General features: G+C 37.1%; 19 protein-coding genes across 46 annotated transcripts; 7 read left to right on the top strand and 12 right to left on the bottom strand.

The window, feature by feature from the left end:
* Positions 1-8,605: 8,605 nt before the first annotated feature.
* LOC117422116 (protein c-Fos-like) lies at positions 8,606-11,647 on the bottom strand. Its single transcript, XM_058987869.1, has 4 exons — positions 11,332-11,647; positions 10,522-10,734; positions 10,061-10,168; positions 8,606-9,884 (listed from the first exon to the last, which is right to left on the bottom strand). The coding sequence occupies exons 1-4, from the start codon at positions 11,464-11,466 to the stop codon at positions 9,219-9,221; spliced, it is 1,122 nt and encodes a 373-aa protein (XP_058843852.1). The 5' UTR covers positions 11,467-11,647; the 3' UTR covers positions 8,606-9,218.
* Positions 11,648-15,502: 3,855 nt separating this feature from the next.
* On the top strand, positions 15,503-18,726 carry LOC117409032 (protein c-Fos-like). The gene is made up of 4 exons (XM_058987868.1): positions 15,503-15,813; positions 16,567-16,809; positions 17,119-17,226; positions 17,341-18,726. The coding sequence occupies exons 1-4, from the start codon at positions 15,676-15,678 to the stop codon at positions 18,004-18,006; spliced, it is 1,155 nt and encodes a 384-aa protein (XP_058843851.1). The 5' UTR covers positions 15,503-15,675; the 3' UTR covers positions 18,007-18,726.
* A 5,779-nt stretch (positions 18,727-24,505) lies between these two features.
* LOC117408722 (transmembrane emp24 domain-containing protein 10-like) lies at positions 24,506-32,100 on the top strand. The gene is made up of 5 exons (XM_058987867.1): positions 24,506-24,730; positions 27,211-27,331; positions 27,968-28,041; positions 29,960-30,086; positions 30,821-32,100. The coding sequence occupies exons 1-5, from the start codon at positions 24,554-24,556 to the stop codon at positions 30,940-30,942; spliced, it is 621 nt and encodes a 206-aa protein (XP_058843850.1). The 5' UTR covers positions 24,506-24,553; the 3' UTR covers positions 30,943-32,100.
* A 2,311-nt stretch (positions 32,101-34,411) lies between these two features.
* LOC117423541 (translation initiation factor eIF-2B subunit beta) lies at positions 34,412-37,969 on the top strand. The gene is made up of 8 exons (XM_034928048.2): positions 34,412-34,677; positions 35,039-35,159; positions 35,608-35,759; positions 36,235-36,398; positions 36,714-36,809; positions 37,018-37,155; positions 37,565-37,631; positions 37,769-37,969. The coding sequence occupies exons 1-8, from the start codon at positions 34,506-34,508 to the stop codon at positions 37,924-37,926; spliced, it is 1,068 nt and encodes a 355-aa protein (XP_034783939.1). The 5' UTR covers positions 34,412-34,505; the 3' UTR covers positions 37,927-37,969.
* Positions 37,970-38,052: 83 nt separating this feature from the next.
* Positions 38,053-44,308, bottom strand: LOC117423532 (DNA mismatch repair protein Mlh3). 5 transcript variants are annotated; one of them, XM_058987864.1, is made up of 5 exons: positions 43,762-44,308; positions 39,237-39,260; positions 38,992-39,070; positions 38,533-38,684; positions 38,053-38,324 (listed from the first exon to the last, which is right to left on the bottom strand). In XM_058987864.1, exons 1-5 carry the CDS (start codon positions 43,831-43,833, stop codon positions 38,253-38,255), a joined length of 399 nt encoding a protein of 132 aa, XP_058843847.1. In that variant the 5' UTR covers positions 43,834-44,308; the 3' UTR covers positions 38,053-38,252. The 5 variants fall into 5 exon arrangements, 4 of the variants coding, with proteins under 4 accessions (XP_058843847.1, XP_034783940.1, XP_058843848.1 ...); XM_034928049.2 differs by lacking the exon at positions 43,762-44,308 and adding an exon at positions 39,808-41,674; XM_058987865.1 differs by lacking the exons at positions 38,053-38,324; positions 38,533-38,684 and adding an exon at positions 39,808-40,024 and having other exon boundaries at positions 38,997-39,523.
* Positions 44,309-44,443: 135 nt separating this feature from the next.
* LOC117421796 (acylphosphatase-1-like) lies at positions 44,444-65,184 on the bottom strand. Of its 4 annotated transcripts, XM_058987859.1 has the most exons (24): positions 63,755-65,184; positions 62,908-63,085; positions 62,575-62,630; positions 62,348-62,418; positions 61,983-62,088; positions 60,747-60,878; positions 60,488-60,598; positions 59,959-60,023; positions 59,720-59,770; positions 59,317-59,509; positions 58,825-58,969; positions 58,459-58,659; positions 58,115-58,161; positions 57,756-57,917; positions 56,960-57,068; positions 55,733-55,894; positions 55,369-55,536; positions 55,208-55,267; positions 54,888-55,066; positions 54,440-54,598; positions 53,936-54,106; positions 53,537-53,590; positions 45,418-45,510; positions 44,444-45,053 (listed from the first exon to the last, which is right to left on the bottom strand). In XM_058987859.1, the coding sequence occupies exons 1-24, from the start codon at positions 63,941-63,943 to the stop codon at positions 44,826-44,828; spliced, it is 3,090 nt and encodes a 1,029-aa protein (XP_058843842.1). In that variant the 5' UTR covers positions 63,944-65,184; the 3' UTR covers positions 44,444-44,825. The 4 variants fall into 4 exon arrangements, with proteins under 4 accessions (XP_058843842.1, XP_058843844.1, XP_058843845.1 ...); XM_058987860.1 differs by lacking the exons at positions 44,444-45,053; positions 45,418-45,510 and adding an exon at positions 50,445-53,437 and having other exon boundaries at positions 63,755-65,183; XM_058987861.1 differs by lacking the exons at positions 54,440-54,598; positions 54,888-55,066; positions 55,208-55,267; ... (15 more) ...; positions 62,908-63,085; positions 63,755-65,184 and adding an exon at positions 54,234-54,422.
* On the top strand, positions 46,144-49,821 carry LOC131697615 (zinc finger C2HC domain-containing protein 1C-like). The gene is made up of 3 exons (XM_058987866.1): positions 46,144-46,379; positions 47,640-49,232; positions 49,522-49,821. Exons 2-3 carry the CDS (start codon positions 47,670-47,672, stop codon positions 49,768-49,770), a joined length of 1,812 nt encoding a protein of 603 aa, XP_058843849.1. The 5' UTR covers positions 46,144-46,379; positions 47,640-47,669; the 3' UTR covers positions 49,771-49,821.
* A 1,817-nt stretch (positions 65,185-67,001) lies between the features above and the next one.
* On the bottom strand, positions 67,002-76,289 carry LOC117422125 (tetratricopeptide repeat protein 8-like). 3 transcript variants are annotated; one of them, XM_058987856.1, is made up of 15 exons: positions 76,021-76,289; positions 75,118-75,147; positions 72,945-73,065; positions 72,392-72,455; positions 71,914-72,073; positions 71,615-71,704; positions 71,148-71,192; positions 70,480-70,565; positions 70,250-70,337; positions 69,763-69,873; positions 69,449-69,588; positions 68,813-68,987; positions 68,249-68,371; positions 68,034-68,117; positions 67,002-67,607 (listed from the first exon to the last, which is right to left on the bottom strand). In XM_058987856.1, exons 1-15 carry the CDS (start codon positions 76,132-76,134, stop codon positions 67,491-67,493), a joined length of 1,548 nt encoding a protein of 515 aa, XP_058843839.1. In that variant the 5' UTR covers positions 76,135-76,289; the 3' UTR covers positions 67,002-67,490. The 3 variants fall into 3 exon arrangements, with proteins under 3 accessions (XP_058843839.1, XP_033892683.2, XP_033892681.1); XM_034036792.3 differs by lacking the exon at positions 75,118-75,147 and having other exon boundaries at positions 76,021-76,288; XM_034036790.3 differs by lacking the exon at positions 75,118-75,147 and having other exon boundaries at positions 76,189-76,251.
* Positions 76,290-77,534: 1,245 nt separating this feature from the next.
* On the top strand, positions 77,535-128,190 carry LOC131697614 (echinoderm microtubule-associated protein-like 5). 6 transcript variants are annotated; one of them, XM_058987852.1, is made up of 42 exons: positions 77,539-77,850; positions 91,699-91,858; positions 93,127-93,225; positions 93,768-93,836; positions 99,299-99,484; positions 100,102-100,237; positions 100,748-100,949; positions 102,140-102,277; positions 102,683-102,939; positions 103,511-103,723; positions 103,886-104,053; positions 105,235-105,341; positions 105,643-105,761; positions 106,600-106,786; positions 107,006-107,111; positions 108,206-108,299; positions 109,609-109,709; positions 109,955-110,148; positions 111,030-111,141; positions 111,570-111,697; positions 112,051-112,192; positions 112,356-112,508; positions 112,991-113,122; positions 113,603-113,691; positions 113,959-114,135; positions 114,664-114,865; positions 115,163-115,289; positions 119,668-119,746; positions 119,964-120,093; positions 120,346-120,444; positions 120,821-120,841; positions 121,361-121,534; positions 122,059-122,267; positions 122,994-123,151; positions 123,471-123,585; positions 123,849-124,037; positions 124,293-124,465; positions 124,744-124,906; positions 125,102-125,205; positions 125,669-125,786; positions 126,267-126,367; positions 126,747-128,190. In XM_058987852.1, exons 1-42 carry the CDS (start codon positions 77,654-77,656, stop codon positions 126,781-126,783), a joined length of 5,865 nt encoding a protein of 1,954 aa, XP_058843835.1. In that variant the 5' UTR covers positions 77,539-77,653; the 3' UTR covers positions 126,784-128,190. The 6 variants fall into 6 exon arrangements, 5 of the variants coding, with proteins under 5 accessions (XP_058843836.1, XP_058843837.1, XP_058843838.1 ...); XM_058987850.1 differs by having other exon boundaries at positions 77,540-77,850; positions 125,669-125,822; XM_058987853.1 differs by lacking the exons at positions 123,471-123,585; positions 123,849-124,037; positions 124,293-124,465; ... (3 more) ...; positions 126,267-126,367; positions 126,747-128,190 and having other exon boundaries at positions 77,535-77,850; positions 123,013-123,149.
* Positions 126,592-135,578, bottom strand: LOC117963884 (zinc finger CCCH domain-containing protein 14-like). Its single transcript, XM_058987857.1, has 17 exons — positions 135,394-135,578; positions 134,790-134,832; positions 134,449-134,563; positions 134,317-134,357; positions 133,651-133,855; positions 132,891-133,323; positions 132,544-132,764; positions 132,243-132,343; positions 131,776-131,931; positions 131,600-131,668; positions 131,164-131,317; positions 130,435-130,664; positions 130,125-130,245; positions 129,717-129,856; positions 129,422-129,498; positions 129,083-129,189; positions 126,592-128,770 (listed from the first exon to the last, which is right to left on the bottom strand). The coding sequence occupies exons 1-17, from the start codon at positions 135,427-135,429 to the stop codon at positions 128,767-128,769; spliced, it is 2,253 nt and encodes a 750-aa protein (XP_058843840.1). The 5' UTR covers positions 135,430-135,578; the 3' UTR covers positions 126,592-128,766.
* Positions 135,579-137,572: 1,994 nt separating this feature from the next.
* On the bottom strand, positions 137,573-156,014 carry LOC117422444 (tyrosine-protein phosphatase non-receptor type 21-like). Of its 4 annotated transcripts, XR_009307404.1 has the most exons (21): positions 155,769-156,014; positions 154,299-154,596; positions 153,374-153,543; positions 152,089-152,186; positions 150,412-150,479; positions 149,743-149,813; positions 149,098-149,185; positions 148,738-148,826; positions 147,620-147,707; positions 147,217-147,296; positions 147,022-147,126; positions 146,695-146,755; positions 146,232-146,313; positions 144,021-145,483; positions 143,564-143,704; positions 142,708-142,926; positions 142,226-142,354; positions 141,634-141,868; positions 140,936-141,096; positions 137,838-140,641; positions 137,573-137,787 (listed from the first exon to the last, which is right to left on the bottom strand). XR_009307404.1 is itself a non-coding variant. In XM_034037476.3 (20 exons), the coding sequence occupies exons 2-20, from the start codon at positions 154,476-154,478 to the stop codon at positions 140,513-140,515; spliced, it is 3,657 nt and encodes a 1,218-aa protein (XP_033893367.3). In that variant the 5' UTR covers positions 154,479-154,596; positions 155,769-156,014; the 3' UTR covers positions 137,573-140,512. The 4 variants fall into 4 exon arrangements, 3 of the variants coding, with proteins under 3 accessions (XP_033893367.3, XP_058843832.1, XP_033893368.3); XM_034037476.3 differs by having other exon boundaries at positions 137,573-140,641; XM_058987849.1 differs by having other exon boundaries at positions 137,573-140,641; positions 155,677-155,774.
* A 1,313-nt stretch (positions 156,015-157,327) lies between these two features.
* Positions 157,328-166,206, bottom strand: LOC117422055 (spermatogenesis-associated protein 7-like). Of its 7 annotated transcripts, none has more exons than XM_058987844.1 (11): positions 166,137-166,206; positions 164,519-164,611; positions 164,313-164,360; positions 163,298-163,431; positions 161,507-161,997; positions 161,212-161,278; positions 160,840-160,967; positions 160,213-160,263; positions 159,829-159,906; positions 159,302-159,359; positions 157,328-159,172 (listed from the first exon to the last, which is right to left on the bottom strand). In XM_058987844.1, the coding sequence occupies exons 2-11, from the start codon at positions 164,577-164,579 to the stop codon at positions 158,633-158,635; spliced, it is 1,656 nt and encodes a 551-aa protein (XP_058843827.1). In that variant the 5' UTR covers positions 164,580-164,611; positions 166,137-166,206; the 3' UTR covers positions 157,328-158,632. The 7 variants fall into 7 exon arrangements, with proteins under 7 accessions (XP_058843827.1, XP_058843829.1, XP_058843824.1 ...); XM_058987846.1 differs by having other exon boundaries at positions 161,507-161,895; positions 165,965-166,194; XM_058987841.1 differs by having other exon boundaries at positions 165,965-166,193.
* Positions 166,207-170,526: 4,320 nt separating this feature from the next.
* LOC117969691 (potassium channel subfamily K member 10-like) lies at positions 170,527-188,792 on the top strand. Of its 2 annotated transcripts, none has more exons than XM_058987839.1 (7): positions 170,527-170,630; positions 173,441-173,763; positions 179,577-179,694; positions 182,154-182,314; positions 183,390-183,576; positions 184,505-184,647; positions 185,567-188,792. In XM_058987839.1, the coding sequence occupies exons 1-7, from the start codon at positions 170,528-170,530 to the stop codon at positions 186,140-186,142; spliced, it is 1,611 nt and encodes a 536-aa protein (XP_058843822.1). In that variant the 5' UTR covers position 170,527; the 3' UTR covers positions 186,143-188,792. The 2 variants fall into 2 exon arrangements, with proteins under 2 accessions (XP_058843822.1, XP_058843823.1); XM_058987840.1 differs by lacking the exon at positions 170,527-170,630 and adding an exon at positions 170,851-171,369.
* A 14,011-nt stretch (positions 188,793-202,803) lies between these two features.
* On the bottom strand, positions 202,804-223,067 carry LOC117422683 (psychosine receptor-like). 4 transcript variants are annotated; one of them, XM_034037940.3, is made up of 5 exons: positions 222,850-223,067; positions 215,789-215,856; positions 205,142-205,211; positions 204,852-204,940; positions 202,804-204,564 (listed from the first exon to the last, which is right to left on the bottom strand). In XM_034037940.3, exon 5 carries the CDS (start codon positions 204,525-204,527, stop codon positions 203,568-203,570), a length of 960 nt encoding a protein of 319 aa, XP_033893831.1. In that variant the 5' UTR covers positions 204,528-204,564; positions 204,852-204,940; positions 205,142-205,211; positions 215,789-215,856; positions 222,850-223,067; the 3' UTR covers positions 202,804-203,567. The 4 variants fall into 4 exon arrangements, with proteins under 4 accessions (XP_033893831.1, XP_033893833.1, XP_058843821.1 ...); XM_034037942.3 differs by having other exon boundaries at positions 202,804-204,561; XM_058987838.1 differs by having other exon boundaries at positions 202,804-204,940.
* Positions 205,298-207,740, bottom strand: LOC117963940 (G-protein coupled receptor 4-like; the record flags this gene model as incomplete). The annotated part of the gene is made up of 1 exon (XM_058988187.1): positions 205,298-207,740. A coding segment is annotated over one exon (846 nt), but the record flags the coding sequence as incomplete, so codon positions are not given.
* Positions 215,530-217,416, top strand: LOC131697650 (uncharacterized). Its single transcript, XM_058988186.1, has 3 exons — positions 215,530-216,112; positions 216,545-216,591; positions 216,961-217,416. Exons 1-3 carry the CDS (start codon positions 215,530-215,532, stop codon positions 217,105-217,107), a joined length of 777 nt encoding a protein of 258 aa, XP_058844169.1. The 3' UTR covers positions 217,108-217,416.
* LOC131696489 (B1 bradykinin receptor-like) lies at positions 219,907-221,728 on the bottom strand. The gene has a single exon (XM_058987836.1). It carries the CDS (start codon positions 221,057-221,059, stop codon positions 220,001-220,003), a length of 1,059 nt encoding a protein of 352 aa, XP_058843819.1. The 5' UTR covers positions 221,060-221,728; the 3' UTR covers positions 219,907-220,000.
* A 1,645-nt stretch (positions 223,068-224,712) lies between the features above and the next one.
* Positions 224,713-230,689, bottom strand: LOC117416859 (B2 bradykinin receptor-like). The gene is made up of 2 exons (XM_034905196.2): positions 230,601-230,689; positions 224,713-228,632 (listed from the first exon to the last, which is right to left on the bottom strand). Exon 2 carries the CDS (start codon positions 228,623-228,625, stop codon positions 227,558-227,560), a length of 1,068 nt encoding a protein of 355 aa, XP_034761087.2. The 5' UTR covers positions 228,626-228,632; positions 230,601-230,689; the 3' UTR covers positions 224,713-227,557.
* On the bottom strand, positions 228,642-230,685 carry LOC117416868 (B2 bradykinin receptor-like). The gene has a single exon (XM_058987835.1). It carries the CDS (start codon positions 230,683-230,685, stop codon positions 229,621-229,623), a length of 1,065 nt encoding a protein of 354 aa, XP_058843818.1. The 3' UTR covers positions 228,642-229,620.
* Positions 230,690-237,512: the final 6,823 nt, after the last annotated feature.

Below are 237,512 nucleotides of genomic sequence, written 5' to 3'. Positions count from 1 at the left end.
AATATATATATTGAAGATGAAAAGAAATAGATGCACAGGTGACTCACTTGTTTAATAATTGTAATAATTATATATATATATATATATATATATATATATATATATATATATATATAACAATCCAAGGCAACGTGTTTTAATGACCACAATATCTAATTTACAAGTACACAGCATCAATATTGAATTATTTTTATTTCAATATTGTCAAATACCCTAATATTAATATTTAATATGAACTTGTTTGGGCTGTTTTTCTAATGTGATACTGTTATATGTAGTTTTGCAAATTCTACGTCAAATACATATATTTATATACCATCACATGTAGTACATTCCTTTATTGTGGTTCTAAGATTAAAACATAACATTGATAATGACACACACACACACACAATTTGAATATAAATTATAGAATGTCCAAATACATAAACACACACACACACACATGCATTTTGCAAGTGGTCGTGTAATTAATAAATTGTGACGTTAAAGTTTTTTAATGGCAGGTGCCGAATGGGGCCGTTTGAAACCTACCATATTTTTTTTTTCCTTTGCGTCATTTGCCCATGGATCCAACTAATGCTACACGTTTTCTGAATAGCATATCCTACTAGGCTACGAACAAATCTCCCTTGATGTCCTGGCCTGGCTTTCTCATTCTGTACTGTAGTACAGATGTTGTATTATTTTCCTAATCTATTTATGGAAACTCTAATTGCCCAATTGTTAGTAATCCCTCTCTCAAAATCATACCCAGTGTATAATCCTCGTTTTACAGTTCATTCCATTCTATGTTCCAGCTTGTATGGATCCAGACCTCACCCCTATGGTGAACCTTTTGGACGGAAGGTTTTCTGTTCCATATATCAAAGGAAGTAACGCTAGACTATACACAGTAAGCTGTCTATTGGACCAACACAGCATCTGAAATCTAGGCTGTAAGTACGGTGTCAGCCCTTGCACGTGTTTACTGGACACAATGAGAGACGTCCTGTATGACATCATAAACCATGTGATCGGAATTCTAAGTAGACCAACATTCTTGCACTTTAAGGCGTGAGTGTGGAAAGAGTGAAGCTATTTAATGTATATGAACTGAAATGTTTTCCTTGTGCTCACACAAGTGTAGCAGTATTTGCAGTTCTATATTGAAATTCCCTGTTCATACAGTACTGGAGATCTGTTATACAGTAGTTTGCAGTCCAGGTACCCCCGGTCTCTATCACTGTCTGTATCATAGATTCAGACCCAGGAAAGGAGAGAGGGGAGTCATGTGCACAGTATCCCCAGGCCCTGAAGCTGCCATTACAGAGCTCTCTTTCTGCTTTGAATGGTAAAAGGAACACAAATAAAAGGAAATAAATCTCGGCATCTATATATTTGAAAATGAAAGATGTCTTTAGACACATGCGCTAGCCTTGTGTTTTGTCACAGCTGTTCAGTAACAGGCAATCCCACTGCCTTTGATCCAGCCCAGTTCTTTCATGTTAGTTCACAGCTCAGAATGCATTTAATGTGAAATTACAGTCATTGAAATTGACCAAGATTTATGCTGAGCGTCAGCCCATGCTGGAACACTGAAAGTTTCCCATTCTGAAACATTTAGTCTACAATTACTCCCTGTGGACAAAAACCAGGAAAACCATGAAGATAAAGACAGGGAAATCCCTGAAGTTGCAAAAACTAAGAGTCAAATCACAGGAATGGAACTACAGTCATCTCTAGATAGAGGTCAATATCGATATATACAAAGGTTTTTAAAAGAATGTGGTTTCAACAAAGTGATACATGATATTTCCTTTCCATCCCACTTTTAAAAATCCCATCTTGAAAATATGGATTTCCTGCTGGCTCCCAGTCTTCAGATCTAAGGAGCAGGCCATGTGTGGGAAGTGCCAGGACTGGTCTTTTTGTCTGTTTTGTCAGATGTGGAAACCGAGAATATTGACAGAATTGTCATGATTTTGAAAAGAACTTCACAAAAATGTCCATTCAATTAACAATGAAATCACAAACTTGGCATTTGTTATAGATAATATAGATAAAATGTTATCATGGCCTGGGAAAACTAACTTGCACAGAAAGCAAAGCTTAGCCAAGCATGGCAAAGGCCGAAATATCTGCATCTTCCTAATTGAAGTATAAAATACAAACAAAGAAGCTAAATATATTCTACAGAAGAAATGTGGGACTAGTGATGAGATTGCTAGTGCTCATAAGACCTTGGCATTCAAGCTATCAATAGTTACTATTACTGTACCCCATCTGCGTGTGTCCATGTTTTCATGCCAGACTGTCTGTGCCAAAGATATATTTAAAAGTATTTTTAAAAAATTCCAGTTAGTTATCAATGATATCAGCCATATCCCTGTTAAGATAGATGCGTCAGTTAAACTATAAATAGGCAAAGTGTTACGAAAGAAGGAGAATAAAACAGAAGTAATAAAAAACAAGTTTCACAACGCAGCACATTGAATTGTATCTTAAACATTAACAAATAAAGATCTAAATCTACCTGGCGGTGTTTTTTAAAACTCTTATTTCTTAATTTAAAAATATATATGTAAATAAATCCAAAAGACAAAAATATGTGGTTTGGTTGAAAAATGTTGGTAATATATTAATATTTATTTATAGGCGATAAGTACCAAATACGCAATTTAAATGTATTCATTTTCTCTATCTGAAGCACACTAACGTCACCACAAACTCATTATATCAAGTGGGAGCGTTCCAGCAGTATTTACATTAAAATAGAGCCTATTAGCTCCTTTGAGTGCAGCTTGTTAAAAACCTGGCATGATAAAAGTCCTTTCTCCTGAGAGCATGCAGCATTATCGGATGAGAGCTACCTATTATGCACAGATGTTGTCAACTGATTCACCCTACTTGACACCTTTTTTCTGCCCCATTAGAAAGATGAAAGCTATACTATAATTTGCACTAATGTGGGTTTATTTAAAAATAAAACTGTCCTTCTTTCCTAACCTGTCCTATCAGTCAGACCCCAAAATAACCCCCAAAACACTCTGGGACCTAATCAGAGGCTTCTGTGTGAAAATGGGGCAGCATTTCTGTCCTGCTTCACCTCACCTCACCTCAGCCAAACCCCAGGTTTATAGACATTGTCTTGCCTCACATCCCTCATTCACATTCCCAAAGCCCCAGGGCATGCAGAGTAGAAGAGCATTGCATTTCTCCCCAGGCTCCATACTGCAGCGGCAATCCCTCTGCCCAAGGATATATTGGGGAAACTACTATGGGAGTCAAGCTGCCCTCTGATCGGATACGACTGATTGGATGGTTTGCTATCACATGACCTGTAGCCCCTTTTACATTATTTGTAGCACATACCTTTATTCCTACTGTCAAACAGAGGTCCTAAAAGTAAGATACAATATCCAGCTCTCAAGATGGCACAAACGGAGCAGACTCGAGGGAAATACTCCTTGGTCAGGTTGTATAGCCATGCATTGAGTCATGTACCATCTGCCCACAGCTCTCAGACATAACATTATTAACAATATATTTTTAACAAAATCATATCCGCCCACCACAGCTTCCACTTGTGTCTAAAAATGCTTACATAACCGCGATGATGCCAATCACATGCATTATTCTTTTTTGAGCTATTCCGTCAAAAAAAAATCTCCATTCAAGGTCTCTGAGCTTGCTGTCCTTGCTTGTACCAACAACTACGGTTTTAAATAAAATAAGAATATGAATAAGCTGTTTTTATCTTTTAGTAACATTTTCTCATTCAATTTGCAAGATGCATTTTTAGTTTTACTAGCAGTGTAGTTTTTTTTTTTTTATATCACTAATTGCTTGTGATGTGGATAATTGTGTGCAATTAAGGAGAAAACTGTTTATATCCTTGTGGTTTCTAAAAATATTGTCCATTTAAGGCACCCAGTCCTCATCATTTAAAAATCACTGCTGGGAACGGTTCAGACTTCATGTTGTAGCCAGTGGTGTTATTGTAACAAATGTAACTTTAAAATGGTTTCATCTCATTAGGAGACAATGCATGGCATTGTTGTGTCATTTTTGTTATTATTAAACAGAAACTGGTGGTTATCAACCAGCCGTTTTACAAGACTTCAAATGTGTTGCTCTTGGTTTTCATATTTCTCCCTTGCTTTTCTTAGAGGCAAATCAAACCAGTCTTGTTATGTCACGGAATGCTTAGACAAGTCAACAATACAAAAGAGTTAAAGTAACTGACTTAGCCGGTTTAAACATGTCATGATTAAAGTTACCTCAGGCATGTTTAACCTGTGGGTGTTTCCATAGAAACCAGGCAACAGCTAGGTTACAACAATGAAATACAACAGTGCAAAAACATGGTGCTGAAGGTAAGGGCTCTATTCAATCTTCAACAATCAACAAATGGAAAACGAATTTATATTTCACCATTTGTGAGAATCTCATCGTTTGAATCGGACCTACGTTTGTACGCTCAAGTTTCTTTGTCACATGTTAACATATTCATTTGTAACGGTGAATTTGTGGAGTGAATTTCTGCTTGACCTTTGACCCATACATCATGTCAGATGGCAGATGAACAATATAGCATGAAACTGTAGTTCAGGTGAACATCTGAAGTCACCACCGTGCAAACGTGCCAAAAGCCTGCCCCAATATCCATGTGTGCGGCGCTTTTGAGAGAGGAGACGACCTGTTATTTCTAACAGCCTCCTTCAGAACAGACTAAAAAGGCAAAACTACTGAAGACTTAATTGGTTCAACCTTAGAATGCTAAGCAGTTTGAAGATATGGAAATCTGAAAAAGCAACAAATGAGACTACAGTAATTTCAGAGGTGTTGGTAAAAGAGCGAGCACTGACTTAAGATCAGGAAGCAAGGGGAGCAAGTTAGCAATGTCAGACTGCAGCAGCCTATAAGGGACTTTACATGATAAACGTCTCTGTCACTATGTTCTAAGGTACCCTCATAAAGGTTTCCTGTAGTAAAAGCATAGCAAAGTGTAATCAAGCACAGCAAAAGCATAGGTAAGCATTGTAAAGAACAGCGAGGTATGGTAAAGCATATTAATAAACATGGTAAACTATGGTAAATGTATAGTATAACCATGGGAAAGGCATCGTAGAACTGCAAAAATACCATCCGAAAATACTGTGATCACAGAAAAGCTTCAGGTCTTTTTTTTTTTTTTCTTGTGCTGTATAACAATCATGATTTAATATCTCCTGATATGTCATTAGCTTCTGTTTAATATACAGTATGTGGAATGAATGAGCATATCTGGAAAATAATTACTATCTCTCCGCTTCTCAGTGGGTCATCTTAGCACAAATACATTACTGAGAATGTGAACTGCTGATTTGTCAAATCCATTTAAAACTGGTGTCATCCACAATCACAGTCAAATACTGTGCAAGATTTACAGATGTTTGGATATTTTTTCTTAGTTATATAATTCAAATATATACAGCTGTGAGGAATCTCCCTGGATTACATCAGCCAGCTACCCTTGGTATTTAAACATCAATATGTTGGTGACATGTTGATTAAAAAACAACCCCTCTTAGTAAGGTATAACTGATAGCTTCAAACTGAGTTAATGTAAAACTAAAACATGGATTTCTGTTGTTTTTTTTTTCGCCCAAATTGTGTTTTGGGTAAAATGACCTCAGATTTAATATATTTTTTGTGTAAAAAAAAAAAAGTGTTCCAGCAGTATTTCACTTAACAGAAGAGTCATTTTATCCCACAATACAACAGTTAAGTAAAGATCTGACTCATCTTTTTTATACTGGGTGCTGTAACACAAAGCAACTTCCACGATACTCGTTTCTGGCAACTGCAAAGCAGTTAGTCGTAGTGATAGTTCAAAAAACTGATTGAACAACTATCAGGAAACTGTCTGAATGTTGTTATCTTTACCTCACGGCAGGTAAAAGCTACCTAAAAGTTTCCTCGTATTACAGGCCCCTACAGAATGAGCAGCTTCTGCCTCTCCTAGTTACTCCAGTAGGGTACACTGTTTCTTTTACATTAACAGACCTAACACTCGCCGAGCTGAGACTCTATAGACACAGAATACAGAGCCAGCTGTGGTGAATTATGACAAGCACGCCTCGATACAGTAATCTCCAAACAGAAACTGCAAATGGAAGTTTAAAAGAGAGAGCCTTTACATTAGGAAGGGTTGGATTATTACATTATCTTGTGTTTCATTTCATTTTGTGTCTAGGATTGGCTTTATTAAAGGTTATATACATTAGGATGTTAAGAAAGAAAAGCATCACAATTGACTTTAATGTGAAAACGTGTACAGGTAAGACTTTATAAAAAGTTTCAAGACCACACAAATCCCTCTGTCAGGGTAATAGGCTTGGAGAAGGCATATTAGCGGAGTTTCTTCATGCATTTATAACTGGAAGAAATAACTTGCATGAAAGATCCCTCAGTAACTGAACTCACTAAATCAGAGCTACTGCATCCCACCCTGTCCTAATAACACCCCTGCCCAAGGTCTCTGCTGCTGCCAGTCCCGTAATACACTGTGAGGTCAAATGATTTGCTTTCTTTCGTACCGGCCTGCCTTCCTCCTCTTCATTGTTTGTCTTCCTCCGTCTGGTTTGTATTACCCAGAAGATTTGATAACAGTCTCAAGGGCCTTCCAGAAAGTGTTTGTGGTTCTGCAGTGGGTGAGGCACATTTATTTTAGTGGTCTTAGTATTCATGTAATTTACAGTACCCTGTATTTTACCCACAGGTATTGATAATGTCAGTGTAGTTAGCAAACACCATAAATATGCCAAGGCCTGTAACACCTGGTTTCCCTACCTCTAGATAAAGCAACTTGTCATTAAGGACTGCATACACAGGATTTATTATTTTAATTCAACTTTGAAAGAGAAAACATGTTTAAAGAATGGAATGAGTGACCGTGACAATACAAATATCATTAAACGTTCATAATGATTGCAGTTATTTCATCTATGTATCAATCCATTGATAAGAAGAAACTCTAAAGTAATCAGCCTGTCAAGGACTTAACTTTTGTGATTTCACATAAATGTTTCCCATTCTGAGTTGATGCAATGCTGGTACAGTACTCGTTTGAAACGCCAGACACTCATTTCAAACATTTGAAGTTGCTATGAAGATTCACCCATTACTTTGATTTGCAAAGTGTCGTGTGCCGTGTTTTTAAAATCTGCCTTCCCTCGGCTCGGCAAAGCGGTGGGTAGTTAGAACGAAGTTGTATTTACCGTGCGAGTCACTGCTTGCGATATCTGAAACGTTATAAAAGTTAACGCGACATCGATTTTGTTAATGTGTTTGTTTTATGCTGGTAACAAGATTGAATCCGGTAAAGCTCGAGTGTGTCTAGCAATCCATCCTTTTTAAATGTTTTTTTGTGAAATTGTTAGATTCCTGTAAAATGCCATTTCATTCCATTCTGTTTCCTGGAAACTCGTGCATTCCTGTACGGCAGAAACCCGTGCAACCCATTAAACAATCTGTTATGGAGATAATACACGCCCCACCTTTGTTCCCAGCCTTCCAATTTAGGGATCGGCTTATCGAGCATTCCAAAGAAATCCGGGAACTGCGTGCGAGTCCCAGTCAAAAGGGCTATAAATTCTCCATATATGGTCCAGGAAGTCAGTACGTGCTCGCTGTGACGGGCCAAGAAAGCAAACACGCCATGACGTCAGTCTCCTGACGCCCTGTACGTGCCTGGAAACAAAACAAGCCACTGCAGCGAGAGGCGCGGCGAGGCAAATAGTTCAGTTTTGTGCTGGAGATAGACCTTGTTTCACTGTAACCCAAAAGGAAAGTTTTCTGTAGCTTTGTGCTTTTAGAAAACACGTGCTTGGGTTAAATCAAAACCATGGATTGCTATATTTACTTATTGCTTATTAAATAACAAAATGGTGATCCATATTGGTTTAAAAACCCATGTTAGAAATATCAATGTGTTTATGTCAATATAACAAAAATACAATTTAAATATGGTATGTTACCCCCTGCGCAAGTAATACAGACCTTGAAGGCAGTGTAGTACAGTTCTAATAGCAAGTCCGTGTTTATGTGGTTCACAGTGGGGCACAGCATGGTAAACTATAGAAGAATGTGGTTAACAGACCATCAGTAATTATAGCTGCATGTAAAAGTGAAAATGATTGTTCAATACATGTGCTTTAGACATGAGCAGGTGGTATAAGATAATTCTGACAGTAACATGCAGGTAAAACCTGTGCTAACGATCACTTGTGGTTGGTGACCACAGAGTCTGTTTTAATTAGCTGCAGACAAGCTAAATAACTGCCCTAAATCTTGTATACATACTTTATTGCAGACGTCTTCTAATTGTATTTAATATATTTTATTAAGTGAAGATAATAAAAGGTGCAATAAATCGCCCTTGAAGAAAACAGAGAAATTTAATATAGAGCATTTAGATCCACCTCAGTTTATTCATATAGACCTTAAAAGAATAGCTACTACAGTCAGAACATATTCTGTTTATGCTGTGATAGTGACATGTTCACAATAGTGAATTCAAATCCTGTATTTAAAGTTGTAAAAAGAAATACATAAATAAAAATAATAATGAGATATAACAGTTTATATATATATTTATTGACCATATCATTGCAATAAGCAATCAATGCTTATTTGTATTTTCTTTGTTAAAACTTCACAAACAGGTCAACACTCTTAAAAGTAGAAAAATAAACTATCTTAAAATACATCTTGATAAATAATAGAGGACATGTTTTCATGGAAAACTATACATTAAAACCACTTTCAAAACAATGATGTCAATCACAGATCATTTACATTACAATGAAAGTTGAGGTATGCCAGTACAGGACATGTATATTTAAACACCATATTCATTTGTGTTATACAGTAACAGACTATTGCTATTAAAACACAATACAGTACTTATTGTTTCAACAGCTGCACAATTACATTAAAAGATCTAGCACCAGAAAATGGATATTGACAGTTCATTAACTTATATGGCACTGCTCAGCATGCTGTTAATACCAGATCATAATGGTTTTCTGTTCATGAGTAGGATTTCCTTGCTTTTAGCAACATTTCTGGAAGTAGTAAATACCGTTTTATTCTGTAAATATATATTTGTTTTAATATAAACCCTTGATCAAAGGCATGGATCATTGTCAAGAGCTGAAGATCTAGTCTTTGACTGTCCTAAGTAAGGGCCACTACAAGGTCAACAAAGTTGGAGAATTGAGAATATTTAATGCAGGGTCACTCTTGTTGATCCCTCCTTTAGGATTCTCTCCGCAGTCAGGGAAAGAATCTAAATCTGGATAGGTAAACGCAAAGGCAGACAAATATGTGGGGCACGTGGGGGTGAAAGTTACAGTTGGGGTGCTGAGGGGCTCCAGATCATTGGACACTGATTTGTAGAGGGTTTCCCAGTCTGCAACTCCAAAGGAACTAGACAAGTCTATGTCAGGAACTGATCGGGCGGTCTCCATGGTGCTTCTCTCTGTGGTCGGAAGAAGCTCATCGAGGGGCTCCTCTTTTAAATCCAAGGAAGGCTCTAGATCTGAAACACTTACTTCAGCACTGGAGCAAAGCAAGAGGTTTGAATTCCCTGAAATGGGTGTTGTTGAAAAGATTGACATCTCCAGGTCTTGGAGATTAGAAGCCCTTAGAGTGCTGCTTTGGACTTTGGAATCTTCATCTGCAGTGGCCTCCTGAGGGAAGCCTGCAGGCTCATGGAAGAAAGCATCTATATCTTCTGTCATTCTGCAGGCAGGCTGATGAGCAGCCAGGATTAATTCCAGCTTTTCCTTCTCTTTTAGAAGGTTGGCGATTTCAGTTTGCAGGGCTGCCTTGTCATCTTCCAGATTATCAGTTTCCTGCAAACAAAAAGAGAAATGAAAATGAATTGACCGTTGAGCAGCAAAATAGGCAGCCAACATGTTCCACAATTCATATATATATATATATATATATATATATATATATATATATATATATATATATATATATACAGTATATATAAAAGATTTGGAAATTATATTAGCATACTTACAGCTTGCAGGGTGTCAGTGAGTTCTTTCCTTCTGTTGCGGCACTTTGCTGCAGCCATTTTATTCCTCTCCCTCCTGATCTTTTTTTTCTCTTCCTCCTCCGGAGAAAGCTATTATATAAATTAAAAAAAAACACAATATAACAATTCTGAATTCTAGTTCTCTTTCTTTTTATAAAAATCTCTGTCGATCTCTAAAGAGTGTGCCAGATCTCTCCCGGTTTCTCTCTGCAGTTATGCTATTAATAGACCATTGTTGCAGACTCTTCATGACCTGAATTTAAAGTGGGTAGCTCAGCAAGGCACACAGCCAGTACTGGTCTCTATAGCGCACTCTCTAAATTGCTCTGGCAGCAATACCATTTTTTTTTTCTTTTTTTTTTTTTTTTTTTAGCTTGAATATAATATTTAGAAACTAGAGTTTCTGCAGAAGATTACTAGACATCCTAGATCAAAATAATTACCTGCTCAATTTTCCCCCTTCTTCCAATGCTTTGCCCTCTGGCTCCAGCAATTTTGGAACTTGGGACTTTATAGGGGTGTGCTCTGCTCTGAACAGGGGGAGTGGAGGTGATGAGGGTAGGCTGGACCATCCACTGCAAGTTTTGGCTGGTTGAAATTGTAGTAACAGTGGGAACAAACGGAGAACTGGAGACATCAATATCTGTGCAAAAATCCTGCAAAAACAAAAGCTCATATTAGAAAAAAAATAACAAAACCACTGGTGTAGCGTATATTTATGCAAATCTGTTTTGCATCATAATAAATGATATTTATTGACCATATTATTCTGCCCCCCCTCCCCCCGCTCTGACGTTCGTGTTCCTACTGACGCAAACACTGCCCAGGAGTCTCCCAAATGAAATCTTTTTTCTCAATGAACCTCTGTACAACCCGCAGTGCCTGCCTAGATGCAAAAATAATTCGCCAGGCATCCTAATTGTCTTGATTTGTATAGCATCTTAATGAGATAATCTAATGGAATTTAATAATCCTTCACTCTGATTGACTCAATTCAACAAATACAATAGCCTAAATGCCATATCCTGTGCATTCTATAGTACGTCCATAAGATCAGTACAACGTATTTGCAAATGCGAAACTAATGATATGCTATATTTATAACCTAATGTTAAAAATAATAGGTTGTATATGATTCAAACTGCAGATTCTTACGGTCAATAACATGTATATGATCATCTACTGTAACTGTTGGGACAGTAAGCTGAACAAGATACATTTTTAAAATAGTAAGTACAGGTAGTATTTCTTACCTGATGGGTATTCATGGGCGAGCCCATGCTGCTGACAGAATCAGACGGAGAATGTTGATAGTACGGTAGACTGTCTCCGCCAGGCGATGCGGTGCTGCATCGTGAAGAATCGCACTCGGTAAAGTTCTGAAACATTTCTGAACAAAACTGGGTGAAAAAATATGTCTGTTCGGAAAGTGGAAGCAAAAAGCTCGTTTTTGAGCTGCAATGAACGACTGTCTTCTCCGCGTCGGTTGTATCTCCCTCTTTCCAGGTTTACAGTCTTCCTTTCACTGCTGGATAGTCTGCTCGCGACTCCTTTTTATACTGAGATTTTTATGAATGAAATCTGTGCGGCGATTAGGGCATACCACTTGTGTGGAGGGGAGTGACTTCAGAAATGTGAAATAACACCCAGCGTTCTGAAACAGACAACAACACGTCAATAATTCATGCATTGAATTAAGGGTCGTACAATAAATCTGTATATATTTTTAATATCAAACCTAGATGTAAAAATCTGACCAAATCTGATGGCTCCCCCAGGTGCCTATATTGTAATGTACAGATATGGTCACGTGTGGGTGTTTTATAATACTGTATGTAGACTATATGTATCCATGCACGTACTGTATTCAGGAGCTATTAAAAAACGTGAATTATATAAAAAGAAAAAAATCGTGATCGTCATGTTTAATGTAACCAGTAAAGGGGCATTTGGGAATGCGTGTTACAATCCTTCCCTGTTTAAAAACACAGTACCTGTTGGTATGTTGACGATCAACAGGTGTTAGGAACTGGGACACGTTGATTTATTGCTGGATTAAAGGTATGTAAATCAACTGTAGTATAAGGACTGCAGTGCAATATCCAGCTGTAACCAGTCGTGCTGCCACCAATATACCCAGTACATGAACATGTTTATAGACTCCTAGAGAATAAACCCATACTAGAAACCCACAGACAATAGACTCATCAAACAAGCGCTGTAGATGACATAGAGTTTGATCTCTATGAAAAGGGAACAAAGTGTATGTCAAGAAGTGCTACCGTACAGCTTGTGTTTGTTCGCTCGGTCTGTAAATACTTACACTCTTTAGATGTGTGCTTATCTATGCCCAATCTTATCACAACGAGATTTATGAAAACACATTAAAATTACTTAGAAAGTTGGGTTCCATAATTAATTAGCAGTAAACTTACTGGAAAAGCGCAGGTAGTTCTTGAAAAATCTACTTTTTTTTTAACACATTGGAAGATGTAGATGTCCTCCTCTCTTGTTTCCTTGTACCTGTATAAAATAAGTAAGTTTGGTAACCCTCTCCTATGCTGTCTGTGAGTATGCGATACCTGTTGGGCAAAAGCCACCTGATGACAAGATGAAGTATAAGCTAAGTGTTTATACATGAGGAACCTAAGTAATTCATTTAAGAAATGCAGATTTGGTTTGCTTGTGTTTATTGCTTGAGGGGAAATATGGTGTGCACGGGTCATATAATACAGTGGCTGGCGCTTGTTCAGTTTCTCCAAAATAGAATTGTGAGGCCAGTTACGGTAATTTGGACTCTGGCTGAGAACAACCGGATCGCCCCTGCCTTTCCTGCAGTCTGTTTGGTTATCTCATCTCACGCGTGATATAACGACCTTAATTAAGCAGTTCTGCAAATGCCGCAAAGAATTCAGCTACACCACGTGTTACTCGCCTGCCATAAGGAGGGCGGTACTGTGACGCAATTACCCATATTTGGCATATCCTGTTCAGGTGGGCTGGACTTAACGGGAAAGCTTCAACAAGGAGCCCTGGGAGTGTGATCTTTTATTATTTATTACAAAGGACACACAACGGCGATTCAGTTCAATCCAATTATACAATACACTGCAGTTGATTTGGATCCATCGTTACGATGTCAAAACAAGATCAACAGCTCTTTAATAAATATAAAACAGCAGAGATATAAATAAGCGCCTCATCTTAAGGAATGTTATATTTAAATCATATATATATATTTAAATATAACATACATGCAATCATATTGTCAAATATATCTTTAACATTCATGAGTGTATAAATCTAAACCCACAGCCCATACCCATACGTATAACCCATATCTATACCATCAGTGTTAAAAACCGGGACAGCCTTGGCTGCGGAGTGTGTTATTGATCTTACAAAACGGACAAATAAACAACACGATTATGTTTTAAATTAAATATATATGTTTTATTCATATCATTCCGCAAGGAAAGTAGCCTTCTGCCTGTAGAATACGGTACGTAAATGTATAGACGTGTTTCCATCAGTACAGTAGCATGTCATTTTAATAGGTAGCACCCCCAGCTGTTTATGATCGCCTATTATTGCAGTTCGTTTGTGATGTTGTTTTCCCGGAACTAAATCGAGAAACCAATCACTCAACATATGTACTATTTATACACGTACAGACACCGCATTCAATTGAGTTAACGCTTTTTATTTACCCGCAGGAGTGAATTAAAGTTGTATGTGAAATATAATCCTTCGTTAATGTGTGTAATGTTTGTCTTACATTATACGTTGTCAACACAATAGATACTTTAAAAAGAAAAGTAAAAGTAGGCTAGTGCTTGCCTGTTTACTATCCCCGTCTCCACAGTTACTGTAACGTAATCGACAGGAAAGGGGTGGGGCGTTTCTATGACAACTTACTGTTTTCGAAAAGCAATACAAACTTAAACTCAAAACAAACATGGCATATGGGGAATGCTGAAACTGCAATATTTATCGTGTCAACAAAATAAATGAAAAAAAAATACACTGATTAAGGAAACTAACTTGAGTAATACAAAATTATTAGGTATTAAATGATAAACCAATCTCACTAAAACTAAATGTTCCAAAATAGTGTTATGTCGTCTGTATTTACTTTTTTTTTTCAGCAATAGCTACTCTGTTTTATAAATTCCAGAAAGTATATTGTTATCCAAAAATAATAAAGATGTCTTTAAACATGCCCAACGATCCACGAGATAATAACCAGTTAATAATATGATGCAAATTCATAGGGTAAAACCTATTTATTTCACCACCTGGGTTCAACAAGGACCAGTGTAAAGGTAGGAGTGTAGGATATTTAAACACTTTTAAACGAGCCTAAAGCCTTCCATTTCTGAAGGTATGTGTGGTGTTCCCTATGGGGAGATCCTGTATCGGTGGCAAGAAACACACATGCATTCACGTTCACATAGCCCCTGGAGCGATCAGGGACACACCAATAGGTACAGAACAAGGAATCATGTTTCTTCCACGCCCACTGTCTTATTAGGAAAGCAATGCTTACTGTCGGTGCATTTCTTAGGCACGTTGCTACAGTGTAGTTACACTTTGTTTAATCTTAATTCTATGAGATGTTTTGTTTTGTAATGTTATCGATTTCTAATTTTATATATACAGACACATTGTCGTAAAAGCACAACAGATACTTTTTTTTTTAAATCTATGATTATGTTCAAGTATGTGCCACAAGCAGAGCTGTTCTGTTAATCAGCTATTAGAATATCATATAGTAATATCGGTAAGCAATTATTTTTATTTACAGATTTATTTTAATTTATTATTCCTGTGTTGTATATATTTGCCAGTCTACTCCTGTGCTTCCCAACGATTTATTTAAATACTAAATTCAAGTCTGATATTTATGAAATGTAGCCAACAGCCTAGATGGCTTTACCAATATCAAACTGCATTGGTTTCATAAACAGCATTTAAAAATAAATCATAGTTAAAAAAATACACCATGAATCTGCTAACTGTTGCTGATCTAGCACCTCCTTCTTTCTAGTGTTACTCCTCCTTATTTTTTGTGTGTGATATTACAGCCTTGGAAGCCCTTCACAGGATGAATCCATATTAGGACATTTACGTCATTGTCGGGTTTCCCTTTCTAGAATGTTCCATTCTTGGAGGGGTCCACAAAAAATATATACTTATTTAAAATATATATTCAATGTGTTACTGTACAAATACCTATATTATTAAAATATGAAATATTACTATGTAATAGATCTGCTAATAGTTTGTTCGAGTTTTCTTCTCCTTTAAAATTTTCCTAACTTTTCAAGTTGCCCCTACCCCTATTTTTTGACGTATAATGTTCATTCATAAATTTCTGACAGAACGACAGTATAAAAAGGGTGTTGCACTGTCAAAGCCGACACAAGAGCGAGAGCTACCAAAGAGAATAGAGCAGAGAGAAATAAATAAATAACACAGCGCTGGAGTGACTACAAAGAGCAAAAGCATTACGAGAAGAACTTTGACAGCTGAATTTTTCAGTCTTCGATTTTCCTTCAGTTTTGAAGCGAGTCTTCTTTCGGGTTCCAGCTGCCATGATGTACCAGGGCTTCGGCGCAGAATATGATTCTTCATCCCGCTGCAGCAGCGCCTCTCCAGCCGGTGAAAACCTTCCGTATTATTCACCTGCTGATTCATATTCCAGCATAGGATCTCCTGCAAATAAAATGCAGGTGAGACATGCACTTATTATTATTATTATTATTATTATTATTATTATTATTATTATTATTATTATTATTATTATTATTATTATTATTAATAATAATAATAATAATACTCGTATTTTGTGTTGTACTGCATAAGGCATTTAAGTTGAGACTTATTATAGATTCAAGTTTAGTTCTGCAAATCTGAAGTCATTGTTGTTTACAGGAACGATACCGGTATAGCATTTGTGTCATTTTTTTTTTTTTTTTTTTGCATGAGGCATACAAAGTGATTATGTTTTTAAGTGTTTAATAATATCGTATCGTACATCTACAAATTCAAAGTTGGTGTTGTTATTCTTATTTATTTATTTATTTAGATATTGTGGATCATGTAAAAAAAAATACATTTTACCTAATGGATAGTTTCTGTGAATCTGGTAGTAGTTTGATTAATCTAGAGTAGACAGCCTTTCTGTACCGCTTCACTGAGTAAGATCAGAGAGAGTTGGCTGCAGGGCTGTGTGCAGCGCTTCAGAGAGAAAGTGGTTTTCATTTGGAACAGTCTGGCGTCATGCTGACATCATACTGTTATTTATAAATCGAATACAGTAATAATAGCACAGGGGGAGAATATCACATATACATAATGCTTGACTATCTATTACTAAATACCTGGCAACACAACAAATTGATGTAAAAGAACAGTTCATGAAATATGTTTCAAAGTGCTAAGACGGTCATTTTAAAACAATCTTTCTTTTTTGCTTTTCATAGGACTTCTCTGACATGTCTGTTTCAAGTGCTTCATTCATCCCAACTGTCACCGCGATCTCCACTAGCCCAGATCTGCAGTGGATGGTCCAGCCTACCACCCTCACCTCCTCAGTGGCCCCATCACACAACAGAGCACATCCTTACGGAGTTCCAGGTTCAAGCAGCCATTACTCCAGAGCAGGGACTGTCAGATCTTCAGGAAGCAGGGGACACAGCACTGGCAGAAAAGGGAAAATTGAACAGGTACATTTTTTTTCTTCCAGTAGTCAGAATGTAATGCAATAATATCCAGGAAGTAAATATTTATTTCCAAAAAAATTCCAATAACATAGAGAACATAAAAAGCATTATAATGAAGCATGACTACCTCCTATTTAAAATTCAAGTCATGAAGAGCCTGCAACAGCTTTCTATTAATAGCATCACTGCAGAGACAGAGAGTGAGAGACCTGCATTCAATCCCCATAAAGGGAAAATGATGATTGGTATAGTGATGCTGGGAAAACCCAAATAGAATTCCACTAAACTCTTTATCTCTTTGTATTTGTATAGCTTTCCCCTGAGGAAGAGGAAAAAAGGATGGTCCGTAGGGAGAGGAACAAAATGGCAGCAGCAAAATGCCGCAACAGGAGGAGGGAACTCACCGATACCCTGCAAGCTGTAAGTATTCATTATTCCTGGATCCCTTTTAATACAAGAAATATACATGCAGTGCATTTGTTAACATGTTTGTTGCAATAGCAGCTCACTCATGACCTCTCCCTTTGTCAACAGGAAACTGATAGCTTGGAGGATGATAAGTCAGCTTTGCAGACCGAAATTGCCAACCTCATGAAAGAAAAAGAAAAACTGGAGTTCATTCTGGCAGCCCACAAACCTGCCTGCAAGATCCCAGAAGATTTGGACACCTTCTTCTCTGAGTCTAGCGTTTCTCTACAGCTGAGTAGTATCTGCAGTGCTCCCAGTTCTCAGATCCAAAACACCATTTCAGAGTCCTTCACCTCCAATGAACATGTGGCTACCTCTTCCAAAGCATCCAGCTTTTGCACCAGCTCTGTTTCAACAGCTTCCACTTCCACAGTGAAGATGTCAGATTTAGACAGTTCCTTGATCTTAAAAGAAGAACCGTTTGATCTGTTTGCGTCATTGAAAGAGACCCCCATGGAAACGGCTAGATCTGTTCCAGAGATGGAGTTATCCAATTCCTTCTACGCAGCAGACTGGGAACCCCTCTACACATCTGTAGCATCTGACCTGGAGCCTCTGTGCACCCCAGTTGTGACCTGCACCCCATCCTGCCCCACATACACGTCTTCCTTTATGTTCACCTACCCAGAAGCTGAATCCACCCCTAATTGTGTGGAGGCACACAGGAAAGGCAGTAGCAGCAATGGCCAGTCCTCGGACTCTCTGAGCTCTCCAACACTGCTAACCTTGTAAGGGACTTGAAAGAGTTAAATACTGAACTTCCAGATCACAATGTTTATTACAATCCAGGATGTACAGATCTTTGGACTATGGCATGGAAATATCTAAAGTGATTATATATATATATATATATATATATATATATATATATATATATATATATATATATATATATATTAAACAGTATTCACCTCTTCCAAATATGTAGCAAAATGCATGTGGTTTCATTATAATAAATACTGCAAAATTTCTGTGAGTGCTGTTTTATAGAGCATGTTGAACCATGTTACTTGAACTAAAACATTTACTATAAGTTCTATTCAATTTATTGGTGCTAGATATTTCAAAGTTATATTATTTGTGCAGCTAACTTAAAGAACAATATATTAATGCCACTAGAGAGTGGTAAAATAAAAAATATATATGAAAAAAAAACTTACGTTTAGAATTCTGTTATCCACTAGGTAGAAATATATGTATTGTACACTGTATGTTTATTATAGTATTTATGAATACTGTATTCCTTGTCAAACATGGTCTGAATCTAAGTATGAAAAGAAGTTTTCTGTGAAAACGTTTTTATTGTGGTTTAATTTATTTATGAAAATGATATTTATATTTTTAATTTTATTTTTGTACCTTGGAAGTTTTAAAATGCTGGTCTATTTAAAAAAAAAACACATAAATCAGCATTGCTATGATATGGTGAATAAATACATACAAAGAGAGGCATGGTGTTTCCGGTGTTTGCTATGGATTTAATAGTTGACATGTTTAGTGATTAACCTGTAATTACATACAGTACAAAGAGGGAGACCCAAAAATAAATGTAAGTTTGCAACACTCAAGACGAATTTCTGATAATATCCAACTGTTCTTAAGACCCCGCGGCTACCAATACACTAGTTACTGTTCCGTTTCCATGGTTCTCATGAACGTCACAACAATAACGTCAATGCGTGGCACCTTTTTTTTTTTTTTGAGAAACGTATACGTTTGCGGCGCTAGCGTTGTGACGTTTCATTTCCGTGTCCATATATGGAGATGTTTTTTGACTGCAGCTCGAAGTGGAAATTTCTGGAACCTAAAACGTCAATGCGCACAGTACGGTGTTTGTGACGTTAGGCTGGAAATGTGCGCCGTTTCTATGGCGATAAATAGTTGTTTTCGGCAGTTGCTATGTAAGAACGAGAGCTCTGCCTGAAGGAGACGCGTGGCTTTGCTGGAGACGACAGGAAAACTAGCGATGAAGTGAATTGAATGGAAAAGTCCACGTAATGAAGGTGTTAGCTAATGTAGGTCCGAATCAGCGAACGGGTCAAAATACACTTAAGAAATGCATGCCGTTTAATCTGTGGCTCTTACAAGGAGAAACGATCACATTACAAATTCAAGTTTATATAACATTTGATACATTTGCATATGTATTCATCATAGATATCAGAACATGCGTTTCTGTTTTCTTAAAACGATTTTTAAAATAAAGGGACCGGCATCGGTGTAAATTGCTTTGTTGTCCCTAGGGTTCATTATCACACGTCCCAAACTGTCACTGGGAGTCATTTAAAGATTTTCAACCCCACATCACAATGCATTCTGGTACGTTTACCTGTCTCGTGTACCTTTCCCTTGTTTCTTTTCTTTAGGAGAAGCAGGACTACACTTACCAGAATGCATTGGGGTGTGAGTTAAAAACGCTGAAATTGTCCTTCACTCTTATGGTAACCCTAGCTGTGCCAGGGGCCGTGTGCTTAAAAGGTGCAGTAGTACCCAATAATACGTTTTTGATGAAGCAAGAAGAGAGCAAAGGTGGTGAAATCATGGACGAGAGTATTAAATATTCCCCAGAGGAATCATATTTTATTTTTAAATTAAATAACTGTTGTGTTTAATCATTTGTATTGAGCAGCGTGAAATTAGATTCATGTCTTGATTTATGTTATCTTTGCTAGTCTAGGTAGTGGTAGAGTTGCCACTAAAAGTATTTGCCAAACAGAAACGTCAAAGGTTTGATTGCCTTTTAATTCACTTTTCCATATTCATAAACATTTGTGCTGATAAATGCACAGGACAGCAGCACTGCATCCCCACTTATAACACATGATTGGATTTGAACAATTTGAACCTCAAGACGTCAAAAACGCCAGAAGTATACTTGAATGAATCTTGTTATCTTCATATAATGGTTTGAACAACAGCAAGCATTGAGTCTTTCACTATGGGATTTCACTTTCCATGTTTAATTTTTTGTTTTGTTTTAATACTTTAAAGATACATGTTTTGTCAAGCAGTGCACTCCAACTGGAAAAATGACCATGTTTTTTTTGTTTTATTTTGTTTTTTAGCTGGGTTTTGTTTTATGTTGATTTATTTTTCTCTTTTGCATTGCATTGAGTTTATCTTAAAAATAGTATTTAAGGTTGCAGGGGTTGATAGTTCTTCCATGGTTTTGTTTAGTCATTAAATAAACACCTTGGAATATTAGTACATTTGATATAAAAATAGCATATTAAAGGGTTCCTCCAGTCTGGGTCTGCTTATGTAAGCCAGTGCTTTTGGCTGCTTGCTTGATTTCACAAACAGGGTATGTGCCAAACCACAGCTTTGGTCATCTCACACAAACCTAAGATCGTCATCATAGATATTTATGGAACTTATAGAAAAAAAACTGTTTGTTGTGCACCTTAAACACAAACACCAGATGAATACTAATGAACTAGATTGGATATTTTCAGAAACTTTTATTATATATGTTTCGGAAGCTTCAAATGTTGTTCTTAACTTAGATTACGCTATTTCTAATTCATATTACATAAAGAATAACATTAAGATATTTTTATATATAAAATATACAGGGCAGATTAAATAAATGTGACACCCTTGTTTGGCATAGACTGATTAGCTCTTGTCTTAAACTACCTAATGTTACCTTAGGTTGGGTGGGCCAAGATTAGGGCTGATCAGGGTATGTGAAGCCTACTCATTATGTTAAAAAAACATTTAAATGGAGACAATTCAAATTAGGTGAAATTGGTTGAAAACATCGGTCTTTTGTTTTATAGTAATTTATAAACAGACATTATGTGTAGAAATCTACCACCAGGGGTCAAACATGGTCATTGTGACTAATTTCCCACCTTAAAGACACATCCTGTACAGGTGTGGTCATATCAAATATAGGGGACTATCTTCACCATGGAAGATCTGTATGGATCAACAGATTATATTTTCAATGCTACTTAGCAGACTGGGGGTTCTGAATTCAGCAAATGTAGGGTTAAAACACAGTATTTAATATTAACAATTGCAAATATCACCAAAATGTAAAGGCATGAAATAAAACATGACATTGGCATAGAAGCTTCGCTCTTTATAATGGTGCTATTAACAATCTCACTGCTGAAAGAAATATGGAAGAGTTGACAGAGCAAAATAACTGTTTTGTCTGTGTTATAGTGAATTCAAAATTACACATTCATTTAATAATGATACTGTGTTCTGCACAATGCCCACATTGCATCAGGAAACATAGAGTTTGTTTACGGATCCCATATATTACTATTTTAAAGTCTGTAATGAGTCTAAAACAAATACATAGACGAACATTTAAAAAAGGTGTAAAACATGACGCTGATGTTTAAGTTGGAAAATAATCCAAAGGCAGGCAGTGAAAAAAGCAAAACTCTAAACACCGTAGGCAGCCCATGTTGTGAAACAGGTTTCAGCTGGTTCTAAGCCAGAAAGGCTGAACAATTAAACAGGCTTCGTGACACAGGCGTCTGTCTTTGGTTTCAGAGCATTACTTGTTTAAAGCTGATAGGAATATGATACTAATGCAGTAACACCTTATCATATCGCTGTTATTTTGAAAGGGCAACACAGCTTGTCGTTTCATCATATGGGAAGGATTCTATAAACATGCTCTTTGTACCCATGATATTTTTTGATGAGAACAGTGTACTCCTGTATCCTCTGAAATTGTTACATTGTTTGCAAAAAGAACACTACACCTGGATGTATTTACCCACAACCCTCCCCTTTCTCTTCAGTTAAGTATGGTTGTCACTGTGTTCTGCAAACCTAACCTCTTTTAGGCACTAAAGCGGAACATAATAACTACCTTATAAATAAAATAAAGGAAACTGTAAAGCATTAGAATATCTGTGGACTATTTATATTGTAATCATATAAAACCAACTCATTGTAACCCAATCCTGACCCTACTGCTAAACTGCCAACCAAGAACAAAAAGAGCACAGTAAAAGGGGGAACAGTTATAAAAGTACAAAGGGTACTGATTCTGATCGTTGATATGACAAACATGCATTTTCACTTCCCCAAATGCCAAGAATAGCCCATTTTAAATGGGTTTTGGAGTCATCGCAGTGATCAGGACTCAGGGCTCAACAGTGAATCTACAGATGTTTTAGACATTCATTTTATCCATGTGAAAGCCCACCTTTTTCACATTATCAAATTGTTCAAAAGACCTATTAGAAACAGTTCTCTGAACGTCACTTCTTATGACGTTAGCACGGAGGTAGTCAGCACTTGCAAAAACAGGATCGCTCTGCTCTCCCTGCCTTTCCTCACTGATGACACAATAGCCTTCCAGTGTTTGCTCATGCAATAGTTTTCGCTCGAATTAAAAGCAGAGCCACTGTTTAAACTGTGCAAGATGTGCATTAACACAGGAAATGTGTAATTCTATGTGCGTTGAACAGGGTGGGGTGGCAAGCACCTGTTCACTAAATGGGTGATGCAATAATGGAAGACCCTCCCCACCACTGATACCCAATGACCAGCTAGTGAAGCACACTCTTATCAGTATTTATGACTGCAATTCATCCAAGCATGGCACGCACAAGTTAAAAGTCATCAAAGTCTGCAAATATGTACCACAGATCAAATAAGAAACTGATTTTGTCTGTAGTCTAGACTGGAAGAAAATATTTTCCCTTTATACACACATACAGTATAGCAAAAAAAAAAAAAAAAAAAGAATTGTATCGGTTATCAGTGACACTCCCTGTAAGGTGAATGAGCAGAAATTGTACTAACAAGCATCAATTGTGTACTATAGCAGACCAAACCTTTACAACGGAATCTATTTTTTATATAACTGTACAGTGTAATTGCATTGACACACACACACACACACACACTGCTGTTCTGCAATTCACAATGGCCCCTTGCTGTGAAACCATGCAGCATGAAAAAACACTTTCTATTAATACTGCTTGCCAGCCCTAGAGAGATTGAATGGCGTCAGAAATAGCAGGTGCCTGTAGCTTTTTTTAGCATCAGCATCAAACAGCAGCAAAATTTGAACGGTGACGTCAATCTACGTCTGTGGAGAGACCCTGGAGAGGAAGCAGACAGCCTTTACCTAACAAAGTCTAGCATGCTAGACTTCAGGTGAGGATATTGCTCAAGAATCAGGAATCAAGTGCATCCCAGACTGTGTTTAAGATATGTTGTTTTAATCACCTGTGAGCAAAGGTATTTTCCATTAGGGACACGCATAAGACAGTGAATATCCTGTTATATGTGTCAGGGATTGCAGTCCTGGTATCCAAAAGGTTAATCAGGCTACTTGAAATGCCTTTCATACATTTGTCTTCTACCCTTTGGCAGTCTGTCTCCCTGGCAACAAGATAGCTAGCTGAGGCTGCAGTATCAGGGTAATCCCTTAATTTGTCACAGTAGGGTGGTATGCCTTTTTTTTTATCACTAGCCTTTTTTGTTGTAATAAAACACTCCCTACACATTTATAAAGAAGAACTCCCTTATTAATAAGGTAACATCACAGAAACTGGTTCTTTGAAATAGGTTTCTGGCAACTGTTTGGATGAGAAAGCTTGTTGGTCTATATTTAATATATCTTCAGATACCTGCATAGGCTTGTGGTTGGCTGGAATAACTGAGGCTAGGAACTGGTTCCATTAAACCTTGCACATACATTTCTTGTGATACAGTAGTTGGTCATGATCTGTTCATTTGTATGTCATGCATTTTTTTTTTTAAAATCTGTATTGATTTGTTACGTAACCTCCTATATACATTCTTTACCTCAACATTCACAGAATCCAGTCATACAGACCTGTGATTTCTGGCTTGTGATTGGTTATGCTTATTAAATGCGTTGAAACTACATTTACAATAACCACGGTCATGGATGGAGTGGTGAAGCAGTGGATGAGGACAAACCAAAAGAAATTGTCCTGCCTTGAAAAAAAATATTATAATAATTTGCTTAACATTATGGAACAGTGCCATTACTTACACAAAATGTGGAATCTACAATAATCTTGCTGTAATTATTAATTTTTTTAACATCTAAAATACGTAGTTTTAATAAATGAAAAACAAATAATGTTTTTAAATAAATGCCATATGCCACTTACTGCAAATTGATCTGAGGTTCAAGAGTGTCATTTAGCCTCCCTGTCTGAAGAGACGCTGTTTCCTTTCTTTAGACCTTTCAAAAGATACGATTTGATGTAACATTACGCTGCATTAACTCGTCCCTCGCTGTTGTATCCGGCTTTCAGTAGCCATGTCCCGGTTGTGTGCGCTGCTCTTTCTCCCGGCCCTCTTTGGGTCGGTTTTTTCAATTTCTTTCTACCTGCCCGTGAATTCTCGAAAATGCTTGCGGGAAGAGATCCACAAAGATGTGCTGGTGACGGGGGAGTATGAAGTCAGCGAGCAGCCCAACACCAAAACAAATTTGAAGGTGAGTTGTGCCAGGGGACCTTAGTTTAGGAAACATCGAGGATCGAGGCCTAGGGAGTAGGTATTTCGAAAAGGTATAAAAAAAATGTTAGGCAAGTACTGATGTGTAATTAAAAAAACATCACCAGGGTAAGCAGCGTTAAAGTTAACTTATGAACACAACACAAAAGTAGTAACATGTAAAAAGGAAACGCCAAGGCGGCAATGGGCCTGGGAGTTCTGAGGCTGTGCCACCTTTTTCCTGACTGGTAGATGCTATTTTATAACAGAAGTACACGATAATAATGTGTATGATATATAGTTTCACAAAACACTAGCTTAACAATGCATTTGATCACAAACGTGTAACTGATGACGGTATTTGAATGTGTTGTTGTCATTTGTTTGACTCACAAGTCAACTGTGTTAACGTACACGTCATTCTAAATTTTTCCCATATGTGTAGCTATGCTGTTGTTTTTTTATGGCTTTTCATTTTAATTGGGGTCAATTAGATGTTTTGTAGCCTAGTTTTATTTATGCACAGCCATATTTTTCACTCAAGCACGTCGTCTAGATTTATTTTGTGTATAAAATATGCTCACATATGATTGTTATCCCAAATGAACCAGAGAACCAGATATGTTGACTGACGTGCTACTGTGTTTATGCCTTTGCTTGCGCTTCCAATTAAAACTGAGTATTCAAATGAATTCTGCTTCACAAGAATACACTTTACTGTATTGTGGTAATCTTAAAGTACTCATTATCCCTCTGGGCATTGGATTTAGTTTATTGTTGATCTGTGACTCTATATTTAGAGCAAAAGATCAACATTTAACATTTCAGCATTGCAGCAGAAATATCAGTGCTTTTAAAGTTATTTTTTTATTCAGATACCAACTATTTCACTGTATTGCTTTTTTAAATTTAATGTAATTCATTCTTGGTAGGTACTATTTTATTGTTGGCTTAAAGAAAGATTCAATGCAAAATAGTTAACATTTCAATCCATAGTGAGAATAGTATTAGTAATTTACAGTATGCATTCACTTTATAATGTAGGCAAACATTGGCTATATTAATGGAAGCTGTAGCGCAACATTGGGATTGTAGAATTAAATAATACAATAGCAAGGTCAGTGTATGAAAGCAACCTTAGCAAACTGCTGTTAAATACACTATGTGTTGAGTAGGCAGTCAAAACCAGTTTGTATTAATGCTTGGGTGCATTCCTTATCAATAATAAAATTGAATTGCAGAGATGTACATTAGAATCAGTCTTAATATGGATGTCGGAGTATGTTGCAGTTTGTCGAAACTGAAATGGAGCCAAACCTTGTTGTAAAGACCAGCAGTGATCTCCTTCATCCCTGGAATTTGAAGATTTAAACCAACATTGTGGGTAGCAAGGCAAGGACCTTGTTTGTCCAATACTGCAGTATTTTCACAGAGACAAATGGATATCATCCTTAATGGGGATGTTAAGCTCTCAACATATAAACCATAGAAGTTTACATGTATGACATGAGTGCTTTTTTGATCCATTACAAAAACCAGTTAGACTCCTTTTAGAGTGCTGTTACTACAACATTAATTTGCATATGGAAAATACAAGCCTTATTATACACTGAACACACCCTACTGCATAAACAGTACAGCTGACCACTGTATTTGACAGCAATCTGACAATGATTTAATGTTTAGGGGAAATTCTAAAATGAACGCTTGAACTATATTAACTAACTACTAACAACCCGGAATCTTCAAATCATAATATTTTTCTTTCAACAGTAGGATTGGGAAATGGCCAACTGACATTATCACTTTGTATATTTCGATGTTAAAACCCACTCAATAAAAAGGCAGCTATACATACGAATTATTACACTCTTTATGCAATTGTATAGATTGTCAAGTAAAAGTCTTGGTGATCTTGCCCGTAATGAAGTTGGAGATATTTTGCTGTGTTACACGTTCAGACATGTGAATACGATTCCCATTGCATAGTAGATTTGAATTCGAACAAGTCCCGGTGTCTTTTAATCAATTCATAGTAAAACCAGGAATTGATGAAACTGCTATGCCTGACATTGCTGATTGCTGATAAGCAACAGGTATTGTTCAACTTATCAGGAAAAGGGGTAATTAGTCTTTCCAAGTCTCGCCTAATAGGTGTGGCTATGTAGCAAAGTCCATAACACAGGGATCCAAAATGATTACTAAATAAACTCCTCTGCCCTTTTAAGTGGCAGACCCACAGTTATTTTGAGTTTACAGCACAATATAGTTCATTGGTCAGTTTACTACATTCTACCGTAGGATCCTTCTGTGCACTTCTTCAAAAGTCCAGTTAAACATTCCTCAGGGGTGGGTTTTGCTGTAGTGCAACAAGCTTTCATTCGCATTAAAACCTGCTTAGCACCGTGTTACACTGTGTACTGTCTGCCTATTATGTGTACATATGAAAACTGTTGCTTTATCAGGGATTCTCTTTTTCAGATCACCGACTCTTCTGGCCACCTCCTGTATTCGAAAGAAGATTCCTCGAAAGGGAAGTTTGCCTTCACCACTGAGGACTATGACATGTTTGAAGTTTGTTTTGAGAGTAAATTCCCTATGGGTACGTTCATTGTTCCTGTTGTGATTTCATGTTTATGATTGTCTTGTTAAGTGTTGACCATGACTTGACCTTCCTGGTTGTTCAATATTCTTTGGTGATGAAGCAGTTGTTCTACTGTCACGCCTTTCCAATTGTCTTATGAAATTGTGCTGATTCAACTTCACTTGGACATTCTTGAGTTACATGGCAACTTCAGTTACAATGAGTGTTAGATTTCCACTGCATCAAAATGTGATCCCAACAGAAGTCTATGTTCAGTATTTGTCAGTCATACATTTTGTTTGCATTTATCCACCCAATTTCCTCACGCTTTGGATAAATGACTAAATAATACAAATTAGAAATTGGCTTGGTGTTCCGTTCTCCTGAAATATTATTTTATTTATTTATTTTTAGTGAAAAACTTGTGTGTTTTGCACAGATCCTTCTCATAGCTACTTTGGGGGCTAGAGTCTGTCTTTTTTTCTGTAGATTAATTACGCATTGGAACAGCGCTTATAGACAAGGGTGTCTGGAGGGTGGGATTATGAGAGTGGGCGGCGTCGAATGTGGATTCGGGAGGCTTGGGGGCGGGCTGCTGGTGATTTCCCGGAATGTTTGGCTCCCTCACAATAAATCTTTTCATTCTGCTTCCAGGAACAGGCCGAGTTCCAGACCAGCTGGTCATTTTAGACATGAAGCATGGAGTGGAGGCTAAGAATTATGAGGAGGTAAGTAGAGTGAAAGGGGCCAGCACTGAACCCAGAGGCTATGAGAACTGCCTGTGTCTCTATTTATTATTATTTATTTCTTAGGAGACGCCCTTATCCAGGGCGACTTACAATTGTTGCAAGATATCACATTATACATTTTCACATATCGCATTATATTTTACATACTTTTGCCCATTTATACAGTTGGGTTTTTTACTGGAGCAATCTAGGTAAAGTACCTTGCTCAAGGGTACAGCAGCAGTGTCCCCAACCTGGGATTGAACCCACGACCCTCCGGTCAAGAGTCCAGAGCCCTAACCACTACTCCACACTGCTGTCTAAATGAGTTTGCTTTTGATCTATTCACTGAGGCCTGGCTTGTATTTTTTACTGGCTTTAGACATCCGTAGCAGACAAATAGTTGGTGTTTTATTAGACAAACTTGAAGCACTTCTATACTCTTTTCTGTATTGGTCATCTTTGCATGTTAAAGGTGGTCCCCCTGGATAGAATTAGAAAATGCAATCTGTATTAATGTATTAACAAGCAGAACTAAATGGAGGAACACTGCAGCAGAATGGCATTTTAGCTGATGGTAATTACAAGTCTCCCCCAGAGTTACCTAAAGGTTGCACCTCTCACCTATACCTTTGAAAGCAATAGTACAGTTCAAAGGGAGGCGTAGGTTTCTACCTCCCATCTGTTAAGTTACAGAAGCTGTCTGTGTTTTAAAGAAGATTTCTTAATAAACTTAAGGGGATTTAGTATTTAACTCATTTGGAGAATGTCCAATCCTTATGGTAACTTCATGGTTTCCTGTCGCCTGCTAACTTTTTCCAAAATTATGCTGGAGACTTCAATATGAGACTTTGGTTTTGAATTTGTATCTTGGCATTTTTTTGCAACTGCGATTGAATGTGTAGTAGTTTCCTATATCAAATCTAGTATAATCTTAAAATAACAGACTGCATGAGGAAAGTGGGTAATTAAGTTTTATAGGGTGTTACGTTTCCACAGTTATACCATGTTTTCGGTAGTAGCTGTGCTTGCATTCTATTACAGTTTTTGTTTTCTTTGTGGTCTGAAAGCAATGCTGCAATGCAAAGTTGATTAGACCCCTGTTTTGGGTAAAATCAGTGTTACAATATTGCAAAACAAGCACTATTGATTCTGCAGGGTTAAAAAGGTAGGTCTGGTCCTGTTTCCAAATGAAAATCCTTAAATATTTGGGTTTCATAAGTTTGAGCCAGATTATAATATTAGGACAACACTTTAGTTTTAAATTAGCTTTGTTCTAAATGTCCTTCTTACAAGCTGGAAATCATGTAAGCTGTCCAGAAAAAAAATATTCACAGCAAGACACAATGTACAGAAGGTAAGATTACTCGTATCATAAGACAGGTTTAAGGCATTGTCTGTGGTCTGGTCTGAAGTGTGCTTCAAGATACCAGTCGGGAAATCCCAGCTCCCGAGTGTGGCTAAGGAGGCCTTGGGGCGTTTACTCACAGTAGGAATTTGGCTGTTGAAGACGGTGTTTTTAAAACGGACCTTGTGTAGCTGGAGAGGGGACCTCTTTCTTTTGCTGTTGTCCTCGGTTGGGACTTGCCCAAGTAATCTTTAACACACTGTGCTAAATTGGTGGCAGGGTTGGAAATCTTTGTCTGATCCCTCCTGTGTGTGTGTGTGGGAGGTTGCCGTCTGCATACCAGACAAATGTTAAGTGTGTCGGTGAACAGCTGCAACGTGTCCAGTTTTCATTTACACCTACGTTCCGATACTGACATCTAGTGGAAGGAGACTGCTTTGCATGTTGAGCTATTTCTTTTTTGAGGACTTGAAGAAAGATAGCATGGTAGTTTAATGACAAAGGCCCCTGTCTAACAGTTGACAGTTTGTGTTCATGGGTTTTGATTAAGATACCTTTTGCATCTCGCAGATTGCTAAGGTGGAGAAGCTGAAGCCCCTGGAGGTTGAGTTGCGGCGGCTAGAAGATCTCTCCGAATCCATCGTCAATGACTTTGCCTACATGAAGAAGCGTGAAGAGGAGATGAGGGATACAAACGGTATGGAACATCAGTTGTGGTTAGACGGTGCTTTTCATCAGATGGGGTTGAATGCTGCTTGGGGAGGTTTTATTCTGGGGACTTTCTCTCTCCTAAATTTAGTTAACATTCCCCTGACATACATTACAGACTTTGAAACCATAAAGAATGAGGTATCCAGTCAGTAATATTAAAGCAGATTATGTTACTTTTGTACACAGATTCCCTGGTATGTCATTAACAGTATGGGTTCAGTCAATTTGCCAAATGTTAAATGTTGATCTTTTGCAAAAGAGGCCCCAACACATTTGCAAACCACTGGTGCCATGCATCAAAAACTGAACTGTTATGTTATGCAGTAAATGGGTTATTCCAGCTCGAGTGGATCACATTCTGGGGAGCTGTTTTCTCATGTTTGTGGTTGATATAAATAAAAAAGCACGTGATGACTCAAGGGTTTCCTGAGTGTCGTGTGCATGCAAAAGAAAAACGGTGGAACTTATGGCCCCTCTGCATTGTGAGAACACATCTGAAATGTCAATTTTGAAGACCTATGATTTAGGTTGTCTTCAATTGGAGGATTAACTTGCCCTAGACAAGTAACATTATTTGTTTTAAAGCTAGTTCCAAGGGCTTTCCACCAAAAATAAGCCAAGACACAAAGCCTTGAGCAACCCAAATGTAATACTTGTTGTGATTCACATTATCAATCAGGACATGGTGATTTGGAACTTGACTTATTTTGTTTTTTCCAGAGTCCACAAACACCCGTGTGCTGTATTTCAGTATCTTCTCCATGTGCTGTCTGATCGGACTGGCTACGTGGCAGGTCTTCTATTTGCGTCGCTTCTTCAAGGCAAAGAAACTCATCGAGTAAATGTTTGGATTTCAGCTGGAGAAAAGTCAAACACGTGGCTTAGCTAGCCACCAACAAGTGATCAGCTGGTGAATTTAATATATTGTAGTTGGGGAAGTTAATTCAAGGGAGTCTAGAACAGCACATGTATAATGTGGTCATTCGGACAAGGATTCAATTTACCACTGAAACGTTCTTTTTATTCATTACCTTGTCTACCAATTTCTCAAGGTAGCATCGTTTATAACACGCAAATGGCTTTGTAAATAATTTTGGTTCTAGGAATTTCCAAGTTTAAAAAAAAATTCTCCTAGTTTAGTGAGTGATCAGAATATTTAAGTTTCCTTTCTGTCCAAAGTCACTGAAATGTTTTAACTTGACAAATGCATTGCCTGTTGACAGATTTATGACGCAGAACATTTTTTTTAACCATTAATAAAAGATTAGTCAACATGCCAAATGGATTGTCATAGTTTTCATTTATGTAATTATTACTTCATGCAAAGTCTTTTTCTGCCTAAATAGATGCTTATGTTTCTTTCTGCTTTTTTCCCCCTTTTTTTAAAATAAAAAATAATCATGCTAGGGACATCCATATGCAGGTAAAAATATACGTTTAGCCCAAGAGTTAACCTGTATTCATGAGGTCCAAAATAACTTTGGCTCATCAACACTGTAGTTACAAATGTCAGCCTCTGGACTAATTGTAATACACTGATCTAGAGTAGATGAGCTTCATAATACTATTATAAAGCATGTTTTCCTTGATTTTTTTTTTTTTTTTTTTTTTAATATGTTCAAGTAGGACTGTACATAAAAATATTCAATGTCAGGTAGTTCAATAAAGGTCATCTTGTGGTTGTGTTTGGAGTGGCGGCCAACAATTGTGCAAATGAAAAACTACAGCCCCCCCCCCCTTTTTTCTTTTCTTTTAATGCAGCTGATGGGTAGTGATATGCATATAAATGTTTAAATTTACAGAGTTGTGGTGTTCAGTTTTCAGAAGGTCATAATTTTTTTTTTGTGGTATAATGGGTCTAATTGTGTGTTTGTTTTTTAATCAAATTAATTTTCCTGCAGTTGTGACGAGTGGTCCTGTGGCTACAACAGTGATTAACTGTAATTACCTGAAATTTAAATTTGTTTCTGCTGTTTTAAATAAAAAATAAAAAAGGTAAATGTTTACAAATTGATTTTTTTTAAAAAAATATATAAAGTAATGTATGTTCCCATCTCATTCCAAAAATGGTGTCAACTATATTCCTTCTTTGAATCCTAGCATAGCACACTGTCTGGAGCTGAAGTTAGCATCTGAACCCCCATTTCTTAAAGTGGTTAGAGTTAATGAAGCAGTTCAGTACATCCTGCCTGCACTTTCATTCAATGAAGCACATGCTACATCAAACGGCATGAATACCATACTTGGTTAAAGAAAGCACACCTTATTTTAAGGTTGTCTGTTATACTTGTCATGTCTATCATTTGGGGAAATAGCTGTTCCAGATAATGAAGACCTAACACTGAGATACTGGCTTTGTACTTGGACCACAGCTTGGTCAATTTGCTTAGTACTGCACAACAAAAACGAACCCTTTTGAGACAGTTATTTTACAAAGCTACTGCCACCACAATGTCAAAGTTTCTGCTGTATGGAGAGTAAATCTTGATTTATTCTTTCACGTTTGGTATACAGCTGTATTTTTTGATTTTCTTAAGATCCATTAGTAGTGTTGTCAAATTAGCTGTTTCAGTGCCATTGTTTTAACCTCTGGTCATATCAAAGATACAGACTACGTGCTTTGACAGAATACTTTTTTAAAGTTGATTCACAACTGTATTCTAGGATTCCATTAAAGGTGGTGACCAGTAAGCATTACACATTGGAGTGTCACATTTTAACATCTGGTCATATTAATGATAACACTATGTAACACAATTTTTGTTCCTGGGTAGTAAGTGTTATTTCCTAATTGCTTATGCCTCAAAAGTATAGAAAATGGCTATTATTCCCCACAAACTTTGCTTTTGTGACCAGGAGTGACATTTTGAAATTTACCTATTTCCAATGAGAAAACGGGCAAATTTGTGTCTCTTCGTTCACATAAAGAAAAAACCAACATATGAATCCAAATTAACATGTATTTATACTAAAGTAATACAAAAATGACTACAAAAGATTTAGAAGTGAGTAGTTTTTCGAGATTTACGATTATACTGTAAATCACTTTCACGAATCAGCCCCCAAATGTAGTCTCCCATCATGTTCTTGTTATACTGTCCTTCATTGACAGCTCATCCAGGAGCCTCAAAGCCGTGTTGCTCCATAATGGTAACAAGTACCCGTCTCTTCCCCTGGCTCACTCGGTGCACCTCAAAGAGGATTACAACAGCATCAAGACCTTGCTGGACGCCTTGAAGTATGATGAGTACGGCTGGGACTCCCGGAAGGTGCTGATGCCACCACTGCACATCAAATTGGGCCTTATGAAACAATTTGTCAGAGCTCTAGATAAGGAGTCGGCAGCCTTCAAGTACCTTCAAGACTTCTTCCCTAAGCTGTCTGAGGCAAAGGTCAAAGCCGGTGTCTTCGTCGGACCACAGATAAAGAAGATCCTGGAGTGCAATGAATTCCCCAAGAAGCTCACTAGTAAGGAGAAAGCAGCTTGGAACAGCTTTGTCGCAGTGGTTCGGGGCTTCCTGGGCAATCACAAGGCCGAAAACTATGTGGAGCTGGTTGAGACTGGTGAAGAACTACAGCACAATGGGCTGTAGGATGTCCCTCAAAGTCCATATCCTTGATGCTCATCTTGATAAATTCAATGAGAACATGGGAGCGTACTCGGAGGAGCAAGGCGAGCGCTTCCACCAGTATATACTGGACTTTGAACGCCGCTACCAAGGACAGTATAACGAGAACATGATGGGAGACTACATTTGGGGGCTGATTCGTGAAAGTGATTTACAGTATAATCGTAAATCTCGAAAAACTACTCACTTCTAAATCTTTTGTAGTCATTTTTGTATTACTTTAGTATAAATACATGTTAATTTGGATTCATATGTTGGTTTTTTCTGACTTTATGTGAACAAAAAGACACAAATTCGCCCGTTTTCTCATTGGAAATAGGTAAATTTCAAAATATCACTCCTGGTCACAAAAGCAAAGTTTGTGGGGAATAATAGACATTTTCTATACTTTTGAGGCATAAAGCAATTAGGAAATAACACTTACTACCCAGGAACCAAAAAAAAAAAAAAATTTTACACGGTGTAATCTTTCAGACAGTGTTCAATCATTCTGAAAAATAAAAACAATACATACAAAACAGAGAGATATATAGTAACAAAATACTAAGCCCATTACATTTTGACAAGTTACATATCGCCCTAAAAGCTAATCGGGATGTTTTTATACTTCACATGTCTACCAAAGAATATATTTGTGTCAGCACTTAATCCGGAAATGTGTCCATCTGTTTAAGGTTGTCGTGTTTGCGTCTGCTGCTTTGGTTCCGAGCATGATTTTGTTCCCATTGTAGTGTGTGAGACGCCATCGTCGTATACAGTCCCACCAGCTGCAAAAGATGCCGGGAGCGGACAAGGAGATGGAGCTTTCCGAGTGGATGGAAGCCTTCCTCTCGGAACTCAAACGCGGAGGCAGCGGGGCTGGGCCTCCGCGTGGATCAGGGGAAACTGCCCGAGATACAGCTTTCTTGCTTCGCAAAATAACTGCGCAAGCACGCTGGAACAGTGCAGGTAGGAACCGTATGGAGAAACACATAGGTCGGGTGCAGTGTAGACTGTAAAACGAGGATATGAGGCCTTATCTGTATAAATTATTTTAAACCAGTATACTAAATGTTTACATCATAAGTTAAACAGCGTAACCTGTTTTACCATCAAAATCACTATTCAGTAAAATGTAGTAAATGGTTTAGGAATTGATAAAGAAATACAATGTTTGGTAGTGTCAAACAAGTTGTATCATCCCTGATCTAAATAACGATGGTGATGTGAGGCATCGACCGCTTTAGAAAGCCAATAGTACTAGTTGTAAAGAAATATGGTTGTGTTTCTTAACAAGAGGTACCGTTTTAAACTCTGATTATTTAATTAGGAGATTTAATGGATATCATACGTAAAGAAGGTAGGAGGATGACAGCGGCGCAGCCTTCGGAAACCACCGTGGGTAACATGGTGCGGAGAGTGTTGAAAATCATCAGAGAGGAGTATGTCAGGTGAGACGGGGATGAAGGGACAGGCTGAAGTCATGGAATATTATTAATAATTTCCGACTGCTGCTTTTTTGTGTATTCAAACGCCTGCAACCTGATGATGGAACAAACCCCGTAAAGGAACAGTATTTGTACAGCTTAGTAATGCGTATTATGTATGGTCTTTTATATGAAATGTTTAACTGCGGTTATTATTATTATTTGTTTATTTAGCAGACGCCTTTATCCAAGGCGACTTACAGAGACTAGGGTGTGTGAACTATGCATCAGCTGCAGAGTCACTTACAACAACGTCTCATCCAAAAGACGGAGCACAAAGAGGTTAAGTGACTTACTCAGAGTCACACAGTGAGTGAGCCGGGATTTGTACCGGGGACCTCCTGGTTACAAGCCATTTTCTTTAACTACTGGACCACACAGCCTCCGATCTGTTCACGTTTCTGTGTTGTAGATCTGGTGGCAACAGCGAAGAGGCTGATCAGCAGGAATCCTTGCATAAGCTGCTGACATCTGGAGGACAGAGTGAGGATAACTTCAGACAGGCCTTCCCACCGCTCAGAGCCAATGTCATTGAAGCCATCAATGAGCTCTTAACAGAACTGGGTATGGTTATAGCCACGGCTAATTAATAATTAGTATTCTTGCAGCTACCGTCATCTAGATTTTCAAAGAAACAACATTAAAAGGCAGGCACAGCTGTTCACTCACTTAGTGCCCAGTTCATTCAGGCTTCACACTGATAGTGTTCTGGGTTTTGCAGTGTTTCAGAAGTATGTTGTCTTCTGTGTGGAACAGATCTCCTCAGGACGTTCATTCTTATACAAGAAGCAGCCTGAATAAAAGTACTCCCTATGGGTCACCATCCAGGGGAGTCTCCTTAGTGCTTTATGCATTTGTTTATGTACTTTATTAATGAAAACCAAGTTCACGGTACTAAACAGTAATGCTAGGTGTTGTTTGACCATGTAGATGTAATATGATCAAAACGGAGCATATTTACTTTTTAACTTTAATTGAGATTGTGGTTCTGCTTAGAATCATTTGTGGCTGCTCACTCCAAACCCTTTTTGTTCACTAGACGGAACTACGGATAATATTGCAATGCAGGCACTGGAGCACATTCACTCCAATGAAGTCATCATGACCATCGGCCGTTCCCGTACGGTGGAGGAGTTCCTGGAGGTTGCAGCTCGAAAGAGGAAATTCCATGTTATAGTGGCAGAGTGTGCACCATTCTGTCAAGTAAGTTCTACTGCTGGAGTGATGTTTAAACAAAATAAACTTTCAAACACATACTGTACATTTCTGACACTCTTTTTTGTTGTTGTTCTGTACAAATGCATCTTAGAAAAATGATATCTGTGCAAGAACATTAAATCCATATTTCCCCCCCCCAGCCACATAATTAATAAATACATTATACAGATGTTAAAGATGGGGTAGATGTATCTACTTGTATTAGTTGGGAGGTGGGTTTATTAATAATAATCACAATAATAATTCCTACAGAAGAAATATATTTCTTGATTTGAATTTAAATCTTTTTCTTTCCCCTAGGGCCATGAAATGGCAGCCAGATTAGCTAAAGCTGGCATTGAAACTACAGTCATTACAGATGCTGCAATATTTGCAGTAATGTCCCGAGTCAACAAGGTAAACACATCTCTTTATTTAGGATTTTTTTTTTTTAGTTGTTCATTTTCATGACGTCAACATTTCTTGTTTTAGTTATTTGAAATAATTGATCATGATTGTATACAATTTACATTTTCATATAACATTTTATACGAGTATGTAAGAATTCTGTGTGTTTTAATTGTAATCTTGTCCTGTTAAACATTTAAATTTTTTTTATTTTCAGGTAATTATTGGCACTCAGACAGTCCTTGCAAATGGTGGATTAAGGGCAGTGAATGGTACCCACACTCTTGCTCTTGCAGCCAAACATCACTCTACTCCACTTATTGTCTGTGCTCCCATGTTCAAACTATCACCACAGGTTGGTTTACTTTATAAATATGCCACACCATTTGATGTACAAGTTCGTTTATAGCTAAATATAGCAGGGACATTTTAGACCCGAAGAACCCAGTTGCTAACAAGCAGAAAAGCAGATAAGAAAGGACAGCTTCGAGTTGCTTCCATAACAGGGATATTTTGATTAAAAAAACGAAACAAAAAGTTTCCTACATGATAAAATGTAAGTCCAGGTACACTGCTCCAATCAATTCAATACATCATCTTCATAGAAAAATCCCAAACCTCTCTTAGAGACCCTTACCGTTGAGAGCTGTTTGGATTTGGGGGATTTCTAACTATTAATATACAAATATATCTCAGAATATTATCCCTGCATTGTTTGGAACAGTTTATTAAACTCCTAAATGCTGTCCATTTCTTTTTTTCAGTTTCCGAATGAAGAGGACACATTCCATAAGTTTGTTTCCCCGCAGGAGATCTTGTCTTTCACAGAAGGTAAATGTTACTGATGTTAAACCCATAAAATAACAAGGCTCAATATAGTAAAGATTCTTTAATGTCTGAGGAAACAAGTATATGGGGCATCCCTGGATGTATAATTAGAATACTAATATTTTCTTTTTTTCTTTTAGGTGAGATACTCTCAAAAGTGAACGTGCATAGTCCAGTTTTCGATTACGTTCCTCCAGAACTTATAACATTATTTATTTCTAATATCGGGGGAAATGCTCCTTCCTATATTTATAGACTGATGAGTGAACTTTACCACCCAGAAGATCACGAACTGTAATTTCTGAAACAGTCATAAATAAATAAAAAGACAATAAAATATACACTTTCCTAATGACTGAAATTAATTATTGAATACATTACATTTTCAAGTAAGTTTAGGCACTACCTTAAATAAACAAAACAGTAACATTAGCATTTTATTAGAATTACATACATATAATAAATACAAATACTTTTAGATAAATTATAGCAGCTCAGTCATTTACATCACAACACAAACCAGTTTAACTGGTTCACAATTACATAAATACAGTATCAATCATTTGCATTGCTCATAAAAGGAGAAAATATGAAATAGATGTGCAATCACTGATCGCAAACACATCACTGCTTTCCATACAGTTCCCACGCTCGATGTAGCTTCCTCAGTTTCATTAGATTTGGTTTTGGAGGGTCCTGAAAAGAAAAAAAAATATTCAAAATGAATCAGCAGCCAATAGAAAGCATTGATCATCATGTCAATTATTAATTTATATTCTTTAAACCAGAGCTATCCAAACTTTGACTAAGAGTCAAATCTGATGACTAAGAAGTTCATACAACAATTTTCTTTTCTGAAACAAAACCAGTTCTTTGTCTGTCCCTGCCCCTGCCCTGGACGTACCTGCTTTTCCATTTCTAAATGATCCAAGTCTACCAGAGGAAGCATTGAGGGTCTACCATGAGCACACTGGAAAGGCAGCTGACACACCGAAAGGGACTCAATTAATCTGCAGCACTCCTCCATACTCAGGCTGTCATTAAACTTGATAGCTCCTGTGAAATCAATATGAATACTGTCAATTCTATAATTACAGTCTCAGTGTAGTCTATACCATGACATTAATTAACCTGCCATCAGTCATGTTCATATGCATTTCAGTTTAGCAAGACTGCTTTATAAAGTGTGTACATGGTTAATTTAATCACACTCAGAAATATGTTGTGAAACCAGAAACGTGCATCAAGTGATGGAAACATACCAACTTTATTTCACTGTATACAGCTGCATGTTAGCTTTGTATCACTGGCGATAAAGAAAAACATCTTTTGAAATGGAATATTCTTTCATTCAATGTCTTACCATGGCAGGCTTGGGAAGCTAGGACTTTGAGGACTGTCAGGGGCAGGGTCCCTCGCACCCGACCTGTTGATTGGATTAACTTGAAACAAACAAAAAAACATTTCAAAACAAAAAACCCAAATCTTACATCTATTACATATGATATTAACAGGAGCAAAAAGTAACATGCAGTAAAAATGCTTTTTGTCCATATAGTTGAAAAGAAAATAGGTATTATAATTGACAAAATAATCACTATCGCTCACCGCTATCTGTTCTTGTAAATATTCCTGTAAAAGAAAAAAAGGAAATGTTAAATTGAGTTTGTGGTATAACTCAAGTCACAATCCTGCTTCAGGACATATCCACCAAAACCTCTAGCACATGTTATCAGGATACAATTACATCCAAAGTTCCTGCTGTTGAGACCCTAGCATTGTGATTTATGCCTCACCTCTGCTTTCCTGCCCTGAGCTAGCTCTCTCTACCCTTGGTCTTGGAAGAAAAGGGATTATTGCCTCTATCTGAAAGGGGTAACACCTATACTCGAATCCTAAAGATGAAAGACACGTATGACGGATTGCAAGACATAGGTATGTAGGACTACCTACATTTTAATTACAGTTCTCAGACTAACATTTCCAAAACTTCTAAATCATGATAAATTCGTACAGGCTATTTTCTTTCTAACAGTATCCAATGTGTTTCTCATTCCCTTCCATTTTTCTTACACAACTTTACAAGCTTTGTCCAAAAGTTTAACCAATCTGGGTAAGAGTGTCATTTTTAAGGTATTTTTTTGTCATAAAAGTACTTTTTCCTAAATGATGTGCTTACCTTTTTCAGAGACGACATTCACTGCCATTGTGGTTATGTCTGTGGTACAGATCGCTTGGGTCTCTTTTTCTGGGGGAGCCACATATTTGCTGAGTCCAGTCACTGTGTTTATGTAAGCCATCCTTCCCACAGACACATCAAAGTGCTCTACCCAATTAGAGGAACTCTGTGTGGTACTTGGGATTTCCTTCCTTTTCGATGCATCCTCGAACCTGGCCTTACAAGTGGCAAGGTCACTGCATTCATTCACTTTTTTTGGACTGCCGAGAATAGCTTTAGAAGAAATCTCTTTGTCATCATTGCAGTAATGACACTGAGCTGCGCCATCTGACTGGCTGGGAGCAATCAATGCACATCCTTTGTACCCAGTATCAGGATGCAAATATGTCGCACTTATTACGGTGCCTTCTTTTTGGTTGCCTTCAAAATCTACAGTTTGTTCAATGTTATTCTCTCCACTCTCACATCCCTTCAAACAATTATTAGTTACTTGGGTTTTTTTATTGGGTGGCATTTGGGAGGGTGTTTCTGCATTGCTGTTATTGCTATGCATAAGCTGGAGATCTCCACTATCCTTCTGGGCACCACTGACACTAATGTCTCCCACAGGCTGCACCTTGGTATCGTTCTTCTGATAACCCTTCAACTTCGACAGTTTTGTAGCAAGGGACCCGTGTGGCTTGCTGGTATTTAGTGATGCTTTCTTTATTTGCGTGTAATCAGAAAGAGTAATGGCATTCTCTTCTTTAGTGTAATCATTCCTTTCCCAGTTCTTTGAAGAGTTATTAGATCTACTACAGCTGTCCGCTTCATTACTAGTGGAGGCATCTCGCTTTGCTTCAGCAGGATTACTGGCAGCTGCTGTACTTAAATTGTTGTTACTATCTTGACAGGAGTATTGAACTGCAGAAGGACACGTTTTTCCATACATCCTTCTAAACCTATCCAAGGATCCTATTCTCACAGGCAGGGACAGTTTGCTGCGTTGTTTGGTTTGGGATCCTGTTGATAACCCAACCATTGTGTCCACAGAACCTTTGAAATCCTCCACTGTTTTTAAAATGTTAGATAATGTAATCTTCCGGTTTGACTCATCTGATTGTTTATTACTATCTACACAGTTGCTAAATGTATCCCCTCTGGAACTGAAGTGTGTCCTCCAGTCTTCACTGCTAGATTGCTTTACGTGCTGCATAGTTAATGTACAACATTGCTGCTTAAGCAGAAATGTGTTTTGTTCCAGGTTGTGCTGCTTTTCTTTAAATATATCCTGGGCACTAACAGGACCATGGTGACAAAACCTCACCTGCCCCTCATGATTTTTATTCTCATTTTCATTCCTTACTGGTATCACATGATGTATGAAACCTGTTGTACCCAGTTTTGGCCTCACTGATTCTGTGTTAATTGCTTTGTCTGTTTGTGGAGCTGGGTTGTGCTTCTCGAGTTGTATTACCTCACTCTGTGTGCAGGCTGTGCTACCCTCTGCATGTATTACCTCACTCTGTGTGCACACTGTGCTACCCTCTGCATGTATTACCTCACTCTGTGTGCACGCTGTGCTACCCTCTGCATGTATTACCTCACTCTGTGTGCACGCTGTGCTATCCTCTGCATGTATTACCTCACTCTGTGTGCACACTGTGCTACCCTCTGCATGTATTACCTCACTCTGTGTGCACGCTGTGCTACCCTCTGCATGTATTACCTCACTCTGTGTGCAGGCTCTTTTACCCTCTACATGAAGGGCAGGATCAAGGTCTGTGGTTTTCTCAGTTTCTTTGTTATTGTCCATCAGTATGCTGTCCTGGCTTTCAAACTGTTTCAGTGTATCTTCAGAGCTTTCTATACACAGATTTGTTTTCAATTTGGTCACGCTATTGCACTCTTCAAAACAGTATTCTTGACATCTGAAGTTTCACAAAGTGCTGAGATTTCTGACGCTTTAGCAGGCTGATTTTTATTGGTCTCTTTTTCTAAACTTTGCACATTTGAAGCCGATGAGCTGTTGTCATCTGTGAAGACAGACCTGGAGTTTGTTCTATCCCGAAGTAAAGGAATCTTTTCCTTTAAATCGCTACTACTGGCCACATTTTCATTACCGTTACTTCCACTTACATTAGAAGCAAATACTAGTGACCTATGAACAGCTTTAGATCTCAGTGTTTTTATATCGTAAGGTTCTATAATGTTCTCACATGCAGACTTACAACTTCCCACTATATCGTTTTCCTCGCAAGCATTGCTATTGGCGCTGGTGGCTTGCATTGCAAGTTTGCCTTCCTCTATAAACTCCTGTATGTCATCACTTGAAATCTCAGCCACCAAATTCTCCCTGGTCAGGAATTTCCTGACTCCTTCCTCGACACAGACCAACACGCCATCCCAGTCTCTAAACTCAATTAAGGTTTTTGCAGGTTCAATGCATACATCATACTCTGAGTAATGGCATTTAATATTAATAACATACACCCCCTGCAACTCTGAACTAGCCCTGTGCCTAGAGGGACTTGCGGGAGTAGTGACCATTTTTTTTTCTTTCTGCTTGCAGACAACACTCACTTTCTTCAATAAAATATTTATTAATTTATGAAGCCTGGTTTTTAAAACCAGTCGACTGTTTACATATAAAAACTGCATGCTGCTGTTATAGTGACCCTCACGACTGATATAGCCACTCATTTCAAATTGCTTGTAGGAATAGCTGATCTCTCTAAGTTTTTGAGCTTTTCCCAGTCCATAAATTTGGGTAAACCTGTAATAACTGCTTTTTGATTTGGACAGCTGGACTATCATTGATCCAGTGGAATCATTTTTCAATGTGAACGAAACAGAGGGATGCATAAGAGAGAATGCTTCTATCCTCTGCCTTATCCGTTCACATTCCAGAATCGAATTCATGTTTTTTCTCCGCACCGGCAAGTTGTAAAACAAATTGCAGATCACCACTGTCGTGCCTGAGCTTGGTCTGGTGGTTTCAGCCTCATAGACATCCAACGGCTTGCCATCCTTAAAGACTTTACCAAAGGTTTGAGCAGACCTGCTGGTTCTGGATGAAATTTCCACCAGGTTAGCTATGCTTGCAATAGCCTCCCCTCTGAAACCATAAAACCTCAGGTTTTCCAGATCTTCTACAGTACTGCACTTGCTTGTAAAATACCGGTTTCCCACACTCTCCATGTCCTCCCTGTCCATACCGAAACCACTGTCCAAAACTTGGATTTTGCAAGCCTCGACATCCACCCTGACAGCCACGCAAGTTGCAGCAGCATCAATGCTGTTCAGGAGAAGCTCCTCCACACACTGGGTCAATGAGAAGATGGCAATGCCAAAGCGGAGTTTTGCCTGCACTTCCTTTGATAAGCACTTTATCATTATGTTTCCAGATTTGGTGTAAATGTAATAATTGTATTTTGTTTTAAGTGTTGCAGCATGAGCGCCTTCAATTAAATTATATTTTATTTTAATAAACACCAGCGCTTGACGTGTTTCATTTTCTTAGCATTTTTGTGTATCTATTGTTTTATCTAACAAGCTCAATTGCAACTCATTCCATGGATTTGTGACATTTGAGCATGCTCTATGTTTACACTGAAATAAAAAGTACCGTACGTTTAGCTTTTTCACTGCGTGTAATGAAATGCTCTGCTTTATTTATCACTGAATTTCAAAAACACAACAAAGTCGCACTTCTGAGAATTTCTGCAGCTACAAGTTTTGCATGAAAACAAATTAACTTATGATAATCGATATGCAAACTGTTGTTGTTTGTGCATGTTTTCCTTAGCCAGACAATAATGTTGAAACTACCGGTGAAACATTTCTTACGTTTAGTGTTTCGTAAAGGTAGAGTGGTCTGCTAACAATTCCAGATTTTGTCTTTGTTTCTGTCAGGTCTCAAAATGCAAAAATAGTAAATGATACTTCTTAATTTTAGTAAATGATACTTCTTACTTGTAGGAGAAAATGATCCTGTAATCGTCTTTCTCCCTGCGTCTCCTCCAAATCCTTTAAATTTACGAACATTCTGGTTACTATGGAAATGTACGAACTTAACGTTCAGTGCAGTGCAAGACAGCAGTTTGTTTTGTTTTTCTCGCTTGTTTAATCTTTGCTGATATAATGTACTGCATTACTTGACACAGAAACTAGCTTCTTGCCACTTCCACATGTAATCTAACACCCGGGCAAGCCGTGTACTGCCTCCTACAGGCTGGAAGACTAACGTTGTCATTGCAAACCACCTCATGATGAACAGGTTTACATGGACAACAAATGCCTGTTCAAAAAAACTGGTTATCTCTTAATATTTTATCGAAGCAAAACATTGTCGCTAAAATACTTTTTGAATCTCGTTAACTGTGTGAAATCGCCAGGATTTTTTAAAAGTCATATTGCTGTATCTTTTATTGATTATATAATTCTGTATACAAAGTGTGTTGATGAGAGACTGCTGAGACAATTGCTATGAAATAACTATTGTAGACTGTTTATCGTCTATGTATGAGTTTCAATACATTTAACTTTATAAAAATAAAACAATCGTATCCTTTCTTTCTATGAACCCAACTGGAAGAAGGTCGTTTCATCTGAATATATGACACATATTCATGAACAAATATATCAAGCATCTTAATGCAATACCAACATTTTTATTATGGTAACCACATGACTGAATCACAGCAAACAAAAACTCCTTCATTTGCAGTTACAATATGTACATAAGGTTAACTTCTATTTGAACAATGAAATAAATATTGCTATTACTGTTGCGCAATTATACATTAAACATACAATAAAAATATACAAGTTCAAACAACATTTAAACTGTTGCGTTAACAATATCATATTCTTCCCGTCACACTGTTAAGCTTTTGTAAAATAAATAAATAAAATAATACATTAAGAAAGTAACAATAATAAAAGTAAACACATTTTCACAATTGTATCAACAGAAGTTTTTAAATAATTGTAAAGTTTCACTAGTTGTTAACTAGATCTTTACAAAAATAATAATTCTAAACTTTCTTTTGTTTATTAATTCTGAAATCAGAGTGTTCCAGACTCTCTATTTCCTTCTCATTGCTGAACTCCGCTTTGGTGATTTTGGACTTGGGACTACCCTTGTTCCGCAGCCAGTCCTGCATTTCCTTCACCTTGCTCCCTGGACCCTGGAGTTGACCTCGAACTGTTCCCTGCTCTGTGTTCAGGACCCAGCCAACCAAACCCAGTCTTTTCCCTTCAGCCTGCAAATAAATCCAGTTCAATACAATCCACATTCTGTATGAAAATACAACATTCTGAACAGTGTGTGGAATAAAAATAAATATATAAAATAAACCTGCATTTCGATGCACTGCTATTAAAAGAATTTACACTGATGCTATTGAAAGTTGAACACAATGTAACAAGCTGGTGTGAGCAGGTATGAGCAATATTGAATGCACATGACTGCAACGTGATATGAATAACACTTTAAATAGATTCTCCTTGTCCATCTGAAGGGAACATAATTCATTTTAACTCGGATAGAATTGTTAATTTATTAATAAAAAAACAAGCAACTTTATTGTGTAGTATGTAACACATACAGAATGCAAAACTGGGTACCTGAGTGTACTTTCGGAAAAACACACCCTGCACTCTCCCAAAAATCTCATACTCAACCGAAATCAGCTCCTCTTTCTCAGCCATGTCCAAAACCTGAATTATAAATATACAAATAAAAGGAAACGTATAATTGAAATGCAAACGTAATGTATTTTAGCCAGGCAAGGCATTTTATTAAGGGGTTACTTATTACATGTTTTGTCAAAATACTTTCACCCCAGCAGTATTTTGTAAATAGAAAGTAAAACAATTTCTCCAAAATATAACTGGTGTATCTTTTCTATGTGTGTATTTCATTCAATTATTTAAAAAAAACCTACAGAAGCAAGCCCAGCAGCTGGCCTGGTAACCAGCTTTGTTGAGATCCGCTCACAAGAAGTCACTGGCTTGTCAGGAACGCAACTTTACTGAATAATGTGATGACAATGTTACACTTACATTATTTAAAAACAGTGCAGTAGCCAACAAAATACTGAAAATAAAGCGGATAACCCCCTTGTGACCTTTTTTAAAACTGCAAATGGGCTCAAAATGAAACCCCAAAAGTATGGTACTCACCTGCTTTACTAAATATACTAGAAGATTGTGTAAATAAGTGACTTATTACGTTTATTAAAACCGAAGACCCACATAAGCCGTGAGCTGCCGCTACATCCGGGACTGCGGCACGCTTCCGCCCGCTGAAAGGCTTCGAGTAAACTGCAACGCGTAACAGCTAGCCGAGGATTTTGGGTTTTTTTTGTTTCCAGGCAACGCCTGTCAACAAACGCTGCGGTAAACGACTGAAAAAAATTCAGATGCAGTATCAGGAAAAGAAAGGGGATAAAGAGGACTGCGGCTGCACAGTCCCTATAGAGCGGTGTAAAAGCAACTTTTAGGAAAGCAGAATGAAGCCAGCATGCACTTAAAACAGTGCAAATAATTTACCGAAGTGTACTACAGAAAAACAGCATTGAAAACAGGTATGTTAATCCTTCGCAGATTCCACCACACACGTAAAAATTATAGTTTTGTTTCGGAGGACAGAGATCCGTGAAGGTCCAAGGTAACTTAAGTGAAACAAACACACAGTAATTCATTTTTTTGTTGTTGTTGTATAAACTAACTTAAAAAAAAGGAAAAAACGTATACTGTGACACGTTGAGTTTTTTAAATTTTTTTATTTTTACTCTTTCTGTGCGCAATTCATTAATGAATCGAACACAGTCAGTTAAAAATGCAGCCAGGGATAACACATATTGCAATGAACTATTTTAACTATGGGACTTTAACATAGATAATACCTGTATGATACTACAATGTCATTTATACTGTATGTAACACTTTAAATTAGGGCCTGTACCAATGTTACTTTTATAGAAAAATATACCTTTTTATGTACTGTTTTTAAATCAAGTACTAACTACATCTGTGTGTGTCTGTGTATATATATATATATATATATATATATATATATATATATATATATATATATATATATATATATATATATATATTATATATATATATATATATATATATATATATATATATATATATATATATATATATATATTTACACACACACACACACAGATGTAGTTAGTACTTGAGGGTTAATGATGCTGACGTAACAAGATCAAAACACAATACAAGTTTACTCTCGTATTGTTTTAAGGGGTATTTCTGTGTCCCGTGTACTGTAGTGAAATGTAAAATACAGATTCGTCACAAAGTGGAAACTTCATACTCTGCCCAAAATATCGCACCGCTCGTGTTCTCCCTGGCTCGTGTTCTCAGCTTCAGAGTCACGTTGCATTCAGTTTTTACTGATACCAGGAAATAAATAAGCAGGAAGGACAGATATTATTAACAACCACCAAACATGTGGGGCTGACAATGACGTAGTCAACATAACTGTTTAAACACAGATATAATTTAATGTTGAGTGTTTTACTGTATCTTTTCAATGTCTGTAAATATTTAACCTGCATAACTAGAGATTAAACACTTTTCCAAGGATTTCCAAGGGATGGAACACAACACTGTAAACATGCAGAACACACATCTTCAAGTACTCATTTACTAACAGTTACTTTATATCTATGCATTTAATGCCACAGTATTTCTGTAAAAAGTATTTCTGTAAAAATATTTCAGTTTTAAACAAAATAGTAATGCTTTATTCATATATGCGATTCAATGTTATAATTATGATTCACACAATTTATTTTTCTTTATAGGATATATTGGGAGGGAAAAAAACCAACTGAATGGCTCACCTGAAAATGGCACCATATTCTCAAAATGGCAGTCTGCCTGCTGGTGACAAAAACCTTTCTAAACTCCCATCACTGGGGCTTAGAGTGCTGCACACATCTAAGGCTCTGTCTAAACTTGAACTGATGAAAAACAATTTTCAACAGAAACAATTAGAAGAAAAAGAACAAAAACTGATTGCTATGCATAACCAACAACAGCAAGCTGCTCTCTGTAAAGTGAGACACACTTTCCAACCTCAAACTTATTCTGCAGCACACAGGAGAGTAAGTAGCCAGCCAGGTGTTACCCAGCACAGAGGCTACAATTCTGCAGGGGGTAGATGCAACCCTTCAAACCTGTTTGATCAGGAACCTGCTTCCACTGCACCTTCCAAGAAAACTACTGGGGTGGACAGAGCTTACCCGCTAAAACCAGTTTACTACAGGAAAGCAGTTAGTCTCAATGACGTATTCAGAGCTGGAGATGCCAAGTCCCAGAAGCCTATGCAGCCAACAAGAAATTCACCATTCAAGCCTTCTCCACCTGCAGATGCTCGTGTAAGATCCAACCCGAGGACTGGAAGGTATTCTGGAGTCCATAACCTTGAGTATATGACACCGTCCCCAGCTACTGTAAACCGGTTGAGAGGGACAGCCACCAGGTCAAAGACAGGTGGGCAGCGGCGTTTACAGGGAGAGAAAAGCAGCCCAGATGAGAAAGAGTGGTACCTACAGGAAGAGATCAGAAAGAAAGAGGCTGTCCTCCGAGAGAAGCTCAGGAGAACAGAAGAAGAGCTGCGGAGGATTCAGAGGGAGAGGGAGCTTGTGGAGGAAAGGAAAGAAAGAGAAAAGCAGGGCCAAAGAGGAAGAGCACAGGTAAAATACCATTCAGCCTATTCAACAGGAGATGAATCTAGCAGCAGCAGTGACAGTGCTCTTACAGGACCTTATAGAGTCTCAGAAGGGTCTGATGATGAGGAGCCGATGATCAACATAAGAAGAAAGATCCAAGTTAATCAACGGAAAGCAAAAGACACTGCCCATGTCTCATATCCAGCTGAAAATAACAGTCACATGAGACCACACTCTCACTCCAATGAGTCCCGCTCAGAAAAACTTAAAAGAGTCTCTAGCAATTACATATTAAGAGAAATCAATGAGTCTCCCAACCGTTATAACACATATGTTAAACAACAAGGCAAACATTTCTTAACTGAAGAAAACGTCTCTTATCACAACATGTCGGTTCCAGAAACTAGTTTTGCAAATCATACTGTACATTTTAAGGAAGAAACACCAGCAGAAAATGCTGATTTAACCACAAGCGGTGGTAGGCACTGTAATCTTTATGAAGACAAACAAAATGAGGATGGCCAGCATGATGCAAGTTCCCAGCTGGTAGTCTGTACATCCTGTAACCGAAAATTTGCTGCAGACAGACTGGAAAGGCACAGCAAGATCTGTGAAAAGATGCAGAATTCAACACGGAAAGTTTTTGACTCCACCAAGCACAGAGCCAAGGGGACTGACCTGGAGCAATACATCAACAGAAGGAGCAAAAATACTTCACCCCAGGTATGAACAAAAATGTACATTTAATAATTCTTATTATTATGATATGTGATTGACAGAGCATTACCTGCACATTTTCCATTTACCAGCAAGCCGCCAAAAGGTTATTTTTTTTAATGATGCAGAATAATAGAAATAATAAAAAAAAATAAAAAATAAAAAAAAAATACTGCAAAGGATGGTAAATGATGCACAACAGGTAGATTTCATTAGTTTAAATGTTGGGTATCGTTCTGACAAATATAATTCCCCTGCCATTCACGTTGTTCTCAATGTTGTTTGGAATTTTTAGCCAAAGAAGAACACCTGGAGACATAAGCATGAAACGTTTATTCGCAACATTCAGCAAGCCAGACTGGTGCAGCAAGTGATCGCTAAAGGTGGGAAAGCGTCTGACCTGCCTCCACCACTGCCTGACGAGAATCCAGACTACGTTTCCTGCCCACACTGCGCTCGTCGTTTTGCCCCAAGGGTAGCAGAGAGACACATTCCAAAATGTGAGAATATCAAGAGCAGACCACCTCCACCGAGAAGAACGTGATAACATTGGAGAGACACCAGAGGACTGTTCACAGTGGGGGGGGGGGGGGGGGGGGAAAGGACAGTTGTTTTCTGTAACTTTAAGAACGAGCCACCTGCCTATGCTTTTCAGTATGCTTTATTTTATGGAACCCATTTCTAACGTTAACAATATGTTTTACACAGTCGTCACTGTAAAGAATCAAATTTTATAAAACTAATCAAGTGTTTGTTTGTTTGTTTGTTTGTTTATTTGTTATGACCAGAGCATCATGATGACAAGCCACAGATCTCAAGAAGGCTCTTTAGAAAAAAATGTGTATAGCTTATTAATTTATATATATAACATTTAACTACAATTATTAAACATGTTTTCTTATGTGATTTTTTAAAAGCATTACATATGCGATTATACTTTTATGAAAAGTTACTGATGAGTTTTCAAATAAATTTACAGGGTGCAGCAAAAGTTCTGCAACACAGGGATTGTTACTTTTGTGTACACAATTCCCAAATTGTCGTTTAGCAGAAACAGATCGCAATCCAGAAAAGGAAGGTGGAACATTTAGCAAAACAAGTCTGTTTCTGTCAGCTCTCACAGAATCATGCCTTTAGCTGTCCAACCTTTGGCCAACCCTTTAATAAAACTATGATGTGGTGCTAAATTAATTACTGTAAAATAAAATAAAAACAAAATGCTTTTAAAAGTTTAATTTATTTACACACCACACACACACATGATCAAAGACAATGCTTTACACAACAGTATATTGTGTGTAAGCAAAGTTGCAGTACTTAAGGCTTGACCGTGGAATTACACATCCACTAAAAACAAAAACCAAAGATATGCTCAGCAAATACACAAGAAAATTACATTTATAAACACTGTTAACCCCTCAGGCCAGGAGAAGTTGTAAAAATCAAATATTTTTAAAGCATGCAACAGGCACCAGATAAAATAGAAAAAAAAAACAATGATTACCAAGTTATTTTGGAACTTAAAGACAGCACTTTAAAAGGCAGAAGTACCTACATACAGTTCCCTTCAACTATTTGGACATTCAGAAATACATGAAACTTTGTTAAAATAACTAATTACTGTGCCTGAACTTCAAAATAACAAGAAAATGTAATGTTTTCATGTGTTCTTAAATATCACTCTTTATTAAAAGGCACTTATACTTTGGGGTTGGTAAATACATACAGTATTATTTATGTGTAAATATATATATTTTAAAAAATGACATTTAAATATTGGGATGTAGCAAAATAAAAAAAAATGTCATGTTAAATGAATTAATAGTAACACAAACCAATGATCACAGTCCAGAACTCAATCCCTATACTTGCTTTAAATGATAATTTTGTCCTTTAGCATGGTAATACATTTCAATAGCAATCTGTTCAAAACAGTAACAGTTGAAGGTATCTGGAAAAAGTGACAATGCTTTTTTTTTGTTTTGTAAAAACATTCTCGGAGAATTATTTATGAAAAAAAAAAAATTATATATATCTATATCAATCACCATGATCCATAGCCCCTCCCCCATACATTTATTTATATGTGCTCTACAATCAGTCCTATTTCAAGATTAACAAGGCAACTGGGGAAAAAAATGACTGTTTCAACACTTTAAATATCAGTAGTCCAGTTAGCCTGCCATTTCACACTCTCTGGCACACGCATTTTGTGTCCAAATTACTAAACCGGTTATACTCTGGACTGTTCAGTCTTTTACTGCTTCTCACCATCTTCTCAAAACCCACTTTTGAGAAGATGGTGACTCTTCAATCTTTATTTGTAATTCCTATTTATATATCTTTTTCTATTTTCTAATTATTTTGTATATACGGTATTGTATACATGTTTGTTTTTCATTTTTATTGCCTGTAAATTTGCTTTTATATATTGTTCAATTTTCTGTAAGTTGCTTTGGATAAAAGCGTCTGCTAAAGAATTAACAATAATAATAATAATAATAATAATAATAATAATAATAATAATAAGACTATCAATTCACAGCTAGTTTTCTACAGTACAGCATTAAACCAAACAAACAAACAAAAACCTAGATAAACTTTATGTATTTGTTTCTAGGCATTCAATCACATTTTCCTAAACAATATTTAACCAAGAGTTGAAGAAAGGCCCCTTGACTAAGAAAATATAACTGACATTTCTGCATCATTACAGTAAATTACATGATTTGGGAAAATAACCTGTATATTATCACCACTAATTATTTTGAGAAACACCCCAGAACCGTGAAAACTACAAAAAATAAGAAAAATGTGTAGGCAGGAGTTTTCTTTGGATGAAAGCAGACATATTGACTATACTGTACTGTAATAGCTAGACATATAAAGCAATAAACACTTGAAATGTAAAGCACAACATTAATTATAGGCATTTTAATTGTTGTAAATACTACCTGTGGTAACTCATTTGAAGATCAAAAAAGAGTAAACACTTAAATCAATGGTGGGATAAATGCAACAACTGTGTGTGGTTTCATTTACCAACTGAAAATTCTTATTGAACAAGACTCCTCAGAGAAGTAGCGTCTTCACTTATCATGCAATTCAAACAAATCAGCACTGTGAGATATGCAATATTCTTGGCTGATAGTAAAACTAAATAAGCCAGTCTGTTACACGTTTGGTTGACACTGCAGTCACAATTTCTTTTAACAATGGATACAAAATAAATGCTTCACACTTTATGATTCCATTTAACCTTAAAAGTCAATTACCATCACACCAGTAAAATCTGTAAAAAGTCATAAAACATTCATAGTTAAAAAACAAGCCCAGGCAGAAACAACTAAATCTGCTAATGACTATACAACAGCCACCTTAAAGCATGTACACTACAAAACCTGTCACAGTAACTCGTGTACAGTTTAAGATAGGTTGTCTATTAAAGATTTTTTTCCTTTTTAAAAAGTAACCCTTGCAAACTTTCTTTACCTCTTCCCTAAAATATGATTGTGTTCCTCAAATGCGGTGCTTGCTGTTTTTACCTTCTTTATCGTTTTCTTGTGTGTGTGGATAACTTATTTCATCCTTCCTCTATATACAGGGGATTCCACCAAACGTTTTACTTAAGAAATGCAGTTTATAACAAATGAGGAAAAACAACAACAAAAAAACCCATACATTTTATCTTTGTTTCTGGTTCTATGAAGAGCCCTTTCCAACTCCAAACTTGCTAACACTGTATAATCTAACCATCGCTCGGCCATCTGCCACGCTAAAAGCTCAACGTATCCAAACGATCAAAATAACTACACTTTGTTATTGACTGGTGAAAACCTCTGTACTTCTGTAATCTTTCATTTCAGTCACACGCATCAGCAAATCCCACCTTGCAAAAATACATCCGAGGTGCTCTCATGCTGCAGAAAAGACAACCCCGTCTTTCTCTGCTACCGAACCGAAGCTAGGACAGCTGTGCCGTGTAGATGTGTGTTAAAATCGGACAGGATCCAACGTCACCCAATCTGTAACAACAGATCAACCTAAGACCCAGGCTACTGGCAGACGTCTGCCTGTGTGCCGTGTGCAGCGTTGGTTTCAGCACTGCACCTTGCAGATTCTTGGTTTTTTTGATCAGCCCCTGAATCGCTCAGTTTAAGAGTCTCAATTGCCTTCCAAAGCTTCTCGTTTTCTGTCATCAGATCACTAAACTACAGGAGAAAGAGAATTGCACATCATGATCACAGGGTCAAAAGGCAGCGCATACATAAAAACAGAACAGCTATACAGAAATACATATAGATATATACCTGCTTCTGTAACACCTGAATAATTTCTTCCTGTCTTCTTACAGTCTCTTTCAACTGCAAACACAAAGTCAAGTGAGACTGGCATTCAGACTGGAAAACAATTGCAAAATCACAAGCACAGAACTGTATTGAAATAAATGGTTTGATGCTAAAAGCCTGTTACTGAAAAGCTAGAATGTACTTTAAAGTTATGTACAATCCACTGCCACCATTGAAACTAGTTAGATGGTGCTCTAAAGCAAACATTTTGTTTTCCAAATAGGATTAAATACTTGTGCAAGCAGAAAAAAAAAAAAAATTTTAAATTGTGGAGTCCATGGTTATGTAACTTGCAGACAGCAGACCCTATTTTAAGTGTCCTTCAAAACCTGCCCTTTTATTTATTCAAGATGACCTTACCGGAGACACTTCACTGATCTCCCTCCTCAGGTTCTGCAGCTCTGCACAGATTTGGATATTTTCCTGCTGTAATTTCTGCTGCTGCGTCTCCCACTGAGACGTGCTGCACATGTTGCACGTGGCTGGCTCCTCGCTGACGCCATTCACTTTCTCTGAACCAACACGAGCAGTCTGCACAGGAAATTGAAAGTCTACATAAATCATATTGCATGCAAATGCTCTTGATGCAATTAGGTGTTAGGAAGACAGGATGATCTAGGGGTGTACTGCTAACCTGACCTATTACACTGTCTGTTACCTTGGGCATGGCTCGCAGGAAGGCTTTGAGGCCAGGGGCGACACACTGATTTGAGTATTACCCATGGAACATCCCTCTGGAAAGTGGTCCTTAGGCCTCCAGAATAAAGAAAGCCCAGTGCTTAGGGGTGTACTACACCCTGGAGTAGCAGTGTAGTCGTGTGTATAATATTGCCTGAGAAGGTGCAGTGGTTCGGAACTCATTACCGGGAGTCCTTTCTCTGCCAGTGGTTCTGCAGCGGCCTTCAGCCCTTGCAGCTCATCGTAAGGGAGTGTAGCCTTCTCAGGCCCAGAGACTGACAAATCCATTGGAGAGAAGCCCTCTGCATTCTTAGGCATCGGGATGAACTCTGCATCTTCAAGCTCCTATACAGGACGGAATACAAACAAATTAAAAAACACACAAAAAAAAGCGACACGAAGACAAAATACCAAATACAACCACTACAATAAATTAAAATGCAAGCATTTTTTGCTGAATCTTGCTTGTGCCAACTGACAAGCACAACAACCAGAGATTTTGGTAAGGCTGGATTTCACAATTCATTACTGCTTATCTATCCTGTATATCTCAGTAGCACAGAAAGTGAGTGGCTTTATTTATTTATTTATTTATTATTATTATTATTATTATTATTTTTTTTTTTTTACAAACCCTGAGCAGCCAGTCAGGACATGAGCTCTCAGTCATGTTGGCGAGAGAGTCTGTGGGGGTCTCCAGCCTGCGCACCCCTGCGTCTGCCTCCACTGTGCCCCCCGAACCTCTGTGCTGTTCCAGGGGCTCCAAGTCCGACTCACTCTCCATCTCCACTTCTGCTACTGAGCCCTGGCCGACTGTATTGAAGATAAAGATTTCAATATAATACATTGACCTTGTAGTGAACAGCCATTGGTTTTAGGGTCCTAAAACCACTATGGTCTGACCATAAACCATAATTGTTCAAACTATAATTGGCATCAAAAAGCTTTACTTACCAGTTCCTATAGACAGCCCACTACTATTTGAACGGATCGTTTTGGAATTCAGAACCTTCTCTGAAATGCAAAGTAGAAAAGATATCAGTTTAAATACTTTACATGTGCAAGCTGCAAGACTCTTGTAAATAGCTCAATTTGCAGTCAACATCTTCACTCACCAACTATAAGGATTGTGTGCCAGCCACGGCAAGACAGGTCTGGAACGTGGTGCAAGGTGCCAAAAATGGGACGGGGAAGGGCCGGACAAACTTCTGAGCCGTACCCTTTAGCCGGTGGCATTCCCAGACGACCATTCCCAGCATTTCCCCAGGCGAAGATCTGATTATCTGTAGTGAGAGAAAAGCACGCGCCATTCCTCATTCTTCTGTCGACATTCTTTGTAATACACATATAAAATTGTATGCTTTAGGAGAATTTCATTATTTTAGACTTGCAAATACTACTCATCGATTTTAAAGTGGCACCTTTCTACTGTACCAATGGCTGATGGGGGTTTAGTTATAAGGTGGTGTTTTTCCTCACCCTTTGTTGCAGCCATGGTAAAGCCATCTCCACAGGACACCTTGGTGACTTCCTTGCCCCCAAAGGGACCCACCAGGAGGTTGACATCCTGATGCTTTTTGTAATCTCTCACTCCAAGCTGTCCGTACTTATTACAGCCAAAGGTCAGCAGCCGGCCTCGTTCTGAAACCAGAGAGAGAGAGAGAAATGGATACAGAGCCATGTTCATTTACACCCTCCACACCAGTGCTCTATGGATTTCTACAGGTCGGCAGATGGTTCAAAACCCACTACCAGCTTTTCCCAAATATGGACAACTAGAATAAAGGTCTACCAGCCAAAGTGACACGGGTGAGTATGGACAAAATAGCAGGAATACAGCCATAACTGCATATCACATCAGCATTAGGCATTGAAAGATACTGGACAGAGTGACCCCCCCACCCCCTTTCCTCTCTGCTTGCCAACATTAGCTGGTGGTGGTTTCAGGAACTGGTAAATGATAGTAGTGGAAGATACAGGTCTGTCATGTTACTGAGGATGACATCATTCAAGCTATTTACATTTCTGTGTTCCTGTGGCAAAGTGCCCCGCCCCTGTGTGCATTTGTGTGATCTGTGTTGTATGTTGGATGTTGCGTGTGTTAATGTCGGTGTATAGATTGGTACACGGGATATAAACGGGTCTGTGTTTCACGTGTATTTAGAAAGTGTATAATTATATTTAGGCACGAGGATGGCACATCACTTCACGTGCAGATAAAATGTGTATAATGTGTGGCACGGGGTTGCACGTAATGAATTCACGTGCTGGGATTCAAGTGAGTAATTAATTAGTAATTGAATCCCAGCACAACAGTATATATAGATGCACGTTTTAGTCACTTGTGGTTAGGTGTTCAGTGAGTGGAGAACGGGATTGGAGACGGAGGTAGTAATAATAATAATAAGAAGAATAGTTAAGTGTTTTCACTCACCGTGTTTGTTTGTCTCCGTGCACCGTTTGTTAAGTGTTTAGTCCGTTTTGTTTATATGTTTCTTTTGGCTACCAGTGCCGTGTCCTGTTTTTGTACTGTTAAACCTTTTTATTTGTTAATAAATGCTGAGTGCAGCCATTGCACTCAGCTCATCATCACCACCGTCTCTGTCTGTGTATTCCTCTCTGGTCTGACGCCACCCACTCTGGCCGTCTTTGTGACAGTTCCTCATTAACTTCCAAAATGAATGAGACAGATATAAGCACCCTTACCATCAATAGCAGCAGCGTGGGTCTTGCCTGGAGAGATGGATCGGATTTTGAATCTGGCGAGTTGTTTCACTAGAGTAAGGGAGGTGGTGTAGGGGATCTCCTGGTAAACCTGGGGAAGAAAAGTGCATGACTGAATGAGGTGAACTGCTACAGATCTGAGATGAAGGCAATTACATTTGTTTGTGTTCAAACATATCTGAACAAACAAAACAGAATTCAAATACTAGTCAGAGCAAGGTGTGTCTAATTCAAAATACAAAAACTGCCAGTGAATTTTAAATTCTTCTAAGGAAACGTGTGCATTAATGAGAGTGAGGTACGATACAGGTCAGGCATTCTGTTTCTATGCATTTCCTTGTACCTCTCCAAGCATTACAGCATCACGGAATGCACTTGCACTGAACTTCTCAACTATATCTTAGAAGAGTTACAGAACACTGCAAAGTTTACAAGAAATGCATTGCATGACCTTTGCTGTGTACATTTTTTTTTTTAAACACACATCACTCAGGAGCGTTTGCCAGGACTGAAAAAAAAAAACTCTCCAAGGACTGCAGTGTATCCAGATCCCACTCCCTCCTGCAACAATGCTGGTTTTCTGACCCCACAATATGCCTTTCGTTTCAATCAGAGCACCGGCATTGTTGAAGGAGGGAGCATGAACAGGATACACGACAATGTTTAGAAGAAACAAACCTGTTTCTCCTGCAAACATTCCTGAGTCAAAGCTAAACACTGCAGGGGGTTCTGTAATACTTCCAGGGTGTTGTGTGACCAGGTAAACTCCACAGCATACCTCAGCAGAGTGGTTCATGATCCCAGAGATGCTCTGGTTCAGACCCAGTTTGTTAAACTCGTTGTTCCCACATGCCAGCACCTTCCCCGACTGAGTCAAGAAAAAAGTCCCGTCTGAGCCGCAGTGCACTGAAGAAATGCTTAAACTCTTGGGCACATCCACCTAAAGCAAGGAAGAGAGACAAATCAGTAATTACAGACCTAACAAACTAAAAATCACACACTGTAACAAACAATAAAAGCACTCTGGAATTCCTGCCATTCTGTTACTGCACTTGAAAGAACAGGTTTTCCAATTAGAGATCTTAAACACTGCTAGAAGGGGTCCGACATGTGAAACTGTCACACTGAGCCTCTTACCTGCTGAGGAGTGGCCCAGTCATCTTCTGAATCCAGTCCGAGGCGACCTTGAGGAAAACAGAGCAAGCTACATCAACCACTGAACACTGCCTTCATGTCAGCTCATCAGCAATTCACACTTATCAAAAAATGCATCTTTCCAAATCCTTTTTACTGAATGCTTCACCATAGCCCCAACACAACTGCCTTCAGTTTTACATCTGCAGAAATCAGTTTAAGGCTCCAAGGTGAGTTTACTGCAAACAAACATTAGCTGGAAAGGGTAATCTTGTTCTGTTATCAACAAGACGACCGCACTGCAGTTCAAGGCGCTTGGAGGAATCGGAGAAGATGAGCACACTAACCGTGTTCCCCGCAGCCCCAGGAGTAAACATCCTTGTCCTGGGTCAGAGCCACCACATGGTTGTCCCCACAAGACAACTGCTCCACTGGGTTGGACAGGAAGAAGTCCAGCAGAACTGGCTCCCGGACCTCCGACCCCTGCTGGTTGTCCACTCCGATACATCCATAGTAGTCCGAGCCAAACATATACACCTGGCCTTCATCTAGAGGAGAATCAGGGAAATAAACAAGACCCGAATTTACCTGTAACATGGCGTCACAACCAGAAACGAACAGGGCAGTGACCCTGCTTTAGTGCTTTAGTTATTTAAGACTGGCAAAACACACACACAAATATAAATTCCTGCTACTGCTGCATGCCCACTCACCAGTGATGCAAGCAGTGAAATCGGCCCCACAGGCCACCTGTCGGATGGCTTTCCCCTGCAGTCTTTCCACTCTCTTCGGCTGCCGGTAGGAGGCCTGGTCTCCGTGGCCCAGCTGTCCGACCATCTTCGTACCACCCTGCACATTCTTCAGTCACAAAGCAACGCTGTTAAACTGCCACCTTGACCCCAAACATTACTCAGACTTTTCACCATACACCTTACATATACATCAAACTGGAGCCAACACTAGGCATTTGATTAAATTACTGTGTAATAAAACAAAAACAAAAAAAACTATTTTGCACCACATAAAAGATTTTTAGTTCCACTAACTTAAAATAGAACTGCTAAACAAGAATATTTTTGCCATGCAAATCTGGCAATAATTGTTTATTAATAGTCAGGGTTGTGCAAGTTGGACTCTCTTCTTTATGTGTAACTCCTCAGTCTCTTTGGTGGTTGTAATGAAAACAAATGCGCTCCAATACTCACTGCCCAGGTGTAGAGCTCCTTCTCGACTGTCACCACGGCAAAGTGAGTCTCTCCAGCACACACCTGCTGGGCGCTACACCCCCCCTTGAAGGCATCCTGCTTCTGGGGTGTGAACTTCCCTCCCCCCCAGAAATAAACCTCGCTGGAGCGAGACGTTACCACGGCGATGGAGGTCTCATTCGCTGTACTCAGCCTGGAGGGAAACGCACAGCCGCCTCGTTAGCCCTTCTTTGATCAGTGGGAAAGACATCGGGTTCAAATCCTCAAGTTGGCTATTTTGTTTTGCTCTTCATCCTTCTAGCGAACGGTTTAGAATGGTCATTTGCCATTTTGTTAACTTTAATGAGCGAGCGGAGAGTCAAGGTTTCAAAATAAGCAAACAACTAAATAAAATAAAATATACCTTGGTCGTTTATTAGGTCCATTGAGCAGAGAAACCTTATCGTCCAACTCTCTGGAAAAGTCAAAGGAACAAGGAGTTAATTTAGTTTTCAAAGAAGCAAAAGAACCATTTACACCCTACATTTCTGAGAGAGACATTCATTATTTGGATGGAGTTACACATTTAGGGGAGGTGAAGCACTTATACTTTCAGCTAGAGACATTTGAAATGGCAGCCCCCCCGAACTTCAGCAAACTCACTGCCTGTGGGTGAGGATGATTGGCTGCTCCAGGATCTGCTCAGCTGTGGGTCTCTTCTCCGGGTCCTAAAACACAGAAACAAGTAATGATTTGTTATTACATGTGCTTTTATTATCAGAAAATCAACCCCCACTACAAGCTTCTAGCTTCAATTTTATGGGGAACATAGTCAATGTGCTACATGTCCCCCCCCCCCACCCCCCCCAATTGTGCTACATTTAGAAATACGGAAAGAAACTCAAATCTCATGACATTTCTTTTAGTATTTCTAAATTTGAACAGAGTACGCTTGCCGTCTGTTTACTAGATCTTGCCAAAGCTACAGGCCTTTCCTTTCCCAGACCTGATTTCGAATCCAGACAGGGGCAAAAGAAGATCGAGTTCTTGGACTTTCAACCCAGAGACGACAACCAGCAGTGAAATTCCAATCAGTGCAGAAAGAAAACGTATGTAGGACTATTACCAGGCACACAATGGCTGCCATGTTTGCACAGTGAAGTCGGTAAGAAACATAAAGATCTTTACACACCTGGTCAAGGCACTGGTGCACCAGATGAATCAAGCCAGCAGAGAACACGTCAGGATCCGCCTCCATGGTCCGGTTCCCCTGCACAATCTTCACACACAGGTTCAGAGGGTTCTGCACACAGACAGTATGGAAACATTCGCTTTGTTGATCAGCAGCTCAGCGAAACCAAACAGAGCAGCGTACACGCTTGACAGCACTAAATATTCTAGTAAACGGAACATATCAAGTACAAAGAGGACAGTTTGAAAAGAAGTCATACCGTTGCATCAAACGTCCTCGTCAGAGTGAGAAGTTCGAACACAACGCAGCCCACGGCCCAGATGTCTGACTTATAGTTATACTTCACTCCCTGGCACAACTCCGGAGACATGTAATAAGGGGTTCCTACACACTAGGAGAGAGAAGAGGCATTTAGAATAGGGTCACACTGTGTGCTCGCTTTAACATGAACCTTTTAAAACAGAACCAACAAAATGAGCAAACAGTCCACATGGAAAACTCTTGTTGGAAAATGTTATGGTAAAAGTTCCAAGACTTTATAAATTAGCAGACAAATGTGAATGTAAATAATGAATTAGTTTTAGTGTATACAAGACTGTCTGTTTAACATATAGTACTGTATAGATTTTATATAAAGGGTGATTACCACATCAACACACCACATCGTTGATATGGTAAACTTGCTTTCTAATCACCCTGCAACATATTATATATCAGTGGTTGGAAATCCTGGCCTGTTAAACAGTTAAGCAAAGAGTCCAGTGAGCTCTATTCTCTCCTCCAATATTACGGCTGATGTTTATCCAGGTTTTTTTATATAAAGAACTAAACGAAGTAGAACAAATTGAAAGAGGAAAAAGCTATTACTTTGTATCCTACTTTTCTTTTCCAATCCATCAAAGATATAAACCTGCTTTATATCATAAACAGACAGCAAAATAATAGTATTCTTTTTTTTCTAAGCTTAAGCTGCAGGAAAAATGGAAATGAGCTTAAGAGACTCATCCCATAACTCATGCCTTGAGACACAAAGCCTGCACGGCCAAAAATAGCTTAAAGACAAACGAGGGCCTCTCTCACAGCTGCTCACTGGGACCCCGAGAAGACAGGAATAGAAACCCCAGCGGTCAAGGACACTAGACTCTCACTAATTCAGCAGGCGAGGCTCACTACAGCGTCTGGTTTGAAAAACGGCTTCTTGGCAGCTTCTAAACTGCAGTTCAGCTGTAAGAACAAGTGATAAGCCCCCCCCCCCCTCCCCCCCCCTCCCCCCCCCAAAAAAAAAACTAGACAGTAGATATAGATAAACCCACTCCTCTACTCACCACCCTAATACTGCAAAACAGCCACTGTTAACAACCACTTAACAGGTACAAGAGTCAAACTGGGGGCCTCCTGTGTACTTGTCTAGCTCTTTGTAGACTTGTCCCTTGATACATTGGATAGGGTTAAACAGACTCGACAGCAATGATAAGCAGGCAGCAACAGTACTCACAGTCTCCGCCATGGAATACTGGGAACCCAGCTGCTTGGCCAGTCCATAATCTCCTAGCTTAATCAAGTTTGCTTTGGTGAGGAAAATATTCAGCGTCTTGATATCCCTTCAAAACAGAACCAAGTGTCAAACATTCCTATACTGCAGTTCTAACGTGGTCCCTGAATCATTTGGGTGACACAGACATATAGGAAACCACACACACACAAAATGAACCATGCAGGGGAACCTTTCTGAGAAACGAAGATGTATTGTAGGTACAACTTTAGATGAAACACCCTTGTTTGGTTCACAGATGTGTCGCCTGCGTGGAAATACGGCGCAACGTGAATACAACAGCTCACAAGCAGGATGTTTCACTTTACCTGTGAAGAATGCCAGCTTTATGTATGTGAGCCACAGCTGATGCTATCTGGTAAAAGTACCATATCATAGTCTGCAATGAAAGGAGAACACAGTGAAAATACACCCATAGCAAAAAAAAAACGCATCCCCAAATAAGGCACTTTTTTCAATGCCAGAACAGAACACAGAACCGTTTCCCTCTGAAGAGAATGGCAAGAACTGCAGGTTTTAATAAAACAGACTTTACCTCTTCTGTGAAGAGCTTCCCTTTCTGCTGGTTAATTAGATCATGAAGATTTCCACCTGAAATACAAGACGACAGCATTTCTAAAAGCACCAAGTGAAGGATAGGAATTGCAAATCTTTATACAAATCAACCAAATTTATACCACTCATTTCTAAATAATACTTACTAACTGTGCATTAGATTTTAGTACAACATCCATTTAGTTCATGACATTTCACATGTAGCGTACAAAAATACACATGTTATAAAAAAAGGTGACATATAAAAGCTGAAATATAGGCAGGTTAAAACCTTCAGTACAGTTTGCAAAACAAGGACCTGCCCACTACTCACCGTTACAGTATTCAAGCTCAATCAGTAAGGTGTTCTTGTCCAAGAAGTGGTTGTAGTAGGCTATGATGTTATCATGCTGCAGAACAGACAGGATAACAATCTCGTTCATGGCATCCCTTCGCTGCTTCTCGGAAAGGCTGTTCAAATCCACTTCCTTCCATACTACCAAAGAGTTATCCTGCAAATACATGGAATTCCAGATCAGAAGAGTGTGCCCTTCTGTGCCAACAAGGTCACAGTCATACTAGAACATTTCAATACCCCCAACTTCTAGAACTTTGAGTTTACAGTACCGTCAAGCCGAGGGAAGGGTTAATATTGCACCTGGCTGGGCACATTAAAATCTATCCATGTTATCTGTGGCAAAGGCATACTGTATTACATTATTCCATTAAATACCTGGAAGCGGCAGGTCTTTTGATTGGACCATATCTTTTTATGCTACCTTCCTGTAGGATGTAAAATGTAAGGTGCTTGGAAGTGGTTAACGTTGGACAAAACCACTATGCAAATGTATACACATCTCAACCACAAGCAGTGCTTGAAGGGTAAATGCAGAAGTCGTGACTTGTATTGCCTCTGTCTGCCAGCGGGAGCTGAAGAATGCCAACATGTTAGTACATGCTGCAACGTTATAAATAATACATTACAAAGAAATGCCACAATCAACCGGAACGACCCACACACTGTCATTTACAAACGCTGCTGAATAAATACATCTGGGTAAATTACTTCATTGAAGACCCCTGCAGTAATTTTATTACGCACACGTATTGAAAACGACCAAGCCACCTGTTAGCAACCAACAGTATAGCAACCAACAACAGCCATGTAGTTTTGTGTTTACCTCTGATCTTCTGTACAGTGTGGCCTCTCCGAACGCGCCACGTCCCAGGATTCGAATCGGGATATAATGTAACTTCTCTTGCTCCCCACTGAAACTCCCAGAACCAGATCGAGGCCCGGGTCCATCCAATTCACTCCCAAAATCCGAGTTCAGAGAGTCATAATGTCTTTCATAGCCTTCTAAGGTCATTTTGTTCCAAGTCGCCGCCTAATCACAGCAGATTTTATATTGTATTTATAATTTGCAATTTTAAATATATAGCTAGCTCTAGTCTAACAAATACCTACCATAATATGTTTATATTTACTACACGAAGATCTTCAAATTAAATTGTGCTCTGCTTGTGCCTTTAGACTAGCAGCGACACGCTGGAGACAGCTGGTTGGGTATTCTTTATGTTATTTGTTTTAGTTACTAAAACTGGTATTAAATATAATTTAACCGCATGCACGTTCCAAATGCCATTGACAAAAAACCGTAGGGTTTTCTTGTTTAGAGGTTTCAATTGGTCAGTGCTGTCCTGTGAAATCGATGACTACTGTATACTTTATTTGCTCTAAATTACTTTCTGCAACCCTGACCTGCAGAACTCCCCAACGCTTAGTTTTTCATCAGCATTCGAACCGAAGTGTTTCTGGTTGTTGTCCGGGGTTTATAATTGCGACTGAGATAATCCTTCTGTATTTTCCCGCAGTAATTTCATACATGCAAAGTTTATATTAAAGCGAACTTTTACAGTCAATGCGCTCTTCCCCGCGCCTCCATCTTACAGTGCTGCTAAGAGAGACCCGGAAACACTTCCTCATACAATGTCATATTAAGTGTAGCTCGGTAAGAGGTGGCTGGTGTTTAGAGCCAGATCAATTTGTGTAATATAGCCTGAAAGTTAGTTTATTTGAAAAGTCTGAAAGTCACTTGTATTTAAAGTTAACGACAACGTAAAACCTGGTTAGAAGATCTCTTTCTTGTAGAAAACACGGGGTTTGGTATTTTGCAACGGTTTCTTACAATTAAATTAGTCTATATGCCTGTGGAAATACTGCCTCCCACTATAAACCTGGTTTGCCTCGCACAATATTATTTTAAACAAGACTTGTAACATTTCAACAGCAATACGCGTTTTTATTGTTTTACATAGTTTCAAACGAATGAACAGCGACCCCTGCTGGTGATTTTCTTCCCCTGTATATTTTAACCTGTATTTCTGCGCTTCTAACTTGAGGTGGCAGTAGAAAAGCCAACATGGCCGTACATGTCAGTGCGAAAGAAAGGGGTTGTGTACCGTCAAATCTGCTTTAAATTATAGTAGCCTTAATAAGATTTCATTTTATTTTTATTTTTTAAATAACTGAGTTTTTAAAAATAATACTAAGTCTAAGTGTACATTCTTATATATATTTTTAAATAAAAAAGTAGGCTGTCCCAAAGAAAACAGAGCTAATTATTTATTTAAATGGAAATGTCGATTATTAATTGTAATTAAATTCTGATTATTATTTTAAAAATGTTATTTTAAAAAAAAGAAACCAAAAAGACTGGGTCTCACTGTATTACTCAGGCTGCACTGCAGTGTCTATTCACAGGCGCGATCCCACTACTGAGCGGCACGGGGGCTTTGACCTGCTCCGTTCCCGACCTGGGCCGGTGCACCCCTCCTTAGGCGACCTGGTGGTCCCGAGCTCCCTCGGGAGCACCATATCGATACCGAGCTTAGTGCGGACACCCGATCGACATAGTCCACTGCAGCTCAGAACCCCTGAGCTCAAGCAATCCGCCAGCCTCAGCCTCCCAGTAACTTGGATTATAGGCGCACGCCACCGCGCCCGGCGAGAGCAGAGGCTTGTTCGAAAGCTTTTCAAGATACAGTGCTGGTGACGTCACACTCTATATGGTATCTCGACTGCCACCCAGCGACCGCAAGCAGACTTTGTTTTTCAAAGTTTTAAATGAATGAACAATTTTCTGTTCAACACTGCCCTGCATAAAGCTTTCAAACACACGTCAAGCAGCACGCGATTGAATACCCCTTTCTTTCAAAATGTAATAAAACCTTTTTATGTTGTAATAATTTTGCATTTAATTCACGAGACACGTTTTCTTATAATAAATTGCAGTAATTGGAGTTTTTTTTTTTGATAGTTAAAGCATAATTTGGCATATGACTACCTGTTCTTTAGGGTGAAAAGAGTCAAACAAATGCAACATTTCTTCACACATATTTTAAACATACATTGTTGAACCCTTTACCGCCCTGGGTATGTCCCCATACCTATTGAATGCCTATTTTCTCAATGTCAAATATATTGTACACTGGACAGCAAAGGGCTAAGCACTCTCAAGTGGCTTTCTCTCGGTTTAGTAACACTAACATTTATATTGTGTGGATTTCCCTTTTACTTCATCTTTCTAAGTGAAATATTGCTTTTAACAGATGGCAAAAGCATGTTGTCTGTTTCTGAGTTTCCCTATTATTTACCACACTGTTCATTACAGAAAATAAAAATATGAGGCAGCACACTGTTTTGTGCTAAGTGAATCAATCAATCTTTATTTTATATAGCGCCTTTCATAGTGGACCACCATCACAAAGTGCTTAAATGAACATTCATAAATGAAAAGAACAATATCCATAACTTGCTTTGCTAACCTAAACAATAAACATAAAAATCTCAGGGGACAGATTTGGGTTCAATTGTATACGTCAAGTATTACAGCTGTGTCTGTTTTATTCTCATGTAAATAAATTATGGTAACTGAAGAGAATACATTTTGAAATATGATTTTGTTTTATTGGGATACAGTACACCAGAGTACAAACATCATATTATTATTATTATTATTATTATTATTATTATTATTATTATTATTATTAAAATACAGTTTTTTTTGTTTTGTTTAAATAATAGTACTATGTTACATTTTTTTGGTACCAGAAATATCTAAATACATTTTCTAAGACACAATGTATCTATATTCACAAATCTTTAGTGTTAGTGCCAAGTTAATGTTTTTCTTTTTGTATTGATAAAGCAATGCAATATCACTCAAGTTTTTCACCTCCTGAGCTATAAAATTATATTTAAGTGGATTAAATAAAGCTTGCTATTCATGAAACTATTGTTGGTTTCTGGAACATAAAAGTTCCATCCTTCAAAACTTTACATAATTCATCAAAACAGTCAGACATATATATATATATATATATATATATATATATATATATATATATATATATATATATATATATATATATATATATATTAACTAAGGCATTAAAACTTCACTTTAATCTTGACTTTAAATTTCATTTACAAAAGTATATCTATTTTTATTGTAATACATTTACTGTTCTATAGATTTTTTACATACATGTTTGCACAGATGCAGAAGTAACAGTTATTTCCATAGTATATTATGCAGAACAAAAGAGTTTCATAGACTCAAGCGTTTACTGAAAAAAAGCATTACATAAATTGCACTGAAGTAGTGTATTGTATACAGCTAAAGCAACAACAGATAATGATTCCCTTAGGTTGACCTTAGTGTAACAGAGAAGTCAGACACATTCTGTAATAAACATAGAGATCATCTGTTTATTAATGTAGAAAGTATGATAACTGAGGGTCACTTGAACAGACTATCCCCCTCGGTATTGTGTAAAAGGAACATTTAAAAAAATATATATATATGAATGGAAAACTCCACATGTGGAATAATCAGGACTTCAGCTGGTTCTTCAGAGCACAGCAAAGTGCTGTTTGAGCTGGTTAATGAGCTGCTGCGTGTCCACATGTTCTGGGAATGAAGCTGCTGATTTCTGAGCAGCAGTATAACTGCTTTGAAGGTCGCCCATCTATTCATAGAATAATAATCATCATCATCATCATCATCATCATCATCATCATCATCAAGACAAAGATAATCATAGGTCTAAGGTTATAGGTGGTTTATTTAAATTGACATCTATTTGGATCTGCCTACACTGGGATTCATTATTGGTCAGCAGCTACAAATTATACAATGGCAAATGCTCTAAGAATTGTGTACTTGAAACCTTTTATGCCTAATTTCAATACTGAACTGACAAGACCAGAGATACAGGGCTAGTTAATGCATTGTATCTATGAATACAGGACTGAAGATCACTGTACACAACTGGCTACCAGTGGGCTGTTTGGATAACACAGGTGTTCTTAAAATCAGTTTGGAGAATCAAGGTTAGTGTAATAAAAATCAGGTAACTATTGTATCTTGATAAAAAAAAAAGGGTTATATGTACCTTCTCGGAAAGGGTAGATAAGTTATAATGAGGTTCATACATGTGAGGTGCCAGAGCTGAAGCAGTCTGCAGGAACGCCTTTGCCTGAAAAGAATCCGATTTTGATGAACATAACTATTAAGAAGAAATATTTAACAACAGAAAGAATCTTATCTTGTAATAAATTAAGAGCTTGGTTTTAACGTACAGGTTGAACGCACTGCTCTAGATCTTACCTGTTCAACTCTGCCTTTGCGAAGTTCTAGGACTGCCAAGTTATTGTAAGCCTCTGCATGGTCATTGTTGTTGGACAGAGCCAGTTTAAAACACTGGTATGCTAAAACAGAGTCTCCTATTCCCTGTGAATTGCAAGGAAAAGGGTTGTGTTGTATTATAAAATACTGAAAGAGCATCAGTATTACAGAAACAAGTTTACGTGGATGGGAATGTCAGAGCCTTTATATTTCCAATACTAATATTTTAAAATATGAGGGATATTGAGCATTAAACATTTATTTAATATATACAATTGTTACAAGATACCACATTATTTTTACATACAATTACATTATTTTTTACACACAATTACCCATTTATACAGCTGGGTTTTTACTGGAGCAATCTAGGTAAAGTACCTTGCTCAAGGGTACAGCAGCAGTGTCCCCACCCGGGATTGAACCCACGACCCTCCAGTCAAAAGTCCAGAGCCCTAACCACTACTCCACACTGCTGTATTGCATGTTAATTAAAAAAAAATATATATATCTGCCTGTAACAGTATCTACGAGAGAAGTACATACTACTGCCACATGTCCCATGTTATACCACACATCTGCCACTTCATCATCGTTTGCAGCTAACTGAAGTGCTCGTTCGAAGGAGCTCAGCGTCATGTCATACTGCTGGGCATAAAAACAGCAAAGACCCAGGTTGTTGTAGAGCTGACAGTTGTAAACTCCCATCTGGAGCAGTCGTCTAGACAGAAAAGAAGGGATTTAGCATTTCATTTTGTTAAGTGGTTGACCGCATATTTCTTGTTTTGCAGCCCTGTCCCATACTCAAGACTGAATAGTGCTATGCTGATCTTATGCCACATAAATGCAATCGATGAATGCAAAAGCCTGCCAAGATTTCCTTTTTGTACATCAATCTGTCTTTAAAACAGCAGTACCCTCTGCAGCAAAATGAACGCTTAATTAGATCAAATAGAGCAAACACAGCGATATAGGAAGACATACTGCATTCTGTAAGTCTGTGTAAGTGGCTGTGTGTGTGTGTGTATATATATATATATATATATAGTCAAGAATTACTAACAGTCAGGAAGGTTTTGTGGTAAATGTAGTAAAATGAATTTGAATCGCTGTGACTCGGGTGTTTCATTGACAGGATTGATTTTTAAAATTAGAAAGCTGCGTTGATAGCACTGTGCTTACCTGTAAAACCGCAGTGCAATCTCAGGCTGATCAGTATAAAAATGATTGCTGCCAATGCAAGCTATAGCTTCTATATGGGTATTGTCTTGCTTAAGAACTTCTTTGTAATACTCAGTGGCCGAGGTAATGTCATTCATTTCCTAAGAAATACACAAAATACCCATCTATTACCAATGATAAACTGGAGGAATATAGGCAAATTCAATAGCAATTAAGATGTCAAAATGTCTATACAGGAGTTGATATATCAGTTTGGCAATGTTTTGAACATTTAAAAAATCTAGCATTTAAAACCCCCATTTGTAAATACATGCCTCATAAATCCTGGCTATTCCATTGAGCATGGTAACCTCTCCTGGAAATTGATCCAGACCTTGCTTGAAAAGGCAGATAGCTGTTACAGGCTGATCCAAACGTAAATAGACCTGTTTAGAATTAGTACAGTAGGTGATTAATATATCCAGAACCTTTAAATGTTTAATATCAAACAATATATATATATAAATACATATCGGAGAAAGGATACATTTACATTAAAATCAAACAGAAAAAATAATTAGGACAAATAAACATTAAGTATAGCCCTCAATTTACAACTGTGCGAGAACAATTAAATGACTAGAACCAAGCAAGTTCTCCAATTGGCCAAGATCCATGAAAGCTCTATTTGTTAATTTCCTAAACAATTGGGGAGATTGGGTAATCAGTGTATTAAAGTGACTAAATGCAAAGAGCGTGGAGAAGGAATGGAAAAGAAACGCTGGGATATGCTATGTAAACCACTTTTGTTAAAAACATTACCTTAGCCAGATAAAGGAACGAGTCAACCATTCCCTGCTGTTTGAGTGCAGATTTAAATTGTTTTTCAGCTTCACGGTACAAGCCCAGCCTGGGAATAAAGAACATAGTGTAATTGAAAAAGTCTACTTTAGTTCTGGTGTGCCTCAGATCCTGACCGTGCACACTACTACCTTGATGAAGGCACACACATCTTTTCCCAAACCCTAAGCATTACAAACAGCACACTTTACCTGTAGTAGCATTTCCCAAGCTGTACCTTCCACCACCAGTCTTTGAACTGAGCATGCTCAGTAGCAAGGGCTGCAAGATCCAAGGCCTATGTTTGAACACATTTATAGAAAGTATTAAAAGCAGTTATTGCAAAGCTATTCTTGAAGAGTGTCATATCAAACAAGGAGCTGGGCTGCAGACGGCCAGTCATTAAATACAGGAACAAATCAACTAGACGCTGCTCTGAGAGCTGCCACTCAAAGACATTCTGACATTTATAATGGTCAAATGAACAACACCAACAGAGAGCTGAGAAGTGTCACAACAGAAACTAAACAAACACTGCTTTGTTGATGCCCCAGGAAATCTCATAGTGCAACCAAAACAGCAAACTGCTCCTCTGTAGACCAGTGACCTTTCATCTAAAATACTGTGATAAATTTTGACAGGCTAACCTGAAAACTTGTTTGGATCCTCAGTTGAAATCACAATGAAGTGCAGAACAACCTGAGGCAGTTTAATTAGTATATTATGAAAATAGAAATATACAGTCAACTTTCCAAAATGATTCAAAAACACGGTACACATTTATTCTGTGAAACTGAATTGATGTATTTTCAGTTTTCAATCACATACTATAATACTGTAATGGATTGGAATTTTTTTTTTTTACCGATAATATACTTACATTTTTAACATCATTCTCATGATGGAAGATGTATTCGAACAATGCCTAGGATAAAAAGAAAGATGAACAAACAATGTTGTTTAGCATACATATCCATGGCAAGGATAAACTGAACCTGTTACTGGTGTCAGTACCATGAAAAAAATAGGTTATCATGATCAACAGCCACAAAATAGCTCAACCAAAAAGGGGGGCCAGAAGCAAATGTTGGTCACTGTTAGTTTGATTCTGATAAAACAAAAATGTGTGCTAAGGAATCACAGTTTATCAGAATTTGGTGAGCACTTCTCAAAGCCCATACAGACTCCTGTACTGAACCCCCACTGGGGTTAACACAAGCATAAGCATGACATTTTAAAACAGGGGGAATTATACAGGAATTAATCCATTCAATGTATGACTGAAGTATACCATCGTTTGAAATTCTCTCCTTGTAGAAGATTCCTTTGCCTTGAAAAGAAGAATACCTTTGATAAGTTGGGCTTTTGTGCATATTTTGCCAGATTCAATCTAGACAGGTTTATAAAGGGTCCTTCGGGATGGGTAAGCATGGATGCCTGCAAAAACAAAATGAATACAGATTGTTATGAAACATACACCTCCAGCAGGTTGCGTTAGTTATATGTATACATTCTGTAACAGATTACTAAAATGCAATGAATTCTACTGGGTGAGGCCACATTATTCGAAGTAAAGGAAAATACTGTTGCGGCTTGCAATATAGTCGTTTTTGCTTTATATAAAACTGAATTGAAAAACGCTATACCGTTCCTAGCCTAACGTATCTCCCGGAAGCACTAGTGACTGGCCGGGCAGTGTGGGCAGTCCTCGGAGTCTTGATGGCTTGCTCCATTGTGCCAGGTCGTCCTGACTGTGTGCTTGGCCGGACAAACCCAGTAATGGGCCTCCCTGCATGAGTCATGGGTCTGAAAAAACAAAAACGAATTACAATGTACCGGGTAAATGCCTTAATGTTTCATATGACTGTCACTATATGGCATCTACTGCGGAACATAATGAAGGTACAACTTTTCTGCCTCCGAAGAGGTTAGGGAATACAGCGGGAGTGGAATGAACAACAAGAAATGTAAGTTAGTGGGAGCTGGATGGTGATAGCCAAATTAGAAACCTGCTGGGTAGGAGATTAAAGGGTGAAATCAGAAAAGAGTCATCACAACTCACATTTTTGGGGAGAGTACAATGCATTGATGAATCATGTAAATCTACAATAGCAATGAGTATACCTGACAGCTGGACTTGGACCTCCTCCCTGGCTTGTTCCTGGCAGCTTCAGAGATGTACCAGGGCCTAGAGATGGACACACAGTTGATGAATACAGTAATTAAGCATTGCACCTGTGGAGACGAGCATTACTGCCTTTCTCTTTGAATTCTTTAAAGTACAGTGACCAACTAGCAAGTTAAAAAGCAGAAAACAATTTAAAAAGAAAACAAATAATACTGTGGAAAACAAACCTACAGTTTTCAGTATAGCTACGGGATATCCCAGACTCTAAGAACAAATGTATATAGAAGCACATTTAGAACTCACTTTCCATATTGTTGCCTTAATCCATGGATATGACAGTTGAATACAACCCATAAAGACATTTCATTTTAAGGAGATTAAGTTAACTCTGTTTTTTCCATGGAGAGTTGCAGAAGAATTACTAATAGGTACAGCACAGCCCAAGTCCAGCCTTGCGCTAGGCTATCCTGTTGTGGTTAAAATGTGTATCGCTCTTTGGAAGAACCCTCTTGAAGTCCATTTTCTAGTTACACAGGATCAGGTACTTACGTGCAACCTGAGCAATCGCATTCTCATCCAGCACCATTTCTGCTATTCCCTCTTGATCCACATCTATTTCATCCACATACACCATCTCTGTCAGAGCCTGTGTTTTTAGACTCCATGCGGCCTGATTAGAGAGGACAGAACATTAACAAGCAAGACATTGTATTTTTTAAATCCTTTACAAATTACATTAAAGCACTTAAAAAGGAAGTCAGGGTGATACTCAGACCCAGGGATTTGTTTGGACGTTCACTATGTGATTTGTTATAGGTTATTTACATGCAAATCAATATCGGTTTGAACTACTCAGATTAATGAACCCCTGAATGGTGCAAGTCTTGCCATCTGATCATATTAATAAACAATGGCAGTGAACTGGCTAAAGTTTTCATAAAGGACCTTGTAGAAGACAATAAGAAACAATCCAAAATCCCTACGGTACATACAAAATGAAACCAAATAATTCCTCACTTGCAAGCGGAAAACGGACCTATTTTTCACCTGTAAATTGATAGCCTCAATGTTTCACATGACACCGCGTATGATATCTATTGTGCAATACAATAAAAGGTAGGCTATAGTTTTCCTGCGTCTGAGGGGTAATTGTTTAATACACACAACTTGCTTAGCACTCCAAGAGGAAAAATGATATGACCTGAGCGACTGACAAATATACGATGACAAGAGCAATTGTATTACATTCTAAGCTGTGACAACACAGCTGAATGAAGTAGAGGTGGTTTTCTATTTAGTGTAGTGGCTCAGGAGGTTTTCAGGCATTTGCCCTTCTGGTGAAAAAGGTGGTGAAATGTGTAGAGACAGCTGCAGAATAGCTTTTATTGACACAGCTTAATATTGCATGTACTACACAGGTGTGTGCTAAGATAGCTGTCAGGCAGGAAATGAACTGGAACCTCTTGAAAGAAGGAAAAGATAAAAAGGTTCCAATTGAAACACAGGCAGACACACAGCATGCAGTAGACATGGATTCTGTTTATAACATTTCAATAAGGTCTAAACTGAAACCCTATCTTGGGCCAGCATATTATAGGACCTGTATTAAAGCCTCAACTGCAGCTGCATCAGCTTTACCTTTGAAATGTAACTGAACTAGCAGATTAGATAAATTGGATGACCATTTTAACCGCTCCAAAATAATAAAACCAATTACCTCTATTACTGCTTTGCTAACTTATTCATCTAAATAAAATCAATCAGTCTACAGTCTTTTACATTTCACTTGATTATTCATTGTAACAATTTCTCAAAATGATGTTTTATGCTTCCTCCTTTCATAAGAGCATCATCATCGACTGTCCCTGCGGAGCATAAACAGCTCCCTCAATTAAACTACTAAAGCCTCACTTCTTCCGTGTCTTTGGGGAAGGTCATTTGGTTTTATTGCAACCTAATTCATTTTCGTGTGGTCACAGGAAGAGTAGCTGTGTTCCTAATTGGTCATTTGGATTCCTATTCCAGACTGCTTGGCACAGGTTACAATGTTTGTCACAGTTTATCAAATCATACACCGGGACAGACTGTGCTCCATTACTTTCCATAATTATATTTTGACTAGCCTGGCTTCGTTAATTTAGCTCCAGTCATAAATCAAGATGATTAGTCTAATGTTAGATCAATTGCTAAAACACGGTGACTACATAGTATACGGTAGCTTATGTATCATGTGAAATACCAAGACATAGAATTGGTTACCAGTGATACAAAGACACAATCAATAAGAAATCACAAGCCTGATGTTACATGATATTAGATGGAGATAGTTTAAGAAACTAGCAAGCTTTCAAAAAGTGAAGGAAACTGACAAGCGTGACAAGAGGTCAACAATGTGAAAAGACTAGTCACTTCTTCATTAAGCAGCCATTGCCCTAATTTTATCTTAAAGAGTACTTATGTTACAGTCGTCACTGTACATCAGTTCAGGAGAGGTCTGTTAAGTAAACCAATGCAAACATAAGAAGTGTGTACTTATCTATAGAAAATCTGTCAAATATGTTCATTAAAATAAGTAAGATAAAATACAATACAAACTGATTACATTCCTAAAGGAGCCTTTGTTACTTGTTTGACATCAAATATAATAATTGCATTCATTACCAGATAAAAGAAATGGGAGGGAATGCAAATATAACCAGCTACTGCAGTAGATGTTTGTTACCTCAGAAGTAATGACTGTAATTTCAGCCTCCTTGGAAAGCAACGACAGGAAAAAAAATGAAAGCAAAATAAAAACTGCCACAACAATTCAGGTAGTTGCAGCCATAAATATTCCATCATATGTTTATTTTTCTGCACAGATTTGCTATAAATATGACTAGAGTTTATGAACTCTATGAATGTATATGAAGTCATATGAAACATGGCATGAGGCAACAGAACAACAGGTTAAGAAAAGCATTAATAACATGACCTTATACAACTGCCTTCGTTTGAATGCTCAAATTAAACAGGGAGCCAAATCTCAAACAGTGTGCAGGAATGAAAATCTCATAGTACTTCCACCCACCTCAGGTTTTATTTTGAGCTTGATTAGGCACAGTGTATAGGTAACAAGCTCAGGTGTGTCTTACTAAGCTTCTAGTAAAACCAGGAATGGATGAAACTGCTATGCACTGGGAGTCTTATTTCCATCTCTATTGAGAAGTATTTTACTATCGAATGAATGTGACAGCTAGCAGGCTATGAATGCGACTGTAGTGAATGTCCTTGCTGACTGGTCTTCGATCCTCTTTCTTTTTGTCTTCGGGGCGGTCACTTGATCTTTATAGGCCACTGGATCGTGTAACTTTACTCATTTGAAAACATTCATTTTGTAGTAATTCTGTAGCAGCTAATTTTGTAATGAGTTGCTAAATGTCGAACAGTCCCATTCACGAAGGAGTGATAACCGAATAGCATTATACATTTCCCCCAATAAGTAAACGAAAAATCGTACTTTTACGTTACTAGAAAAAAAAGCAGTTTTACTTATATACTCAATTCAGACCAGGGTTGATGTGGATCAGTTGCCCATCATCAATCCAGTACAGTAGGATTATACCTGTCAAAATAAGAATAATACCTTGTCGTAAGGACTTTTCTCCAGTACTTGAGAACACAGATCGGAGCACTGCTGGAATTTTCGCCTCCTGAAATAGCTCAATGCCAAAAAAACAGGATCCATATCTGTGCCCATCTTTAAATAATAATAATAATAATAATAAAATTCAACTTTCCAAATGAACACAACCTGCTTAAGATTTGTACACAACAGAGTAGATGTGGCGTCCCGTGTAACTCCCAGCAACGAAGGCTCGGGGTCCTCAGCAAAACTAGAGACCCACACACTTGCCTGAAAACAATCATGCTTCCCGCATGTTTCCCCCCTAATCTAGTCACAAAATACGCATGCAGTAAATTAGTTTTGACTTACACATGAATTTCTAAGAATCATTAATATATTAGCTGTGTTCTACTACATACAAAAATAGGTTTTTTTAAAGGCAATTACGAAGCCTCTTTTCTGTCTCTCCACGTAATTACTTAATTACTTAATCCTCTTTGAAATAGATTCGAGTTTTAATAACGAATAATCTTGCTTTCACGGTGGCGTTTCTATTAAGATATATTATTTTCTTTTCTGTTTTTTTTGCTTTTACAGGATGTGAATGAATGAGTAACCTATCAACCCCATATGTTCACAATCATCTGTGTTTAATTGAAGGGTGGGGAAGGAAATCCAGGCAACTTTGAAATGAAAATTGCTTACAAAACCACAGCTGTGCAACCAATGGCTCAGTCGGCTCCTACGACTCTAGTATCCCATTCCCTGCTGATAATCGGTATGGCTGTGACTCTGAGCACCTGTGACTTGTTGCATGTTCAAGGTACATGTTCAATACCATTTTACAACTTTATTCTTTATACAGGATTATTATGACACAAAGCACCTTTGATATCAGTTTTTGTTTATGCCAGATATAAAAGTAGTGTGGGTGTGTGCGTGTAGGCAAGCTTTAAGGATCTCAGCAGCATTACTTATTTTATTTGGCAGATTAGAAAAGGATGATTGGCATCAACAACACGCCCCTTAGCAACAGCTGTTACTAAGTGCGCCTGCTTGAAGCTTACTGCCAGCAAACACCAAGGGCATTAAAAAAAAAAAAAAAAAAAAAAAGTCTTAACAGAATATTACTATCACACTATTAACCACACACACACACACACACACACACACACACACACCATTATCAGTTAATACTGCAGTTTAAAATAGTAGGCGGGGTATAAACTGCTGCGAGAGCTCGCTGTTTACAGGATTTGACAGCTGCTGGAGACTGTCTTGAACAGAGCTGCTCGCTCAGGGTTGTAGATGCGGTGCAGCGAGTTTGGTACGCAAAAGTGTTAGATGCATAAAACCAAGATGTATTAACAATATATATATATATATAAAAAAACATTTTAAAGCAACTGGGATATATATATATATATATATATATATATATATATATATATATATATATATATATATATATATATATATATATATATATATATTGCAGATGTAGCTGTAGTAAACTAAAAATGCATTGACAATACTAAAATTAAGATTTGGCTTAAAAAAAGACAAATTGTTCATGTTCTTCATTGGCAACGGGGGAATAGAAAATAAACTATATCTAGGTTGCATCAGAAGATAAATAAATAAATAAGACATGGCTGACAGAACAGCTCCAAATTATCACCTGCGGCTGGAGTGGGTCTATGGCTACCGAGGACATCAATGTCGCAACAACCTGTACTACACCGCGGCCAAGGAGATTGTCTATTTTGTTGCCGGTGTCGGAGTAGTTTATAACACCAGGGAACATAAGCAGAAATTCTACCTGGGACACAACGATGACATAATCAGGTAAGTCTGTGTTACGATTTTTTTTCAGTGCATTCTCAAAGTATTATGGAATTTGCAAATTGCAATTATATTGCTACATCTGGGTCACACACATGATGACCTCACAGTATGTATTGTACAGTTTGTGCCTAGCAATGTGTGTTTTTTAAATATGTATTTCTAAGCGAAAATAAATAACTGTATATTTGGGCATAGAACTACATTTATGGGATGAAAAAAAATGAAAGTAGCAGAAAAATAATGTGAATCTGACACGATTAACCTTCACGAAGGTGGCCATAAAAACAGACATTTTATTTACAACGGTTAAAACTTATATTGTAAGTATAAGGGACTATATAATTTTATACACATTTGAATTTTTTTTTTAATGTTTTTTTATTATTATTTTAGTTCATGATTGTATCAGATATACTCAAGTGAAATATGATCACAAAGATACGTTGTACAATGCAATCTGAAAATTCGCACAAAGTAACCTGAAACGGACCTGTCTTCAAAATAAAGCCGTACTGTACACCCCTTCTTGAAACCGATCAGAGCAAAGGGAGATCTCCGAAATTGGAAGGGATGTGTGGGGTTAAGTATATGAGGTCACATTACTGTTCGGCTGATTGCGCTTTACAGTAAATTAACGCTGGTGGCTGTGTGTACAGTATACTACATTTCAGTCGCGTGTGTGTAATATATCTGTTCACAGCCAGTACACAGAAGGATGGTGCTACTATATATATTGTCATTACTTGAACAGCCTTGTTACACTTTGTGTTGCGCTGGTGCTTATTCAGAAAAGTGTTGTGTCAAGTCTGTGATGGTTCATTCACGCTGACCTCGCTGTCTCCAGGTTGGTGTCTCATTTTACAGGAAGGTTATAAAATGACAGGTTAAACCCTATCATTGTTCTGCTACAGCCAGAGCCTGTAACCATATTAAGCAGCTAGTCCACCTTCTGTATTATTGATGTGTTGATGAGGAACATTCTCTGGAATTCCCTGATGCATGGATTTCCTCTTGTGAGTATTGAGAATGCATTTTATCAAACACATTGCAGAGATGCTCTTTCATGCCTTGCATGAAGAAAAACCAAAGAGGTACTAAAAAAGCTGAACTATTTTACACTGTACAGTACTACTCCATGTCTGGCACTGTTTATGAATAAAACACAACTAAAACCATTTACCAGTAGTTGTTTGTTTTTTTAACATGTTTCAGTTGAACTGTTGTGTTTGCTGGACAAAGGTCTTGGTTGCTTCCCTGTTGAAAAATAGAATGATAAACATATTTATTTATTTATTATTTTGGTTCTTTACAGAGTAATTGCATTAAATATTTTAAAAGTTTTTGCTTATACAGATTTGGAGTTAAAGGCAACATTTAGATTATTTTCTTCAATAAACACACTTCTAGCCAGAATCAGTATATGTATTTCCAAAGATGATGATGATGATTATTATTATTATTATTATTATTATTGTTATTATTATTATTATTATTATTGATGAACTACTGTCGATTTACAGACCTGTACAGTGGTATGTATTCCTATATAGTAATTTTAGATCCACCCTATTGCTCTGTTGGTAAACTGAATGTAATCCGATATGAGAAAAGCTACAAAAAAAAAGTAACTGCTTACTGCATTTTAATAGGACTGTAACCTTTGAATGCAGAACAGAGTGTCTTCTGGGAATGTCCAGCACAGGAATTATTGAGTATTCCATCAAGTTCAGATGCCCTTGTTAGAGTGAAAGGGGTAATGTTGTGCCTCAGTGTCTGAAATCGGCATTCTATGTGGGTCACTTGCTTTCAGCTGCTGAAAAAGGTTATTGATGGGAGCAGCAGATATTTTAGTAATGGACCAAGATTTAATGGCAAGATATTCAAATGTTGTTGTTTTTTATAAATAGAAAATGACAACCAAAGAATATCCTATCATTCGTGTAAGATCTGACTGTATAAACTATACTAATATAATATAATATCAAATAAACTAACCACAAATGAACAATAACAATAGTAGCAGTAAAAATTCATTGTAAGCATATACAGTCTTTGTGATATTAGTAGACTCTTTGTGTAATACACATAGATCTGACAAATTTGCCAAGGAAGCTGAAAGAGGTACAGTAGAATGGTATGCGAGACCTGAATACTGTTGGCAAGTCTCCTTAATTCACATAACAAACAGAATTGCTTCTTGTTCCTAAAATGTATTCTGAATTTGAAAGTCCAGCTGGCAACACTGCTGTTTCTTTATTTGGATCCCTTCATTTTTTAAACGCAGTCATCATCAGCAGGTAAGACAGGCACTGCACTAAGCAGAGTTTGACTGTCATGATTGATTCCCACACCATCTCTGAGAGATTTAAAATGACCCAGTGTCACAGTGCTGACTCAGTCCAATATATAATGATGTGGGAGAGCACGGAGCTTCCACTCACAAGCTGCCTCAAGCTGTGTACCCAACCCCAGGGTTGCCTCTTCATTCTGACTGAAACTGCCATGGCAGAAGGTCACCAGAGGCTCCCGGGACCTGACATTGCTATCCTGAGGCAGCCTCTTTGCAGCTATCCTGCTTTCTGAAAGAGGCATAAGAAGCCCTGTAGGTACTCTTACACTGAGGTGTAACTTCCCAATTTCTATTAACATACTGTAGAAGGGAATCAAACCATTGCTCCGTTGTTGCAGCGTTGAGTACAAAATCTTTCTGCCTTTAAATCTTAAAGAGTGTGCTCTTTGCTTTGCATGCCAGTTCATTTAGCATTGCATTCTGGTCAATTCTGAATGTTTTTATTTTATTTAAAATGGGCTGTTGTGTTATTTACAAACACTTGTAATTTAAACAAGAAAATAAACGCTGGTTTCTGTTGGTCTGTCATTATCTTTATTTCCACAAACCAAGCTGCATTGACTTAACAATTCATTTTCCTGCTGTCTGGCATAGGCGTGAAATCCTTTTTGAACACAACTGCTGAAAAAGCAACAGCCCTGCTGTGTACAGGACTCTACATAGTATCAAATCCACAAAATGATAATGTTTTGCAGTAGTGTAAAGAAAAACACCTTCAAATAATTATTGGAAAAATCACAATACTGCAAAATATTTCTATATCTCGTATGGACTTGGTAATAGAAACATCTTCTGGCCTAAAAACGTGTCAAACCCATTTTCTCTTGCACACACAAGTATGTAAGACACAGCATCTCCCTGTTGTAAGTTTCAGTCATGATGGGCAAGAACTATTAACAAAATACAAATGTTTCATGAACAACAGGGGAATGGTAGTGCGTGCTTTCAGAAGAGTATAAACACCTGGAAGACTTGTCGAATCAGTACTCTGCAAGGGCTGCTGGATATTTTTTTGATATCCTGAGATTACATCCTTTTTTAACAGAATCTTTAAAGCAGGCCCCTCTATATAAAATATATGGTGCTTGTAGAACCCTGCCTGTCGCAGTGCTGCTGTCCAGATGTTTGCTTGCGCTCACGTTGTCTTGACTCATAAAGAACTCCTGGAAATTCCTGATTCCATCTGATTCTTTCTGTTCTTTCTTCCATTAAGAAGCACGGAACAGGGAACATTGCTTAAAAGAATTATAACACTTTTGTAGATCTTTTTTTTTTTCTTCTTAAATTGAGCCCTTCTCAGACCCATGCAGGTTATACTGGCAAGAAGCTTTTGTACAGTAAAATTAGGTGTTTAAATTGGACCTGATTCGTAAATCATAAACTAGCAAGGGAGCTGCTCTGCGCATGAACATTCCAGGTTTTTGATATTAAACGGACGGGTTTGTATTCACAAAATGAAAATGTATTTAGGTATTCACTCTTACAGTAATATTTAAAGAGGATTAAATCTGTAGACGATTTGCATCACTAGGGTACTTAGTACTTAGTGAGTAGAATTTTAAGTAGAAAAGGGAATTAAGAACCTGAGCTGTAGACATTCCAAATGTCATTCTCAATGCCCCGATATTAATATTTAAACTTTCTTGCACGGTCACAATTTCAAGATATTATTCAGGTAAATAAGATCTGGTATTGTGACTGTGACAACAATTTGTGCATTTAAGGGAAAAATGAGCCTCATGCATTGTATTTGATTGAATGTCTATATGTGTAGTATAAAATAATCAGCACAAACAATAAACAAGGGTAAAATCATGTTTCACTTAGCCACAGGATCTAATCTGAGAAACAAATTGAAATTTCTCTCTAGCCCAGTGTACTCTGCATTATGATCCAGTGCTCTGCCCATCTGTAAGCCATGTGCGCTCACATGCACTCCTTTCCAATGTAATCCTTAATCCTTCATGCCTCCTGATGCTCTTTATTCTAATGGTATCAATGAGAGTCTGTAGTGTGTCCGCATGGTTAGCTCATGATACTGGATCTTTAGTTTTTTTACAATACAGGAGAAATTTCTGTTGAGCAAAGAGTTTAGATTCTTCTCTTACAACCAAGTCAATTTAGAAATGTGTGTGAAATTGCTGCGTCCCACAATCCTGTTCAGTTCTGCACTCAGATGTGTTTCCTTGGCATTCGTTTTTTCTGCTTTATAACAACGCTTCCGTACCTTAAAAGGGATATATTATCTACATTATCTTAATAAAGATGCTTTGAAAAATAAGAATACACATTTAGCCCCCTTGAACACAAGATTCATGAAATGCAATCTTGATTTTGTTCAGTAAAATAATACCTTGTTGCCCTTCAGGACCCAATTCAAATCGAATACACAGAAAGGTTTCATTTGCTTGTGGTGGCATCCACTATTTCCTGTGCTCAGATTGCCAGAAGCACTGCACAAGTAAAGCAAGCACAGACCTATGACTAGCCTCTTGCACTGTCCTTGGTTATGCCAGCAGGAACTGTCTGAGTGCGTTAGTCTGGTGCACTATGGGGGAATTACGTCAAAGCCATGCTCTACACTCTTTCCGACAGTAACAAGCCCTTTAAATGAAACTTTGTCAAGGACACGTTATTTTACAAATGCACACATTTTGCAATCGCAGACCTACATACAGTACCACCAGTGAGACTAAAATAGCATAGTAACTGTTTATATTCTTTTTGCATCAAATGGCCTTTCTTTAGGCAATAACAGCCTAAAGAAAGGCCATTTGATGCAAAAGGAATATAAACCACAGTGACTCAGGGCTTTAACACTAGGAATAAACAGTCAGTCCTGTGCTGTATGTACACTGATATTTTTCTGCCTGTGTAAATCGCATGTAGTAATCAATAATTCAATAGTGTGTGTATGCAATAAAACACAATGCATAATTAATTATGAACTTTGGGCAATTTAATGTTCCTGATTTCCAGACTGATGTGCAGTGCAAACACACAAATGCAAATAAAACATTTTTAGGCCAAGTACTGCCAGCCTTTTAACTGTATTAATCCCCCTATGGACCAATAATAATAACCCCTGATTTGAACATCTCTAAATGTTAAATACAATTCTGCCATGGTCATTGAAACAGTCCTGTAGTCCTATAGCAGGGGATTGGTTTTAAAACATTTTTTTTTAAATAAGTAGTAGCCCAGGAGCCATTAAAAAATAAATAAATTATATATATATATATATATATATATATCAGTTTTATGCAACGACTATTGTTGCCATGGAAACAAATTGGCATGGAAACAATTTTTTTTTTTAAACTGTTTCCTGCTATGTACAACAACTGCTTTGGTGGAGGAACATTCTTCTAGTTTTGACAGTTGCAACACTGAAATGCAAGACCTTTGTATGTGGTGTATTTTAACCTATTGAATTTAGAATTTAATTTCAGTGTGTTTTACTCTTGATTTACAAACAGAAACTAGATTGAAGGATAATTTATTTTACTAAAAGCATCATATACTCTGAAGAAAGGAACATTCCTATGCTGTATGCAAAATATTGGTTCAGTATGTGATTCGTATAAAATCATTTGTACCATACTTTCACTGTTCTTTTACAATGGTAACCTTTATATACGTTAGGCAACTGTAGTCTATACTGTAGGTGCCTTGCTTTTGTGTTAAAAACAAGCAAGATGTGCAGTATCTGAATACCAGTCAAGAGCTAAGGTATGGCATCTGCTGTGATTTTGAAAACAAGCAGCATTGTCAAAGTACTTGTGTTGTCAAGGCTTCATTTTCTAATGCTCCTCTGCAGGTAGATTCTGTACATGCTGCCTTATCTGTGAGTGGATTAGATGTGTTTTATAGGAAGCCAAGGGAGATAAAAACAGACTGTTAGAAATGTGCTAATCCTTCTCCTTACATCTAATCCCTGGCAAGAGCAAGCAAGGTGAACGCTGCTTTAGAATGGATCAGGCCTGACTTCTAGAGGAGCTCTGGGTGTGATGGAGGGTTTACCGTGGGTTGGTGATTTCATTGGTCTCACAGTGCAAAGTCAATTAGCTATTTGACTATGCAGAATGAGTGAGAAGAACATGACAATGAGTATAGAGTAGGGCTACTGTATAAATCCAAGATTTTATACATTGTGCTTTGATTATTAGAGGCTGTACATGTCAAGAACTGTGAAGGGTGCCTGTGCCTTTGCATTTTCAGGAAAATATATATATATATATATATATATATATATATATATATATATATATATATATATATATATATATATATATATATACATATATTCATGCTGCCTTGTACCTGGGGCCTCCATAGTCTGTATTGTGTTATGCATTAACATTACCCAGTCCACCAACAAAAAAAGCTCTTACATGAAACATTAGAAATCAATAGCTCTTTACTCTCCGGTACACTTTACTTCATTAACTGGAACATTTCAATGTTTTGTTTTTTTTTTACACACAAGGCAATGATTTAGATGTGCATACTCGGAGCTTAGTTAATTGGCTGAATTTGTAGCAACAGCAAAACTCGGAATGGTAGGCATTTCAGATGATGAGGCACTACACAGCACGCCAGGGTTTCCTGTGTGTTAAAATTACTCATTTTCATTAGCAAATACAAGTGCGAGTGAAACTGTTATAAACCATAGGGTGCCCTTGGGATGGGTTTGAAAGAGGCTATGGCTTGTTGTTATGGCTTGTTGAACCGGGATATACATTTTTTTGCAACAGTCAGAGGTTATTGTACCGTAGATGTTAATAATCAAAATCATAATGCATGATAAACAGTCATTACTCATTGAGTGTTAACATATCCTTGTATGTTGCAAGAACGCCTGTTCTACAATGTGTCATCTATCCATTTTGAGAAGGTAGAGTATGTTAACAGTTTTGGTGATATTAACAGATACTGTATGTGACAGTAGTCCATATGCTAACTTTTGCAAGCTTCTGTACTCAAATTATTTCAACACAGTGGGCTATAAATAGGGTACATTTGTATTTGGTTGCATTCACCACCGCCTCTTAACTGCTCTGTTCTGAACATTCATTCAAATGGGCTTGTTGACAGGACCATCCTGATATGTTATTTTTTCATCCTGATATTGTTTGTGGATACGGCAGTACTGGTCGGCATTGACCTTTTTGACTGTTTCGATCCATGGAGCTGAACTGCTGGGCTGTGATTGCTGTGATTGCATGCTTGCTGTGATCGCTGTGATTGCATGCTTGCTGTGATTGCTGTGATTGCTGTGATTGCGTGATTGCTGTGATTGCTGTGAATGCTGTGATTGCTGTGATTGCTGGAGTCCTCTGTGTACGGAGGAGCATTGTTCTCATAATGTTCCCTTGTGGAGTCATGCCTTCAGCCAGAGGGATCTGAAATATCCAGGTCATTTAAATAATTGCAATGGTATGAAAAATGAAAAGCTACAGCAGAGAAAACAAGTATGGAACATTCGTACAGCACAGCATTGTATATTTGTGTAGATATGATCTGCAATCACCTGTGTCTGCTGATCAAATACAGGCCTTTTCAAATAACCCCAAAATGTACAAATTCAAATGTGATCTTCACTAAGAGCTGTGTGCGGTGAGAACTTGCTGTGCATTTTACTGCGCTGGTTTACTGAAATGAAATCAGCTTTGAAGTCAATTTAAAGACAGACAGAATGGTTCATGTATTATATTGAAATTTAAAGCTTGCCATCTTTTTTTCATAGTGTGCTAGCTAATTATTTGCAATACGTTGTGAAGCAGCATGATAGAAAGGTCACACTCCCCACCTTCTTGGCAGGCTGTCATAAATAGAGCTCTGCATTCTAACTGCAGTGGTATAGCAGTGCACTGTATTTTCAAAAAGAGTTTTTAATGCATTTCCAACCATAAAATCTGAAATTTGACTTACTCTGTGAACAGAATTTACATCTACTAAAAGGGATTAATGTGGAATTCACTATACTAAAGAAACTGAAGGATTATACAAGATTGTAATTATATTCTAAAATGTCAGATCCCTTCAGGATAGCCAATGAACTAAAAAGACAATCAGAGATGAAAGCAGTTCTTGCTGCTGTGTTGAATTATTTAGCATATATATATATATATATATATATATATATATATATATATACACACACAGACAAGAAAGAATCCAGCTCCATCTTTAAGTAATACATTGGCTCTTCAATGAATGTATAAAATCAAAAAGTCCTTCACATCTTCCACATTTATGAGAGACTTGAAAAAAAATACACTTTCTTCAGAAAAGACAGGGCTCATTAAATTTACATTTTTCAGATATAGTTGAGAGCCACAGTATGTGTGGTGCATGAATAGATAATGCGTTAATGTGCTTGGCATGTACAACACGTGTTGGAATATTTTACAGCATTTTATTCATGTTGAGGCTGACTTGTGTCCAGTGAAATCTGTGCAAAACGACCGAAAGAATACATTTAACCTTGGCCTCAGAAGGGTAGCTGCAACTGCAACGTGTTCTTCTTTTTTTATTTTTCATACCAATTCTCTCCAAAAGTCAAAGCCGATATTTGAATCTCTTACAGGAATGATTGCGGGGGAATGTTTACTGTACTTCCTGCACAAGGCTCTTCAGTAAGGAAGGTGTTATGTTTCCAGCCAACTGGTGGCAAATTGAACATTTCTAAGCTTTAAAAAGGGGAAGCGAGGCTCAGCTCTAACTATGTTCTATAAGAGATCAAATCCTTTTGTTCAGTGGATTAGACCCTAACTGGAGATCTTGCCTGTCAGGGGTTTTAAGTTTGCTTTTCCTGCTTTTTTTCATTTAAGTCCTTTTGTGTTATGTTACTGTCTATGATACTGTCGACAGTGCCACTGTAAAAGCTGTTCCCGCCTGTGATTGAATGTCAAGAATGTCTTCTCATATAAAAAATGTAGTCGTTTCAGTTCTTTTTTATGTTTTCTTGAATGGATGGGTGTTTGCTTTGTGACTCCTCTTATAACACAGATCCGACCTGTTGGAGGTTTGAAAATATATTTACAATTTCATAACGGTGAGAGAAATACATAAAATGTAATCAATAACCAAGCGTTTCCCCTATATACTGAAAACACTAGAGATGTGACAGCTAATCAATAACCAAGCGTTTCCCCTATATACTGAAAACACTAGAGATGCAACAGTTAATCAATAACCAAGCGTTTCCCCTATACACTGAAAACACTAGAGATGGAACAGTTAATCAATAACCAAGCGATCTCAATGCATACATTATTGTAGATTATAACCTATCTGATGTTCGATTAAAAATTGGTTGCTGCTTGAACCTACAATACTTGCTGAGATCCGTGAGCATTGGAGCGATTTGCTATCTTAGACAAACATCCTTCTAGATTTTAAGGCACTGTGTTTCCAATACCCTACAATTTACTAAAGCCTTCTTGAGGTCAACCAATCTGTGTGATTGTCAGGTGACGGACAAGTGAATTAAGGTATATTGAAGGTCTTCCGCACAGGGTTGTAGTCCTGTTTTTAATGTATGGTACTGCTTAGTTAATCTTCATTTTGACCTATTAAGGGAAGGGCAGAGGGTCCTTTGAAGATATGCAATTTACTGGGGGGAGTGTAGGCTGCTGCTACTGTTTACTGATGACATTTATTTTACCCAGGGGGCAGATTAACTGGCCCATCTGTCCAAATTTCTATTGATTTTGTTTAGTAAGGGTTTCAAGTTAATCTGTCTTGTCAATGTGTTGGATAATGAAATGTTTACATAGTTAATGTTACTCATACGGAAACAGCCAGCGACTTGAACAGTAACTTGAACAACTGTATTTTGAGAGAAACCTTGCCTTGCATCTGTCCCAGTTCATTTAACGTTGTTGGCGTTTTGTGTCCTGTGATCCAACTCGGACATGTATTAGAATTCACTAGCATGAAAAAGTACTAAACATTCCCTGGCCCATTCCAAGAGTAATAACAAGTGAATCTGTGTTCGCTTTAGTTCCTGTTCTAAGGTCAGGCCATAATTTACCCTGGGGGATTCAAAATGTTGTTGTCAGGTTATTTTGCCAATAAACTATCAGTTAACAGTTGAAAATTGTTCTAGCATATTAGTCTTATCTAGTGTGTTATCAAAAATGATTTTTGTCAGTTTACTTTCTTGCTTTTTCTAATGTGTATTTACAGTTTTAACAAGACTGCTTACTACTACTGTATATATATGCTTCACTCAATGATAGTATGAAGACACAATATTTTGTAAGTATCCATAAACTCAGTGATGATAATGACCCTGACAATGAATTTGCTTGACTTCTTGTAATATGTCAATACATTTTATATATTTATATTTGGAGCCAAGTACTGTATCACAGTTGAATGTTGCATTCATGTAAAGAAAAAAAAATATGTAAGTTTGTATAGCATGGATTAAACAGCAGTCACACTTAAAAGATAAAATGCTAATGTTTTTTTCAGTACACAGCATACAGTAATCTTGACAAGCAAACTTAGACTGTTGAAGAAAGGAATCATCAGTCAGTTTGAGTCAGCGTTGCGTAACCTGCCATTCTGTAGACTCTTCGCTAAAAAAAAAAACATTGGTATAATAACTGCTTACAGTATGCAAAACCTGCTTATTATAACTGTGGAAGCCTTCCTGTGGCATTATAGCACAGTATATGACAGGGCAAGGCAGAAAATACAATTGCTCACTGAATCATTCAACCTCAAGATAACGTAGTGCATGCAATGCACGCTGATCTTTGTTCATGAACATTTGCTCAGCCGATGGGACACTGAAGTGGTCAGTACCATACAGGTGCCTCAGGGCTTGTTGGTTCTGTCACTGGCCTGGGTTGACACAGCCAAGAATTGTCACTAGAATACTCCTGACGGGATACCTGGTGCGGAAGTGCTCCGTCCCATATAATCTGATTATGAAAAAAAAAAATACTGCGGACACCCATTAAAACAGTTCAGGTGCATTGTGGACTCTGTAGTTTCATAACAGGAGCTTATGTACCGGTGCTGGCACCCACTTATTTAAAAAAAAAACTAAAAAAAACACATCTACAGTCAGACTTTGCAAGAAAAAAGCTAGGTTATTTAATAACAAACCAGATTGCATTGTTGTCAGTATGCAATTGCAGTGTAATACAAAAAAAAATATTATAAGTGATTCAGACTTGTTTATAGTTTATGGAATTTCTAAACGTTTATTACTAATAAACTAAACTGAGGCGTTTACCCATTGTAAAGGTGTCAGCCTTAATTGTATGTGAAAATTAGTAAAAAAAAACTAAAAAAAAAAAACTAGCAGTATTCCAAAACAGCTCACAACTTACTAGTCAAAGTTATTTAATGTAAGAACGCTTTCTACTAGATGAGGGGGTCTGGTCCTGGTCCTGGAGAGCCACAATCCAGCAGGTTTTATAGGTAACCCTTAATCATCCATTTCTGAAGAATGTAAGTTGTTGATCTTTTAGTAAGTTAATTTGTTCCATTAAATCAGGAGTGGTCAGCTCTGGTCCATGAGAGATGTAGGGTGTCCAGGTTTGTGTTCCAAATTATCTCTGAAGTACTTAACTGAGAAAATTACTGCTTAACTAGTCAGAATGAAATTGTCTTTAGAAATGGATGATTAAGGGTTACCTGTAAAACCTGCTGGATTGTGGCTCTCCAGGACCAGAGTTGGCCACCCCTGAACTAGATGGCTGCTCTTATAAACTGGATCAGATCTACAAACTGAGAAAAATAATGTTAACACAATATTCTGATTGTATAACCTGCACACATTCCCAGTCAACAGGGTTATATAATGCTTGCTCTTTTTACTCCTCCAGAAAGCTTCCTGTCTTGAGGGAGTTGCAGATGCTTTACAGCTCTGTTTAGACAAGGCTGTGGGATTCAGATGTGACTGCTGGATGTCCCTGTGTTGTATTGTGGTGCAGGGCGCGCATTGTGACCCAAGCACTGTCAGGTCTTATTAAAACTTGCAGGGATCCTGACAGCTTCAGAGTTTGGCAATCTGTTGAATAGTGCTGACTTATAATGATGGAACCAACAGCCAGTGTGTTGCTGTGGATTGTTCAAAATGTTTTCAATATTTCATGCCTAATGATGCTACCCTGTGACTTCAAGGAAGTAATGTGTTTGTTTTATACATACTCATATATTTTGGGAAAACTATAGCATACATAGACCGATAACAAAATATTGGCTTACACATGTTAAACTTGGCTTCCCAATTAGTGAATACATAAACTGTATAAACATAAAACTGTATAATCTGTGTACTGTACTAAGTCATGTTTTTTCTTTTAAATGTTACATTCATTTTCATGTACAGAATCAAGTTACAGTTTTGTATACTAGGCAATGTAAGTTAAATGTTACACACAATATAAAGTTTAAGTATCATCACTTTTTTTTTGTACATGTCCCTTACTATTTTATGGTGATAGTTGTTCAACATTGAGTTATTGTTTATTGTTTGCCTGGCTTTGTGCTTGCTGAACAGCTTTCCTTAATTCCTTGAAATCACGTGATACTGTGGCCTTTCAACTGTGCCAGCCACCCACTTCCTGACTATATACTGTATGTGCAGATGGGGGTAGAAATTGTAAAGCGTGTGACTCAATTCTTTGACACAATGTGAATGTCATGCTATGCATGGTTTGCGTGGTTCAAACACATCCCAGCAGCGGATTGGGATATTGGTTTGTATGAAGGATAAAAAGCAGCTGGAGCGATATTTTATTATTATTATTTTGTTTATTTAGCAGACGCCTTTATCCAGGGCGACTTACAGAGACTAGGGTGTGTGAACTATGCATCAGCTGCAGAGTCACTTACAACTACATCTCACCCGGAAGACGGAGCACAAGGAGGTTAAGTGACTTGCTCAGGGTCACACAATGAGGCAGTGGCTGAGGTGGGATTTGAACCGGGGACCTACTGGTTACAAGCCCTTTTCTTTAACCACTGGACCACACAGCCTCCTTAGTGAATGATGTAGCCTGGTCTGATGGGGAATAGTGTAAGAGTCAGATGCATTGTGGACTTAAACACTCTTCTGACATTCTTCACAATATCTGCACTGGAGTGTAATTCATCCTGTTCTCTTGGGAGCCTTTATAAAATAGAACACAGATTACACCTTTTATGAGGATTTCCTTTATCAAACATAATGCATTTACTTCAGTTGCCCTTTTATTAAAACACAAACAACTTCCTATTTGCTATTCTGCTTCCTGGTACAGTGTATATTTGAAATATACACATGACTACAGCCATGGTTTTATAGTATCGCCATAGACTGTAGAAAATGTTGATTTGTTAGGATTGCTGTCTGATAAAAGCAGAAATGTGGGGCCATCAGGCAATTCAGGATCCACTTACAATATGTTATACAACAGCAACCATAACATGCTTTTATATAGGACTTTTCATGATGTCCGGGGTATTTACTGTATGTTTCTTTACAGTTTAGCTTTACATCCTGAGCAAGTATTGGTGGCAACAGGGCAAGTTGGGAAGGAACCCTATATCTGTGTGTGGGATTCCTACACAGTGCAGACTGTCTCAATTTTAAAAGATGTCCACACACATGGAATAGCCTGCCTGGCATTTGATGTTGATGGACAGGTATGTATTATTTCCATTGCCTAAATACACATTTCAAAAAAGATTTTCTTATTAGAACAGATCATTTCATGTCTACATTCAATACATGCAACTACAGTACCAATGGGAGAAAGGGGGGGGGGGGGGGTCTCTAAATGGATGTCAGCTCTTGATGACATCCATTTAGAATCTTGGTATGAAGAGAGGGAGAGAGTATCAGGCAACGGCAAAGCAATCAGTAGTTGCACCAGTTTCTATTAGAAGACAAATTGAAACCCATTATAAATAAACTACAAAAATGTACTATTGGCAGTGCGAAATTTGTATATTGCATACTTTTTATAGAGGGAGGAAGTTGTGTTAATAATCCTTTACGCTACACTGTTCTCTTCGGTTTCACCAGAGCATTTGAAGGATGTGTTGCATGGTGTCAGGTAGCATATTCATTTATTTATTTAAGACTTTTGCTTTCCAGGATATAACTATTTAGAGATGCACCATCTTGTCTAGAATCCAGTTACACGTTTCACTTTTAAATATAACAAAAACAGTCTGCTTTTAAATAACTGCGCCTGTATTTTGCTTCTGTTACATTTCTTACACCTTTCCAAGCAAGGGAATTAGGAAGTACGCGGTTATCAGCTACACGATAATATATATGATTAAAGACCTCTTAAGCACATGCAAGGTGTTTGTTTCTGATTGAATTACTAAGTCAATTAAAGACCTGCGTAAATCCTTCTAAAATACGGCCCAAGTTCTCTTAAAAAAAGGTTCAACCCTTTGGGAGTCTCCTTTAGCTTCCCGAGTGGTAAACTGAGATTTCCATGTTAAACATTTTAATCTGGAAGAGCACTTAAAGTGCATGTAAACCCAAAGAGGTGTAAGAAGTTCCTTACTTCACTTTATTGCTAATGCAAATGGTGCCGTGTACCCTTTTTTCCCCCTCACATCTTCATTGCAGAATCGCAGAGCTTTTATGTCTGCTGCTGAATGCAGAATGTGTCTTGGAATGTATCCAGTGTCAAGGCACAATGCCGAGCTGTGACCATGTAATCCTGTCTAGTGCATACAAACATCTTCATTTTTCATTTGTACTGTGAGGATAAAGGAACTGTGTCTTAACTAAGCTGCCGTACTTACAATCACGTTTCTCAATGCTTTCGTTGTCTGTTTTTTTATTTTTTTATATAAACCCACAAATACAAGAATGTGTGAAAGAAAAGTACATGACGCTATTAAAATGTACATTTTGTATAATTACATTCCATTTTATTTCCTTTTTGCAGTGTTTAGTGTCTGTAGGTTTGGATTCTAAAAACACAATGTGTGTGTGGGATTGGAGACGAGGAAAAGTGCTGGCTACAGCTCCAGGCCACACAGATAGGGTAACGTGATGATCAGTTTCTATCTTACTTTGCAAATTAAATATTGATTACATGTCTCACCTGAATTGCTGTTATGCCATTCAAAGTGGAAAACGAATTCCTGGAGGTTAAAGAACAGATTAAGGGTTATAGGATTTGAGTACTTAAGGCACATTTTGATAAAGTACTTAATTAATTGCAAAGATTAGTGATTTAAAGATACAGTAAATGTGTGTGATTTTCATGCTGCAGTAGACTGCATAGTAACTGTTGTGGCAGTGCCAGGAAAAAGCAGCAGTCATTTTTGTAGGTTACCTTCACAGTTACTTACTGTCCTGGATTGCATACGGTATTTATATATAATACATTTATATATATATATATATATATATATATATATATATATATATATATATATATATATATATATATATAGTGTTTTTTATTTAAAAAAAATACTATTTACTGTCTTATTTTGATCATGCACTTGTTTAAATCACTACAAATACAAAATAAATGCAAATAAACATTCTTAATAATATATTTTTTTCTGCACTTTACAGATATTTGACATCTCTTGGGATTTGTACCAACCTAGTAAACTAGTAAGCTGTGGGGTTAAGCACATCAAGGTATTGTACAGAATATACTGCACTACTGCGGCTTTCATGAACAATGAGCTACGATTGTATTGTATCTGTCATTGTGGAATATATACTAGTATTGTTATAACGATATAGAAAGGCAACAAACGTGTATTCGCATCAGCTTTCCCTGAGTTGAGAAAGCACTAGTTATGTCATACTTTTAAAAAGCAATTATAAGATTTACTTATTTTGTGTTACTTGCTTATTTAGCGAGTATTACTAATGATGACCTCATAAAGTATTTCAGGGCTCCCCTAATTGGACTATTGGTATTGTGGTAGACCATCAGACTTGTCGCAGCCTCTTGTGTGAATGAAGTACAGGCTAGGTAACTTTAGAACTAGGGAGATAATTGCCAAGGTGTTGAGAGCGAAGCAAGAGTAAGACAGATGTGCAGCGATACAGAGTTGAGACAAACAACGCAGGCACACAAGTTACACAATTGAGAGTTTGCAGCACACAAGTACATAGAAGGCTTCTGCTTTCATTTCCAAGCGGTCCGGCGTATTTGCAGGATATACTGTAATGGAAAACTGTTCTTCCATGTGGGAAGTTTGTTTTGTTTTATATTTGGAGCGGTTTCTGTTGGTCCTTGTTTGTGCTGATTTTAGTTTATTTACTGTAAAATGCAATTGCTAATGTTTGTTTGAGGGGAATTAATCTGCGTTGTCTTTCAGAAGTGGAAAAAAATCTTTGACTACACTGGTTTAATTGAAGAAAAGCGTCAAAACGTGTCCAAGAATACCAGTAATAAATGTTTCTGACAAGTTGGTATTATCAAACATCACTGGTTTCCGACAGTTCAATCTGGATCTCTCTATCTTAATATATTGGCTGAATAGTATAATATACTGAATAATATAAAGTGAATTGACTTTTTGCACTGCTGTTGAGGGGAAAAAAACCATTCCAAACTGAATTGAAGGATGCATAGAGTACGCTGTGTGTCCTTTTGACATGCCTGCTATTCTGAGATTAATGGTGTCCAGGCAATGCAATTACATCCAGCCAAGGCTGCCAAGTTAAATTATACATCTTCCCCAACAGCAATGACTTTATTGATTTTATAAGATTATCTGTGCCGCCTTCTGTAGAATGTATAAACATCTTGTCCCTGTTTTTTGTATTTTTTTTTTTTGTTTGTTTCAGCATTCTTGCGTGACAGTACAAATTATTTTTAAAATGTTCCTAAAAATTGAAATGCAGTAGTTTCATTCTGGTATTCTGGCTTCAATGGCTGATTTTGATTTTAATGTGCAATTTTGTTTTCTTATTTTTTTGGTGTTTTTTGCATTTTGTTTATCATGCCACTGCAGATTTCTTCTGTTTTTAAATTGGTGTTGGCAAGAAACTGAACCGCTACAGAGATATTTGATGCTGTGCAAATGCATTACCAGTAAGGCACTGGGTAGTTTATCTAGGAGCCTGGTGACCAGATCACAGTGTTGCACTGCCCATTTGTACACCTCATAGTGAAATGTTATTTATTACTGGATTTGTTCTCCAGTTCTGCTACTTATGTGGCAACTTAAGCTGAAAAGGCAAAGAAGATGAGTCATAAAAGGAGCCTGTATATCTTTTCAAGAAGCACTAAAGTTCATTTGAAATATTATATATATATATATATATATATATATTTTTTTTTTTTTTTTTTTACAGTAACCTAAGTTTGAAGTGTGTCTTTCCTTTCAGGAATGAAGTGGACTAAATACATTTCTGGAAAACACTGATAACATTTGAAAGAATAGTTTCGGTTCTAATTTTTCCACACTCTATCGCTGAAAACTATGCGTTTTTTTTTTAAATGTGGGTTGCGACTCTTCTTACCCTGATGAATTTTAATGAGATTTATTTTCAGAAAGACAGATTTGCTTGAATGCTAAATGTAGGGTGCTTAACTGCACGACTCAAATGTATATATCTCTTACTGTATATGTAGGGTGATTGTAATGTCAATTGGCTTTTTTTCAGTATTGCCCTTCATCAGTATAAATGGGGCCCGTTCTTGGAAGGCACTCGCAGTCAAATAATCTGGTAGTCCGTTTCTTGGTGCCTCCACTTGCCAGATTTCCTTTCTTTGCAGTGAAGGCGCTGTTCTGATCACGATTGCAACGTTGACACCCGTTTTTCTTTTATGAAAAATCATATGAAACTTATTGTGAATGTGGAAAGTATACCGGGAGTCTGGCTTTGGGGAAATGTAAAACATAATGAAGAATGCCAGGTGAAGTCTGTTATAACAGCACAGTCAGGTCTTGATTTCATCTACACATGGCGGTGAGGAGTTTTTAACCACACGGCGAGGAGAAAGTAAAACCCATGAAAATAAAGCACATGATTGTTTGAATCACGAGGTGGTGATGTGAAGGGGACTCCACCATGATGTGAGCAGATACACAGGAGACCTGCAGAGTCCTAACAAAGAAAAATATATACATAAAAAAACTTTTATAATAAAAACGTTCAATATCCTTGTGAAAGAAATTACAAAACACTGAAATGATTGTATAACATTGCAGAGCTCCCTGTATCCAACTGATACACAAAACATTACAGTGGATTGTTTTTAACCCCATGAATTTATTTCAAAATGCCTAGGGTTAATAACAAGCTGAATAAATGTAGTTTAGCTTGAACACGGCTGACTAAAATACTATAAAGCTTTCCTATTAATTTTTTTTTTTTTACGGGAAAGCATTACCAAGTTGTCCTTGCTAGTACCAATAGCATGTAGCAGTACCAACAGCCCAGTATTTGATCCACATAATTCCTGGGTCTTTACCCTTAAAACCATGTGGCATCTGCTTGCAAGCACTGCATGCTGGTAGTGATAGCACTCTGTGCAGCCCAGAGATTTGAAAAGATTAATCCTCTGTCGTAGGAATCATTCAGTGATGTTGCTGCCCCTTACTGTTTCACTATGAAATGAAAGCAAATGTATAAATATGTAAAAGTAAATAAATCAAGATATATACCATGTTTTTGCAGGTATGTCTTTTGTTAGTCCGGTTGTTATTCACTCCAGCGTCACCATGAAGTGGGTTTGCTCAGATTACAGGAACATAATCCACTGTATTTTCCTGGCTGTAATCTGACCAGTCTTTGCCCTGCTATTTTTAAGGTGTTCCTACAGGTTATTTTGCTATCTGACTGGTTGAGGGCAATACATTAGTGAATTGTCCTTACACAGTTCAATATACTAACTGAATTTGTGAATTATATTAACATGAAAAAACAATGTACAGTGTCATTAAAAAGCAAGCCCTTGTTTAGAAATTAGGAGAGATCTTCTCCGAAGGTCTGGTTTAATTTTTGAAATACATGCATCAAAGAATCCTTGTTTACATGTTCAGGCATGCAAGGGCCAATCTTCTGAGCCCATCGTAGTAATACCATTTACCTGTGCGGCTAGTAGTAATCAGGATAATTGACAAATCTAAGATCTCCAAATATCCGTCTGACCAGGAGATCTGGGCTGCACAAAGCTGGGCCTGTCTAATTAGATGGGCTTCAAATTCATTGATATAAAGGCTGCTTTAGTGGCTTAGAAGGCTAAGTCTTACTGCAGCATGTGCTGAAGCAGTTTGAATTACAGTTCAGCAATTGCAATGATAGTCAGTGCATACGTACACTCAATTTATTCAGAATCTGGGTATGTAAGGAACTGCATGTATGTATGTATGTATATATGTCACACATTTTCATTTGTATATACAGAACTGCTTATCTAATTGTGCTTAGTTGTGCAGAGTGGTGTAAAACAATTATTCATACATCACCCTGCACAACCAAGCACAATTAGATAAGCAGTTCTCTAGATACAAGTGAAAATGTGTGACATACATGCATACATGCATACATACATACATACATTTACAGTTTATACTGCGGTTTACCATAAAACCGGTATACCATGACACCCCTAACCCCTAACCCCAACCCCAACACTAACGCTAACTCTAACCCCAACACTAACCCCAACCCCAACACTAACCCTAACCCTAAACCCAACACTAACCCTAACCCCAAAACTCTAAAACATAACTATCCAATGACAGATCCTGACACTCATTAATTTAAAAAGAAAGTGAATAGCAGATGAGGATTAGGCCTCTACAGTCCACTGGGAGACCACAGCAGGCTTAGTCATAAATGCAGCTGGCTTTATCAAAAGGATGATTAAGGCTTTAGGGAGTTCACAATGATGGAGATACATGTATAGCTCAGAATCCACTTTTTTGTTGCATTCCACAAAAACAAAAACAAAAAATCGATATGTGCTACACAGAGAAAAAAAAGTCTTGAATTTCCAGCATTTCAGTTTCATGGCTTGAACCCTAAAAACATGCATTGTTTACGTGCATAGAGTATCTTATTCGTAGTTGCAAAATAACTTATTCTGTTAGGGGGTTAAGTGCCACCTGCATATAACGATAACATATTTATTTGCACATGAGTGGGTGGTTTAAAGAAAATGAGCATTGCAGTCGTTTTTCAATGCCTGCATTTTTCTTATCTATAGCTTGCTTGTTTCTACTTTGCATGATTCGACTAATATGGAGCCCCCCAAAAAATGAACATAAATTTGCAATTTTCTTTTTATTTCATTTACTCCTAACATGAAGGTTCACAACAGCTTTCTTTTTTTAGTTTTTTTATTTTGGTAAAATGTTTGCATCAGTTTTTAAGCCTAGTGTTTCAGAAATTACAGTAAATGGTTTTAGCGTGTTTGGAAAACGCCTTTGGTGGTTTGTCTTAGGTTTATTGGCATTGCAGGGGGCTGAAGGCTGTCTTAACAGTTTTTAATACTGTAATGAGCCATACTGGTAGGCAGTGTCTCTGAGCTCTGATCCAGCAACTGACACTCTCGGATTTGTAGTATTTCTTCCTGCTGCATGCTGCGTACCACACTGATATCAGCACAACTGGGTTGAGGCTTTTGCTTTAGGCCAGTGTCCTGAAGTGCTCCAGTGAATGTGAACACAACACTACTTTACAATCAGTGAATAACCTCCAAGGAGTTTTGTTTTCTCCCAAGCACATACAACTGACAGTACTTAAATGTTTGTCTAGCAGATTGGGAAAAACTGTGGGATTTGCTGAACAGTAGTTGAATGTTACAATTTCAATTCTCTGAAGTGTGATTTATTTTAAAACACAGAGCGAAGTGAGACAGATACAGCCGAAAGTTTTGCATCACCCTATAGAATTAACTAATTTTGCTTCATAAAGTCGAATGAAACCTGCTGAATAATGTTACGTTAACATATTGAATTACATACCGCTTTGTAGTTTTCCATATACAGTACTTATGTCAACTACTCCAATCCTAAAATTCTAGGTAATACTTAACTTTTGTCCATAACTGTATATGTGTGAGGTTATGTTGAAAAAATATTAACGACAACAACAAAAAAAAAACTTGCTTTCCTTTTGTATGTTTTCAGTTTTGGAGTATATGTGGCAATGCTTTGACCCCGAAACGTGGTGTTTTTGGCAAGACCGGGGATCTGCAGACAATATTGTGCCTGGCCTGTGCAAGAGATGAAGTCACTTATTCTGGTGCACTCAATGGGGATATATATGTGTGGAAGGGAATTAATCTTGCTCGAACAGTGCAAGGTGCCCATGGGGTAAGTGCTCTGTTTCTATAAATAGCGTCTAGGTGTTTTTCAGTTTAGTGTGATTCTGACCTACAGGCCTGCTGTCATTTCACTAAAGCATGGCTATGCTGCTTTTCAAAATAAGATAATAATAAAATCAGATAGTGTTCATAATAATTGATGACTGAAATCACTTTAAGATACATTCACGACTTACACAATATTATATAGTTCTGTGGTTTTGTCAAGTTAGCATAGAAATGATTACAGCTCCACGTGTCTAGTCAGCCCATATACTATATCTAAAGGGATTCAGTGCTATATTTGACCTCAGCAGCTGGATTCCCTGGAGCGTTCTTTTGTAAGACTCATAATTAATGGCCTGTTGACTGCATATTCGAGTTTTGCATGTCTTCATCTATTTAGAAGTTTACAGAATAACCATAATTGTAAAACTAGATGTATATTTCAAAATGTTTAAATATATATGAATCAAAATAAAGCTTCCGTTTGCATATTTCTGCAACAGTATCTCAATAAAATAAAAATAAAAATGAGGTTTGTTGTGAAATGTATGAATCCTTTCTTGTCTCTGACAGATTCGTAATGTTGTTTTTTTTTAATCCGACACATTTTAATTTCTTCAGTCAGGAATTTTCAGCATGAATGCTTGCGAGGAAGGATTTGCCACAGGGGGGCGAGATGGCTGTGTTCGCCTGTGGGATTTAAATTTCAAACCAATTACTGTGATTGATCTCAGGGAAACAGACCAAGGATATAAAGGTGAAATATTACTCACTGTACACATCTTTACAAATCCAAAGCAAACATCCTCACCGCTTTTACCCACAAAAAAAAAAAAAAATCAGTTCAAGGTGTGCTAACCTTGGACACAAAATAAAAAGCTGGTATGATGTGAACTTTTTAATGAGAGAAAAAGGTTAAAGAAAAGTGCAGCCACCTCCTTTTGATTAGCCCCTCTTTAATCTCTAATTGAGCGTTTGTTTTATTTCCCCATATACTGTCTGAAAAATACACTACCTATAGTAACTAGTGCTGAAAATTGCAAAGGTGGTCGTGAGTCTGAGGGTTAACTTGCTAATCCTGTTATATTGTGTTTCGTAGTCCCTGTCTCTGTTTCTTTAATTTTTATATATATATTTGAAGCATTATATATAATCATCACTATATATAATGGATCCTCCCTCCATATTATGCTGAAAATAAAACCGGTCTTGTGCAGAATCATTTTAGCTGTAAATCTGCCTTTGTGTGGGCGTGTGTGTGTTTCAGGTCTCTCGGTGAGGAGTGTGTGCTGGAGAGGCGATCATATCCTGGTGGGTACGCAGGATAGCGAGATATTTGAGGTTGTGGTTCACGAACGGAACAAGCCCTTCCTGATTATGCAGGGCCACTGCGAGGGGGAGCTGTGGGCCCTGGCTGTTCATCCCACAAAGCCTTTAGCAATGACAGGGAGCGATGACCGATCTGTGAGGTTTGTAGGAAAGACCATGAAGTTAATCTGTGCAGCTAATCCTTTTTGAAAATACATTGTGTGTGTGTGTGTGTGTGTGTGTGTGCAGCGGCAGCAGTAAAGCTAAAGAATGACTATTTTTAAAAGTGGGTTAATGCATTTTCAGTATTTTATTTATTTATTTCCTTTCTTTTCTTTCTTTTAATGTGACTTCTGTGTTTTTTTAATGGGTAAAAGGCACATCCATGCAAGATGGAGGTTCATTTTAATCTAGATTGGGGTTGGATTCAGCAGTATTGAAACTTGTTTGTAGATGGGCATTTAGGGTATTAATACATTTTTAAAAATGGTGTTGTTAATATTATATGATATCAGTGATGAACTGTACAGATGTGATGCTTTACATACACTGCACCATGATATACTATGAGACTTTTATAAAAATCAAATTTTTTTAAGACCCAACATTGAAAATCATTGTTTTTATTTAAATGATAAAATTTAATTATGAGCTGCACAAACTGATTAATTGGATATTCAGATAAGCTCCACAGGTGAGGCTCGTTGGTGTTGATCTAATTTACCATTCCAAGTGAAACGAGTGAAGAAACAGCTGCTTGGATTTGTGATGATTGCTGCTTTTCTTATACACTTGTTTCACTTGGGATGGTAAATTAGCCCATCAACACCAGTGACCCTCACCTGTGGCGATCTTCTCAGAATAATTGAATAATCATTTTGTGCAGCACTAGTACCAGCATATGTTTGCCCCTGATAAACATGTTAATCGTCTAAAAGACAATCGAGCAGATGCAACTTGTTTTTAGACCCTGAGAGATGTGTTTTATTGATTTCTTTATTGAATGGCAAGTTGTTGTGATTGCCATGCTAAGCTTTCATCCCCTGAATATCAAGAGTAAACAGTGTCATGTACATCTCAGGATGTACAGATTTAGAGCCCTCATGAAAATCAATGGCAGAGATTGATTCCTCATAATGTGTATTTTAGTTACAATCCACCTGTGCATTTTACAATGTGCTTTCTGAGCACGAAGCCAATAAACTTGACATAGCAAAGATTGCGACATTCTATTATTGCAAGGTCACAATTCTAATTACTCTTGTGGAATGAAAATCTTTAACACTGAACCCAGTCTCTCCCTTTCTCTCTCCCTCCTTCTGGTTGTGTTGGATTAAATTTCAATCTGTAGGATATGGAGTCTCATTGACCATGCATTGATTGCCCGCTGTAATATGGAAGAACCCATTCGCTGTGCTGCTGTGAGTACAGATGGTATCCATCTTGCTCTTGGAATGAAGGACGGTTCTTTTACTGTGTTGCGGGTCAGGTATGTGCCATGCTGCAGTGAAAGTGCTGATGTCTATTGGAATAAAGCCCAGACTGAGGTTTATCAGATTGCAGTTCAGATCAAGGGGAAAAAAGTTCTCCACAGTTACAGTAATAATCCAATTATCACAGTTTATAATTCTGCACGAGGATGCATCCTGGAGTCGCTTCTTATCAATAATGATTGGAAAAGTGCTGATCGAATAATCCATCTATAATAAGTGTGGAATGTACCATGAATTAACGAGCACTTAACTGGGATTCAATAAGAAATATTAATATATATGTTTAACCCCCTCCCCCACTTGTAAAGTGTTGATGCTTTTCTTACAGTGTGTGATTAGACAATATATTGTCCTGCTTTGTTTAGATTATTCCCTTTTGTTTAATTTTCTTCCTGATTCAGAGACATGACTGAGGTCGTTCATGTCAAGGACAGAAAGGAGGCCATTCATGAGTTAAAATATTCCCCTGATGGGGCGCATCTGGCTGTGGGCTCCAATGAGAACTCGGTGGATATTTATGGAGTTGTACAGCGCTACAAGAAAGTGGGAGAGTGTGTTGGCTCTACTAGTTTCATAACCCATATGGACTGGTCTACAGACAGCAAATATTTGCAAACCAATGACGGAAATGGAAAAAGACTCTTATACAAAATGCCAAGTAAGGATACAGCATTTAAAAAATGTATTTTCAATTCAACATTGTGGAGATTGATCAGACAGGTGTATTATCTCTACAACACTCCTGGGGGTTGCACTGTGTAGATATGTAGAATATGAATGCGTTGGAAATCAGCACTGTAAGTTTTATTTGTTGGGTCGTGATTCCATTCCAGCGAACCTGTATATTGTGGATACCATTTGCCTTGAGAAAAAAACTAATATTGGGGGTCGATTTGATCAACCTATACCCTGCTGTAAAATTCAGCTTATCCAGGAGGGTACAGATTGATCCACTCCCTCCCCCCTTTTTAAATAATTCTGCCTTGCTGATTTAACATAATGCACTATTAACAAAAAAAAAATAATTAAATGTCCTCTCTGTCTGACAGGGCATTAAAGTGGGATATCTTTTTTTATAGTAGCCTGCAGCTTTTCATTATTCATTCTTAGCCCCTCTTGGATGGTTAGCCTATTGATTCTTCTAGTTTTCTGTAATCGCTTTTCACAGCGTGTTTCCTTTGTAATGGTTTATTCAAAGCAATCTGTATTTCTTCCTCTATTTTGTTCAGGTGGTAAGGAGGTCACTAATAAAGAAGAGTTCAAACTCGTACAGTGGTCCACCTGGACCTGCTCACTGGGTCCAGAAGTGAATGGAATATGGCCTAAATATTCGGATATTAATGATATTAATTCAGTAGATGCAAACTTTAATAATCAAGTTTTAGTCACTGCCGACGACTATGGATTAGTAAAACTTTTTCGATATCCTTGTTTAAAGAAAGGTTTGTACTCTTTATTTTTGTTCTGTACCGTATACATTGTTTAAAGGCCAGCCACATAAACAATATGTATTTAAAACTCACTCTACTGAAATAAACAGAATACCAATAGACCTTTTTAATACCGTGTAAACTATGTGACATGTTTTTCCCATCTGTCCTCAGGCGCAAAGTTTAAAAAATATTTAGGTCATTCAGCTCATATAACAAATGCCAGGTGGTCACATGATTATCAGTGGGTTATTACTATTGGTGGAGCCGATCATTCTGTATTCCAGTGGAAGTTTATCCCAGAAAGAAAATCTAAAGATGCTCTTCATATAGCACCTCAAGGTAGGTCATTTGCATTATATAACTTCTGCATTTTATATATATATATATATATATATATATATATATATATATATATATATATATTAGGATTACTTCCAACTTGAATATTCAGCATGTGCTTGTTCTAGAATCTTTACATACAGGTACAGAAAATAAATATAATAAACCCCAAGTGGATTGTCCCAATTGAATTCTTCGTACAGCAAACAGTTACAATAAATGTGCATTTCTATACCAAATCACTGGGGCTCATAATCTTAATTGTGAACTGCCCAACATGGAACACTGGCCAGTTTTCCTTTATCTTCTAACTTATTAACACATGCAATGAGATGTGCACCCCCACTTCCACATTTTAAAAAAGGACCCCGCGTGCGTTAAACCTGGAGATGTTAGAGCTGAACCCGAATTTATTTATAATTCATCTCTTCATCAATATTAACATGACCAGACACCAGCATGCCTATGGCTTCTTATAAACAAAGTCTAGTACGACATCAAAAATTGGCTTTTAATTTGCTGCAAAGTAAACCATTTAAATGTTTTAAACGTACTGAATAATATATTTTTTATTTCAAATTACCCTCAGTGTTTTGTGTTCTGTCCATTAGCCTGGTCTGCTTTCATTTCCCAGCATAAGTAATGCTTTTTTACCATTTACAACTGGAAGAGCTGCATGAAGAGCAGATCTTTTGAGCTGTGTTTTAGCTGTAAACAATGCCTGCCTCTGTGCCTACAGTTAGTATTGTTTAATGGTATGTGAAGGCACATTCCTGTTAAGGAAAGTGTGTTGTGTTAAAAGGCCAGGAATACTGCTTTTGAAAAGCAACATCTAGTTTCAATAAAGAAAGGCATCTATGTGAGTTAGCCATGCTCAGAACCCCTTGTGATTTAAAGACCACGTCTGTTTTTGCTTATTTTAGCACACTAGAGTAATAGCAATCCAAACAAAGGCATTATCAGAGCTGGTTTTATAAGAGCTTCATAAATTTCTTTAGATTGTTTTTAAATTGCTTTTGAATTGTGATGGTCTTTACAACGCAGACGTACCTCTCCCCTGTCAATTATGAAACAACTGTGACAATCTTCAGACCTTGTTAGGTTCAGGGTATTACATTCGGTTTAACAAAGTACTTTGGATTCAGTCAGAAGCTTGAGGTGCTACTTTTTTTAAATTGCAGAAACCTTAACAGAATCCCACAGTGAAGAATCGGATTCGGATCAGTCAGATGTGCCAGAGATGGACTCCGAAATTGAGCAGGAAACCCAGCTCACTTATCGACGACAGGTTTGTGTCCTGCAGTTTCACTCTGAAGTTGAGGGAAGTTTAAATAATCAAGGTGTGCCGACCATAAAACAGTTCTTCACAGCAATGAAGTCCACTATACAGCACGTTCAGATCAGTATGAGATGATACCACAGACTGTGGATTCTTTCAGATCGATGTACTGAATTATGGACACAATGGTCACAAATCTACTGCTCTGTCAGTAGCTATGTTCAAGTATTGCACCAGTATTTAACTACACAAGTTGCCTTTGGGATGCATTGGGAAAATCAACTGCATATACGTTTCTTTTTTAACAAAGGTTTACAAAGAAGATCTACCTCAGCTTAAAGAGCAATGCAAAGAAAAACAGAGAGCATCTGCAACAAAGAAAAGGGTGAGCCCTCCGAGCAGCAGCGTTCGACTGCACTTCATCCACGGGTAAGCACAGTACTGACAACTGGCTGTCTGAGCTATTGAGGTCTGTATCTTGGGAGACACTCTTTTTTGATTTTGCTGAAAGTACCTATGGGTATTTTGTTATGAAGTACTGAAGTACTATTCTTTATGTGCGGTAATGCGTCATTTATATTCTTGATAGGGGGGGTATGTGCTTCTTTTTATAACAAAAATGGTGCAACTTTTACACTGGAGCAAAAGATGCTAAAGATGTCCGGTATTTCACAGTTACTGTACAAAATGTCAGTGCGGCATTGCAGATGGGCGGAGGGGTAATGATGGTTAGATACTAAGAAGGAGAGGCATCTCCTTTCCTGTTCCACTTTGAGCTCACCTGTAATCTGTACATCCTTTGAAAAAAGGCATGACCTTTTAAAGGGCAATAAATAGTACTGACCCTGAAGCTAAGCACAGTTTTTGTATATGTTGTTCCCTGCTTAGTACCTTCGAGATGCTGTCAGGTATATTGATAGGAAGGAATCAATTCCAGTCTTGCACAATGCAATGTAATACAATACAATACAGTACAATACAATGATATAATATATATTCTTCTCGTACCACCTTTCCTGTAGATGAGCATTTCAAGGTGTTTAACAAACAGTTCTCTAGTGCAGAGCAAAGCTGCTGAAAAAATAAATAATAGGGGTTTTAGTCTAGATCACAATGCAATGCAACTACCTAGTGTAGGCACTGAATTATTTAATGCTCCGTGGTATAATACCTTCAGATGAGTCATAAATACTGTAAGTGTTGGTGCGTATGGTGCTTTTTGTCAAGGATCTCTGAGTATTTTTGTATCTGTTCTGCATGGAATCAGGTACAGGGGTTATGACTGCAGGAGCAACCTCTTTTACACCCAGACTGGGGAGATTGTGTACCACGTGGCTGGAGTGGGAGTGGTGTACAATCGACAGCAGAACACACAGCGCTTCTACCTGGGACACGATGATGACATCCTGTGTTTAGCCATTCACCCGCTGAAGGACTATGTGGCAACAGGCCAGGTAAAGCTGTGGAAAGCTTTTGCACAATTTTATTTTTAATTTTTGAAGGTGTTTTTAAAAAAAAGCCATTGCCTAACTCCATGACTGGACAAATCCACTTTCCCTTTCTACACCCAGGGTCCATAAAGATGGCCAGTGACATTACATGTAAAGTATGTTTAAATACTGATGACTTTGTTATCTGTTGCACTATTTTTTATTAGTATTTTTTTTTTCTAGGTGGGACGAGATTCCTCCATTCATATATGGGACTCTGAGATGCTGAAAACCTTGTCAGTATTAAAAGGGCACCACCAGTATGGAGTTTGTGCTGTTGATTTCTCAGGTATTACACACAAAGCTGTACAACTAGAAATACATTTTATCTTTCAGAAGATTTAATGGCTTCACATAACCTGTTTCCTAATTTAAGGCTTATTTTGTTTTTTAATGATGGGATTGGATGGGGGGTGGGGGGGGTGGGGGTGGGAATGACAAACCGTTAAATCAAACAATATAGTTCCCCTGGGGGGGGGGGGGGGGGGCTGTTTTATTTAATCTGGTTCATGTCTATTGCTGGATGGTTCCTATTTCTAGAATCCTAAAAAGAAAAAAACACAATGCAGTCCCTAATGGCTTCACTTGTGCCTGAGACATGGTTGCAATCCTTCTACCACTACCGAGAGAGCTTTTAATTAGTCTGGCCAATACGCCGAATGTGCTGTGTTTGTAAAATGCACTAGAGAGCTCTGTGTGGCTGTCAGGGTAAGATGTTTTTTAAATTTAAATTAAATGGTTTTGTTATTCAATAAAGTACAGGTACTCTGCAGGAGAAATCATTCCGAGCCAAGATAACATTATTATTATTATTATTATTATTATTATTATTATTATTATTATTATTATTATTATTAATAATGTAAGCTTTAAAGATTAGAAGATGCATTCTACATGCAATTGTAATAAATGCTTATGTGGTACACCTTTGCATTGAATTGGAGTAGGTAGGTATTGATTTCTGCACCCTCAGTTAAACCTGATCCAAACGGCACTTTATGAACTGCCCTGTGCAGCTCTGTCCACACCATGAATGCTCAGTAGCTTTGTGTATTCACTTGCATAGCAATCCTTGGGATCTCTTACCAAACCCTGTGGTTTAGAAGTATTGTCAGCCATTAATAAACCAAAAGTGTTGCGTTACGAATGTTCAACCAAGTGATTCTGATTTCAGTGGGGAGATACGAATAATCCTTCTGAATAGTGCTTTTGAAATACTGTCTGAAAACACAGATATGGGTAATAAAAAGAAGCGAACACGGGCAAACCGAGGGTGATATTAACATTCATTCCAGTTCACGGGGGGAAAAAATAGAAGATGGAGGAATATTCATGATTTTTTTGGGGGCTTCTTGGTTGATCTCATGTCCATTTTTTTATTAGCGGATGGTAAGCGCTTGGCTTCGGTGGGACTCGATGACAATCACACTATTGTTCTGTGGGACTGGAGAAAGGGAGAAAAACAATCAGCAATCAGGTAGGTCCAGAAATCCGAGCTACATGTGGGGCTCATTGTTATCCAAAAGCCTATTGAAATAGCACTGCACGTCAAGGTTACATTTCTAATTGATTTATTGGCTGGAATTCCTCTAAGAGTGACTTTATAAATCATCTTGTAAATCATGTCCGTTCCTCAATGCACCGGACTGAAATACTGATTGTAGATTATTAATGTAGAAATGGGCTTCATTTATAATATTTTAAATATTAAGTACTGAGCCACTATTACCTAGACGTCAAATTAAATCTTGCTGTGTCTTGCCTTCCCAAACACGATCAATTATAAAGTGGATCCCTTCTGGTTTGGAAATCATTTTTCTTCCAGGACGGCGACCACTTAACCCTGTCACAGCAGCAATAGAAAAAGGAGATTCATCTTCCACTGATCTTCCTCCTCTGCTCGCTCTTGATTTTTCACATTGCGTTTTATTGCAGCCTGTTTCTGCAAGTTGTTTCCTGCTCCAGTGAGTCGTTTACAATCCATGTAATGGTCTTTCAGTTTTAATTACGAAATGTTTTTTAAAATATGTGCATTTGTTATTTCAAACAAACAAGAAAAAGGCTGGCAATGTAATCTGCTTTGCATTCACTATATTCACCAGTCTGCTGAAGCAGTCAGTGCTAAACTAATCTGACAGAGCCTGCCTTGTACAATGACATTCTAAAACTCATTGGTTTAGTTCAGGTTCATCTCAGGGGACACACGGAGGCCGAAGCCTGGCTTACTGCATTAAAGAGCTATAATTCTCTTTCTAGCATTTATTTTAACATTTTGTGGGATGTTAATATATAGCATGCATACCTAAGAAAAAGAAAGATAAACTTGTTTTGCAGAATTATTTATAACTAACATTAATCTGGATTTTTTAATGATGGATTAAGATCCTAATATACAGCTATGACCAAAAGTTTTGCATCACTTTTAATTTTAAGATTGAGAGATAATTTAAAAACAAAAATCTATATGAACATAATTTAGAACTTAGCATCATGTAATCAAAGAAACTAAATGATATCACAAAAGTCTACCGGAAGCCATAATAGTAGGACAGTATTTCATGTTGGATTTTGAAATGTCACATTTTAAAATGTTTGTCAATTTTTCATTAAGTATATGGAAAACTACTAAGTGGTATGTAATTCAATATGTTAATGTAACATTATTTAGCAGCTTTCATTCAAATTTATGAAGCAAAATTTGTTAATTCTATAGGGTGATACAAAACTTTTGGCCATAGTTGTGTATATATATATATAATATTCATGATCGTTTGTATTATTTTCAGGGGAAGCAAAGACAAAATCTTTGTCATCAAGATCAATCCATACATGCCAGAGAAGCTCATTACAGCAGGAATAAAGCATATCAAATTCTGGCACAAAGCAGGTATGGCTGAAATAAAGGCTGATATTTTACAGGTACCCAGGAATTCAAATGTAATTTCACATAAACTATGAATTAAAATAATAAAATATCTAAAGGAAATAATACTCACTCCATGATGCATTCCATACTAATTTATGTGGAATTGCATCCCTATAGCAACCGTTAACCTTTTAGTCCATGCGCTGTAAATAGTGCGCTGAACTTGAAAAGTGCATTGAAAGTGAGCGTTCGGTTTTCTGCTGCAGGTGGAGGTCTTATTGGGAGGAAAGGAAACATGGGGAAGACTGAAACAATGATGTGTGCTGTGTATGGCTGGACAGAGGAGATGGTCTTCTCAGGAACCTCAACTGGGGACATATGCATCTGGAAAGACATGTATCTGATTAAAACCATCAAGGCCCACGATGGGCCTGTCTTCAGCATGCATGCCTTGGAGAAAGTAAGAGCAACTTGTTTTAACCAACATTGAATCTGCATTTCTGTTCATGATGGGTTAAGACCCCAATCAGCCCAAGCTGGGATATTTATTTCTATAAACGCACACACATCATATCATCTTTATGTTACTTAAGTTAAAAGCAATAAAAAGAGATCTGATTTGGCTTGACAGTCGGCTTCCATTAAAAAGCCTGATATTGTAGATGTCCAGATATTATTCACATGGATGATCACTTTGCATCTCTTTATTGTTTTTGTCTGTGTATTTTTAAAGTACATTTATCTATTTGCAAAACCTGTGATAAACACAACATTATGGACGCATTATTAAATATATAAGAGTCTATATAATAATCATAATAATAATAAGTCCTACAAACTGAAGCTTAATTTATGTTTGTCGATATAGTTTCAGAAGCTGTGTTTTTAACCTGTGAGGTTTGACTGTTTTGCTACATGGTTGATTAAAGAACATGTGAAAAACGATCTTCATTTTCTAAAATGTACTCTTTTGGTAACTGTCAGCCATAACCATATACCAAGACGTGTTGTGCATGTACAAGACATTCTTTATTTTGTGGTCAAATATGTGCTTATATGGTGTATGATGTTTCACTCATAATGAAAACTGTTAAGGCTCAAAAAATCGTGAGACTCAAAAAAGCCAGTATATATGTATATATATATATATATATATATATATATATATATATATATTTTTTTTTTTTTGCTGTCCAATTTCTGTCAGAGTGAGATCTGCTGGGTTATTTTCTTCTGGGATGCTTCAGCTGTAGTCTTTTGTTGCCTCATCATCGTGATTCTGTCGTCCTGTCCTGATGGGCTGTCGACTGTTACACTCTGACTAGCTCTGTGTTTCGTTAGGGGTTTGTGACGGGCGGGAAGGACGGAGTTGTGGCTCTCTGGGACGACACCTTTGAGCATTGCCTCAAAACCTACGCCGTCAAGCGAGCTGTGCTTGCACCTGGTTCCAAAGGTACAGGACTGGACTTTTCATCTGTTTTCTTTTTTGTTGCATACTGTATTCATGGTGTAGGTTGAATCATTTTGTAATTTTTGTAAACACGTTAGGGGGAAAAAATGTGTTCAGTTATCTTTAAGAAGCGTTGGAGAATTTGGACACTTTAATAGAATCGCAATTTTTTGGCTTAGATTTGTCATGCCCTAAGAGCATGTAGCGCAAGGTGGGGGTTATTCCTTAACAGCCCCTACACTGTACCTAGTACAGTACGTGTATATAAAACAGAGGCAGAGCCCTGAACCACTCGGTTGCTGTACAAGGATATACAGATACACAGTATCCTTGCATAAGTAGCTAGTCGAGAGTGTTTTGTCTGCTGACGGGTTTAATTTCTGTTGTTAAAAGTTTAATATTTAACATCTATTCTTTTTGAAAACCTGTAGGCCTGTTGCTGGAAGACAACCCTTCCATCCGTGCCATATCATTAGGTCATGGCCATATTTTAGTGGGTACAAAGAACGGAGAAATCCTAGAAGTTGATAAAAGTGGACCAATAACCCTACTGGTTCAGGTAAGGTGCAGTTATGTATCTAGAAGATTTTTTTTAAATGTTTAAATTTTTTTTTTTTTTTTAACTTTTTCGGGAAGGTATTTGTATAGCTGTCAAGCTTCAACTGTTTGCTAGATCCTGACATGCTTCTTTGTAATTACAAAGTAAAATCAACCAGACTACCTGTCCCAGACCAGCGTTTCTTATTAAAACAAATCATAAGAATTCAGGTGGCTTATGTTATTGTGCATGTCCGCAACTCTTAAAAATGGTTCCAGTTATCTTGACTGCGATGCATTGTAATTGAAGCCCATCTCTTTTACTGTATCTTTTTTTTTTTTTTTTTTAAATGTTCTAATGAAACATTTCGAAAGGGTCACATGGAGGGGGAAGTGTGGGGCCTGGCCACTCATCCTCATTTACCGATCTGTGCCACTGTCAGTGATGATAAAACCCTTCGTATATGGGACCTCTCCCCAAGCCACTGCATGCTAGCGGTTCGAAAGCTCAAGAAGGGTAAGTGAAATTCCTAGACAAGGACTTCTCTTCCAATTGTTCTGTGCAATTGGATGAAGTTTAGTGAACAGGTCCCGAAATTACTTAAATTAATTTGCAACAAGACATGTTCAGTCCAGTGGTACAATTGCTGGAGGACTAATATTTCTCGCATGTGTTTCAGGAGGCCGGTGCTGCTGCTTCTCACCCGATGGGAAGGCTCTGGCTGTTGGACTCAACGATGGAAGTTTTCTCATAGTAAACGCAGACACACTTGAAGATCTCGTCTCTTTTCACCACAGAAAGGATGTCATTTCAGATATTCGGTTTTCTCCAGGTTAGTGCTTGCAGAATTACGTGCATTGGAGCATTGTCTATTAAACAGCAGTGTGAAAAGAAGCAGGTTTTTGTACGATTATTGTTAATGCCTCATTCTGCTGAGGAAGACTGTAAGCACACGGAGGCTAATTGACTTAAGCATTCTAACTGAGTGCATGTTTATTTTCATTTTAAACTTGATATTCGTGTAATGGGTGGGAGGTAGATACAGAAATGATTGATGAGGATTACATGGTAATATGGCAAGTGTATTTTCTCTAATATGAAAAGCAATGTAAAACTATTTTACAGAAATGTCGATCAATGTAAAAAAAAAAAAAAAAAAAAAAACAGCAGCCGTGGGAGCTGATGACGTGAGAATCGTGGTGCAGAAAGCAATCTGTAAAATAGAAATATGAATGTCCTCATTAGGGGCATGCTTTGCAATGAGGAACACGGTTTAGTATTCATTTCTAAATGAAGGGATCTGTTCATTGTTAGGTGCTGGTAAATACCTTGCCGTGGCTTCCTGTGACAGCTTTGTGGATATTTACAACGTAATGAGCAGCAAGCGTGTCGGAGTCTGTAAAGGGTCACAGAGCTACATAACTCACCTGGACTGGGACAAGAGAGGTATGGGCATCAACACACATGTGCGTTTGTGAACAGCATGCAGCAAGCATATGTTAGCAACAGTGGCCTTGAATATTGAGAAACTAAATAGCTTGCAAATGCTCTGGGTGGCTCAGGCTTTCCATTCTATATTGAGTTGTCTTTTTATTCCCTATTGCTGGAGGTAAGCTGAATTTCATCTGAATTTACGGAGTACTTGATAGAAGCATGTGACCATTGTGGTTGATTTATTCCTTACATAAATTCATGTGGCGCTGGCTCCTCTATATAATCAGCTGTTTATCGGCATCGTACTGGTAATTGTGTTACCTAGTTTAGCTCCACTATGGTACCTCCACATTGTGGCCCTGTGTCCTGTTTAATTTGTAATGATGGTAATTATTTGAGTTCTTCACCATGTCATGCTCTTTGTTTATGGTTTCGTATGAAAACATTGGCAATAGTGTATTACATGTTCGTTTAACCTATTTTTTGAAACAGGGAAGCTGCTACAGGTAAACACTGGTGCTAAAGAGCAGTTATTCTTTGAAGCTCCCCGTGGAAAGAAGCAGACTATTCCTGTATCTGAGGTATGAAGGCACTGAAATGAAATCAAGGCTGCTCTGCTAAATGTTGTCCTACTTAAAACTTGTTTTCCGGAGAGAAATATTTAATGAGCAGTCTGGCATTAGCAATGAAGTAGTTTTTAAACGCTAGTTCCCCTCTTATTATTTTTAGTTTTAATGACAGTTATCTCCCAAGCGGATCTGAATTTTATTTTAGCTCTTCATATATTGTAGAGGAAATAAGCTGGAAATGATCAGGCATATATATAGACAGAATTTCTCTTTCCTTAGACAGAGAAGATTGATTGGTCCTCTTGGAGCTGTGTTCTGGGGCCTTCGTGTGAGGGGATCTGGCCTGTGGTCAGTGATGTCACAGAGGTGACTGCTTCCTCTTTATCAAGTGATGGAAAGGTCCTGGCCACAGGGGATGACTTTGGATATGTGAAGCTGTTTCGATACCCAGTTAAGGTAAGAAAGAAAACCGGCTCTCTATCTAACAGCAAACATATCGGATGATGCTTCCGGACTATTGCACCAGTTCAACAGTGCCACACAGATGTGCATCAGTGGTTAGCTGCATCAAAGGAACTATTGTGCCGTACAGTTTTATTACCATGTTTATTAAGATGAATAATTCCCCATGGAGTTAGATTATAACAGTCAGTAGAACACTGTGACGAATTACCCACATACTTTTAAAACGTATTTTGTGAAGTCATGCTTTAACCCCTTTCTATGATGGGTCCCCAGTCGTTCAGTTGTTGGGCTGTGCTGGATCTGGCTCATCAGTAAAACCTTTTGCAACAGCGTCAGTAAAAGTTATGTCCCGATTCATTTTCGGTTGCATCAATTGATTTTACAGTTGTATTATTATAGTAAACTGTACTGGTTGTTATTATTATTATTATTATTATTATTATTATTATTATTATTATTATTATTATTAATCTGGGATGCATAGTTTTATCCAAATTGTTTATCATTATTTTTCTTTAGGGGAAATTTGGGAAGTTCAAAAGATATGTTGCTCACAGCACCCATGTAACTAACGTGCGGTGGACACATGACGATGCTCTGCTGGTGACTGCTGGGGGGGCAGACACCTCGCTGATGATCTGGACACATGAAGCGGAGGGACACAGAGACACCAGACAGTGTGACAGTGAGGAGTCAGACATAGAGTCGGAAAATGATGGAGGTAAGTGTCAACTCTGAGGCCAAGGCGTTACTGGAAGAAAACGTCCCAAAGGCATAATGTAAACAAATAAGAATGTTACAATGTCATGATGTGTGGAGAGGATCTGACTATCCTTGGAGGCACAGCCTGTAACTATGATACCCTTAACTTAAAAAAAAAAAGAAAATCCTTGAATTTACATTGAATAACATTGTTTTTTTTTTCATCAAACAAAAGCTCCCGTAGAAAACAAGTGTTAGTGAAAGTGAGTTTATAACCATGCTGTACATTGTTGTACTTAATCTTTATCTTTTAAAGGTTATGACAGCGATGTGACAAGGGAAAATGAAATGAATTATACCATCAAGGCCTTATCAACAAATGTCCGGCAGATGTTGGGAATTAAACCCCATCTGCAACAAAAGGAGCCATCTGTGGATGAAAGGTACCTGGCGGAGTTGAGAACAATACAGAATGTATTTCACAGTATGGGTGTAAAAAGGTATTGTAGACCAGTAAGGTTCTCTCTGTCTCTGTGTGTGTGTGTGTGTGTGTGTGTGTGTGTTCAAACGAGTCTGTACTATCCATTAAATGATTCTGTTTGTATTTTGGTGGGATCTAAACTACACAGCACACACTAAAATCAGGGGTAACATAATTGGGCATTCTAAATTTATCAAAAATAAAAGGGAATCCTTGGCAAAGCAGTAATCCCAGTTTACTGCGCAAACAATCCATGGAAGTGATGTCCTCGATTTCCAACACTCCCTTGCATTTCAGTGGGTCTGCAAGTATACCACAATGCATGACACTATGAAAAACTGCCATGAATGGTTTCCTACCTAATTTGATCAGATACATTCTATAAGATCTCAATACAATGAAGAACCTTTTAATACTCTTTCCCTTTCATTCCAATATCTTTCCTGCCAATAAATAAGCGAGGGGGTACATCAGATAGTCACAGCTGCAACTGAGAAAGGAATGGAAAAGTTACATTTTCTTTTACTGTTCTGTACAATTTCTCTTTTCTAATTGTTCCTGGTGCGCTTTCCTTTGCTTCCTATGAAGGCAGGGAGTAGTAAGGTAAGGTTACATTATAAAAATACAAATAAATACATACTGTCATTTTCAATCACTACAATCATCATACATCTAAAAAATAGGTGTCCTTCTCTTCAGTCGATCCATCTTTCTGATGTCTTACCGTTTTCGATATCTGTACCACGCATCACATATTCATGTGTGGCAAAATGGTCTTAAAGGCCCAACTGGGAACCAGTTTAAATAGCTTTTTAACTGGGGGGGGGGGGGGGGGGGTGATAAGTTTGTGCAATTATGGAATGTGGTGCAGTACAGCAGATCTCCTTGTGACCGTCCCTTTCAATTTGCTGGCATTCTCAGTTTTACGATCCGCTCCTCATTCACACTATTCAGAATAGAGGGTTTTCACTATACAGAATAGGGATGTCTGATTTTTGTTTTCCCCCTCCATATAAAAAGCTAGTGCAACTGATCCCAGTCTGTATACACTGCAACACAGTATATATTTAAAATAATACTTTTGACCACTGAATTTGCATTAAAAAAACTATTGTCCCATGACGTATGTTCTTTATCATAATGTGTGATTGTTTTTGCACTCATAGACATTTGGAGTGCTTGAGAAAGCCCCCTGCATTTTACCATTGTACTGTGGAAAGTTGGAATCTTTGCAATGGGCCAGTATAAAAACGACCACTAGGGGGCGTGCACTTGTTACAGCCCCTCTGAAACATGCAGGAGCAACGCATTGGATGGAATAATGAACATGCAATAAAAATATATTTAGCAAATTCAGAGAGTATATAAAGTATTTCTTTATAAAACGTATTAACTTTAACCTTGTGTTTTTTTTTTCTTATTTTTGTTACAGATGCATTTTTTAAGCATATAGACGTGCTACAGGGTATTGCTGATAGTTTATAAAAACATCAAGTAATCCTGATTTGAAACTTGAAATTTAGGGGGTAGTGGACTGCCTCCCTTTCTTTCTTAACCCGCCTGATAGTTTTGTATCTTGTGTCTCTGTTAAAGGAAAGGTTGTGTTTTGGTGTTATTTTGGAAGTGCTCTAAACAGCTTGACCGCATTTGCCCCTTAACTAACTTACTTCTCTTCTCTATTGCTTGCTGCTGAGAAGAGGATCCAGGTAATCATTTCCACATTTCTATTACATTTCACATCATTTACGCAAATTCATTCTGTGTACGTTATTATTATTTCCTGCAGAAGCAATATATTAAGGAGATGATTACATTTACAATCATTTTAATTCATCCAAACGTCTAGAACGTGCTGTAAAAGGTGGTTAAGATTGTTACCAAGGAATAACAGTTCATTACAATACAATTCAACCTGAACAACACATCAGTAGAAAGCTTTATTTTATATCACAAAATCAGGGTAGAATTTCTTGTCATTTGTCTTATGACACTGTATTGACGTTGTTTTTAATTAGTAACCATATTTTTTATAATTCATTTTTAAACGGGAGATACAGTTTAAAAAGATAAGCCTTCAATATACAGTAGCTTTTAGTCATTTTAATGTATTTATAGCTTTTTTTAAATATATTGTATATTGACTATTTTACTTCATGGATAGTGTTGTACAGCTTAAAAATGGCTACCCAATTGGGCAGTCAGGCCAGAATAAAAGATTTGAATATAATCACTACCCTAATATTTTTTTTAAGTCTTTAATTTTTACAATGCACCCCCTGGCATACTCTTTTATTAAAGGTATTGTCAAAGCCCTCCTGTTCACTGTGACGTGATTCCTAATGCATTTGAGCAGAAACGTACTCCTGCTAGGATTCTGTTTTCCAAGAAACAGACAATTGGCCAGTTTTGCTTTCCTCCAAGAAAGGATTTCAATGGCGCCACTGAGTTAGAATGAAGATGTTACAGCAGCGTGCAGTGTGGAACATGTAATTACAGGGGAATTCAATATTGTTCGCAAGGCAGCCTCCAGCAATATCGAATGTCTCGTTTAATAATACAAATTCCAGAGAAAGGAAGTGAATCTACAGAAGGGGGCAGTTATTGATTAGGCTGTCACTTCACATCAGTACAGGATGACATCACTTAGTGTCATGCCAAGGTGGAGTGAGCACAGCACTGGTGGTGCTGTTCAATATATTTACTACAATACAAAATACACGCTGAATTTGGCATGCACAGTAGCGGCACCATGTCTGCATTTAAATTCTACTAAAGCACCATAACAACGTTTCTCGTTCATTCACTGGGAATGGGATATGCTAGTGACAGGTGTAAAGGAATATTGGGAACATATATTCTGTGAATATCTGTACACCCAGGGGAATGAACATGTGCCCCCTACATGCATGCTTGTTATTTATCCTATTCTTTTTATAAATTGTGCCTGTATAATGCTAGCGAATGCGAGCAATGTTTGCAGGCTGTTCTCCTGTATTATTGTAGGTGAGACTGGACATGTCAGAGGGGACTGGATGGTACAGGTTTAGGGCTAGGGTTAAGGTTTTAGTTGAAAATGCATGGGTATAGAGTTGTATGCAAAGAAAGATCACTTTAATATAAAAAAAATAAGGGGTACAAATATTCCTAGGGGGAACAAATATTTGGGGGAACATATATTCTCTGACACCAGAATGCTAAAAAAAAAAAAAAAAAAGCCTTTCACTTGTTGAAGCTGATTTGGTGATACACTATACAATATGCAGCATGAACATAATACCCATTACTGAAACATACCATACTTGTCTACGTTGTGCTTGCATGTCTCACGCTAAAGTTATTTTAGGCTAAATAAAGCTTGAGGGAGGATCTGAACTTTAGATTAAAGACTGCTGTGTTATCACTGCAACCAGAGCCTCGGGGAACAAAATTACTGAAGACTGGCTGTTTCATGGCTTATTACCATGTGTACAATTCATTCTGAATTCATTAAGAGTGTTTCTAGGCTCAGTGTGCCTTGGAAAAATATACATCTTTTGATAGGCCTTTATTTTGAAACCAGATCATGTTGCTTTGTGCATGAATGAACACTAATTCAAACATGTCCTGGACTGTGTTGAAGTGCTGGTGAAGGAAAAAAAGTAATTTACTGCATATTGGAGGAACCAGATGATGAATAACAGGACTAGGATGATGATCATTAGAGTTTGGAAGCCATCCTGAAGATGGATGGTGTTCTTTATGAGCACCCCCATCTGGCTCCTCCACACGCCAAGTCTCATTTCTGTGCAGTACAACTGTGTATGTTTTACTAGAACTAGCTGTGCGCAAAGTCTATTTAGCAAAGATATAACAAGTACCTTTTAAAACTGTATGTGGACCAACGCTGCTCATTAAACATTTTATTGCTTTACAATAATGCTCTTTTTTTTCTACAGCACAAACTAGTACAGTTCTATATTTTTATACCTGTATATGTGACAATTTAACAAGTGTAAAGTCAACTCTTGCAAGAAATATAAGCAACGGACTTATACAAAAAATAGGTCCATTCAAGTCTTTTTCATGCTAAAGAATGTCTTCTAACTGTAACCCCTGGATTCATTTTGAATTATGGTGCGCCTGTAAACGATAATACTGTGGGTCATAATGCAATGTGAACACTATCAGATATATTGTGTTGTTATTTGGCACCTTGTAGGATAGCCACTATGAGGATAGTGTCATCGTTATTAAGATGTAATCGTAGAGCTAACTGCCTGTTAAAGAGAGCCTAGCCTTGACTGTGCTAGTATGGAACGGGTGACAGACCAGCTTTTCTTATTCACAGTTCTCTGTTTCAGACCACCTGTAAGTAGGGCGCTGCCACAGCCTGAGAAACTGCAGACAAATAACGTGGGCAAAAAGAAGAGGCAGATTGAAGTGAGTTTTGCTGGGAGCTGTCGCAGTCAAAGCACAGTTTCCATTAAAATATACATATATACCTTAAAGCTTTTCTGTAGTTGAAATCAGCAGAACCACACTAATGTTTACGGTATTTTTACTGGCTATTTCACTGAAGTCAGATTTCCAAGTGTTTAAATTAAAAGCAAGGTATTGTGTTGTGTAATAGAATAGCTAACATATATTCGATTGCTAGGATCTGGTCTTGGAACTTGTGTTTGGCTACCGAGGAAATGACTGTCGTAACAACGTCCACTATTTAAATGAAGGAGCTGACATCATTTACCACACAGCAGCTGTGGGGATTGTATTTAACCTTTCCACAGGTGAGGCACAATCACAACCCAATACATGTTTAACGTCAACCTTTTATACAATACATGTGTGGTCTTCATCTTTGATTTAAAAGAGTACGATTTCAAAAGAAGCTCTTTTCTTATGATTCCCTTTCCTGGTCTTTAACTGGTAATAGTGTCCGCTCTACATGGAAGATAGAACACAGTTATTATCATGTTGCAATGACTTTGCAATCTGAAGCCCCAGTTTGACTTGGTTGTACATGTGTTTTTATCCTCCAGCTTCTCAGAGCTTTTACACGGAGCATACTGATGACATTCTGTGCCTGACTATAAATCAACATCCAAAATTCCCTAATGTGGTGGCAACTGGCCAAGTAGGTATGTTTGTGACAAAATGAACCGTAAATGACACTTAACATTCAACATGGTTTTATTGCGTTAGTTTGTATTGTATTAATTATCTGTGGTTTCCCCTAGTGTGCTTTGAAGCATTACATTATCATAATTTCTCCATGACTGAATTTAATAGATATGCTTCAGTTACTTTTTCAGTGAAGAGATTTTATACATAGCGCTTTCTTTCTTTTGGTAGCAAACTCTGCAATTGAAGAAAAATGTAGACAAAGAAGAACACAGTTCAATTTTGCTAATTATTTCGGAATGTATTGGCTGGTTCTTAGAATGATGAAATTGACATTTAGGAACGGAACAAAAATGCATATTCATCTTCAATGGTCCTTTCTTTACTTTTCAGGAGACTCTGGAGACATGTCAGGTACTGTATATTTATGGGGTTTAAATTGTGCTTAACAATGATGTGTGTTATGCATTGTGTCTTTAATTGTATTGTGCAATCAGTGAACACCTTCATGGGGTTTCCATCTCCCTTGCTAGAGCTGTGGAAAGTTATAAACCCTCGCTGTAACATGGACTTAGATTGAAGCAGTCTACTACAATGCAGTCTGACAAAAGACGTATGTTTTGGTTTATAATACAGTAAATGGCCTTGCTTTCACACTGTACCTCACAACTGGATTGCTTGACAGATCTTTGATATATAATGTAAGCCCAGCAAGCACTACAAGGTTACATCACCATATCATTTAACCTGTTCTTATATGTATGGTCTTTGCTTGAGTACACTCCTGAGAGACCAGTGACTTTGTGCTTGTGATCAGTATTGCCACCTACTGGTTCACAGTCAGAATGCAAGTGTGTCCTTGTATGTGCAATAGGGCCCGATTTTACAAAACTTTTCCAAGTGTTGTTAAAACGTCCTGCTCTCCTTTGTTAGTCACTTCACCATCTATTCATGTGTGGGACGCCATGAACAAGCAGACCCTGTCAGTGCTGCGCTGCTTCCACTCCCAGGGAGTCTGTTCAGTCAGCTTCAGCGCCACAGGGAAGCTCCTGCTGTCTGTGGGACTTGATCTAGAGCACACCATTACTATCTGGAAGTGGCAAGAAGGTACATGTTCATTTTCATCACCGTGATGGCAGGCATTTTACAGACTCCCGATTTAGCACTAGTCTCTTTCCAAATTTTTTTTTTTAGACCAGACGATAACATTGTTTTGCATTTGAATGCCCAGGTAACGTAGATTACTTTACACAATGATTATTCCAGTAAATAAATAAATGGAGTATTTTGAATCCTTTAATTTACAAAGATACAATACAACAATACTATAATGCTTTTTCATTTACTAATATATACATAAAACACTTCCAAAAACTACAAGAGTGATCAGAAGGGCCTTTTTATAATGAAGGCTCTTAACAGAGCAATCTGTCAAATGACATACAAAATACTAAACGCTGAATGAGTTTAATACTGGATTGAGAGCTTTTAAAAGAGAAACTCTTCTTGTTTAATGTAATATCTGTAGACATGTTAATTGCTAATATGGGCCACTATATTGAATTGAGCTATTCATTATCTGTAAAAGTTTATCCTGTGGTTTCAGGCCCTATTTATTTCTGTTTTTCAAGGAGCCAAAATTGCAAGCAGGGTTGGCCATACCCAGCGTGTATTTGTGGCTGAATTTAGACCAGACTCTGACACCCAGTTTGTGTCAGTGGGTATAAAACACGTTCGCTTCTGGACACTGGCAGGGAGGGCTCTTCTCAGTAAAAAAGGCGTACTGAGCTCCATTGAAGATGCCAGGATGCAAACCATGCTCTCTGTAGCATTTGGAGCTGTAAGTTCATGATAATTCCTATTTTTCTTTGCAGTTTTTCAAAATCACCCCCTTTTGAGTAATCCTTCTGCCTGGCATGCTGGCAGGGATCCTTGCAAATACCCAACAGTGCTGTAGTAAAGATTGCAAGCACAGAATCAAAGCCCCTTCTTTACTACGCCTGGGTAAATCCTCTGCACATGATGTCATTGCAAAACTCCTCTGTGCAGAGAGCCATAGCCAAGGGGAGGCTGGAACCAGTTTACTGTAGGCGAATCCATACTCAGTCAAAGAGAGAGCTAACAAGAGCTTCAAATATATGTCTACCTTGATACTGTATATTTTGCTCATGTTAGAACACTGCTCTATCCAGTTTTGTGAGTAGACTCATTAAAATGCAATACTGTTCATCCCAGGAGTAAAAACTACTTTGGGGATAATGACCCCCAGTTGGTGTTTTTTAGTAAGACTGTTTGTTTTCAAGAATTAACGGCATCCATTTCCGTGTCTAATACAGTGTATTGGTGGTTGTTTTGAAAAAATTGCCCAATTTTAATATAACAAAAATAAAATCAACGGATGTGGCTCTTTGTAGGAGAACTTTTTCCATCACACTTTACAGTTTTTTTTTTATTACCTTAGTATCTCAGCATGGTTTAAATAAAAACAAGGAAGATTATGAACTGTTGCACTTTTTTCTGTTTTATCTTAGGTCACTAGATTAGTGCAGGTCTGTTTTCTTTTCAGAATAACTTGACATTTACAGGTACCATAAGTGGAGATGTGTGTGTTTGGAAGGAACACATTCTAATTCGAATTGTGGCCAAAGCCCACACAGGCCCAGTGTTCACCATGTATACCACTCTGAGAGATGGGCTGATAGTAACTGGAGGCAAAGAGAGGCCGTAAGTAGATCTTCGGAATTTACCATCTTCTACTTCCACTTCCACTTCCTTTCTCATTAAAATACTGATCAGCAGCAATGTATGAAATACTGCAGTGTTTTTAAGGGATTACTGCTAGGCACCGCCTGGTGGCCACATGTTGTAATTGTTCTGCATGTTAAATGAATATGTTATGCCATCTCCATTATATTTCATTTAAAATAAAATGTGATTGTGAGGGATCGTGTGGCATTTCTCACGTTCCATTTCTTTATAAACATCCTTTATTTAAAGTAAAATGATTCTCAATATTTGCTTTTGCTCATTGCTGTTATGGAAGGTCAAAGGATGGCGGTGCTTTAAAACTGTGGGACCAGGAGTTAAAGCGCTGCCGAGCTTTCAGACTGGAGACTGGCCAGATCATAGACTGTGTTCGCTCAGTCTGCAGAGGGAAAGTAAGTGACTGACTTCTCGCTTTCACTTTGAAATGAAAAGCAGTGCAATGTCCAGTGAGCTTGATTTCCATTATAAAATAACTGAACACACACAAGCAGCCAGCTTTCCTCTTATAACGGGAACAATGCGGAACGCCTGAGAAGCAGTTCCAAATAGTTTTAGGTTAATAATAATAGTCCCTTGTGAAATAATTTTTTTTTTGTGTGTGAAAGGTTAACTGGTGGCTAGTATCAAATGCATACTAAAAAATATATACTTTTAGGGAAAAATCCTTGTTGGAACAAGAAATGCAGAGATCATTGAGGTGGGGGAGAAGAACGCAGCGTGTAACATTTTGGTTAGTGGCCACATGGACGGCCCGATCTGGGGACTGGGCACTCACCCGTCCAGGGATGTCTTCCTGTCTGCTGCAGAGGACGGGACTGTAAGACTGTGGGACATTCCTGAAAAGGTTAGCATTTGGAGATATTTATGTGTGTGTGTATATATATATATATATATATAATTGTATCAATTAAATAATGAATGTTCTCTTTTTATATAGATTAAAATCAAGTAAGTTAACAAGTACTTTTTGGAGGATTGTTATGCTCTGTTGAGTATAAATGCAAATATCTCAGTAACTTTGTGCGTAACAATTTTTTATTTGTAATGTTTAAATGGCCTATTCCTTCTTAATTATTATTTTTTTAACTTGCTAAAACAGAAGATGCTCAACAAAGTGAACCTGGGACATGCTGCGCGCACTGTGAGCTACAGCCCTGAAGGAGATATGGTGGCAATTGGCATGAAAAACGGAGAGTTTATTATATTGCTCGTCGCATCACTCAAGATTTGGGGGAAAAAGAGAGACCGGAGGTCTTCAATTCAAGACATAAGGTTGGAGAATTGTTTTTCTAATAATCTAATAAAAATAAAGTACCATTTGTTTTCATGCATGTCTGTGTAAAAGTCTGGTCTGTTAGTAATATTTTATTGTTTGGAATTTGTATTTTATTTTATTAGGATAAAATAAAATACAATTGTGCCATTTATTTTTTTATTTTAAATGTTCAGCCTGCTGTGTTGCTGCTTAAACATATATTTTCCAAAAATCTATGATGTGTTACATTCACATTTACATATATATATATATCTATATCTGTCTTATCTTGAAGGTTTAGTCCAAGTTGTCGCTACCTTGCTGTGGGCTCTAATGAGAATGCTGTGGATTTTTATGACCTTACTTTGGGTCCAGCCCTGAACAGGATTAACTGTTGCAGAGACATTCCACATTTCGTGATGCAGATGGATTTTTCAGCAGACAGCAATTTTATTCAGGTATATTTTTACTTACTATATATATATATATATATATATATATATATATATATATATATATATATAGTAAGTAGGTAAGTAGGCTAGTAATTGTAATCTATTGGCCTCCTTTAAAAAAAAAAAAGTCTATTCTATACAAGCTAACTGTAAATAGCTAATTTATGTGATTTGCCTACGTTCGTATTTACTTGAAAGGTATCGACTGGAGCCTACAAACGACTAGTATATGAGGTGCCATCAGGAAAGCAAGTTACAGATCAGATGGTAATTGACAGAACTACATGGGCCACATGGACAAGGTAGGTTTTTTTTATGAAAAATAATTTTTGTTTCTCTTTTTATTGTTGCTTTCTAATTACCGGTATTTTATTTTGTAATGCCAAGCTTCCAATAAAGGTTTATATTTTTTATATTGCTACATCCTTTACGTTCAGCAATAGTAATAACTCGGAGCATAATCATTGGTGCTAAAAATCTGAGGTTTCTGCAATACAAATTAACAGCAATATTTTAATAGGTAATGATGCAGTTGATATTAATGCGATTATACGCTGCAATTTAATTTTGTACGTGTAATGAAGATATTCCAGTGTGCTAAATCTGTCTTTAACCGAATCAGTAATTTGGCTCAGTGACAGGCTGTGTCTCTTTGCAACCTTTATTAGCGTGTGTTTATCCAAACTGTATCCTGCAACCACTCCACAGAATGGCTGGGCTCCGCAGTGTACATTGAGGTGTTTCTGTTTGTTTTCTCTTCTACAGTGTCCTCGGAGATGAGGTGGTTGGAATCTGGTCTCGCACCACAGACAAAGCCGATGTAACCTGTGCCTGTGTCTCCCATTCTGGCCTCAACGTCGTCACAGGCGATGACTTTGGAATGGTAAAGCTGTTTGACTTTCCATGTCCAGAAAAGTTTGTAAGTATAAAATGTGTTTGATACCCTGGTTGTGTTTTATGTGAATTGTGTAGATTACCACAGTAATAGCACCAGAGCAGTTTGATGTATCCAACATGACTGCAAGCAAATAAGTGACATCTCCATCCCATAACGTTTACATTAGTTTATCATGATGGCTTAAAGTAGAGAGTAGATCTTCTGTACATTTGTTTTATTTTAAGTTTATTTTAGGTATCAAGTTAATGCAAGTACAAAATACTTCTGAGTAATGCTGTAACACTATCAGTAGCTTGAATATACAAATTCAATTTGTTTTTGTGTATTTATTATTATACTTTTACATTCAGAGGTCACCAGTCAACCGAACATTCCATTGCTATGTCATTCTAACTGCTATTACTGGATACAGTTCTCTGCATCTGTAAAATTCAGTCTTTACAAATATGTTTTATCTATCAACAGGCTAAACATAAAAGGTTTCTTGGTCACGCTGCACATTTAACAAATATACGTTTTACTAGCGGAGACCGCTATGTTATCAGCGCTGGAGGGGATGATCGGAGGTAAAATTTACTCGAAGCTGCTTTAACATGTCAATAACAAAATATTGGTAAACCATACATGTATTGATGGGGTTCAGAAGCTAACAAATAAACACAAATTACTTTAATAATTTTTTTTTTTTTAAAACTACTACTTTCCTTATGTCAAGCACCATTTAACGAAACCAAAACCACAATCAAGCACCACATTGTTACAAAGATAAACATACAACTGATAACATGTATAATTTGACCTTATTTATTTCTTAGTTCATAAATGATAAAAGTGGCATCTTTCAGGAAATGCACCCCCTCAGTTTGCTGTGCTTATTTAAAGTTATTGAACATGTGAGAAATGTATTTTAAAACATGAAAAACACTATTGTTATCTTTTCTTCAGCCTGTTTGTATGGAGATGTGTGCACGCTCCTCACTGAAGCAGTGTCGATGCTACAGGAAGCAGGGGCTGCATGGGAAATGTCTGCACGACAGAACTGCAAGTCGAAGTCCCCTTGGTGAACTGCATGTATCTAGAAGGCAAAACAGCAATCAGGCAGCTTGTAATTTTAATGACTAGACACCCTCACTGCCCAATAAAATACATTTTCAGTTAACAAATAGATAGAAAAATGTGTGCAGATCTTTAAGACTGAGTGTCATTTTTGCTATAGCATATTTGAGAATGCTTTCAGGACCTTGTTTCTGTGGAATCAAACACGCATAAGATCCAAAATGTTCCACAGGTAGACTTTTACCCAGGATAGCTATAGGGAAAATCATTTGTCAATAATAAATTAAATATGGCTTAATGATCCCTATTTTGCCACAGGAAACCAACCTGGATGGCTAGCTGCCTTTTCATGCAATCTTATCTTTTTAATTATTATTATTATTGTTGTTTTTTATATTTAGAATTAAGTGGAATATATATTTTTTTTTAGCCAGTGAGTCACAATTAAAAATAATGCCATGTGTAATATGCTTAGCAAACATGACTAGCCTTAAACTTTTTTGTGAACTTCTGTAAGATTGATGTGAAGTTTTTTGGTTTGTTTTGTATTTTGTTTGTTTTCTATTTTTTTGTTTTTTGCTTCTGAGTGTTATAAATGAAAAGCATTATCCTGTGGCCTTGTTCCTGAATGTACCATCCGAGTAATATTCTGGATGTCAGCATGCCAAAGCATACTATGCACTATATACCTGTACCAATCACTGTGGTTACCCCAACAGTTTGGTTAACATTGTACTTGTGCCGTTGACCATTTTGACCCAACACATCCTTAAAAGTACTGAACTTCACATATGTGATCCTGTAATGTGTACTGTACAGTGAACCTGTATGTATGTTTGTGTGTGCGTGCATGGCTTGAAACAACATCATTGGACAATCCTTCTCAAACAAGAAAAGGAAGTTAGGAACCCAACGTTCTACTGTTTTGTTTGTTCTAGGATCACTATTTTAAAGTGTGCTGCTAAAACATTTTCTTAATCAGATTATCAAAATGTTAAGAAAAACTACAAAGTATTGTACTGTAACTTTTTTTTTTTTTTAAACTATCTTTATAAACATAAGGAGCAGATGCATTGCTCAAAAAGAATGTTTTATGAAGAACAGTTAAGCAAATTACAGACTTATTAAAACTGGCAATATGCAAAAAAAAATAATAAAGAATGTTCTTCCTTATTTTAGGATTCATTTTGTACTTTTGTTTCATAGTTGCAAGTGTTTATGAATATTATAGCTTTCCTGATTTATCAATGTAAATATCATTTGTAAAAATGTTTTTTGTATATTTTTGTGAAATGTTTCTTAAAACAAACTTTAATTAAAAAAAAACTGATAAGGATGATATTTCAGTCGTTTTACTACACGATAACACGTTAATAACATGTCTCATGTTTATCCTAAAAAACTTTTTATAAAAAGCAAAAAAAAGAAATCAAAATGACCTAATGCAAGTAGTAATGCTAATGTAAAGTATTTTGTCCTACTTGTTCACACTTTACTGGAACAATTTTCCCTGACTGTCAGAGTTTTATCATGTCAAACTTGATTTGACATCTAGCTTGATAATCCACAAATCAACAAAATCATTAAGCACCACTGTTTTATTACAGCAATGGCCCCCCAGTTTAAAAGGAAAATTGGTATTAAGTTTACAACATGCCAGTTTTAGTTTTTTCAATGTTCACATTGGAGTTGTCAACTGAACAATTTAAAAAATAAAAAAAAAAGTTTACAGAAACTGCTACTCTAATGTTAGTTTACAAAAAGAAAGCATTCACAGTTTACAAGCCATTTAAACAACACAACCATTTTTTGTAACCAAAAGTAAATTAGTCAAACTGAACTCCTCAGTACTTGAGCAGAGGTGTCTAGTTGTGGGATTTCATTATCCTTGGGGATCCTTCTGTGAAAGTTAACTAAAGGGGAGACAATTATTAATTAACAATCAAGTACTTATCAAGAATAAATAATCTTTTATAACAAAAAGGTTTGTAAATTACATTGTGCCTTGACAGTAGCAATATTTTAAAATAAGTTTTAAATAAGATATTTAGCAAACATGTTAAAAGTAATCTGTAAACTAACAAAACATTCTAATATATTTTTGGGTTACCTCAATTTGGCAACAATTAAATTACAGCTAAATACATGTTACAGGAGTTTATGGATTCAAGTGACAAACTACTTGGTTTTTATTTATTATTTTTTAAGTAATAAAAATGAATTACCTGTTTTGCGCTCTTGTCCATTTAAGAGCGTGTCGTGGAGGTAATGAAACCGTTGGATGATAGAAACTGCAGTCAGGTCTCTTACACTGAGTGGTAAATCTGCAAGGCTTTAAATACAGTTTATTTTTTATTTTTTTTAGCAAATGCAATAGATGTGTACTACTTTAATAAAAAAATAAATAAAACTAAAAACATTTTTAAAAACAAGCTGTATTTCTTCATAGTAACTGGAGTAGACTGACAATGAAGCCTGTGTCTAACCAGCCTTTTAAAAGTAACCTTTTAAGCAAAGGTTTTTTTTTGTTTTTTTTTTTAATTTTATTTTTAATTTTGACTTACTTTAGGGTGATAAAATTGGCAGTCCATACTCTTGCACTCTGGAAAGAAATGACATACATTGCCAGATACTGACGGTGCTGTTTGGAGACAAAAATAATACACCAGATGCTATTTAAATAGTGGATGAAATGCACATTAACAAGATATCCAAACCTTCCCCTTCTTGCCCCAATCCCTATACACCCACTCACTGTAAGCTTGTGTGAGATCTCAACATTACTGGCAGATCCGGAATTAGTGCGGAATACCTGCTAGCCTAGAACCCAGATAATTAGGGCTGCATTTTACATCTTACCTGGTGCTTTAGCTGGCGGTGCTGGACGTTTTCGTCCAGTGTGAGTGAATGGACAGTCCGGCTTGGTGCACTTTGCATCATATTTACAGTTTGGATGAATAAACAAACACTTCTCTCCAAACTTGCAGTTGGGAAATGTCCTGGAAGTGATTAAATAAATAAAATATGTTACTTTTGATATGGTCTGTGAAACAGTTCATTTTAATGGAACTTGACTGAAAGAATCATAAAATCCAGCTGTTAATCAAGTATGAGACAATGAGCCCTGCCCTACCCCCACCTCTAGAACTGTTTCATGAATATCAGAATGTATACACATGCATGAACAGGTTGAAAGTTAAAGCTAAACCTAGAAAGCCAGTTGACCTCAATATGGCATCCAATGCTATGCTTTTTCTTAAGACTTACTTGCATAATGTTTTTGGGTGATGGTATGGGCAATCATCTCCACTTTTACAGGCAGGCCAGAACTTGCAACGCTCCAGTACTTTCTGACGTTTTACAGGACCATGATCTACTTCCGCCTCATCTGCAAAAAAAAAAAAAAAAGAGGGGGTGGCAAAAACCAACGACTGTTTCACACTATATAGAATAATTATTACTTTAACTATCTTTAGCTTATCAAAGACAAATGATCATGTTAGAGATCTATGGAGTAAGAGATATTGCTCAACTTCAATTATGACCATGTAAAAATAGAAAAAAGCTTAAAACTTACCATCAGAGTAATCGACCGGTAATTCCCTTGCTAGTCTCTGCTGTGGCATAAGCTTGTGTTTCTTTTCCAATTGGCCGTGTGGAACACTGGTCTTGGTTGTTTTCATCTTTTCCTTCAAAACAGTTTCCGCTTCTTCTTGATCAGGTGTGAATCCTGGTGGGCTGGGCACCCCATCCAACGTAACAATAAATTTAGGACTGGAAGATCTCTGAGACTCATGTGCCTCTCTACTGTACAAATCAAAGAAAAAAGTTACTTTTATAATTTAATTAAAACTGCCTTGGTGGTCCAGTGGTTAAAGAAAGGGGCTTGTTACCAGGAGGTTCCTGGTTCAATCCCAGCTCAGCCACTGACTCACTGTGTCAGTCACTTAACTTTCGTGCTCCGTCCTTCTGATGAGATGTAAAACCGAGGTCCTATTGCTTTTTTACTATGACTTCAACAAGACACAACTGAACTTGTTACCTATACACACACTGTGGTGAATAAATCTCTATTGCTGTATTGTAAGTGACTCTGCAGCAGCATTGTTCACCCCCTAGTCTCATGTTTTATCACATCAAAATCTGGAGCCACCAATTAATTTAACTAATTTAATTCAAACCTATTTTTAAAATTCTGAAATCCAGACCTTTCTACAATTTGGAACTGTTCTTTTTTTCTGTCCAGAACCTTCAGTTACCATGCACCATATATATATTTTTTAAACCTTTCCACCTATGTGCATACCTTGTCTGTACCAAACGTGCCGGCAGTGCGGGTACCCTCTCCGCGTGTTGTGCTCCGAGTCTGCTTTTAAGGGTCCTCACTTCATCCAACACGGCTCTCTTTAGGATAAATGACCGAGTGTCATCAGGCTTCCTGTCTCCCATTTCACCCACTTCTGTTAAAATAAAAAGTAACACAACACTTATAGGGGGAACAGAAGGAGTTAACCATTCAGGCACATTATTATTCAGCCAAAAGTTAAAACCAAATAAAAAAAAATGTTCAGGCAAAAAAAAAAAAAGAAGTGTCACTGAAGCAGGCTCAAGAGTAAGAGTAAATTATATAACACACACAATCCCCCAGTTTTAATATATACAGAGGAATTGTTGAAGTGCTCTGTGAAAAACAGCACTAAAATGGTTGTGTAACACAAAAGTGAGACAAAGAGAAAACTAACCTTGAAGACTACTTAAGGTTTCTTCTGGTGCATCAAGCTGAAGACGGGAGACCAGTGATCTTGACTGAACTAAAAAAGAACAATTAAAATTATACTTAATCTGTAAAAGCCAATAGAAGACACACCGCCTGCTTCTTTTCCAATACATATTTCCATTATATGGTAAAAGGTCTAACCTGGCAGTCTCTGCAAGCCTGTCTCTTCTGAAGCCTCCACCTGAAGCCTGGGATCTGGATGGTGAAGGTTCTCTTGCACATGTTGGGTTACAGCATTGGTTTCCTCACTAGTCATGCGTGTTCTGGGGGCAACAGGAACCATCTGTCTCTGGGAAACTGGAAAAACAAATGAGCAATAACACTTAGCAGTGGTTAAAAGTAGCATTCCCTTGGTTTGATGGTCCTCAGGTTTCATCTTCAGGACAGGCACACTGAGCCTATGCACCAGGACAGAAAGTAAACCTAACTCGGCTAGGACAAAATAAAATTAAAAAAATGTCTGGACATCCGAGTTTGTAACAAAAGATCCACAGTAACAAACACGCTTTTTCTACATTGGCCTTTACTACACAAGATAATTATATTGCATAAACTAAACCAATTAAAATAATGTAAGTAATGTATGGTTTTTATAAAATTTAAATTACCTGGAGGGTAACTGGTTGTCTTGGACACAGATTCCTGAGCTTCAGAAATTGCTTTTAATATCAAATTTCTATTAGCTTGCTTCGAAGGTGGCAATGAGGGTCTGAAACACAAGAATAGAAAAATTAGGTTATAATTGAATACTTTTTGTTTTTCACAAGTTGAGTCGGTAGATATGCAAGTGAAATCCAAGCCATATCAGTCATGGAAGAACACATGGCCACTTTATATGTGGTATATCTTGATTGAATACTGCACCTAAACCTTATGCTTATCCAATTACATACATATCATATATTGTACCTTCTTTCAGGTTTGGAGGGCACAGAAACACTGCTTGAGAGACTGCCAGTCCTGTTAACGTAACTCTCCTCATCCTCATCCTCATCCTCCTCCTCCTCCTCCTCCTCCTCCTCCTCCTCCTCTTCTCTCACTTCCTCAATGTCCTGGCCTTCACCCCCAGATTTACCTACTTTCACCACCGAACTGATAACTGGCACTTTTCGCTTTCTGGATGCTTCTTCCTTCAAGAAGAGAGTAACAACTTGCTATTACAACATATTCACTTAAAAAAGGAAGATCACCTAACTAATAGCCACAGAAAAAAACAGCACTATGCGATGCAAAAAATATCTTTAATTTATACTCACTTCTCTACTAACTCTGTCAACATTTGGCTTGGTAGATCTGCTAATGTAGTTTTCTGCAAGTCTGTTGAACGTCCCAGAGGCACTTTCTCTGGACCTGAGGATCTCAACAGGTCTGTGACTAAACACACTGCTCTCATCTGTTCGGCTAGAAGAGTGTGAGCTGTTATCTGAAGCCATTAGCGAGTGCTGGCTGCTTCCTGGAGGCTTGTAAAGCTCTGCCGAAGGTCGAGTCGAACTGTAGGTTACAGTAACTAAAGGCTTCTTTCTGGCTGCTGAGGAGGATGCAGCATCTGGTACAATGTTCAGATCTTCATCAATGAGGTCATCATCAGGTTCAGGTTTAATATCAATCACGGCCTCTGCAGACGAAAGCTCCATTAGGGGCTTCACTGTTGACATTAATCGAGGAACATTCCTTTCTGATGAGGATCTTCTGTTTTAGAGAGGAGAAAAATAAAAATACTTATGAGTGACTGTTCAAAGGACTAAGCATACTTCAAAACTTGTATACATTTATTTGCTACTAACTGTTTATGAATAAAGTACAGTACACAAATAAACACTATAGGTTTATTGCTTAATATAGCTGCTATTGTGCTTAACCAAACCTTGTATTACTGCAATACATTTTTTTTCATGAGAACATTCCACAACCAGTTTCATACAAAATGCGAATCATATTTTTTTCTATAACTCGTTCAATACAAAAATGACATATTTCATTGTGTGTCGTAGTAACAAAATATTCAAACTTTCTTACCCTCCGCTGGAAATGATGTGCTCCTGTGATGAGCTTGTAGAAACCCTGGAGTCGTGTCTTTCTGATCGTGAGCTAGAGACTGTTAGTGCACGAGCCTCGTCTCCTCTCCGTTCATTGTGCCCACTAGCTGTCAATCTGCTTTTTCTTGACAGTGACAATGTGCTGGAGTCTGTGTACATAGGCTGGGGCTTTTCAATCAGGGGTTCTGTCAAGTAAAAAGTTCAAAATGTTAACACAACTATCAAGCAGAGTCCTCAAAAGCTGTTTTCCGACAGCGGATTCATGCTTAGATATTACATTGTGTACCTATGGTTACTTGCATCTATAGTAAAATGATTTGTTTTCAATAGGTGTACTATTATTATTATTTATTTCTTAGCAGACGCCCTTATCCAGGGCGACTTAAAATTGTTACAAGATATCACATTATTTTTACATAAAAATTACCCATTTATAAAGTTGGGTTTTTACTGGAGCAATCTAGGTAAAGTACCTTGCTCAAGGGTACAGCAGCAGTGTCCCCCACCTGGGATTGAACCCACAACCCTCCAGTCAAGAGTCGAGAGCCCTAACCACTACTCCACACTGCTATTATATAACGGTATGCTGGTTATAGTCTCTTTTTCTTCATTTTTCTTAAGGTAAAATACATTAGCAGGTACTAACCAACAGCAACAGAACGCAGTTTTTCTAGCACGCCGTGTAACCTGAAAAAAAAAAAAAAAAAAAACTAACATAAACATTATTAAATGTGACTGATAATCTGGTTTGATTATCAATTAAATGCCTCGTTCTTACCATATAGTAAATTTTACAGTATTGTTGCCCAGAAAGAGAGAAAGGTCGTCAGTCATCTGCTGGGCATTCTTTTTGTTAGCAACCATCACCATGATGTAATCAGGTAGCTCTTCATCTAGTAAAAAGAAATACAAATATCTGAATGTTACACTCGTTTTAAGTAGAATGGTCATGCATCATTCTTTTAATGTCTCTTTCTTCCCATTTTACACACTATAACTAAGAAATATGCATGGCTGTCTTCACAGCAATTACAATATACAGTAGTGATATTAATTCTGGTGCACTCTCATCCAGATGAGATTATATGTAGGCAATGTGTGTTTGTTTGCTTTACTTACCCACATAGGCACCCAGTTCTTGTAATTTCCCCTTAATAGCAGCCTGCAAAAATGGAATTGGAGACAAAACAAACGTCCATTGAACCACAAATGTTGTTTGGGTTACATGTTTGCAGTAAAACATTTGTTTTTCGCTGCCTTGACTTACGCATTTAAAATACGACTTAGGTCATGATCGATTTAACAAAGCCAGTCATCATATACCCCCAACCCTCCAGGAAAAGTCCATACACAACAAAAGTAAATACGGACACCGTTCTGATATATCGTGAAAACTCATACGGTCATGGTAAATAGTCGTAGCTAGTAAATTATACCCCCCCCCCCAAATAAAAGACACAAACAAAATATCTGTGTTGTGGAACCCAGTTTTTATAATTCAGCTGGTAAATGTTTCAATTAACACTGAACACCAGCAATCTAAACAAAATGAGTTAGACTAACAAACTCACTTTATATTCAGCAACAACATGTTCAGTAAGCTCCATATTAATATTACTACCATTACGATAACCTGGCACACGCATAACTATAAACAAGGCCCGCCGTAAGCTCGTTATTTTCTACATTATTTCAAAATAAAGCAAAAGCAAACAAACCTTACCCTTATTTTCTTACTGATCTCCGTCCCTATCTCCATTATTATAAAAGTATCTCAATTGTATTTGCAATTGCTTTTGTTTTTAAAAATGTTTTGTCTTCAAAGAAGACAGTAAAACTACAAGCCACCGCACTGCATGATGGGGTCATACATGTACAACCAAGCTCCAATTAACACAGCGCCGCTTTCTGGAAAGAAAAAAAAGCGAACATTTTGCGGAGGACGAACAATCTGTATGTTCTGTATTCTGATTTTTAAATCCTTAAACTGTGACAGTATGGAGATACTGTGAATAGCTTCCAACTTCCAGGCTAAGGGGACGCTCTAGAGTTTTTATTTTAACTTTGGCAATATTTGATCTAATATATTGAAAGTGAATGCAGAGATTCATGGTGATATTCAGAGTGGAATTAAAAAAGAAAAAAGTTTATTACTGTATCTTATTGTCTTTGTAATTTAATTTCTACACAGCAATGGAATTTCCTCTGTTATATGTATTGCATTTAAATTGCTTTGTTTAGCACTTAAAGTACAGTATAGTTATTAGACAGTAGCAATTCAATAATATTCCGAGATTCTCAATTCACAAAAACATATATATTTTATTGCTGATTACTGTTGCAAATCTAGTCCCTTTTCTGCCTAAGAAACTGCATCTTCTCTCTTTGATTTTCACTTTCCATCTTCTCTTTTTTCTATCCTCCAGTGTCCATTCTGCAAACGAAGCCCTTCCTGTATGAAAAACATCACATATCAATGTGAACTGAAAGTGAATACTTTATAGGCTTATTTCAATAGAAAATAGGTTTCCAAATACTTACCATATTTTACAGCCCCTCCTACTGTTGTGATCTGTGTTTTTTTTTTTTTTTTTTTTTTGATGCACAGCACAAAGTATTCAAACCACGACACGCTTCAGTACTGCGTTGTGAACATGTCACGCTGGTGTACACGCGAAGCAAAGTCGTTTGCACGCAGATAGACAGATATCATGGATGAAGAGAACAATTCCAACACAGTAAAATGGTATCTGTATAAGCCGATAATGTTAGACTAATTAAACCTCTAGGCAGCGAGAGGGTGACGATTCAGACGAGGCTAGCAGCCAGCTCGTTAGAAACAGCCAAGTATAAACCCACCCGTAATCCTCTCTAATTGGTTGCAAATATGAACGTTCACTGTTAGGTTTAGTAATTCTCTAGATTTGTACGGCGCTGTACAGCCGCTTTTTGTTCACCCTTTCCCTGTCACATCAAGTGTCATTATACAGTTATAGAATGTGTGTATATATATATATATATATATATATATATATATATATATATATATATATATATATATATATATTAGTAACACAGCAGACTGCATGAAAATACAACATTCTTTACTGGTGCGGGGATGCTCGGGGACGGGACGGGACCGGACCGGACGAAATGAGCGTCACAAAGCTTCTGGGGAGACTGGGACCAGTGTTCCAAAATATATTTCCAGTACTGTGTTGCAAAAATATATTTCCAGTACATGCAAATAATGAAAAATTGTATAAACCCCCCTTTCATCTTGACCAGTATTTTCAGTATTAGGGACAGTTGTGCCACAAAGCGTCCTAGAAGACTTCTAATAATATGCACGAACAGGAATCTTCAAATTTTGTGCTAGTACTTTTGAAACTCTTAAACACAACAATATCAATTGTTTTTTTACCTTATGTGAGTCACAAGCTGAAGCAGTACCAACAGCATAGCATAAACCATTACAGTGCCGTTGTACCAGCCACGCCTTCCAAGCAAGGTCCTTAAATGCTTAAATAGCTTGGATTCAACCCACAAGTCTCTTACACCAGCTTCTGCAAAACAGCCCAAATATTCTTGTATTCTTGTCTGCCTGCTTGTCTCCTTTCTGTAAGATACAGCAGGGGGCGCTCAAGTGATGGCCATACAAAATTAAAAAAGGGATGGAAAACGAGCTTTAGGTGCATCTATTTTTCCCTATTAATGAAATTTAGAAAAATAAGTTTTGCATACCCACCCATCACACCAGCCTCAGCATAAACCATCCATGTATTAATAAACATGTAAAGAGTATTAATACATTTACTGAAATATGTTGCACTCCAACCCCCCCCCCCAAAAAAAACACAACGAATACACTTGTTTGAATCAAATAAAAAAAAACAAATTGATGACTATCATAGCAAATATGTATTTATTGCAGAAAATAAACCAGATATATTCCTTTACATAAAAGGTCTCTTACTTTACACAAGAATTACATGTTTTGCTTATGTTGATGCAATTTGCACACTGTTTTACAAACGAGTACTAAAGAGCTGTAGAGATTTTACATATTGTACAGCGTCACAATAAAATATAGAGAACGCTGTAAAATGATGGGAATCTGAGGCAAACAACGGCTTGTCAAACAATATAATATTTAAAAAAAGGAACCGTGTATAAAAAAGAAACCCTGTGTATACTTCTAGCACCATCACTGTACTGCCAAAAAAACAAACACAAGAAAAACAAACCACCCCATAGATAAGACGTGGAATCTCATCATCGTGTGTCTGGAACTTCTCACCCAAACTTTAAACATCTTTTCTTGCTTTTAGATTCACTATATGTCACTCAGTGCTCTTCTACATGCAGAACGTATGTGAAAGCACACGTTTCCCCAACTATTTTTATGACATGGCAAGTCTATGCACACTTGACATTAAAAGCAGTATTTAATGAAAAAAACAAATCACACCCCCAAAGCCGAAATCCCACTATATGAAGGATCATTCGTGCTTCCCTGTTACCAGCCTGCTAGGCCACATCTTTTATCTGGTCCCCCAAACGGTGTGGTCTGCTCCACCTTTCACTATGACATCACTCACATCTCTCTTTCAAATCTGGTACTCTAGAATACGTGAGCACATATTAAATTTGCTCATTACACCACCACAGTCTATTATACCATGGTAATCCTTGCAATATAGGAGGAAGTGGCCACACATGAACAAGGGTCTTTTGCAGGCATCAAAACAAGAAGCATGGGTTATCTGCAAATGCTTCTTACTGTACTTGGACTATATATGGTTCCTTTTCACAAAAACAGAAAAATCATGCAAGACTTTTTTTTTTTTTAGTGATATATACAATCTAAGCTTGGTTAAATTTAAGAATCAATGATTTAGAATAAAATCCAGGCTATTCAGAAAAAGAGCATTCGAAACCAGACTATCCTTCATTACACATGATCATCAATCCTTCAAGCTGTTTAATTTTCATGCAGAATGGAAGAATTACTAAATTAAATGGAACAGGTAGAATTTTGACTGCAATTTATTCCTGAATACAGTGAGGCACTTGTTTAATAAAATCAAAATGAAAAAAAAAAAACAAAAAAAAACAAACTGCAGTGCTGAAAATAATTTTTGGAAAACTTTCTTGAAATCCACTACACTGTAGTGCTTCCTTAGTACATTTTATTCATAAATATCACCCGAGACATAAAATTGTAGTGTAAACAGCTGCATACATAAAATGGTATTACCCAATTAAAAAACAAATTACTATGCCGTTTAAAAGTATTCAGGACATGAACACAATCACATACAGACTATATTTACAGGGCTCTCTTCTTAAATGGGTGCTCAATTTATACATTTAAAAATACCAATTACTCTTTCATTGTAGAGTCAACTTAACATTTAAAACCTTCGATCAAACATTCTTTCATCTAATTTCTACATTTCACATTCATTTACCACTAAACCTTATAAGGTTTCTTCATCTTAGAACCTGTCTTGGTCAACCAATCATAGCAAGTCATTACAGGTTTACAAATTCAATTCTGGTTAAAAAAAATAAATAAATAAAATTAAATCTAACAGAAGTAGACTCTGCATGTAGTACTGAGGCTTTAGTTTTCTGACCCCCTTTTGGAATATGCCATAGAAAAAGTGGCAACATCTTCCTCTAATAGGTAAGAAGTGCAAAAAATAAAATAAAGTGCATATCATTATGAGATGTTCTAACCCAACACCCACCCCCACCCCAGCGAAACACTCTTTATTAGTTAGTGCTGATTGATTATACATTTCTTTGCAGGCAATACAATGGGAAAAAAAGTAGTTTGCTAAACAAATTCCAGAATAAGACTCCTCATTCATAACATTAGTTGCGAATGATAAATCATATTGGGTTTACAAACACAAAGCTTATTAAAAAGGATGAACCGATTTTAGTGGGTCGTCTGCCAATCTGATCACCAAGCAAAGTGCCCAAAATGCTGACGTGTTTAAAAAAAGTACAGGTTCCAATCGAAATGAAAACACTGAGATCAGAGCACAGGCGGGGCCTTGGTGTTAGCTTGTATAGGAGATATTACATTGAGGAGCTACTGTCCTACAGATTAGGACAAGAGGTAACTAGCATTATTTCATAATACTGAGTATATTTATATATAAAAAAAATATTGAGCACCCAAGAGTCTACTGCTGTGTTTTACACAGTTTAATTGCTCCAATCTCACTGCCAATCCAAAAAGACTTACTGCTCAAACCAATTTCAACATAATCCTTCACACTTTCCTGAAACCTGCAATCACTCACAATAAATCATAAATATAAGACACTTAGAATAGAAGCTAAAAACTGTTTAAAAAAAAAAATGATAATGGATGCAACTAATATTTGTATATTGTACTGTAAAAGCATTTCAGTATAATTCTGGTTTGCAAATATGGAAAGCCATATTGATTTAAGATAGTCAATTTTGAGAGTTAAACCCAAACACAGATTTAAAAATAATACTGTCAAAAGTTAGACCATTAAATGGTTCATCGATTTGAATTGTACTTTTGTAGAATTTGTCCTTCATTCATCACAAAAAAAGGGTTTAAAAATAACAGTTTCATGATTTTCCTCAGTAACAATTCCTAGCGATAGGAGCACTCTCACTTTGAGCAGCAAAAAGTGTCAATCTTCTAATCACAGGTGTGTAAGCACACGGTACCTTGCTGCCGGAATTCCCTTCATTTTGCCCGTTTTGTAGACCAGAGAGATGACAAATTATGCAAAATGCCAACTGGAAAACTAAATATCTGTAGGACCTCAGGCTCAGCAAACACGTGTTTAGATAAGTCTGGAATTCTTCAGGAACTGAATAAGCACTTTGTAAACAAAGGTATACTGTGCAATGGTCTGCACCATCATCATTCGCTGCTGTCTCAACATGTCCAGAACAGTGGTGATGTCCAGCATCTACGTTGAGAAAAAAAAAAAAAAAAAACATAGTATGAAACACGCCGTCACAAAAGGAAAATATATCTTGTACACTGTAGCTTGAGACAAATTGTTTCATTACAGCGATATACTGATTCTGTAATGGATGATGCATGATCCGGGACGATCTGGTGTGCAATGGCCTTAACACAGAAACCACGTTATTCACCCTTCAATTACTTTTCTATGTGATGACGCTGCAGATACAGTACAGGCTACTGTTTCTTTAAAAGCTAGGTTTGAAAGTTAGCCTGCAGTACAAGACGTACTAACCTCATTGTGTTCCAGACAGGCAATCATGATTTCAGATAAAACAACAACTCCTGTTCTCCCCACACCAGCACTGCAGTGTACCACAACAGGTAGGTTAGTGTTTTTAGGGTCCGTTGTGCTGTTTGTATGCCGTCGAACTGACTGTATTTCTTCCAAGTACGCTGGATTTAAAAAGACAACCACAATTAATAAGAGAACATTTTCCCTTACTGCACATACTTTATACAGAAGCACTTCAATAATATGGCATACATTAGTCTTTAATTATCCCTCAATATGCAGGATAATTATAAAGATATTTTGCACTGTTGCTGTGGAAAAGGCATTTCTAATAGACATGAAAGATATCACCTGTCTAGGTGTTGAATGCCTGTGTCTATATATCCATTTTAATGTGGTACGACTGAACACATTCTAGTGATAAATGGTGGTCTTATCAAGCAGAGAATGAGTCTTCAACAGCACCTTCTGTAACACATGGTGACAAACCATCGTTCGCCCCCGCTATATTCCTAAACGAGTCACGTGGCGATTTCATTTCTGGATTCACAGTGAACAGAGTGAAAACAACAATATTTGTGCGTTTTGTATTGGCATTTAATGCTGATACTTCTCTTGCTTTTGTTATTTATCATCTCTGAATGCTTTACATTACTTTGATCTGCGTGTGATTAAATACAACCTTTACAGTAAATTACCTAAAAACCCCTTGAAATCCTCTGGACAGCCGTGATCGGGCCAGTCTGTGTACTGAAGATGCCAGACTGTCCTCTCCTGTCCAGTCAGCAGGTGTTTGATCTTCAGCCCTGTAGTCGCGTAGCAGCCAGAGTCTGTTCGGAATCGAGTGGTGATTTTAAACCTTCCGTAGGTAACCGTGTTGTGTCTTGATCCAAGCCGTGGCCAGTACCTGAAACATTTCTCCCGGCCACTTTCCTGGAATGTAAAAACAGGCCATTTGAAGAATCACAACTGCAGCCTTTCCTTAACAAGCAACTCACTGCCTTCATTTCGTTCCCTCCAATTCTGCCAGCTGATGCCAAGTAGTGATTATAGTTTTTGTTATTTGTAGCAGAATTACTGTTCACTCAATACAAGTAGTGTAATTACAGCTCCCTCTATTGCCAAATTAAAATAAATATATCAATATGACTCAAATCATTTGTTCCAAGGTTTGGGATATATATAGCTGTTAATTGCCATTATATTAAGCTTTATTTTTACCAATTATATATATATTTTTTTCACTATATCCTTTTTTTTTTCTTTTTCTTTTTAAATGAGAATATGTACCTCTTCTGCTGTCACCATTGCTATGATAGCTACTCCTTGTTCCCACACCATCTGCCAGAAGTCCTGACAAGTGTTCTGGAGGGGCCCCTGTGTGGCTAAGTAACTCCACTCATGTCCACCCACATTCATCTAGGAACCAGAAAAAGGAATACGATTACAAACACAAAAACAACCACTTCAGACTTCCATTACTACTGCAGTGAAATCTTCACACTTCTCTGCAAAACACGAATCCCAACCACTAGGGGGTTGTCTTCCAACACACTGGGAGTGCAACAAAAAGAGCCATCACTGTGCTGCCATGTATCAAACAAAATAAGCTAATTATACTTTAAATAAGTAAAAATATATTTGCCATTTGCAGTTCTAGACGTTTGGGAATGCACCTGCTAATACTCATGGAATTTTTCCCTTGTATGCCTCTGAATCCTATCAACTGTTTTGCAAGCAGCATTCTTTAAATACTCCAATGGTTCTCATACTTTTATATGGGATGCATTGATATAGCCTGTGTTGTTCTCTTTGGTTGGTACAAGCTCCACCCTGGTATCATCATAGGGCAGGACATCCTGGAACCGATTCCTCTCTGCACTTTCTGGCTGCAGAGCAATGCTACATTCTGCATTTGCTCGCTTCTTAGGAACCTGTTCGTATTCAGTAAACACCATTCCCTGTTCCAGTCGCTCCTCAAGAATCTTGCACTAAAATACAAAAAAAGAACATCATTAATATAAGTGTGCTTTGAAAACCTACTCCCCATTACCCAATTATACACAACTGAAAAGTATGTGTATTATTTATCGGTAGCAACACCATTAAGTTATTTATAAGACTCATTTAGCTGACTTCAATATACTGTAAATGTACGCAATTTATCTTCACTAGATTATGTAGGATATTAATCACTTCAATATACTGTAAATGTACGCAATTTATCTTCACTAGATTATGTAGGATATTAATCACAGCAACATCCAAACAGATTTGAATTTTGTCCCAACTATTTCTGCACTATTATTTTATTTGTGTGTTTTTATGTTTAGATTTTTTTTTAAAGCACCCCAGGGTATGGTATGATTTCTAAGTTTAGCATTTAGAGAACAATTCTCCAGTTCTGAATCCTGAATAAACAAGCAATTATCAATGTTTGATTATGTATTCATACGTGTTTATAGAGTCTTACTAAAAAGGTAGGCACAGAACTAACCACTCAGCATTAGCAGAATTACTACTTTACAATATGACACTGAAAAAAAAAGACACCTGCTGAAACATTTGTCAACCAGACTTGGTTTTATTCAGTTTACAGGCAGACCCATCTCAAATAAAAATTCATACCCTTTCATCATTTGGTGCCTTTTCAGGCTCATGCTTGCTTTCATCGTGTAAGGGCATCCTTGAAAGAGTTAATCCATTCAATGCAGCCAGCTTCAATGGCCCAATTTTCTTGATATCAGATCTGCTTCCCTTTTTCAAACCCTTAAAAACAGAAGAAAAACAAACACCATGGTCAGAAAGGTGTGCAGCCTACAAAAGAAAGTTGGACAAAAGCTACCCAGGAGATGGAACCTGAATGTGATTAGTTTGCTGAGAAACAAGAAACTGGAATGCACCGAGCAATCCCAGTAGTCACACCCGATTCTTTTGTTAAAGGCACACAGCAGAGAGGTATGCAAAAACACACACCCTGAAAATACCTTCATAGAAATGCCACAACAAAAAGTGTAGTGTGTATTGCAGCTTACAAAACTTAAAACAACAAAGAGTTAAAAAGGAAAGAATAGTAATTACTCACGCCCAGGGGAGGCAGACCCTCGAGGGGGTTTCTTTTTCCAGATGGCACATCAGACACCGGCCTTTTTTTAAAAGAGTCTTGCCTCGCCCTCAGTCTTGCAGAAACACTGAGGTCCGACTCAGACACTGAAGGTACCAGAATGCCTTCCCCTCTTCTCTGGGTTATTCCATCAACAGCCAGGTACATGGGGTCCCCTTCTCCACACAGCTTCTCATTTTCAGGCTCTCCGATAAGTGTTTGTGGCGTATAGCCATGGTGGCTGGGGTGAGAAGGCACAGAATCATATGGATAGCTTGGGAGGGGATCATTTGGATCCTGGCCCAGGATGTCAACACGCGGCTCAGTACTGACAGCAGCATCTCGGTACTGCGGGGTGTGTCTGCTGTTTTCTTCTTCAGTTTCCTCTTCCTCCTCGCTACTATGGACCAGCATGGTTGCATCAGAGAGAGATTTCTTATGGCCGTAACTCACGTCTTCTCTGCTGGGGCTTTCCTCTGCCTTCGTTCTCTCCAGGAACACTTTAAGCTGGGAGCCTGAAGCTGTCACCCTGGGAGGAGCCTCGGCAGCAGATGCTGACATGGTTCTTTCTTTGACCCTCATGTTCTCAAAGCCCAGCGCCAGTGCAGCTATCTCAATGCTGTTTCGCTTCTGCATGTGGGGGTGCCTGGTGGTGAACAGGGGCTCGCTCACCTCTTGCAGGGAATGTGCCACTGGCAGGCTGTCCTCCTGGAACGTCTGAACTGAATGGTGGATCCGGCGTGTGATGAGGTCTGGGTTACTGCTGCTCACGTAAAGGTGCCTCGAGAGGTCAGGGGTGCTGTTTGCTGGGCGTGGGTACGGTGGAGGCGGGCGGTACACCTGTGTTCTCATGATGTTCGGAGCAGGGTAGTATTGAGCCTGTAGCTGAACGTTGGTCAACTCTGGCACACTCACTGCACCGACCACCTGGCGCCTATCTGTGGGGTAAGGATAAGGCGACGGACTGTGGAAGCTGTAATTCAGATGGAAAGGGTAATGGTTGGTATTATGGGAGCTGAACTGGGTGTGCTCCCTGATCTCTGGCTGGCTGTACACTAAAGGATCAGGCTGGCTATAGGCATACGAATTGCCTATGTTGAGGTTCCTCATGGAATGGCTTTGTCGATCCGCTTGCACCACCCCCCTGTTTTTCTGCCTCATGACTGTTTCATAGTCTGGTGTGGCCCGGTATGAAGGAGGGATGAGAGCACTGTGGCGGTGTGACGGGATGTAGTCTGGCCTCATCACGTCACTGCCGGTGATGCTCGGGTTGGAGGACATGGGAGATGGCTGCATGTAGTGCTGTGGGTTATTGAGAGAGTTTGTGCTATGTGCGCTGTAGACACTCCCGTTTCTGATCCTGCCATTGTACTCATGAGGAGACCTATCCAAGCTTGTCTGAGAGTGATAATAATATCCATTCTGATTGTTAATATAGAGGTTATCTGGGGAAGAAGTAACAAATAAAGTTAACATCATTAACAGATACTAAAAATAATGTTACAAGGCTCACAATTAACAAACTTGACTAAGTAAAGAAAAGCTATCAAACTGCAATACAAGCTACAGAAAGGACTAAACTGGATGCACAGAATTTAATGTACTAACATCTTTAGTCAACCCAACCAGAAGTACAAATCCCTAATCTGAATAAAATACATTTTTAAAAAACAACTTTTCAGCAGCTTATAGCACATTTGCAATGCTAAGCACCCGGTTCTACTTTGTGGGAAATTATGTTTAAAAGAACAACACATTAAAACTAGTATTAACAATAAATCTAACACAGTTCAGCTGCTGACAGTTGTCCCACGTTTTTAGGACGTTACTTAAAATATCATCTCTCTAATAAAATTCCTGTAAAAGGACATCCAAATACAAAAATGTAATTCAGAAAGGACAGAGACGTACAGTTCAAAATGATAACCTGTGGAAGAATGTAGTAAATAGACACCACGGAATTAAGATTTAGTATTATAACTGAAGATGGTAATGGGACACTTTTGCTTTAATCTCCCCCACATATTATTATTATTTCAGAGAGCCAATGCAATTTCACAAACACTCTGAATTAGGCTTTTTAAACTTCTACCGAATAATCAGTGTCTAACTGCGTTTACAGGGTTTCCTGAAGGGTAATGTATGGATTGTGAAGACACAGGTTCTGCACAAGTCTGGTGTTTTACAGTGTACCTTGAGAAGATGTGTACTGTTCAGTATAGTGTCCATTGTAATGCAGCTGAGGTGGAGGCATCATGTATGGCTGAGGTTTTGGCTAAAACAAAACCAAAACAGAAAGACATACAAATGTTATTTCCTTTCAATTTCATCACTAGAGATTTCAGAACTATTACTTATTTTGATGAAAGCGTGCCAATGCAATTGTGTCAAGATTTAATCAAAATTGTTGTTTATGTTGTGGGCCCCAAAAGGAATGACCAAAATCAATATCGTCATGACTCCGGGCTTAGAGTAATTTCTATAGAATGAACGAGCTGTGCTAATACACATGCTTGGACTGCTTACAACTACGCAATCTCATGTTAATTAATTGATGAAGCCATCATTATACATTTAAAGTAAAACATTTTATGCTTGAGGATACATAAGGTCTAACGAATAAAACAAGTAATGTAATAATTTAAATTGTACACACCAGCGACATTCTTGTAGAGGATCTTCTTCTGACTGGATTAACAGCAGCAGTCTGAGTCTGTCTGTGGAATACAAGATTGTGCACTTTAATCTATTACCTGACAGGGTTCATTTACATCTGTATCAGTGTTAATGTGTGGATAACATTCTGTTTTTAAAATACAGCAATCCTGTTTTTGAATACCTGCAACTCAAGACCTCATTCATACAAGCTGAAAATGCCAGATCTCGTATAATGTTAAACATTGAAACAAAGAATTCTAATAAAGTAACAAAAGAAAATAAATTAAAAAAAAAGGCGGCAGGTATTAAAAGTTGTTTTGCTCACCCTTTGCTAGGCAGAGAAGGACGAGAAAGCAATGGAAAGCGGGGAAAGGAAAGAGTAAGTAAAGACTTCTGGGAGCCCTCAGCAGGTGCCGATTCAGATGGCTCTCTAGGAGGTACAGGACAGAAATGGACAGAAATGAGGCAGCTGACAACTGAAAGAAACTGCAGAGAAACCAGGATTCCGACGAACACTTACAGGCTGCTTTTGTTAATTCTGTAGAATTTGTGCCGAGCGACACACATCCTCCAAATGTATTTGGCAGTTTCCAGATCTTCCTAGAGAAAAATAAAAGTAAAAACAACAAAATTGTGCAGATTAAAACAGGAGACAGATTTTCAGCCAGGTGTTCTTACTTTTATTTTTTAAGTGCTGATTTGAGCTGCTTGCACAGTGGCTCACAAATGCAGTTGTGCGTGGGCTTCCTTGCACACAATTATTATTATTAACTCAGCAGTGGGGGGGATCAAACTGACACTTCTCTCCCAGACTTCCTGTCAGTTATTCACACAAGTGAATATGCAAAGATAAAATGAACATTCAGGAAAATGAAATACCCTGCAGTACCTTCATAAAACTGTACAATGGTCTGAAAACTCACGGTCTGGAACTGAGCGGTTTCTTCCTTGTTGACCAGCTCCAGTGCAAAGAAGGACTTGTTATGTGACATATTGGCAATGTCATTCCATCTGTAAAATGCATCAAATCATAGATTGTAGTATACAAACAATAGGAAAAAATAAACAAAGCATTGTGTGTAATAAAATAAAATAGCTGGTTGCCAAGGAGCTACTGCAAATGTACTCTGAAAAATTCCTCCTACACAGTTGATACTTATTCTTCATAAAAGTCTGAACACAAAATATGTCTGGACATTTTACCAGCTTTATTTAAAATGCATATTTTATTTTACTTATTTTATAAGAGGTTCAAGCAGCATAGTGGCAACCAATCAGAATGCAATTAGACAGGCCACCGACACCCAATCATATTAGTGCTACTACTTCACGAGTAAAAGGACAGACGATTAGCTCCTGAGATTCCAGCAGCTATGTTAAAGGGGAATTGTACTCAAAATAACAAGGTTCTCTAAATGCTCTGTATACATAAGAAATGCGTCTCCCTACACCAATTTTGTTAAAAAGTCAAGCGTTTGGCCAGTATTTCAATTTTTTTGTCAGCTTTCTGGGTCAGCTGGAAATGCAGGCCGCCGCCATATTGGATCCTTTCTGGCGCCGGTGTTGCGTCATATAGTTGACAGCCACCCACACCAGTGAATGCCGGCCGGGTGAATTATGCCGGAATGCAAAGCGTTCGGGTGCAAAAATAACAAAAGGAAAAACAGTAACAAAAAGTACTTTTTTGTGACTAAGCCTTTAAACCAACAAAGGGCGGCCATAACAAAACAATGGCTACATAACACAGGAACGGGACCTACGCTCAATAGAATACTATGTGTGACTATAGAGTGAGTCAATGACAGGACGTCACACAAAGCAAGATGGAAAAGAGCGCCAATACATTCAATGTTAATTTGTTTTAATGGTTTTTACATAATATACTGCTCAAGAGGCTGAAAATGCATCAGAAGCTTTAGTTAACATGGTTTCTATTCATTTGCATTACAGTTCCCTTTTAAGGATTTTCATCCATTTATCCATCCATTATCGGTAACCGCTTAATCCTATAGAGGGCTGCGGTAGGATTTTCATTCCTTACCCAAATATAACAGGAGGTCTGCCATTTTTGTGCCTCACAAAGATTCCATCCAAACACGCACCAATAGATATATCAGAGCCCTGGCTGTCCTGGATACAGAACACAGAAATGGATACAAAAATAAAAAAATAATGAGAAGCAGCCACATCATACATTTACTGTAATCTTAGAAATAAGATTAACAACCAGGTGTTCATTTGTGTTTATTTGAAGTATCGTTGTCATTGTTAAGAGCAGTAAAATATATCCTCAGATCTTTTTTTTGGCAGGGACAAACACTATATACCTTCATATTCACACAGAAGATGACCTTTGCCAGCACTGCTAGAAAGAAATGAAGATGGAAGTTTTGACTCTTACCTTTGCCTGGTAACTTTCCTGACCATAGCCATCCATTTTCTCTACCTCTTGCATATACAGCATTTCCGCTTCTGGGGCCAGAAGACCTCTACAAATACAACCACAAATAAACAACCAACAGGATTAGGACCTATATTTAAGGCTCGAGTGTACTGAAAATGTATCACCACCCTTATGGAGTGTGCAAAATATATATATATACACTCTAAATGCAACAGTTTCTGATATATTATGTCTTGCGTGTGAATAAACTGACGGCTTTGTGGCAGTCATTTGAGTAATAGAGATGAATCATGACTACTATTTATTCAAAACTATGGAGCAAGCGTTAGCAGACTGAACATAAAAAAAAACACCCTATTTTGTCAACGTCTAGTTACTAAAAAGCAAAAACAACAGGAGGTCTGACAACTTTTGGTTTTAAGTGTTTAGCAACAGAATCAGGAAAACAAACAGAGTGTTTGGCCCTCAGCGTCCATAGATTATGTATGAATACTGTGCATTGCTTGCGAAGAATGAGAAATATTCCATCAAAATAACTCAACACACAATATACCATTAGCCCTTCCTAATTGGCAATTACAGAGCCAGCTACACCACACAGCTGTAATTGAACTGTTACGGAACTAAAAGACAAAGTCTTACTTGTATTTTTGGTGCAATAAGGCAACTTTTTGTGTTGTCTCTTCAAGCATTCGTTCATCCTGTATCCAGTCCTTTCAGGAGAAATACAGAACAAGACAATGTTTAAACTCCATAGTAGGGGTGTGCAGAAAACCCATTACTCATACAAATACTAGTACTTGATCCTACTTGGATGAGGTCATTGGAAGTGGGTGTGGCTAGAACCGGAAGTGTCGTTAAAATGCATCTGTGGTCCTGATTTTCATCCAGAAAGTGACCAGAGGTTTAATTTTTATTTAACAAGGATTTTGATCATTTTTAACGTCCTAATCTTTAGCATTTAAAAAAAAATATATATATATATATATATATATCTTAAAAGCTACTGCTTCTCAACAAAACAGATAACCGCTTATGTGTGCAAAGCAAATGAAAAGTGAAGTTATTAATTATTTTACAGGCATGTAGCTTATTAGATGTTATCTGTGTGTGCTGCTGTCCAACATTTAATACAGCAGATATCAAATAAACCAACAAGGAAAATGAAAATGTTTGGTAAAAATAGATTTAAAATAGTTAGAATTATTATTTTATTTAAAAAAAAAAAAGGAAATCAAAGATTTTATAACCAGACTCCTCTTACAAGCTCTGACAATAAATCATTAAAACTTGAATTTGGAAAAAACTTACAATTGGAAACAAGACAAATTTCTGAAGAAAGTCCTGGGATTCATACTGATCAAAGTCCCCAAAATCAGCTGTAAGAAATATGAAAAAAGTTAGCCCTGTATTTCCGTCTTTCTTTACAGATTTGTGACAGTAAAACTCACTTGCTATGCGCTAAATTGACTAAAAACAGAAGTCGTAAAACTTTAATCGTCTGAATCACTGTGATAATTTATAAAATAAATACATACAAAATAAGTTAACTGTTCCCATCTTATTTATTTTTTAGTTTATTTATTTTTTAACAGCGAGGCAATATTACCCAAAAACACACAAATAAATACAATTTAAAAAAAAACAGAACAGGAAAACTTCAACCATATAAGCTTTGAAACCTTTTGTTTTTGCTCTTCATTCATAACAGGGCAAGTATTTTGATTACAGACACTACCGCCCAACAACCTTAATAAAAAAAACAAATACACATGTAAATATGTCAGTCAAGCACGGCAGTAAGTTTCATTCTACAAACACTGAATGTATGAAGGAACAATGCGGTGCATTTTAAAAGGTCCAATGCAAACAGCTATGTAAGCAATCCCAACAGCTATGCTGACTATCCAAGCTATTTGTATAACTCTATACTGTACTAAACCAAGTCATGACTGGCACCAACAGTAAATAAAAATAGATACCGTCTTCCAGGGCAGCACAAGCGTTTTAAATACAGGTTTTTAGGTTTACAACAGAGCCCTTGATTGTATAAATCACCAGTATTCTTTATTATTATTTTTATTATTATTATTATTATTATTATTATTATTATTATTATTATTAATTTCTTAGCAGACACCCTTATCCAGGGCGACTTACAATTGTTACAATATATCACATTATTTTTACATACAATTGCATTATTTTTTTACACATTATTTTTACATAAAATTACCCATTTATACAGTTGGGGTTTTTCATGCAACATGTGATACAAGCTAGCAGCAAGATTGCAACAGTTGATGATCTCAGTCCCTCTGCAATGCTGCTGTAGATCCAGCAAGTTCTGCTGCCAGATATTTTGCCGGCAGTGTTTGAAATTCTTTTCCTAAGCAAACACTTTCAGAAATGTAAAGCCTTGAATCTTCATGCCACTTTTAAAGCTGCTAACACTTCACTGGTTTAAAAAAAATACAACAACTCTTCAAATCTGTCGAGCCTAATTTTACTACATATTTTTTTAGATTAATTTCTACTTAATTATGGAGCTTGTTCTTTAAATATCCGAAAACCCGACAGCAGCATTTGCTTTAGTCTTTCTTTAGATAAGTAGCTCAGAGGGTTGGCATGAAATGTGACTCTTCCAGATGCTGAACATGTTTCAAAATGTTTGGTCCAAAAATGAAAACGTTTGCTTGCTGGTGTATGCCACCTTATTCTGCTCTAACGCATACCTGTTTTTATTTCATTTTGTCATGGTAGCTACTAAAGAGGTAAAAAATAAAATAACAATAAATAAAACAAAATAAAAAAATCACTACATGGAAAAGCATGTCTTCCTTTTCACCCACATTACTACAAAACTAAATTATAAGAAAAAAAAACTATTATTAAATTGAAACTTCAGCACCTCCTTCAGCTACAAACAAAAAAAAACAGAACAACGGGCTGAACTATCTGAAGAGTTCAGCGTGTTGTGAACCTTACCTTGAACAGCTAAACCAGCTAAATGCAAGGCTTGTTCCATTGTGCAGGGTATGCGTCCCTCTAAGACATCCTTTTTCAACTGAAGGTAATACTGGTACCTACAATAGGGAAACAAAGTTAACATTTTGCTGTGATGTGTAATTACAATATCACCTCTTTTTGCATTTATGCATTCATAAAAAGGAACAGGGGTGTGGGTCAGATAAACACATGATTTAAGATGCCACACTTTTCATCACCACAAAATATTGAATCGTTACACATCGAAGCACACAAGCTACACATCAGTCAGGAGATATTTGAAACAGTCTAAAAAAAAAAAAAGTTAAAATAAAAAGATAATCCATAAGGCTGGGGTGATGCATTGATCCATTGTATCATTGATCAATTGCTTGCTTGACCTTTCACTATGCACATTCACACACTGTTCAAAAAAGTAAAGTAACTGTATTTTATGCTATGACACATTCACACACTGTTAAAAAAAGTAAGGTAATTGTATTTTATGCTATAACACAAATTAATAGTGAAAAAACAGCAAAGATTGCTTTCCAAAAGTAGCCTCTTTGCCAGAAACACGTTAAGCATCTCAGTAACGTTAGTCCCCGGCGAGCAGGGTTTCAGCTCAGCAGGACAGATTGTAAACAAGTTCCATTCCTCTGTAAAAGCAAAGAATGTGGATGCGATCCTGTTGCTTCACAAACACTAAGCATAACAAACGGGCACCATGATACAGGGCTGTTTTTTGTAAATGTTATGCTGTTGCTGAAAATGAACCATCTGTTACTTGTATTTCCTTGTCAAATTATTCAATGGATGGTTTGAGCTAATACCTCCACTCGACACCAGTCAAGATGAAAATAAGACGAGACATTTTTTTAGAGGAGTTATGCATAATCTGATGTCATGTAACTGATGCAATAGCTTTCAATAATTTAGTAGCTATTCAATATATTACCAATATCTCAGAGCGTATTACTTCTGTTTCGTTTTCCAAAACCGCTGATGCATCGATGATAAAAAAGGAGGCATCGTCCCAGCCTTAATAAGCCACCAAAACAGTGGACACAACAAAGTGATTTAAGCAGTAGCAGAACTAAATACCATGCACTGTTTAATCACCAGTGCCCCCCTTCCTGACTATTGTACTATGTGGTAGTGATAATAGGAATAAAGTGGGAAAAGGTTGTTATTATTGTGGATTTACAAATTTAAAGGCAATGAAATGTAAATCACTTGTTGTCTGACTATTAAAACAGGCCCCATGGTACTGCAGCAAACTTACCGTGTGATCTCCTGCTGAAACTGTGACACACTTGGCACATAGAACACAACCCCAAAGTAAACTGTGGGTTCCACACCATACTTGTCGAGTTGTTTTTTCAAAGGTTTTTCCAAGTCCACCCATCTTTGTTGATTCTGTTTATTCAAATACCAGATACTGAAATATGTTATCTGTAGGAAAAATAAACAACTCTTCAAGCTTTGTTTTGATGCAACTCCTAAAGCATGCAACATTATGCGCTTGACAGCTGGTTTCACTGACCCTGATAAATCGCTAAAAAACTCAAACCTAAAAACTGCCTTTTTTCAAATCATCAGGAGTGTTTGATCTATTTGTGTGGTCCAGCTATGAAGAATAGACTTTTTCCTGGCGTAAAGCAATACCTGTTACACACATATGGCAATTCTTGCAGCGATTGCTGTATAAACTCTTGTCTACTGCATGTACTGAGAGTGTTCCAAGCCAGATTCATCGGCTTCTACACAGCAAATTCAAGGCTCATTTATAGATCAAGTAGTACAGTCATTTGAATTAGATATGATTACTGGAATATCTATTCTTTGACACATAATGCCCTTTTAATGGTTGAGATGGGCTAGAACTGTCAGGGAATGTAAATGAAAACCTTTTATAATTAAATACAGAGAAGGAGCCAAATTATTTCCTTGCTCTATATTAGTTTCTTGATGTATAAAATACATGCAATACTCTACACAGTCAAAAAAAATAAGACCTGAAATAAGGATAGCTTTTAAAGTACTTTTGTTACTGTGTAAATCAATCACACTCCCAACAATTTTACAGTGGATTATAGCATTCAAATATGATTTCACTCAAAATTCACATCCCCTACTGTAATGGCTGTCATGTTTTTCTTTGACCTCATCCCAATTATTGCTGACACACAGACATGGAGAGCCCTTACCTCCCGCAATTCCAGTCTTTGTGCCACAGCTTCCAAACACTCCTGTCCGGGGCTCTCCACGGAAAGTGTAAACTCCACAAATTCATTGTTCAGCAGCTGAATTCGTGTGACTAGGCAGCTCTTGCTCGACACAGTATACCTTCGAGTTCGCTTTAATTTTAATCCAAATGGCAAGGGCATGTTTCACAGCCCACTAGAAAACCGCCCTTCAGCTGATGACGTGTGTCCGTGTCTCACAATGACCAGCAACAAGAAGTGACTGGAGATTTAGGCATCTGCATACTGGATACATGTGTTCCTGCAAAACAGAAGATGAGAAAAAGTGAATAACAATGTATGCAACCCTAGAAACTTAAAAGGAACCCTACTGTGGTTTTCTGTTCTCCTTAATGTGCAAGCTATGAGGAATTTGGTCAAACCAGAGCAACTGTGCCAAGTCTAGCTACTATTGTGGATGTGATTAAATCTGCAATTTGCACCAAGAAAGGAGCAGCTGAAACAAAATAAAGTGTCCCCTTCATGAAGCATTTACACATGATCAGCAGATATGATTTAGTTTATCTAGAATGTAAAGTAAACATCTGTTGCATGGTTGACATTTTTCAGAACAATAATTAAAAGATCCCTTACATATATTCTTATGCACAACATTGACTTTACCTAAATGTGCACCACAGCATAAACCATAATGAGCATATCTATTAAAGTGTCCCGAAAAATACAACCTCAAATGCATTGCTAGTACGTTGAACAGTAATTAAAATCAAATATACATTATCACACATTTTTACGGCTCTGTTTCTTCCAGTTTTTTTTTTTTTGACCTTTCGACTTGTTCTTATCACTCCCAAGTCATATAAAGCAGCAGACAGCAGACACCATCACAAGATTAGCAAAACAAAGGCAAATTATGAATCCTCTCAGCCACAGACGTGTAGCTGTTGGTTTGACACTGGCAGCAAAAATCGCATAGGTTACTTTGCACACATAGTACAGTATAGTAAACCTGCATTCCCTTAAAATTGTACATGAAAAGCATAAACTTTAAGAACTCAATACTTCCAAAAAGCTGTTTTTTTAAACAGCAGCGGTACTTGAAAAACGAATTTTCTTTTTAGTTGCTGTAAAATTGAATCAATAAATAAATACATAATACAGTAAACAATAACCCCAATTTCCTACAAGTCTAGCTAGCTGCTCGCTGCTGTGCAGTTTTGCCTGCCAACTCAGTAACCTGCCAAAAAAAAATACTGGCGTGTAAACCGTGAACTCCAAAAAGCGCTTTAAATCGGAAAACAAAACAACCTTTACAGACAAAATACATCCAATGCAACGTAAAAGGCACTATCAACACAGTTTAATCATGATGAACTCTTACTGCTGTCTCCAATCAGCCTCGGTGTCCACTTTTGCAACCAGACGGACCAAAACACAGGTCATGTCCCATTTGTCTTTACTCTCAGGAATTACCTGTTGATATCATCTGTCCCAAAGAGATCTACTTCGTGTTGCCTTGCGATTAATCTCCTCTCGAACATATCTCAACCAAGAATTGCTGTTTTTTTTGTTTTTTTTAAACTAATAAAACATTACTTTCTCTGTTAGTATCAACATGCTGGAATATCCAAATCACGAAAACATGCCTCACTTCCTGTCGGTGGTAAAGAGGCTTGTTTCTGTATCCTGCCGCGGGTGGGGACTACAGTTTTTTTTTTTTTTGGTTTTTTTTAACAGCGTTTGACCTTATCTCGGTTGATCGTGGTTCATCTTTTTATTAGCTGATAATTCATTTAAAATAAATGTTATGTATTTTTGTGTTTTTGCATTAAAAAAACAACAATAAGGGATTTCACAGGTGTGAGAGTTAAGTAAAAAAAAAAAAAAAAAAAAAGGTTGCTGCTGCGGCGGAATCATAGTCAAATATTGGCCTAGGGGTTTGAGTCCATTACGTCAGACAGCTGGAATGCCAGGCAGGGAATATGCCAGGAATGGGGCAGCTGGCTCAGAGAGGGGTGGGATATATCTCTCTCAGTAGAGACACTAACAGCGTGATTTTCAAAAGGGGCGACATAATAACGAGGTTGCAACATCGTTTTTTAAAGCCTGATATAGGTTACCAAATTACTTTGTGTGTATTTAAAAAAGTGACCGACTTTTTTTTATTATTATTATTACGTAGGCCACCTGTTGTTTGTGTGGTTTTAGTTTTGAATAGGGAGTCTGTTATGTTATTTTCTGTGTGTAACCCGCAGTGGTATGTTAAATTAGGATCCTATTAACTTCGTTTACTTTTGCATTCATTTACTAAAAACACATTTTGGGTGAAATTGTGGCAGCCTTTTATTTATTTACCTATTTTTTTGGGGGGGTGGGGGCAGGCGGGATGCATAAGGCTAACTGTTTTCATATATTATTATTAACACCCCTTCCTGTGTAGAATCAAATAACTATTGCTAGGGACTAGTAAAATAATAATAATAAAAAAATGAGAGAAAAAACATGTTAATAATCACTGGATATGGTTGGCCTTAGGAACTACCTTTCCTTGCCCAGTTGCAAAAATAATGACTGATTTAATTTTATTGTTCAGTGAATTTGGAAGAATTGAATTTATGTAAAGCTTGTAGGATCTCCTGCTGGAATTGACTCTTTATCACTTACACTACCCCCAAAAAATATTGGCACATGAATATCCTCACACCAGGAGGACATGTTTTGACCTATGCACCGTTGGTGCAGGGAAGGAAAAAAATGTTTGAGCAATTGTTTAAAGTCAGCTTAAATACACAGTACTTATTAATTAGGCTCATAGTAAGACTGCGTGTTTCCATTCTGTGGTGTTTTCTGGTAGGGTTGATTTATTAACATCACGAATACTAGACTCCAAGTGTTTAACAATTTTCTAGTAACTCTTGAGTATAATTAGTCAAACCTTGTGGGTTAAATGTGTGTGTGTAATACCCTGATGAAATACACTGACTGGAACAAATGAAATGTGCAACAAAAGATTAAAACAAAGTTAAACAAGGTATTTTACTTAAATTTACTCTAAATAAAATCACAGTTCAATTGTTTTCTTTAAAAAAAGAAGATACCTGTGCTGTTAGGTTTCACAGATTAAAAAGAAAAACTGTCCAAAAGGATGACATGACAAAAGCAATGATTTAAATGGTCGGGTCGATAAATGTCATTCTTTTGGACAGTTTTTCTTTTCACCATGACCACATATTACTCTTGCATAGATCAAACATGAGATACAACATTGTATTAAAAAATGGTATGAACTCTTAGCATATATTTTGTAAATGACTTTGTATAACTTGGAATACTGTTGCCAACATATAGTTCAGCCTCAGAAATATTACAATTGATGCTATTTTGGGGGAAAAATAAATAAATAAACAACATTCAGCTAACCACTATTTGAAAACAATAAAAGATGCATAAAGACAGGTAGGGGTCAAATATAAAACTGAATCTAACTGAAATACAATATAATATTAAATGGATAGCCTTTCTATAAATATGATTTTCAAAGTTTAAAAAGTCTTGATTCAGTCTGAATTCAGCCTTTCTTGGTTTCGCAGTGTCTATTCCTCCAATAGGATTACATACTTAAAAGATTAAAAGAGTACATGACATATAGTGGCACCAAAAGTGAATCAAACAGTTACCCTAAGTTTTGGCCAGCATATTTTAGAAAAAAATAAAATAAAAATAAATTCCTCTTTCAAAGTATCCTCCCCGTTAAGTGTTGCTATCTCTTGAATTCTTACTGTTGTATACTATATTTATATTTGCCTTTACTACTACACCTCTGCAACATGCCTTAAAAAGCTTGATAGATTATTCAATTCTTCAAATCAACTGCATATAAATATTTTTAGTGCCATGCCGCTGAAGCATAGTAATATTTGGAAACAGTGAACATTTCTCTAATGAAGGAAGATCAATAAACATAAACTACATTCACATATGTGAACTTGGTACTTCCATTTATACTTCAATAGATTCTCCCATACTAAATTATAACAGTTGTATTTATCTTTATTAATTCCAAGAAAATATTTATTTGAAAATTGTAAACACTAGTTTCAAGCTTTATGTCATGATAAAACAAAATGTAATTTACAATAAAACATGTAACAGTTTAAAGCAGTATGTAAACAATTCAGACTGGATAATAATACTAGCCTTTACGTGACTGAATCTCTTTCATTGGCATTAATCTGTCAGAGCATTTAAAAAATCTGAACAGTAAATTGTCAGACATTAAAATCAATTTTATGTATCTGGCTTTCAAAAGTAATTCAGTGACGGAAAGTTTGACAGCATCAAAAATCTTCATCACTAATGTCACAATCTGATTTTGAATCTATTTTACAGGACTCCTCTAGAATCTCACAATGCTCATTTTGATCAGAAACAAGCAAGGATTCTGCTAAACTCTTTCCAAGATCTTCCACATCCTTTGATCCTCTACCTACTTCATTTTCACTGTCGGGAGCAAGCTCCACAATAGTGAAGTCGCTACTTTTCCCTTTGTGAGTCTCAACCTGTGGCTTTTCTTCTTCCAAACCCTCAACTTCTTGTTGCTGGTATTCTGGTAAGGCAGTAGGATAGCTATGTTCTGTACATAGTGAAGTAGATGAATAATTAGATATTACACCATTCCACAAATCTTCACCTAGCACATAAGCACTTTCTGTGCTATTCCTTGTGTCAACTCCATTCAACTTCAGATTTTCAGAGTGCAAATGGGTTGCCTCCCTGTGTCCAAATAATGTATTGCTTTCAGTCAGCCTTGAATATTTATCATCAGAACTGCATCCAAGATCATCTCTAAGCACATCCAGCAGGTGGCACATTTTATCCTGTAAAAAAAAATAAAAAGTGTTATCCTATAAAACAAACTTAATAAATTAAAATGTTGCCGTCATTATAGTTGTAAACATCATAAAAAAGCACTGTATTCAGGATACATGAATCTGCTATGTTCCTACCTTGTGTAATCGATGTTTATTCTGTTCTACATGCCGCTGAAATACACGTTCTAAAACCCTAGGGGGATAACACATTTGCTTTAGTTGTGAAATGTTAGATACTGAACATTAAACTTTAATCATCAGCATTGCTTTCAAGTTTATCCAGACGTATTATGTAACATTCACAAATCAATGGCTGTTTAAAATGTGTGGATTTAAAAAAAAAAAGTGTACAGCTTTACTGTGATTATCTGCATTGTTATTTCATATATAAACAAAGGGTTACAGGGAATCCTTGTCACGAGATGTGAACATTTTCAACTCACATTTTACGACTAGTCTGTCGGGTAAGTTTAAGATTGAGGATTAGTCCTAGTTTTACACAACCTAATTAGCACTAGGTAGTACAAGGGTCATTGAAATCAGCTGTAAGTGTGTGAGCATAAATCGGTAAAGGACAAGAGTTTATGCATGTAGGCATTTTTATCTGCCTATCCAAAAGAGTTAATCCTAATTTAAAACAATGCTGCAGAAACTGAACATACCTGTTAGAATACAATCCCAATGTCAAGATCTCGTTTGTTACGTCTGCAACAAATTTAAGGTACCTCAACTCTTCTTCTCTGTATGGTGAAAAAATGTATCTTTAGTGCATACTGGTGATATAGGGGCAATTGCATGATAAACCAGGACCCCTGGTCCCCCTTTAGTTGTGCTAAGAATATTTTAGTTCTTCTCTTGTTTTTTTCTTTTAATGTTTAATTCAGGATTTGCAAATATTTTAAATAAAACACCATAGATAAACTGCTGCATCCTGGTACCTCTGCAGTAGATCACAAGGTATGATTGCAGCTTTGCAGAGAGTTTGAAGCACAACGTGGTTAGCACTTCTGTAAATTGAACAGATACTACTTGCATATTATACTCACTCAGCTTGGACTTTCCTCATAGTTGGAGACTTCATTCTATCCGGTGTCAACCTGATGGAGAAAATGTTTTGATTTTGCTGTCTTTGTTGTATTTATTTAATTTTGTTAAATATATAATAACAAAAACTATACAATACAGCATATTAGCATTAAAGCAGGTATATGAGAAATAACTAGTTGAATTAACAGCTGTTCAGCCACAAAGAAAAACAAACTAAACCACTCCACAGTACATGATTATTATTTCATCAGGAATGCTGCACATTTATTTCCATTTAGTTATAAATAACCCTGTTGTGTTCCAGTATGTCCCATGTAATTATTGGCCTGTGAGTCACAGTTTGCTCATCTGAGTCATTACAATATTATTCTGTAGATTTAGATGTTGAAGATGTGTTCATTTTACTTAGAAGAATATAATAAGCAGACATAGATAGGTCAAATTATTCTCTCTGCCGTGATGCTTGTAAGCAGACTTTCTTAAGAAAAACATCTTCATCTATTCTACATGAGGCTGATGGTTTCCATGCCTCGGATGTAAAATAAAGCTCCCAAAATGTCCCCTTCAGCATTAAAACAAGCTAATAACAGAGACTTAGACATTGTTTTTTGACATTCAAGACTTACCTGGAGAAAGTGTACATGTGGTCAGTATTTTCCAAGCTGCTCTTTGGTTCTTTTATATGAAAACCATACCCTGAATTTTCCCCAGCATCTGCTTCTTCATCGGACCACATATGTTCAGTATAATCAGCCTGTGTGACACAAGGCACAAGGAGACAGATGTTTCCGAATTCTTCTATATTGATAAAGGGACAAATACTCTTCTTTGAATTAAGGTTCGTTGTCAAAAGTTTTTAAATAAACAATTTTACACAAACCAAAGTACCTAACATTCATAGTGATCAGAAAGCTTTATGATTTAACTCCATTACATTTTTTGTTACCATTTACCTCCAAAAAGCTTTCAAACGGTATAGTTAGAATAATGTCACTGACCTGTTGCACAACCCACTCTGCTTCAGTTAAACGCTTTTTATCTTGTGAGGCAGTGCCTGCTTCACAGCTAAAAGGGAAAACAAACCACTTTAGAGCTATGTACAAATATATACAGAATAGCAGAATACTCATTTGCAGTGACCAACTTGATGTATAGAGGTTGTGCCGAAGTAAACATATGTTCATTCTCATGTTAATAAATCCCTGGCACAGTATACAATTTTAGGATATTGGTCTCTGAAAGAAAATAAACAATGAATTATATTCTATATCAACAGAAATGATTTGTATTTACCTTTCCTCAGTTTGTGTATCTTGGTTAATCATTATCTTGGCCTCCTGGTTTACTCTTGTTTTATCTTTTTCTGGTTTCCTTTTGGGAGGGGTATAGTACCTGTACTGTGACAAAAATGATTTGCTGTCCTTTTTCAAAGTTCTTGGGGTGAACAGCTGTTCTTCTTTGAAATTATGAGAATGCTTTTCTAAAAGATCTCCACTGTAAGTTTTCTGCTTTGGATCCTGAAATGACTTGCCAGTATTTTGATTTTTTAAAACGCTGCCAGACGAACTGTACACAGAACGCTGCCTTTTAGAAGTGGAGCTTCTATAAGTTAAATCTGAACAAGAGCGGTAGTAGATCTTCTGAGCATTTTCTCTGGTGCTGTCATTCACAGACGGTTGTGCCTTTGAATGGGGAGAGATTACAAATCTCGGTGATGAAGCAGGTCTGCTTTCAGAATATGGATAAAACTCCTCAACACCATTATCTTGCACTGGCACGCTATTCTAAAAAAAATAAAAATAAAAATAATAGCACCTATTTAAATATCATGACACACATATTCAGAAAACCTGACAGCTTGACAGAATTCTTAAATATGGAACTTTTCTTGCAGGATTACCAAATGCAGTGTACTGTACAGCATTCCCTATATTTACTGTACTGGCCCATTACTAAAAGTTGTCAAGGCAACACAAATAAAGGTGATAACATCACAGAAGCACTGCTAATAAAAATGAATACTATATTGCACATGTTATGATCTCAAATAAATTAGGCTGACATCTGCACACTTTTCAGATGAGTAAAACCTGTATTTCATGATCCATGAAAATGTAAGGGGTTTTGTATTGAGGCATGTTTTGCTAAATAAATATGCACAAAATGAGTAATCAATATGAAGCATTATTGGTTGTGCCTTTCATTAATGGTACAATGACATCAGTCATGTGATTTATCCTGTTTAAAACAATTACCCCCTTATGTAGATGGTTGATCTGGGCTATACAATTATACATTTTTTAAGTTGCATATAAAAAGATTGGCTCCACAGTTTTATCACAATAAATTATTTACCCTTTTCAAGTATCAAAGCAAAATATTTTATATAATACAAAAGCACAATTATAGTATCAGGCTTAGTGCTAAGAAAACAGAAAAGGCAGGGGTAATGCCATTTACAAGCAAGTTCTTTACTAATATTACAAGATAGGAACCCGGCTACAATATAATACAGCATTATCACTACACCAATCATGAGTGATTTAATGCAGTGTACCAGGATGCAGTGTTGCTGATGAGTCAGCAGGTCTTACACACATTACACAACTTGGTACTGCATCCAGACAAGCAAATTAAAAATGCCGTCTTTACCAGGTTATAGCGAAAGTTAACACCCTTCTGTTCAGGTAAAGGCCAAGAAGAAGCTGCCCAAACTCATGAACACAAAACCCATGTGAAACAAAGTATGCTGGTTTCTCATCATGATATCAATATTTAGCCTTCAGGTAATGCATATGACAGAGAACCATCCATACAGGTAATTTCATCACAACAACAGGAATGGAATTATGATCTCAGAGACACTTGGCAAAAACTGTGTGACAAAGACCCTCAACTGTTTTAATGGCCAAGGTTCTTCAGACACTAAAAGATAGTAAACAGTGCATTTGTTGTCTTTGTAGTCCTATCCTGGCTACAGCAGCCACATAAACAGTTTTCTAGCAAAGGTGTTGAAATTGCTCTGGCAGGCATCTGTGTAGTATAATTTATAAGGAAAATACTAAAATAATAAATCAAAAATACCTTAATCGTTTCAGTGGAAGAATATCTGCCATTACTTCTGTAGCTCTCTCCTGCTAATGATCTGGCAGCTAGAACTCCCCTCTTATACCGGTCTACCTCCTTTTTCATCTTTTCCCTTCGCTGTTGGTCACTGTCTTCAAAAACAAAATCACAAAACAAATAATTAACAGTTTGAAATAGCTGCCCTCATGGATTTAAAAATCAAAAACTGTACTTGGTCTGTATGTGTACTTTCATACATTAGAATACAAGACAAATCTGAGGAGCCACAATGCACTTCAAGTAAAGAAGCCCAAGGCAACAGCAGAAGCTTTACAAAAACATGCAGCCTCCTCACAGTCAAGACTGGATTCAATCTTAGAAATGAAACCCATTATGTAATAAATAAAGAGTTTAACATAAAAAGTATATATAGCAACCAAACATTTTGTTCTTAACTATCGCCCAATCGTCGAGCAGGTAATGCCCACTGCAACTGATTTTCCTTAAATAAAACCTGGGTTCAAACTACAGGATTATTGAATTTGAAAGCAATAACATTTCTTTAAGTACATTATGGTGTTCTTCTCTCTTGCACTGACTGAAGTTGACTTAAAGACCTTTTCTGTACAGAGCTCATCAATCAAAATAAATGATGATTCCCAATTTGATACCATGAAGCCCAAAGAAAATATTCAACAATGCTCAGAGCAGAATCCCATTACTGTACAATGCCAATAAAAAGCTCAATTTATTCATGGGCATCAGTAAAAGTTGACACCATGATACAGAATTCACTATAGACTTTCCTAAATTAACAATAGAGGATATAACTACTGTTAAACACATTGCTATTCATCTAACCTGAAGAAAGACCTAGTTGACATGTCGGAGGAATAATCAAGCTTTGTTTTTTATAAGGTCTTCTATCTACAATATAAACAAAAAGTAGGTGTGTATGTTTTATTGACAACATGAAATGACATGTTTTTAAATACAGTATTGTCAACTGTAATTAAGTAGATAATATACCTACATTTAATGCTGGCTAGCAAACTTTTGGGCACCGAATTGTCCACCGAAGCTAAAATTAGAAAGAACAAATCAAATTAATTTGAATAGGCTGTCAAAATGCTACATTTAAAGTAAATCATACCAGAGTTTTCTTGTACATAATACTCAAGGTTTCCAGTTGCAATTTGAATACAAATTTAGTTTAGATATATTCTATTAACTTCTTACCTTTGGCAGAGATGACTTTCTTATAATGGGCAGACATATGGTCTTGGACTAAGTACTGCATGGTTGATCTGCTGGGCGATCCAATACAGTAAGCTAAAATGAAATACACAAACTTGGGGGTAAATGGGTGCGTTGGGAAACTATAAATACATTTTATAGCCACATCATAATTTAAGGTAATTTTATATTTCAATTGCTTTTCAGGTGAACAGCACACAAAGCATACAACACAATTCAGGTATATTCATATTCAAATGCATTTTTTCATTGACTTAAAATAAGAATATTATACAAAAAAAAAAAACAAAAAAAAAAAACACTCCATACTAATAATGTATTGATTATTTTTTTCTCTCTTCTTTGACATAACAGCATAAACTGTATGTCTGATATTATAGAAAAAAGGAGTGGAAAGTGATAATAAAGTGAGAGGCAACTATTACTAAATTTGTATTCACTTTCAGTGTTGCAAAAGAAAAAGACGACAAGTTCAACTGTTTTCTTGGCGTATTCTCATACTGTATGTGGTTGGTGTGGAGTGCAGTCTATGCCAGCTTGATTTACTTACTGCTCATTGGCGCCTTGAAAATTTGAAGTGAAAAATAAACAACTAAAGCAATTAGCCAACTGGCAGGTCATACTTTATTATTATTTTTATTTATTATTTATTTCTTAGCAGACCCCCTTATCCAGGGCGACTTACAATTTTATTATTTACATACAGTTACCCATACTGGAGCAATATAGCTAAAGTACCTTGCTCAAGGGTACAGCAGCAGTGTCCCTTACCAGGGATTGAACCCACAACCCTCCGGTCAAGAGTCCAGAGCCCTAACCACTACTCCACACTGCTGCCCTTAGTATTTTTTTGTATACATTAAAAAAGGGTTAGCTTCAATTTGTTCATATGAATGTCTTATTATTTGAATTAAAGAACTATTGAACATATTGGGCCATATAACAAAAATGTAACACACTTTTACTTTTTTCTCAAATGTTTCAAAGTGCTGCCAGAGTAAAGTTATACAGTACAAACACTTAGCTGTTTTTTAAAAGTGCGAGTGATAGATAATACAGCATTGTTTATTTATAATTACGGCACTGGTCTTTGCTCTCTTCCGACTCTGCTGTTTGCAGTTTGTCTCGCCCTAAAGGTCTTCGTGTTTAAATAGTACTAAAAGGCATCTTAGGGTACGCCACAGAAGGATTAAAATTATTTAAAACAAGCTTTGCCAATGTGTTAAAGTTGCATCCCTCTTAGTTTCAATGTGAATTTCATTTTTTTTTTTTTAATCTAGCAGGTGTTAACTGGGGTACCTCACTGGCATTTAATTTAAGTTAAAACAATAAAATCTGGTGTTATCTATCTATCTATATATATTCCCCCCATGACTCACACAGCAATAAATTAAGTTAACGTAATAGTTACGTGGTTTTTAAGCCTACCGTTCCCTTTATCCATATTATTTATGTCAGTGTATCCCATGCTCCGTCTCTTGTTTCAGCGAGATATCTGTTTGTAGCCTATATTCAACAGCTGTACCTACTGTTTTTTTGGGTGTGATTGTTTTTTTTGTCCTAACACTGTGACCCATAACCAACACACAAAACAACCCACATCTTCCTCGTCGCCATGGAGGTTGCTACGCAGACGCCATACCGTCAGCCTCATAGCGAAAACGTACGTATGTACGTCATTTTTAGTGTGTGGTGCGGGGGCGGGCGAGATAGAAATAGAGGCGTGCTCTGTATCGTGTGAGGTTGTGGATTCCAATCGGTACGCTAAAGGGATGGTGTTTACTTAGCCAATGCATCCCATTCTACCAGCCTGCATTCAGTTAGGGTAGCCCTATAGGGTTTTTTCTTCTGCATCGAAACATGGTTCAAGTAGCTGACCTTGACATCTACACTCACTATCAATGCAGTAACACTTTTTAACAGGCAAGTCCAGAACTCGGGAAGACGCAACGCTTTCTATCTGTGTCTGTAGGCTATGCTTTTAGTTGATCTAACCCAGGAGAACTTAAGAAAATCAATGTTCAGACCCCATGAAAAAAAAAAAATAGCTTCGAGACAATAAATAAATAAAATTTTAAAAAATGCATAAAACAAAATACATACAACATTTTGTATAATTCACCGTTGAAAGAAAGACTGGAAAATTCGATTTCCCAAAGCTATGATGTTAAATACTTCAATGCCTTCTAGAAATATTAAACAGATGGTCGATAATAACTGGAATAATGTCGTGATAACCAGTCTGGTGGGTACTACCACTGTGTCCCCCCTGAGGATTGTCATAGTAACAGCACGCTCCAGTCTTCGCCTCGGAATGCAGAAAGGCTGCTTTCCTGCTTAGCACGACGATGAGAGTGAATGTATTGCTCTACCTGTACGTATGCGTTATTGCGTTCCTGATTGTAAATGCTGAGTTTGCAGGAATGAAAAACTCAGCATTGAAAAAAATCTGTTTTGGTCATTTTTTTTTTTTTTTTTTTTAATACATGTGTTCGGAATGGTGATTAACGAAAGGTTTCTAGGGTTAAATATTGTTAAATGACTTTCCATGGTCCTGAAGTGTGCCCTGCTGAAACAGTTGTTCTACTAACTGTAGAACAACGTTGGGTTCTGTGATGTCTTTTTATGGTACATTTGCTTATTTCACAGTATAGTACTTTCAATGAACCTGCAAATTCAACCGTGTGTTTTTTAAAGGACGAAACTACATTCACAATTGAATCCATTAATTCTTCGTCTTCTTTTGTCGTAACCACACTGCAACGGCAGCATTATTAAAATGCAGTCCATGTTCACATCTTGGAATCGGATATACAGCCTTTCTCTCCTTAAAAGGAATACTGACTGCAGCACCCTGCTGTGTGGTAGCAAATACAAGACACGTACGACCGAAATGTGTTCCCAAGAAGATATAAAGGAATTAAGATAAAGATGGTTCTGCTAGGGGTTTTCTAGTATAATATTTAAGTTTACTTTAACCAAATACACTTATTGAAAAACAGCAATAGAGGATGTATTTCAAATCTAAATATGTAATATGTATGTGACAGAATTAGTCCATTTATCATTTTCGAGAAGGGATGATATTATTTATTAATTAATGTTAAGGGGCAGTGTAAATTCAATTTATAATAAAACAAATAGCAGTCTCAAAGGTCATTCAACATTAAAGCACAACCTGAACAATATATATTAAAAATCCATACATTTATATCTTGTTTTCTTTATTGCATTAACAACAATAATAATAATAATTTCTAAAATGAAGTTTAAAGCAAATGTGGTTGGTGCCTCAAAGCCACCACACAATGTGGATATGCAGTATTGTTACTGTCTGTACCTCCCAATCCTCCCATTCATCCCTCTTAAGGGTAATCACTATGGGCTTTTGAGACATGCAATGTGGAGAATCCTCCAGACATTAAATATCTAATAAGAACATAAGAAAGTTTACAAACGAGAGGTGGCCATTCAACTTGGCTTTGTGGATGGGTGCGTGGACGGCTGTGTGGATGTGTTGATGGCTGTGTAGATTGCTGTGTGGATTGCTGTGTTGGTTGCTGTGTTGACCATTGACAGCTGTGACGATGATGATGATGATGATGATGATGATGATGATGATGATGATGATGATGATGATGATGATGTTGATGATGATGATGTATTTCATGCACTGTTTTGCCAACACAAAATAAATTACCCCATGGCCCCTTGTATAATTACATTTATAATTATCAAGCCAGACACAAAATAAACAATAACTGTACTGACTTTCTATTAAAGCATTTAATTATTCTGTATTTTGAAAAACTGTCGACTGGCGACTCAAGAAACAACTTTGTCAGTTCCACATTTAATTAAACTAGCATCAATGTTCTTCTTCTTCTGTAACTTCCACTCACTTTTTGATGGCATTCAATATTATTCATTTTAATTCAAATATAGTTGAGGTCTTATTTGTTTTTTTAATGATACAATGAATCTTGAATGAGATTCAATATATATTTTGCAGTTAACTCAACACTAATAGCTGGGTTTAAGACCAGTATAGGTTACAGGAAGGATTACAGCATCAGATTTCCTTATGAGATCACATGGGAATATAGCATTATAGGAACACGTCAATAGTTGGCTTAAAACCAAAGATGATATCACTGGAGGTACAGTTACAGGATTTATTTCAACAAAACACAGAAAATGAAATGTTGAAAATCCTACTAAATGCCAAACATTCTGCTTTGGCATCTTCCTCTCACAGTCTGTACATTTACATGTTGTTTATTTAGAAGTTATTTAGACGGCATCTGCAGGACATTTTACTCGTTCTGAAAGCTGGTCAAGAAGGTCAAGTGACCCATGATTCTGTAGCTTGAGGTCCTTTGTTCTGATCGCTAGAATGTAAATGACAACATTTGTAGAAACTTCACATTCCCGAAAAAGTTTATGCTAAGACTGCAGGGGAAACATTCCCATCTGCTGATATGCAGCTGGACACTGCAGAGTCTTTCAATGAGACAGGAATCCCCTTCCTTTAAAATCAATCAACCTCTGACATTTCCACATTAAACACTACCATGTCTGGCATAAGGATGTGTGTAGATTACAAATGCGATCTTTCTGGATGGTTTACACCTGTTCTAGTTTTATATAAGAAAAATTCAAAATCAAATTCAACATTGTTAAAACAGTCACAGAAACTTAGCAGGATGTTTCCAGTTGTCCTTACCAACGTGCTGTCAGCATGTCATTTAAAACATTTCTAGATGGTCATGCCAGAGTTGATTCTAGTTATTGCCATTCTCATTCTGGTTACCTGTTCTTAGGTGTATTCGCTTCTGACAAGTCTGTCTTTCAATATTGTTATACTGTGGTGGGCCATCACAATTATTAATCTTTGAAAATGCTTACCATGTTCCAGCAAAGACATGTACAGTACAGCTTTTCATACTAGAATATAAAAAAGTGCAAAACCCTCAGTACACCTAGTAACCATGGTGATCAATCCTATCTCAAACCTTTCCTTTAGAGCACTGCTATGTACTCCCACCAAGTACTTTCATCTGGAGAAGTATAGCACAGACCGTGAACTGATAAAGCAACAAGACTGGATGAAATGGTCACTCCCATATCATGAATAACCACCACACATGCAGTCACGCATTGGGGTATGGAGCTGACCAGAGATGCTGATGCCTGAGGATTTTAAAGGTTCACAATGGAGATTACAATATACAGTTGTAAGGATTATATATTGGTAATGGTTTTTAGGACCCAACTGCCATACACAGCTCTTAACACTTTACAAATAGAGATAAGGGACATGATAAAAAAATCGGTCTACTCTAATATTAGTTTCGCCTAACAATAGTAAATAATCGTTGATTAAAGCCTATTGCCATTTGTACAGAATCACGTTAACTTTTCTCCTTTGTTCTACCTACAAAAGAATGCAGTAAATGCCTTATTTTTCCCTTTTAGGAAATTCATTTTTCCAAAACCCACCAAATAAATGCATTTTCAAGGACAAACAAGAGCAGCGATTCCTTTCTTCATCGAAGTTATCCTGGATTACTGTTAAACATACCTTAAAATGCATTTGAAGGAGCTTTTCTAACACGTTGTATAAGAACCCTTGTAATCATAAACCACTGTCTGTGATCCTTAAAACTACTTTTTTTTCATCAAATTAAAAAAAAAAAATGGATTAGAGGGGTATGCTCGTAATTTTATTTTTTCATAATGTGAGTTCAACATTGAAATCTGGGCTAACTGTACTTAAATGTAATGCAATGTATACGCATTTGCGAGATTTAACCGATATGGGGAGAACATGAGAAATCAAACATTTATGCATCCCATATCATACGTGAGCACGGTGATTCTTCAATTGCAGATATTATAAACCAGAAAATAGCTCGTTTTGTAATGTTGTACATTGGCAATAGAGTGAAAGTGATGACTTACACTGGTGCAGGGACTTTGAGGGTTGCCATGTGCTACTGCTGCCGGTCAGTGGAGCGTGTCTCCTGCAGGAAACTCCACCTAACAACGAGGGTCAGGGTTACACCACCACCCCATCACACAGATAAAAGCAGTAAGTATATTAATTTGGACAACGCTAGGAATTTATTATTTTTTCATTGAAATGATCATTACTCATTATATAGGTTCTGTTAAATAGTTTTAATGACATTTTTTTTAAAAAAATCTCGATTGAACCTCATTCGAGATTCTAAGTTAGTCCTCACATCTTTTCTCACAACACAACATCGCAAAGCGTAAATGCCACAAAAAAAAACCCGTCACTGCTGCAGTGGAGGCTGTCGTGTGTGGTATCGGCACGCTCTAGTAATCGTGAACTGTGCTGCAGTGATCAGTTTTAAATACTGCTTTCATAGATGATGTTGGCGTTCAGTTAACCATCGCTGCTGTTTTCTTCAGAATCATTAGTCGATTTATGCCAATACACAGAGACTGACGTGTAGAATAGTGCTGCAGTACTGGATCAGCAGAATGTGTGTTTGTATACGAATGCTTTGAGTCTGGGATTGAAGATGCTCGTTTAGATCAATTCCCAATTTTTGTCCCAGTGTGGACCATCCTCTTTCTGGCAAACGTGGAATAAGAGGCTTTGGATGCGGCGTCGTTTGCAATTTCCCTTTACTTCTCTCACTTGGAAACAACGAATTTTCCATTTAAGTGCGCAGCCTCCTTATATTTAGAAATTAATTTGTGGATGAAGCATTGGACATCGGTTGGATTCTTTGTCTAAAATATCGAGATGAAATTTCCAATAGAGACACCAAGGAAACAAGTAAATTGGGATCCAGAAGGTTTGTATTTGGACAAAAAGAGTTGGACGTTTTTCTTTTCTCTTGTTTTTTTCTTCTTCTGTTTTATCGTGATAATGTGTTTGCTTGTACTTTATGGGCAAGTCTTATTGGGTTCAGTGGTGCCACTGTTTTGGACACTGAATGCCTATCACGGATGTGCAGTACTGTGTATCAAATGCATATTATGAAAAGGCATTTTGAACAATTGTGCTTTATTATTGAATAGTTTCGTTACACCTGACTAAACATTTTACGCTTGTTGCCATTTAGGCTTCAAAATAAACGTTACCATGTTTAGCCGGACTCTAAAAATATGCAGACTGCAGTGGGTTTGTTTGAAGTGAAGGCTACCAATAAACGAAAGGCACCTTTCTCTCTTTTTGATAATTCTTGAATATGACTGGGTGTATATTCTGAGGGCTCAGATGTGTCTGTTTGCTTAAATGATCTCAGCGGGATGTATCAGGGAGCAGGCAGCTGGGGAAAACCTACAGCCTGTCAAAGAAAGGGAACACTATTAGGAACATAAGGGAGAAAAAGAAGTCGAAGCTGAAACCTAGAGGCATATTAACATTGAAAGATGTTTTTTTTTCTATTTTGCTACGTGGGCGTTTCTCCCTCATTTACATGCCCATCAACCCTTCCCAGGCAGCACTCTCTTGAATTTCATCCACAAATGACTGATTCCCATTTGGGGTTGTGGGCTTTCCCCCACCCTTTCATTGCTTGAATACTTTAGATTTATAGAAAAATCAGATGCATAGATTATTTTTTCATTAATTGTGAAAGTCAGAACACAGTGACGAATTTTACAGAAGCACGAATGAAATGCGTACCAATTCCTTGCTTTCCTATAAATTAAACAAATTCATGTTTAAAGTGACTCAAAGATGTAGAGTTAGTCTTTTTTTTATATCTGAAATGTATTTCTTTGTAAATAAATACATGATCCATACGTTTTACCCTGTGACAATAGGTAGCCTATTATACGCCTTAAACTGTAGACATGCTAGTGATAAATTATAGGTGACATCATCTCTGCTTGTGGTTGCCAGAGTTGCTTTTGCTGTTGATTCTGGACGTTGGGAGGGCATATTGTATTGCACGTTATTAAAAGTATTCAATATTATATATTCATTATTTTCTCGTCGTTTTTTAACCATCATTGTATTAATTAGCATAAAATACTCATAGGTTAATAAACGATTTAGAGAATTGTTTGTTGTTTGTTTGTTTATCAGGAATAGTTAAAAAAAAAAAAAACAGCTACTACTAATATTTTTTCGTTACATCATTTGAAATGGGACTACTTTATCATTCATGGCAACAAGCTCAGGAAAGGGGAACACATTTTCCTTGCTGCATGGAAGCATTCCTACCCTGAAAAGATGCTCTGGTTTTTACTGTTTAGCCTCAAATATTATTATGGCTGGGGTGAAACTGTCCAAAACAAGCGCAGAGGAAATTGGTCTTTGGAGGATATGGCTCAGAAAGTGGTACATACAGTAGGAAAGGCAGCTTGAGCCCCTGCAGCAAAACCTCAGTTGGGGAATGTAAACAAGCTTAACAGGTAACAAGGTCTGCTTTTCATTTTAACACTCATTCATTCTATTTTAGGGTAACGATTATGTATAATTGTGGTACACCACAGCTTTAAATCTGAGACTTTATTTAAACGTAATATTATAATGTTATCTTGTTGCCACATTCTAACTCATGCGAACAAACACTATATTGCATTCTGATCGTGGCAGTGATAATCAAGTAATAGATTAACAATGAAAACAGATCATGTTATATCTTGATTGTGGTGCAGAGTGCCCCTAGGTAGGTATGAAATCACAATAATCAGTAGATAAAAACAGGACGGCCTGTCATTCATTATATGTAAAAACAATGGATGAAGTTCAAGCATATTGATGGGACTGCAGCTGAGTCTGCAGTATTCTGTCTAGATCAGCTTCAATGATTCACACTGTGTCTGCGAGCATGTTACTGGGATTTATATGCATGCATTAAACATTTTCTTTACACTCACTATGCAACAATTGTTGTTGTTCTTTATTTCCAGTGGCTGTTCAATCTAGTATGCCTGCCTGTGATGCAAAACCCAATGACCACTGCCCACTCCCCAGGCTGTCCATATCCTCCAGAACCACCATGGTCTCCAGCATGGACAACAGCTCCCCCAGCCCGCAGACCGTGATGAAGTGGAAGACCGTGCTCGCCATCTTTGTCGTGGTGGTGGCTTACCTGGTGATTGGGGGACTTGTGTTCCGGGCTCTTGAACAGCCCTTTGAAAGCAACCAGAAGAACACGATAGCCTTGGAAAAATCGGAATTCCTCCAGAAACATCCTTGTGTGAAGTCAGGCGAACTTGAGGCCTTGATACAGGTAAAGTGTGAAAAAAATATCATTGTCCTCTGCCGGTGTATTACCTTTATGAAACTCAAGCAGACCACAGCGCTACCAGCAATGGCAATATCTTTGTACCTTTTTTATGACTTTGTCATTTATTGCTTTTATTCAAACACTGTTTTTTTCTGTAGGTCTGTGTTAAGCTGCTTTCACCTGAGTACTGGAGCTGCTCTTCTGTTCTAGTCACCTTCCATAGACATTATTGATGACACTGGCACTGAGCTACACAACCATGCACGAGATGGCTCTTAATTCTATATCTCTTGCCTGGGTTACATTATTATTATTATTATGATCATTTATTTCTTAGCAGGGAAAAGCAGAAAACAAAACAAAACAAAATATCCTTCTCTTGTAAAACCACTATATTATACAAGCAGGGAGCCAAGCATGATTCTGAATTTAAATTTGTTACAAACCTTCCACAGGGGTGCTCAGCTGCATACCATTGTATCTGAAATTTGTCCCCAAATAGAAACACATGAAATGCAGAGAAAATGCCATTCCCACATTTCTAGCTCTTAATGAGTGACTCCACTCGGCATGTTCCTAATTAGTAGTGGTTGCCAGCAAAACATGGAGTTGCATGTCTTTCAGCACTGTTTATTCTATTGACAATTTATGATACCTAATTCTTGCTCTAAAACATGTACATTTTTAAATATATATATTCTGATTTAAGGTTTCCGCTGTTTGATTCATTGAGAAAGGAAGCATCTATGAAAATGTTGAATTCTTCAAAATGCAGATCAAAAGCAGGATTACTTGGGGATGCGAATCACATTGTGTTTGGAACTTTAAAGACAACACAGGAAGTTTAAAATGAAATCTGTCAAATAAAAAAAAAAGTGTCACAATGCAAGCCTGAAATACGTCCTGCAATATCTGAAGAAATAATGTGGTTTAGCAGAAAATCTCAATGCGTAGCTTGTGTCTGGTGAATGTCTCCTGTGTGAATACAGATATCCTGTTGTCTTCTTATCAACACAGGTATATATAGGTTTTAAATGTTAGATCTTTATTCAGGGCCATAGCATAGGGCTGTTATTACTGCTGCAAGTGGACTCTTTTTGTACCAAACAGATAGAACGTGTTGGGGGGTTGGTAGCTTGAGCATGTTCTGAGTTCTGTTCTACCTGCCCATTGGTGATAGCTACACATCATAGAACCAGATGTGTGTAATTGAACTGCTGGAAATGCAGCAGTTGAGGTATATATATAAGGACACAAATATTGCCTGTGGGACAAACAGTGCTTTGGTTTAAATTGTTGTCTGTGCATGTCGTTACTGACACAGGCAGTAGATGGGTAGTTTTTGTAGAGCTCTTAGGCTGAAGGCAAGCTGTGCAATATATTATTTAATAGGCAGGGATCTGCAGATTCTGCGCTGTGTCACACAGACACAATGGTGACTCATTAATCGAAAAACAAATACCAGTGCACTCCCAAGCCCTCTGTGAAAGGCTTTTTTTTTTTTTTATAATTTAGTCGTCGCCAATTATTTTTACCCTGGTTTTCACCCCAATTTAGCATGCCCAATTATCATCTGTATCCCCGGCTCACTGCTCGCAACCCCCCCGCCGACTCGGGAAACGGAGGCTGGAACACGCGTCCTCCGAAACGTGCTCCTTCCAAGCCGTCATTTTTCGCACTGCAGATCCACAGCAATGCCACCAGACCTATAGTGCCGGAGGACAACACAGATCTGGCGGCTCCGCTGCAGAGCCACAGGCGCCCTATCGGCCACAGGGGTCGCTGATGTGCGGTGAGCCGTGGATTCCCCTGCCGACCTAAGCCCTCCCTACCCGGGCAGCGCTCAGCCAATTGTGCGCCGCCCCCTAGGAACTCTCGGTCACGGTCAGCTGTGACATAGCCTGGATTCGAACCTGTGATCTCCAGGCTATAGGGCACATCCTGCGAGGAGCGCATTTACTGGATGCGCCACTCGGGAGCCCCTCTGTGAAAGGCTTCTTTATATTGATTACACTGTAACAAACTATGGGAAATAACTAATACAAATCTTGAGTTACTGTATTCTCATAAATCCTTTATTGATACTGTGAACACAGGGTTAAGGGTTAACAGGGTTATAGTGTTTTTGTATTTGGAATCAGTGACTCGGATCTGTTTAACAGTGGCAGATCAAAGGTAAACTTGTGATATCGCAGGCTTTTTTCTAATTGTTGTTAGTGAATTATACATTTGAATTTTGACAAACAGTTTGCAAGCTCATGCTAGTCACAAGGATTAGCACACTGCTGCTGTCTGCTTACAGTCAAAACTTGAGCTGCCAGAGAAACTTAATTCAAATGGCAGAGCCATCATATTGTTCTTTAGTGGTTCATTTTCCTGTTCCATAATTAAATCTATGCAGTATCAACATTAAATAACCTTAATAATAAAGCAATGTCAAAATAATAATAAAAAAAAAATGTCATACACCAGACACTGTGCAGATTCCACTTGTTTCTATGGCAACAAACCAACTGAGGAATGTCATTTCAGGTAACACTACAGTAGTGCAATACTGATGTAGTAGTAGAGGAACTCATTCCAACATTTGCTTTTCTACCAGTTGAGATTTTCGTGTATTTTTATTAAAAAAAATTAAATACGTTTTTAATTAAACGTCAAGAGAGAAAAATTATCATGTGCACACGAGCCTGTGTCTGGAAAACCGCTGACAGAGCATTTCCCAACCACTGAGCAATCGCTGTCCAACAGCCAAACCTGAGGTAAAAAATAAAAAAGCCCGCAGCAAATTATGTGCCAACACACAAACATTCACAAAATAAATAAATATTACAGCGTTTAAAGTGTTTGCTGGGAGAAGATGAACCAGGCTGATGATTAAACTAATGAATAAAATCAATTAAGCAAGCAGAACAACAGGCTTTTTAAGGACACTTCAATTGTATCTTGGCCGAGAAGCTCAATTCTACAGTATAAACATTCCCTAGGCTTCGGGACAAACTAAGGGACAGTAGTCCAGCCTATCACTTTGCTCTTTTCCTTAGGCAAGTCAACTCTCCTTATCACTGCATCCTGCTCTGGTATTTACCAGCTCAAACCAGGCCAAAAGCTGATCCTATCCCTCCCACGTGTTCACCGGTGAAATTACCAACAAATGAAAAGGTCTTCATTTAGCAAGAGTCCCTCCTCAATGACATCAAGCTGCTTCACTCCCATGCTAACTGAAGTACCCCCACACCAGCCAGGGAAACTATGTAGTACCAGGTTGGATACTAGCTGCAGTCAAAGCTACACGTTCAGCTGTAAGCACCATTTCTGCTACTATAATATAATTTCTGAGTAAGTGAGCTAAGTCATTTCTACCCTAATGGCAAACACTGAAGAAAAGACCAAACAAACAATAATATTGGAAATTGCTTTTCCAGTCTACACATGCAGGTGAAAAACAGGCAGGTCAGAGTTTTAAAAATAACTTTTCCTCATTAAATTCTAATGAGTTATTCTCAAATGTTGAGGAAACAGAAGAGTGTGAGTCTGTTTATACATTTTTGTGGTATTAATTTGGAGGCAACATACAAATAAAAAGACATATACAGACTGTCAGTAGGATATTCCATAATACTGTCAATAGGGTATGTCATTTTACATTTGCAAAAAAAGGGACATTATAAAAGGTTTGTTTACAGAGTTTTTTTTTTCCTTTGGCTACTTTAGTGTTCTGAATTTTGCAACCAAGACAAGTGGTTACTTATCTTAGAGGGAGGTTGAAATGGGAGGTTCCATGATATTGTGCCATGGCTTAATTCAAACCCTGTATTATTAATGGCAACAGACACACTGTGCTTGATATAAATGGGATAGCTGGTACCACGTGACTTTTTTGCAATTCTCTTTCATCTATTCTCTATAGTGTTAGATCAGTTTATCACAGCACTGTTTCTATATCCTGAATGATGATATGGTGATATATTGGAAGTAAATCCAACATACATCAGCTACAAGTATGCTGTGTTATGTAAAATTGTCTTAGGTTGATTTCATCAAAGTAAATAATGCATTGATGCCTAGAAAGATCTTAGCTAGCATAAATGCATAGAGCTTGAACACAAAATACATTTGAAACAGGCAAGCAGATCAGAGAACACTTCTCCGCCCTCTGTGGATGGTTCCAACATAGGCAGGTCCACATTTGGCAGCTTTGAGGATTAATCTCGAGTCTCTTCAGCCAAAAGACATATAACGGACATTGCAAGGGGATTGATTTATTTTTAATAGGTTTGTAGCTGTAATTATACGTGCCAGAAAGCCAGCAACAACAGAGAATGACTGCATTCAATAAATGTGATTCTCAATTTTTGAAGGTCTTGCAATTTTGTGATTACTGTTTATTAAAACAGCAGAGACCAAGTAGAGCAATAAAGTTGAGAGTAACACCCAGTCAAGCCACTGCTTACCAGATGATCTGCAATGCAGTGGGTTCTGTTGTAAGAGACCATGCACAGCTACAATGGAATGAGCTGAGCTGCATGTCTTTGACATTCTAAAGGTATTGAAATGGTATAAAATCTAGTGATACACACCAAACTACAGGTAAACTAATTAATGTAGACAAACATTCGGGCGAATGCCTTCATCAATGATGCCTTTATGAAAGGTTTGTATACTTGACTCCGCTTCTCTTTGAGTTTTACTTAAGAATGTCTGATTGAAGGCTTGATGTGATGGATGATACTGTATATAAACCAAACTACACTGGCAACTTACTGCAGTTCTATGGTTTCATAATAGTATCCGACTGTTAAAGTCACTGTCACTGTGCAATACAGTGTACATGTTCCAAATCCCTTGTGTTGCCATTGCTTGTAGTGCTGTAGTGTGCTAATAGCTTTGCTAAGGTATCTTCACGTTAATACACTGGTATTATAATGGGTTCTGATGTTATTCTTTATATATTCTGTAAAGGACTGTGTTATCACGGTTTCACTCCACTGTAAACCTCAGGAGAGGCCCATATAAGGGTGGTGATATGGTATCATTTTATTAAACATGTCATTTAATAAACTATATTTGGAGTAATACAAAAAGTAACTTCAAGAACAAGTCTTGCTTGATGTCTTCATAGTCAAAAAGTTTGTCATTAATTTATTTTATGTTTCAAAATTCTGCTGCAGCTTGTTTTGATTCTTGGCAAAGAATATAACATTCCACTTTTCATTTCAATTCTACAGTTAATAGTAATGATTCATTTCACAGAAGACCACAGTCAGTCGCAAGCTACCTGTATTAAATATTACATTGCAAAAAACAATACTTTACATTATGCAAATTGGTTGATTTATTCTGTTGGTGAGAAAACAAAGCTGAGACATAATACCAGTGGGCCAGCTTTTTAAACATGGAAATATGTATTCTGATTCTAGTGCTTGAAATTGTTTCTTGACATTTTATTCATGCATTGCATTATTATGCCCGCTTTATATTCCTGTTTTTATTAATCAGATATACTAGGCGGAATTGCTTTGGGACGGTACCCATTTTAAATATGTGTATTAAAGAGTGTATTAAAAGACTCCAAGATGACGAGTGTTGCATATAGGGACAAAGGGCATTCCAATATTCTCCCAGAATTTGTTGGAGGGTAGTGCATAATTAACATTGTTCTGGTGACCTTTTTATTTTAAAGCAAACTGGGAATGTCTGCAGCAGCAAATAAATCAATTTGAAATCAAGAAGGAAAGCTGCACTGTGCTGGATGTGTTCAGTAATTAACATGTAATTGCTTGTTGTCAGATATATAACACTGTATTTCCTTTCAGCATGCTATTGATGCTGTGAGTGCTGGAGTGAGTCCAATAGGAGAGACATCCAACAATATGAGCCACTGGGACCTCGGGAGTGCTTTCTTCTTTGCTGGGACCGTAATAACCACCATAGGTAAACTTTAGAGCTGAACCACCAACAGTTTACTGAGCTCCGCCTTTATAAATCAACTTCTGCACATCAGTCGCATTACCTTAGGACATGACAGAACGAGAGTGTGACTTCACACAACACACAAATTGCTTTTGATTCCTCCTGTGTATTGCTAGAGATTCATTTTTAAACGCAATGGGCCCTATGTATAAATGTTTTGTGGTTTGTATCAGCCCTATACAGTATGTATAAAAACTACGGATGTGTTTTAATATGACTGTCTTGGTTTTGGTTGCAACTAGGGTTTGGAAAAGACAATGTGAAAAGCTCTGAAAAGAGGTTGAGAAACTAAAGGCTGACATTCCTTGCCCAGAATGTTTATAAGAATCCATGCATATCCAGAGCCGTAGTGACCATCACCTCCAGTATGTTTTATTGCTGTCACGAAACAGAATTAACTGGGTACCAGTATATCGCCGCCTATTTCCCTATACTCTGTCACTTCTTTTAATAATAATTGCAGACCCCAAGATTTATTACTTCTTTCCCCAGAGTAAAAAAGCTGCAAAATCTTTCATGTTCTGCTTTATGGTCAGGCAGCATGACTGATGGGAAAAAAACAACTTTAAGGCCCTGTTTTGGAAGGAAGCTGCTAGGGCTTCATCATAGCTTTGAGATCCAATATACTGTCCACAAATAATACATAAAATAGCTGCTTACAAGTTGTGATTCCTGCTAATTACTGCTTACTTGCACAGCTGTCACAGGTATCGATGTCCAGTCAAATTGTCACTTTGGAATTAATGTCAATTTGACTGAGACACAGGGCATCATCCACTCCTACCTGTTTATACCTATTGCTCAGCTTGTCAGTTTACTTTGATGCTGTCTTTCACTGAGAAGTGGGTCGATTTCAATTTTCCCTCCGTAACTCCTACTTATTGGAAAAACAACTGCTTCACCCAGAGGAGAAAGGTCACAGAGAATGCTTTCATCACTGTGACAACAAATTCACATGAAATGGACGAAAACTGAACCAAGAAGCAACTTGCCGTGCAAAGTTTGGTTACTCTAAATAAAAGACTGCATATTTAAAGGGTATACTCACTGTACATTGTTTTTCTTGCCATTCAGAGAAAGAGAAAACCAACCAATAGCATATATACTTGGTCATGGCAGAAGTAGATGTAATTAATTGAACACCAATGCATGCTTACATTTAGTATTAGGCAGTTGAGATTCTCCTTGAGCATAATAAGCCCTTATTTTAATTCCCTACTGTATAAAGTGTCTCTCCCCTTATCACCTGTTCCATATTGCTACTTCTTGACAGTGTGTTGTTCAAATAGCAGAATAGCACCATTTTGGGTCATGTTTTACACTTTCCCTGGTAACCCAGCCATGAGATGCTATTTGACAAATACTTGGTTCAAGTAGAGAAATAACTATCCCACTGGTGTCATATGTTGTTTCACAATGCCTGCCTATGTGCCCTTAGTTTTCAACAAACTACATGGATTGAATATGCAAGATAAAAACAAAAACATGCATTTAAGAGAATAAAGATGACAACCTAAATCCTCATCCAAATAGTGTGTATATCATTAATGCATATAAGGCATAATATATTATATATAAAAAATATATTTAAGAAATAACAGTGTGGGTTCTGCTATGTGAATGCTTCTAAATAGCAAGATGCCACCATTATCTATAGAATAATGTGTCTTACATTTGCTAGAGAAAACAATTTAGCCTCTTCAGAATTGTTGCCCCCGTTGAGAGGGCCATGAAACACAATTGTAAGCAAAGCTGTAGAAATTAGTTTACAGTGAACATTGTCTTATGTCGTGACTCATTTTACCCAACAGCCCACATATCCAGCTATGTGAATGGAATTAGTGTTCAACACTGAAAGTTCAAGGTAGAACAAGCCGCATACAGCTTTGGAGCTTGATGAAATAATACGAACAGTGATCATGAAGTGTGCTTGATTTATTTGATCTTGAAAGGAAGACACAAAGCCAGAAAGACAACCATTGCTGTCATCATGGATAGATCACCTCCTCCTATTTGAATCTTTGTGCACCAGCCAAGTAAATGAATACGCTTTATAATGCAATGGAAGAGAGGGGTATCTGAGCAATGATTTTCTCTCTGAATCCTCCCTGCTTTGATTGAACTGTGGTGAGGGCCTGTTAGATAACAGGTAATTAATAACCTGTTCTTGTAATTCGCTCTCTCTTTTCTAAAGCAACAATACAACTTATGCAGTTGAAATCAATTAAAATATTGACTTTGGTCACTAGCCCTTATAGAAGTTTACCCCACAGCTTTTCCATGGTTATACAATGCATTTACCATAGTTTGCTGTGGTTGCCATTTTATTTAATAGGCTTTACTGTACTTTATATATTGCACTATTCAGTTAATTATAGCTGTAATCCCATTAATTGTTTGCTTGTTCTTTTTTACACTAGGTTATGGAAACATTGCTCCAAGTACGGAAGGAGGTAAAATCTTTTGTATCTTTTATGCCCTATTTGGAATACCTCTGTTCGGATTTCTACTAGCTGGAATTGGGGACCAACTTGGGACAATATTTGTGAAAAGCATTGCAAGAGTGGAGAAGGTATTTAGGGTGAGTAAAAACAAAAAGCCTCATTATTTTCCAAGTTTTTTATGAGGCAGCCTTAGTTTTAAGCCTAACTTAGTGGGCTCTCTAAACATGGTTCATAACCCAGTCATGACCCCTGTTTTGTGAGCCCTGTAATGAATTGCTAAGATACATGTTCAGGGAGGATAAGATTTTAAATACATAACGGTATACTAATAACCCTTTCATGCATGACACACAGTAGTTTTATTGATTACAACCCACTGTTCATAAGATCTCTCAGAGGTCAATAATGTTTATGTTCAGCAGCCGCTGATAGACACAGATATCTCTGCAATTACTGGGGACTGGTCTGTGTCTGTGGAAGAAAGCTTGCATATATTCTGTTTTGTTACAGCAGTTTGGATTGTGAAATGGAGGGATTAGGATGTCTAGATTAGGACTGAGATATCTGAAGCTGGCTGGTGGTTTGGCTTTCAAAGATGACCATGTAGACCCGAGTTTGCTTCTTGGTATCCCAGATACTATTTGGATGTACAGGAGATAGGCCTTGCTGGCAGCTCACTGCAGCCCAGTGTGCAAAGACCTGTGAAACAAACTGAACATGTCACAAAGTCATCCTAAAAAAACACAACGCCTAAAAGAGGAAAACAAAAGCACTTAGACTCAAGGAACATCATTCTCATTAATTCTTTATTTTTTAAATCTCTGTATAAAAACATTGTTAAACTAAAAAGTATATGGTGTTGCTACTGATCTAGAAGTGCCATACATCCTTTCTCTCCTTATCTTAGCACTGTATGTTAACATATGCTGTCGGAAATCACGTTGCAACCTCACGGGACTCCTAGGTCCCAGTCTGAGGCAGTGTATAAATATATGTAAAAAAAAATATGTTTTGTCCTGTTCTCATGTATAGGCCTACTCAATAAAGCAGTTCCTTCTTGGGCTTGATAAAAATAATCCAGAACTAAAAGGGTAAAGAGAATATGGTTTATAAATGATTTAGAGGAGAACAGTGTGGTGCCACATAACATATGTATTTTTCAGATCACTATGAGAGAACGGACCACTAAATGATTTGTCTCTCTCATTTCAGAAGAAGCAGATAACCCAGACCAAGATCCGAGTGATTTCGACCATCATGTTCATTTTACTCGGCTGCATCGTGTTTGTCACAATTCCAGCTGTGATTTTCCAATCCATCGAAGAGTGGGAGACGCTGGATTCTCTGTACTTTGTAGTGATCACCCTCACAACTGTAGGGTTCGGGGATTATGTTGCAGGTACTGAAATGGGTTGGTTCCATATACAAAACCTTCCAACAAGTATTGGGACAGATACAGAAATACAAACTGTGAGACACCTGTGCTTAAACAACGGGTCTTTTCAATAGTGACGGCCAACACAGATTCTTCATCAATGTATCTGGCCATACATTATTTGCAGTTTTATGAGAGAATGTGCTGTGTAAATGATGTATATATTTTTAAGATCCCGCCCTATTAGGTCTGACCCTTTCTCAGGAAATCTTTTTTTTTTTGTTTTACTTTTAAGCTTACAAATTTCTATGTTGATTGTTAGTAGGTCTTTGTTTAACACCAAGTGCCCGTGCTTTGGTAGTTTTTCAAACTATGTGAACTGACTACAGTTATGCATCTCAAAATGTAAATCTGTTGCCTGACCATTTTATGTGAATTGCAACGCTGTATTAGAAGAAAGAAACATTCCAAGGAAGTTTCCAGGGAATTTGTATTCTTCTTATGTGTCTTGTAATTAAGAACTACTAACAACGATTTCCATTGAGCATTGCTCACCTGTTTGAGATGATTGTTACTTCAATGGGTATCTGAAGCGCTGCTAATGTGAAATTAAATCAGACCTTTTCGATTTGCATTAATTCAATGTCATCTCTCCAACACTTCAATTGCATTTGATTGATTTTGTTTTTATTACCAAATCGATGATTCTTGGGCACAGGAATACAGCACAGAGGATAGTGCCTGTGGTGCGAAATATTTGCACTTCTTCGTTTTTCTGGCGGGAAAACCTTCCACAGAAATATTGTGTTGATACCATAGGACTATATGTAAATGAATGTCTTCAATGGCCAAACAAAAAATAATTCTTTACTATAATATATTATAAGGAGTATGCTAGTATAGTAAAATATAATGTTCGGTAATGAATGAACTATTTGTTTGTTGTCCCCAGGTGGAAACAAAATAATCCATTACCGGGAGTGGTACAAACCGCTGGTGTGGTTCTGGATCCTGGTCGGCCTTGCTTACTTTGCAGCAGTGCTTAGCATGATCGGGGACTGGCTGAGAGTCATATCGAAGAAAACAAAAGAAGAGGTAGGGTAACGTTCACAAAGCAATGCTTCAAATTAGAAAGGATTTCACTCACTCAACTCACTCTTCACAAAACCCTAGGAGGGAAGTAATGAATAAATACAAACTTCTTCTTCATCTCCTTTAGTGTTACTGTAGTACTCGCTGTGCTCCCCATTGTACTGCATTGCACTCTCAAGGTGTCAAGTGACCTTTCTGAAGAAGGACGGACGAGTCCCACCCATTGATTTGAATGAACTCATCGGCTCGCTTTCTATATATTCCTGCTTTCTCCGGATTGGAGGTTTAGCCCTAGCATTGCACAAGATTATGTAAAATTGTCTCTTCACAGCTTGCAGTGTATCATGGCTGTTTATGCTGTTGGCTGTTAACAAATTGAAATTGATAGAGATGTAATGATTTATTGACATACTGGTTGAGTCATGGGGGCCTTAGAATAAAAAAACAAACTACATATGAAGTTAGAGTATTGCTGCCTTATAATTCTAGAACACAAAGGTGCCTGTTAAGTGTCATATGCATATAATTCACAGTTTTTAACAGTATGAACATTTTCTTAAGGTTTGGACAGTTTAAATGCGGAGAAAGGCAAGATGGAGTATTGAATTGCTTCTGGGGCCATTAAAAAAATAGATGGACTTTGTATGCATTGAATGTATTTTTTTAATGCTCTCATATAACGGTCCATTTAGACAGAAATGAGGATTGTCTTTCATTTTAGAGTTTAGTGGGTTAGCGCATAGTCTTTCACTCTAATCATTCACCTGTGTGTGGTGGCTTCGTCCTCAAAGCAAAAACAAATCCATATAAAAGACGTGTTATTCTATCAAGAAAAAGCCTATTTACCCAGCATACTGTCATTACATGCATACTGCTTGCTTTGTCAATCTCCAACCCCTATGCTGTCGTTGATTGTGTGCAGGTTGGTGAGATAAAAGCTCACGCTGCTGAGTGGAAGGCCAGTGTGAGAGCAGAGTTCAGAGAAACCAGAAGGCGGATGAGCACAGACATCCATGACAAGCTCCAGAGGGCAGCAACCATGCGGAGCATGGAGCGACGGAGGCTGGGCCTGGATCAGAGAGCTCACTCCCTGGACATGCTGTCTCCAGAGAAAAGAGCCGTCTTCGCTAGCCTGGACACTGACCGCTTCAAAACATCTTCACAGGAAAGCATCGACGCCAAACTAAACAACCTGCGGCTCCGGATGTCCGAGCAGTACGACCAGCAAGGCTCCTCTGAGGATAACATCTTCAACAGATTCAGTTCTTTGACCAGGCTGGCTAAGAGGAACAAAAACAAGGACCTCAAGAAGAACATACCAGATGATGTCAAGAAAATATATGAGAATTTTGGGAGCTGCTCAACAGATGAAGAGAAAAGAGAAGACGAACAGGAAAAGGAGTGCAACACCAGCGTGCCAGACTTTGAAAACACACCGAGATCCGAGCTGCAGAATGGAAGTATACCCAATGTAACCAAAGAATACGATAACAAATAATCACTAGAAGAAAAAAAAACAACCAGACAAATCCTTAATGGGTGAATCAGTAGGTCGTTTTTAAATATCTCAAAACGTGCCTTATATTTCCGGGAAGGTACTTTACGTGTAGACTTGAGACGGAGCAAGGTCTGCCGTATACACTGACATTGTTCACTGTGCCCTCGTGACTGAAGTTTCATTTGCCAAAATGAAAAAAAAAAGGTCAGCCTGTCGAGAAAGCTACCAAGGATGGTGGCTGCCAAAATGTTTTATTACTTGATAATTGTGAGAACAATTGCTTATTTATAAAATGAAGAAGAAGGTTTTTAGGAGGCAATGTTTAGAACTGACCTAATCCAATGGGAAAAAAACTGTAGCATAATACAATACCATATATATTATGACTGTGTTTTCTTTTGGGAATGTGACCTTAACTAGTGTTTCACTATTACAGTCTTACTCCACAGACTAGTAATGGTCCTGGTGTAATTGTTTTACTTGGAGTTGTTGAAGCGAGACAACACAGTTGCTTTAAAGCAGCTTTAAAAAAAAAAAAACAGATATGAAGACTTTAAATACTGGAAGATTTAAAAAATCAGAAGATTAAAAAAATCTTCTAATTTAATTTTAGAGACTATTAAGGTGTACAGGTTTTTTTTTTAAGCTTATTGTTGATACTTAGATTGATACATATTGATGCAGAGAGCTTGTAATGGGGAAAAAAACTAAAAAAAAACATGTGCATGAGTTCAGAAAAATGCTGTCTTATTAAGTATATTGAAAAAAATATCAAGTTCGTGATTACAAAAAAACGAAACCTCAGGGCTTGTTGTCCTATTATTGATGTATACAAATACGTTTTAAAATGTGCTGCATTCACACTGAAAAAAAAGAACAGTAGTCAGACAGAGCTCCGCTAGGCCTCATTTTGATATAACTCTACGCAGATTCCACTTTAAACAGTAGTTTGTAGAGATAAGCCATACATTGAAAAAAAAAAGCGTTCAAATCAGTGACACATTTAAGAAAGAAATGAGTTCCCGAGACAGTAGTTTACAAAATTTGCAGAAATAACACTATGGCTGCTATTTATTATTTGACCTTGTGTGCTTTTTTTAAAATGGAAGTACAGTGTATGTCTATTAAAGGTTGCCATACCCAATATTTGGTATAGGTTTGCTTGAACCGTAAACAAATGAGCTCATAATGGCTGCATTTATACCGTTTTAACACAAGGAGGGACAGTGGATCAGTGTCGTCTTCTGTTAAAGGAGCAGAAATACCAGCAATGCGAAATGAAGACCAAACAAAACGTTTTAGGACAGAAATTTGATTTGGTCTTGATCCCTTAAAGAATTCTGAGTTTATTTAAGTGTGTGCAAATAGTTTTATATGTTTTAGTGTGCTCAGGTTTTTTAGGCGTGTTTGTGCACAAGTTATGAATAATATGCATATTCTGAAAATACAGTATTTAATCTCCTGTTCCTTCAGTCTTTATTTTCAGTGAGGCTAGTTAACGTATTGAGTCAGATTTGTACATCTGCTGCTCTTTTGAATGATTTTTGAAAGTTGTTTCCAATTAGGTAGTTATTGGTCTGTGTGCCGCAGCATTAGTGAACAACATAAAATAATAAAAAATATGAACAAAACTAAAGAAACCAAGTCTGGTAGACAAGGATTTTCAAAGGTGTCTTCTTACTTATATGCAAGACAAAGAATAAACTTGCAGTATACAAATATTGACTGGAGTTGAGGCGTGTGAAAAATTGTGAAGTGTGAAAAATTGACAGCCAATGGTTTTTATTGCTCAGTGGAGTTAACCTTTTCAAACCAAGGGTGACATTTTTACCATGGTAACAAGTTATTAACACTTTTTAAAAAAACGATTATTTATCCAGAAAATCTCTCATGCTGTAGCTGGTGCGCCATTTTGTTTATTGTAGGGTGGCTTCAGAGGGCATCTGTTTTTTGGGTAACAACGCAAAACTATTTTGGTCATATGACCATGCATTAACCAATTGGAATGCAGCACCTTTGCTTACCACTAAAGAGCCTTAAAACATTTGTCTGCTGGACATGAGTTTCTGAAGTTATGAACAAACTCGCAATTATTTCTTTCTGGAATACTGAAGGGAGGCATACCAGCATACAAATTTTGCAAAGGCATTGACAATAAAGCCCATTGTGTGTCCTGTGCAGATATTAGAAATATTTAAATTGTACATGCAGGTGGAACGCGAGGCGATATATGTTATAAACACAACTTGTTACCATTCTTGATCAATCTGCCGTGCTGTAGCCAGGCTTACTTGGCAATTGCCTAGTGTGAATGCAGCAGTTAATTGATTAAAGTTCATTCTTAAAACAATAAAATACAAAAAAATAGCATGCAAGTCTGCTAATATATTATATAATGGTATTGATTGTACTTGTGAGCTACAATAGATCAAATTTAACATGAAAGTTTTAAAGGAGTTGGAATGAGCAGGGTACCCGCTCAATTTACGCATTGTGAAAAGCATTAAATGTGCGACCATTACATTAAATGTAGTGAGTGCATTTTGGAAATAAATATCATAGTCAATGAACAAATGTAACAGTGCTAAGTGTGGCTTGTATTTGGTCTATGTCTATGGCAATCCTTTTCATAAACCTATGCCTCATTTTATACTGTTTTAAGTATGTATTCTTCGGCTGAGCCTGTTTTAATGTCAAAACATATTGGTGTTGATTGCAAACATGTTTTTTAGGTTGGGGTCATTCCATCTTAGGTGGGCCAAAAAACAGAGAAGTGGTGGCTGTGCAAGCACAGATATAGATATAGATATAGGTACAGATACAGATACAGATACAGATACAGATACAGATACAGATATAGCTACAGATACAGATATAGCTACAGATACAGATATAGATATGCTCTAGTTTAATGGGGATGACTGGGTGTGGGCTGATCCCCAGTACTTCGGGGTCTCGTATCTTGCAAACCATTATGTTGACCACACTGTTGGCCCACTTGAGACGGAAAGACTTGTTGGTTTTGGTAACTTCACAACAATGCTGACTAACTAACAAACTGGAAGAATGGACAGAATACTCTTGCACTCTCATGTATGCATTTTCTGACTACAATTACAGGACAAAGTTTAGACATACATTGCGTGTAAATGTGAAATTTATATTTTAAAGGTCTTCACCGCACTAGGATTTACAAGAGCACTACATACAGGGTACTGTCACTGCATGACTTCATCAGCCTTTGTAATTGATAACCTTTGATTGATATTATAGTATAACCATTGATAACAGCTTGTTAATCTTATTCAATAGGCTTAACCAGTGTATGTACTGTAAATTATATGGTTAAGGGTGTTTCTTACAGGTCAAAATAGAACACAAACTCCAGTATGAAAAATGACTGCAGTTATTTCTGGTGGAGGTGCTGAACATATACATGACGGTTCTTGTAATGTTGAAATTCAGTTCTCATAGTATACTGTTACAGTGCTGAACACTTCAATGCACACAGTGTGAACTGGACAGTTATGTATTCCAGTGTAATGGAATTTCACAGGATGTGGAAAGCCAGACACTGCTGTCTATTAGCTGTGCTTTAAATGGTTTATAGATCAAATATCTTCCCTGGCACACTCAATCTCTCATGAGCCATAAATTCTCTAGACGTCTTGCAGGGTTCCCTTATCTTACTACATCATTTATATTGATACTGGCTGCTTTGTTCCAACAACTAGGAGATTAACTGCTGAAGGAGCCCTTCACTTATGCCCTCTGTCCTCCTACAAATATCAAAACTGGCAATGGCCAGGCACTTACATTAACTTATATGAAGGTAGTTCCTTAAGCAACATTTGTCATTTATGATCCATTACGGATTGCCTGGTGAAATGATCGTATGCCTGCTTGATCAAACTGGTCACAACCTGAGAGGCGTAGTGAAAGAGGAGCTGTGAACTGAGAATACTGAGTGGTTTGAAAGAAGGATGAAATTAGATCACCACCTATCGGGGACCAGCATCCGCCATTGGGTAGTTACACACTGAATGATACATTTTACATCCTTTGATAGGACTAATCAATACAAACACTGATGAACGCCAGATTTGAATCACAACATTGCATTGGGTTCTATCAAACTTTACCTGGCATTTGCAGGCATCTAGATGTTAAATTATTCAACATGAATATTGTACTGGAAGCAGAAAAGAAACAGATCACCTGCTGATGTGCTGTGAGATGAAAGGAAGCCTATCTGCATGCTGCGACAGAGAAGGAAAGAATTATGGAGTGAACTGGGTCATGGCACCAGGGTCAATATGACCTTTTCCCTGTGATGGGATCTGCATCTTCACAGCACACAGGTATTTGTTTCCATATCTCTTCTGAGTGATGCCTGCTTCCTCACACCATGCACCTAGTTTGTGGATGTGCTACTTAAGTAAGGATATGTCAACAACTTTCTCCCTAGGACAAGAAGAGGTTGATTTTATAATCTAAATACCTCCGCCCTTTAAACCTGTAACCTGATTTCACAGTATTTTATTATTATTTATTTCTTAGCAGACACCCTTATCCAGGGTGACAATTGTTACAAGATATCACATTATTTTTACACACTGTTATCAATGCATGGTTGGTATCAATGATATCAATGACTTAATTATATGGTATGACTGGATTAATGGGGAGTGAATGGGAAACAAGACAAGCTGGTCTATAAATAAGGTACTCAGTGAATGGCTACCCTTTAATTAAGCACCAATTAAGTGAAGCCCACAGTAATATATCCCCAAAAGACATTTATTATTTCTATTTTTAAAATACCTAGTATAGGCCTATATTATATACCCAGTCATTGGTAAGCTAAACCTTTTAATACTATTTTAACAATTTTCGAAAACTTTTTTTTTTTTTTTTAAATACATCAACATTGAAACTAGATTACAAGTATGATTTATCTGTAGATGCAATTTATTTATTGCTAATTGCTTTCCTCTAAATCTATAGTAATTGAACATAAGGTCATACAAGGTTATTTATGATACAAAATGTACAAATCTCAATAAAACTTCTTTAATTTTAATGGAAAACCCATTAGGTATTTATTTTGTTAAAGCTCCATTGTATGTAGGTTTAATAATCCTGTGTTTCTTTAAGATACTGTATTGATTTTGGTTATCTAGCCAGCCCCCTGACACAAACCAATTGAGTTCTCTAGGAAACGAGATAGCAGCTGATGCTCTTAGAAAAATTAGCTGTGGTTTATTAATGGTTTCATATTCCAGTGATTTGTCTTTGTTTTTCTTTGCGGGTTGAAGTAAAGTCATTATTTGGTTGAGTCGCAGAGCAAAAAGAGTTCTGCCTCCTGAAAGACACTCACATTGCTGCTCTTGCCTTTAGCTGAAAGTATACTACAGCAGGTTTTATATTTAAAGTTTACAGTAATCTGTTGTGTTTCAGATACAAAAATAAAGAATAATTATAAATCAGGTATGAGAATCACTGACTGATGTTATCCAGTGGATAGAATATACAAAGGTTCTAAAGGCATTTTATGTTTAACAGCTCAATAATTTCAGCTGAGCTTCACACGAGATGACATCTCTTAAAACAATATGAGACACCCTACACACACCATACTCATGAAATTAAAACAATATGAGACACCCTACATACAACATACTCATTAACTTATAACACAAACTACTGTGGCACATCATTAATTTTATTAGATTTTTTATTTTTTAAAAGGGCAACCCTTGATCTTTTATTAACATCTTTGTTGTACAAAACTTTATCACAGCTATGAATGAACATACTGCTTTGCCTCACTTATCTTGCTTACAGATATATATATATATATATATATATATATATATATATATATATATATATATATTGTTTTAAATAGACGATTCTTATTGCTAATCAAGATGCAGCTTAAAAAACCCATGTATCATTTTAATATGTATCAATCTGCAACATTGAATTACTTTAATTGCAAACCTTCCAGAACTGCACATCTTGTAGAAGCAAGCCAAATCATATATCAAGAATAATTGCAAGAACTAAATTAGTCAACCACAAATATTAACAAACAATATTTCTTTACTTCTAAACTGAAATTGACAATGCATTTGCTCACTGGCTTCCAGGGCAATTAAAGAAACCAAGCAGAACTTCATTAATCTGACTGGAAGTTATCATTACAGTGCTTTATAACTTTCTCTGTTAGCCCATCCTGATAAGAAAACTTGTAGAAATCAGTGGACTAGATTGATGCCTTGGGGTTCAATAGAAGATGAACATGCTGGAGGAGGTTGTATTATAGGGCTATCTGTCTGGGTCACAGTCTATACTATGCATGGCGGCGTGAAATTTCAAACACCAAGAGAGTGAAAGGCATCATTCGTAACAGCTATGTGAACACATACGATTGTGAAATTAAAGAAGTAAATGGATGTTTACCGAAGACTTTAGGGACACCCTTTCGTTTAAGTAATTAAGTATTATTACGCTGCTGTTATCAATACGTTATTAAATGTGCTGTAAATTGTTAAGAATGCGTAACATTGTAATAACAGTAAACGCTGCATTTGACATGTTTTATGTACATCAGCTTTCATTGTGCCGCAGGGAAGCTGTGGGTGGGTAGATGAATAGATAAATATGGGTTTTCTATTTAAAGATGCAGTTGTAATAAATGTAATATAAACTGTAGGTTTTGCATGCCATGGCCAATGAGGGTTCACTTAATTGATGTACTGGGTTACATCTTCTTTACAATACCAGTGCTTTATTTATAGACCAGCTTGTCTTGTTCTCCATTCATTCTTCATCTGCTAAAAATATTTAGTGTAGAATTGTTGTTCATCATCTACATCCATTTTGGACTACACAGTGAGACAAAACTGGATAATATTGGACAAAATCACTACAAGGTAAGCCTCAAGTAACGGCTAAAGTGAGGTTATCTGGCTAATTGAGAATCCACTTCTAATGTATTCAATTTGCTTAACATGATCTGATCTGGGTAAATGGATAGAAGGCAGCTAGCCAATCAGAATCCAGTGTATATTTTAAACTATAGTGTGACCTTTCATAAATGGAAGTAGCTATAGCATTTATTCTAGATACTAATGCATCTCTATTCCACTTACTCACTCATCAAAATGTTTGCGTGGGTGTAAAGTAGAAGAGCCATCCGCTGGAAACAGATGGCTAAAATGCAGCCAGAAAGAAGCTGAACAGCATTTGTATCATCAAGCAACAGATGGCACTTTAGTACAGCATTAGACAGGTGGGATAGTTAGACCCTTATTTTCAACACAATGTTGAATGCAAATGTATCTAGTTGTATCTATAAGAATCATTATAAAAGTTTTACTACAATTAATGTGAAGTGTTACCAGAATCTATAAGTTGTGTAATTAGGGGACAGATGTTGACTCACATTTTTAATAATTAATGACAGTCAAAGAATCCTACCTGCTGTGGTTAATGTCTGTGTAGCATGTATGCTGGTTATGAGACTGTGATTTTCTTTTAAAAAGTCTCTCCGGGTCCTGGGTTAGTGGAAGTGCGCTCATATTTAAGTTCCAGGGCGAGCTTTGAAGCTCACCTCTGAAAGTTTCATCATCATTTTGGAAATGTGGTCAGTTGAAAACTTTATGAATCGTTTTCAACTTACAACACCCTGGTGATGTAAGTTGAAAAGCAGGTTTACAAAGCCATATCATTTTTCTTAATTTCCAAGCTAAGGGAATTCACTGAACAAATGTGATTCTTTTTTTAATAATTCATTATTTTATCGAGATGTCTGCAGACAGACCCATCAGGAGATCATCATGCTGTGGTGCTCAATTATGTACCCGTAGCTGGAAACTTTATTTGTGCTCTAACAGATATATATATATATATATATATATATATATATATATATATATATATATATATATATATATATATATAAAGAAGCAACTGTCAATTCCACGTGTGATTCTTTTTTTTATTAATTTGCAGAGACTAACAGTACAGATTTGGCACCTCAAGTCAATTGACAAATTACATGAAAAGAATAAAAAAATGAAGTTGCCATGTGAAATCTACACACCCTCCAACAAGCATTAGGACAGATGAATACACAGCAGAACGACTGGGAGATGGGCACTAGTTGCACATAATCTTCCAATATGTTCAGAAGAACTTATTAAGCAGTGTGGTAGTTTGAATGCATTTCATTGATTTAATTCTGGTATTTTCATATGGGTAGACTTTGTAAGGGTTGTAGTCATGTCCTTTTAGCAATATAGGAGGACTTGCATCTTAATTGCATCAGGTAATGCACTTACTTCCAGTACATTTCTTTTAACATGCCATTAAACTTCATAAGGAAACAGATATCTGATAACATGAAATCAATGTGTTATATCAGCGTTCCATTAGAAGCATTATATACCGGCTCCCATTTAAACTCAATGTAAAAGTACAGACCATGGCATTGAATTGGGCTAAAAGGCTACTGTTTAGTACTCTATACCAGAAATTGATGTCTCCTTTTAAGACAGTTAAGTCAAAGCAGCAACAATACAGATGATGAAAAGGACAGTGAGGAAAGAACCGTCTTTGTGTGCATAAAGAAACATAGCAATTTGAAAGGTTTCTCATGCATATGTTTTTTCTGAATTTAGTTAGATTTATTTAACAACATTGGTCCCTAAAGTGTAAATGGTACATTTCAAAAGCCTTGTTAGACAAGTATTGTAGACTTAGACTTTTGTAAGACATATAACCGATGTTATACACTGTCCCTCATGCCCAATGAAAAAGAAATGTATTTCTATAACAGCATTAATATATTCCTATTAACATATGCATACACTGCTTGCACTCCTCTCTCTTCTTGTCAAGTGACTCATTAGCATCCGTATCCTGCTTCCAAGTGCGCTCAGCTGTGCATTCACTCAGCACATTTATACAAAACATAATAATTATATATTATATGTAATAATAGATTTCATCCGCAGTACAATTCAAGATTTATTTATGTGTATAGGGTGGCTGTTATAAACAAGTTGCACTTCACTCTCAAGCCCCCTTCATTAAACAAAGCCCTTGTATCTCTTCTAATGGACTTCTAATATGCGTAGCCCTAACCGCTTGCACTGCTGGAATGTATTTTCTGTGATCTGGAGGGCCCTCTGGTATTGGATCATCTGTCTGGCCCACAGCAGTGTAGATGGATTTCACCTTCAATGACTGGAATGCACTCCCACATTAATGATCTTTGCTATCACAAACCATGTGTATGAATAGCTTTTTATTTAGCAGCTGCTTAATAATGGGTTATTTAAATGAAAGCGTCCCCCTGAAATCTTAGAATCAGTAAACTGGTAAACAGCCGTTTGCTTCTTTAACTTCACAAACCGTTCATGATCATTTACCCATTGACCATTTTTCAGGTTGTGACAGGGTAGTGTCATGGCCCAGGCTGGCTACTGGCAGGAAACAGACCCAGAGACAGAAAGCTGCAGTTTTAAAGTGCTGTTGTGAACTTTATTAAACAAAAACAAAAAAACACAGGAACAAATAAACATGGCACAAGGGCCAAAACAAAGACTCAAACAAAACGAAACAGGCTAGGCATGAGCCTTCACTATAAAGTTTTAGACCAGTCCACAAACTCCTCCACCAGACAAAACATTTTTCCTTTCTTATATACATGTGGCCACTCCTCATTCAGCACCAATTCCCTATTTGTGGAATGGCCACACCTGTGATTGCTGGCAGGGACAGATATAACCCCATCCCTGCCAACCTTACATTCCCACTCACACACACTATTTACAGCAGCAGGGCTTCTGCCCTGCCACACAGATAAATGAACACGCTTATTCAAATACTAAAGAAATAAAAGGAATATCATACCATACTGTCCATGTGTCTTCTGCAATAGAGACCATCTGTTTGATAGTGGTTACAGTCTCGCATCATGTGGTGAGGTAGGAAGCAAGCGATGCTGTCAGGTCATAGGGTGGAAGGCACCCCTGTCATTTTCCCCATTTGCATATGGTTCACTCTGATCACATCAAGTACTTGGCACACCAAACCCCTTAGCTACTGATGTCACTATCAATCACTGAATAGCATGTCATACTTGTTAAATAAATAGAACTTTTCTTAAATGGCTGGTTTCATGCTCAAAGTCAAGTACAACTCTACTTGAAAGCTTTTTGAAATCGTTTTTTTTTTAATTTGAGTGCGTGTTCTGTGCCAAAACATATACATTATTAGACATTAAAATATTATAATATGAAGTTCTGAAAAAAATGTAAAAAAAAAAAATATTTCAATTAATTATTGAAAGATTTTAGAATGCAAAGACAGTTTGCAACTGGGAATACAAAAAGAAGAGTGGTGACAGGCTTTGCTATGAAAATTATACAGCAGAGATTATGAATATATAATGTGCATTTCATATGCTACTAGAAACAGCTTCCCTTAATTTAAAGGTTGAACGATGTCCTCTTAAACCAGCTCTCTCATAACTGAATTACATAATCAACCAGCAACAGCAACAGTCTAAACGATATGCCTGTTGGGTGTTATGGCAAACCATTTAGGGAACGCTTTAATATTATAAATAATAATTACAGTAGCCACACGCATTATACAAAAATAATATGTTTATTATTCAGTAATGCAATTTATACAAACAAATATCCATGCATTATATGACAAGTAGATCTCTTTGCTACTCAGTTCATTGGCATTCCAAATTCTATCATCCTGCAATAACACAACACAGTACAGAGTAGCTATAACCAGAGTCCACAGAGTAGCTATAACTAGTCCATAGAGTAGCTATAACTAGGGGACAGATTGAGTGTACTTGGACACAACTGTTGCTCTAACTAGCACACAAAACTGTCTCAAATGTTATCCACTCAGAAGGCTGTTGTGACCTCGTTCACAGGATGTAGTTATCAGCTGATTATGAACTGAAAACAAACTGATATCCGCTGTTCTTTTGTGGAGGGGCTTAAAACAGAAATCCTACAGTACTGCTGCCATTTCTTTCTCTGCACTGAATTATTTCTTACATGACTCTAATTGGGGAGTGTTAAATAATTTGTTGTTAATATGAACATGGTCAAACTTAGGGGAAATTCTATACGTAATACTTAATCAAAAGTATGACTTTACCGAGAAACAGAAAATAAATTGTATGTTATTTAATCGACACAATATTGCAGGATTGAAAACACTGTAAAAGCTATTCTGCTGACATCTCTGCTGGATATCTGAAAGTCACTGAAAGAGGTTATAAATACTTTCAGACTGAACCAAGTCAACATGGACAATGAAGAACTCTGACAGCAATAGCCTCTGGACTGTCTGATGCTTTATTCACTATGGGGACCAGCTTGGGTACAGCTGTCTAGCACAGCGAAAGTAATCAGCAATTACCGTGAGGACCCCCCCCCCCCCCCCCCAGAAAAACATATACTTGCAATATTCGTACTAACATTACAAAATGTAAAAGTTGTACTAATGTGTCAGTCCCTTCACATTTGCTTGATGTACTTGATCTGTAATATAGTGAAGGTTCAAGGTCAAATCAAAGGAATTAACACAGCACACTGCAGTACAAAAGCATGGCCTGTGGAATCTGTAATATTCATATTGAATTGCAACGACTCTCAAAATTAACAAGAGAACCCAAGCCTCTGCCAAATAGCAATTTCATCAACCAAATACAAGAGTTCAATACGTATGAGTACAGTAATACTTTCATGGACACCGTCTTCTTTTGTACTGAGCCAGGAAGTGCTTTTCCACTGTATCTGTCACCAGCTGGTGCTTGTGATGGTGACAGCTCTAATTAAACTCTCCTCTGATGCATGCCTGCTATTGCTCACTTAATGACATCTTTCTTGCCATGTGCTGCTGGAAAGGACACAGCGCCTATTGGAAACCCGAATGATCAGCTCACGCAATGAGAACTGACAATACCGCCTGTGTCTGTTTACTTTCCTCCTACCTCGCTTCCTGACAACCTTTCCTTTCAGTTTATGCCACGGAGAATGTCATGCACTGCTGGGCACCAAATCAAGTTTTTACAAGATATATAATGGTAAATGTAGTGGGTTTTCTGTCAATTTGTTGTCACCTTGAATTACAAAACGCTATTAGTATTTTAGCAGCAGTGTGGAGTAGTGGTTAGGGCTCTGGACTCTTGACCGGAGGGTTGTGGGTTCAATCCCCAGTGGGGGACACTGCTGCTGTACCCTTGAGCAAGGTACTTTACCTAGATTGCTCCAGTAAAAACCCTACTGTATAAATGGGTAATTGTATGTAAAAATAAATGTGATATCTTGTAACAATTGTAAGTCGCCCTGGATAAGGGCGTCTGCTAAGAAATAAATAATAATAATAATAATAATAATAATAGTGCCTCCCACTGATACATTTGAAATCCAGTGTTGAACACAAACTGTCAAGGTTTTGTTTTTCTGAAATGTGAGGAACGTAAACCCTGTTGCTTTTTGGCCAAGTTCTGATCCTGAGGTAAGGGCAGGATTCTAATAGGAAACTGTGACTGAACAATGTGAAATTCTTAACACTATGTTATTGTATTTACACAGGCATCAAACCCTATTGGATACTATGATGAATGTGAGGGTTGGAGTCTTTCTGTTCAAACCTCCGTACTGAATGACACGTTTAAAAATGCTTTACCCTATTCGAATACAAAGCAGCTTATCATGGAGTGAGCAATGTCGTTTTTAATGGAAAAGATAAAAGACTTGACATAACGGACATCCCTGTTCCTCTTCTTTTCTCAATTTTAATCAATAGCAGAATTACTAAATGAGTTCTAGTTGTCTGTTCTAATTAGCTGACATTTCCTGACAATTCATTCTGTCGCATCTACCAGTAGTTATTCTCTTGTCAAATGGTACAGTGTACTTTATTAAAGAAAGAATGGATGCATCATTCTTAATGAACAGAGCAATGACTATCACCCTGCGTTATTTCAGCTTTTAAAGGAAACATTATATCTTTACCTGATTACCACGGTGTGACTGGCACACTGCAAGCACTGTTTGTTTCATTTATGATAACACGGTTATAAGCTTTTATATCTGTGGTTAGGGTCTGTCGTGTTAGGTGGGTTAAAGCTCAAGTCATATCCTGTTGACAATTTGATCTTCATAAAATATATGCATGCAAATGTTCCTAATTGAAAAAAGTGGCTTAAAAAATTCAGAGACATAAAAGGTGGAAACTAATGTAGTCTAGGATAAATTGAATATGAAATATCATACCTAGTTTATTCTAAATTTAAATTAGACTCTGAAGCTTAAAGCACCCTATTGCCTTGAAATAGAACGTGTCTAGCATCAGATGCACCAGGCCACAGGAGTCTAAAGAGTTCTAAAAAGCCAAGAGGATGTGAAACAGGATGTAATAACTCTAATTCAGTGACATTTTAAGAACGTAGCTTGGTTTTGGTCAGCAACAGTATCAGATAATGATGGTGGTTAGGATGTTAGTAAATTATTTTACAAATACTGTTACGAAGAACATATTGTTAAAATATGTTCATTTCAGTTACAGTGAGTGGTGTGTCAAATCAAATCCCTTGACGCTATGCTTCCGTTTTTGAGTGCACTACTTTACTTGATTCGACTTTTCAATATGTTGGCACCCTGTTTCACTGTGCAGACCCCCACCCCCTGAGTAAATAGGAGCTTTAATAGTAGATGTGCAAACTGCAAACTATATCTGTGGCAAAAACCAGTGAGAATGTAGTTCCTGTCTGAGGCTAAACAGTAGGTAATTCTGAAATGTCATGGCTACAATGAAATCAGTAGACTAGGAAGAGACTTTTAAAGAACCATTCATCTGGCCAGCCAAAGGACACAGCAGTGCCATGGGTGCGTGATCTTTCTGTCAAAAGATAATGGTGTGACTCTGGAGGGCTGATAGAGTGTAACTGCAGAAGAGGTCTAGACACTGCAGTCTATGGATAAAAACAATGTCTTCTAAGAGTGGTTTGTTGTAGCCATAACCAGCCTATGAGATTTGCTTTAGTACATCACATGTCATTTTTTTTTTAAAAAACTGTACTGTTTACAGCCTCTGGGAATTGGAGTCATTTGTTTTGAGAACAAAACATGTCTGGTAAATTGTACTATGAGTGGTTCTTTTGCCTTTTTAAAATGCAGAAACACGGTCATCTGCAATTTCTATTCACTATTCTGGTCAATGTGCCTCAACCCTACTCTCTGATGTCCTGTGATGCTGCTAATACTGTATGTGCTAATCTATTGTGTTGTGGGTACACCATATGATTCAGAACCGGTTTCAATCTTAGCACCTCAAAAAATACCATTGTTGTATTGGCTTACTCATTATGAGACCCCCCCATCTGTAAAACATATCCGATATTAACCATCATCAAAAAAACAAAAAACCATCCAGCCCCGAGTCCTGGCTGTGTCACTGTCCCACACACACGTTATATAGTCTTTTTTGTGCCTGTACCGCACATGCAATGCAATCGAAATACCACACTGTCTCGGAGCTACCAACTGTAGTTTGTGTTTTCACTTCAACTCTACAATAAAGGGAGGGCTTTATGTATTGCGGTAATTTCAAACAGCTTTCCTTTATTGCATTCAAAACCCCCGGAGGGTAGTTTTTCTAAATGCAAGTGGGCAGTGCCTCTGCAGTGCGGGCTGAGGTGGGGAAGGTTGACTGGTTGCAGATATTCAAAATCAATGAGCTGTTGTAAACAATTGATGTCCAGAGGGAGGCTCTTCAAAGGTGTCAGAGTAAAAATTTATTTTATTGTTGTTTTACAATATGTAAGAGGTCCATAATGGGATTTGCAACTGAAACATTTGTGCCTGTCTTCAACAGCTGCTGCTGAAAAGATCTGCAGCTGACAAAATGCTGTCATTGCATTGCTGCACATTGGAGTTTATTAGACTATCTTGCATTTTGAAGCTAAAGGGCATTTATACAAGTTACATAGTGCTTGCTTTACACTATCAAGGTGAAAGGTTTTGTTAACAAAATAGCCAAATGATTCATTTAGAATATCTAGTATACTGTTATGATGGGGAACGGATATCACCACCAGTTGAATTTAATCCTTACATTAACTTCTGATTTATATATTGCAATACTTAATACAAACATGTCAGGTTCTCAATTCAGTAAACTGCAAGAAGTGCATAAGCAAGGCAGTCCCTTTAAAGGGGCTACAGCTAATTTAATAACCTATTCATCTTACCTGTCATGCATTTCCTTTTGCTATGTAGTTCTCACAGCTGCAGTTTGGGATGAAGTACACTTTACAGCAAACATGTATTTTTTATTTTAATGTATATCAATTTTCATGCTTTACTTTTAGAATAACTGCCAATTCATTAACCATTGTGAAGTGTACAAGAATCATTAACATGGATTTTCTTGATTCAAATTTTAAATTATTATCCAAGGCTACAATCCCCAGATCAGGAGGATGAAAATGAACAGGTGGGTTTTACTCAGCATGATAAGGTGAACTATACCCATTCGAAATTTCCTCCCCGACAGCAGTCGTGCAAAGGCCCTGTGAGCCCCCAACCATGATGGGTAACTCAGCACAACCAGGATTTAAACCTGCAATCTCCTGATCGTATGACTCACCCTGCCCTTTGCCTGACTTTACTGCTGAAATGACTAGATGTTGTATTGTGCAAAAATGACTAGGAAGATAAGTCATTCACTCTTGTTGTCTTGAATTCCAGTTTGGTTGCCTGTTAAGGTTTTCTTTAGTCAGCTGAACCCTGATTGTGGTAAACTCATTAGAGAATATTCCCCAAAGCCACTTCTTTCACTTTGAGTCAGTTTGTAAACCTAATAAAGAGAAGCATGCCAGTAAGAGGTTGAAATGTAAGCCTGATCGTGCTCATCTTGCCTGGAAGTGCACAATACAGACATCATTCATATGAGAAGTTTCACTTCACTAACTCAGTAGGATTTTGGAAGCTGTTTCGTTTTGGCTCTTGGCATTAAATCAAATACAACCAGCTTCCCACTTCTTTCTCTGGTTGTATATCTTGGCTACACAGTTAATGACACAGCATACTACTGTTGCAAAACACGAGGAAGAGAAAGAGATTAAATTCAGAGAACCATCTTTTTTTTTGTATTTACCTCTCTAAATCATTTCTTCACCAGCTTCTTCTTATCACAAATGTAGATCTTGACACACAGATAAAGACAGCGTGTTACTACACAGAACACGAGAAAAATGTGTTTGCAAAAACAAGAACTAAAAAAATCTAAATACTTAAAAAGTTGAAGATTCTGAATAATGTTAAATCAAAGCATTAGTATTCGAAGGAAAACATAGATTAAGTTCAAGAAACAACCATAATTGTCTCAGTGGATCCAAAATCTGTCAATCTGCATGACACTAGATTGTGTGCAGGAAGGATACAACTCTCTCCATTTAAAATGTGATCAGGTCTTCTTTACAGTTAATCCCCATTTTGTCTGCATATTTGAATAGCGTATATTGCCTATTCATAAATAGGTATTTAAAATGCTCTCCTTGGAAACAATAAATAAATAGATAAATCATACAATAACGAACAATATACAGAAAATATTATTTATTTTTAATACAGGCAAAACTAAGTCAATTGCCCACATCAGTTTTGCATTACAGCGATCAACACAATGTACATGCTGGAAATATTTACAATATTTTAGAGAAGTATAATATTTCAGTTTTAACAAAATGTGAAATGTGAGATGTTCAACCAGACAGTGTAACAATATATGCAAAACAATAAGGCAGGAATTCAATTCAAACTAATATCACTGCTATAGCCATGGTGGTGTTACCCTTATATTAGCAATTATTTTCAATGACAATGCAGCACTACAATGGCAATGCAATGGTTCTGTCCTGAAGGGCAACAATAGTACAATGGTGTGAGTAACTGGTGAAAAGGAGTCACATTTGTTACAATTGAATATAGTCACATACTAATGGCATCACAATGGTATGAACCAACTGTGGAAACTGTGAAACATTGGTTCCATGTCCATTGTGCTGCCATTGCTGGAAATGATGCACTCTACTAATGGTTTTCCGAGGTTCTTCAGGGCAATACACTGGTATTATTTTGGTATGCCACTAGTATTTTTCCCAAAAAAAAAAAAAATCTTTCAGGTTATAGAAAAAAAGAAAACCGTACAGCAGTTAATCACCCATTCACACTAAACTAACCATTCTAAAGGACATAACTATATAAGCATATAACTAAATAGCAACTGGTATTTTTCAAATTTCACAATATATAATAAAAAAAAAACGACATCTCACAACATCCTTTACTGAAAGCGTGTAAACAAACTATCCTTCTTTTTCAGCTGGGGCTGCATTTACATCATTCAGTCCACCAGATTGTCTAGGCTTTTTCTTGAAAATCAAGACAGCAGTGAGCATGTCTGTTCTGGCACTTTCACTTACAAAGGAATAGAGAAAGGGGTCAGCAATGCAGTTGAAGCTTGATAGAGCCATGGTTATTTTGTAGGGCACAAACAGTCTCTTGGCAACTTCGCACATTTGTGGCTCGGTTATGCTCCGAATCAGCATAACGATATGGTAAGGAGTGAAGCAAATTAAAAAAGCTACCACAATGCTTAAGAGCAACTTTTTAATCTTTATCTTATCATGATCTTGGGTGGCTATATTACTTTTGATAGCTTTGTAAATCCTTTGACAGCAAAATATCATCAGCATTGCTGGCAGCAGGAACCCTATAAAGAACCGCCCACAATTTAACGTAGCTTTCCATTTTTCCAAAGGATATCTGTCGTAGCAGAGCAAATGGTCCGAGTGGTCATTTTGAGTCAATAAAATAATATTACCTGACAATTCAATAGCCCAGATTAGTCCGCTGACGTAAATTGCAGTTTTTACTTTTCTCAAAACATAGAATCTTAACGGATAAACAACCGCCAAGTATCTGTCTATTGATATGCAGCACAGGAAGGCTGCACTAGTATAAAAGTTTGTGTACATCAGAAAGCTGCACAACCTACACAGATGAGGCCCATGCTTCCAGTTGTCATGTTGCAGAGAGTAATCCACCCATAATGGCAAGGTCAGCGTGTAAAGCAGATCTGCCATTGATAAGTTGAAGAGGTAGATGCCTAGCTCATTTCCCCTTTTTATATGTTTGTAGGACACGTATAGTGATAACGAGTTTGCTGGAATGCTTATCACAATGACAGTAATATACACTAAGGGGAACACAAACTGGTCAAGGCCATGCTCAATGAAACAGTCCGTGGTATTATTCAAGGACATTGAAACAGGATAGTCTGGTTTCCAATCTTCAAGACTTCTGGAACAAAAACAAACAAAGCAGAGGAAGTATCCAAAGAAGCAATTGCAGAATATGCATAAATATCATCAGTGTAAAGCCTATAGTAATTATTATTACATAGAGAAAAACATGATCTATTCTGACTGGCAGCACTGGCGCTCTATGCTTCCGAGGGTTACAAAGTATTTTTGAATTTGTACATACCAAATACAAAACGTGCTCAGTAGTAAATACAGGTATCTGTGCTACTAAATTCCAATAAATAAATAAATATGCAACAGAGAAATCAATTAGAAAGTTGATACCTGTTTCTTGTCCCTTATCGCTTGCCCCTTCTGGTACTACACCTGCCTTATTGCAGTGTTGGTCTAAAGTGATGTACAGCACTTCCTTCCTTTAAAAATAACAGGATGTCAACAAGCATACATTTCACACAACCCACTTGTGTCTGTACCTGCTTTCAAACCAAAACAATGTTGTCATTGAATTTATTAAGTATCTTTTAGTATTTCTAAATGTCATAGTTTCATAGTGACATATATGTCTTCAAGGATAACTTTTAAAAAAGGAAATTACTTCAATTATTTTCACTTACCTTCTCCTAAATTATTGATGGTGGTTCTGTTGCTCCAAACCTTATAGATAACCGATCCAGTTTAATGCCACTTGAGTGTATTCAGCAAACCAGATCATTTAAAGTTAACATTTGGGACAATTTAGAGGAGTAAAAGAGAGAGACAAAATAAGGAAGTGTTGCATGGGTAATTTTATTGATGCACAGTTCACACACCCTAGTCTCTGTAAGTCGCCTTGGATAAAGGCGTCTGCTAAATAAACAAATAATAAAGAGACTCTTGCTGACCGAAGAATTACTGCAATTTCGAACACATGTTGCAAGAAAACAAATTGGTAAATTGGTTCAAGACCATGGTGCATGTCCTAATTTCGTGTTTTACACATTGTACCTTTGTAAGGTGCAACACTGCACGCTTCTTTTTGTTCTGTAAATGAACTTTTCAAGAGCTTTCAGATAGTGTAAAGTATATATCTCTTCAACAGTGGTTGCAATATGTTTGACAGTGCTATATGGTATTGAATAAAATGCAGTGGTGTGGCACACATACAATGAATAGGAGTTATCACATGGCCTATTGTTTTAGCCTGTTGCAGTATTTTAATATTTAGTCAAAAAAGAGCATCTATCTGAGACTTATCCTGTCCAACACATAACCTGCTCATTCTTTTATGATCTGCTTTTGTGCGATGTGTGTGTGTGCATATATATATACACACACACACACACACACACACACACACACACACACACACACACACACACACACACACACACTATTTATGCTACCGACCAGTGAGCAAAGAAACACAACATGGATGTACAAAACAGTAACTAAGAAAGTGGGTTCCTGTATCCTGGGGTGGAATTTATTTTTATCACCAATTTGACAAACTCAACATGAATTGTCCCTCCAATACTGGAGCTGTTTCATTTAATTCTAACTAAATACTGTATTTTCTCATTTACTGTACAAAGGATGCCATCTGCTGGTAAACTACAATACAGCAAAAAATAACCATTTCAATATACAATGTATTTTAGGGTTTTCATTATCTGCTTCAGGCAACCACAAACTGAGACAGCTCTGGTCAGAATGCAATCCCATAAGGCCCACTCTGACATTCTTATAAAGAATACTGGCAGGTGTGTCTGATTCCCCAATTCTGTTACACCTGTCTATCATAACTGACCACGTGAGAATTAACTTTCGTCAGACCTACACAGCCACCCCGTTCAGCACAGGGAATGCAGTTTAAATATACTATACTGCACACTTGACAGTGGATTCTGTCACATGCACATACACTAGTGTTCAAATATTACATTTTCCCCCATTTAATGCCATGGGGATTTTATTTTACAGGTGAAAATCTATTTCTTTGCAAATATATTTTGCATAGAATTTTGCTTTCACCATGCTTCTACAGTACAATTAAGTAGATTTTTTTTATTTTTTATGAGGTTTACCAAACAATAAGTGTTGTGTCTGGGTTGTGTATATTGTAGTATGAACGGTAATTGAAGATGAAGATGACAATTTTTATTAACAAATACATTAAAAAAAAAAAATCATAAAAAGATAGAAAGTAAAACCCAGCATTTACTGTGACCTAATGTCTTTGTTTTAGCATCAATAACTAAGCTATTTATGAATTGTTTAAGAACAGTCTTATAAATACAGCACATTGAGTCACCTTAAAAATACAGAAGGTCTTTGTTCTGACAAAGCATTTTAACTATAAGAAAATATAAAATATATAGCTCTTGGTTCTCAACATGGATGAATCTGATTAAGGCTTACTGTATGTACAGTGGAAGTAGATGGCGATTTTTTAAAAGGCATATTCTTAAGCTTCCCCTTCAAAGACTGCTGCAATTTCTTTATTTCATTTTTTGCGGATTCACTCACAAAACAGTAAAAAACTGGGTCCAACACACTATTTAATGTGGTCAGGGCTACAGAGAGAAGATATGGGTGTCTCATTTGTTTAGCAAAAGCGCAGTTTCGGGGTTCCCAAATGCTTCGCAGGAACATTATTGTCTGGTAGGGAGCAAAAGAAACAAAGTAAGTCATCAATGAAAGAAACAGTAGCCTCATGATTTTCCTCTTCTCACTGTCTTCAGTCCCGGTGCTGGCAAAAACAGACTTTAAAATCTTCATATAGAAAAAAAACATTAAAAGCAAGGGTAAAAGGAATCCGGTGAGACACCTTATCAGATTTACAATGACAACCTTTTCTGGTATAGGAGGTTTATTATCAGAGAAAGAATATAGCATGTCCTCATAATACAAGTATATTATGTGGAAGGATAACTCTACAACCCAGATAACTATGCTCATCTGCACAGCAAATTGAACAGACCGCAAAGTGGCAAAATACAGGGGATAAACCACTGCAAAGTAACGATCCACAGAGATGCAGCAGAGGAATGAGGCGGCAATGTAGAAACTGTTGTCCATGATGAAATAAGTCAGACTGCACAGTGTGTTGCCCACATGAGGTCTGAGGGAATTCTGAATCCAAACAGGCAGAGATAAAATATACAAAAGATCCGAAACACAGAGATTTACCAGGTAAAAAATACTGAGTAGACTATCGGATAAAAAAAAGAGTGTTCACATACATGTCGTCCTCTTTGATACATGTACCGGTGCTGTTGAACCCATTCTGGCTGTTTCTTACTTCCATCTTTTAGCATTCAAGTTGCTTTTATCCTGTTCTCACTTCATTTTAATCCAAAGGATGAATTGATTTCTGTAGTATGCACACCATCCCAAGCCATCTGAAAGCCTAGTTTTGGAAAGAGCCATGCAAATCCTAATTTGCATACAGTGGATGGAAAGAAGCCTGTGGTTGGTGGTATAAGTACATGCATGTAAATAAGACACAAGGCATGTTTTGTCTCATGCAAACCCCCCTAAGCCTATTTTATGGGTAGAATCCCCCTCTGCACTTATATGGTAGTGGCACCCACATCTGCAGCCAGCTTCCCCCTGTGCTATAAGCTAACTGATGCTTCGGTTGGCAGAGAACTCCACCAACAACAGAGATTCACAGGATCTGTTTTACTTCAGACCTGCAGGTCTTTAACCAATAGCCAATTAGATTTTCAACGGCAAAACAACTTCATTTAAACACTGCTTTCTTACTTTTTTCTTGGTTTAATATTTTATTTGGTTTTCATTAAAGTTTGTTTTGGCTCTGCAATGCACTTTACAGTACAATTAGATTCTCATAAAACACAAAATAAGATATACAGCAGTCTGTTTGCATCATGGCTGGATACAGTCTGGTGGTAACATGGAACTAATAACTCACTGGGTTAAAACAGGCTGCCTGCCAGCCCTAGTGTGTAACAGGGCAGAGGCTGGGCATGAACCGTAGACTTCGCACACCCCAAGCCATCATCTTAACTACCACACAAAGGAGGCTGGTTTGCACAATTAGCTATAAAGCAGCTAGCCTAATCTCACTGCCAGTGTTCATAATCCACTACAGCGGTGTACAGTACTGGAATGTTGTGTATAATTCTGTAGATGTATTGTTAGGGACCTTCGTAGTATAAGACTACTATTAGATAAAGTCTAGCGATGGCAGTCTGGAAGTTTCTTTTTAGTATTGGTACTGTATTGCTAAAAGTATTATGATTGGGTGTTTAAAGTTATGAATACAGTACCTTCAAACCTTCCTGAAGGTGAACAAGCAGTGTGATTTGATTGTATGTATGTGAAAAATCTTAAGCTGAGGAAACACGGAGCCACTTTGTGGCTTGGAACTTGGTTTCAGGAGACTAGGATTCAGTCCACTGCATGGTACACCAGGGAAGATGGGGTCTGATACAGCAAAGTTGGCTCAAACTAGATCTCTCGGTCTTCTGGACACAGGTTTCAAGCCACTGTTCCTAAAAAAGTGGCTTTGTGTTCCCTCAGCTCTATAGCTAATGCAAGCTTGTATTTCACTGCAATGCATGTTTTTGTTTCACCAGTTTTATGTAATCAGTCTTTTTTCAACTTTATAAACATTATTGCGCTGACCCTAAAAGTGGTTTACAGAGCAGCTGGCAGATACAGATTTGACAGAAGTATTTATCAGATGTACACTGCGGTTTGTGGATGTTTATCCAACATGTTGCAAAGTATAATGAAGAAACTGATACAAATCACCAGCATTTAAACACATTTTGGTGTCCTGATTATCTTGGCCTATTTAAAAAAAAAAAAAATCAGTTTTTTGTATTTCATTTTTAATCATGCTTGACAATTATTACTGTACACATGAAATAGTGCACGGCTACCAATATTTACAAGAAGTTCCTTCACACTACATGGCAACTGTGCGCAACCATTTCCCATAAGCAAAAGCCTAAATAAGAATGACATTGTTTATGCTGGGTGTAATAGGAACAAATACAAACTACACTTTGGCAACAACAAGTAACCTCTTAAATGTTTTATCAGTGCTCTGCTCAGCAAACAGTAGTTAAATGAACTAAATATAAGAAAAAAATGTTCATTACTGTATTAACAAAAATGTAGGGATGCCTCAAGCCTCAAGGCAGGCTTTCTGGGATCGGGTGTTGCAAACGGGCCGCCTGTATGTGACCACTGCAGTAATATAACAAATACGAGTTACAAGATTCACAAAAATATTTTGTAAAGATAGGTAAATAATTGAGTCTTGTTGAATACTTTTGTTTTCGATAACGTATGCTGTGTTATAAGTGAAAACTGCTGCAGGCCACTGCAAAAGTTTGTGGATTCCATGTGTAAGAAAATTCTGATTTATGGGAGTGTGACGAGGTTGGCTGGTGGTGACATCAGGCCAGGAAATGAATGGAAACAACAATAGCAGACTGGGGTACATCTGCACTGCCGTGTGTTTATTGACAAATAAAAAGTTTAAATAAAAGGCAGAAGGGCCAAACTAAACAGACTAACAAACAGATGGACATGGAACAAACAAGTATCGTGCTGGTGATTAACCAGCACGAATAGCAATTGTTTTCTTTTGATTTATTTGACCTCCTCTCTCCACTCCCGTTCTCCACTCTGAACACCCGACCACGAGTGAGTGAAACACTGCATCTTTTATGCAGCTGTACCGAGACTCGATTGCTAATTAACGTGAACTAATTGTGCTCCCTGTGCTTACATACTAATACCCACTTTAATCTGCACGTGGAGTGATTGTGCAATCCTTAAATACAACTGTACATTTTAAATCACTTGTGATAACCCAGACTACGTGCACCAATATTATACCTACATATAACAGACAACATAAAACACAAAACACAAAATACGCACAGGGGCGGGGCACCCTGCCGCAGGGAGATATGGAGACCAAAGTTCATTAATACCCTATAGACTATCTAGTATTACAGAACATTAGAGCTACACATTGACAGGTATTTTAAACTGCAGGTTATTTGTGTTACAAGGTAGGGGTAGTGCTGCATGAACCGATTATTGGATTATTCGGATTCAGCTCTGCACAGAAACCAGGTGCTGACAATCAGGGGAGGGTCATTGGTGTTGATTGGTGTTGGTACCATTCAAAGTGAAACAAGTGAAGAAACAGCTGCTTGGATGATTGCTGCTTTTCTTAGACTCTGTGGAGAACAGCAATCCACATAAACGCCAGCAGCTGTTTCTTCAGGAGTTTCACTTGGAATGGTAAAAAGGAGCCTCATCAACTGTGGAGAGCTTGGTTTAAATAACGGGTTTGTGCAGCTCCAGTTAGAAGTGCTCGTGCTTCTCCTTCCCTTATCACTTATAGCCTGGGAAGTGTTGCACACAATCAGCCAGTCATATTTCTCATGTAGGGGACTATAAAATGTGATCCATTATACCAGGATTTGAGGTTAAATAAACAGTAATAGTTAATCATTGACTTGAAATTACTAAAATCACTACTGCGTCAAGCTTTAACCGCACTGTCTAGCGTTTTTCTAGCGTAATAACGTAAAAACACATCCTGGTCTGCCAACAAACTGTTGAGTGTTTTCATCTGCGCAGTTTGAAATGGAATGTACCAACATTTTTTCTTTTTATATTCAAGATAAAATACCACAGAGATGAAACTCTCTTGCGTCACAGGCTCAGCATAGGTCAGCATGGAAGACATAAAATATCATGGAAGACATAAAACAGACACATTAATATGGCACAGTATAAAAAAAAAATCATCCTCCGATTTGACATTCAACTAGTGAGTACACCTCAGATTTCTAAAACCAAAGCTAATCAGAAATTGTGAGCACACACACACACACACTCATTATCTGGTTTTAACTGCTTTGTTAAATCAATAAAGTGCTTAAATTGGTCCTTTTATTATATATGCATTATACATATATCTTTATCAATGGTTTCATGATGTTATCTGTATTATTGCCAATCCATTTCTGTATTTTATGAATCAGTATTAAATATTATACCATCCTTGTTGTGTGCAGAGACTGTTTAATTCTTTAAGCACTCAGTTTCCTCCAGCTTCTCTCTTGTGGTGACGATTGGTATTCTATGGAATTAGAGAGCCAGAAGCTCTGCTACTAAGAGTTTGATGAAATGGCGAGTAAACCTGTGGCCTATTTATTATTGTTTCTTTGTTTTGTTTATTACAGTGCTTTGTTTTTTATTATGTGTAACGAGTCTCTGTATAGAGACAGAACGCTTTGTATTATTGACTAATATTTGGTATACATTTGATATCTAGGATTTTCTCATTTCATTTCCAGTACTGGTATTACCCAGTAAATAAAAAATGAACCTGTTTTACTATCACAATTTGTACCCTTTGGTCATATTAATGAGACAGCATGCTTTGACATACTGTAGTCTTGCCAGTTTGTACACAGCTGTTTTATGTTTTATTTGATTCTTTCAGTCAAGTTCAATTTAATGATGGCAATAGATAGACTAGAGTCATATCAATGCAATATATTTTAAATAACATTTGACCTCATGATTACAGATCATTCAATTCTCATGCATGCAATCTTTGTGTAGGCTTTCTCTCTGAACAGTTCTTGGGATGACCTTTGGCCCCTGAATGTTTAGGTAAGAATTTGTATTCCACAAATTGCTTTACTTTGGAGTAATTTCAATAATTTGAAATATTCTTAAATAAAAATGAACCACTTCTAAAAGTTTTTCATAGTAAAAAATACCAAGGTACTTCATTTTATATTATGCCTGACTCCATTTCGCTAAAGTAAACACAGTAAATGTTTACAAGGGGGAAATGTTTTGTAAGAGAATCCTCTCAACGCACAGTATGTAATGCTGCACATCCCAACACGCTACACAGGTTAATCAAATAATATTTACAGGTGTTTTCTTCTGTATTTTCAGTGTGAATTGGCATACCCGGCTGCAGAATGAACAGCTCAAACTGCAGTACATAAGACACGTCAGATAAACTACTGTTTGCAGTGGCGTACAGATGCGTTTTTACCATTGGATTTCCAATCAACTCTCTCGCCATCATGGGATTGTATCAGGTTACCAAGACTATCAGCACCTGTGCATGTGATCAATCTGATGATAACAGACCTGCGTTACTTATCCACATTGCCTCTATGGATAATCTATATTGTACAAGGCCACAAATGGAAACTTGTGGAAGTGCCATGTCAATTCAGCCGGTTTCTGTTTTTTATGAACATGCATGCCAGCATTTACTTTGTGTGCTGTATTGCTGTGGACCGCTACCTGGCTATTGTCCACCCCTTAAAATCAAGAAGGATTCGCACTTTCAAAACCGCTGTGTTTGTTGGCATTTTTGGAAATGAAATACCACGACTTAGAGCCTTATTACCTGCATGGCTGCTCATGTTTCTTGTCTGTTTTGGACCCTTTAATATAATTTAATGTCAATGTTTATTGCAAGCTATGCCTTTGTCAATGGCCAGCTGTGTGTGTCCCAGTCTCCATGCTTTGTTCTACAGGGTCAGTATAGCTATAACAAGCTTTAGCAATCTCATTGACCCAGTGATGAACATCTTTATTTGTTAAGGGGATAGGAGTAGATTAAAAAATGTATGTCACTGTGAAAGCATTAATTAACAACTGCAAGGGCAGTTATATATATTTACTCAAAGCAAGCCATTATGTATTCTGTTTTTATTTTTCAATATTTCTATTTGATTAACTATTAGTTACAGGTTTAACTACGCTGGAGAGCTGTCCTCCAGTGGCCTTTTTCAAAAACACAGTTAAGCATCAGTTTACGATGCAGTAAACTAATGTGTTCTATCTGTTGTTTTGCTTGTCATATCTAAACCTTTTTGTGGAATAGATGTAAATGAATGTATTGTATAATAATTGCTTTTTGTTAGTGAAAGCTGTCAGATTGAAGAGAAAACATTTACCTTAGGGCAAGTAAACACTGTCCCCATTGAACTACTGTAATTGCATCTCTGTGCCAGGTACACAATGAAGGATTTACACAAGGTGGAGAGTTTTATGGAGAATGATCTAAATAATTAAGCTTGGTCCTACACTTAATATGATTGTCGAGATCCATTATAATTTATTTTTATTGTTTTGTGTGTGTTGAACATCTAAAGTAATTTAATGACATCGAGGAGCCTGTGAGTTTCTGGTGCAAACTATGGAAAATGTAAGGAACACATTTTATTAAAGAAAAGTCAACATGGTTATGAAAAACGGTGTTTTTATTATCTTCTAGTTGATTAATGTAAACATATTCGTATAATAGCGTTTCCACGTGATTTCCAGTAATTCCCACGCAGCAAGGAAGGAACTGGAACGTACAAAAAATACAAATAAAAACAGAGACCCCCCCGGCACCGTTGATACATTTTTTAAATGTATGAATTTGGATAACTGATTAAGTAAACTCAAGGAATGTCTATGTAAAAATCAACTTAAGGAGGTCTATAGTTTGGAGAGTTAAGGTAAGGTATAGTTAAATGTATCTTGTTTTTGACGTTATCCAGTATAGTAGTTATCCAGTATTTCACCGAAAGGTATCACAAGTTTCGAAAAACTGTAGTGTATTTTTCAGGGAAGCACTTGTTCTACGTAGCCTATGTGTTTTTTTTTTCTATAAACAACTTGGCATACAGCCTGAGAGGTGAGGGCTTTGACCCCAGATAAAGCAAATACAATTCTACAAGGCAGCTAGGATGCGTCGGTATAATTATGCCAGCCATTAAATGCGCTTTGTTAGACAGTGTATTTATTTATTTATTTTGTGGTCGTAGCAGTTTAGCATGTACACATTGAGCCAGATTTTAGTTTTTTATGTGACTATGTCCCTACATTGTATTTATGTGTGTGTTGCAAAATACCCATTACTGGAGGATAAACGTACGCAGGAGACGGACCAACGGAGCTATTACCAGTACCTGATCTAAGCTGATATCTATTAGACCTAAGGGTAGAACAAATATTTTTCTTCACAAATATTAGGGAAGGAGAAAAAGTATGTATTGCCTAATGTTAGATACTCTTTTTTTTTTTTTTTAAATTAGAACAAGCCAGCTGTATTCGCCCTGTTGTAATGATCATATACCTTTAATAAATGTCACTTATTAGGCCACGGCTATTTAGATTATTCGAGACTGGCTGGTATGCAGTCAGGCCTATCCTTGCACCGCCACCCATGGACAAGACACACCTTACAAATGGCGCCCAACTGCATACGAATTACACAGAGTCCAGCATGTTCTCCGGTTTCATACAACACACATGTTGAGCATAAACCTAAACCTAAACCTAACATGGCTTGCTCTCTGAGACTGAGCCAAACTGTACCGGCCAGTCCCGAACAATCTAAAGGGGCGGGGCTTAAGTGACATTTATTAAAGGTATTTGCCATAAACAGGTCTTAAAGGGATAATTATACTATGTATATCAGTATTAAATCCACTAAATTGAAAGCAACATTGCTTTTTTTTTTTTTTTTTTTTTTTTAGGTGTCCGGCTTATGTATTTTTTAATTGAAAAAATGTCACAAATTGTTAAAGAAGACAGTTCAAAGAGGAAAAGTCCAACAATCATTAAATATCCCACTTCACATGGATCTGTTACAAATGAAGACCTGCCTTCTCAGCATTCTAAAAGGTCTGTATCACAACATAGTGGACCTGAATCTTTATCAGAGAAAAAATGTACTCCTGGCAGAAAGAGACTGCAGTCACTAAGCCTGAATGACATTTACCATCATGAACTAGAAAAAGTCCCGTCTTTAAACACATTTACAAACTCTTTTACTGTGAGACAAAAAAAGACAGTAAGTAAACCTGACCCCATTAAAATCTGTTCAGAAACTCGCATCAGGCAAATCAATAAAATAATCTCAGATAAAGGAACCCATGGGAGATCTCAACATTCTCCAGAGGCACATGTTTCTTTTAAAAAAGACCTATCCGAGATGCCTCACAACTGGAAGTGTAGAGGTGGATCTGAGAGTGACACTTTCAATGGAAGTATAGATTTTAGATGTCCTTTTGCAGACCATGGGGATCATCGTAGATTGAGCTCAGAAAGACAGAAATTAAAAATTAAAGAGAGAATGATGAAAACAACTCCAGTAATTGTTGAGGGAGAAAGCCACACCAATCTGCCCATCTCTCTGTCTGAAGACAGATCCATGAAACCCTGCATATCTATTAGAAGGAAGAAGAACCAACCTCAGATTAAAGTACCACTCCAGTCTGTCAATAATCCCTCGTCCTCAATTACTCTTCACACCACAGAGCTGAATTCAGAAGGGAAAAAAAAGTCAAATTCTCAACAAGACAATACAATACAAGATGAACAGAAAAGCAAAGGAGTACATGAATTGGGAAGAACCGATGCTGGTGTTGTGGAGAATGATACATCATTGACTGACGAAGGTGAATTTAGCAAAGGACTGAAGGTGGACACAGTTAGTCAATGTAGTATCACAGATGATGAACAGCCAAATTGGATTCATACACAGTATGTGGAATCAACTGCGATTGCAGAAACAGGTAAAATCTATTTAAAAACACTATTTGCTACTCGTAGTGTATAGGTTGTTAAAAAAAAAAACAAAAAAAAAAAAAAAAAACATGACATAGTTCAAGTATACTGTCATTTAAATTTTTAAAAATATTTTTTAATGTATAAAAAGCAAATTACATATTTCAAAAGGTGTTAAAAAAGTTGGAGCAATGAATACATTATGTTATCATTTCCAATTTGGTTTATAAACATTTCTACATAGTTTACACCTCAAGGCAAAGAAAGTTGTTTGACCTTTTAAACAATAGTACGTCACACAGATGAAAATACACTGTTATCGGTGCAGAATTTTACCATGGTTTTGTATAAACTATGCATTCTTTACTTTCCCCATATTCACATGAAAAAGCAAGTGTGATATGCTTGGAGCTAATTTGGGCAACATTTGCATGTTGCAGGTGATGGAATTCAGGAGAAATTTGACAGTGCATCAATGCATATATTCGTAAGTGTTGCTTGTTTAGTTTTACATGGTACAGGTAGTACTCTATGTGTGTATACAGTAATAGATACGGGTTGGGTTGCTGAGTGTTTAAATTAAATTTATCATTTTTATTGACATGTGTTTAAAGGCCATAATTATGAGGTTGGAAGAAATTAGCCTGGCTACAGAACAATATAGTGAAGCAAGCCAAGGGATTAAAATACTGGAGCTAACTCAACATAATGTACCCAGCACTGCTTTCAGTCCCTGAGTTGTATAATGTAACTTTTTCTTGGTTTACAATTGATCATTTCTACTTGACTTTAATTAGAAAAAAGATATGGAGTACAGATACTATACTTTGAATTGATTCTCTTTTTATTATGACAGGACAACTGGGAAAGCCTAACATTATCAGGATCACTGATTGAAATTGAAACACAAGCCGGTCGACAATTTGATTTTGAGTCAGGGGCAGATGGCTGCTTTACTATAAATTCTTCTGAAGTTGCTGAACTCAGCATTGGGGACAAGTAAGATTTTGCTTTGTTGCATAATAATGAAATGGTATATTTAAAATATGTATTAGTACAGCATTCATGAAATCATATTAATAAGATTCTACTTGTGCAAATGCATGTGAGCCTCCTGAATGAATGTAAACATTGTCTGTATTTAGATCTGCTGCAATGTAGATGAATTATGTCAACCCCTGTTTAAATGAAATGGAAAGCCATAGTCTCAAAAATATAGGTTGAAGGACTCTCTGCTAAGTCTGTTTATTAGGCTTGTGGTGTATCCCCAAAAGTCTATACAACTTTCTCTGTTTTTTAATGCATTTATATGTATTGAAAGCTCTATCAATTTTCTTTAATTTAAAATTAGTTGTCTATTTAACAAAGGGGCTAGGGGGTTCCCCATAAGGGCTCCTGTTTAACAGGTAGAATTGAAATAAGAGTGTTTCAGTTTACTTTATAGCTCTATAGCTCTGAAGCTCCCTTAAATGTATTCTGAATGTTCCTGGAAGCATGATGCCACTGTAAATGTAATTCAATTTAATTTTTTATAATAACACTCTGAATTTTCAGTTGAGGACATGTTGTCTTCTCCCAGGCTAATTGAGGTGAACGGCATTAATGTTGCACATTTCTCAAAACTGGAACTGAATTCCCTGATGGATGAATGGGGCACTGCTCGGCTTTTGATCCTGCACAACAATAATCAAAACAATGAAACGCAAACAGAAGAGGGCAGTTATGGAGAAACAAAAGTGAGTGGGATAGATTAAAGTAGAACATTAAAAGGAAATGCAATGAAAAGTATCAAATACCAAAATGTAATTTCTAATTGAATTTTTACATAGCACACTAAAAATTGTTCCTGCAGTGGCTTTTTGATTTGAAGTATATAATCTAAAGCAGGGGTCTCCAACCCTGGTCCTGGAGAGCCTCAATCCTGCAGGTTTTATAGATGTCTTTACATCATCAATGGCTAAAGATCTGGAACTGAGAGCTCAGTTAAAACGAAAACCAGGAGACCCTGTAGCTCTCCAGGACCAGGGTTGGAGAACCCTGATCTAAAGTATTTCCAAAGATGAACTCGTGTTTGCATGTTTAGATGATGGGATTTTGAGATTGATCTGAATTTGTGAATGTCCACATGACACAATTTGAACAATAAATAAATAAATACAATTAAATGCAACGACACAGAATATAGTTATGCGTGCTTTAGGTATAGACTTATAACACTACGCCTGACACATGGTTTGGGTAGAATGGTTCACTATTTTAAAGCCATGATTTGATGCGGGTCTCTTGAATTACCACATTTGATATCAAACTGCTTTTATATCCACTTAGAGGTTCTACAAGTTTGTAATTAAAATGATCTTTTATAATTTAGGATTGAAAGAAGACAATCAATGCCAAGACATGATTTGCTGCTGGGCTTTATTTTTCTGCATTTATTCTCTAATGTATGGTGCTTTTATCAAAAGCACTATTTCAATAAAGCAGAAACTGATACAAATTTTGAACACAAATTGTATTGCTTTCTCTGCTTAAAGTATGAAGGACATAGTTTATTGTTATTTGCATTGTAGACTCCAGATCTCCCACTTTCTAAACAGTTCTGCTCAAAACAGATTATGAGTGTATTAAATTGTGAAGTTTTATCAGGTAAACCACTCTAGGTTTGATATCCACTATGGCCTCAATGGCCATTTATCTTTATTGGCCATTATGCAGTGGCACTATAATGGTAATGCAATGGTTTTGTACAGAGTTGTAATGGTAGCACAAGGGCAGCTGCAGTGGTTAGTGCTTTTGGTAGAATTCATATGTTGAAATACAAATGTATGAGTGATGATCCCATTTGGCTGATGAGATGAAAAACAGATTAACAAACCAGCTCATTTCTGTTAGCATTTAGCAGCTCATGCAATCTATCAAGCACTAACCTTGTTTGTTAAGAACATTGCACTGTAATATGCTTAAACAAGGTAATTTGCATGCCACAAGTTCATTGAATAGCCTAATGTTACACTGGTGAGTGAGGATTTACTCTATGAGAATGTGTTCTTCATTGCTCTGCATTTATCAACAGAGATTTGGTTGGTTGAACCACTTTTAAAAAGGTGGCCTGTCCATAAACGTCAATGTCTTTGTGCTAACTTTAGTATGCTATACTTATACAGTACTTACAAAGGTCCTTTTTCTGTTATTAAGGAGGTTTATCATTATCAACCAACCTGATATATTGATAACATAAACTGATGTACAATATCAGTTTCTCAGATAGAAAAGTTAAACTTTTCCATTGAGTCTCTTTGTTGAACAACTCATTTTAACAATAAATCAAAGATAACTGTTCAATTTAGCTTTCTTAAACAAGTTTAATTGCAAAAAACTAACAGAAATATACAGGATATTAAAGGCATGTGTTTACATAATACAGCTGTAATACGATCATGCTTCATTAAAACATTACTTTAGTGATAACTTTTTATGTGATTTAACCTAAGTAGAAGTATATTGTATTTGCATATTGTCTTTGTCAAGGAAAACACGATCCCAATGTGCTTTCCAATAGATGGAGCAGCCTGAAAGACCATGGCTTTCAGGTTGGTGAAAATTCAATATAGATCTGTTTAAAACTGCAGGAAATATCCAGCAGTGTATGGCCTGTTGTAGGTCTCATGCCAAGGGCAATAACTTGCTTCTGTAAATATTAAAAAGCAATGTTTTGGTAGGATTGTACCTGCTACATTTGTTAAATATGTAATATTTTGCCTGTACTTTTGCTAAAGAAAAAAAAAATATATATATATATGTATATATATATATATATATATATATATATATATATATATATATATCTTGAGGTGTAGAGCTTTAATCTTATGGTATTATCTTTATAAAATCTCAATTCACTGACGATGTGTTGCGATGACAGATCGCTGCAGTGCAACTAAATCCGATCCTCTCCAGGGCTTGGTGTGTTTAAAAATGTCTGTGATTTTCCTTCTGAAGTACTGACTAGCAAAAACATAGAGTACAGGGTTTAATAAGCTATTTAAACAAGCCATGTATGTTGCAATTTGATTTCCAAGTTCCAGAATTGTTTCCCACGTGCAACCTTTTAGACAATCCACCTGGTACAATATCTCAAGAAAGGTGAAGAAGTGGAAGGGAGTCCAACAGAGAAGAAATGCCAATATAACTGCAAAAATTAATTTATTGGCTTTATTATCACTCCTATCCTCAGAAGAAGCATGCTTTTGGCTTTCCCTCAGAGCTTTTATGATGTGGTAGTTGCAAAATGCAATAATACTTACAGGGAGTAAAAAACCTATAATATTTAAAATTATATATGAAGCCAATGTCCATGATTTTTCAGGGAATTTAAGTAGACACATCACACCATCAAATTCTGGAACATATTCTATGCTTCTGTAAATAACCGATGGTATGCTCATGATAAATCCAAAGAGCCAGATACAAAGACAGAAGACTTTAGCATAGAAAACGCTCCTCATTCTCCCAGTGGTCATGGTCCGTACAAGAGCCAAGTAGCGATCAATACTGACCATAGCCAATAGGTAAATACTGGTGTACATGTTGAAAATAATTGTTACGTTGGTGGTTCTGCACAAGAAATCTCCAAATGGCCAATTGAAATGGTGCATGATGTTCACAGCCCAGAAGGGAAGACCCGCGAGTAACATCAGGTCAGCAGCTGCCAGGTTTCCCAGGTAAATTTCAGCCACTGTGCAGCGACCCTTCTGGAGGAAGAATACTAAGAGGACAAACATGTTTCCAAGCAGGCCTGTCACACAAATAGTGAAAATGTAGGGAGGCACAAATGTATAAACAAAATTTAAATCAGGAAAATATGGGCATTCCGTGGAGCTGTTGTTTTTCTCTGTTCCGTTAATAATGTCATATATGTCTTGGGAAAGGCTTTCTGCCATTTGTACAGGCATCATTTCTTACTCTATAAAAACCAAAACAAAAAATGGTAAGTTAAGACAATTATATTTACTTTTGATGCTGTTGAGATATTTTAAGTCTCAAATACCTTTCAGAGATTCTAGTTTGCAATGTAACCCAAAATAAAGCTGTGCAAAAACGTATCCTAAAAAAGTGCTTTTTGTATTTATACAGACGTAACTGCAATGTAAAATATGATTGCCTCTTAAGAATCATTAAATGTAAATGTAGTGCATAGAAAATCAAAGCAAAATTACCTTGTTGCACCTCTCCAAAATCCTCCTGTCTTCCCTCACAATGAAGTGTGCAATGAAGTGCAGCCTTGGTCAAATTTAAGTATGTCGTGCTTATGTTTGAAATATCACATTCTTTACTTAATCATTCCCTGGCACTTACACCTATACACACAAAACTGTTTATAGTACTGGAGTCTGTTTGGAATCTGCGCCTTGGTAGCAATAATAACCTCCCATACGGAAAATAAATATATATTTAATATATGGAATTATATATTTATTAAACCTGAAATGTATTTATAATATATTTTCTTAAACATGACATGTTGCTTAAATATATTTATAATATACTATAAATGTATTTTGTGACTCAACATATTCACATTTATTTTTTTTATTTTTCTAAATTATATTCAAAATACATTGTAAAATATGTTGTAAATAAATATATTCACATTAATATATTTAAAAGTGTATGCAGTGTTTTCAAACAATATATTTATATATTGCATATAATGGGAGACTGCGACGGTCAGGCAGCACTAAATAAAGTTTATTAAATAAGTTTATTCTTGACGGAACAAATATGGTCGTTAATCAATCTTTCTGCAGATACGGAAGTGTTACAGATACCACATAAAAAATAACTGGGCTAAGCCTAGTATTTAGAAGAAGAAAAAAAGAGAGGTCAATAACAATCAAGGCCACAACAGGCTGTTCATATTTTAAGTCACCTTATATTTAAACTGTATGCCAACCAATATGAAAAAAGAATGAAATTGTAAAAATGTATTTCCAGTTTATTAGTGTTTTTTTTTTTACTTTCATAGCTCTATTTTCAGTAACAATTCCATAGCTATTAATGAATTTTTAATTGGAAGCAGCAGTTTTTTGTAACGTCTCATAGTTTCAGAAGAACAATGTTAGCAGGTCTACAGAGAAGCAGCCCAAACACCTGTTGTAATGCAAACAGCCTTTTAGCATATGTACTGTAGCATATTGTACTTGAGTGTTTTGTATACACTGAATTTTTACAAAATGTTGATATATTCCGTTATGTTTAAAGATAGTAGTTATTTTTAAATGAAATTGCGGAATTCCATTCCTTTCTTATTTATTTGCTTCATATCTGTTTGGTGGAACACATGCAAAATATGGTGTGTGTCCAGGCACTTTACATTATGTAATATATTGTGAATACATTATATAATACATGTTTAGTAAATATATTGAATAATACATTTCTAAAAAATACATGGACAATATAATCGATATATTGTTACCTGAAATTATATTTTAAATATATTTAAAATATGTTTAAGCAAATACATTGTAAATATATTTTCCATATGATGAAAACGGGCCAATTTTAGAATATGTTAAATATATTTTATATAACGTTACATACATAATACATATATTTTTCCATATATTTTTTCATTCCCAACGACTATGAGTTTTATATGAATAATATGTTTACAAAAATATATTTAAAATATATATTTTTTTAGTATGGGCTGTTACCTGCCAGAAATAAATTCAGATATTACCTGGGTTTCCCAACCTTATTCTTAAAATGTTGTCTCTGCGTGAAAATCCTTGTACATCCTGGCTACACAGAGGTGGATGGTAATGGTCAGGTGATGTCAAACAGGTGAGGAGTCTTGATTTGGGATTTCACACTGCAAAGGCTGGGTTCAGCAACACATGAGCTCAGGTTGAGATTGAGATTGTGGGGCTTGATTGCAATATTTATTTCTGTCTGACAACTGACAACTTATTTTTAACCAACGTCACTGTATCTGCTGATGCTATGTGGTTACAGTGTGTTGAAAGCTGATAAACCTACAATGCATTACTGAAATCATGCAAAAAAAATACAGAAGTTAATTTAAGTAAAGGACAGTCAGCAGAAAGTGTGTATGTGGTAATTCTCAGAAGAACATAACCAGACCGCAACAGTAAGGTTGTTATGTTGTAAGTCCAGGAAACACCATGGCTTTAGTTAACAGAATGTTCATTGTGTTGTAATTAAGCAAAACATCACCTGATCAGTTCACAAAAAGTTAAATATGTGGTAATTCTAAGCCAACGCAGTTCCCTCTTTGAGTCAGCTGGACTGCATCTTTTTCTGTCTTCTTTGACTGAGATCTCTACCTTGTTCATTTAATCAGGAATGAAAGTCTTGCTTCGGATCCCTTCTTTTCCAAGGCAGGTAGCAGAACTGGCCCTGTAATGTATTAAAACTTCCTCTGTGTTCTCCCTACATTTTATCAATCATAATTACAGCCAGTTGGTATCTCCACCACTAAATTAGACAAAGAGTCTACATAAACACGTGTGCCACTTAGTGTATTTTCCACATCAGGCCAGGCCTAAGGATCTTAACTAGCTCTGTGATTTCAGAATGGAGTCTGGATCGTTATGAAGTTTGCCAAGAGGTTTTTTTTTTGTTTTCGTTTAGTTCTGAATAAATTACCATCATTAAGGACCTGGTGTCAGAAGACTAGTCAGACTGTCTCTGAATGTGTAGTTTTAAAGTGATTCCTTAGTCTGTTCAGTATGTTAATGAAGGCATTATGAGATACACAGCTATCATATCACTAATAATTACATCAGCAAACTAAAGTAGCACTTGGTTTGTTGTAAACAGATATTGTACTGCTCATAGCCTTGTATGGGCAAGAATGGAAGCATGATTGGATTATAAAGCATCCATTTTTATGACATGCTACCAAAACTTCAAACAAAAAAAAAGCAGTCTGTTGAGGAAATACATACAGTACATTCTTTTCATATCCTGCCAAGGAAAAAAAGTCATCCATTTTCTGATATCCTAATAATTATGTGTTTATGTTAATGGACAGGCTTGTTATTGGACACTTATTGTTTTTACTCAATCCCAAAGTTAGCAACAAAAATATAACTTAAAATACATTTTAACATTCTGGGCAACTGAATCAAAGTTTTAAGGGATGATGGGCAATGTTAAGCATCCATTCAACAAAATCTTCTAGTGCAGTGGTTTTCAAAATTTTTAGGCCCTGTACCCCTTTCCAAAAGATCTAGTCTAGTGAGTACCCACATCTGAGATAGGGTCATAATATACCTATGAAAATAGAAAAAAATGTATTTTCTAATTACTAGGCTTAAGTACTTACTGATGTTAACTGAATATATATATATATATATATATATATATATATATATATATATATATATATATATATATATATATATATATATATATTAAAAAAATGCTTACCATGTGATGGAAGAATCGATTTCAGTAAAACTACACCAATTAATAAACAATGCAGCCCAGACACAAGGGTATGTTATTCTGTATTTTAAAATGAACGAATAGGACTTCAAGTTACAAAAAAAATGTAAGCGGGTCATTAAAAAATATTATTAGTAAATTATTTCAAAATCTAGACCAATAAGTATGGCAAAACGAGTCCAAAAACAGACTGCTTTTGAAAAACAAAACCTAGGGTTCTAATTTAAAAAAAAAATCAGAAAGCCTACACACTGCAGAACCACCGCCCTGCTGTTTAAATACGTAATTTAGCCCTTGTGCGCTCAACGCTCACGCGCTGTCAGCAGCTGGCTGGGTGTTTATAGTTAACCTCGCCCAACAGAAAGGAAACGTACACCAGGACGGCTGTGGTTTTATTTGAAAGCAGATTCAACATTGTTAATTCGATTGCTAAGTTGCAAAGTACTACAATGTGGTAATAATAATAATAATAATAATAATAATAATAATAATAATAATAATAATAATAATAATAATAATAAACCCGTTGTTTACCATTACAGGATTTTTCTCGCATACCCCCTGAGGAGCGCTCGAATACCCTCAGGGGTATGCGTACCCCAGTTTGAAAACCGCTGTTCTAGTGTATGGACTATTTGATTTCCTATTGTAAGTTTATTTGTCGGAATAGTTACTGCATAGTTAATGTATCTAGATATTGTTTAAAAATGTGCGTTTGACAAAGATCTGAATTAGGAAACAAAATATGTATTGTTTTTCAACAAGAAAGGACACATAACACACTGTGTACACTACATTAAAACACTTAAACCACATTACAAAATCATTCAGTATTTTTAACAGTATTTCACTGTTTCAGAACATTAGATTTAGGATATAATTTCATAGATCGCTTACAAACATAGGCAGTTAATTCTAGAAGCCAATAACATTTTTACTCCATACAAATATAAAAATACATTCATTGGTCTAGAAAAAAAAATACACAGGTACAAATGTATATTAGAGAGGTCCTGTACATTCTATATTGAACCATATGGTAATTATTTTATTATTTCTTAGCAGACGCCGTTATCCAGGGCGACTTACAATTGTTACAAGATATCACATTATTTTTACATACAGTTACCCATTTATACAGTTGAGTTTTTACTGGAGCAATTTAGGTAAAGTACCTTGCTCAAGGGTACAGCAGCAGTGCCCCCCCACCTGGGATTAAACCCACGACCCTCCGGTCAAGAGTCCAGAGCCCTAACCACTACTCCACACTGCTGGTTCTATCAGTCTGTCTCTGAAACCCATATTGTGTGTAGGTTTTATATCAAGGATCAATATGTTAAGGCAACGCCTGGTAATTCACTGAGAAAGTACATCTGATTGGGAAATTAATCACAAAATGTCTGCCCATATTAAATATATAAAAATGGAAATTTGAAACTCTTTTACTGTTTGACATAAAAACATGATGTATGTCATAGTTGTACAACATCTCTATAACCCATATATGTAAGTGAGTAACATTTAAAATGATACCTGAAATGGTTGCCTGTTTTTTGCAGCATTTTTTTACAGTTTACATTTTTGGTTGGTTTTATAGTTTAACATTTTTAATTCCATTCAAATTCACATACTGTACTTATTTGTTACTTACATTTTTATTACCTTACTGGCATCTTAGAAACCTTGTAGACTCCTTGTATTAGGCTTAGAAAACAAAACTCCTGACCTGTGTAGTGTAAAGAGTATTTTAGTCTTTATAGAGATTATTTTATAAATTCAAATCATGATCTGGTCCACCTTGGAATCTGGGCAGTACAGTACAGTAAGTTAAGTACATTAATACATATATTTGAAAGTCTTAAACAATTAAACAAAATGTTGATTACAACTGTAGTGAAGGTGGTGTAAAGAATATTGCATTTTACTGTCAAAGTAAAAACAAAAAAAACATGTACAAATAAATCTATAAATCTATAAAACACGTACATTTTATTGAAATAGATGTTTATAAAAAATATATTTATATATTTGATAAAACTGTAATGTGAAATTATTTAACACATTGCCATCATTAATTAGTTGCTTTTATTTAATAGACAAAATTGGCCAAATCTGTTGGCCAGTATTATAAATAATCATTTTGAATTCGAATGGTTGTGGCTGCAAAAACACTCAAATGCTGAAAAGTCTCTGTGGGTGTACATGCAGGAAACACATTAAACAAAAGAAGCACGCAGAGATTAGATGGTTGTTGTATTTCCCAGCAATATCAATGTATTGCTATATGCTCAGAAAATGTTCAACTAATTCATATGTAAATGAGACAAAACACAATATTTCCAAAGAACAAATCACAATAAATAAATACATAAATAAATGAATTTAAAATAAATAAATAAATGCAACATCTAAAAAGAAAACTGATTTAAGTAGTGCAGCCGTACATAATCAAAGAATAGTGTGTAACGAAAAGGTTGTCTAGTCAATTGATCTAACAGTGTCAGATCTAATTACCAGTATTCATTCAATCATTCAATAGGGCTCTTGCCTGCATTTTGCACATTGTTGCAGACAGAAATGTACTGTAATTAGCTGGGATCAATTAACTATTCCCCACGATGTACTGATAAGAATAAGTCATGCCACCGTACACAAGTATGTATTCTAATTAAAATAAACAACCTCATAACATTTACCAGTATTGCTACAGTTCATTAGGCATAACTCGAACCAAGAGATGCACAGAAATGTGGACCAGTCCATTCAAACTTACTGACATACAAGTAGGTGGGGATCACCAACTCTATTTCTTGACTCTGTGATGTCTCTCTTGTCCCAATTTCTCACAGCAGCAGATTTTATCCATTAAATAATTATGGTTGAAAGAACATGTCCCTAACTCAGGTGGACTGTGCACACTCATGTGTTCAGCAAGTTATGTTTTAACAGCCTGTAACATACACGATCTCCTGTTGCTATACCTTAGACTCCTGGGTTTTCAAAGCAGAAGATAAATGACTAAGTTGTGAACTTTTAGCCTTTGTCCACTTTCTTAATATTTGCTTAAACATGCCTTTTGCATTCTTTCTGAAATGCTTCCCCACAAAAACATATAAGATAGGGTTTAGACAGCTATTACTGTATGCTATATATGTAGATATCTGGATGCCAACATCAAGTATTTCCTCCCAAAGGCATCCTGAAATAATTTTGAAAAAATAAAGGGTGTCAAGAAACATTACAATTTGGAATGGTATCCAGCAGAAGAAGAACACCAGAAGCACAGCGAGGATCATGTGGGTTGCCTTCTTTTCATGTCTAACTGCGCTGAATTTTTTCATTACATTGTTGTTCAGTGTTTTGATGATATGATAACTGCAAAAGGCGATAACCGCAAAGGGAATTAGGAATCCAATGATATTAGTAACCAGGTTGTGTCTGACTTGCCAGGCGTCATGAGGATATGCAAGGTAGCATGCTGTCATGTTGAACTCTGGGAAGTATTTTACAGTCCGAAACAGCAGGACCGGCAAGCTCATAAGAAAACCAAATACCCAGATACAGAGACAGATCACTTTGGCCCAGGTTACATGCCTCTTTCTCCCTGTGGACATTGTTTTCACTAGGGCCAGATAGCGGTCAATGCTAACCAAAACCAGAAACATGAGACTGCAGTACAGATTTAAACTGATTGCTATGTTTACAAGGCGGCAGAGGAGTTCTCCAAACTCCCAGTTGAACTTGTTGGCGACGGTCACAGCCCAGAAGGGTAAACAGGACACCATCACCAAGTCTGCCGCTGCGAGGTTGCCCAGATAGATCTCTGCTACAGTGCAGCGTTTCTTGCGCAGGCAGAAGACACACAGGACAAATGCGTTCCCTACAACACCCAGCACACAAATGACTGCCATAAAAGCAGGTTGCATAGTATAGAGCCATCCCCATTCCCGATCTGAAGGGCAGTCACTCGAATCCAAAAGGTTGCTGTCAGGATAGCTTGCTGGGTTTGGGGTTTGGACACCCTCTGAAGTGTTTACAACCATTTGGAAGCTGTTAAAAGAAAACAAGTACTTATTATTATACAAGACACAAGAGAATTTGAGGGAAACAAGGTTATCCACCTATCCATGTAGATATTACCTTTCCCATATTTGCTATCCTTTTTGTCAAACATACAACACCTTGCAGAATTTAAACAGGTCTGTGACAGAGCATAGGTTCTGCACATGGGTGCACACTGAGAAGTGGCTCAGGTGCAGAGGAACAGCCTGGGGCCAAGATGACTGCCTTTGCACAGCCACATGCCAAGTAAAATTTGTAATTGTTTAATTATTTTACTATTTAATAGAACAGTGTGGAATGTGGTCAGGTGGGAATTGAATTATTGAAGTCAATTACCTCTGGCCACACCCTATAAAAGAACATAGGACATGTTTGTGGGAGAGTGTGTAGGAGCGTGTAGTGGAGTAGAGTAGAGTAGAGTGAGAGACAGCGAGAGAGAAAGAGCGAGCGAGAAGGACAGAGAGGAGCAGATAGTGCTTTCTGTTTATGCACCAGCATAGTCAAAGCTTGGGTGCCATTTTGTTCGAACACTTTTATTAACACAAATACAAATAAACAAATAGTAGAAAAAAATACAGATTTAAACAACACATTAATAAACACAACAGAAAGTTTAACACATACTGTATATCATAACATATACAATTCTTCATTTTTATAGAATGTCATGCTAAAAAGCCAATAACTGTAAGGTTGCATATACTGTCATAAAACAATGAAACTGTAATATTCAACTAATTACTGTATATAGTTATATAATGTTATATTTTTCAATTTATACAAAGCAGAAAAGCCATTATAGAGCATCTAGAAAATGCAGTTACAACATCAGAATTTATATTAATAATTAAACTTCTTCATGGTTTGCTATTGTTAACAGTAAATATTGGCATTTGCATAACAACTTCTTGATTTCTGAGCTGCTTTTACTTGATGACAGAGTAGCAGAGAGTCCAAATTGACATTGATGTTTCAGTCACAGAGAGGATCTTAAGGTAAACGAGAATTTGGATCTATTAGAGTCACCCCTTGCATCCCCTTTTCCAAATAGTTGTTTAAACAGCTGGCCAGCTTTCTTCCTGAAGCTTTTTCCCACAATGACATACAGGATTGGATTCACACAGCTGTTACTGTAAGCAAGATACGTGGTTATCTGGTTGCCTACTTCTAATGCACATCCATTTAAAATACCGGCTTCTTTAAGGAAGTCGAGGAATGTTACCACATGGAATGGAACCCAACAGAAGAAGAAAACCAGAAGCACTGCAAGGATCAAGTGGGTTGCTTTTTTCTCAGTTTTGCCCTGACTGAATCTTTCCATTGTGTTACTCCTCAGTGCTTTTGTGATCTCAAAAGTACAATAAGATATTATTAAAAATGGTATAAGGAATCCAATTATAATAAGCACAAGGTTGTTACTTATTTCCCATTTTTTTTCACTGCCTTGCGGATAATCAAGATAGCAAAATGTACCATTGTATTCTGGGAAGTCCCCTACAGTCCTAAAAACAATCGTTGGAATGCTCATAAGGAAGCCAAATGCCCAGATGCCAAGGCAGCTCATTTTGGCACAAAAGACACTTCGCTTTCTTCCATCAGACATGGTTTTCACCAGCGCTAGATAGCGGTCAGTGCTAACCAGCACCAGAAAATAAATGCTACAGTACATGTTCAATATGATACCAATATTGACAATCCGGCAGAGAAGTCCTCCAAACATCCAATTGCCACCATTGGCGATGGTCACAACCCAAAAGGGTAATAAACACATCATCACCAAATCTGCTGCTGCTAGGTTGCTTAGGTAGATCTCTGCTACCGTGCAGCGTTTCTTGTGCAGGCAGAAGACACACAGGACAAATGTGTTCCCTATAATACCCAGCACACAAATGATTGTCATATAAGCAGGTTGCATGGTTTTCAGCCAACCCCACGCATTATTTGTAGGGCACTGACTTGAGTTATTGAAGTTGCTCCAGGCTTCTGTAGGGTTTTCAGGACTTGGGATCAGAGCAGGATATTCAGTTGTGTTGGAACCCATTTGGAAGCTGTTAAGAAATAGTTGTCTTATGAAAGTGGGATATTATTTGAGAAACTTACTTAATTATATAAAATAAATTAATTGAAACAAGAAGGGAGCTAAAGGTGGAGCCAATTATAAACAGCTTACTGGAATTACTGAGAGAATTATCACTGACTTTGATGTCCATAAAGTATGCATGTATTTAACATCTTCAGTTGTATCTTAAGAATCGCTCAACCAACTGAGATGAAACCTAATCTGAGTTATTGCAGGATCATTTTTATATTGATTTCATTTGTGGTAAATTGTGTGAATATTATCATCTGAACAATAATCCAATGGGGTATATAAAACATCCCATCATAGATCCATATTCAATGACTTTTAGTTGTGAAAAATGACATTATAACTACCTAGAAATTCATGCAGTAAACAAAGCAAATGTGAACTAATTACTGTATATAAAACAAACAAACCCTGTGTTAACTATAGGACACCCCTTCAAATTCCATAAACTTAAAATAACAACTGCATGCCTGTCACTTGCAATCAGTGGCATACTGCATTACTGCCAATGCACCAGATGAGACATCATATGAAGGCCTGCTCTGGATCTATCATCTCTTCAAAGGGGACTGGAATCTCCAATTCTCCTTGGCAGGTGTTTACAATAATAAGCCTCGATTTAAGTTACATATCCCTGTTTAAGGAACACCCAGTCTCAAAAGGAAGACGGGCAAAAGGTAAATGAGAAACGGATGCAATTACAGATTTTCTTTGACCAGATATAATTAGCTAAGTCACGCATTACAGCACTGTGGGAAATAAGCCCTGCCCCCTGCCTGTGCTTTCCAATACTGAATCTTACAACTGTGGAGTGATTGCAGTCAGAAAACTGAGCCACTTGATGAGAACTCAACACAACTCTTGAGACCCCAATTGCCAATTTCATTTAGATGAAAAAAGCCTATTTATACTACTGTACTAAGCTTTAAGCATTTCTCGATTGTCTCGGAGTAGCCACTTCGATTGATCCTTTATTCACCCAAGCATGACCTTTGTATAATGTATAAGATACTCAATGTATAGCCAGTTTAGCTATGCCTTGTGCATTCCTTATGCTGGTCAGTAAAATGTGTTTTTAAATACCAAAGGAAACAAATGCTGTGTTGGTTTATGAAGAACAAATTGGTTTTGAATACCATAAAACAGCAATGTCGTTATGCTCTGCAGTACAGTGAGGGTAAAAAAAGGTTTTGATTATATTAATTCTTGGCATTCTTCTTGTATTTTAAACTGTTCTTCAGCAAAAGTAGGTTAGCACTGTACCTAATAGTAGAGTAGGATACTGACTCAGTTACCAAGACATTCTACCCAAGATGAGTTCTTCTGACTGCTTACAGTTAAGGGATTGCTTAAGGGTTACCACAATCATCTGAGTAACTGTCTCTGAAAGACTATTTCAGACTTAGAGCTGAGTAATCATTCATTTACAAAATGAGAAATACAGTATAATACAATATAATGATTGCTTGCATTTTCTTTTCCACAAAATATCTTGCGACTCATTGATGAAGCAGACATGAGACTCACATTCAATACTTCCTCTACAGTCTATACCTGAACGGGTTCCCACGAGATCTTTCAAGACACAGATAGATTTGCTTTGCACTGTTTTCCAAATGTTTTTACAGTATGATAATTCCTCTGACAACTGATAAAAGAATGAGTGGGAGAAACAAGTATGAATATCTGCGTCTTCAAGCGGACATCATAGCCTCAGAGCACCCGAAAATTTGCTATTCTAGAAAAAAAAATATCCTTCCAATTGCCCTTATTAAAGTTTACCTTAGTTCATTTGTTCTACAATTTCAGTTTCCCAATGTCACTGTATATCAAAATATATAAATGTGGCCCTATACACATTTTAAGTCTATGTCCTGTTTTTCATATGAAATACTATATCATAAAATGTACTTACTGTATTCAATTTCAAACTCGCATTAAGTCTAAATGTTAAAATAATGTATAGGACTGTGCTCTCCTTTATAATGTTCATACTTTTTACTATCCTTTCTGTCCCCTTCTAACTTAATAGGATAATGCAGACCAGATACTGTGTTGATCTCAGCTGTCTGAAAGGACCCTTGAGGGGAATAGCCAGAGGTTTTTTTTTTTAATTTAAAGATATTCTGTAGTATCATTTTAGTTGGAAACCAAAGCTGATCTTAATGTACACCATATGTTCAAAAAACTAATTGTACATTGTTACAAAGGGAATAAACAGTAATTTAATACACAGTCACACTTGCTTTAGGTTAATGTGTGTGTGTCGTGTGTGTGGTGGGGAGCATATGTAAAAGCATAAGATTCAGTATTCAGCTTCTTGACAGCAATACTAAAGCAAAAAACTATTTTATTTATTATCATTTAATGAATGCAGATTATATTCTCTTTATCTGCTAACTCTCCTATTAACCAACACTAGGATCACTTTTTGGCTATGAACGTACCCTCTTCCTCACTCACACACACTTTTCAAGATAATATTGTATGTGTTTGTATAATACATTTTTTACAACCACCACACCCATGCTTTATGACTATGATTGCGCTTGTGTAGCTCATACATGTGCTAATGAATAATCCTAAAGAAATAAATAATAATAATAATAATAATAATAATAATAATAATAATAATAATAATAATAATAATAATAATAATAATAAATTAGCCAATATCAATAACAGACTGTATTTCTGAACGTGACCTGTATGACTAAATATTTACTGTTTACTCTTTTGGTTCCTCGTTGCAAAACTTTAAAGTATATTTTATGAATAACTGAGGATAGTTTAGAGAAATTACTGAAATGTTTCAATATTTAGTTCAGTGGTGGATTGTATTGTGGTGTTCATTTTTAAATTGCAAACAAGTTAATTAAAAAGACAAACTTATTTTTAAAAATAAAATGTCATAGTTCAGCAGTAGCAAAGGTGAGAGAGCATCAGAATTATTGTTAAATGTACAGAAGGCACAAACTATTCATTTAAAACAAAAGACTGTTTGCTGTTCACATACCTTTTCTCTAAAGGATTTTCAAGTCCTTGATCCAAATGCTTTAGCTGTTGCTCAGTAATCTTGGGCTGGCTTATCGATATGGCTCACACTGGGATCCTCACATTTCAAACAGCCAGATTTAAGAGGAGGGAGCTGTTGAATAAGATGATGTCATTCACAAGTCTGCCTCTTTTTTCTGGTATGGTAATGGATTTGGCTATTATCTTCAAAGGAAGTGAAATATAAACAGTACTGTAAGTGTTTCTAGTGAGATATGCAATTTCTGCTCTAAAATGTATGATAGGCATTTAAAGTCTCCCACATTATCTATTATGTACAAGCTTCAGCCCTCTGATACAGCCTGGCACTACCCTTTTGCCTCACTTATGTATCAAACACGTATACAACTACTGTATAATTCATGAATTTACATTAAAAGACTGAAGCGGCTTACCCCATTGTGACAGGGTAGCATTACTGGCATGGAAGTGAGACTCAGAGACAAGAAAGCTGCAGTGAAGTGCTATCGTGCACATTTAATAACACAAACACAGACAAAACACATTAACAAACAAAAAGGAATACGGGCCAAAACAAACGGGTCTACAAAAACTCACACACAGTACAACCACAAACACAAACACAAACACAAACATTAACTCTAACATTACCACCCGTGAGCACCCTTCTATACACCTGTGGCTGGAGCCTAATTAATCATTAATTCAATGTATGGCTCCAGCCACATTACCATGTGTTTTGACAGGGAGGAATTTAACCCCCTCCCTGCCAACCCTCCCTGCTCACCGGCAGGGCTTTCACCCTGCCACGCCCTTATATTGTGTTTCTCTCATTTTTGCTGACATGACAACTACAAATATACTACTAGATGTAGATCATTACCTTTGGTTCTTGGTCTGGCTTTCAGTGAACAATTACAACCCACTACCTGTTTTTATGGTCATTTTTACTGTGCTTTTACCTTCATTCTTATAATCATTCCAAGTGGTTATTTTTTCAATTTCTCAAATATTGTGCTTAATTCAATTTTCCATACAGTATATGTGTTAACATGCTTTGACCTGAGTTGAAGAGCAGATCTTGAATGGCAGTTACCACATTATCTTTCACCATAGACATATTTAACAGAATAGCCAAGTGCCTGCTTCAGGTTGCAGAACTTGTACACAATACCTGTTTACTAGATGGCTCAGGCTCTATACAAAATAACTTGAAGGTACCTGCTCTTCTGCAGTTTAACCACTTGTTTGTTTTGTTTTTTTATCATGCTGTAACATGCATCTCTGTAATTTACAATGTTTACCTATGTTTATAGATTACCTATGCTCCAGTACATGTATATGAATAATGGATAAAACTGTATCATAATGCAATTTCACAAGGGAATCATATAACCCCCAGAAGCAATGTAACATGTTCTATTTATATAACTCAGTTTGATGGTAAGTAATTACATTTAAAAGCCATTGTTTGCATCTTGTTTTTATGTTGGACATTATTCTTGGTTGATTGACATTCTCTACAGTATAGTATTTTCTACTCACCTGTTATTGTTATCAGATTTACACATATGGCAGCGGAAAGCCGAAGCAGATGCTTAGCTTGCAATTGTTTTAGATAAAGGGATTTGACTCAAGTACTGTAGCTCGGGGCTGAATGTTTTTGTTTTGCAATAAAAATGGAATGAAAATTCATCCTTTTTGTTATCAAACAGATCAAATTGGTTTAAATGTACAGTTGTAATTGTGTTTTCCTTTTAGAAAGATGGTGCTAATAACAATTTGAAGCAAATCTTTGAGAAGCTGCCCTTTCTGTGTCTTTGTGGTAGAAGATATAATAATTCAATTTGGTTCATTTCACAAGTTCAGTTTTCCCAATGACGAAATAAACAGTTTCCTGCTGTCTTCAATTGTATTATATATGAACAGTCATCCAAAAGGATATGGAACTGATCTGCCTAGATAGCTACATAATGGAAAAAACTATGTTCAGTTCATCTTATGCTGTAGATGTGGCAAATGAGATGCGCACAGTAGTGTACATGGAACTTTGTTTTTTAAATAAAGTTGTTTGACAATAACTGTCTTCGGGTGATATTAGTGTCCTAAACCAAAACAAGAAAAAAAGAAACATGTAATTGCAAAGAAAACTATATAGTGGACTATCCTCTATGTATTCAACGGGAGTAAAATGTTGATGTTTCTTTTTTTATGCAAACAGAATGCTGATGACAGTGTACCATCATTTCATCATGCTTTAGTATTCCAGTTATCAATCCATGACAGTTTTTGACTGTCAGCAAATATGAGCTACAATGGGTTGAAACACTGTACACAAAAACAGAGGCATGCATTATTTACGTATCTTAAAACAATATTGATTTACATGACATGAATAAAAAGCCACTTCCTCACCCAGTATGTGCTGTTGTTTTTTACATTTTAAAAACAATTCATATTCACTTGATTTTGAACCCACAATAAAATCTTAAACAACCTGCTCTTTAAACTGTGTCGGTACCATAGTTCAGTTTCCATGGATGTTTTCTTAATTGATAACATTTTTTTCCACATAACTCTGCTGCTCTGTTAACTTCTGTTAAGTGATTAGTAGAAACACATTACCACGGGTGATATTTACAAAACAAATAGGTTTATCATAATGAGAATAGTCTCTTTATTTTCTCTCAACACTATGTGGAGTTTGAAACTCATTGTATCTGTTTTCCTTCAGTTGAGGAGAGTAAGTGAGAAAGCATGTTTGACTGGATGAAAACAGGTTTTACTGGACTCTTCTAGGTGGAACAGTAAAGCTCTGTGCTACTAATGGCATACAACAGACTGGGTACAGGTGTTTTGTATTACCAGTATGTGACATGACTTTATAGAATTTGATAATTCACTTGAAGAAAGTAGTGGTTCCATATAGCAAAAGTTATACAGTATTCTACAGGAACAATACATAAACTTAACTCCTGTATCAGTTAGTTTTAAATGTTGGTTTTCAAATGTTAACACTAAGGCATTTTATAAGCCTCACAACACACCCATCTCATGGATCCTATAATGACTGGCCACACTGTTGCTTGTGTTTTGCTTACTTATATATTTACTGTAACATCAATGTTCCTTTTCCACAAATACATGTCAAGAACTGTTCCTGCATTTACTCATTCCTTCCAGAAGCAAGCCATAAGAAATTAAAGAGCACTTTGTTTATAATAAACTGTGTTACAAAGGGAATTAAAAAATAAATCTCTGGACTAGTCCCTCCTTATATAGAAGCATCCGGTTTAAAAGACGTCAGGCTTTCACTTGAGATCCCGCCACAAAGACCGTCATTTCACTTGTTATAATTGTGGTTGTGGGTCGTCATGGAGATCATAACAAAATAGAAATACATTGGTACTTTTTGCTTTCGTCTCAAAACTAATTATGTTTCATAGTTAGACCAAGACCAGAAATAAGATTGCTATCAAAACTTGATAGATTGAACTAGCTATCGGAGGGGACGTGACACCGTAATCGGTTGCTTTGTTGTGGCTAATGAGAGGAAACAAGGACTGTGGGTCCTTGTGAGTGTTTCGTGTTTTGTTTGTTTGGTACATGTCTAATTGTTACTGTTTTGTCCCGGCTAAAATATCCGGGAGCTGTCGTTTGAGGCCAGCAGACAAACCCGGAGTGCACAAAGCACCATCGGCATTATTTTTCTAGTGTCATTTACGTTTTAGTCTGTTAACCCTCCTTTTAAGCACGGTGCAATA

This window comes from Acipenser ruthenus, chromosome 15, assembly GCF_902713425.1.
Source record: "Acipenser ruthenus chromosome 15, fAciRut3.2 maternal haplotype, whole genome shotgun sequence".
Taxonomy (NCBI): domain Eukaryota; kingdom Metazoa; phylum Chordata; class Actinopteri; order Acipenseriformes; family Acipenseridae; genus Acipenser; species Acipenser ruthenus.
The sequence above is the reverse complement of the archived record's forward strand: the minus strand, read 5'-3'. Positions and strand labels throughout refer to the sequence as shown.

Coding starts and splice junctions, on each gene's coding strand:
- LOC117963884 (XM_058987857.1), bottom strand. CDS start 135,429: ATGGAGATAGGGACGGAGATCAGTAAGAAAATAAGG. Junction 134,833..135,393: donor AGATCAGTAAGAAAATAAGG/GTAAGGTTTGTT, acceptor CCATTTTTGCAG/GCTGCTATTAAGGGGAAATT. Junction 131,932..132,242: donor GACAACCAGTTACCCTCCAG/GTAATTTAAATT, acceptor TTGTTTTTCCAG/TTTCCCAGAGACAGATGGTT.
- LOC117423532 (XM_058987863.1), bottom strand. CDS start 41,602: ATGGACAATAACAAAGAAACTGAGAAAACCACAGACCTTGATCCTGCC. Junction 39,524..39,807: donor GAATGTCGTCTCTGAAAAAG/GTAAGCACATCA, acceptor TTTCATCTTTAG/GATTCGAGTATAGGTGTTAC.
- LOC131697615 (XM_058987866.1), top strand. CDS start 47,670: ATGGCTCACCTGAAAATGGCACCATATTCTCAAAATGGCAGTCTGCCT. Junction 49,233..49,521: donor GCAAAAATACTTCACCCCAG/GTATGAACAAAA, acceptor TGGAATTTTTAG/CCAAAGAAGAACACCTGGAG.
- LOC117408722 (XM_058987867.1), top strand. CDS start 24,554: ATGTCCCGGTTGTGTGCGCTGCTCTTTCTCCCGGCCCTCTTTGGGTCG. Junction 24,731..27,210: donor ACACCAAAACAAATTTGAAG/GTGAGTTGTGCC, acceptor TCTCTTTTTCAG/ATCACCGACTCTTCTGGCCA. Junction 28,042..29,959: donor AGGCTAAGAATTATGAGGAG/GTAAGTAGAGTG, acceptor TGCATCTCGCAG/ATTGCTAAGGTGGAGAAGCT.
- LOC117423541 (XM_034928048.2), top strand. CDS start 34,506: ATGCCGGGAGCGGACAAGGAGATGGAGCTTTCCGAGTGGATGGAAGCC. Junction 36,810..37,017: donor TAATGTCCCGAGTCAACAAG/GTAAACACATCT, acceptor TTTTATTTTCAG/GTAATTATTGGCACTCAGAC. Junction 37,156..37,564: donor TGTTCAAACTATCACCACAG/GTTGGTTTACTT, acceptor TCTTTTTTTCAG/TTTCCGAATGAAGAGGACAC.
- LOC131697650 (XM_058988186.1), top strand. CDS start 215,530: ATGCCTCACAACTGGAAGTGTAGAGGTGGATCTGAGAGTGACACTTTC. Junction 216,113..216,544: donor AACTGCGATTGCAGAAACAG/GTAAAATCTATT, acceptor TGCATGTTGCAG/GTGATGGAATTCAGGAGAAA. Junction 216,592..216,960: donor GTGCATCAATGCATATATTC/GTAAGTGTTGCT, acceptor TTATTATGACAG/GACAACTGGGAAAGCCTAAC.
- LOC117422055 (XM_058987841.1), bottom strand. CDS start 166,004: ATGGGATACACTGACATAAATAATATGGATAAAGGGAACG. Junction 159,907..160,212: donor ATGAGGAAAGTCCAAGCTGA/GTGAGTATAATA, acceptor TTCACCATACAG/AGAAGAAGAGTTGAGGTACC. Junction 159,173..159,301: donor ATAAACATCGATTACACAAG/GTAGGAACATAG, acceptor TTTTTTTTACAG/GATAAAATGTGCCACCTGCT.
- LOC131697614 (XM_058987850.1), top strand. CDS start 77,654: ATGGCTGACAGAACAGCTCCAAATTATCACCTGCGGCTGGAGTGGGTC. Junction 93,226..93,767: donor CTCCAGGCCACACAGATAGG/GTAACGTGATGA, acceptor TGCACTTTACAG/ATATTTGACATCTCTTGGGA. Junction 105,342..105,642: donor AGCTCACTTATCGACGACAG/GTTTGTGTCCTG, acceptor TTTTTAACAAAG/GTTTACAAAGAAGATCTACC.
- LOC117969691 (XM_058987839.1), top strand. CDS start 170,528: ATGTGCTACTGCTGCCGGTCAGTGGAGCGTGTCTCCTGCAGGAAACTC. Junction 182,315..183,389: donor GAGTGGAGAAGGTATTTAGG/GTGAGTAAAAAC, acceptor CTCTCATTTCAG/AAGAAGCAGATAACCCAGAC. Junction 184,648..185,566: donor CGAAGAAAACAAAAGAAGAG/GTAGGGTAACGT, acceptor GATTGTGTGCAG/GTTGGTGAGATAAAAGCTCA.
- LOC117422116 (XM_058987869.1), bottom strand. CDS start 11,466: ATGTTTCAGAACTTTACCGAGTGCGATTCTTCACGATGCAGCACCGCA. Junction 10,735..11,331: donor CGCCCATGAATACCCATCAG/GTAAGAAATACT, acceptor TTGTTTTTGCAG/GATTTTTGCACAGATATTGA. Junction 9,885..10,060: donor TCACTGACACCCTGCAAGCT/GTAAGTATGCTA, acceptor TTTTGTTTGCAG/GAAACTGATAATCTGGAAGA.
- LOC117422125 (XM_058987856.1), bottom strand. CDS start 76,134: ATGGGCACAGATATGGATCCTGTTTTTTTGGCATTGAGCTATTTCAGG. Junction 75,148..76,020: donor AGAAAAGTCCTTACGACAAG/GTATTATTCTTA, acceptor TTGCTTTCCAAG/GAGGCTGAAATTACAGTCAT. Junction 73,066..75,117: donor TTACAGTCATTACTTCTGAG/GTAACAAACATC, acceptor CTCTCTAATCAG/GCCGCATGGAGTCTAAAAAC.
- LOC117416868 (XM_058987835.1), bottom strand. CDS start 230,685: ATGGGTTCCAACACAACTGAATATCCTGCTCTGATCCCAAGTCCTGAA.
- LOC117416859 (XM_034905196.2), bottom strand. CDS start 228,625: ATGGTTGTAAACACTTCAGAGGGTGTCCAAACCCCAAACCCAGCAAGC.
- LOC117421796 (XM_058987859.1), bottom strand. CDS start 63,943: ATGACCTTAGAAGGCTATGAAAGACATTATGACTCTCTGAACTCGGAT. Junction 58,970..59,316: donor AGGAGCTCTACACCTGGGCA/GTGAGTATTGGA, acceptor TTGTGACTGAAG/AATGTGCAGGGTGGTACGAA. Junction 45,054..45,417: donor TTTTCCGAAAGTACACTCAG/GTACCCAGTTTT, acceptor ATTTATTTGCAG/GCTGAAGGGAAAAGACTGGG.
- LOC117422683 (XM_034037939.3), bottom strand. CDS start 204,527: ATGTCCTTGAATAATACCACGGACTGTTTCATTGAGCATGGCCTTGAC.
- LOC117409032 (XM_058987868.1), top strand. CDS start 15,676: ATGATGTACCAGGGCTTCGGCGCAGAATATGATTCTTCATCCCGCTGC. Junction 16,810..17,118: donor GAAAAGGGAAAATTGAACAG/GTACATTTTTTT, acceptor GTATTTGTATAG/CTTTCCCCTGAGGAAGAGGA. Junction 17,227..17,340: donor TCACCGATACCCTGCAAGCT/GTAAGTATTCAT, acceptor CTTTGTCAACAG/GAAACTGATAGCTTGGAGGA.
- LOC117422444 (XM_034037476.3), bottom strand. CDS start 154,478: ATGCCCTTGCCATTTGGATTAAAATTAAAGCGAACTCGAAGGTATACT. Junction 149,186..149,742: donor TTATTGCACCAAAAATACAA/GTAAGACTTTGT, acceptor TTGTATTTGTAG/AGGTCTTCTGGCCCCAGAAG. Junction 141,097..141,633: donor GGATTTCAAGGGGTTTTTAG/GTAATTTACTGT, acceptor TTTTAAATCCAG/CGTACTTGGAAGAAATACAG.
- LOC131696489 (XM_058987836.1), bottom strand. CDS start 221,059: ATGATGCCTGTACAAATGGCAGAAAGCCTTTCCCAAGACATATATGAC.